The sequence below is a fragment of the Liolophura sinensis genome, chromosome 6 (assembly GCF_032854445.1).
Source record: "Liolophura sinensis isolate JHLJ2023 chromosome 6, CUHK_Ljap_v2, whole genome shotgun sequence".
Lineage (NCBI taxonomy): Eukaryota > Metazoa > Mollusca > Polyplacophora > Chitonida > Chitonidae > Liolophura > Liolophura sinensis.
The window spans coordinates 37,134,860-37,423,217 of NC_088300.1; the positions used below are offsets into that span (position 1 = coordinate 37,134,860).

The window sequence follows — 288,358 nt, forward strand, 5'->3', positions numbered from 1 at the left end:
CCTATGCTGGCCTCTGATTGCCTACTCGTTATTGACATTACGTTTAACAAAACCAGTCAATCAAATGCACAAAGTTAATTCGGCTTAGCCCATTTGCATCCACTTTAATATAGCCCTCTGTATCCATAACGGAAGAGGCCATTTTTTCTGAAAATATTTTTGAAAATTTTTTGAAGTTATTTCATTGTGCATTGTGTTTTGGTTTTGTGATAAATTATAAAAGCTATAAGTGACGACAGATGTGTTACATCGATATAAAGTAACATGTGACAAACGTATAGCATGTGTCTATATGCATACAGTGCAATTTCATCACCGCTGTTGATTATGTAAAGCCCTCCGTGGACACTACCCGGTCATGTCTACATCTTTGTCCAAGTCGGGTGTTAATATATAAACAACTATATACAGTGCATAAATAATACGAATGTGACATTTCTTTAAAATCGATTAAGGTTGGATGAGCCGAAATCGATTGCCCAATGAGAGAGAAAAGCAGAGCCCATATGTTACAAAGTCGATAAACCATCTGTCATCTTCAAGCGGAATGTCAACGTCATCGGTCGGCGACACTTTCTCAACTCTGACACATAGTCATTTTGCTGAGCGGCGTGCACATCTACTGAACGGACTGCACATCCACTGAGCGGACTGCACATCTACTGAACGGACTGCACATCCACTGAGCGGACTGCACACCTACTGAACGGACTGCACATCCACTGAGTGGACTGCAACTCCACAGAACAGGCTTTACATCCACTTAGCTGACAGTAGGTCCACTGAGCTGACCACACATACCTTGGAAAACTTTCTAAGTAGGAAGTGATTGTCGTCTTCTTTACTGTAAAAGGAAATTTTTCTGTCGGACTAAGTCAACAGATGATTGTGTGTTAAAGTTGATCGCGCCTGCCTATATAGTGTTGCAAAATGTGGAACACACTGAAAACAGTATTGAGACTGCTTCTTTTGCAGTGTTTCTTGTCTGTGGTGCAAAGTCACGGAACTTCTTTAACTTTTGAACTACCGGATAACGAACGATTCTGCTTATCTGAAACGTTTGATGAATCCAAAAGCTACGTATTCCAATACAAGGTGATCAGAGGCGGCCAGAATGATGTGGACATGACGCTGGTGTCGCCGAACGGTAAAATCCTCTACAAGGAGCTAAAGAAAGTTCAAGACAAATTCAGGTTTGACAGTTCCCATGGCCAGTTCCAGTTTTGTTTCAGCAATGAGTTCTCCACGATTTCCCACAAAGTCATTTTCTTCGATCTTCGCACAGAGGAGATGGACAACTTAGCCGTGGAAGCGGGCAATAAGAAACCATACGTGGACACCGCTTCCGAGAACTCGATGAATCAAATCCACAGTAGTATGAGCCAAGTCGTAGACTTCCAAAGGCAGTACAGACTGCGGGAAGCCATGGGCAGATTCAAGGCGGAAATTCTGAACGGTAGGGTGATGTGGTGGTCTCTTTTCCAAACCTTAGTTATCTTCATTGCCGGTGCCGGACAGGTGTTCCTTCTGAAGAAATGTTTCACCCAATCATCGTCAACTTTACTTCCGACAGCGGAAGTTATTCATGCCAACCAGACAGCGTGAGTGTTAGAATGGCATTCGAGAAGTGAGTGGGTTTTCTAATATCAACAAATCTCCGCTGGAAATATTTGGATTATTACGGTTGAACACTGAAGATATTTAGTTGTGCATTAGTTGTGAGATAATTTTTATAGTCCATCAATGTTTCTACAGTTTTGTGTTACTCCGTGTACAAGCGATCAACTGCGGTGATTTTTACTTCGGTATACCTAATGGTTAACATCACATGTCTCCACATGTCACTGGGCATATTTATTATTGATGATAGATTACTTCATACAAGCAAACGTTTTACATGTTTCACCAGTTACCTGTAACCAATTGCCAACTATCACACAGTCGTCGCTGTTTTGGTTTTTTTTTTATCTAAGCTATAGTTTTGTATATTAATTATAGTTTTACCGAATTTTATCGATAATTGATTTGTGACAGGTCATGTGCATACCTGTGACCTATGCATAAGCAAAATGTATAAAAATAGCAGTAAACATAATTACTAGACAAAATATCTAGAATTTGTATCATATTCACAAATATTTGGATTGTTTTACTGACTGCCGTGCAGACTGATTCATTTATGAACGTTAAGAAACTGCATTTTTGCTGTAAAAGGAGAATAGCACAATATATGTGCAGTTCAAATGTATCATTAATAATTGTAATTAAACACTCTTTGACGTACATACGTATACTGTATTCAATAGGTTTATGCATGTATTATTGTTGCATATTATGAATAACGTGCGAAAATTATACCCGTGTTAGCCATACAACAGTATGAATGTCCGACTAAGTGGACAAGGTTGAGGCCCGTATTTGTATTGATCACTTCGGTAATATAATAATCTTTGTATTAAAAGAAATCGAACAGTCGTGCACCAGCTTGTCCAGTGTGTGAGCAACTAGCGGTTCAGTTTTACCTCACGTTTTCTTGCCAGGGATTAATTTATAAAGCACGTGTGTTCCCGCTGTCGACTGCGCACCATTGTTCATCCAGAGGGTGTTTGCATGTGCGATGCATGGGGGAGGTTCTGGGGTTTTAACACACCTGGAATAAAACCAAGTGAGTATTGGGAAGGTAGAGAGAAAACGACACACCACAGTGTCTGTGATCCCCGATATGACCCTGCTCTGTACACCTGTTAGCCATTGGTCACTGCATGGCGTATACTGCGTGCTACTCGGGCGCGTGAAATGCGAGTATTTGTCGCATTCAGACTGTGATGGTGTACGTAAATTTCATACCTGTAAGTCACAAAATATTGACCTATAGTCAGCTAAAAACTTATATACAACTATATGCATCATATTATCGCTGTGAATTGTTCGAGGAATTATCTTTTAAGATCGACATACACAGAGCTGAACCAGGCTATTGTGTTAGGTCCAAAGCGCTCGTGCATGCTAAATAACGACGCGACTCAACTGTATTTGTGCCCCACTCGTTTCGTGTATGCTGGTCAGCCTGAAAGTTGGCATTGAACTCCGTACCAATTGAGCTGAGTTGTGTGTATGCCGATGCTTTAAGTATACCATACCTCCATGGCCATACATGCAGAAGCCTTATTTTGTAGACTGGTCGCTACTGTCCATGTTAACGTAAGCCTATACAAAGAAACTGTTCCTTCTGCGCTTTAAAGGTACATTATATACATATGTATACAGAGAGAGACTCCAGCACGTATAGCCATGTTGTATAATTTGTGTCATGTGTACACTGATACACAATACCAAGTCATGACTTATCTCTCTGCGTAATCTTGAGGGCGCTGCAGTAAAGAGCGTGTATGTGCATGGGCACGCATGCGCATGATATGTGTGTTGATTTTGTTTTTTTTTTCCACCATAATGCTGGCCGCCGTTGTATAAGTGAAATATTCTTGAATACCGCGTAAAACACCAGTCTACTAAATAAATAAATGAATAAAGTATATTTTCTTTTACTGATCTGTGGTATTGGTTGGTACATGAAGAATTATCGCCCCTCACTTAAATGTGGTCTTCAAGAATATCTGTAACAATTTTACCCTGCTGCTTTTTGGCATTTAGTCCTGAATTTTGAGAACTAAACCGGATTAATATTATACTGGAAGTTACAGTCAGGCTGAAGCTTTAGGCTCATATTTCTCTATGACAGACTCGTCGTCATATGACTGAAAAATTGTTAAGTACAACGTTAAACCCCAAGCATTCACCCACTCGCTCTACGACAGACCATTCGAATGTATCGGTAGGCAAATGGGAGAGTAGGCTTATATGCGATATGACCTTATCCCTCATATGCTGCAAGTTATAGTTGAGTTTCAGTCTCGTACCAGAGTTTTTTTTTTTTTTTTTTTTAGCAGAATATTCGACAACGTGATTGTACATGTCCTATAGTTCGACTTCAGACTCATACACTGAACCGTCATTCAAACTTCATAAATTGTATCATTTGTAGAGACCAGCAAAGCTGGCACTAAAAATGTTATTTTCTTACCATTCAATCTAGGACATTACATGGTCCTGCATGTCTTTCAATGTGTGACGTAACGAGGTTCCTATTATTCAGTCTAGGATATGATGTGGTCCTGCATGGTCTTTCAATATGTGATGTGATGAGGCTCTGGTCATTCAAGGTATAACATGACATGACATGACGTGGTCCTGGGCCCATTTTCACAAAGATGTCGTACATGTACGATAATGGCCGATATGAAAAAAATGTCGTACGCCGGTTTGTGAAACTGAGCCCTCATCATTCTGTCAAGGACATGACGTGGTCTTGCATGATCTTTCAGTATGTGACGTGACGAGGTTCTAGTCATGCAACGTATGACATTACGTGGCTCTGGTCATTCAGTCTAGGACATTACGTCGTCCTGCATGGTATTTCAATATGTGACATGGCGAGGTTCTGGTCATGCTACGTATGACATCACCTGGTTCTGATCATTCAGTCTAGGACATTACGTCGTCCTGCATGGTATTTCAATATGTGACATGGCGAGGTTCTGGTCATGCTACGTATGACATCACCTGGTTCTGATCATTCAGTCTAGGACATTACGTCGTCCTGCATGGTATTTCAATATGTGACATGGCGAGGTTCTGGTCATGCTACGTATGACATCACCTGGTTCTGATCATTCAGTCTAGGACATTACGTCGCCCTATATGGTATTTCAATATGGCGTGGATCAGATCATTCAGTCTAGAACATTACGTGGTGCTGCGTGATCTTTCAGTGTGTAGAATGGCGTGATTTGGGTTTTTCAATGTATGAAATAGATGTAGTGTTTGATATTCTGACCATTCATTCCATGACAGGACGTGGTTTTTGTCTTCCAATCTATGACACGTTGTTCTGGTCTTCCAATCTATGACACGTGGTTCTGGTCTTCCAATCTATGACACGTGGTTCTGGTCTTTTAATCTATGACACGTGGTTCTGGTCTTTTAATGTATGACACGTGCATAACTTTAGTGCTTAATCCATGAAGTGACGAGTCATTGGGACACTTTTCAAGGAAAAATGGTAAACAAAAAATGTTCAGAAAAAGCGGATTTTCATTGTATTATATAACTTTTCATAACTACATTCATAAAGGTGTTTTAAAACTTCTGTTTACATATCAAATGCATAGGTGTAAGTAATACTGCTTGCGGTTTGTCCTTGTGGAATACTCCTGGCTCTGGTATTCACTTAGCCTTAGTGAAGCTTGAACAGCCGGTTCGTCAAGTGCATCGCATCCACATATCTGAGAAAAGATAACAGAGATCTGAGGTAAAAACAAAATATACAGAAAATAGAAAACTAAATATGTCACTAACGAAAATTCTTGAAAAGTTTGAGCACTGACGAGCAAAGGGCACTGTAAGCTACATGTTAAATTCGATCATATTTTCACCCCAAAACGTATATAGCAAATACAATCCGTATTCTCCCAAACTGCCCGTGTGTTTAGGGAAACAGTATCAGATGCGGTCTGCCAGCAACCTGGGGATTGTCGTGGGTTTCCCCAGGGCTCTGCCCGGTTTCCACCCGCCATAATGCTGGCCGCCGTAGTATAAGTGAAATATTCTTGAGTACGGCGTAAAACACCAATCAAATAAATAAATAAACAGTATCAGATGTCATTTACTCTCCTCAAGCTGTTGGCCTTAGCCATTACTTGTTAGGTAACCGTTAAGCTATATTGTCTGTTGTGGAGAGAGTGCGCCATTCAGCACGAAGCTCGAAGGGAAAATACGATCGAATTTAACAATAACATGTTTAGTTTTTTGTTACTTAATTGTATCTTACATAAAATAGCCTGTCTTTTTGTTCATTTTACGTGTCATTCTTAATCTGGGGTGCGTCGTTCTAAAACAGTTCACAGTTCCCGCCTGCTATAAAGCGTTTTATGCTGATGGACTGAACATGAAAAGCTACCTTTTATTTCCTTCATAACAACGATTCTAAGTTGGATTATTGACTAGAATGAACGCTGTATACAGGAAGTATTTCTGATGGCGTGGATGAAAATATGCTGGACCAAAAATGCAGTAGAACAATGAATCAGGCGAAAAGCGTAGTTATACATGCGATAAATAGGTACAAAATCATCGAAATGCCTGAAAGGCGTAATATTGCATAACAATAAATAGCATGCAGTCTGATGTTTGACAATATACGATTAAGCATAACTATATAACAATAAATAACAGTCTAATCCATGATAATATCATTTAGTATAACTGTAGTTACAATGAATAACATGGCTAATCCATGATAATATCATTTAGTATAACTGTAGTTACAATGAATAACATGGCTAATCCATGATAATATCATTTAATATAACTGTAGTTACAATGAATAACATGGCTAATCCATGATAATATCATTTAGTATAACTGTAGTTACAATTAATAACATGTCTAATCCATAATACCATTCTTTAAAGGTTAAGGCCTCTAAAAATCGAAGTAGGCATCACTAAATAGATCCCTTAAAGTTATGCATGAATAAACTTTCATTTATTTTTTTTAGATTTTTGTGAAGAGAGTTAAAGGCGTTCAAACATTTGAATTCTAAAGTGGGCTTTATGGACCATACTATCACAGCTTAGGAACTCTGACGTCACATGAAGTTTTTCCAGCTTTAATCACGACACTGAATGTTGTAATCACTCTTTTTACCTATGAGTGAGTATGAGTAAAGGATTCCTTCCTTCCTTCCTTCTGGTGAACAGTTGATGTAACGTCAGAGTTCCTAGATACCGCCAATAAAGCCCCATAAAGCCCAGCATATTATTTAAATATTTGAATGCCTTTCAACGCCAAAAAAGTCTAAAAAAAATAAAATAGAAGTATTTTTACACATAGTTTACAGCTGTCTGTATGATGAACCTTACTTCATATTTTAGATTTTTTTTACTTTAAGACGATAAAAAGAGTCAGCTTTAGAGTTAGATTTATGCATGATTTTGAGCACAATTATATAATTATGCCTATATACGCTGTTCATAATTCTTCTAACTTAAAGGCAACCATGCAGGAACGATGTACATATACATGCTAGCGGTAGGAGAACGCTGAGGTGGCATTTGCTAAATACATACGTTAAACTCGAAGACACTGCGACAACGCAAACCTGCGCCACAGACAAACGTTCAAATCCAACGCCACAGACAAGGGGATGATACTCTGTGCATTGAAGGAGTGGGGAGATACTCTGCATTAATGTACTAAGTGGCAATAATACAGATTTGTTTAAAACAAAACCTGGATATGAATCAAAATCCAAAATTTAATAAACTGGTTCTTGGCATCCATTAAGTAGGGACACTACTCTGCTGTTGTGTGATATGTGACAATACAAAAAAATCGTTCAAAAATTCCGTGATCCATGCAGATCCAGATCTTCACCAAAATGTTTATTTATTTATTTGATTGGTATTTTTCACGTTACGTAAAAATATTTCACATGTATGACGCGACATGCAGCCTTATGGTCAGACACATCCTTGCAGAGTCAGGTGGAAGCCCACGACCATCCACAGGTTCCTGCCCATGCAGGTGCGGCCGAAAACGAACCCACCAATATGGACTGGACTTAAAATAGCGATCGCATTGGTAAGAGGATCCTTGGTCATTGTGCTGCGCTAGCACCCTAACCACCTTAACCAAGGACGCCCGTTTCACCAAAATGTTATTAATGATTTCGTCCTGGCCCTGGACCAAGATGTACAGAAAGTATCATCGAAAGCTGTACATAGCTATCCACAATGTTGGTAACAGACAAACAAAGAAACAGCAAGCCAAACAAAGGGACAGATATTCGGCGAAAACATGCAATGGTACTTAAAAGACAACCAAAATATGAAGATAGGCGATAAAATCAGAAAGCAAACCACTGGATCTACATGTATATTCAAAATTAAACTTTGCAATTTGGTAATCATCAATTAGACAGCTCTGACAATCAAATTACCTGTGTCCCTGATCTTGTTATTTATTGGGTGTAAGTGGACCCTAGAGACTAAATTTATGGCATACTGTAACCCATATCATTGCCTATATCACGCAGCCACATAAACCGTTAGAACAGAGCCTTTGGGCGGATACTGTCGATCTCATAATCAAATCGAAGGCTCACAATGGCTTTGCTGTGGTAAAACATCTCTGTACACCTTAAATACTTAAAGATAAATTAATGTTAATCATTGCCATGCAGTTCCCTCGGTTCAGCTGTACCTGGACACGTACAGTACTGGTATATTCTTTGCATTTTTGCAATCTGCGATCCTTATCCTGCGTGTGCAATATGCTTATATGCGTGTGCAATCAAGTCACATTGTTCTCGTTAACTGAACAAATAAAGAAGACATTTCATCAGGTTATAAAACGGTCACGTGTAGTTATCTATAGAGTGCCGAAAATGACCACCTTTTGTACAGGGTGTCCCAGAAGACGTGCACCATCCTGATTTTCATTTTTTTTTCTGTATTTCACATTTAATACTGATTTTAAATTTTTTTTCTCTGTCTTTCAGAGTTAATTATGGCTAATAAACTAACAGTACAATAAAGAGTTGAATAGGTTTTTATGTTTGGAAGAGATGGGGCAACACATCACTATGTAGCTAAAGCATTAAACCTCAACCAGGATTGTGCGCGACTTCTGGGACACCCTGTATATAAAGGCTGTAAATTGTCAATATGGCAACAATTCTTTCGCATGACTGAGTCCATATTCACCTGAGACCTGTACTTTGAACAACACGCCACAGAACTGGTATACTATATGCGCACACATATAAATATGTATAAACGACATGTAGCGATGTCATCCATGAAGATATGTTAAAAGAAGTCACAAGCAAGGTACACACCATACATGTATGCTAGTGCCATTTACACGTGGTGATATACTATAGTTCTGGAGACAAAGCACTTTGTATCTATATACAGTCTCATATTTAGCCAACAGGCCAGACAAATTTTCAACAGAAGTTGTTCAAACAACGGTTAATACGTTACCACTGCCGCCTTGTCGTAGTTGGAAATGGCCAATATTATACAAGGATTTAAAAGCTCATATGTCCATGTAAAGCAAATGACAGAGTGGCTTCAGCTCTCATGCAGTAAAGACCCGAGTCAACGTAAAGCCTGTTGACCATTTATTCATTTATCTATTTCTTGCTCACTCGAGATTTTTTTCACTTGGTGGTCAGTTTTACCTGATCACTAAGTGGAGGAAACCGGAGAGCCCGGCCTAAACCACAGACATTTGGCAAGTTGCTGAGGAACTATCCTACTTGTGACGTACAAAACAGAAATATAGGCCAACTCTGGTACTTCAATTGCGACATACTGCATGCTTGAAAAATAAAAGCATTTGTAGACTTTCTTGTAATGTGACATATACATACGCAGCAATATTGAGGGCATGTATCTGACCTATTTATCAGTAACGGCGTATTACCTGGTCATAGGGCTGTTGACTTTTGGGACGCGGTTCAAAGTTGTTGTACCCATGATAGGGGGTAAGTTGTTGCCGGTGCCCCAATTTGGAGGGCTAGTGACGCGGGGGTAGCCCCGGGAAGGTAACATCTGCCGGAGTGTGGACCATTCCTCGCACCGTGTACTAGGGTGGGATATGAACACCTGACCATCTTCCCGCTGGAAGCTACTCAGAGGCACTGGGCCGGGCTTCATCCAATGCCTTTCTGAGACCGGCAACCCTGTAGGCCTCTGGCACATAAGTTTGAAACGGGGAACAGGAGCCGTGTTCCTCAAATCAGTCGGAATATATCGCTTATTCACCCATACTGCGGTCCCCTCCTGCATATTTTGTGACATTATGTTACTTTCTGCTTCCTTCATCTTGTCATAGGCGGCCTTGTTGTAGCCTGCGCCAATTGTTCCGATGCTCACGCCTGCCATTTTGACGCTCCTCTCGTTGCCAAGCCTGAATACGGATTGTTAACGTCACAATCACTTGCGACTGTTTTCACTCCGCACCCAACCCTCGAGGGGTTTAAACTAAAAACGCACCAGTTAGCCGAACATGCAATTACTCTTGTCTCCATAGACAGCGGGTATTATACATACGGGTCGGCACTGGCCCAACTTAAACACCATGAATACATAATACCCTGAATAATCCCCCCTGTCTATTGACACGAGAATGTCTGTGAAGCTTAATAAGACCTATACAAAATGGCTGGCACGGTTCTTGGTTACTACAGAGAATACTTGTTCATGAATGGTAAGCAAGGAACAATTTCTTTCATGGCTTCATAGAGACTGTTTAAAGGCAACACTGCACATACATGTATTGAATTAGGTATAAAGCCTATAAATGTAATAACCATGCAATATACTGTACTTCTTTGAGTGATAAGGTATACAGACATGCAATAGCAGGTGTAACTGTTCTCAAAGTAAAGAAAAGGTCAAGCAGGGTCAAATTGGGTTGGTACGTGTGGTTGTTGTATCTGGCGATTGTAGCTATAAGGAAATAAATTCACCCAAATATATACAGATTTAAAGGGCAGACGCCGGCCTATACACGCAAGAAAGATATGTTTTTGTTTTCATCTCGGTGCATACATAAATTACGATACTCGTAATACCTTGAATGTTACCTGAGCCTTATCATAGGTTTTAATTAAACGCTGTAACATTCAGCAGGTTTGCACAGTCTCGAAGGAAACAACCGACGGGAGAGATCGAACTTACCACGCCCACCCGTGTGTCAAACCGCGTGACCTTTGACCTAGCTGGGTCGACGAGCCTCGTTTTGAGCCTCTGAGCCAGAAACACAACCAGCTGTGCAGTGTCATTCCATAGGTGAACAATCGAAGTGTATTTCCTCGACATTTTTTGTTCGAGGATAGCGATTTTTACACCGATGGAGGATTCGAATAGTAGCCAACCATCCAAATGTCCGTGCGGATTCTGGGGGTGAGTATTATGAGCAAGTATGGTCAGCTATTGACCTGAAAAACAGTGGTATGCGTCAATCGGAAAGGTCGATGTGTTGTTGTGGTAGTGGGATAGGATCAGCTTTCCTTGAACATTGAACAGACACGCTCAGTCAAATCCCGGGGAAAGTCTAGAACATACAACCTATCAGTTTGCTCCCTTCATTCCGTGCTATTTGTCCACTGTTCACCTTACGTTGAGTCGATTTGGAAATAATAATGGAGGCTCAGTCGGCGTCTTGACGCCTTCGTCCAAATCTAAATTAATGCGGGAAGTGAACACCTCACGATGTCTCGGCTGTTGTCAGCGATGATGAGGCCCAGATAAGGGTTAATCCTAGCTACGCGTAGATTACTTTGCAACCAACACCCGAAAGTGAAAAAAAAGCTAACAAATTAACTAAGGTTCATCAGTTGGACGACGGAAAACTCTGTGTAAAAATAAGTTCATTTTTTTTTTAACAAATGTTTTAAGAGGCAGTTGTTTGAATCTATGCTTAGTCAAGAACTCTTAAGTGTGACCATAGTTAAACAGTGATATAACTTTCAGACTGTAACGGAAAAAATTGGTGCTGCATGTTTAATATCTAAAATGGAAAGCTATGCCATTTATTTTAAGAACGTTGTCTGGATTTTTTGAGTAAGAATGAATGTTTTGGTTCCTGCTAATGTGCATCAGCAGGATGCCAACAGTTCAACTCTGAACTTTATTACTTCATCTCAAGCCACCACCACCTCTACGCACGTTCACTATTGCTTACACTTGAGTTTAAACGTTTACGTGGGCAAAGCATTCGCTGTGTGCCTGGTAGTAAAGTGTTTTGGGCTCCTTAGGTTTCTTGTATGAAAATAAAGTTATAAATCTCCAAACATGACTGCGACAGGTCAACCCTTTCTGCGGGGGCTCAGAAGAATTGTGATACCCAGCATAGCTGCTTGCTGGGCTTGTTTTCTAAGAACTTCAGTCTTTGAGGAGGGACATCCATCTAAATACCTAAGGAATACATTTAAAATTAGATCACAGATGTGTGTTTAACTCTTTTCTTTGAGTCAGACAAGAGATACAGATTCATCATGAATGATATGTCTGTGTGCAGTGACTATCATTAGAGAGGTGAGATGTTGTGGACAGTACCAGTATCAGGACCCACAAGTGATTTGGAGTTTGAATTGCTTCCTGACGGTTGAGCATTATCAGTAAGCAAACAACACTTCATAGACAAGTTCATAAAAAAGTTCAAAAACGGTTCTTGTTGCTGCACAGCTTGGCGTTCAGCATTGATGGCTTAGATCAAGGAAGCAGGACTCATTGGCCTAATGTCAGTATAATCAAAATGGGTGGAATGTCTTGTCTGGTGTCTGCGGCATGATATTTCAGTTACAGCAGCACTATGGCAGTATGTACTTGCCGTACCACAAGAAAACACAGTATATATATACACACATCTATTTACTCCTCGAGTGCTCATCGTCACATGACTGAAACTTCGTATGACATAAAACCGAAGCATACATGTACGTACATGCGTAGACTGGTTGCTCAGGCTAAATCTTTGGTGAGTTTTAAAAACCATATTGCCAGTGTTTAGGTACCAGTACTGTTGTAAAGTTGTTTCCACTCTAAACATGTTGAAATAGCTGGTAATACTCATGGTTAAATATAAGCATTTCCTGATGAAGCCCATTTTAGAAATCAAATATTTGACTGCATTTAATTTCATTTCAAAAGCCTAAAAACATGTATGAAAACTGTACATGTATACAGTTTTCAGCTCCCTGTCTGGTGATGTTTACTGTAAATCTTCAACCTTTTCAACCTCTAAGGCACTTTTTTTCAGTGGAATTTATTCCTACAATTATCACAAAAATGAAGCCAAAAATGTTTTGTTTGTGTTACTAAAGACGAAAGCTTCATAAAATTATGCAAATTATTTATCAACACCTCATAGTTCTCTCAGAATGTTTCATAATATTGATAACTGTGATGGCCGAAAATGTCGAAGAATTAGGGTACTTCAATTTTGAGCTGTCTTGTATATTAAAAGAAAGAGGTGTTAAACTTGTTGCTTCTTGACGTATTCTAGAAGTAATGATATTCATTTATAAATGAAACTTAGTTTGAGAATTTTTGATGTGGACGTATGTACATGCATCTATTTTGTATTCAGTGAAAATGTGAAAAAAGTGCATTTTTGAGGCCAATAAATGTCCCAAAATATTTCTTATAGGTGCTGAAACTTCTGGTTTCCCAAAGGTATCATTCTACGTTACAAACAAACTTCAGAATATCTTTCTAAGATTAGCAGAAGCCTCAGAAAATGTGATGCTTAGTCATGTGTGAAAGTTTAGGTGATTTACCAATACATGTTCCTTTCTTCTTTAGACCTGTTTCCCTTATTTGATGTAATAATTCGTCCATTTTTTTAATGAATGTCACGGATCATTGTATACTGCCAAGAGCTGGCCCACTGTGATTTCAATGTTTCATGCAACATTCCTTTCATGCAACACAAGTTTTTCATATCTGTACTGTGTTTTACTCTTTAATATAGTTTAATTGTAATCAGCAGGTTGTGCTCAGTGCTGGCACTCATAATGCTTTCTCGGACCGCGTAAGTCTACATAACACTCAGTATAGGACTGTTGATGTGCACAACTTTGAGATGGTTATGGGTTTCCTGCAGGCTTTGCCAGGTTTCCTGACATCCTGACATTGAGTATGGCATAAAACATCAATCAAATAAATAAAATAAATTTATAAATGTTGATATGCTGACTAGCATTGGTCTGTCATGTAGTTCAGAATGTGACATTAGAAAGGAAAAAAGGCCAATTTAAAATGAAGTATGGCCTGGCTTTATACTGAGTATATGGCCCTAATGTACAATGGGGTTAACTAGGGTAACATATACATGTACATGTGTGGTTATCAGAGCAGTGTGGTAAGCAGGTGTGGTTATCAGTGCAGTATATGATATGTGTTCAGCTGTTCATCGCCTATTGTTTCGTACATGTACTTCATTGGTACGGGTAGGTTGCTACTTGTAATTCTAGAGGCAAGTAGCAAACCTAACTATGCTGCTCAAGTAATGGAATTCTACCTGTATAATATATAAATGCACTGGTTGCTGTAAAGAGTATGAGCAGCTAGTCAGGGACAGAGTTGGAGGCCATTGCACATAATCTATTTATTAACCATGTATTGATGTACTTTTTGCTTCGCATATTTTTTAGTGAGTAGAGTTAATGGTCTGGACACCGATTAAAGAAGCAATACCGTCCTCGTATTTGAGGATGTGGAAAGTGCTTGTGTTATCAGATTTTACCTGCCTTTGGCCATGTGCATGGGCAACTTACATGTAAACATATTTCTGTTGTTTCGACTTGGCTGTCTATCATTAGGAAACATCGTGTTTTGAGGCAGGTAGATCGGTTTTTCCTGGATCAAGGCAGAATATGACCAGTATATGCGAAGTGTCTGAGATGATAGAATAAAGATGATGAAGGAAGTAGTTAGAAAGACATACATGTACATTATGTTATGTAGCTTAAAAGGTAAATGCAGAATTTATGCCATCCTGTGGGTGCTGACTGTCTTAGGAGCTATGGACTTAAAGTTTGTTCTTTAGTCAACACTTTAGAATATGTTGAATATAGAAAATTGACTATGTTGAAAATTTCTTCTGATACATGAAATGGGCATGGTGTTGACAATCCGAAACAAAAACATATCACCTTCAAAATAAACGCAGTGATATTCCAGGTCTTGAAATAATGATAGCAACCATTGTAAGTGTTCATTCTAGTATTGCACTCCCAGACTCTGTACATCAAATCTGTTGGACATGCATACATTCAAAACATTAAAGACCGGATTTAGTCTGTTGTTCAGGAGATTGAAAATTGGGACAGTTTGAGTGATCAAGAAAGATGTAGTTGCAACATGTACAAATATGTTTATTATGTAAGAATCAAACGTGATTTTATTAACCAGAATCAGGAAAAAAAATGTTACCTTATTTGTTTATAACACATTCATGTACAGCAAAATCACGTGAGGAAAAGCTTTTTGATGCTGGCCTGATTCCAGTTGGGCATTAGTGTATTCTTTGTGTTTTCCAGATTGCATTTTATGTCTGTTAGATGATGTGTATGCATACATACACATTGTAGATGTATGAGGGCCATGTTGAAGGTACTCATTTGCATCACAATCTCAGTTTCTGTTCTGGCACACCCATGTTAAGTGCCTGTTAGGTTCACCCATGGCCTTAAATCTGAGGTAACCCAAGGCTGTTAAATCTGATCCCATGATAAAAATGCAGGGTTTTTTTATACTTGATTTCAGTATTGTTAATTACAGGTTGTAAATTTACAACACTGGTCTCTGTGATAACATGCTACCAATGAATGTGGTAAATGTATATCCATGTATACATCATGGTAAGGGATTGGCTAGCTCATAAGGCATTTGATATGTGGTTGGAAGTCTTTACATTGCAGCCACAAGCAGCCATTTTAGTCAGAGTTTTGGAGGTGTGGCGTGTTGGTCATATTTGCCTTTGGAGGAATAATTTGTCTGCCCTTCAGCAAAGTACTGAACATGTAAGATAATAAGCAGGTGCAAAACATGTAATAACATTCCTACTTAAAACTATCTGCCAGATTCTCATTTAGTGTGTATTAAGGCTTGAAGATTTCAAGATTCCCGAGCGGCCATGCCTTGGTGGCAGTAAGTGGTTGATAGCGCTGATTCAGCAAATTAAGTGGTCTTACATGAAGTTAGAGAGAGATCATTCTCTTTCCACCAACATGACATAAACACTGTACTCACTGCCTCACTCATTATTGAGTTATCTTCCCCACATGTAGTCAGGGGTCTCTTTGGCAGAGGTGGTTAGTGTGCCAGCGAGGCACAATGGCACAGGAACCTCTCACTAATGTTATCGCCGCGAGTTCAAGACCAGCTAATGCTGACTTCCTCTAGGCCGTGCATGGGGGAAAAAACCCAAGCAGACATACATATATATAGTGACATAAGTATGTCTATCTGGCCCACTTTATGCATGTAAATGTAGTTACATACGTGTGACTTGTGGGTCCATTACTGAATTATCAGCCCTCGCTTTACAATATGCAAAGTTCCTTATTGTTCCTGATTGTGAGATTTCCCTCCCTAAAGCAACATGTAGTTATGAATATGCAATGATAGTGAATGATAGTGGCAATGATAGTGAATTTCACCACTCTGACTCTCGGCATGATTGGGGGCTCCATTTTGCAGGTTTTTGATATGTTATTATGTTTGAATTTTGTGAATTTATCATGTACATTTACACTATAAATGTAGAGTTAATAAGAAGTTGATGAAGCGTCAGTGTTTTGTCAGTGGTTCAGGGGTGTAGAGGGCATTGTGCATCATCTATACAGCACTTACAGTAGTACATCACAAGAGGCTTCAGTCTGATCCTCACTCTGTAGACTGGGTGCTGTAGGTTTTCAGGAGGCACCAGGGCAAAGTTCTCATGTGGTCTAAAAATTCCTGTGCTTATAATGTTTATATGTACAGGCTTGAGACTCCTTTATTTCCAGCCAACCATGTCCAATAAAGAGCTGTTGGAGGAGGTGGAATGTGGGTAAACTGGGCTGAGCAGTGACATGGGCGCTAGTCTGCTGTGTGACTGACTGACAGCAGTGAAGTGTGCACACACATGGACAAGTGCTGAGTAGGCCACCTCCGGCAACTGGCGGCTTGATTTACAGGTCTGACTGATAGAGCCCGATTTACATCACAAACACTGAGCAGGGAAATCAAGCAGACAAAGAAAGCCTCCAGAGATGTGTACATGTAGGTGTATGCCCACACCTCACCTCATCGTGTCTTCAGCACATGAATAAACAAATAATAAGTATTTATTATTCACTGTAAAAAGCACATATGGGTACATGTACATATATGTTGTGCTGGTACCCTGGTGCGGTGAAAGGGTTTGATTATTTTGTGGGCTGTACATGCACATGTTGGTCTAGCCACGGCTTCAGTATGTAGTCTACATGGTTTTAACACTGACAACATGAAATCACTGTATGAAATTTTGAAAAGGGCAGTAGACACCCGACCATGCACAAAAAATGTCACACAAGGAAAGACATCAAAAGGGTTGGCAGTGTTGTACTGTACCTATAGACCTGTTGAAGTATGATGTTTTCAGTGTGGGTTTCAGTTCACCTGTACGCACACATATACATGTACATTCAAAATAATCAAATTTGGATCAAGTGTTGATGCTTATCAAAGTTTATATTTGTTATACCCTGCGTGTATTACTATGTTACAGGTCAGCCAGTACTCAAGGACTGTGCTCTCGATGTTATAAAGGTAGGTGTTGAATGGTCATTGGAAAGTTACATAATTGTATCTATGTGTAATCTTAGGATATTAAGTGACATTAAATCTTCTGTTCATGAACATTTAAATCATAATACTTAATCTATATGCATTTATTATGATGATATGGCACATTTTGTATGCATGCAGACTGTTAAAGTAAAGGTTCTTTAATAAGTCCAAATATAATAATGAGTAGACTACATGTAGCTGCTCATGTGTAATTGCCCCCAAATTTTCCTCCCGTTTATATTTAAGTTGCACATTTTGCACGATTCTGACACATGTAATTCTATTGGCTTTAAGTACATGTAAGGACCTCTGAGGTTTGTTTGGGGAGGTAGGGCCATAGTCTACTTGAAAACATGTCAAAACCAACAGTAATATTTATTTGTCTCTAAAACTGCAATTTTCTGGAGCAAAATCTTAGATCATTAATATTACCTGTAGAGGTGGTATAGTTGTTACCACATACAAGTCTATATGCAACAGTACATAGTGTTAGTGCTTGTACATGTAATAAAGGCGCATACAGTGTTTAATAATTTTCTCAACTTAGATTTGAAAGTTAAAATTTTAAGATTTGAAATTTTACGACAGCCGTTTCTGACAATATTGGGACCATTGAAGTCACATCAGGTTTTTGCCACTTACTGTAACATACAAACTTCTAAATTCCACCTTTAAAAGTGCACATAGATTTATGAATACATTCACCAAATGGACCTTGAAAAAAGCTATTTCAGGCAAAAAATATGGATATGACATCACTGATAACCTCTGGTTCAAATGCTGACAACCGTAGAATCTGATGTTTTTAAAACTATTGTACTCAGAAAAAAACTAAAAAATAGATTGAACTATTTCATCTGAAATATACTTCATTATAGTGTTTTCTTTGCCTTTAAGGCTCGAGCTGGTTGCAACCTTTAAGAAAATAGAAATGTTTTTGAAACCCAGTTTTAAGACATTATGTACACGTAGAAAGAGCTTGAAAAGAAACGTGAACTTAGCTCAGTAGTACATGTATCTCTCAAATACATAATATAATCATTTCCTGTTCAAGGGGCAAATAACACTTAGGATAGCTTATTGTTCTGGTTTATCCATCTGTCTTTTCAAATTTTTGTTCCTGCTTGATATCTTTTCAAACTATGTCATTTTACTGTTTCATGCATTCTATGCATTTTATGCAAATTTTGTGTTTGCACAGTAAATGTATATTAATACACACTTTCAGACTTCAGAAATTGAACTTTGATTTGGTTTGTGAATCCTTTGTTATGAAACCTAGCTAGGGATAGCTTTTTCTCCTGATTGTCTTTCTGTCGTATGGAGATTTTCATAGTACTTTGTATACAATCTGACCTTTTGTCGTTTCAGAACACGTTCAGAAATCCAAGGAAGCCATGCAGACCTCCCCATCAGGAAAACCTGGGTTGTCTTCTAAAGATAAGCCAGACAGCTCTCTTAGAGTTACCCCTAAAGGTACCGTACATTTACTTGAAGACAACACTGTCAAATCTGACAACAAAGCAGTCAACCTTGCTCGGTGTACTTGCAACCTCTAATTATTTGATGTAGACAAATGCTGTAGGGTTGTGATCTTGACACAGGTTTTGTTAATAGCGCTTCTGTCAAATGCTGTGGTTTTCTGGAGGAATCATTTTGTCAACTCAGCCTGCTGATTTGATACTTCTGCACGACTTTCCATCCACAGCAACACGTCGCCCCAGTGCTGCTTCCATTGAAAAGGTTTTTTTGAATAGAGCTTTGCCTAATATATTTGTGCTCATAAGGCCATACCAATTTAAGTTGTTTAGTGGGCAACTTCTGAGGAGAGTGTAAAGATAAAAACAAAACTTAGAATTACCTAGTTTGTTGGAAATGTGGACTGTCACAGCCTGTAGAAGGAATATTTACATGATCAGAGAGTTTTCAAAAACAGGAAAATCATAAAAATCAAAAACAAAATAAAAACTAAGGTGGAGTTTCACTTTCACTTTGATTTCATCGTCGACTAGCTCGTAAAACATCAGATAAAATTATGGTCACACGGTGATATGTCACACATATTCATAACAAATTTCAGACAATAACAGGTATTCATGGTGATTTGTAAGTAATGTTAATGTGAGTATGTTCAATTAGTTGAGGACTTAAGATTGCTTTTGTTTTGTTGGTACAGTGCCCTCAACAGCATCTACCTCAAAGGGGGATAACTGTCATAAAAGCTCCTCTCCTGTATGCGACTCAAGTTTTGATGGAGCTGCCTGTAGTGCCAGCAGATTACACAGTGTGCTCTCTCCTGTTTTATCACAGAACTCCAATAAACTAAGTAATAATTCAAAAACAGATATAAACAAAGACAGTGCTAATTCCGAGAGAGTGAATGTGGACTTGGGTTTGTCAGCCAGTGAGGTTACCTCGGACACGGCAAGTACTTCATCTGTAGTAAGTTGCCTCCCTGTAAATACACAGAACACTCCCTCAAGTTCAACAGATACGCCTTCATCCATGGACACAGAGCAGCGTGGAACCAAGCGGTAAGTTCATCACCAAACCTACCTTATAATCCTCATGAAGTGCTAATAAACGGAAAGAAAGATACACATATCAGTAAAGAATTTTAATGAGACCTGATCATACAGGGGTAGAAAAGTTTGGCGACATGTTATAAAAAAAAAAAATTAGTATGGTTTCTAAAGCCTACTTTACAATCGGCCTACTTGACAAAATATTGAAAAAACATGCGACAGTATTTTCAGATAAGGTATTCAATGCTCCTTAGATGTACATGTAAATTGTACTTCATTCTTACATTTTCTTTTCCTTTAAGGTAGTATTTTGTGACTATGTCATCATTTCTGGCTATTGATACCAGCAATGACTTCTGTGCTCGGATAGCCATAAAATCCATATAATTTATATGGAGTTTATGAATGAGGTTATTCTTGTCCTTTGTACTTTGTACAAATAATTTAGATTGTGTATAAGTTTACTTGCATCCAGCTGAAAATTATGTTCCGCAAATGGGACATGTACCAAATCTACATCAAAAAACATCAGACAAGTAAATGTACATAAATTTTTGATAAACAAGTGAATGTATATTCTTTGTGCTGATGTGATGGTATAGGTATAAATGTAATCCAGTCCAATGTTCATATTGGTACATTACATGTTGTTGGTGTTCAGGCGTCAAGTTACACATAGGTATATGTATGTGGACTACATGAACTGTTCTCTTATGCATGAACTGGATAACAAGTACGTTTACCGTAAATGACCTCAAATTTCGCCCACAAAAGTGCATTTTTGTGGCAAATAAATGTCACAAAATATTATATTTGATATATATTATATCTGAATTTGACGATTTTCCATTAGAATATCATCCCATGCTCCAAGAAAATCTCAAAACACCATTTTAAAATTAATAGAAATCTCAGAATCAGGAAAAATCCTCAGGTTAGTCCTGGATGAAATTTATGGTCATTTAGGATAGATGTTTACATTTATTTGATGTACAGCTTTAAACGTTTCATAAAATAAGCTGTTAAGACTAATGAGATGATTCCAGACCGTACAGTTGCTAAATTGATACCAACTTAACATGATGAATACTATACAAAATCCATAGTTGGCAACGGGAAATAAATTGACAACTTCTTTTATGATCAATTTGTTAAAAATTAGCGTTATTCAGTAGCTGAAAAGTGTAAGTGTGTAGTACAAAACCTGCACTCGGGCATGCCTGCTGTTGCAATCCTTTAGCTTGTGGAAGCGGGGTGGAGAAAGGGAGTTGGGGGCGGTACGGTGAGGCGACTGGACGGGGCTAATGCAGGTAAGTTTACTTGGGATGTATGCGTTGGGTAGGAGGCGGATTGGGTCCCTTCCTTCTGTTGGCATGGTCACTTTTATTTTTCAACAGAACATGCAAATAAGGCTAACAGATCACACACATAAATTGAAGGAGTGTTGTAGTCAATACAGTAGAGGTGGAGGGTTACAGGGCTGATTGGAAGAGTGTTGTAGGCAGTACTATAGGAGCGGGGAGTTGCACGGCTGGCTGGAGAAGGGTTGTAGACAGTACGGTGGAAGTGGAGAGTTACAGGACTGGTTGGAAGAGTGTTGTAGGCAGTGCTGTAGAAGAAGGAAGTCACATGGCTGGCTGGAGAAGTGTTGTAGACAGTACAGTAGAAGTGGGGAGTTACAGGACTGGTTGGAAGAGTGTTATAGGCAGTGCTGTAGGGACGGGGAGTAACAGGGCTGGTTGGAGAAGTGTTGTAGGCAGTACAGTAGAGGCAGGGAGTTACAGGGCTGGTTGGAGGAGTGTTGTAGGCAGTACTGTAGGGGAGGGGTGTTACATGGCTGGCTGGAGAAGGGTTGTAGACAGTACAGTAGAAGTGGGGAGTTACAGGACTGGTTGGAAGAGTGTTATAGGCAGTACTGTAGGGACGGGGAGTAACAGGGCGGGTTGGAGAAGTGTTGTAGGCAGTACAGTAGAGGCGGGGAGTTACAGGGCTGGTTGGAGGAGTGTTATAGGCAGTACTGTAGGAGAGGGGAGTTACAGGGCTGGTTGGAGGAGTGTTATAGTCAGTACTGTAGGGAAGGGGAATTACAGGCCTGGCTGGAGAAAGGCTGTTGACAGTACAGTAGAGGTGGGGAGTTACAGGGCTGGTTGGAAGAGTGCTGTGGGCAGTACTGTAGGAGCGGGGAGTAGCACGGCTGGCTGGAGAAGGGTTGTTGACAGTACAGTAGAGGTGGGGAGTTACAGGACTGGTTGGAAGAGTGTTATATTCAGTACTGTAGGGACGAGGAGTTACAGGGCTGGCTGGAGAAGTGTTATAGGCAGTATTGTAGGGAAGGGGAGTAACAGGGCTGGCTGGAGAAGTGTTGCAGGCAGTATAGTACAGGTGGGGAGTTACAGGGCTGGTTGGAGGAGTGTTATAGGCAGTTCTGTAGGGGAGGGGAGTTACAGGGCTGGCTGGAGAAGGGTTGTTGGCAGTACAGTAGAGGTGGGGAGTAACAGGGCTGGTTGGAGGAGTGTTATAGGCAGTACTGTAGGGGAGGGGAGTTACAGGGCTGGCTGGAGAAGTGTTATAGGCAGTACTGTAGGAGCAGGGAGTTACAGGGCTGGTTGGAGGAGTGTTATAGGCAGTACTGTAGGGGAGGGGAGTTACAGGGCTGGCTGGAGAAGTGTTGTTGGCAGTACAGTAGAGGTGGGGAGTTACAGGGCTGGTTGGAGGAGTGTTATAGGCAGTACTGTAGAGGCGGGGAGTTACAGGGCTGGCTGGAGAAGTGTTATAGGCAGTACTGTAGGAGCGGGGAGTTACATGGCTGGTTGGAGGAGTGTTATAGGCTGTACTGTAGGGGAGGGGAGTTACAGGGCTGGCTAGAGAAGTGCTGACAGCAGTACTGTAGGGGCGGGGAGTTACAGGGCTGGCTGGAGAAGTGCTGATGGCAGTATTGTAGGGGCGGGGAGTTACAGGGCTGGCTGGAGGAGTATTGGAGGTGAGTGGGGGATTGTTTTCAGTTGGATTAGCAGAAAGGAACCATTAGTGCAGCAAAGATGGCTGTCAGACTAAATATAAAGGGAACTTTGGAACATTGTGCTTGATTGTTGGGAATTTTTCACCAGCTAATTCACGCTGATAATCGAACTTTAGCACAGACGGGATATTGGTGAAAAATGAGATGGAGTAAAAAGTGAACCACTTTTCATAACATAATTTCAAGTGATTTTTCAAATTGGAATGTTAGCTGGAGAAAATCTCATGCATTCTGCTTTGGTATTTAGTATATCATGAATGATGACCTTGTGACTAGTAAATTAGCCATTTTTGTTATGACATATCAACTTTAAGGTTTGTTTACATATGGTACCTGTAGAATATTGCTAATTGGCCTTTCAATCTGGTATCCCTCGGTGAGTTGGAATTGGTGCAGTGCGACCATGACAGCTTATAAATGACGTGTATTTTGTGTCCTCGGTTTTTTTCAGTGATGCATCAGTGCAAAGATAATAAAATATGAGGTTGAAATAAGCATGTGTAAGTTAATAGCTACATGTAATTGTTACAGGCCAATGGCTGACATCCAAGAGGCACCAGACATGCCAGAGAAATCACCTCAGAAAAGTCGTAAACGGTGTAACGAGTGTAACTGTAAACTTGAGCTGGCTCAGAGAACCATTGGCCAGTGCAGATGTGGTAAGTTTCACTGCTACTGACCAGCCAGGGGAAACACACGTATGTGAAAATGATACTTTGCAGTTTATGGATTCAATTTTTTCAGCTATTGAGTGATTTTGTTCGTGGATGACAATAGATTACTTTGGTGTGCTTTTGCTTCCAGTATTTGTAAACATTTTAACAACAATTGTGCATACTGTTTAGACCTGATATTGTCTGGCATGATTCTTTTCTGTAAACAGAAACAAACAAAAAATGACAGATTGCATTTTTTGGAACTGGTAATAATTGTGGGAATAGTTCAGATGTAGTTGTTTGTATGTTAAGACTGTGCTCGCCTATTTTCAGGCTGTATATTTTGTCCCCTTCACCGGCTTCCTGAGCTGCATAATTGTGACTTTGACCATAAAGAGGACGGGCGACGGGAAGCGCGGGAGAAAATGCTGAAACCCACGCGTCACATGGGCAGGTCTTGTAAGAGGATTGATTCAGACTCTTAACATACAGCTGGGTGCACTGTGTTGTATACAACAGTCTGAAGACTGAGTGAGGGAAATGACTACTGAACACCTGAAGGTGTCAGCACCTTGTATCAGGAGGTGGGCAACATTTCAGTGAGCCACACGGATACGCTGTGTCTACATACATACATTAATGGGTGTATGATATCACCCATTTACATGTAAGAGAACACAGGATTGTGTTTAACTGACCTTGTGTAGTTATACATGTACATGTAGAGAGAGCTGTGAGTGTAATACTACAGGAGCTGTACCTTCACAAGTGTGCCATGGCCTACAGACCAAGCACGCTACGCAGCGTTACACAATGCTACAACCTTGCTCACCACACTACATGTGGCTACAGACAAGCCCAGATTTACAATACTTTTGCCCCCATTCCATGAGCGGGTCAGGCATAATCAGATATTCTCTGTGAATTTTAAGAAAATAGTTTGTGTTTGAACTTCCATATTTTTTGTTCTCTGTGTACATGCTTGTGTGTATTGTTCATACCGTGGTCCAGCTGCATCTGTATAGTTGAGCACTATCACCTCTTGGATTCTCACTTTCTCTAATAGCACCACCATCTTAACAGTGTCAGGAATGTGTGTTTGTCCTAGCAATAATATCATTTATTTTTTATTTTGACACAACTGATGAAGGTCCAGAGTGGTTGTTCATTCTTACTTGACACCATTATGAGGGCTGCATGTCCTTTGAATGCTTTTATTGATGACTTGCAAAGTAAGGTTAGTCTTTGTATCAAGCCCTTGGGCAAATTGTAATGGTTGTTAACATATAAACAGTGTAAATTTATTCAGATATACTTGCCTTTATTTATCCAATATTAACATCCAGTATACCTGGTGTGAAGTTTATCAGATGTTTTTTTTTTTGGGGGGGGGGGGGGTGCGGGGGTCAGGAAATTCGTAACATGTGAGATCTAAATGAGAAAATAAATCAGCTGTTTGCACTAATAAGATCAAATTCTGGTGTTTTCACACAGGCAATGCTGATTACAAAAACATAGTTGAGAGAATTTGGAATCACAAAGTTTGTGAAAAATGTACCAAGTTTTGTACAGACACAAAATTAAATTTGACTTCTAATTTTAACTGCTGGAAGAATGTGCGTTTTTTTTTTGTTTTTTTTGTTTTTTTTTTGGACCAGAAAGCACATGCATGTATGTTAATAGATTTTATGATGTGCAAAGCCTCTTCCTTGGTTACTGAATCCATGTGGTGTAATGGTTTTTTTAACTGCTATGTATTATCAGCATAGTATATGGTATTGAGACTGGGTAAATGCATAGTTCAGTTTTGGTTCACTAAAATGTCTGAAGTTTTCATCTGAAAAGGAAACATACATAAATTTACTTTGGGTACAGAGAGCTCAAGGAGAAAAATGGTATTTTTGCATTGTTTAAATAAAACGAAAAAGGCAAAATTTTTTCAGTGGTATGATCATGGTAAGGATAAGAAGTATATACTTCAGGTATTTTTTAAAATCTAGTTTGTGGCAGGTCTTTATGAGGGAATCAGTTACTAGACCTGACTTTAGGAAGCTAGGAGGTGTAAAACGCTAGATCTGTACTGCAATGAAAAACCAGATTTTGAAAACTGCTATAAAAAGTATTTTTATAGTAACATGTAAGTATTTGGTGATGTATTTTTGCAGGTCTACATGGGATTTCTCCAAGATCATTAGTATGACAAAGACAAAACAAAAACATAAAAACTTCAGTGCACTCTGGGCGCACTATTTGAGTGGGGTACTTGTCATCTCATGTATACATTTGGCACAAGGTTAAGGAAGAGACTTTAAACCAGAACGCCTAAATTGTCCATAGTGCTGATTGCTCTCCCTTTCTCCTGCATGAACCTGCGTTGGTTTCAAACAGCCTGACAATTCTTGGAATCTAGATAAGAAATGCGTGCATGTATGTTTTGTTTACACGTACCATTCTGGTTTGATCAGACGTTACCAGTTTTGAGCTGCATGTACTCCTCTAATATCCCAAGCAGACCCAAAATGCATGTGCCTTTTGATATTAATAAAAACCCTGGTTAATTTTTTTCTTTTTTTCATTCCCTTACAGTGAAGCTTATTAAATTTCATGTTCGTACATCTGCCTTCTCCCCCAAAGCTAGTTGCATGTATTATATTCTTGAGCAGAGGTAACAAATTTTGGATGATTTTACGCATTTGTCTCTTCTTAGGGCAATATTGTAGCAAGTTTTAAACTTAGGAAATCACTGTATATGTACATCATCAAAAGCAAATTCCGTATGATAACCAGTAAATCGGTCCTGAAATATTCACTGATATGTTACTTGTGTGTCACAAGGATAGTTCAGTATATTGGACAACTACTTATTTTATGCATGTACTTTTACCACATTTCTGATAGGCTAACTAAAAACCAAGTTTGACTATGTGTAGACAACAGCAGTAAAATCTTAGTACAAATGTGTTTTCATACTCCAAATAAATTTGCAGACAGACCTGCAGTGTACACCAACCCATTGTCAACTCATCAAATGATACCTACATCACATAGTTTACTGCCCGCCTGCCCTGTGCTATTATTACAGGCCATATTGTACATGTGGATGGGTTTTGTATTACCAGTAATACACAGTCATATTTATTTAAACCATTTTATATCTTCGTCCAAACCTGTATGGTTCCAAATATGGCTGTATTTATGCTTTTTCAACACGAGTTTTAATCATCCTTTACTTTGCCATTTACATGTTCTTACACCCAGCACAGTTTGATGACATACTACATGAAGTCTTCATCGTGGAAAAATCATTTCTAATTAGACTTATTTGATCAAACAGTTTTTTAGGTCGTACATGGTATTTAATGTACATGTCACAGTCCTGTAAAGTCAAGAGTGCTCGGTCAAATGCTAGTAAATACTTAAACATCAACTATTTGTAAGAAACTTTTGACCTGGTATATGTATTAAAATTCTTGACACATCCTATGGAATAATGAAACCTGTGTTCGATTGAAATTTTTTATCATGTCCTTGAGAAGCCTATAATAAATAATATTGGCACATGTACGTTTGTTTGTATGGTCAAGAGAAATTAGTTTGTTTATAAATTTTCTCTAGTTTTATTTGGCAAAAATGTACAAAAGCAACTGTGTAATCTTCACGCAGTGAAGGATGGACAATGCAGTCTGTCAAACTGAATCAGGCCTGATTGTGTTCAAATTTCAAGCATGCTCGCTTCATATTAGATGGGTTTCTAAAATGCTTCCCTAGAATATCCAAGGATATTGGACCTGTATGAGCTGTCTGTCACGTCCTGTTGGACCTACATGTATCTTAAAGAAAGCTATGGCAGAGATCAGAGATTTAACACTTTACTCTTTTACATCTGTGCTATGTTTGCCCCTTAGACATATGTCTGCTAAATATGCAAGAATTTATTGAAATGTAACACAAGAAGCCATGATGGGCAGGACATTGGTGTAATGACTGTATGGACTAACAGATGTTCAAGTTCGTGCATTATTGCAGCTCATGTATAGGTTGGATGTGCCTGCCAGTCAGGAAGGCCACACTCCATGCTTTTCACACAGCAGGATGTTTTAGTTATGTTCAGCAGGAGAGAGGCGTTTTTCACGTGGTTGAGGCTTTTCCTTTTAAATAGCCAGATCACAGGAGATGTGGATTCAAAACCATTCTTGAACTGGGAATTTCAAAATTGCATTTGCACTGATGTTGAGGATGGGCTTTCTTGCAGTTGTACACATTCCTTCCACCAGTCTGACCCGTCACACATGGGGCCTGCACATGGAAAAGTTTTTTTCATTATAACTTGCCAAAGGTATGTGTTTCTTGACGGGAACTTTGGTTTCTCCCAATCTGGTATACTGGCCACCATTGCATGAAATGATCATTAAAGTCATTAAACGACAAAAAAATCCTCGGCCCTTAATTTTGGCTGATGTCATATAGGTAATGTCAAATGTGGATGTTATCATGATGACTTTCGAGTATCCTGAGACCTGTTTTATGAAGCAGTCGCACCAATACACCAAGCGCATTTTCCATGGTGACGTATCTCTTCACTGTATGTTGCCATGGAAAACATGCCAGGCGCAATGTTTTGACTGCTTTGTAAAACAGGTCCCTGAAAGTCATACATTCATTTATTTGATTATCGCTCTGTTCAAGAATTTTTCATTTATACTGTGGTGGTCAGTTTTTATGGGTAAGGAATTGGGATTGCCCAGCGTAAACCACTGACTTCTGGCTAGTTACTGGAGAACTTCAGCTCATGTGATTTACAGATAATGCACACTTCATTGGTATATTAGTGGTGAGACTGCACAAACTGTCATACAGGTGTTGCACGGTTTGTTGCGATTAAGGCCCCTCAAGCACTGAGAGTAGGGGAATCTAAAAATTCCCTATGGAAGGCTGGGTTTGAACCCGCATATCATGTATATTAGCGATTGAAACAGCAACACCTCAAGCTTCAGTCGACTCCCAAGCTGTGGATTCACTGTCCGTGTAACGTTAGCTGGACCCAGTATACCACACCTTCAGACACATCCTAAAGTCAGCTTGCCCCTACTACTTTTGTAGGTACCACTGCAGCATACGTGAAACACCATGAACACTTCTTTGATAGGCATCTAGAAGTTGGGTTAGATAAGATAACGAGATATATGGATAACAACTTCTGTTTATTTGGAAGCGACGTTTCGGTATAGATACTAATACCATTAGTATTATTATTATCATTATGCTTGATAATGGTATTAGTATCTATACCGAAAGTTGTTATCCATATATCTGGTTATGTTACCATGAACACTCTGTCACAGAGGGAAACCAGACATATGCTAAAAGACCTAAAAATTTGACGACAAAAGAACATTTTTGGAGGCAAATAAATGTCATGAGATACAAGTATTTCTTCTGGTGCTAAAATTTACATTTTCCCAGTAGGATATCATTCTTCTCAAAGCACCTTTGTAATATCAACAAAACTCCCAGAATCTGGAAAAATGAGCGACATATCATGGACAAAATCAGAGGTCATTTAGGGTAACTACTTGTACTACTACATAAAGTGATGTTTTCTGTGGACATTTCCCTACAACAGAACAGGTTAGCTTCTTGCATGTTTAGATGTTTGACTACATGTTGTATTTCCATATAGTGTACAAGAAAAAGTGTTTTGAGAGAATGGCTGATAACGTTAGGTCTGCTGTACAATGTGTATCTATCAAAGATGTATATACACGTACATGTATACATGTTAATTCTATGTGTATTCGTTTGAAAAAAGAGAGATAATGGAATCATTTTCTGGATTATAATACAGATTAATCATATATTCTTGCTACATGTAACTGAATATATTAATTATAACCCTTTTCCAACATCATTTGTTTCGTCATAATATGCGCATATGCTCATAGTTTATTTCATATTTCATTTATAACTATTCCTCTGAGTAAGTCCCAAGTTGTTTAGATATGCAAAATAATAGCCGACAATCTTGGCATCTTTGTTGTTTGCTTGAGATATACGTCCAATACTAATGTGTCTTGGACATTTGATCTCCAGGAAAAAATACATTGGCCACCTACCAATAGATGCCAAGGTATGTTACCCGAAAATGTACAGGGAGTTCAGCCCAAATACCAATCTCAGCACAATTTTAGTGAAGGCTTAAAATAATACTGAGTTTAATTTGTACTACACTTTTGAACTGGCCCTTGTAATTGTACAACCATTTGCGCAACAAGTGCCAGATACAGGACACTTGACACATCTAGCAAATTGCTTGAATATATATAAAATAGTAGTATTTTAGAAGTTTTAAAAGAGGTTCTATGCATATTTTGTTCATTTCCAGGAGTATCGTAATTGTATTTTTGAAGAGGGCTCGTAAGAAATAGTATGGCCATTTCAAGGGATTTTCTTTTTGGGGAATAGCCTCTGGTACCCGAGTATTTTTCAGTACAGGTACTGGCAAAGAGTTTGAGGGATCATAAGGACAGCATATGAAACTTCCATCTCTTTTAAGAAATGCCTGTTTCTTACCGTGGTGTACAATGTAACATATTTATAGCTACAGGACCTAGGTACCAAACTTCAGATATACGTCTACCATGTACCTATGTACCAAACTTTAGGTATATGCCTGCCATGTACCTACATACCAAACTTCAGATATAGGCCTACCATGTACCCACGTACCAACCTACAGGTATAGACTTACCATGTACCTACGTACCAAACTTCAGATATAGGCCCACCATGTACCCGCATACCAAACTTCAGATATAGGCCTACCATGTACCTACGTACCAAACTTCAGATACAGACTTACCATGTACCTACGTACCAAACTTCAGATATAGGCCCACCATGTACCCACATACCAAACTTCAGATATAGGCCTACCATGTACCTACGTTCCAAACTTTAGATATAGGCCTACCATGTACCTATGTACCATACTTCAGATATGGGTCTACCATGTACATATGTACCAAACTTACCATGTACCCCAGTATAGTAAAAGTATGTGTTCGTGTAGGCCTACTTCTATGTCAAACATGGAATTAACAATATGTATGGCATCACAACCATTTGTTGTTTTTTTCTTTGAGCTTTGGTATAAATTACAATTGAAGGATCAAAATTGTGTTCTTTATAATAAAAATATCACCAATATAAATCTGGAGATTTCATTTTTGATTATTGCATTTTTTAGATTTATGTTAACACTGTACCTAAGAATTTCTCACTTGTACAATTGCTGTCAGATTTATGAGCAGAGCAACCCAAAGTGCCAGGAGCAAAACCAAAGTGCCAGGAGCAAAACCAAAGTGCCAGGAGCAAACCACAGTGCCAAGAGTAAACAGCTTACCTTCCTCAGGTACCTGATAAATGTTCTGACCAATAACAGAGTTGAAACAGCGAAGGTTGGATTTGAATGCTTCAATGCTTCAACCATCTAAGCCAGCATGGGCCCTTTCTTTTTTTTTTATCCTGATACCATGTATGCACAGGTTGTTCATCGGTGTTGATACCAAGAGTTTTTATGTCAGACACCAAGAACTCTTTGCAAACATCTTCACCCCTACATGTGCATGGAGCTCTGGCAGAGATGCATTTGACTTCTCTGGTGGCTGTTTTAGGCAGATTTGTGGCTGTCCTTCCCAGCTAAAATCTTACTGTGTTAGATCCCAAGGAGCTGTGATTTCAAGGATTTTCACTCTAACATCATCACCCCTCACAAAAGGTAGTGCTGTTTGGGGCAGAGCATTTGGGTGTGGCCTGCAGCTGTCTAATCTGTCAATGGCAGTCACGAATCATCAAAAATGAAGGAACAAAATTTATTTATGTGTTGTTCAACTCGATCAACATACTGAAAAATTGTTGAGTTGATCAAATATAATCAGGTACTGGGTACACAACAGTGGATGAAATTTCACATTGCATTTGGCTCAGTAGTTTTGGCTAAACACCAAAATATGAACTCTGAACTGAGAATGGGTTACACCAAAGCTTGTACCATCCCTTCATTTTCCTGCTACCAGACATGTATCCCTGTGGCTGATTCGTCCTGATGTCAAACTTTATTAACCGTTCCTAGATCACGACCATGTACAATAAAAAAGACTTAAAACAAGATCACAGCAGCCCAATAACTGTGTACAACTGAACCCACGGAGTATTGCACATCACATCTGGAGTGAAATACAGAGCAAAAAGGGACACAGTGTTTTGAATATTTAGATTGGACAAAGTCAGCTGTTAGGGCACACGCTTTGTTAAAATGGTGACCCAAGCACACCTGGTTTAGAACCTATAATTGTTCAGGTATGAGTATGAACAACTACCCTAAATAACAATAAATTTCATCCATGACTAACTTGCCCATTTTTCCCCAATTCTGGGAGTTCTACTGATTTTAGAAAGGTGTTTTGAGGTTTGCTTGAAACATTGGATGATATTCTACTGGAAAATTGTAAGTTTCAGCACGAAAAAGAATGTTTTGTGACATTTGCCTCTAACAATGCACTTTTGTGGGTCATTTTAGGTCATATAGGGTATGTATAAAACAGTTGAAAAGCTTATTTACTCACCATTTAATTTCTAAAAGCCTGTCAAGAATACTGACGTCGGTGGCCTTTTCCATTAAATGCCAAGATTTAATACTATAAATACAGCAATGTTGCATCAACTCGGATGTATATCGCCAAGTTTTAAACATCAATTAAATTCACAGACAACACTGTTATGATGAACTCGAAGGAAGCCATTCTCTTCATGTTCTGCGTCATGAGGCAGCCCAGTAACTGCATTTCTGCAGCAAATAAGCCAATACCAGTATTACACTGCAGCAATCGAGTATAAAAAAAAAAACTGAACACAACTATATAACACGAAGGTTAATTAGCACATTTTATTTTCAAACGTACAATTTCCTCGTAAAACAGAAGTTTGACATTATAAATCCAGACACAGTTGACACACAATCTACTTGCTATTAACAGTAGCTTGGTATAATAGCTGTACAGGTCTATCCAGATAACACATAAATAACTGTACTATGTTTTGATGCTAGAATCTAAGAATTGGACAGGACAGGATGGATTGATGTTTTAATCCCATACTCAAGAAAATTTATGGCACTGTCAGTTTCTTCAGGGCCCAAATATTAAGAAAACCGAATTGCCCAGGGTGATCACCAATGCAGCCGTTTAAGGCAAGTCCAAAACTATACCACATGTGATGCATTTCATCTGCTGAGCGAGCTCAGTATTTATGCCTTATAGGTGGAATGTAAGTAATATCCCAGGAACTTCATGTTAAACCACACAAACAAGATCTGTCAACTGCTCATCCCAAGAACACTAGTGTGGAGGCCGAGGGGAAAAGGGTCAGGTGAATTCGCTGATTATATATCCACAGGAAAGTGCCCTTAGGAGGGTGGGATTGATCCAACACCTCGTTTGGCCCACAATTTACCCCGCTCCAATTTTACTAGTTGTTTTACAGCCAGAATAAATCTTTTTTCAACGTCAAGGGTATAAAAATAAAACTTGAAAATCACCTTATTTGTAGGGGGGAAAAAAGTAGATTATCTCAGCATTTTTTCCTGATTAAGACAAATGTATAGGACTGGATAGCCTTGAAAAACATACAAATCATAAAAATTGGAAAAAAACATTTTTGTAGTGTCACTTTGTAAAACAAACATGTCATCTTAAAGTTGTATCTCAAACACCCTGACAAGACTGAACATGATGGACAGCACAAACACAGCCACAGGTAAATATTTCTGGGGACAGCACAAACACAGCTACAGGTGAATACTTCTGGGGAATATGCAAAACATAACTGATAATATAGACATTCTGACAGAAGATATGCAACAATGCTTGAGCGTGCCTTAAATGTCAACTAAACTTTATTTTTGCAAGGAATTTCTTCAGAGGGACAAACATCCAATATAAAGTGTATGTCACATTCTGATAGTACAAAAAACATGTACACTATTCAGCTATGGATCTGTTTAATTATTTATTTATTTATTTTGTGTTGTACTCTAGAATCTTTCAATTAATATATGATGGCGGCCAGCATTATATTTGGACGTAACTGAACAGAGCCTGGGGAAGGGGGGGGAAACCTATGACCAGCCAAAGGTTAACTGGCACAAACATGTACATGTAGCTACCTGCACATGTATATGTTAGTACAAAATCACTTGTTAATGGAACTGACATTATAGAGCAAAACATGAGAATCAAGAGAAACTTAAGTCTTTACCTACTAGCAGCAACACAATATAGCAGGGACGTGAATGAATTTATGCCATGTTTCTAAGCATACATATATTATTAGAAAAAAGCAAATGGATGAAAATGACAGCACTGCCTCTGTTGTTGTGGCAACTCAGACTTGCTTACAGCTCATCTTTCCTCTCTATACTAAGGAGTTCCACTTCAAATATCAAGGTGGCATCAGCTGTGGAGAGAGAGAGAGAAGTTACATACATGGAACGCTAATGACGAACTGTCTGCAAATGCACAGAGTGTCGAGTCAACCTGTTGAATTTGGTAAAGGTTAATAACAACAGGACAGGTGCTATTTCCTGTCACTGTAGGATTTGACAAACCACATCATCCGATTATAAGCTCATGACTGAGATTTGCCCCATTTTTATTCCACTTGTTGAATCAGATGAGTCCATACAAGAAATCACATGATGTGAAACATGGCTTTTTGCTATGACTATTGTCCTCATATGAGCAAACCAGTGAGTCATCACAACTGAAATATTCATGACACTGATGTCATTATTGTAAGTTATATCCGCAAGTTGAAAAGAGAATATTGGAATATAAACACTTGGCCACGGAGAAATGTACTACACTCTAGGGTGGTCCAATGCCTCTCTCTATAGAGAAATCTATATTATGAGGGTGAAATTATAAATTATCCGCACGTTGAGAAGGGCATGTGGGAATTCACACCCAGGGTTCACACCCCCATATACCCTTCGCAACGTGCAGATAAAGATTTTGCCCCTACAATATTTACACATGTAAAATAGAAAGCCATTCTTCCATGTATGTAAAGCTGAACTAAGAAAAACCATCCAGGACATGTTGACAGCAGTTAGCTCTGCTATGATGGGGCGACGTCTCAATGACGCGGGATAGAATGCTGCATCACAAAGTAACATGACACGTCAGCTTGCGCAGTAATTCAGTTGCCCGTGGTTTAAAATCATCGTCACAAAGAAAAATGACGTCAGTCTGCACAATAATTCAGCTGAACAGGGTTTAAATTATACTCTAACCATTAGGTTTTTGAAGTTTTTGAAGCATTATGATATTTATGGGATTTGCAATGACTATAATTCAAACTCATCTGAGGACTTTGTCCACTGTAAAAAGGAAATGGGGGCCTCCGTGGCTCAGTTGGAGAGCGCGCTAGCGCAGCGTAATGACACAGGAGTCTCTTGCCAATGCGGTCGCTGTGAGTTCAAGACCAGCTCATGCTGGCTTCCTCTCGTGGGAAGGTCTTACAGCAACCTGTGGATGGTCATGGGTTTCCCCCAGGGCTCTGCCCAGTTTCCAACCACCGTAATGCTGGCCGTCGTGGTATAAGTGAAAAATTCTTGAGTATGGCGCCAATCAAATAAATAAATAAATAAAAAGGAAATCATCTTACCAGCTACATGTAGCTGCTTCTTAACATGAAAAAATGGTAAAGTAAGGTTGATCAGATGGACAACTGAAAACCATGCATAAAATACTTTGATTTATTTTTTGAGATCTTTCTTACTAGAGTTCAATGCATTAAAATGTTTGAAATCTGAGGGAAAATCTTAAAAAATTATACAGCCAGTGCTTAGGTACTCCTGTGTCACATGATGTTTTTTCACATTAAACAAAGCTGTTAAATAATGAAATACCTCTTTAATATTACCCACAAGTTAAAATAACTCAACTAACGCTCACATAAATTTTACCAGTAGTTGAATATGAAGAAAAAATAAAAGAATTTTTATGGATTATGTGTCAAGAGTACCCTGCAGCTGAGAGTTTGGTCCAATAAACATGACAAAGCTCACCAAATGAATGCATTGATATCCATTTTAATTTATTTATTTATTTATTTATTTATTTGATTGGTGTTTTTACGCCGTACTCAAGAATATTTCACTTATACGACAGCGGCCAGCATTATGGTGGGAGGAAACTGGGCAGAGACCTTCCCACGTACGGCCGGAGAGAAAGCCAGCATAAGCTGGACTTAAACTCGCAGCAACCACAATAGTGAGAGGCTTCTGGGTCATTACGCTGCTCTAGTGCGCTAACCAGCTGAACCACGGAGGCCCCGATATACATTTTAAAGTCTGAAAATATTACTGAAACTATGTGTACTCTTAAATATAGTTTAAGCATATCTGTTGATGCATATTTCAGCTTTTATATTTTGCTGTAACTGACCTGGTATCTTGGGAGGAGCACCGCGAGAGCCATACCCCATGTCAGATGGTATCACCAGCTTCCTCTTCTCTCCTTCACACATTCTGATTAAAACATCGCACAAATTTTCAACTCTTCAGTTCATAAATCTTTTTTTATCATGCCAGTCAATGAAATCCCTCCCCTGAAGTTTTACAGACTGTGTGATATAAAACTACAGGAGCGAAAATGAAACATATATATGCACAACTATGTTTTTCATTCGAGGAATGCTGTTGAAGATGCTGACATACTATAATTGTTTTCAGTGGCAAGATTTGACAATTAAAGACACTTCAGAAAGCCACATCAATATATTAAAGAAATCACTGCATAGTTAATGGTAACTGAATGTTTTTGTTTGAAAAGTTCAAACTTATTTTACCACATTTTGTACAACTCAGATTCACCAATCTCTTTGCATATGAAAAAAGAAACTTCTAGTAAAGATTGTAAGGTTTATTCACTCCATGCACATGTGAAATCCAGGCTTAAAACACATACATTATGGACATGTGGAGTCCAGGCTTTACCTACATTAGGGACATGTGGAGTCTAGGCTTTAGCCACATTATGGACATGTGGAGTCTAGGCTTTAGCCACATTATGGACATGTGGAGTCTAGGCTTTAGCCACATTATGGACATGTGGAGTCTAGGCTTTAGCCACATTATGGACATGTCGAGTCTAGGCTTTGCCCACATCAATGGACATATGGAGTCTAGGCTTTACCCACATTATGGACATGTGGAGCCTAAGCCCTCAGCCACTGACTTTCTTACCCTAACAATCCTTGATCCCAGCCTTTAATAACCTGACCAGCACCTAGGGTGAAAGTGAAGGGCTGGTTACGCCCAACACTACTGTCAAACTCTGTGCCATCTTCTAGTTTACCCTGTGAGTCAAAAAACAACCAATGACAAGTTCAGATAGCATGGCTTAACACCACCTTTGTTGCATCTCATGGTAGGGGTTTGAAGCTTTAACGTTTTTATCGCTGGCGGTAAAAGAAGTCCTACTGAACCATGTAACATGTCGGAAAGATTAGGCAACTAGTTTTAATTACATTCAATTACTATAACGTGTGTCTGAAAGCTTCATAACAAAGTTATTTAGAGTAGATGAATAGAGAAAATCGAGGAGCTTACCGTTTTTGAATATTTTTGACAAGTTACATGATACAGTACAACTTTTTTTCCCTTGTATAGAGACAAAAGTGATCTAAAAACTCCCCAATTAATCAACAGCAGCAATGTATCTCTCATGTTACATTTGTTAGTCCAATAAATGTATTCATCTCACAAACAACATTTTGTCCAGACTTCATTTTACTATTGGATACATGTATATATATATATATATACATATAATAAATATATATGTGTGTATATATATATGTGTGTATATATATATATGTATATATTAGATTGACATTTGCCACTACAAATTGTAAACTTATGTTATGGTAATACTCACTGTGTAATGCATGTTTAATGTGTCCCCTTTTCTGGATTTAATTTTACAATCACTGACTCGTTTCTTCACCCCAATCTGAAGTTTCTTCACTTTTTTGTCATCTTTGCTGTCATCAGCTGAAGATAGCACAACTGTTGCTATGACAACAAATATTCCGAAAATCCATCGACAATCCATTTTGATGAAGTCCTGTGACAAAAAAAAGTCAAAAGAAAAAGGAAAACACGATTGATTACTCTCAGCACATATAATGTCAGTTATTACTCGTGTATGTTGAGGTTACGAAACAAATTGGTACTAATAAAGGTCACCATCCTATTTATAAATAAAGTTTAATGTGGCCATTATTGTTTTCTACTTGGTGATGTTCTAAAGAGGACAAATACAAAGAAACTCCAAAATGCTGATCATGGTTCCCTTCCCTCCATAAAAAGTGTTAAATTTGTTGGCTTAGAGGGGCCAGTTTTTGTAGAAAAACATCTCTCACACAGAGGACACACCAAAATGCTCATGTACATCTGGGCCTCAGACAAAGGCAGACCTCCATATAAATCTGGGCCTCTCAGACAAAGGACAGACCATGTACAACTGGGCCTCTCGGACAAAGCCAGACCTCCACGTACATCTGAGCCTCTCAGACAAAGGACAGACCTACATGTACATCTGGGCCTCAGACAAAGGCCAGGCCTCCATGTACATCTGGGCCTCTCAGACAAAGGACAGACCATGTACAACTGGGCCTCTCGGACAAAGCCAGACCTCCACGTACATCTGAGCCTCTCAGACAAAGGAAAGACCTACATTTATATCTAAGCCTCTCAGACAAAGGACAGAGCTTCATGTACATCTGGGCCTCTCAGACAAAGTCAGACCTCCATGTACATCTGGACCTCTGGGAGAAAGGCCAGACCTCCATGTACATCTGGGCCTCTCAGACAAAGAACAGATCTCCATGTACATTTAAGCCTCTCAGACAAAGGCCAGACCTCCATGTACATCTGGGCCTCTCAGACAAAAGGACAGACCATGTACAACTGGGCCTCTCAGACAAAGCCAGACCTCCACGTACATCTGAGCCTCTCAGACAAAGGACAGACCATGTACAACTGGGCCTCTCAGACAAAGCCAGACCTCCATATACATCTGGGCCTCTCAGACAAAGGACAGACCATGTACAACTGGGCCTCTCGGACAAAGCCAGACCTCCACGTACATCTGAGCCTCTCAGACAAAGGAAAGACCTACATTTATATCTAAGCCTCTCAGACAAAGGACAGAGCTTCATGTACATCTGGGCCTCTCAGACAAAGTCAGACCTCCATGTACATCTGGACCTCTGGGAGAAAGGCCAGACCTCCATGTACATCTGGGCCTCTCAGACAAAGAACAGATCTCCATGTACATTTAAGCCTCTCAGACAAAGGCCAGACCTCCATGTACATCTGGGCTTCTTAGACAAAGGCCAGACCTCCATGTACATCTGGGCCTCTCAGACAAAGGCCAGACCTACATGTATATCTGGGCTTCTCAGACAAAGGACAGACCTCCATGTACATCTGGGCCTCTCAGACAAATGCCAGACCTCCATGTACATCTGGGCCTCTCAGACAAAGGACAGACCTCCATGTACATCTGGGCTTCTCAGACAAAGGACAGGCCACCATGTACATCTGGGCCTCTCGAACAAAGACCAGACCTCCATGTACATCTGGGCCTCTCAGACAAAGGACAGACCTCCATGTACATCTGGGCTTCTCAGACAAAGGACAGACCTCCATGTACATCTGGGCTTCTCAGACAAAGGACAGGCCATCATGTACATCTGGGCCTCTCGGACAAAGGCCAGACCTCCATGTACATCTGGGCCTCTCAGACAAAGGCCAGACCTCCATGTACATCTGGACTTCTCAGACAAAGGACAGACCTACATGTACATCTGGGCCTCTCAGACAAATGTCAGACCTCCATGTACATCTGGGCCTCTCAGACAAAGGACAGACCCACATGTACATCTGGGCCTCTCAGGCAAAGGCCAGACCTACATGTACATCTGGGCTTCTCAGACAAAGCCAGACCTACATGTACATCTGGGCCTCTCAGATAAAGGGCAGACCTCCATGTACATCTGGGCCTCTCAGACAAAGGCCAGACCCCCATGTACATCTGGGCCTCTCAGACAAATGCCAGACCTACATGTACATCTGGGCCTCAGACAAAGCCAGACCTACATGTACATCTGGGCCTCTCAGATAAAGGGCAGACCTCCATGTACATCTGGGTATCTCAGACAAAGGCCAGACCTACAGATGTACAGCTGGGTCCCTCACACAAAGGCAAGACCTACATATAGGGTCCAAGTCTGTACCTCTGTTTACACCTGTAAGACATGGTGTGAAATGATATATACAAATAAGTATGAATTAGAAAAGACTTAAAAAAGTTAAGTTCTCCACTGTCTGAGACAATACTGTGATTTTTGACAGATCAGATCTCACAATGCAAAAAAATCATTGTCAAGTGCATGACATATATAAGTAAACTGAACAAAATTATAAACGCAACACAGAATATTTTGATAAAATTAACTGCGTTATCAAATTCCTGTCACTACTGTTTTTCAGGGGGGGCATAAAATGGACTCTTAGCAATACATTTCCATAACTGATGAAAACGGACAGCCAGTGGTAATGCTGAGGTACGTTAGGAATCAGGGGTGAGGTCAGCTTGGGAAACTCCACACTTCAGTACCGAGTATGTCCGCCACACCTCATGAGATGGTCAATTGTGACTTGCGGAATGCTTTCCCACTCCTGTGTGAGGACAAAATGCAACTCCACGATGTTATTTGGAACTGGAAGTCGCCCACGAAAACCTTGGTCAATGCATCCCACAGGTTTTCTTTTGGGGACAGATCAGGCGAATACGCTAGCTAGTTGAGCACTTTACATTTTGGGCCTGCAGAAATGCTCTGCATACAGCAGCAACATGGGAACAGGCATTACCTTGATGAAATGTTACCCCATGGCATGGGACAAATGGGACAACCATTGCGCACAGGATTTCATCACTTACTGCCTTGAAGTTACCATCTGTGAATTGAAGCTGAGTGTGATGGTCATGACTTATCCCCTCCGACACAAGTACCCCACCATCAGAGTATTGACCCCAACGACGGCATAGTGTTCACCAACCCTTCAAACCCCAGGGATTGAAATAACACCTGTCTACCTGTCGGTGACGTCATTTAGTGTACATGGCCGTCATCAACGAACCTATCATATCTACGCTTTCAATTCCATGAGGGAAGTTAATCTTTATACTCCCGACCTCTTCCTATTCCCTCAAAAGTGTACAGCTTTAGGACTGTACTGCTAACTTTTATTGCTGGAGGATTGCGTATGGTGTCGTAGGTGTAAAGGAAAGCCACTCAAGACACACACATATCCAAACGCACGCAGACTGGATGCTTTTCCTCGGTTGTTTCCCTTGAATGGGAAACGCATGCCTACACAAGTACAGACTGGACTCCTGCTGATCGTCTGTGCAAAAGTCACGGTCCCGAAAAAAATATTGAATAAAAGGAAATATGCTACTGCAACAAAATATTCTGGTAACATGGTAGACTGTCATTCCTTCACCAAGGTGGCGATGTAGACGTCACAGAATTTCGCCGAGATGAAATCATATGTTCGCAAAATGTGACACTGGCGATCGGTAGAACTAGCACAGAATAATACAGACTTCCTAAAAGTCAGACTGATGGGGACAGGTAGATAACTGTAGGTGACAGGTACAAAAAAAAAAGAATCTACCTGTCTCTGTGACAAGCGGTTTTAAAAAAAATTTGTACCCCTGAAACCCACTCCCATCCACTGACCGTGTGTATCTGAAAATTGGATTCATCTGAAAACATAACATGCTGTCATCGTCAAGAGGCCAATGAACATGAATGTTAACCCAGTCGTGCTGACTCTGGCATCGCACAAGGTTGAGGTCTATACCCTGGTGTGGTCTATGGGCTGGGAAAACCGGTTACCATGGAGGTCGACTGTTTCATTAGCTGTGGCTGTGGCTGGCGTGAAACAGTCACGGAGGAGAATATGATGGTCTTGGTTGGATATTGTTACACAAGATTACCGGGCATACGGGCGATGAGCTGTTGTGCCAAATTCTTCCTGACATTCCCTGAGATGACTAATCATTGACACATTAATGTCAAGGGCTCTGGCAACAGCTCAAAAGGTCATGCCAACATCGAGGGTGCCTATGGCATGCTCTCGTTGGTTTTGTAGCATCTGTAGCTTTGTGCAATTTGACAGAACTTGTACTGTACAGGTGGCCTTTTGTATACCTGAAGGTAAGGAGTGACAGGGAAGATCTTGCAGATCACTGAATACTACAGATATGTCCACACCAGTCTGTCGCTTCAAAATGGTGAATAGTCTTGATATCAACACTTTGGTTTTGGAGACTGGAATGCACACTGGTATAGGGTTTTGCTCTTGGTCATCCCATGGTACTATACTGGCAAAAATCGCAGCATTATCTTGTGAAATATTGCAAAAACAAAAGTGCTGTGTTTATATGTTTGTTTAGTATATGTATTATCCAAATTAATTGGCAGTAGCCATCAAGACAGTCTCACAAAGCCATACACTGCGAGTCCAAAAGGAATCAAACCTTCATAACAAAGGTGTTGTGGAAATAAGCAGCAGGTCAAAGATAATTTCCTGCATCAAATAGTATTTTGACAGGGGCTCGATGTTTGGTACAGGACTACGAAAATAACATTGTTACTTTATTTTTATGTATGTGGAAAGCTGGACAATTTGCCTGGGGGAAGAGGATCTTCATAAAGCAGACAGATATGTTTATGCCATGCATATACTTGGGAGTACATTGCATTCACTATAGCCTAGAACTACAACTGAATAACAGTCGGTCTTCTCTCATGAGCTGAGTTCGAATTCGACTTTTCTTCGGAAGGCCAAGTTATTCGGCCTGAGAAAGCCTTGACGTCGACCGTTCGACATGCCATTACTTCACACATTTAAATCAGGGAACAATATCTAACTAATTACAATACCATTTGCGTGGACAATGCTGAGCACGTATAAATGGTTTGCACCATTTCTGTGATTGAACATGGCATTTCTCGTGACAGACATTTGAAAAGGACAGCTTTTTGTTTTACAACGTGACACTTGACAGTGACACGAATCAATCAAATCAAATGTTTTTCCTTTACCACCCTTTTAACGACAAAAACCTATGCAGCCCACAGGGTCCAAATTCCATTTATCTAAAAGCATAATTACCCACTACTTCATACCATACCCAAAGAAACAGTAGTATGATCTACCTGCTAACGGATGAATTATACGTGTTTCTCTTAAAACCACCGACATGTGCCTCAACTCAGAGGGGTCAAAGGTCCTGCGCAAGCGCACTAGAAACACACCAACGTGCAGACAACGACCGGCAAGCGGCAAGTGCAAGGAACGAAAATCATCATCTTTATCAGATTTTGTGGGCCCTCTTTGATTATTTCTCCAAAATGTCGACGTAAGTATCTGACTGAGGCTGTTTCTGGATGACAGCTGATGTTCGTATAACGGAAAGTGTGAAGTAATGCGGTACCAGTATCATAACACAAATTATATAGTGTTTACAACAACAACAACAAAGGTAGTTTATACCAGAAGACTAATTAAATTAAGCGAAAATCAACATTGATTTTGCAAACGCGATAAAGTATGTGCTTGTAATTTAGGAAGTACGTTCGATGAGTACATGAATGCTGTAGGTTATAAGCCAGATCACATTCTGGGCAACCTAGGTTAAAGACATAAGGCCCATTCTGATTCCCAAACTTAATCCTAGTTCCCAAACTTAATCGTAGTTCAATTAAAATACATTTAGAAGTCTATTCAACAATTTCTGATATTTACGTGCCTTCATTTTTAATCATTGAACGAAAAATCCAGTTGATCCATACAACAAAGCACTTTACAGAATGTAATGGGCCTTTACATCTGCTTTAATACAGCAGCACACTGTGTTTCTCATGTAGATTGTGGAGAATAGAATCTTTATTACCATTTCTTCAAGTATAAATCCATTCTGCGTTAAAATGTGGCTGAAATCCATGGAAATATTTCCTTCTGAGTCTCCCATCAAAATAACCTTGTGCTGTCATTGCGAGTGCGATGTACTAAAATCTCGGAACCGCAAGCTAAAAATATGTAAATTAACCCAACAAGATAGGCCTATGCACTAAGTCTTAATTTCATTGATGATTTCATCAGTCAACATGGAGGTAGAATAGAAGGAAGAATATACCCAGGTTTTAGTCAAGGCATGAGGCTATCATCTGCGCAGCTGTCTTCCACGTTTTCCACCCTTGATCTCAGATTACAATCTGATTTTAGATGCAACCAATGTGTCGTGACTGCACACCACAATTTTCAAGAGAGAAAAGTCAACACTTTTTCATATTTTCTGCACATAACAAATCTGAAATGGATAGGAGTGATAGAAAATATTTTTTTCTTCTCAATCGATGAGAAACCGGCCCGGATAGCACAGTTGGTAGAGCATCCGCTTCGGGAGCTGTAGATCTAGGATCAATCCTGGGTCAAATTGCTCCTTAAAATTGCACCTTACACTTTTAAAGAGGAAGTTGTAACTTCCTCGCTTGGCGTTCAGCATGAAGGGGATAGTGACCCGTATCAGTATGATGGCTCGGGCAGGGTTCTTTACTTGCCTTCGGTAAGTTGTCTCAGTGAAGAGCACTAGATAAAAGAGCGGTGGAGATTCCCCCTGCAACAAGGAGCTACATTATATACACCCTAAGGATCCTTTCGTCGTCATATGACTGAAAAATTGTTGAGCACGACGTTTAAACCCAAGCACTTGCTCACTGAATCCGTGAGAAATCAATGTGTGCAGTGGAGTTAGAGGCTAACTTAGTTTCGCAAAGTGCTTTATGGAATGGACTGATTGGATTTTTCAGTTCATTGAATGAATGTTGAGGACAGTAAATTGTTGAAAAAATAGACCATATCTTAATCCAAGATATGCACACTCAAATTCCCCGTCTGAGATCTGTCCTAGAATCAGCTGGGTGGCAGTGCAGTCACACCTCAGACTGGCCTTCCACATTCAAGTGACAAGGCCAACATAGGAATAATAATAAAACTGTTCCTGGAAAACATTGGTGACTTTTGTTTTTTGTTGTTTTTTTTACATACTACAGGGCGCTAAACCTGTTATATTTCAAGGCTGGACTTACTCTGGTTTCTTCCAAGAAGATTTTGTTTTCAAAATTCTTTATAGTATTGTATAAGTGAAATATTCTTGAGTATGGTATGAAACTGTAATTAAATAAATGAATAAATTTGCTTTGTTTGAACCTCTGGCATCTCCTCATGTACCAAAGATAGTGCTGATATATGGGAACAGAGCAGCTATGACATCACTTCAGTTCAAAGCTATGAATATAAGTCAGCTGAATTGTTGCCATTCTCTCCAGTCCATATTATGATAGAAAACTTTTCTACAAATAAGTGAAATATTCTAGAGCGTGGCGTAAAACTTCAATCAAATAAATAACTTTGCATGACTACTAATTTACATAGCAGTAAGTGTAAAGCTTCCATGGCATATGTAGATCAACTGTGGAAAGTCTCTATCGGGTAAGTGTGTGGAAAGGCACATTTCCACTATGAGAAACTCAGTACTGATTCCGTTGCTGGTTTACAGGCCTTGATGGCTAAGCCCAAGAGTGAGATGACCCCAGAGGAGTTGGCTCAGAGAGAACAGGAAGAGTTCAACACAGGACCTCTGTCAGTGCTCACACAGTCTGTGAAAAACAATACACAGGTCCTCATCAACTGCAGAAACAACAAGAAACTCCTGGGAAGGGTGAAGGCTTTTGATAGGTTAGTGCATTAAAGTGAAAGACAGCCTCTGACTAATATTTATGTTCACTGAAAGACTACCATTCAAAGTGTCTTAAACTGGCATTAAATATTTCTTTAGATTTTTTTTCAATCCAGTAAAAGTTTAGTGAAACTTTGTCTTGACACTGCTTCAGCACGTGTCCATTATCGACAGCAAAGTTACTTCACATTTACCCTAGATCCATAACGTCGAAGGTATTGCCCGTATAATAGTCTAGGGCAGATAAAAGTTGTGGACTTTGGCGATGAAGGCCCAAGTGATAAGTATAGTTTTCTCAGAAATTGGACATCCTGAAGAATATTTTTTCCACTGTGGTTGAATATTACATAGCTTGTAAATCACCTGATTGTACGTCTGTGGTGGTCTGTAAATGATACAGACCCGCCCAACAACACTTTATGAAATGGCCCTTCGAATACACATAACTAAATCATCGTAAACAATTTCAAACTGATGTCTTATGCAGTAGTTTTGCGTTATCATGTGTCACTTCATGAGTGAATGGGTAAAGACCACGTCACAGCTTATGGCCGCACAGTCTGATAGCAACGTATTTGATTGGATAAAATTCTCAGATGTCTAACACCAGCCCTTCATGCAGTATTGTTATTTTGGTCTCCATGTTATTCGGTGAAATCTGATTAAAATAGTAAAGTATGATCCTTTGTAGAAAGCTTGAGTATCCTGCTTTCGATTGAAATATGTTGTAGCGAAGCCTATCAGATTGGATTCTCAGCATGTAAAAGACTACAGCAGAGAGGAAAACCAGAGCAGTGATAACAGTGTGATACTGGCAAAATAAGCCCAATTGATTAGACCACCATTGAGTCGATGCTTTTTACCTGTGTCAGTTCGCAAGAGCCCCCACTTTGTCCTGCCTGCGTGATTTTGCGAGACCCCTTAAATGCCAAAAGGGGACTTTCGAGTTGGAACTATTTTGTCATCAAAGATAAAAACAGTCCTATTGTGTCATGTGACTCATAAAACATGTTATGCAATTTTTGTTGACATTAATTTATCGATCGCCTGTCTCACTTTGTTCCAGAGGTACAAATGACACCTCTTTCTTTTAAGAACTTTTCAAGTTCACAAATGTTGAGCTTCTAAATTTTCTTCATCATTCGTCTAGTCCAAATTACTTGTTATGAAATGTTTTTCAGACACCAGTGTTATAGTTAATGTGATCAGAAATAGTTGCCTAACATTTTTGACAGTTCACATGATACAGTTGGACTTTTTCTACCATTTCGATCAAAGGGTTTAAACTGGAAACACCCATATTAGTCATGTGGTCGTGCGAAACTGGTGAAATCAGGCCTGTTGTCACTTTACCCGAGAGGGTTTTATACTAACTCTTTATATAAAAATGTTGAAAAAGTAGCAGTAGCCTGTGTTTTTACTGGCCAAGAGTCAGTTACTGAATTAATTTCAGGAATTGTCTATGCATAAACAGCGTAGCTGCAAACCTCCAGCGGATTTACATGCTTAAACATGGAGACTAAAGAGTGCATTTGTTGAAGGCTTCAACACTATAAAGGGGGGCCTCCATGGCTCAGTCGGTTAAACCGCTAGCGCAGCGTAATGACCCAGGAGTCTCTCACCAATGCGGTCGCTGTGAGTTCAAGTCCAGCTCATGCTGGCGGCCGTACATGAGAAGGTCTGTCGGCAACCTGCAGATGGTCGTGGGTTTCCCCCGGGCTCTGCCCGGTTTCCACCCACCATAATGCTGGCCGCCGTCGTATAAGTGAAATATTCTTGAGCACGGCGTAAAACACCAATCAAAAAAAAAAAAAAAAAAAAATCAACACTATAAAAGCTAATTATTATTAGTGTAATGCTAACCATTACTAGTGTGTCATATACATGTATTTATGTGGGAATGTCTGTCAGCAACCTGTGGATGGACGTGGGTTTCCCCTGGGCTCTGTCCGTTTTCCTCCCACAATATAATGCTGACCGCCGTGGTATAAGTGAAATATTCTTGAGTACGGCGTAAAACACCAATCAAATAAATAAATAAATAAATAAATAGACATGTATTTAACTCTAAATAGGGAATGTCTCCTTCATTTTTCACCACAGCCATTCATCTGATTGAGTTCAGATTCATCATGTGTAGTTAAGGACACACAGAAGCGCATGGTCATGTACATGTAGTCTGAAATTCTGTATGAAAAGTAAGCAATAATGACATCATGCATACTTTCCATATTTGTGTGAAAAGCATATGTATAACTTCAAATTTTCTCTGATTACAGACACTGTAACATGGTTTTGGAAAATGTTAAAGAGATGTGGACTGAAGTACCCAAAACAGGGAAAGGAAAGAAGAAGTCAAAGCCTGTGAACAAAGATCGTTACATTTCCAAGATGTTTCTTCGAGGGGATTCTGTTATTTTGGTCCTGCGCAACCCACTGGCCACAACGAAATAGTTTTCTGCTTGTTGAATGATGCGGATAAGCTTTTATTGCCTTTACCAAGGGCAGTGTAGTGGTGGAGTTACTCCCGTAAGACAGTGAAAACTCAGTCTTTTCTAACATTTTCATACATGTTTTGAAATCTGTGCACGGTTGTGCATGTTTGCGAAAGGTGGAGCCTGGTGTCACGTCTGAATTGAATAAATGTGCTTGGGTTCTGCATCAAGTCTGTGTCAAGTATACTGAAAAATCATTCACTGTAGATGTAAGTTATCTATTGGATCACACTCTCGAAATGTATACCCTGGTCCTTTCTCAGCATTTAAGATTAAAACTTTAAAGTCAAAAGTATTGATGTCATGGTTAACAAAAATGTCTTTGTAAACCATTTGTTTATGAAATAAATCCTGCATCTTGAAAAAGCTGTTTAAAACCAAACCATGCTCATATATGCATACGACTGGGTAAGGCTTTTCCTGGAAACTTAATGACTTGATATCACAACACTCTTGGCCCCTGGGATCATGAAGCGATCTTAGACCTAAGGCAAAATTTAAAGTAACGTTGAAATATATATTTCTTACTTAACAAGGTCGAAACACTGCATTACAATGTTTAATTCTAGATAAGTTATTGTAAAACAATTTTCAGCTTAAATAACCGAAAAGAACATACCAAATTTTAATGATAGAAATTTTTGATTTTGATTTAGATTGAAAAGTCTTAAGATCGCACCTTTAGTCACTATTGCTCAGAGGAAGACGACTGGAGAAATCAGCTGTGTCTCCTAGAGTCACACATACTGACTTGTGGACCGGTATCTAGAGCACAGTCTGGTGGTGAAACTGTTCAGATGATAGTAAAACAGTGCTTCAAGAAGACAAAGCAAATGATTTCTCATCTGCATATTTCTTTTCGCTGGTGACATTTCCGAGAAGAGGCTTAAGCTCTGGTGCTGATTTAAAATGATAGTGATTGTTACTATTAGAACAGCGCAGGTTAATGTTCTCAGGGCAGTAAAGATCAGCTTTGCATACAAAGCTTTGTGGAGCCGAGGCCCTGGCCCTTTGTCAATGAAAATCGCAGCATGTCCTTTCCTTGAAGCCCATCTGTTGCTTTGTAATAGTTTTGTGGAACAGCAACTATTAAAGATATTTGTCCATCATATTTAGCTCTTTCTCCTGTATAAGTTTGTTTCATCTCAGCTTCATATTCTGATTGGAAATATTCATTTTATCATTCAACCCAAGTGCACTGAATGAGACATGACAAACATTAAATGTCACACGTAAAATCTCACCAAGGACACTTATCAAAACGAAAGAGACTTTGTGTTATTGCGTGTAACATTATTTTAATGAAACAATTCAAGAGAAGTCTGTACTATGTAATGTCGTCAAATTCAATCATTTTTTTTTGAAAGTTAATAAAGATATACATGTATAAAAATTGTGATCATTTAGTGTTATTATGTCCAATAAACGTCACGTTTTTCCAAGTACAAACCGCCTGCAGGACAGAGATTAGTAGACACTCCAGACTAATCCACTGAAGAGTGAGATTTTCCTGCCCCGACAAGTCTGTTTAAGCAGGGTACTCTTCTGGTTGTTGGCTGTTACACCTTGCTGTTTCTGCAAGCACTGTAGAGAAGTGTGTTTTATTGGTGGGAAATGTACAGATAGCTCATGGTACTTACACATAAAGTTGGCAACCGGACGCAGTAACAAATACAATTACGTATTCAATTGCGGTTTTCAGTGTATATGTGTGTCCTGTCTATCTTGACCGCAGGTATGTCCGATAACTGTGGTAGTTTTCTCTGATCATTAGTACATAGCAAATTCAGCACATGAAGCTACGAGCACACATATGAAACTAGGATTGGCACAGAATTAATAATATTCAGAGAAAAGTTCAACAATGATTAATTTCCATTCTTCAGAGCCTCTAATAAATTATCTGTACATGCTTATTAACTGAATTATTATTATTATTTGTCTGTCCCTGATATCTAGGGGTGCAGCTTGACCTGTGTGTAAAGAGTCCACAAGCTCATTGTTCAAGGGCTAGGAGTCGAAGATTGGCAGCATTTGATACATGGTCGTGAACTTGTTTCAGCAGATATATTGAAGCATACAAGCCGTACATGCGCACAAGATAATCAATAGTTCTCCAATCTACTGTGAATAGAAAATTTACCCTTGTCCAGGAACTGGAATGGTAAAGATTTAACCTAAAATTTCAACAGTCAAGAAAGAGTGAGTGCTTGGAGTTTAACCGTCGTACTTAACAATTTTTCAGTCGTAGGACGACAAAGGAATCCTCAAAGTGTGTGTAATGTGCCTCCTTGTTGCAGGACAGATTTCCAACGGCTCTTTTACCTAGTGCTGCTTCACTGAGATGCCTTACCAAAGGTAAGTAAGCCACCCCGCCTGAGCCATTATACTGATATGGTTCAACCAGTCATTGCACTATCCCCTTGATACTGAATGCCAAGCGAGGAAGTTACAACTTCCTTTTTTAAGGTCTTGAGTGTGACGTCGACTGAGGATTGAACCCGGATCTACCGCTTCCGAAGCGGATGCTCCACCAACTTTGCTATCGGGGCCAATAAGAGTCAAGAAAGATGAAATACATTTGTCATGTCTACAACGATTGTTTTATTTGTGAAGGGCAGAGGGTGTACAACATGAAAATGTAAAATCGCCTGAAAATATAAAATAATTGTCAATAACAATATAATATAAAACTGTCTCAAAACTTGACATGAAAATATACAATACTTATTACAAATTTAAACCCTTCACTGTGGCTGAAAACAGATCACATTTACATGTTCGAATAATGTTTTGGTAAATGTTAATCCTGGCAATTACTTTACATTTTCGGATGATTTTACATTTTCGGGTAGACAAAAGGCATGGTAGTGGTTAAACCCATTCTAACTACATGAATTATTACTGGTGAATATAAAACTCCTTAAACAGTCACGTGCTCTTTCGATATTTTAAAAATAACATTGTGGGTATGAGTTTCACAATCTTGTGCCGTGACATTAAATGTCAAAAGTCGCCTAGTAACCGTGGACATGCACCTTCGTATCTGAAACATTCAGAGAGGACAGATTTCTTTATTATTATTTTCCTTACAGTGGTTTAGTTCCATGCTCAAGAATATACTTGTATACTTACATGTTTATTATTTAATTATGGGCGTTAGGTTTGTGGATGGAGGAAACTGAAGACAGCCCCGAGAAAAACATTCACCATCAAGTACATGTAGCTGAGAAACCCCAACTAAACTGTCTGTCAAACAATGGAGTTATGGACAAGAAAAGGCAACCCCACAATTCCAGGGTCAATGAACTGGAGCTTGAAGAATGATTAAGCCAAGTCAGAACGGCGCTCCATGATGAAATTTAAGGAAATAGCTTTATTATTAATAGGTGCGTGCTTTATTCACAAGTTGGGCCTCCGCTCTAACAATTAGGCCACCAAAGTGGTCCCCAGCCATACATGGGAATGTCTGTCCACAACCTGATGATGGTTGTGTTTCCCTAGATGTGAAATTTGTTTTCATTCTTCCCAGCTTAGCTTTCAGAAATACAGATCTGTACTCTTTCAATGACTAACCTGGCACTCAGACTTTTCGAATGTGCTGTCCGTACATGTCAAAGCAGTACGCTAAAAAACAGGTTTCCTTTAAATTAATCCTACATTACTTCTAACTTAATATCACTTTGTTATTCGTGAAAAGATTCACCATAATGTCACAATTAACACAAATGCACACCTGTTACATTACATCAGCAGCAAGCCAAACTTCGCAAACTGCCGTATTCAATTTGAGTCAGCCGCACTCGGCATTGTCCAGAAAAAGATAATTCATGGAATGATTTGACTGTAAACAATGGGATGTACACCGTCTAAAGTGCAATTTACATATTGTTTAGAAGTCTTACCCTTAATCTGTGTGTTAGTAATGAACACTAAGTAACTATAATTAAGTGAAAAATGGAGATGATCTTAATCTTGGGAAGAGCAGGCTAGTCCAACTTAGGAACAGAGTCACGAAATTCGAAAACGGCGGTTGAAGAGGTGTTTTGATGCTCTCCGAGTGGGTGCGTCTGTTATATCTGTTATTTGCTATGTTATTATGACTTTATTATTCCCACATAATGAGGTGATTTGAATTCAGCATTTCTTGAAGATCACCGAACACTTTTTGTGGCATACACTTTTAGGACAGCGCGGCTGAAAGGGCCGAGTTACAGGTTAGTGAATGTCACAATTCAGAGCGGTTAATGTGGAAGCTAATTAAGCTGGGAATACAGCCAGCCAATTTCAGAGCTAGTGTTTCCCCCATGCTCTGTGCGATTTCCTCCCACCATAACGCTGGCCGCCATCATATAAGTGAAATATTTTTGAGAAGAGCACAAAAAACAGAACGAAATAAAAATAAATATTCACAAGTACTGCTATTAAGAACACAATTATATGACATGCTTCTTATGTTTACCCTAAATCCTCAACCTTTCCGTGTGTACAGGTGTTTATTTTGTCATATTTTCTTCAGACTGAATTACTAAATTAACATTTTCCTCAAAGCTCTATATTCTCTAAGGGTTCAAGCTTTTCCGGCTTGAATCCCTAATGAAATCATGAGGATTATCATTAAGGGTTCAAACCATTCAGACTTGAATCCCTATTGTATCTGTTCGAATTATTATTATTCTTCTCAGCAATTTTGTGAGGCACTCTACAACAAAAACAATAAATCGTACATAACTGAAACTTCAGTATGGTTTAGGAAAGGATCTAAAGTGCTTGTAAGCCCTTCGGAAATATTTCGTCACATGACATGGTAGCCATATTGGATTTTGTACCAAAGCTGAAAAATTTTCTTCTCCAGAACGGCTGATTTCACAGAGCTGAAATTTAAGAGCAGTTGCACAACGCCTAAGCACGTTCAGGGTTATAATGAAAATTTCAGTGTTGAAAATTGTACCAACTTGCTATTGGATGAAAATGTAATGTGACCAAATAATTTGTTTATCCCAAGGAAAAGAGACAAATTCGACATAACCAGAAATGGTTTAGTTTCCTAAAGCTATGAAGGATGAAGAGAAATAAAACTTAGGTATGTCATATACCGCGAGACGAACTTTGGCATGTATAAATTTGGGTCATGTGACTTGGCAACCATTTTGAGTTGAAGTGAAAAGATTTGAGAGTCATTTTTGTCAGAACCCCACTGACTTGAAATTTAACACACATAACAAGAGCTCCCTGAAGACTATTTGGAAAGAAAATGGAAAGTGTATGAAAATTAAATTTTTACTAATACAGCAGAAGTGATGTCACATGAAAACGAAACATTGTAATTTCAAGATTCTAAGCATGTTACCTGATGTGGTTTGATTACGAATCCGGTCTTATTTTTATCTTGCAAAGTATACATGTACCAATGTTGAAAATTGCAATCAAACTGTGAAAAAAATGCAATTCAGACATGGGGTTTTCAGTATAGCTGGGTAACGCTTTTTCAATTTCATGTCAATTTCATATTGACATGGGAAACGATGGCTTTTTCAGTTCCCAAAAATTTCTTCTATAGGAACCAATTTATCTGTAATAATGTTAGTATTAATGGCATTTCATCACGTAAATTTTGGTGTTTCTTGCAGGTTTTATACATTTTCATTTACTCTGTAAACTGAAAATTACCATAATCCCTAAACCTTCTTGTTTAAAATGTATGAACTGTCTGTGAATGAAAGGGAGAGAACTAGTTGCTCTAAACTTTGTCAGATTGAGTTATCTCCCCTACCCGAATAGTACAATGCAGCATGTGTTAAATACAACTTCCACACCAGCCTTGCAATCAAACGCAATCTTAGAATCCGAATTTCATATGATTCACAAGTTCCTTGTTCAAGGACCTTTCTGTCATAAATGTAATTCATTGGCTGTGCTACTTCCTGTCCATCGTGGTAGATAGCACTGCAGGCTCGATGTCCACAGACAGATTTAGAAAGTTCCTTTTTTGCGAGACCACTCGTGGCAACAAAGTACAAGCGCCTAGTGACACCTTGCCACAGTTTGAAGGCTCACAACTCTAGTCTTCAGGCAATTAACTCTATTCAATGATTACTAAGTAGTACTGAGTGAGTAGTCAAGCCATTTTTTTGTGGGAAATGGACTTGTGGGAATTTCTCCCATATTTGCAGGTTACATGACAGAAAATTGTTACAGTAAACCTGAAAATCGCTGCGTGAAAAGGGCTACAATTACGTACTGTATGTATGCTGAAAATCGCCCAGGACATGCTCGCCTTCAAATATTGTCTAAACGTTGATTTACTACATTTGGCACATCTACATATACATGCTGTTTAATGTACATACCGTGCACTGATGGCTACGATTATGTGCACTTTCTAAGGTTGGTTTTAGTTCGTTATATATCAATGTAAGTACACTGGAAGTGGCACTGCACAGGCCGGGAATACTGGCCTGATGCCCTGCATCGCTGCTTTAGCAACTATATTCATTATTATTATTTTTAACTTTTAAATTTTAAATTTACTATTAAAGTTGCTATTTTATATGAGAAAAGGTTGAGGATTTAGTGTACATGGACATCTGATACCAGTTCTTCACACTGGATCTTTTGGCATGCTTAATTGATCTGTTTTAGCAAAACAGGCATGTATATGCTGACACTACTTATACCAGTGACCTACCACGGGTCCAAGCTGTGATTGTGAACCCATTTGATAATACTTACAATCTGTAAATTTGGTGGCGGCAGGCTTTTTCGGCAGCCATTGCCTGAAGCCATCCCTGGCTCTTTCCTTGTACATGCTGTAAGAGTTTCTCAACATGGATTTGCTTTCCTGTGGGCGATACATCTGCCTGGATTGGTTTCGACTCCAGTACATAGGAAAGAAGGTGTTCTCATCTTGTTTCACACATCCTGGTGGAAAATTGAAAAAGGACACATGATTTTGGTATTTCGTTTACATGTATTTTACCATTATGAAATGGTTTCCAGGTTTATAGGCATAGGATAATGGAGTGCCTGAGGTAAATTACTGATCGTTGGCAACTTGTCGTAGCCAAATTCACACGAACAGTTGGAGTGAGGGAACACAAAAATTCTTTCTCCCTGTCCAAGGTTGGGATTGAGCCTGTGCGTGGCATTCTGTCAGCCACTACCTGCTTCCACTGAAATTTGATACATGATACATAATGCCAGAGCTATAGTGAAATCAAATGTCATGATGTAAAACTCATGCAGATGTAAAACATCATGTGTGGCATACAAAGGCTAATGGCCTCAACTGCTGCAGTAAGACTGAGCAGATATTACAACATTCAAAGACGCATCATTTATTTATATACATCTATCAATTATGCCGCTAGGGTGGCCTAATAGTTAGAGCGTCCATGATCAAACTCGGGTCCGGTCATAGCCAAGACTTTAAAAACGGTACTCGCTTAGGGCCCAGCAATGACAGGATAGAGGAACGAAATGGGTATACTCTGACTGAGTGGGGTGTCAAGTCTTTGGCATGGTACTTCTGTGGTGGCAGCACTTTGGCTCGCCCTGCCACAAGAAGACATAGTACATGTACACAGACCTTATTAATGACTCCCCCTCGTCATAATATTGAAAAAGTCTGACATTAAACCCGAAGCATACATACATATATACATACATACATATCTATTAATCAGATGTATACTTCCAGCGATGCAGGGAGAATGTGCCATAGGATGATGACAGATTCATCCAGCAATGCCCACTGACCTACACACATGTCATGCATGTCTTCAGGAGAACAGTGAGGATATGGCACTTTAATGCTGATCAGGATCTCAGTTATACCACTTTATTAGTGTTAGTAAACCTGAGTATCTTACCATCTATCCAACACATAAGGTTGCCTGAGCTGTTGATGACAGACTTGACATGTTTCCACGGAGCCCCATGACTTCCCATGCGAAATCTGACGAACACACAGGACATTCTTCAATATCCAAATTATAGTTACATTCTGTCATTTCAAGAAATAATGCTACTGTATTTATATAGATGATCAGGGCTTCATACTGTAATAAAGAACGTTTCACTTTGACTTACAACAATTATAGCCACGATCACTTTTATGACAAGAGAAAGCTAAAATGCCCTGGCAGGTAAGACCTCTGTCAATGACAAGCTTTCTCACATGTGACAAACAGATGCATCAGAACAGCCATACAAACTCCATTGAAATCTTACTGACACCGGGTTCACGGGACCAGTAGAGGTCGTGGAATCTCCTGAAATGCTACATAAAAAGATATCTACCTTGCTCAAATTAGATCTTTAAGAAGGCCTTTTTTCTCCCTTATTTTCATTTAATCTGTTCCTATTTTGGTGAACACTTGACAGACGTTAACAAATTTTTTACACAGACATAGAATCTACTCATTAATACTTACACAGGTTCTGTTACAGATTTGCTCCTTGTTTTCGGGACAAATATTTGCTGGTCATCTTCATAAGCCTCATGTTCTGGCAAGGATACTTTGTTATGATCATCTGTCAAATACTGTCCACGTTGAAAATCCTGATCTGGGCTATACACCAAATGGTTTGCAGGTCTATATCCAGACTGGTTGGGTGGTCCATATGCTAATTGGCCGGGTGGTCTGTATGCTAATTGGCCGGGTGGCCTGTATGCTAATTGGATGGGTAATTTGCAAACTGATTGGCTGTAAAGTGATGTGTCACAAGGTCCATATGCTAGTTGACCATGTTGACTTGCTGGTCTTCTGTATGGCAACGTTGCTGGTACATTGTTTGTCTGCAAAATAAAAACAAGCAATATTTTGACCTTGTTACTTCATAAATAACAGTTTTAAAGTGATTTGAAATCTGAGATCACTTCATGATCCATGCAGGGTCTTTCTTTCCTTATACAGGGTGACATCAAGAGCCATTTTAGTTCCAGAAATCAGTTGGGCTCCCAAACCAATCAAGCTGTACTAAAACTAACAAATAAATTGAACAAAAATATGATGGTTTACCAATATAAAATTAAGTTTTCATACAATTTTCTTTCATTCACCGACTTAAAAGCTCACAGAAAGCACCATTTTGAGTTGAATCTGATAAAATATCTTTGCAAAGTCATGACGTCACCTTTAAAGTTTGGGATCAGAACCTTTAATATATACCTGTGTAGGCCTATATGGATGTTCCTTGCCGAGTTCCAAGCCTCTGAGAGCCACCTCACGCTCGTAACTGTTTGGCAAACTAAAGGTAAAGTAAAGAACACATTAATTCATGAACAGAAATTTATTTATTTATTTATTTGATAGGTCTTTTACACCGTGCTCAAGAGTATTTCACTTATATATGGGACATCCAAATAGGAAGGCAGCATGAGCTGGACTTAAAGCCACTGCGGCCACATTGGTGAGAGACCTCCATAAACATAAACAAACAACAAAATCACATGGTACCATCACAGTATCCCCCCCCCCCCCCCCCCCCCCCGGTCCTCCAAAATTAAAGATGTGGGAACTAAGCCCCCCCCCCCTCCCCATCCTGAAATACTGTTGTTTTTTTTTATAGACCAAATGACATTGGCTAAGTGGTTTGAATAAAAATGCTTAATACACAACATGCAGTTTATCCCGGATTTATCACATTTTTTTTTTTCCCAGAAAATAGCCTAAACTGTTTCTCCAGCGATATAAATAGTGAGAGCTTCTGGGGCCAACTACTTCTGCTGCCTCCCCCCACCCCCACTTCCCAAATTTTATAACGTTCCTTCGTTTCTGTGAACAAAATGTTACCTCAAATACCGGGTACTTTGGGTAAAAACAACATCAAGTAATGTACATGTAATTTGAAATCATGTGTTTTTCTCATGCTATTGTTCTCTGAAATAAATTGTTCGTATGGATATCAAACTGTAACAGAAGGACACTCGCAATGCAGTCAAATATTTAATCAGTTTTGGTTTATCTGGTGTTAGTCATTATAGCACATCACGTACCTGACTGCCTTCTTTGCTATTTATGAGCATAGTGTACAACCGAATGAAATAAAAAAATGTATAAGATGAGTCATTTGCTCTGTCAAACCGGACCGGGAAAAAAAAGGAAAAGAAAAACAAAACACCTTGTGAATAATGTACATATGAAATGATGTATATTTTGCAATATGCACACTACAGTACTTCTCTTTTACTGTACAATACAGTGTAATGGGGCTCTACAGGCAGTTCAGCTGTGAGCCAACAGCCTGCCATTGGTAGGCCAACAGTTCAACATGGCTCGTTAAGACGGAGTGGAATGATTGTTTATGATTAAGTTATAACCTATCACTTCTTATGCCATATTTAATATCAATATCTTGTTTTCACACCACATAGCGGTACCTATAAGTATAAGTGGTGGCATTTTACAAGTGCATGTAATGATCAGTCACAATCATCAAGTGCACAGGTACAATGCATACATGTGCATGTACATGCATGTACTGACTTAAATTCATTTTCATTTCTTACCTAAACTTTTTTCACGTAAACTTCATTGGCAGGGTAATATATATTAAAGGAAAATATATATATATATATATATATATATATATATATTACCCTGCAGTCAAACCAGGTGTAAGTGAAGTAAGCTCATTCAATTTATATTACATTTAGGCTTAGGCAACAGCGCCAGGGAGAGAAAGAGAGAGTTGGGAGTGAAGGAGAAGGAGCTGAAAAGGAAATCCTGAAATTATGAACAGAAGGGCTTAACATGTCATTGTCTTCATGAAGCATGCCAGCATCATATGAATTGGTAGCAATGCAATATGTCTAATTCATTCATCGTCATAAATACATGTACAATAACTTTCCAGACAAAATAATGGATAGAAAATAGCTGGCCTACATAGCTACCAAGTTCTTACTTTAATAGTATACATCATCAATTTTTTTTCACTGCCCAAAATGTACATGTATTTGATGGTTATTCGAGTCAGATACATTATGGTACATATGCATGCATTAGATATGACCACTGTCATTACCACAACTAAAATATTGTTTTGAAAGGATTTGAAATAGGTCATAAATTTCCAGGTCTGACACCAAATATGCTAGGACTCTGACAATCCTATTAAAATGCAAAAATGTTACATATCCTTTCGAACTGATTTCCACATTAACTCATGACAGTCATTTTACTTTCCTTCTTTGTATGAACTGGTCAGCCAGATTAAATCAATTTATCCTTTATGGTCATGCAATTTTGATCCTAAATCAGCAACATTAGTCCTAAATCAATAATTTTGTGCCTCAAAATGTATAATTGCAGTGATTGCTGATTGCAGGCCTGCTCTCTTGGTCCATGGCCAAAGCTGTCTGTCATCTCAGTACTTAATAAAGACACATCTTGAACAAAGCCCATAGATACAAACCTGCAGTGTTGTGAATACAAAAGGGTCGAGTAAACAGGAGTCTATTCTAGCAGCATGCATTATATAAAATCACTTTCTTATTGTCAGACATACATGTACATATGTGGGTGAATAGTGCATGGTTAAAAATGGGAACACAAAAAGCTGTGAAGGACACTGCATGCTTGCACTGGCCTGTAAAATTACCAGATTTGTTCTGGTACAGATTTGACTGACTGCACACTATAATGCATGTAATGACTATCTGGACCTGGCTAATCAATTTATAATTTACATTTTACACTACAGTGCATGCAAAATGGTGCCTGACAATTACTCCTAGTTAATTATGAAGGTTGTTCCATCACAACAAGGTTGGGCAAATACACAAATGGAATGAATACATGTATGACTGTGATTTTACACCATAGCCAAAATACTGCATCGTGGCAAGCAGGCTTACATGGGTCAACACAGTTTTGACAGTTGGGTGAACACAAAAATAAAAAGTTCCATACAAAAAGCAAGAATCTACTGCATTTCCCCTGAAGTTTGATATGTAAAAAATGCACTGTCAGGAGCATATAAACTAAAGGCCTTAAAATGATACTTTTCATTCCAAAGCTGAAGATTTTTGATAAGAAATTATGAAGTGCTAAACTTAAGCTGAAATACAGCACTTGTAAAAACAAAACGTGGAAATATTTCTCTCATAGTACTTTGGCTTGCCAATCTAACAGCTACATGTATAAATGGTGATTCCTGTATCAATATAAAACAGCTGAAACAACAACCTGAAAATCTTTATATCTGCTGGGGCAAATTACCAAGAGTAGGAATATTCTCGTGAACTTCAAACAAAACTCATTGCTAAAGTTTGCAAGACAAACCTTTTCATGGAATGTTTCCACCAGTGATGTCCCTTAATCCTTTCCAGACAAACTTGTTCCACATTAATAACTAGGTTTTCCCATTAAGTTTAAAACATTACATACAATATTTACATTCATATTTTCAGGTTTTTGACAGGTATACATTTTTGCTAAAAGGCCCTAAAAGAGTAGAATATTTGCACAAATCAAACGTTGAGGCTGGTAAATATCAGAAATTGTCGAAAATAGACCTCAAAGTTTAATTTAACTGAACTACTGTCAACAATAAGAGAAAATTAGTTAGCTGTAAAGATTTCAGAAAAGCTTTTGACATCATGTTAAGTTTTTTATAATAATCTTAAAGAAGTATAATTTTGATGCTTTGAAATTGGCAGGCGTTAAAAAAAGATTCATATATAACATATATATACTTATATTTAAAGGCCATCTATCATTCAAAAAGCAATTTATACTAATATAAAAATGGAAATAGACAGTAAATTATTTATTGCATATTAAATGATAAACAAGCTGATACTTACTGATCATAGTACTGTTCAAAGGAAGTCTTAGTTCTTGGGGTGAATGTAGTCATATTTCTTGTGTACTTTGACAAGCAATTGTTCTTCTACATGTACTTTCACTAAAATGCTAAGTTCCACAGGGAATGGCATAAAATGTTTGTGAATCCTACTGCCCACGAGTGCACATTAAGTATTACAGTCCTAATAAATAACTGAGTGTTATATCACTGTTGACACAATCTATACAGGGCTTAGCAAACAAGGACTGCCGGCGCTGTTAGACGACACAAACACCAGAGGACGTTGGCTACAGGTAAAGCTGTTCACAGTGCTGGACAGGTAAAAATACAGGGGCGACCAGCTCAGTGGCTGTGGCAGGCTGTGACAATCAGCAAACAGAAATCCACACCACACCAAACTTCCCTCTGAACAAATAACTACCAGACTTTGTTAACTGCTCTCCCTGCAGTGCCGGCTGTACTACCACAGATCAGTTTAGACTTGTTGGATCGCCTCCAAAGCTAGGATAATATCCTGCTTTCCTGCTTATCTACTTGAACTTAGCTGACAGAGGCTTCACGCAAATTAGGATACTTCATTTTACATTTACAGTTTGAAACAATGATTTAATTTTCACCCAGAGATTGCGATCGAAAGGTGCAATCTGATTGGTCAAATGTCTCCAATAAACCGAAACAACTAAACCACGCCCACGTACGACTATTTTCGTTCTAGGAAGGGAATTAAAAAACTGAAGCCACGTTATGTAAAATGACAAACATGTCTGCTTTCGTTTGTGTTATCTTCACACACTGGAGTATGAATACAAATTCTGAGGACAGTCTGGCAGAAATCAAGGCTGCTATAAACGGTGTGGTTCCCCAGCAATGAGTTTGATCAACCTGTCCCGTTGACTTCGGCAGATGTATATCCGCTGCGAGTGATGCCGCCGAAACTGAACTATCCAGTTTACTCAAAATCCCCCAAGAACTGATGTCTAAAAAAAACGGTTTTCCTCCTACAATAGATATACTGACATACATGTATATTCCAAATGTTACAACTAAACGCGCCATGCAGCCGGCATAACCTCTGCATGCAACAACAACATACCACCACCAGCACTACTACAGTTCTTGTACTGAGTAACTCACATTCACACTCCAAACATCTCTCCAAACGTTCCCTTCAAAGCGTTTCAGAACAAATAAATTCAACAACTTCTGCATTTTCTGTACTGAGATTTCTCTTAGATTCCACAATCTGTTTGGCAACATAATAATTCTTTCAAAAACTACCCGCTGATGTAAACTTTTCTCTGTCATGTCGCCTGCGTTGCGCGTGGCTTTGATAGCGGTTTGATCGCCAATTTCATTGGCCGCCTGATTTTCCTTAATGGGCTTATATTATTTTATTTCTTAAATTAAATCATTAGTGTTGACATATTTTTTAGTATTATTCGGGTATGAACGAATAAAAACTGCTGTGCAAACCTCTGTGTGAACCTCGTTTTTCTTCTCTCTAGCTGCTGTAAAATGCTCTAAGGGCGAAGCGCTAACGAAACTTATGTTCTAATTTAGCTGTGCAGCATAGGCCTGTGGCTACATAGGCCATGGTCCGTTCATCAACATGTCAGTAGGACTGCTCGCCCCAACTAGAACTGCTCGTAGTTGTGCGGCTTCCAAGTCGTCTCTACACAAGTTTTTGTTTATTTATTTATTTACGTGAATGGTGTTTTATGCCGTACTCACGAAAATTTCACTTATATGACAGATGCCAGCATTTTGGTGGGAGGAAACCGGACAGAGTTCGGGGAAGACCCACGATCATCCTCATGTTGCGAGCAGACCTTCCCACGTACAAGTTTTTTAAGCGTCTGCTTCAAAACAAATCTCTTAATACCAGTATATACTCTCCCCACAACTGACCAATCAGATCTATGGATTCTATGTTCTGTCAAAAAATAAAACAGGATTTCTGACAGGAGTCTACAGTTATGTAATCTATGACAATGAATTCGTTAGGGCAGAAGGCCTTGGCAAACGAGTACAAATTAGTGAAAGTGCAGGTGTCTTAATGTTCTACCTAACTTACACAGGGGCGGCATGTCGACAACCAAGTTTCTCACTCCCAACGAAATAAAAACGCCTCAAAAGTGAACGATAAATTGTAATGGTCTCCATACTTAAAACCTGATTTTTAGCAATGAATTTGGTAAAATCTGTCCCCTATTCGCCGTTTTGCTTTGTCCAGTCACAGAATGCTTACAACAACAACATACAGTCGATCGACTAAGGTAAAAATTAACAAGAGTGAGAACTTAATAGCTGTGATACGCAGTTTTGATGCAAAATGAAAAAAAATTGTCAAACAAAAATTAATCTTAACAAGAATAGGCTTCCTGCTTCATATTTATTTATATATTTGACTAGTGTTTTACGTCATACTCAAGAATATTTCACTTATATGACTGCGACCAGTATTACATTTGATAGACCCAAAATATGTACCAACCACGAGCATCTCACATAGGCAATGTCATTGTTCTTTATGACTGTCTGCACATTAGTTTTTAAGATGTAAGGAAATTACAAATATTTATTTATTTGATCGGTGTTTATGTCAAATTTCTCTTATACAACGGCGGCCAGCATCATGTAGGAAACCGGACAAAGGCAAACCCATGACCATGCAAAGGTTGCTGACAGACCTTCGCCACATACATCCAGGGAGGAAGCCAAGTATTTCATTTTTAATAAGGCGAGTTATGTCGTGTCAAATGTAATAGGTGTCACTAGTATATGGTCCATTTTTGCAATCTACACACCTGCAGAGTCGGATCAGCTGCCTACTTCTGATTTCACACAATCTGCATCACTCTCTGCCAGTGAGTTCTGCCCAAGCGCAAAGCACACTTATAAATGCCTTATACAGTACCAAAACAGTTCACATTTGTATTATTTTTACATCCCTGTTATGAACATGTGTAGCTACATCTGTTTAAGTCATTAATGGCATTTTCACTGAAGCAGGGCTTTAAAGGGCCACGACCTTACCAACAGAGGCTGTATCTTAACCTGGGATATCATTGTTCAAGACTCAAAAGCGAGGAAACTTCTAGCAGAAAATATTCCCATTGGGCATCAAGGGTCCTAAAATCACATGAAGACTAATAATTCTGTCCACTTCGTGACTGGTTCGCAAAGTCTCATTACCAACAGTGACTGGTTTGCAATGCCTAATTACCGACCAATACCTATTTATTTTGCTGTTGCCATACTCATAAAGTTCTCACATGCATAATGGCGCTCAGTTTCCAGATGACAGAAACTGGAGTACCTGAAATAAACCAGGATGAAATTTCCCACATACAGACGTGTAAACTTTATTGGTGGAAAACAAGTGGTCTTCAATCAATATCAGAGCGTGCAAATCACTCCCACAATCCTACTTATTGCCCCACAAATGATGAGAGCTGGGGGATTCTAGGAATTTCGTCCATGGCAGGTATTGAACTAAGATCTCCAGTGCCTCAGGATTGCAGATGTTATTACCGTTAATTAATACTACAATGACAAAATTATTATTCAAGCAGAGTCAAACATGGAAAATGGTAACATCTTTGAATTTTTATTGATAAGCATTCACTGGAGTGAAATGACAAGATGACAACCTAAGCCTTTTTATGCTGCTACCAAATGTTACAAGCCGACAAACTTGGCCAAACAGGACCAGTGTTGACTATATACGTGACATCTCAGGCTCTCGGCCGAGAACAAGAAACTTCTTAATGTTGGCTAGACTTGGCCATCAGTCATGGTCACAGAATAGCACTGAACATTTGACAGGTATACATAAATTATTCAATGATTCTTCAGCTCACAGCTTCAGACCTGGAGTGCATTTGAAGAGATACTTCACATGGTGATCATGGCACTCAATCTTTCTCGGCGATTGCCACTAGGTGAGAATCTATTTCTTCCTCTGTCAATGTCCTGAAAAAAATAAACATTAAACAATTTAATACGAAGCCTATAGGTGAAAATATCCGAGTATCAATGCAAAGTTAACAAAAACAAAAAGTATCAGAAACCTTGAGAGATTCGCTGTGAAATTAATAACATATCTGGCAGATAAGAAAATAAAATTTCGTACAAAAATGTGGAACATTAGCACGATAGATATGGTAAGCAAGAGAGCCTCAAAGGAAAGGAACTTCAAGTCAAACTATTTTATTATATTGTGTTGGTGTTGCTTAACTTATGAACTCTGCATTTTCTCGTTAAATCATTGGGGACAACAGAAAAGTGTCCCTCAGTGGCATAGTATAACAGATCTGAGAGGCTCAACATGGCTTGGTGTTAACATGTGGTTAATGTGGATATGGTTAACACTGGATGTCCATACACAAATGAACCTTGATCATACATGTAGTTCCACCTTGTAGTCCCAGTCATACAGGTGTACACATATATGTACATGTATATGTTTGTACACACATATATACGTATATATGGGTGATACAAAAATCCTAAAACATAAAAAACAAAAATTTTTCCTAGACATTTTGGACAAAATTTCCTTCACTGATTAATTCTTTGGATCTGTTTCTTGCAAGACACTGTTAGTTAGTGGCAAGATCAGCATAATCTTAGCCATCTCCAACATACCACTAAAGAAACTGGCTATTGTCATATTTTAAAAATTGCAGTTATTCAAAACTGATGAGAAAAATCTTTCATATTCTTTTTCTCCATGGCTTAGAGTTTTATAAGTGCAGACGAAAGAAATCCTGTTGAGAGCTTTTCCCTGACCTGATAATCTTCAATGTTTGTTAATGGCCAGATAGTCACAAACTGACAAGTGTATAAAACATCGTCCTACTATAACTGGTCATCAATCTAACTTTCCATACCTGTATCTTGGGTTATCAACAGAGACGACTCCAACTTCCAGTTCAGACGCCTTAAAGTCCACAGACAACACAGTAGATAGACATGTGATTGCCACCTGAAAGCCAAACATACGATCAGTCAAGAATCACTAAAAACATGTGCAAAGCCTTGTGCTGGTATAAGCAGTAAGTCAGTCACTATAACCCTACCCACTATTTCTTTCTGGTCGATGAGATTTGAGGTCTTCATATCCAATTTCGCCTACATGTAATAACAGTGCCCTGGACCATGGCTACATTGCACATTATGACAGTGAAATTTATGGGCAAAGGAAATAATTAACTAAATAAACAACATTCCACTTAATTTATAAGACCATTATACATAGTAATGCAAACAGGCAATTTTTAGCATAATGTAAACATTAGTCTTTGATGTCTTATCTGTTAAGCAAACTTCATTTGGAAAAACATTAGTTAAACCCTTGTTTTGTGTACCTCAACTGCTTCATTACAAGTGAAGTCCTGTTTCTTCTTTATCTTCTTCTCCAGGAAGCTGTTAGCTTCCAGCTGTTTCACACCAGCAGAAGTGGCCTTGAAGCCACAGTAGTATCCTGCAGGATCTGTCTTGTAAACTTGTGGTCCATATTCATCATCCACAGATATGAGAATCATAGCTACAATCACAGACAGACAATATCTTATAACTGATGGTAAAAACAGAGATTACAGTCAAGAGTATAAGTGGACATAAAATTTTCAAATTCTAAAAATGTCATGGTCTTATATTTCCTAAACTGTGAGTATGTCAATAGTTTCACAGTTCATACCAGGTATATACCTGGTGTTTTCCAGGGTTTATATGAAACATACTACTTTTATCAAAGCCATGTAAAAAATTATATTATCCCTTGAATTTGAATGACTTACTAATCTTAAATGTTACGCCTGACAAGTTGTTTCAACCACCAGATAAAGTTAACTTGGAAATAATCCATGTGCTGGCATTATTCATACTATCTAGCAAAACATCTGATTTAGGCACTCTCGCAAATACATGGACATTTTCCTTACCTCAGGGCTACGTTCACATGTGCAATTTAGTATTACAACGTATGGGGTTATAGCAAAGAAAATCAAAAAGTCAACAAAATCAAAAATCTCATAATCACGAAATTCAAAAATGAACCTGCATCACATCTGCATTAGTTTCAGAAGATATGAAACATGCTTCTACCTTACAGGAGAACTTAATTAACAATTCTAACAATACAAGTATCTAGACTAATAGGTTTAGCTTTAATATCATTACTCAGACCCCTAGTTAGAAGTTTATTACGTGGCGCAGCGCGATGTCTATTGGGAGGTCCACCATACCTCTGTGAAGCCACAGCGCAGTGAGCCCTGCCTCTAAAAACACTTTATTCGATTTGCTGACCTTTTCTGCAAAACAATAATCTAAATACTTTCATCTGCTTGTTGTATCGTATTCACAGAACAATGCTTCCGATTGCGGGATGGTTTTTTCTCGGTTCAAATATCGAAGAGTACCTATAAAATCAGTAACCTTTGTTAGCCTCAAATTCTTACTGCGAGAGGAGGTTTCCAAGATTCTAACAGCCAACCACGCTTATATAATGCACAGGGGTGCCTCAAAAAGTTCGCATCCACAAGTCTGCACAAAAATTAAATTTGAACGTTAAACCACTGCCGACTGTGCGCCCAGTTAGGGTCAGCTGGAGAAGGGGCATCAGTCCACCCATGAAAGACTAGCCATGCAGAAAAAGTCTATTCCATCTTTTTTTATAAACCGCACGAATGCAAGTGTCAAAGCAACAGCAACAACAAAGACAACTTCCAAGTCGGCCCTCTGTCTTTCAAAATTTTACAGTCTTATAGGATAAAAAAATCTTTATATAAAGTACTCCTCAAGCAGACCAATGAAAACTATTCAAGAAAATAAATTTTATTTTTTGGGGTAATTTCTGAGAAAAAACATGATTTTAATAACATGAATTTTACAAATAACTTAAGTGAGTGACTGACTCAAGTGGTGTCAGTCACAGGACCGTTTTGTTTCAAATTCCTTACTCAATACTATTAGTAATGATTCCTGAACAAATAACATTCATGTCCATGGTGCCATTTGCATTTGATATAGTGGAAATCACAAAAATAAAAAAATATATGAAATAAACATAAATAAAACAATCATTGTTTAAGACTTAAGTTAACAGACTGACTGCTAAGAAAGTTCTTTCCCTTTAAAAAATCCAGTATGAAAGATTTTTTATCAGTAGAGGCTTTTGAAGATTTTTTGTCATCAATAATTCACGAACAATCCCTGACCACAGCCATGTTAATAATGTATACTGAGAATACGTTTTTAAGTGGCATTCTGATGTACGATGGGCTTCAACTTACTACAGCCAAGTGGTCTCATCTCAGCACTCTGTGTGTACACCTGTGAAATGTCTGCCAGCCTCTTACAGAGCATGTCTACTGGCATCTCATATCCATACTTGTACTGCCAGTTAGCCGCCTCGTACCTAGCCCGTGCCACCTGGGACCTACTGTCGGCTAAAACATGAGCAACAGGAAATCAGCATTCAGTTTATACATGCACAATGTAATGTATTTTTGGTCATCATGAAAACGATTATCTGTTGGGCATATCCTGAATGAACCTCCCATTTTTTAATAGCATTTTGATTGATGTTTTTCCTCGATATTTCTATCAATGTTAATTCTCAAAATCCACATCTTCATCATTAGCTGAAATAAACACTGATAGAACACAAAACCAGGATTCCCTCTTGACCAACCCAATGTTTACTGACAGGGTTGGTTTAAGCTCAACAAACTACCTTTTCAGGATGGCCACAGTGGCAATGACAAAAAATTAGATTTAGATTAATGGTTTGGTCTAATGGACTTTACAGAAAACAAGGTTATGAAAGATACATAAAAATGACTTGAGAAAATGTCAGTGATCTGAGAGGTTAACAACTAATGAGAACTCACCAACCATTCCCGTCATTACACAACCTATATGTTCAGTGATGCCATACAGATGGGAAACTGTAGAAGGGTCCAACAATTTGTCCTGGAACAAACAAACACTAGTTTAAAGATTAGCATCTGAAACCTTTTTGTACATAACATCGAAAACTAAGTATCAACCTGCATGTAGTTCAGTCTGTTTGGTCAGCCAGAGCAACCTTAACATCGAAACCTAACTATCAAACTGCATGCAGTTCAGTCTGTTTGGTCAGCCAGAGCATCCTTAACATAGAAAACTAACTATCAAACTGCATGCAGTTCAGTTTGTTAGGTTAGCCAGAGCAACCCTAACATCATCATTAACCTCAACATATTTAATGCGGTAAATACACACACGGGCAGCATAGAAACACATCAAAGCTATCATAGTTGATTATACCTTTCACTGATTTTTTTTCTGATGGTGACACATGATAGAATGAGAAAAACAAATGAACTTTTCTCACTTTTCTAAATGTTTTTATTCTGACTCGTGTTTCGAATGTTTATTTCTTATCAATAGAGCATAATAGTTTGTCAGGCCAACTCTTCGAGCAGACAACTGAAACCTTGAGATAAGTGTAACCATCTGGTAAAAGCAATAAAAAATTCTTCTTAATCATCAGAATCTAAATTTTCCTCCTTTTTAGACTTTAATTACAAATGCTTACATACCGGGACTTTCTTCTGTGTTACAACAACTGCTGAATCTTTACCCCGGATAGCAACAGATGTTAATCCTCCTTGATTAATTGCCTTGAATGCATATTCTGAAACAAATTGGACAGAAAATCAAAATATGAAGTGTATACAGATAAGAGATAAAGGAAACCAGTACACATCAAATGCAATCCACACTAGATTTATCACATGTAACTGTTCGCAGAGGAAGCATATGGACTTTGCAGGGGTGAGTATGTAGTTTTAAGAGCCAGCACCTACAATGGAACAGTATGTGATCTGAGCCATCTAGGACTAACGGCAAGTCAATACATATTTTTCTTTTAGCAGCTAAATATGGATCCAGTTTTTTAGGGGTAAATACTTACATATATATGTGTATGTAATGCCTGTTGTAAAGATAGTTGAACTAAATTGAAGTTGAGGTCTTTTTTCAATAATTTCTTACATTTATCTGCCTCAATTTTTTATCACAGAACTGAAAAATCCAGTTGTTCCATTCTGCAATGCAGTTTGGGCAATAAAGGAGACCTTGAATTCAACTCTAAATTGGGCACCACCTATGATTTCTTGTGTGTATTAAGTCAATCACTCATACACATTTAAAATCATTTCTGACTAGTTGCTCTAGGATTCTAAGCATTGTAAAGAAGTGACTAGACACGCAGGGAAAGTTATAGTAATAGGCTGTTTCCGAAACTTTACAAAGCTTCCTTCAGGGATGAATGTAGTCACAGCTTCGAGCCGCCACTGAGTGTGGCAGAACTGCCAAGTTCTGGGTTTGGCTATTTCAATTCCGGTCAACAAAAATACCAAACTTGAAAGTTATTTATAAAACAACAGACAGTGACTATAATTTCAAATACAACTGACGCTGCTGAATGCTTCAGGTGCATATTATTAAGTTAGGCTAAACTGTGATAAACATCTGTCTGTGTGACTGTTAATGTCACTCTACATCACTAAACGCATGATATAGTTCTGAGTCAAGTCCTTTTCTCTTTCTAAATGCACAGGCATGTTTGGTATGGGTTATTGTTTTTATATGGTGTCTGTTCTAAATTGATATTTGACAGCCCATGATAAAATGATGTGATTCATCATGAATACATAACAATATGTTTCACACTGACTTGGTGAACAATGGTAAATGGAACCCATTCATGACCATGTAAGTGCCATCCAAATATATAAAAGGCAAACATTGTCATCCACTCCAGGGTTAGCTGGGCTTGGGATTCTCGTTCATTATGACTTTGACCAGTTGACAATTCCTGATGTCACAACCTTTAGCATGCACTATCTCATTATCTATATACTGTAACTTTTTTAATAATGTGTATAGCTGTTAGATTTGCCATTCTGTGGGCATATAAAACGATGGGCTGGACATGTGGAATGGGACACTTACCACATACGTCATAGTTCATTTGACTCTAAATTTTCATTATTTTACCATAAATATCAAGTTAACCTTTGCCGCATCTGCTCTTTCCATAACCAGCAATGTGCCTCATTTTTTCAAAAGTCCATAAAATGAAAGTGAGACTCCCCATTCCTATTCTCCACAATGGGCATGTGGGAAAAATCCCAGGTGGTAGAGAGTTTGTGTGGCTTGTAGACTGGACTAATATCCATGCAAATCTTACCTGCAGCATCACATGGCACTTGGCTCCACATGGATTAACAGGTATAGAAACAACCTTTTTTTAGATAAGAAACTTTTTCATAATGCTGCCATCCTCAATAAGAGCAGCCAAAACTCACCACAGGGTTTTGGGCTGTTGTTAACGTGTAACTTTCTTTGTCACTACTTACGCCAATACTTACTATATGCTTCGCTGAATGAGTTTGGCCAAACATGGAACAGACCGTTTTCAGATGTAGTTCACGTTACAAAAGCATGCGACACATGCACATGCGCATTCAACCCTTACCATGTTCATCTATGTTAAAGGCATCTAACACTCAACTCAAGTTGCTTAGTGGTATAAGCAACTGGCTACGGACCCAACATGCTGTCCGATGGAAGTTCGAATCCAGAGCATTTCACAAGTTAAGTAAATACTTTCAAAAAAAGTATAAATTGCGAATTATACAGTGCAGCAATGTCATATAAATGACAGTGATACGTGACAGAAACTAGACTGATAAATGTCTTATTTATGCTGTTTTTCTTTGTATGCAAATGGAACATCTTCCCATTTAATTTTTAAGCAATCGGTGAAAGCACCTGATCGTTGGGGGAAAAATGTCAGAATGCCCGTGGAAATCAACACGTAAATATAACCTTACTCCAACAACTCCCGGGTTTCGTCAAAACTGCTGGGCTAAATACATTGGGAGTAGGGCAAGGGTCCAGAGTTTTTACCTGGCCCAAAACCTGTGACGTAGGTAATCAATTACAAAGACTAACACCAAGTGGGAGGGATTTTTACCCGCCAGGTAGTGAAACTTCCATTTTTACAGAGGCAATATGGATGTGCACCATTTGCCTTGGAATCCCTACATTCTGTTCTGTACCAGCTTAATAATTATTTCCAGGCTTACAAAGAACTTTGCGGAATGGACCAACTGGATTATTCAGTCCAATGATTAAAACTTGAGGCAGCTAAGTGTCAAGTATCAGAAATTGTTGAAAATACACCTCAACGTTTAATTTAATTGAAATAGTTGTAAGGCTACATGTACCTACGGCATTCATACCATGTTGTTGTTGTTCACAGATTGTCAACTCACGGTAAAACCAAAAATTTAGGAAATCACGTACCAACTTGATACAATCTTCCTTCTGGGGAAAATATTGTTATGTGTCTATCAAAACCCGCGCTGCTTCCTCTGGACATCGTGTTATATGACTCGTAACCTTATCCAAATTAAGAAATATTATCATAAGAAGTCAGCATCCATGTGAATGATTGTGCTGTTTGAATACTTCCGCTACTGATGCATTGTGGGTCCCCCCCCTCCGCACACACACTCCCCTCCAACATTTTCTCCCACTCTTCACCGCTCTGGGCCCTGCCCCAGAGTGAAAGTGACGCTCAGTCGACATCTCAGTGAACTATTCGTGTATGTATTTTAAAGTGAAACACTTGTTAAGAATTTATGTTTTCTTTGTTTATGTAAGTTTATAGCCGCTTTTTTTTGTCGAAAGAGCGGCGAAGAAAAACTGATCGAGTCTTAGTATGACAGGGAGGCCTGTTAGGTACATGGGCCTATGGACAGGCCCCCCGCTGGTAGCCTGGCTAGTCTGTTGTTGGTATTGATTCTTGCTACAACAATCACATTGCCACGTTTTGCGGCGTGGCCAAGCGTGAGGTTTGGTGCGAGATACATGCCAACACTCAGTGACCCGACATAGCAGTATGTTCCTCAACCGACGTGTGTTAGGTAGCCTGTAAAGGCTGAAGCAGGGCATCGGCGATCTGTCATTGAATTTAAGTTGAATTTTTGTCAAGCGATAAGCACTTGACAGCTTCATATTTGCACAGCTTTTCATACTGCAGTACAAGCCACAGTGATGTGAGTATGCTGTAAGTCACATTATTACCTTTACTAGTGTTATGTAGTGATAATTACTAGGCGGCGCAGGGTTTCGGCCTTAGCCTTTTCCCGTACAACCTGTGTCGGGTCAAGGGGTTGAAAACTCGTGTTTACAAGTAGGCCTACTCTTGTAGGCTGCTCTCTCACATTTCCTTAGGCCAAGTTCAACCATGGAGGTGGAATATATTCTACTTACATACTTGAATTAAACTAAATTAAATTTATGTATTTATTTAATTGTTGTCTTTAAGTCATACAAAACCACTGCCAGCATTTTGGTTGGAGGAAACCCAATTAAATTAACAAAGTGACAATGGTGACTATTTCAACGGTCACCGGATGTTAATTTTGACGCTCTGCGAGCGAAGGACTTCACTCAGTTGATTTATTTGATTGGTGTTTTACGCCGTACTCAAGAATATTTCACTTATACGACGGCAGCCAGCATTATGGTGGGAGGAAACTGGACAGAGCCCACGGGAAACCTGCGACCATCCGCAGGCGGCTTACAGACCTTCCTACTGACTTCACTCAATGGAGTGACGGGAATTCGACCTTGTGCTCCCCTGCATGCGCCATTTGGATGTGGGTGGGTGTTTTAAACTTGAAACAAATGGCACATTACCAGATCATTGTATGGTATCCATTGACCCGAATAACCCAGGGTTGATGTGAACGAAGTATTGAGAATAAGGACCAGTGAAGGCTAAGCCAATAGCCACATCTTGTGAGAACCCTTGTACAATTTGGTGATGCATAAAAAGCCTGACAATGCAAAAAACTAACATTCTTTTGCACTATATCATGTAAATGCTTATTTGGAATAACCATGTGGCCTATACAATGTAACATCAGTTCTAGTCCGTACACTTTGTTGAGAACTACGAATCATCATTGATAGAAAGGAAGATCATATTTGGTTCACTAGACTTAGAATTTGCTTTCAATATGTCATATTGTTGATATGTGCATTCCACAAGTGAACATTGCATTGTGGGAGTCTTTGCATTGCCTCATGTGCTTGTTCTCTTGTTGGCCAATTTAGACCAGTGACGGATTTCCAGGTATAATTCCCAGGAGGTTTAAGTGTGTAGTCAAACTCATTTTTTTATTTGGCTGAACCAACTCAAAAATTCTCAAAAATTTCTTTCGGTGGTATACAATATATGTATGTCCCTTCAAGGCACTGTGAGCAGTACTGACCTTTCCTCCCTTTCAATGTCTGCGGTTGGAACAACCCCTGCTGAACGCTATGACATTACTCTCGGACAACAGTGGTCGCATGAGAAAATTCATTGCATATGTGCTCGGATAGTCATGCAGTCGACATCTCAGTTCTTTGTGTATGCAGATTTGCTCAGATCATGTATCTAAATACTGTCAGCAATACCTGTATGTGTACATTAACAGCAGCACTAGGCACATAACAAGAGTAGATCCCTAAGTTTGTGGTGTCTTTCCTTATCTGTTCAGGGGGGCCTCTAGTGGTCAGTGTGATAGCGCAGCACAGTGACCCAGGAACCTCTCACCAACATGACCAGTGCTGAGAGTTCAAGTCCACCTCATGCAGGCTTTGCCTCTGGTCGTGTCAGAAATCTGTGGAAGGTCATGGGTTTCCTCCCACTATAACACTGACTGTGATGGTATAAGTGAAATACTCTTGAGTGTGGCATGAAACTCCCAATCAAATGAATAAGTAAATCCTTAGCTGTTCTGTGATTATTGATTAAAATTAAAATTATGTTTTACATATGGGTGTGAAAATTGACACTACGGCAACGGTTAAACTGGTGTTTATCCTGGTGTGCTCTTTTAGTTTTTACATCGGTGGGTTGTCTTGCTCAAAATACCACGAAAATCCAGATGCTGTGGTATATCCTAAGATCTTAAACAACTGCAATAAAGCCCCACTAAATTGCCCCCACTGAGTGAAATATTCTTGACGATGGTGTAAAACACCAGTCAAATAAATAAATACATAAATTAGCTCTGTTGACATATCATGTGGTCATATCACATAAAGGGTGTGTGTTTCAAAGTGTGCTAACAGTGGTAAGGATAAATTTGATAATGCATGATGACATTTCAAGGTTAAAGCAAAATGTGTTAATGTGACATTTTTTGATCCCATTTGTTCAGCAGGAGCTTGAGCCATTGTGATGTTGAAAAGTGAGTGTTGCAGCATGCATTGTCAATGGTGTTACAATTTAATATTTTCTACTGTTATTATGGTTAGCCCTGATAGGAACGTTGTATTTTGAGTCTTAAAATCAATACAGTGTTGTCATGGCCCTGCTACATGGCTTGATTGTGTGGATCTTCTGTATGCTGATTTCAAGAGAGCACCGCGATATGTACATTTACATTTATCTATGAAATATATTGATTAATTGCCTGGTGACGTACTGTGTACGCATGAACTTTGTAGATAAAAATGAAAAGTAGATAATATATGTTACCGGTTTGTAGTGATAAATTTGTGAACATTGCTTATTGCACTGTTCTTTTCAGAATTTGACTGGCAAGACGTTGAAAATTCTCAGCATATGTTTTATTTTATTTAAGTATTTGATTGGTGTTTTACACTATACTCAAGAATATTTCACTTATATGACAGCAGCCAGCATTATGGTAGGAAACCTACGACCATCCCCATTGTTGCTGACAGACCCTCAGTACATGTAGTTTTAACTCTGCATGTGTGTTTTTCAATAGGAACAAAAGAGCACTACAGTGCCAATATTAATTTTGCTTATACGCATACACCATTACAAAGATAGTATTCCAATATGTCCACTGTGCACTTAAGTGTCTTTTAGCCAATGGAGATAAAATCAAAAAATGTATTTGAACAGAAAAATTCAAAATATTAACAGAAACCACCATTCTACACTTCAGTGGTACTTGACATGATGTAAATTTGTGAAATGAATGTGTATGGTCAGATGTATTGGATGAAGAAAGGAGGACGGCAAAGAATGCTCTTTTTTCTTCTACAGTCTCACCCCAAATTTTTTTTCCTTCATCATGGAGTGATGTATGCTGGACAATGGTCAAGGGTGAGGCAGTTGTTTTCAGACTCATTTTCCATATCTAAGTTTCTTAGAATGGGGAGAATTAACATGTTAGACATGATAGAATGGAAATATATATATATATAATCTAGGACACAGTACTGCAATGGTACTACTGTTGATCTACAGTGTGTAATAAGATATCTGGTATGTGTATTTGGATTTGTTAAAACTTGAAAATCCAGGTAAAACATACTACATGTATGTAAAGTATGTCCTGAGGAAAGAGTTTTCTGGCTGATTTTCAGGCCTTGGCGAGTCAGCTACTATGTTAACGGAACACCAGACCATACACGTATATATATATATATATATAAAGTACAAATACATGAAGTTTAAAAATGGTAAATTTTTATTTTTTTGGTAACCAAACTATCAAAGTTCAAGGTATACAAAATTGTGTAATTTTAAATATTAAAAGCACCTCCAAGTTAAACCAACCTGGCAGGCATGAGTTGTTTCTGTATTTTAAACCAACCTGGCAGGCATGAGTTGTTTCTGTATTTTAAACCAACCTGGCAGGCATGAGTTGTTTCTGTATTTTAAACCAACCTGGCAGGCATGAGTTGTTTCTGTATTTTAAACCAAACTGGCAGGCATGAGTTGTTTCTGTATTTTAAACCAACCTGGCAGGCATGAGTTGTTTCTGTATTTTAAACCAACCTGGCAGGCATGAGTTGTTTCTGTATTTTAAACCAACCTGGCAGGCATAAGTTATCTCAATATTAAAAACCAAGAACACACCCGATTACACTGATGTCACACAGGCAGTTTGATTTACAGGTCATTTAGGTCTGTTTGCAGCCCTCCTCTAAAATAACTAAGTATATGGGGTTTGTTGTCTTTACAGTGAGGAAGTGTGTCAGGTTTAAGACGGCTTATTCCTCCCTCCATCATGATAGTTAAGTGAAAAGTATTTGTGGTACAGTGGTAAACATAATTCAAATACATTCATGTATGTAAAGTACATGTAGGATGACTTGCAATTCAAAACAACTGGGTCCAGTTGGACAAAGTTGGCTTACTAGTAACAATTATGTGGACAAATTTGAGATACCTTGGAATCGTGAACATCTAGGGTTGAGCTGTGATGTCGCAGTGTCTCTGTCACATGACACGTTGCAGGTGATCCAGCTATGGGGAAAGTGTGCTCAACTATGCCTTAACACTCCTAGCTCAGTGCAACAGGTGACGACTGTGGAACTGGATGCTTTGGGTTGCAGAAAAGTAGAACATGTTCAACTCAGAGCAACCTGCTAAGTCAGCTCCACGATCAATCTATGCCTGCATTAAGAATAAGTTTAGTGTGCTCTATAATTTACAGGGGCCTCCGTGGCTCAGTCGGTAAGCGCGCTAGCGCAGCGTAGCATAATAACCCAGGAGTCTCTCACCAATGCGGTCGCTGTGAGTTTAAGTCCAGCTCATGCTGGCTTCCTCTCCGGCCATATGTGGGAAGGTCTGCCAGTAACCTGTAGGTGGTCGTGGGTTTGCCCCGGGCTTTGCCCGGTTTCCTCCCACCATAATGCTGGCCACCGTCGTATAAGTGAAATATTCTTGATTACGGCGTAAAACACCAATCAAATAAATAAATAAATATAATTTCCATATCCTGTTCATAAATGGTTGCAGGTATGTGATGGCTTATCGGCTTCTTGTCATTACCTCGGCTGTGATAGCTTACCTGTCCACACCTGTCAAGGCAGAAACCAGCCAATCCACTGAAGCTACCCAGCAGTCCTCTCTTGTCATGATATTTGGATCTTGGTCAGACTTTTGGCTGCTTCGTCTCATGCTGAATCTTCTGGGTTATGCTACTGTGGTAGTGCCGGCAGCTTTACTCATACGACACCTCAAGAAAATTAAATACAACGAAACAGCGGGTGAGTTCTATTCACGTCAGTTTTAAAATTACTGTCTGTGGACTTAAATTTTGTCTAAATGAAAAATTTCTCCTGATTCTGAGAGTATAGTATATATACAGTATATTTATAAATATTCTTTTCAGGTTTATTTGGAAGGTAGAAAGATATCCAATTAGGGTTCGGACGTTTAGCTTTTTAGGGGTGACTTTTTAGGGTGTAGTCAGTATATTTAAATGCTTCAGAAGAGTTAAAGTTCAATAGCTTACATATCAGGTATGTTTCAAGATGCAGGTGTTCAGGTCATTTGGGTTTCTGGTAGTTACCTCCATCCAGCAGTATTACCACTTTCCGATGTGACTGTTGTTTAATGTCATACTCAAGATTTTTTTCACGCACACAGTGGCGACAGTTTTATGGGTGGAAACCGCAGTGCCCGGCGGGGTTACCCAGTTACTGACGACACATCGGGGTACTCTCCCACATGTGACATACAGATACAATATACAGCCTTTGGTGGAAGAAATGAGGCCCTCAGTGAATACAAGACTGCACGAATGGCCACAGATGATTTTGGTTTCCTCCACCTATAAAACTGACTGACAATGTGGAAGTGAGAATTTCTTTTTATTAAGTATAGCGTTAAACAGCAGTGAAATAAATAAATGAATGATATGCCTCATAAGTATTTAATTTAAGCTGTAATAGTTGTTGTTGTGTTTGTTCAGGGCCTGGCTTCCTGCCTAACCTGGTGAAGCTGTGTGTGTTTGGGAAGGACCACGAGAAGGCAGCGGTTGTGGAGGAGACTTCTAAAGCTGCTGAGTCTAACCCCACAGAGAGGAGTCTCTGGCACAGCTTTCTTCTGCTCGTCGTCTGTTTTGTGGGACTCCAGACCTCCTACTTAACATGGGGAGTTCTGCAGGAGCGCATCATGACCACAGAGTATGGGAAAACAGACCTGTATCCAGGAGAAAAGTTCACAAACTCACAGTTTTTGGTGTTCATGAACAGAATTCTAGCATTTGTCTTGGCACTGTTTGTGATAATTCTTCGTCACCAGCCGAAGCACACAGCTCCGCTGTACAAATACTCCTACAGTTCCTTCTCCAACATAATGAGCAGCTGGTGTCAGTACGAGGCCCTGAAATTTGTCAGCTTCCCAACGCAAGTCCTTGCCAAAGCTTCAAAGATCATTCCCGTGATGCTTATGGGGAAAGTTATCTCCAAGAAATCCTACGAATATTATGAGTATTTGACAGCGGCCATGATATCTATGGGGGTTAGCCTCTTCCTGCTCACAAGCGGAGACGTGACCAAGAAAAACGACAATGTCACCACACTTTCAGGAGTCATGCTGTTGCTAGGCTACATGATTTTTGACAGTTTCACGTCAAACTGGCAAGGAGAGCTGTTCAAGTCCTACAAGATGTCGTCCATCCAGATGATGGCTGGCGTGAACCTCTTCTCGTGTCTTTTCACCATGACGTCATTGTTGGAGCAGGGCGGGTTCTTCGAGTCGGTCGTCTTCATGGGGAGGCACCCAAGTATTGTTCTAGAGATCTGCATCTTAAGCGTGTGTTCAGCCACTGGCCAGCTGTTCATCTTTTACACCATCTCCCAGTTTGGCCCAGTCACCTTCACCATCATGATGACAGTCAGGCAGGGGTTGGCCATCTTCCTCTCCTGCATCATTTACCATCATCCAATGACAGTTGCTGGCTTCGTTGGCGTGCTCATTGTTTTTGCAGCAATGTTTTTGCGGATTTACGCCGGGCAAAAGAAGAGGAGGATCAATGCAGCCTTGAAGGCTGCTGCTGCTGCAGATAATGTGTCAAAAGTTTAATGTGTTACTGAAATGTTACCCTGAGATTTACATAACCTTCTTAATGTAAGTATGTGTATTGGTATGTGAGTGCAGATGCATGTAAAAACACTGAATACAGTGATTCACCATACTTGTGTATGTGAGCACATGTACATCTTTTTAAACCATATTCAAACAATTTACTCTACAGGTCTTTTTCAGGTAAATCTGTGTAATCAGACAGCTCCTGTAGTTGCAACATTTCCACAAGTTGTCATTAGACTGATCAACTTGTGGAAACAATATTACGTGATATGCATGTACAAAGTAACCACAATGGGTGGGATAAAGTACTACTGGATGTTTAAATAAATTTCATGTATATTGGTATTGCATAATACCGAAATAATTCTTTTGCCAAATGAGGAAATATGTTGTTTTTACAATATTCTAATGAATTAAGATATTCTCATGGTTTGAAGGTGCCCATGGGGCATTGGAGACGCATTCTGGGTGATGTGGGCTCGGACCATTATTCCTTGACAAGTGGGGTCACATTTTTGAATCTCACTCTTGATAGCTCATAGAAGACTGGTACTAGATTGGCATGTACCACACACTTAATCATTTATACAATGCTTGTCCACATTTATTTGCTGGTAGAATCTTTTTTTATTATGAAAATGTATATGAAAACTAACTTGTTTGAAATTGGGTTTAAATTTACAAATTTAATGAATTTGATGTGCTGAATACCTGTAGCAAATCAAAATACATGTACTTGGTAGTATTTATATGACATAAAATTATGAAAAGTTGTAAAAAATATTTCAGGCTATTTTGAGCTATGTGGCTCACAGCACATGTGGACTACGAATAATATGTGTACATGTATTTTGTCAATAATATGATCAGTGTCATGTGATTTACAAATACATAAAGACACATACATAATTATGTACCAGCGTTGAAAGAAATATTGTATATGTGAATGTAATAATTTTGAGACCTCGAGGGACAAGTTTGATCATTGGGATTCTTAAGACTTGTTTGTCTTACTCCACCAAAATTTCCGTGGGTCCGTCCTTTCGTCTGTCACACCTGATCTTCTTAACAATTAAGATAGATTTAATGGTTTTAAGCCAGTGAGATTCATAAATTTGCATGTATATATACCAGGACTTGAGGTCAGTGAGATGATCATTGGCATTGATTTGCATCAGTCTCCATAATCCGTGCAGTATGGTTGAGACACCTGGGACTGTTTGTATGTCACACCTTACTTTCTAAGCATGAATGTTAACATGTTAGGACCTAGCTACTATGAATGGTACATGTCAGTTGTCTGACATATTGCCCAAGAGGAACCTGTTAATTACTGAGCTTGTTCAAGTACAGTGTGTAATATTTTTTACAAACAATTAAATAATTTGAAGAGTGTAGAAAGTGCCAGTTGTAGTACACATCTGTATGGATACCATACTCTTCATGTATGTAAAAAGTTTCAGTTACAAGTGAAGGGAATATTTAAATCGGTATGGTAAATAGGTGTTGTTATGTGTGTATCGATTGTATATTTGACGATTTCTTTGTGAAGAATGCTCTGGTCTGTTACATTTACTTTTCACCCAAATGTATACTCATTCTCTTAAAAATGTACTTACATGTTGTTAAGTTTTAAAATTTTGTGCATGTTGAAATTTTAAGCTGAGATTTTGAACCAGAAAGCCTGTCTGTTAACAATTCTGATGTAACGTAATTGTACTTGAAACAGACATGGTAGATTATATACATGTACACATTTACTTACTGTCATTTGACACGTAATTGTACTCATCAAACACATTTATGTCATTTATATACTCAGATGAGTTGATTACCTTTTCCAGCACATAATCATGTCCTCGCCCAGACATGAGTTTACAACATTTTTTTGTGATCTTTGATGTATAAAGGAGGTTGTTGGTGAGCCTTTTTGGTAAGTCTTTTAAATAATGTAAATCCCTTATTTCTAGCATTAATAAGCAGAAATCAACAGAAATATTGTTATAAACTAATGACAGCAAGCCACTGACAGCTGAAGACCGGGTCAGCTATGTACATCATAACTCTGTGTTAGACCAAGTTCAATACCAGCATTATGTCAATTTGTGTAAAATGGACTTGGCAGTGGAATGTGCACATTAGTATCGTATATTTCATCTTTATGGTCATGGTTTCTTATTCATTTATGTCAATTTCAACTTTGTAGCTATCACTTAAACAGCTGAATAACCAAGCAGCAGATATTAGAGTAAGAAATGTGTCAAATTTTAAAATGAAGAACTTTGTGTCAAAGTCTTGCTTTCTGTGTATTATATACATACATTTTACATGCCTTATTTACTTGATACCTGAAAATAATGCCAGATATACATTGTACATTAAGAGGTGAAGTACATGTATTAATGACTCATCAATTGATTTCAGAACAAATCATTACAATGATAACAGTCTCAGGGCACTTACGACTATGCGGAAGCACCGGTTTCGCCAGCCCATAAGGACCAATCACATAACAATAATGACGATTAACGTCACATGATTGGCTACGCTAGGCTGACAACACATTTGCACATAATTGTAAGCGCGAATAATGAAACCAACGCAGCGAAAAATACGGGAGGCTGTATGACTTTGTGAAGCTGTAAATGGAAGGGTACAGTCAAATTTAGACAAAATTCCTTCTTGTACGGGATGTGCCAAAAAGTACCAAGTAATGAACAGGTTGTGATAGGTGATTGGTTAATCAAGGCCTAACTTATACAGCACATATATTCATTTTCTAAACACCAAAGTATAAGAATCAAAAACTTGTGGCACTACAGAAGAGGAATTGACCCTGGGTACTGGAAGGAAATCCCTTTGATTGAATGTTGAAGTGCTTGAAGGAGAGAAAGACGGTGAACATGTAGACCTGTGTCTGCAAGGTGTATAGAGTATCACAAGTGCGTATGCAGATCTTGGTGCATTTAAAGCCATATGGTGTTAAGATCACTGAAGATTGATTCAAATTTTGATGAGAAATTGGGCTAGTGTACAGTTGTCATTATATAAAATTTGTTGGGGAAATATCAATTAAGTATAAATGTAATCACAGGATTTTTTCGTCTGTGTTAATTGCACACCCTTCGTTGGTCTTTTTTCTTCTTTTTATTACGTGTGCAGATGGAAAGAGTTCAACTGATCTTAAACCCATGGCATACGTGGTTCATTTATTTGCTATCAATATTTATTTTTTGTTAGGTTTTGATGTTTTTATTTATTTTGTATCATAGCTAAACATTTTATTCATTTATTTATTTTTTTTTTTTTTGATCACATTTTTGTAAACGAAATCTGTCCAATTTGAATGATCTATGTGTCTTTGAACCATGCAATAATGTACATTCTGGTATTTTCGAAATATCCAGCGAGAACATTCAAAATGCCCCCTTTGTTTTCTAATCTCACTACAAGATTTCTGCATTATTTTGTCTCGGGATGTCTAAAACTAAATATTCCTGTGTAACAGGCGTGTTAAAAAATATGAGGTTGAGATACATTTACATTTGATATCAGCTGTTGAACTCGCCTTTTTTCCTTGTCATATTTTTCTTGAGAATAGGTTGATCCAATTTGTTTTTTCATAACACCTGTGGTAAAATACATGTATAACAAATATGGTTTTAAACCAGCATTAGAATTAAACAAGATAACATAATTATAACTACTGTGGGAAGGTGGCTGTTTTACTTTCATTATGTATGGGTTAATATATATATAAATGTACTCTTATTATCTCACATGTACATGCAGTTGAGGGATGCATTTTGTTTAAAGCAGTATTTGTGCAGTGTTATGTTAGAATAGTTAAAAAGCCTGATTTGAAATGCTGATTTCACATTTATTCACACAGTGTCTGTGTACATGTAATTTTAGCTCTCAAAAGTTACCTCATTGCAGTTCATTCTTTCTGCTTTCTTAATCATTTGATTGCTGTTTTTTTCTATAATTTAGCAGCACACTAAAGCATTATACCAAAATATTGAGCTTACGTTGTATACACATGTACTACACCAAAGAAGTACTGCCAGTTTAACCTTTACTGAACAGCATTTGCATTCATGTTTTTTCTTGATGGGTAAGAAAAGTTAGTGACAAAGCTTTAATTTCTCACAAGTAAATTGGAATTTCAGTAACAACATGCTGGTGACCTTGGGACTGCCAGAATTTGATAACTTTGCAGTCATCTTGTGTCAGGAAGTTACTCATGATCTAGTGAATGTCCACAGATTGGATGTTAGTTTTACTTGAACAGGTCTTGGAAGCCGTACTGGTATTGCGCACAATGTGCCTTATTTAACTGTGAAGTCTCACAGATGTAAGTGCATAGATATTATCTGTGCTTTATTTTCATTCATTTATGGAGGTGCATTGATGTTATCTGTGCTTTATTTTCATTCACTTGCAGATGTGCATTGATATTATCTGTGCTTTACAACCCTACACTTGTGGAGGTGCATAGATATTATCTGTGCCCTACACATCTACACTTGTGGAGGTGCATAGATATTATCTGTGCTCTACATCCCTACACTTGTGGTGGTGCAAAGATATTATCTGTGCTTCATTTCCCTGTGGAAGCGAAGATTGTGCTTTATTTCCCTACACTTGTGGAGGTGTGAAAATATTACCTGTGCTTTATTTCCCTGTGGAGGTGAAGATATTATCTGTGCTTTTTTCCCCTTCAATTATGGAGGTGCACAGATAATGGCTGTGCCTTATTACTGGGTGGAAGTGCACAGATAATACCTTTTCTTTATTTTCCCATTTTTGCAGAGGTGCATGGACATTACCTTTGCTTTATTTTCCTGCAGAAGTGCACAGATATTATCTGTGCTATATTTCCCAAACTTCCTATTTTTCCCTATATTTCCCTATCGTGGAGGTGCGTGGATCGGATCTGAGTCTATTCTGTGTGGAATGTAACCTACATTGAGGTAAAACTGCTCTGCGAACAAAAGGAATATCCTATATTTTTGACGCCATGATAGAGACAAAGATCAATGACACATTACGAACAGTTTATTTTTATGTTTTCATTTAATGGATGTATTAAGCTGCGGGCTGTGTATATGAAATAAAAAAGGTCTAAATTTATCATCTTAGTTTTCATGACATTTTTCTTATGCCAACAAAACTGCTTGGGAAGGCATGGTTGATGTGGATTTACATGTATAACATTGTCATGAGGTTGGGTTCAGCCTGCATGCGAGATATGTTCCCATATCAAGTTGTTACTTGCAGCATTTCGCAGTGACTCTTTCCTCGAAAGTGTTTGTTCACCATGGTGCTGATAAAACCTTATCTTGACATCAAACATGAGCCTACATGTATTTTTTTATTTGATTGGTGTTTTATGCCATACTCAAGAATATTTTACTTATACAACGGCGGCCAGCATCATGGTGGGAGGAAACGGGGCAGAGCCCGATGGAAACCCACGACCATCCGCAGGTGGCTGGCAGATATTCCCACGTACGGCTGGAGAGGAAGCGCGCATAAGCTGGACTTGAACTCATAGCGGTTGCATTGGTGAGAGACTCCTGGCTCATGACTGCACTAGTGCATTTACCAACTGAGTCACGGAGACCCCTGTCTACATGTACACCAGTAGTTCTAATGCCAGACTTTAATAGGCCAGGGTTTTACCACAACAGGTATTTAGGTAAAACTGGTGGCTTACGCTGGTTTCTTTTTCCCAGTAATTTAACCACCTTCAGATACATGCAAAGTTGTTGTGTACAGCATCAAACTCCAGTTTAATAGGTATTTAATGAACCGGAGTTCATGAGGACAGTATATACAACTACATGTACAGTAACTTTGGTTTATACAAAATCGGTCATGATCATATGTTTTTCTCTACCAAACTGCTGGCTGCAATCGTGTATTAAGTGAAATATTCTTGAATATGGCATAAAACTCCAGTCCAATGAATACATAAATAAAATCTGTCACTCAGCTTCAGAATGTTGCCATCAGTAATTACAGACATTAACCTGGGAAAAGACGTGTTTACAAACAACATTGTAAAAAGCTGATATGACTGAATGTTTCTTCACTACATACCATAGATACCGTACCTCTGCTATTGATAAATTACAGGACTGACAGCTACAGTCATGCTCTATAGAGAAATGCTGAGGGCTCCAAATTCCAAAACAAGGCATATTGCTGTCTATAGTTGCAGGGTGAGACTCCTAGTGTGGAACATAAATATTAGCAACATATGCAAACAGTGCTACAGAATTGCTGTATACTTTAATAGACAATGCAAGGTATTGGCTTTATTGAAAAGGGCAGAGTTAATGAACAGTTAAGGCCCTTACTATTTCTCTGCATTGTATTCTCGGGGTTAGTGAAGATTGTCAGCTTCACTCTGTAGCTCTGCGTCCATTAGCACACCACAGGAGAATTACAGTACCCTGTACATACCAAGCAATCAGGCTAGGATTGAGGTTGAAGATTCCTGGACACCACTGCTGCATGTATATACCCAGTATCAAAGGTTGCCTTCAACTGGCAGAGAGATGTTGAATCTTTCAGCCATGTTAAGATTTCTACATTCAACCATTAACACGTTGCCAAGACATTATGTTGGTGGGCCAGGTTTACCCAAGTGGATAAATGAAGAGCTAGAATTTGATCAGTTTGATTGTTGCCTTATGCCATAACCAACAATTTATCACATATCAGTCAGTTTTCTGGTGAATGAAACCAAAATATCCCAAGGTAAACCACTGACCTTTGGCAAACTACTGAGGAACATTCCCATGTGTGAATGGATGTGCACACCATATTGGTGGGAGACAAGTCGTGTCGACCACTTCATGTCACACAGAACCCTCAGAGATCGGGGGAAATCTTCAAATTCCCTATCCAAGGTCAGGATTGAACCCATGCCTTGTGTTTCCTAGAGACTGAAAGGTAAGCAGTTTAACCACTCTGCCATGACAGGCTCTCGGGAGGGATAGAATGCACTTACTTGAATAGCTGCCAGTAATAACAATTAACCAAAGCTGTGTGCTTCCTTAATTATTCTAACTGGTCACATGAAGATTACAGACTTTATAAGATCAAGTCAGATTCACATTAATATTACTTTATTTCAGTTGTGTTTTACATGTACATAAACTAGTAACAGTTACATATTACATGTACATAAACTAGTAATAGTTACAAATAACATGTACATAAACTAGTAACAGTTACATATTACATGTACATAAACTAGTAACAGTTACAAATAACATGTACATAAACTAGTAACAGTTACAAATAACATGTACATAAACTAGTAACAGTTACATATTACATGTACATAAAACTAGTAACAGTTACATATAACATGTACATAAACTAGTAACAGTTACATATTACATGTACATAAACTAGTAACAGTTACATATTACATGTACATAAACTAGTAACAGTTACATATTACATGTACATAAACTAGTAACAGTTACATATTACATGTACATAAACTAGTAACAGTTACATATTACATGTACATAAACTAGTAACAGTTACATATTACATGTACATAAACTAGTAACAGTTACATATTACATGTACATAAACTAGTAACAGTTACAAATAACATGTACATAAACTAGTAACAGTTACATATTACATGTACATAAACTAGTAACAGTTACATATCACATGTTCGTCAAATCTCCATGTTAAAAGCACCATTTGTAATATAAAAGAATTATGTTATTTCTCAACTACAAGCCATTACAAACAGATCCACAACAAGTTCCTGCTGGGTTAGAGCATTTGTCCGCTAAATGCAGGGAAACTGACCAAGTTCTGATCGGCCATCTTTGTCCAGTCTTTTCTGTGACGTAACACTGACATTGCATGCGACTGGCTATCTACAAGGAGACACTCCTGTGATCTAATCAAGGAAACCTTGAAAACAATGTTATCTGACTGTTGTTAAACGCCACACTGAAGGATTTTTCACTAAATTGGTTTGAGGAAAGCTGGCAAAACAACTAAACATTGGCAAGTTACTTACAAACTTTCCCTGTGAGACATACACATAGGCACACCCTGTCTCATACTCCTCACAGTGCATGCACCACTCTCTATGCTCTCTGTATATCACTGTAACAACTAACAAATTTTGTACAGAAATCTCGATCAATGTTAAAGTAACTCGCATCATGGTGATGAAGCAGGAGGTGATGTCAGAAAACATAAATACTCCCTTATTTCTAATAATGCCTTATATACATGATACACATGCAATCTTCTAAAGTACGCACAATATGACTAGCCAATATGTGAAACTTATTGACATATGCTGACTAAATAGAGGGTTCGCATGCCTGACGGCCAAAATATTTCAGGGACTTCTCAACTACTTTCAAATTCAAAGTACCTCAAACGACAGTCACAATCTCCGCTTTCGTGTACAAACTGCCACAACAGGCGTGGCTTGAATACTTTTTTAGGTCATTTCCTAAGCGTGGTACAGCCGTGGCATTCAACCCGTATGCAGTAACCTTCAGTTGGTGCAGACATCACTGATAATCAGATAACTCATCATTGATTCTTATAAATTTTCAGAAGTCTGTAGTGGCGCAAAACGTACATACCACTGGCGACCGCTTTAGATGCATGCCCGTTGCCAGTTGATTCACAGATTCTTACCACCAAATCACGTGACACAAACAAAATCAAGTACTTTCAAGGACCTCCACATAAAAATGGTCAAATTCAAGCACTTTGCAATCCTTGAATTACCAAAATAAAATTCAAGTACTTTCAAGGTTTTCAAGAACCCCGTGCGAACCCTGTAAATAGTTCTGCGCGAGGATACAAGAGGTGAGGCTATTCCTTAACAAGCCTACCTGCATTCCAGGCTCATCTACTGGTGGCAGTGAAGTAAAGTGAGGGTAGAGAATGGTACCTGAGCTGTAGGCTGGAAGTATGACCAAATATTGATGGAAAGCAAGTGATCATCAATAACCGTTACACTGGCTGTAATATGAACCACACAGAAGCATTCAGTGTTTGCAAAAGATGTCCAGATACATCCCTTCTAGTATCCTCTACCATGTCTATATGCCATGATACAAATCTGTCTAGCAGTCACAATAAAAAGGTTGTCAGATTGAAAAACGCAATTGTCCGTTAATACACCACATTAAAGTGAATATCTACAAAACAGCTAAACACGCCTCAGAAAATTACTTCTGTTGTACAGGCAACATACATGGAAATACAAGTAGTACTGGATAGGAGTTTGCAGATGGTCCTAGTCACTGATGGCAATGTGACTTTGGATAGAACCGGCAAAAACTTCAGCTGAGTCACATCGTAGTTTCACATACACAAGCATTTATGACTCAATGCAACAGCCGTCTTGATTTGAGTTGAGCCTTGGGCTCTCGTGTATGCTGATCTAAAAACACTGAGTCACCAAGTTTAAAAGAGTAGTGGTAATGTTGGCTGGTATTTTGAAATCTGCAGTGGCTCTTACCCTTACATCAAGCTACCTACAGGTAGGAAATATTCTGACAGTGGGAGAGGTGTTTGGGATAAATGTGTGCACAGGATATATCCTCTAGTATTTATTAATTTACTTTTGACTCGTACAGAGGCAATCAGGTTTATAAGTCCCAGAAAGTTCAGCGGTCGGAATATTCATCGCCTTTCACTAAGTGCCTTAAAAACTTCTTTAAATTAAAGCTGCAGCCAATCCAAAAAGAGCAGGATTTCAAACTGCGACCTTACTGCTCACTCCCACAACCCTGACTCCCCTTCGAATCAATAATGAAAGGTTTTTGCCACTGACCCAGTTTTTTTTTTTTCTTCTAAGGGGCCTCTGTGGCTCAGTTGGTTAGCGCGCTAGCACAGCGTAATGACCCAGAAGCCTCTCACCAATGTGGTCGCTGTGAGTTCAAGTCCAGCTCATGCTGGCTTCCTCTCCGGCCGTAAGTGGGAAGGTCTGCCAGCAACCTGCGGATGGTCGTGGGTTTCCCCCGGGTTGTGCCTGGTTTCCACGCACATTAAAAATGCTGGCCGCCGTCGTATAAGTGAAATATTCTTGAGTACGGCGTAAAACACCAATCAAATCAATAAAAAAAAATTGTTTATTTTTTTCTAAGACAGAGCCATGCGTTTGGACGGTGATAGGAAAACCTCTCCTGTTGATCTTCATAAGGTATATGCCATCCACCAGAGTCCTGCTGAGCCACTGTCTCAAAGCGTCTTGGCATCTGGAAAATGAAACATCAGAAACTGTTTTTCAAAACAATGAGTCTTCTAAATAATTTTCATTAATAACTGGACTGATTAAGTTTCAAGATGATTCAAATTATTATTCAGACTATCTGCTACATTTCACCTGGGGCCTCCGTGGCTCAGTTGGTTAGCGTGCTAGCACAGCGTAATGACCCAGGAGTCTCTCACCAATGCGGTCGCTGTGAGTTCAAGTCCAGCTCATGCTGGCTTCCTCTCTGGCCGTAAGTGGGAAGGTCTGTCAGCAACCTATGGATGATCGTGGGTCTCCCCCCGAGCTCTGACCGGTTTCCTCCCACCATAATGCTGGCCGCCGTTGTATAAGTGCGTAAAACACCAATCAAATAAATAAATAAATAAATACATTTCACCTGGGATACTGTATCCCAGATTCCACGCATGAATAAAATCTCTCAAGACTTCTTGTATATTAAACACAGGGCTTGTACCCAAATTCAGTTGATTACAAGCTCTCATCACAAACTCACGAGTTGATGAGACTGATTCATCATATAAACTGATTCGTCATATGAACTCATAATGATTCATCTTATAAACAGATTCATCATATAAACGGATTCGTCATATATTCTCATAATGATTCATCTTATAAACAGATTCATACATATGAACTCATAATGATTCATCATATAAACAGATTCATCATATGAACTTGTAATGATTCATCATATAAACAGATTCATCATATGAACTCATAATGATTCATCATATAAACAGATTCATCATATGAACTCATAATGATTCATCATATAAACAGATTCATACATATGAACTCATAATGATTCATCATATAAACTGATTCGTCATATGAACTCATAATGATTCATCTTATAAACAGATTCATCATATAAACAGGTATTAAATGAAATGCCAGGAACTGATCTTCCCTTAGCCCTCTATAAAGGAAAGCCCATCTAGCCCTGCCCTCTATCTGCAGGTCACCAACACAAGTATCTGGTATTGTTTTCCAGTAGGTAAAACTCAAGAATATTTCACTTTAACAACGTCTCTAACATTATGGTGGTTGGAAACTCATGACCATCTTCAGGTTGCTCGAAGATATTCCCTTTGTAGCAGCACCGAGAACCCCTATTTCAGGGTCACACTGGTCACAGTGCATTTGATGCAGTTTTACATGTCAGACGCTCTTGTGGGGATTTACTAGTAATTTAAAATTTCATTCCAGTGCTTTTGTCTTGGCACTCAGAAACGCTCACATATAAAACGTGTGAAATGTTCACTACTTCAACCATGAAGGTTCAAAAAACTGAGCAAATACGGCATGGTAAACAATTTGACACTTCACTTTCAATTCAAGTTAACATCTGTTGGTTTACTCATAGCCATAAAGAGCCAAACTACATTAAGGTGGACAAGCAAGACTGACTGTCTAAACATATTCCTATCATCTTACACGCATGTGGACGTAGTTGGTCTTCTTATTCACGGCATCAACATACACCTGATGACCTCTTTGCCACTGTGCAAACACCTGGCCCAGTCTGGGGCCCAGCAGGAACCTGTGGTCCCTCATCTCATCACTGGACACAATCAGAGTCTGGGGGCCACTGTACAGGGCAGCATACAGCAGGAACGGATCATCAGCAGATCTAAGGGGATGGTAGGGGTGAGAGGGGATAAGCGGAGTAAATCAATTATCTCATAAGCAGAAATTTGGATCATTAAATTGAGAATTTATTTCCTGCATTCCACAATGCGAAAAAAATATCCGCGGAGTTCAAGCAGATGATTATGAGTCATAAAGCAGGACCACATGGCCAAAATTTTGTGGATTATACATCACATAAACTGTCCACTGCACTTTATACAATGATAATTCCACATTGATAATTCCACATTGATAATTCCACACTGATAATTCCACACTGACAATTCCACATCTCTATCCACGTGGTCCTTCCTATGTCAATTCACAATACATAATAACAATATATTAACAAATGCAGATCAATTCAACAAAAAATTATCTTTTTATGGACTCACTGGTTTTCGGCAAAAAAAATGTCTGCTTTTTGCTTAATGGCCGCCATCTCCTTCTGCGGCCAGTTAGACATGTGCTTCCTTCCTAGCACCAACACTTTCTTCCCTCTCTTCCAGAAAAAGTCTACAGCACTGTGTAGCTGAAAATGCACACAAAAAGCAGTGGGACACATGATCTCATACTAGATACTCGATATGGCAATGACTGTCCTCCCTACAGCTTCTATGTATCATGTACATGTATCTTGTCGAGGATATTGAACACTGATTACCACAACTACTGATCAAGTGAGAGGTGGAAATGATAACCATTGAAACGCAAATGTTTACAGTTTGAAAATATTATGATTTTGTGCATTTGAAGCTTTTCATGCTGCAAGTTTGTAGCTGTAAGCCCACTGACATGAGATTGGAACGTCATAAAACAAAATGTTTCCCTTTTGAACATCATGATGTTTGGGTGTTTAACATGGACAGCATTTGATCCTGCTGACTGTATTGTATGTAAATCAGAAATGACACAACATGGGTGTCTGATGCGCACATGTATATCTTATCTCAAAATTATGTATCAGTTGTTCATGTGGTAAGAGCCAGAGAGATGATTTCATCAAAACTGCTGTTACACGTATTTATCCTACGAGCTTAGTTTTGACTAACTGCCATGGAGGTAGCAACTTAAACAAATGCATGTAGGAATGTCAACATACAATGTCAGCTTAGGTAAAATGTCAACACAGTATGGGCATATGAAAGAGAATGTCAACATACAAGGTCAGCTTAGGTAAAATGTCAACATAGTATGGGCGTAAGAAAGCGCATGTCCACATACAATGTCAGCTTAAGTAAAATGTCAACTTAGTATGGACATATGAAAGAGAATGTCAACATACAATGTCAGCTTAGGTAAAATGTCAACATAGTATGGGCATATGAAAGAGAATGTCAACATACAATATCAGCTTAGGTAAGATGTCAGGTTAGGTATAATGTCAACATAGTATGGGCGTATGAAAGAGGCAGACACACATTCCATTATGAAAGGGTGCAACTGTAATCCGTATATGATATACAACTTCTCTTATTTATAGATTGTTATTCTCAGCCATTATGGTTAGAGCCAGACCAGAAGAAAATTTAATCTTGATGTGCACACAAATGCTTTTATGTTATTTATCTAAATAATGTTTGACTATGAGAATTGTTTTAATTTAATGAGTGTGAGGAGATTTGATAATAGGTGTAAATACAAAAATACGAATCCAAGGCTGTAAGTAGGCAGATGTCATTAGCAGGCATTAATTTTTGTCATGTTGTTCATCTAAATAGATACTTATACATGTACATTTAAATTGTGAGAAACGTGCAGAATCTACACCGGAAAGCTGGTGCCCCATGTGAAAGTTTTAATGCATATAAATAGTAAACTGATTTAGTAGGTTCCATGTTAGTGGCTTTAAAGATGTAAAACTCCCATGTCCACTTGTCATAGGATGTCCAAAAGTTATGAACTGGATAGTATAATTATAATTATCGATTATAATAGATTCTACTAAATATTGCAAGAAGCTATTATTCAAAGAAGCTTTGCAGTCTGGGAGCCACTTGTCTACACTAAACAGTGTAGTCAATAGTTTTCTTTTGTTTTGTTTAGCTGGACAACTGTGAACTGTTGCCAACTGCATTTCCATACCTGTCCCTGTTACCAGGAAAAGTGAGGTACATCAAATTCACTTTTGAAGTTTCATGCAGATTAGATTACACTCAAAAGTCAAAACAAAATGTCTCATGACAATGGCCACAGATGCTTATCATGCCATCCACATTCCATCATTATATTGTGTTTGTACACCTACCACTTCGGTCTTTTTCTGCGAGGAAGCCTTGGCACAATGGCCGAGGACAATGTTGAGAGAGTCCAGCACGACATCGCATGATCCAATGTCCTCTAGAAAACTGGAGAACCTCTTCAGCTCTTTAGGGGTGGACTTTAAAAACACGTCCCCTCGGATGACTGCTCGCTCCAGGAACTTGTCCCGAAGCTCTTTAAACTGCTCTCCACTCAGCGCAAAGGCAGGGGCTTGACACCCACAACTATTACACACGCCCCTGACAAGAAATCATTTACACTTGTTATTAGGGGTTCATTTTTCTTCTACATTTTGGGGCTTGTTAAAAAAATTGGATCAATCATTCAAAACATTCTATTCTTGATAATGACAGCATGTGAACAGAACTCTTTAATAGCAAAGTAGCAAAATATTCAAGGTTTTTAACTCCACTAACATTTACTGTAAATCTTCAACTTTTTCAACCGCTAAAGCACTTTTCAGTGGTATTTAGGCACCCAATTATTATCAAAATGATGCTAAAATGGTTCCTTTATGTCACTATGTCACTGTGACTCCACACCCCGTAGTTCGCTCAGAATGTTTTAAAATACTGTTTGCAGAGGCGCTTGAAAAGGTTGAAGAGTTAGGGCACCATTTTTCATTAATCCTCTTACATGTACCACAAGAAGCTTAAGCAAATTAAGAACCATTCTGCATTGTGGATCTTACTCTACAGAGAAGAACCATTATCACCATAAAACATGGTGGCCATGTTTAATGTTTAACCATGCAGGTAGAACATTTATACCGCCTTGGTTTAACCCTCAAAAAAAAAAAAAACTTTGGGCAAATGTTCTTGCAAAGACTGTAATACCAAAATCAAAGTTACATATAATCTATTAACCGCAATTCCTTAGTCAGTCAAAAACAGGACCATGAGAATACCTACACGCATATGAAGCCAGGTAATCACTGCATTTAACCCGAAATTAAGCTTTTTTTCAAAGGACAGATTTTTTTTTATTCTGACTAATGCATCCATCTTATAGGGCCACAAAGAGTTTTTTGTGAAGTTTGATTGTTTGTAGTGTTGGCCTGAAATGCATCCCTTCAGGGCCATTACATGATTCTGAAAATGCATTTTTACAGGCCAAACTTTAGGAGAAATACAATAACTTTCTTTATCTTTACCTTGAATCCATCTGTGCATAAGAAACTCTCCATCCATCTCTAGGTAGTGAACACATGTGAGTAAAAGTGAAAAGAAAACTTTAAAAAGCAAAAAAAAGTTCTGAAAAGAAGTTTTAGAAGGAACACAGAGACATATATTTTACACACATGTACCTGGCCATTTGTAAAACCTTCGCTTTTATGTATGCTAAATTACATTAAGTATTTCACACACAAATAAGTGTGTCAAAGCAAACCTCAAAACATCTTTCTAAGATCAGATGATACCACTCTCGAAATTAAGTCTTGGGCAAAATTGTAGGCACATTTACCATATTTATCTTGCTGGAAACTTTTTTGAATTGGTATAATTTAAGATGTAAGATAAAATGAATCCATTTAGTTCATCATTTTCTTTAGTATAGTTTAATAATACCGGTGCCAATAATCTGATAAATTAAGCACAGCCTTCAGTTACATCAAACAATTATATCAAATGTGAAACAGACCTGGATCAAAATAATGCTGAAGAATGTACTTTAAGTATGAAAAACTAAATCTATCATTATTTTTCTTCCACTTTCACTCTGAATAAAGTTAAAGTACATCGACATACCTCTTGCAAAGTTGCGCTAATCTTTGTACCACTTCTGTAGATGGGAACCACTCATATTTTCTCAAGAACTCAAATAAAACCTGAAAATTAAAGTTTTCATTCTCTGCACAAGCTTCCGCCATCTTAATGAAAACACTACTCTGTGGAATGCGCAAAGTTTCACCCAAAATGTCGAGCATTTCCATGATGACACCGATATCCTTTTCACGCAAAGCTGCCAAAATAATGGGTGAGAAATATCCACTGCCAGGTTGTTGTGTTAACTTAGCCATCTCCAAAAGTGGTATTGCCTCTTTCCAGCGATCTGTTCCGGACAGTCCTTGAATCAGCAGTTTGCAGGAGCTGCTATCAAATACATCAAACTTTTCTAGCAGCTTGTCATAAGAGTCCAGCACTAAATCCTGAAAGTCTTTTCCCCCATGCCAACCACATAGCGCAATGAAGGACGTCCATGTAACTAACTTGGGTGATCTCCCTTGGCTCTCTATGTGTTTCATCAGGGCCACTCCACTGTGCACTGCCTCATGATAGTACAGCATATTCATGCAAACGCCTTCCCAGAGTTCACTAAGGTCCATGCCCTCTGACAACACTTTTTGTTCAAATCTCTCCCAGTCACTCACACTCCAGCTGAAGTTGTTTCCCGCTGCTAACTCTGTATCAAAATCCTCTAAAACACTACTTCCAAATATTTTTCTGGGTTTCCTGTTTTCACTGGAGACTTCAGTCTTTGTGTATCCATTAAGATCAGAATTGCCATCATGGTTAACTTCAGAATCCCACCACCTTAAATCATTATTTAAATGTCTCTGTGACAAGACATTTCCAGCATTGTCTGATCCCAGTACAGACAATGGGTGTTTGATTCCTGAAGTCACATGAAACCTTAGCTGTTCTGTGTCATTCATGAACTTAAATAGTTCAAGTTTCTTACAGAATCTTACTCCACAGAGTTTCCTGATGACTACAGCTCTCAACGCCCTGCATACCAAGTGAGACATGGCCGTTTTCCCACAGTCTCAGAATAACACTGTTCAGTAGTTAGTATATATCACTTTCTGATAAAGAGCTTCATCTCAAATGTCACCTCTAATCATTAATCTGCCAATATGTTCAAATCAATTCTGAACAGACTAAGTGAGTCAAAATAACATCCTATAAGTAAATACCTGAAACAGAGTAACTGAGCTATTAACATATGTACTTGACAGGTGGAATTCTGAACACAGACTTGGTAGCAAAGCTACACTACCAAAGAGCTCGTCTGTATGAATTATGCAAAACTTTAGATCAATACAAAATGAACTTGGCCGGTTAATTTAGTAATTTACAGCAAATCATATACAAAGAGAGCGTCAGCCATGGAACATCCCTCTAGTATCACTGTGCTGTAATTGTATGCACGTAAAACTTCAGGTCAATACTTTTTCAGACACTACCCTTAACGTTTACCATAACATTTATTCTAATAAACAACACTAAGTCATGAATTTTGTAACTTCAGGTCACTAATATGCATAGAGCAACTCCATGATGACACAACCACTTTGTGTGCTTTAATTGTATAGAAAACCTGAGTTCAATACACGCTGGACTTATAAGGCACCACCCTTAATATTTAGTTTAACTCTGCTTTCGCTGCTATTGGATATCCACACTGGGGGAATGACATAAACTAAACCTGTACGTGTACAGGAGAGCCAAACACAGAATTGTGATCTACAACTAACAGTAATTTCTATAAGTATATATGTCATGTATACGGATAATCAAACTCGATGTGAATGTACTCTCCTTTCTTATTAAGGAAAACTTATAACCACTTTCAAGTACAGTATATGGTAAATACATAGTACACAATCCTTTTATACCTTTATTTTTAAAATTTGTATGTTAATTTAGATTCTGACAACACACTGAGTCTGAGAGGCACCTACACTATATACACATGTAGGCTTAGCTATACTGTGTGTTCAGGAAAAGCTGATAATGAATCATGCACATACATGCATCACATGGTAGATATCAGACGGTAGACATCACAATAACACGCACTTTGAGTGTTTGACATCAATTACGAAAAAAGTTACACGAATTTTGACTTACAAAGCTGTGTGAAATTATGGCCTGTGTAAAAAGTATTCACATGTCACAAAGACTCACTTGAAATGCATGAATTCGGGGCTGGTGTGCCATTACTATATGGCATATATGTGAGGGATTGTACCGGTACATTTTGTATTTTGGACTGCAGGCATCGTTTGGAAAGCACTTAACGGGCTAGGCTTGAAACCGTACCATGTACCATTTACCCTTAGTTGCCGCTGTGCCTATAACACTCAATCACCTCTGTCATGCCAGCACTGCAGTAGAAAGGAGTTGAAAATGAAATAGCCGCCTGAGGCTTGTCTTGCTAGACTACATATACAAGATATTTACATATAAATACCTTGAAAATGCAAGATAGGAAAGAGCCTCTCCCAAAAATTAAGCTGTTTTAAAGCTAAAGACATTCACAGTTTGACATGTTAGCATAAATGTGCACTTCCAGAAAGCGGTAACCATGTTCTGTTCTCTTATTTATCTCATGGACAGCTGTAATGACAGATTTCGCGCACATACTGTGTATCTCATGTTTATGACACTTCATTCTGGTCAGGCAAAACTTACACGAAATAAAAAGCGCCAATGTTTATTCGTCTGCGCAATGGCACACTATCCCTTGGTCTCATAATTCCGTTTTATGACTGTATCTCGCACCTCAACACGTTTTTAGCGGTACAACGCGAAAGAGCTGTTCAAGGGAGATAATATAACCTAATCGTCGACCGCGGTCAACCATGGAAATCAATGAAATCAGTAAAAACTGAGCTACAATCAAGACGTTTGTTAGCACGTGTATATCGTTAATATGTGGGGACGATTAAAGTGTTTGTGAAATTTTCAGGTGATATTCACGTTCACTGGAAGGCTCCCCGTGTTCCCATTTGTTTACCTCAGCGATCACTAAACCCTTGCGCGCCACTACTCCAACAAAATCAAGACTAGGACTAAAAGTACTAACGGGCGGGAACCAAACACTGCGTACTCGTAGACCTTTTCGTTCGGCTAACATTTAAAGGCTCCTTAGTTAAAACTTTAATTCAAAAGTAGAAAACACGTGATACTTTTTCTGTTCCAGACTACTCCGTTACCTGAAAAATAACAAAAAACACCCATCCTGTTGCATGCTTTATATAAAGAGAAGAGGTCGCTACATGGCACAATAACTTATATACAGCACATGTTCATGAATTAGCTGGGTCTATAGGCGTCCACGGTTATACCGATCGTACACACTCTGCTGTTTCCGTGAATACGGCCAAAACATTTACAAGCCATGCCAAAATTACGCATATTTTCGTAAAACTGGGGATGCAAATAAAACCTTTGGCACGCTTTCTCTGTATTACAAAATGTGTAGGCCTACATTTTCAGTATATAAGCACGGGTGATACGTAAACAATAGTTATATGTGTATAATCAATAACCTCTCTTTTGTCAATTCGGCGTATTTTCATAAAACTATAATGTTATCAAAACTTGAACAATATTGTTTATCGATGAGTGCAAAGAAACCTTTAGCATACTCTTTCAATATTACCTCCATGCCGTAACTAATTGTGTGACAAGACGGCTTGTTAGTTCTCAGGTAACGGCCTATAGCTTGGATCCGAAAAAGTGACACAACCTTTTTTTTTTTCTTTTACCCTTCACTGGTGACATACATACAATCATCTGGACCTTGTCCGTTTCCATTTTAAGTTATAGTCTTGCTTTTGCGTGAGTAGTGGCGCGCAGGAGGGGCGCTGTGGTATACGGTCGCTGTAAAGGGTGGCAAGCTTCTCTCCAGTCGCACGTGCTAACGGCGTTGCCATGCTAAATCGTCATTATGCCTCCATGGCAACGTCAGTGAGGTCATGTCTCATCCACCGCGCGCTAGCAGGATTGTTTTCAGAATAAGTCAGCTGGGGATGTGACGGAAGCCTGCGCTGATTATTGCAACCTAGTAAACCAGCTCTTGGACTGACAACAGTGAACAGGAGAATCGAACTTACGTAAGTGTAGAGTATTATAAAAATCGATGTGTAATGTCTAAGGTCTGTTAAACTGCAACAGCGTTAAGACCACAGGTTCACGCAGCGGATAAGTAAATGACATCGCCTACATCACAGATTTAAAATAGAATGCAAGATGACTAACCTGTAAAACAGCGAACTATCTGTAAATAACATAATAAGTAGGCCTACTATGCCAAAAAAAAAGCAGATGAAAAAATTCATTTGTGGAGACTTATAAAGACGAATTAGCTTAAATAAATGTGAAGCAGCTAGAATCATTCGTAGAAAGTAGAATGAAATTTCTGCATTTAATTTGTTTTAATATGATTTAATTATTGTACTTATTATGTTACTTTCATGATTTCTTACTTGTCAGTCGTGTTGCAAACTAATCTCTGTGAAAGAATAGCCTGAGCACCAGTATCAGTCTTCAATGTAAAATTTTCTTAACATAGATTTTAACGACTGACTGAAAAACAGTGGAGTGAAGGAATCATCACTGGTAGTGAATTGATGAGCCCACACATTTATTCTGCAATTTGCACAACAACTACAGTATATACTGGTGATAAATTTTATGACCTATTGTATATGTAATTAATTTTATATGAATGGTTTGTCAGGTACCTGACAAAGAACTGTACATCTTCCTTTCTCTACCCATAAACCTCACCATCATTGCAGACGGAGTGCATATGCATGTACATTGTATTAAAGTGAAATATGTTGGAGTAAGCCTATATTGGTGTGCCCCAGTAAAATAATTTGAAAGACTTTTTCTCATATTTAATCATTAAATAGTGTTAGCTTGCTACATGTATATCTTATATGAAATGAAAATTAAATTGCAGCATTATAGAGGCTATACCAGGGATTTTGGGGAAAAAATTGATCAACACAAATTAAAAAAATTTATTATTTTAATAATAACAATTACTTTTCACATATTATTAGCCTCATTGGTGCATAATATCATTTCAAAACTGGTAATAATAAGGTTCCTAAAATTTAAGAAGGGGGTGGTATTACTTTTTTATGAATCATTTTAGCACCATAAATAGCACAGGTACGAGTCTGAAATATACTGAAAGGTAATAATTTGAACTATTCTTGTTTTTTTTTTTTTTTTTTTTTTTTGATTGGTGTTTTACGCCGTACTCAAGAATATTTCACTTATATGACGGCGGCCAGCATTATGGTGGGTGGAAACCGGGCAGAGCCCGGGGGAAACCCACGACCATCCGCAGGTTGCTGGCAGACCTTCTCACGTACGGCCGCCAGCATGAGCTGGACTTGAACTCACAGCGACCGCATTGGTGAGAGACTCCTGGGTCATTACGCTGCGCTAGCGCTTTAACCGACTGAGCCACGGAGGCCCCTGAACTATTCTTGTTAACTATAGAGAAAATTTGATTGAGTTGGCACATATAGATATCTCTATAATCATGGTTACAACATTAACCAATCAGTGACTTTGAATGTTGTAGCTATTCTTGTCACAATGTCTGGTAGTAATGGGAGACAAGTGGCCATGGACGAGTCAAGGGCTGTAGGTGAGGCACGAGAATCGTGGTGCGCTGTGGAGAGACAGAAAGAGGAGAGCTGGTGCAGAAAGACACGGCGTCATAACAAAGACCAGTACAACAGCACCGTGTTTAACAAACATGCCCCCATCACTGAACCACGCTGCACATTTGAAGTCAACGAACCGACCCACAAAGAAAGGCGTCATTTCCCAGCCAAATGTAAGTCGACGATCTGTGACGATTCAGTTGTTTCTCCAAAAAATAAATATTTTTTGCTTGAATGTTAAAGGTATGGTGCTGTAAAGTATTAAACCAATCATAATATAAGTCACTTGAACTTTGACAAGGTCTGTGAAGAGTAGACTGTGGTTGTTTGGCTAACTTGCTTGCCTTTCAATCACTTATTGTCAGGGTGTGGGTTCTATCATGAATATTCTATTCTTGGACCAGAAATTTGAAAATTCGCCTGCTTTCATTGCTGTTGGGGCCATGGAGGCAATAAACTGTTAAGGTACTATCAAATTGTGTCGAAACTCACCAAAAAGTACACTGTACCATACAATCTGTGAACAACACTGACCAGTTTTGTTCTTTTCATCCTTTCAGACTCTTGCCAACTGAAGATTTAACTGAAAGTAACATTTGTCTTTTGCTGAATAGATGAATTAATCATGTGTGCATAAAATGGGAATGATGCAGTACAAATAATTAAAGATGTTTATGGGTATGAAGACAGTATTATTAATGTTTGCAATTTTTTTGCAATTTTACACACCCATCAGTATTAATATTTGTTTAGGATATTTAAACTTTATACACAAGTGTTACAATGTTTTACCTAACACGTGCTCAGTATATGGATTTTAAGGACATGTCCTTTTTCATCATTAAATATCAATATTGTTAATGTTTGCCTCTCCAGTATTATATAAGTATTTATTTTTGTTTTTGGTATGAACACGTACATGGATCACCCCATAGTATTCCTAATGGTTGTGCTCTGATCACCTGCATGTGTTCATAATGAATGAGATTAAAGCACACACACACACACTACATACAGGTATACAACTACAGGTGTACAACTGTAGTTTGTGTCTCTACAATCATAGGTATTTAACGTTTTCTTATCACAAGAAGACTTCTGCCAAATGTGGAACTTGCTCAGTCTTAATGTAGAACTTCTTCAGTCCTTATGTGGAACTTCCTCAGTCTTAATGTGGAACTTCCTCAGTCTTAATGTGGAACTTCCTCAGTCTTAATGATGACCACTATCAAGACAATGATCACGTTCATCCATAATCCAGTATTGCACAGTTGTACTTGAATTAGTACATCATATACATGTGTGTCATCTAGAAGGCTTTTTTCGTTCATTCATTGGTGTGTTGTCATGTCTTACTTTTATGTGAAATAAACAGGGTATGCTTATTTATGTATTTATGTTGTTCATTTGTGAATAATGTGATCATAATCTCTGGTAGTGGATAGTTGGTTGAGTCACATAATGTATTCACTCAATTCATGTACACTTTTTCAACTAGCTGCATTATAGGTGTCAGTCTAGGGTCATTCACAATTGCAAACAGGTCTTTCCTTGTTCCTTGTTGCTATTTGCATATGATTTGTGGTTCATACAATTAATACAATATTCGTCACTGATTCTTTCCTCCAAGAAATCAACTCAGGAGAAATACCTTGATCTCCTTTGATGCACTGACAGTGATGCATTTGTCAGCTGTTATCCAACACTTTAAATCTGTGCTGAGGGCTAGGACCAGTTACTTGGCAAACCTCTTGACGTAAAGCTTAACTCTGATATAGAAAAAAACAAATTTGAACAGTTCGCTCCAATGACCAACAACTTGTCACAGCCAGACAACCAGCTATGTCCTCAGCCGTTAACCAAGGACAAGATGAAACATCTGGGTCAACATCTGGTTTTATTTGATTTTACTATAATACATTTCAGCCATACAACTGTCAGGTGATATAACAGGTCAGGAAACATCAGGGAAGAGACAAACATACACATTTGAATCCCCCATATACATAACCACAGAATGCTTTAAGACATGCAAAAGGAGAGAAACTTAAAAACCAAATGATAACATTACACTAGTACTGACAGTTCTGAGATCCTATATCATGATTTTACATCTCAATGATGTCTTTTAAGCGAGGGAATAATTTTAAAGCATTCTCTGATGTTATCCTCCGCACATCTGCCGGATCCATACATTTGGTTTTAGCGATGATGTCACAGGAGACAACTACATTGGAAGGCACATTCCTTATCTGAAACAAAGACGTCATTAATTACTATGGGAACCCATAACCATCTGCAGGTTGCTGAGAGGAAGCCAGCATGAGGTGGACTTGAACTCATAGCGACCACATTGGTGAGAGGCTGCTGGGTCATAACGCTGCACTAGAACGCTAACCAACTAAGCCATGGAGGCCCCCAACTTGATGTACATATATTCATCTTGATGCACACATAGTGAAAGTGTCATTAGATATCTTACTATCAAAAATATTATGTACACCTTTTAATGTACCTGATATGTAAGTACAAATATACCCTTTCATATATTTTGCATTATTTTCATACTTTCTTACTTCATTTATGAGATAAGAACACTCCATGTACTTACATGCTTGTCAGGCCCCAAGACAGGGGAGTCTGTCTCCAGAAGTAGATTATCAATGGGGACAACTTCTATCAACTTCTGCTTCTACAACATGTTATAAATTCACTGGAATCACTTGGTTGATCCCAATATAATACACGGCTGTAAATTAAACAACAAACCCATGTGTAAAACAACTGATATCGTTGAAACCAGCTATTGCTTATCAGTTGCAAAAGAAATCAGAAATTGAATCAAAAATAAGAACCTAGTTCTTCTCAGTATAAACCTGCACACCAAATTTGGAATCTTTATCAGAAGTCGTTCAACTTGAATGCAGTAGCATCATTACCATTTGCTATTTCCAACATTTCACCACAACATGAACCTGGAAATTTGCTATTTCCAACATTTAATCTCAACATGAACCTGGAAATTTGCTACTTCCAACATTAAATCTCAACATGAACCTGAAAATTTGCTATTTCCAACATTAAATCTCAACATGAACCTGAAAATTTGCTATTTCCAACATTTAATCTCAACATGAACCTGGAAATTTGCTACTTCCAACATTAAATCTCAACATGAACCTGAAAATTTGCTATTTCTATCATTTAATCACAACATGAACCTAGAAATTTGCTATTTCTAACATTTAATCTCAACATGAACCTGGAAATTTGCTACTTCCAACATTTAATCTCAACATGAACCTGGAAATTTGCTACTTCCAACATTCAATCTCAACATGAACCTGGAAATTTGCTATTTCCAACATTAAATCTCAACATGAACCTGAAAATTTGCTATTTCTATCATTTAATCTCAACATGAACCTGGAAATTTGCTATTTCCAACATTAAATCTCAACATGAACCTGAAAATTTGCTATTTCCAACATTTAATCACAACACGAACCTGATATTTCCAACATTTAATCACAACATGAACCTAGAAATTTGCTATTTCCAACATTTAATCTCAACATGAACCTGAAAATTTGCTATTTCCAACATTTAATCACAACACGAACCTGATATTTCCAACATTTAATCACAACATGAACCTAGAAATTTGCTATTTCCAACATTTAATCTCATGAAGCCTTTACCTGAAGCAGCTTGCATGACTGCATTAATTTAATGTCATTGTATGCAACATGTGATAGACATCCTAGTGATATGAGTATCTATAATTCTAGACCAGTCACACCTAATTCTGCTTAAGCCAAGGGGCTAGGGGTGTGTGACTTGATCCTGTTTAAGCATTTACATGAACAGGTACAATAAACCCTGACTGATGTACACTGACAAGAGGTTGTATTTCACCGGTTACCTGTGACCATTTGCCAGCTATCGCACTGGCGTCACTGCTCTGGTTTTACTCTCTATGTCGTACTTCTTTTATTATACATGTATTGTCTTCACATTGTTCACATGGACTGCTGGACATTGCCATCATTTAATCCCTTCAGCATAAAATACCAATTAATTAATTAATTATTACACATTAACCTAGATTTTCTTGATTCCTCCTTAACCCTTCCAATCCCAGTTTCGGACTGGTGCATCTCTACAGAGTTACAGGGATAAGGTGTATTACATATGAGTGTATGTAGCTATGAACATAATACAGCGGAATGGTACCTGTGGACTGTGTAATGCACAGGGAGGTATGGAGAAGAAGTAGCCTGCCTGTACACCTTCCAAGGCCACTGCGCTTCTGCCATCAAAAGCATGAAGTAGTACCTTCTCAGCCCCTGGGAACCACAACACAGTATACAGAAAGCATTTAGTACATGTTCGCTTTTATCATATAGTAATACACTATCATACTAGACTGCTATGACGTGAAGTGGCCAAACTGTTCCAAGGAACTTCTACTGTAATTCTTCAACCTTTTTGCATGTTTGAAAGGTGTTTATTCAAGCATATTCTGAGGGCATTATTCTGTGTAGACAGATAAAGTTTTACTTCTTGTGAAGCCCTGAAATTGGCCAATCCAACTCGTATTTTGTCCCCCAAAATCAAAGTGGAAAGGTGCATAAATTGCACAGAAAGTTGCTTTTTAATCCATATGAGAAAAAGTTGAGGAATTATATATGTGAAATTAATACAAAAGAGATCTAGAAAAAGCTTCAAATTCTAATGATATACAGAATATCTGACTGATCAGTCTCAGACTGCAATGACTGAAACAATCACCTGACTCCCTCGTACATGTTTTATTCATCTGATTGATGTTCCAATACACGGGACTACTCGAGTAAACAGAGAGTAAACATCAACTTGCCCATGTATCATGTGCAGATATGTTGAAGACTGACAAGTGATCTTAAATGAATGTTAGAATGCAGACGCAGAAACATGAGTGTCGATCATCAATTAAGACCAGACGAGGTCTGAACATGGGGAAAATTCCCTTTGCAAGTCTGGCTTTGAACCTGCAATTAACTATTTCTTCAGGTAACATAATATCTTGCTCTACAGTATTCTACATCAAACGACTGTCACACCTTACAGCATATGTACCGCATTCTATGCTCGCTTTACCTCACTGCCACCACTAGACAAGCTTGGCCTTTGGAGCCTCTGAGACGAACATAGGCTTGTTTAGGCTTAGCCACATCACTTGTAACATGATGCGGAGCTGTTTAATCAGCACTCACCAATAAAATTGTTTCAGGTTTTGGCTAAACATGCATGAACATGACGTGATTTGTTGTAGCGATTTGCTGAACTACTAAATGATTGAAAATAGGACAAAGCCTATTTCACATGATTCGATGTGTTGAATTTTGTACTGAGAAACAAAAACGACCTATAGACAGATAACTCACCATGCTCCTTTAACCAGGCCACAACTGGCTTTCCTGCAGATCTAGAGTGCACATTTCTAAAAAAAAAAAAAAAAAAAAATAGAATAAATCAAATGTCAACAATAAAAAAAAACATCCTGTCAATCTTGCCAATAAGACTGGCTACTTTCAACTGAAAAAACACCAAAATAATAAAATAATAATTTAAGTGTTATTCAAGTTTTTTGCTTTTTAGTACATGGTGAAAATTTTTCACACATGCTATCCATTTATTCAAGAGAGAACATTTCACGTACATTGCACTTACAGTGGCAGATCATACTTCTTGGCTAAGTCAATCTGAAAAAAAAATGTACATCATAATTTAATAAAACTGTTCCTTCTTGAATACAAGATTTTTCTATTATTTAATATGATATCTGCAATGAATATTCCAGTGTTTGATGTAAAACTTTATACTGGAGATGTACCAACAACTTTTTCTGTTCACTTTAATTCACACTTCCAAGCATTCAACAAGAGACTTTTGACAAACATTTATAATTGCCAATTTGCATCTTTACCATACATGTATATGTACCTGGCATTTAAACACCTTCCTCTGGGCATCTTTGTCATTTTCTCCTTGCACAAATTTGGGAAGGAAATCCAAACCAACCTGTTAAAAAAAGGAAACATACTTTTTCAACTTTTCTTAGTTTAATACAAGATACATGGCAAAAAAAAATAAATAAATAAATAAAACACAGTACCGGTATTGAAAACTAGCATGAATCTGATGGCCATTTATGTACTCATTGTTTTATATTACATGGGGTGGCACCTATAATAGCCTTAATATTAAAACCCACCCTAAAACATAATGCCAGTTAGCATTACATTCAGCAACTAGAACATTTCAGCAACTAGAACATACTACGATTGTCAAGATGATGTCTTCATATGCCAAATGCAGGAATAAATCAAGTCATGTTTTTGTCTATATTTTTTTTCATTCTGCAAATAATTGGAAGGTGAGATATCTTTATGTCCCTTTTCCATGTTGCAAAGCTACATACAAACATGTTACCTATACACAATCTGTGCTGAAGCTGATACAAGGACATGCTTAAAAACATGTCTGTTGGGTTGAACCTGACTAACCCTGCAAAACAGTCCTTTTGTTGGGATTTTGGTAAGGTTTTCTTTTTTTTTCTTTGAAATCCTTATCATTATTGATAGCCTGAATAAATTTTTTGCTGATAGGGTTGGTTTACACCCTACAAAGAATATTTTAAGGATGGCTCAGGGGAGTCTACAGACTGGTATTCTGCCAGGTAGTCCTGCATGAGTGAGGCCAGCGTCTACCTTCTGCATATACATGTAGTCTCCATACTGGCAAATAATCACACTTCAATCTACTCCACGCAAGACATAAGACATCTCTAATGAAAAGGAATGCACCTTGATTGACTGGTTGGTGTTTAACCCAAAACTGGTTAATATTTCACTTTAATACTTTAATGTAGGTCTGTGGTCAGTTTCAATTGTGGAAAAATCAAAAATGCCAGAAGTAAATCGTTGAGCTCTGGCCCAGGGATCACAAAACCATCTTAGACTTGAGTCAAACTTTTAAATCACTTTAAAGCTGTTATTTATTGTGTAACAATGTCAAAATATTTCTTGACAACATAAATTCTGGGTAAGCTAATGTAAGGCAAGTTTCAGCTAAAATAACCAAAAGGAAAATACCAAGTTTAATGATTGAAATTCTGATTTAAGTCCAAGATCACTTAGTGATCCTGGAGCCTGGTCAGTAAATCACATGCTTTCACACGTGTGACACACATTTTTTACTTCATCTGTAGAAGGAGCTAAATGTAGGTGACATATTGGTGACAGGCATGTGATCTCTTGATGACATGCCTGTCATGACATCAAGAGATCACATGCCTGTCACCAATATATCACGGAGGGGGCCTCCGTGGCTCAGTTGGTTAGCGCGCTAGCGCAGCGTAATGACTCAGGAGTCTCTCACCATTGCAGTTTCTGTGAGTTCAAGTCCAGCTCATGCTGGCTTCCTCTCCGGCCGTTCGTGGGAAGGTCTGTCAGCAGCCTGCGGATGGTCGTGGGTTTCCCTCGGGCTCTGCCCTGTTTCCACCCACCATAATGCTGGCCACCGTCGTATAAGTGAAATATTCTTGAGTACAGCATAAAACACCAATCAAACAAATAAATAAATAAGAAACTTCACGTAAGACCACCTACACGACCATTATGACCACACTACTTCTTGCCCCCAAGACAGGAGAGAAGACTAGGGAACCTCTAAACTCATTTGTCCAAGGCAAAGAAAGAACAGAATGTACCTTGAAAGAGAGAGGAACTACATGTATACATTACCATAAGATAACCAGGAAGCTCGCATTTCCTTAGCAACTGCACAGACACACACAGCATGGGCTCAATCCCAGCCTAAGAGAGTAGTACATTACCAGGCTCTCATTATTCATATGGCCTTGATGACAATAGCCTGTCAACCACACGCGTCAGATTTACATAGCTGATATCATATACATAACTTATAACTTGTTTTCCACTGGTATACGTTGTGCACAGAAAAGTTTGTCAGTAGCTTGTCATCGTATGGGTGGAAAAATCTTCAGCGTGGTATTAAACACCAACCAAATAAATAGATGAATAAACTTCCGCAGCCTACTGCCAGTTATGACATTTAGGAATAGCCACCACAAGAACTGGTCTTATACAAAAGTAGTTGATTTTAGTTACTCACCTCCCCTACACCTCCGATTCTCCCATGGTGTTTTTCAATCAGCGGCACCACCCTCTCAAACTCCTAGAGGAAAACAGGAAGCTCTTCATTCACAAGGCTTTGGCTATGATGATGAATACAGGTCATCACAAGAGTGAGTGAGTGCTTGGGGTTTAACGTCGTACTCAACAATTTTTCAGTCATATGACGATGAAGGAATCATTAGGGTGCATGCACGTGTAATGTGCCTCCTTGTTGCAGGACGGATTTCCACCGCTCTTTTATTTAGTGCTGCATCACTGATACGACTTACCGAAGGCAAGTAAGCCGCCCCGCCCGAGCCATTATACTGATACGGGTCAACCAGTCGTTGCACTATCCCCTTCATGCTAAACGCCAAGCGAGGAAGTTACAACTTCCTCTTTTAAAGTCTTAGGTGTGACTCGACCAAGGATTGATCCTGGATCTACCGGTCCCGAGTCATCACAAGAAACTTGTTTGCAACATACTTGAAAATAATACGTCCATAGTAGAAACTGAGTAACTTACGGCCTCCTACCAAGGATGTTTGACTACATGGGCCAATTAAAATGGCAATGCCATAAAGAAGCCTGCATTCTCAAAGCAAATATAACCTCAGCATTTCTTCCCACAAGCCAATGGAGCGATTGAGTGCTTGGGGTTTAACTTCGTGCTCAACAATTTTTCAGTCATATGACGATGAAGGAATCCTTAGGGTGTATGTAATGTACCTCCTTGTTGCAGGACAGATTTCCACCACTCTTTTATGTAGTGCTGCTTCACTGAGACGACTTACCAAAGGCAAGTAAGCGGCCCGCCCGAGCCATTACAGTGATACGGGTCAACTATCTCCTTCATGCTGAACGCCAAGCGAGGAAGTTACAACTTCCTCTTTTAAAGTCTTAGGTGTGACTCGATAAAGGATTGATCCTGGATCTACCGCTCCCGAAGAGGACGCTCTACCAACTGTGCTATCCGGGCTGGTCACAAGCCCATGGAGGTTAATCCCATCCAGTCTGTCACTGTCTTGCATTTCATCTATCTTCTAAGACTGCTTACTTCAGTAAAAGTAAATATGCATGAAGGTGACCGCACCAGGTATTTTATACCGCTCACTAACATTTCTGCTAAATCCTCAAGATGAATTACCTCAACTGTGACACTTCGGTGCTTGCCGTCTTCTTTCGCCTCCTACAAGGGCACAGAAAAATGAGAAAACAATAATATTATATACTGGTGAAACACAAGAAGAGGCAAAACCATGTGCATGACATTCATCTGCTTCACTACAAATCTCATAATAATCACTATGCTAGTAAATGACGCGTTGGGAAACACTGACAAGAAATTCAAGAAACATAACTGTTAAATGGTACATGTAATTTTAAATGTTTAATGTTTCAGAATTTTGCAGTTTGCATGCCATTTTTAACAGCAATACCCATTTACCATGCACGATTATTTCTGTCAGCACTCAGGATTTTTCGAAAGTGAAAGCAGATATGATTTATTTATGCAGTCATTTGATTAGTGTTTTACGCATTACTCAAGAATATTTCACTAATATGAATCAGGGTAACCATAACCTGACATTAAAAGGCAGTTTTACCACCTTAGATGAAGACTGAAAAACTTTTTTTTTCACCCATACACATTAGAAAATTCACGTACCATGACTTGCATGTATACCTAGCCTACAGAACAGATACAAACTCACTCAGCAAATCCAACATTTAAAACTGAAATTTTCATAATATAGAGACTAACAAACTTACAAAAGAAAATATTGAGATGGTGCAAAGAGCACTCCTGAAACTGTTTCTTGTGACAGTATTTACATATTTGATTGTTGTTTGATGGCATACTCAAGAAGTTTTCAGTTACACAATGGCACTCAGTGTTACCAATCATGACAGATATAACACTGAATATGATGATGTGTTTCAAATGAATTTTATCTCATTTCTTTGACTGCTTATCATAGCACTCAAAAATTTTTCACTTGTACGAATTACAAGATTAAAAGACATGAATAAAAAGCACACTGACATAATAAACTGTATGGCTTGGAAGTTAGTGAGTATATTTACTGCTTAGTATCAACCAGCTATACTTCATTATTTCTTCACTTTTTCTTCTAAATTTTTTGCGCACTGACCTGAACTGGGTGAAGTCCAAGGCACGGTAAAATTATGTCCGGATACCTGAGAAACAAAAAATAAGTCAATGGCACATTAAAACATCTTTCCTATTACAACGTAAACATTCTAAAGATGTGGTCATAAAAATGTCAACAAATAAAGCATACGTTAACTCATTTTAGAACATGACAATGTTACAATTTTGCAGATTTTAACAATTGTGCAAAACAAACGATGATCTAGTTGCATTATATTTTGGTTTTCTTCTAAGAGATTCTCATTAGCCTAGTTACTCAACTCTGTAAATCAGCAAACGAAACAGCAACTTTCAGTTTGATTTTGCAGACACAACTACAAGGGTTGGGTTGACCAATTTCAGAGCTTCACAAAAAGTAATAAAATAATTTTATCACAATACCCTATTTCTTCTAAAATTTGAGGCACCTGGTCTGCTCATTTCAGCCATTTTAACTGTAGCAGGAATACTGAGTTTCTTTTTTCTCAAATGGTTAGGCCATCTAATGAACATACTCATATATCCAAAAGGCTTGTAAAAAAATCTAATATTCTACTTTCAACACTACTAATATCTGTCCCAAATTTTAGAAGAATTAGGGTACAGAGAATAATGCTCCCAGAATATGCTTAAATAAACATCTCCCAAACAGGTGAAAAAAGTGAAGAATTACTGTATAACAATTACAGACTGAAAAGTTTCCTCAAATATATTAAAAAGTCTCACACATCTGTATACTTTACCTGTCAGCTATGGCTATCACATTGATAAAATCAGAAGGAAACTCAGGTACGGCCACAATACCTTTCACATTTGCCTAAAACAAAACAGCATTTCAGGAACATGTATACATCAGAGCAAGGACTTGTATCCCTAACAGACTGACCCCTGTCTATAATTATTAACAAAGAAATACTATTACTAAATAGCTAAAAAGCAAAGATGCTATTTAATAAATTCCAAAAATATCTGGTACCCTACATGTACCTGTGCATGTTTCAATAAATGTAAACAGCCTCCTGGAGAATTAAAAGCCTCTTTCCCAAGAGGTCTAAAGTTTTATGCTCAAGATCTCCAACCCTTGGATATGAAATTAAAAGTTTTGCACGCAAGACCACCAACCCGTGGATATGGAATAAAAAGTTTTGCACTCAAGATAACCAACCCTTGGATAAGAAATTGAAAGTTTTGCACTCAAGACCACCAACACTTGTCATATTGACATGATTGAATTAAAAATTTTGCACTCAATACAACCAACCCTTGGATATGGAATTGAAAGTTTTGCACTCAAGACCACCAACACTTGTCATATTGACATGACTGAATTAAAAATTTTGCACTCAAGATAACCAACCCTTGGATATGGAATTGAAAGTTTTGCACTCAAGGTCACCAACACTGGTCATATTGACATGACTGAATTAAAATTTTTGCACTCACGATAACAAACACTTGGATATGGAATTGAAAGTTTTGCACTCAAGACCACCAGCCCTTGGACATGAACTTTAAAGTTTTGCACTCAAGATCACCAACACTTGTCATATTGACATGATTGAATTAAAAGCTTTGCACTCAAGACCAGCAACCCTTTCCTCTTCCTTACTTACTAGAGAGAGCTTTCTGCTTTCCTCAAACAACAAATTAAACTGAACACTCTTGTAACAGAAAAAAAAAAACGTGCAATGAGTACAGCAAAATACACTAATCAAATAAATCAATTATTCAAAACTCTGCCCAAGATATTATTTGCATTACATGCGTCAGGTTGTCAGTATAAGACCTGTGGCAAAAACTACTCGCTTACCTCTCTGGCTTTTTGTATAACATCATCCACATCCTAAATAAAAACAAAAAGAATGAAGTTTGAAGCTGGTCAAAGAGAACATTAATACAGACTTAATTTGTGTTACAATTCCATTTGAGTTCTGTCAGTTTACATCACATACTCATTACCTGTACTGTTGTAACTCGTTGGTCATCGGAGAAAGGTGTGTGATCACTTACACCAAAGACAGTATCGTACACATCGTGTGTTCAGCTTGCATACAAGAATTTCACAGTGACAGAATGTGTACATGCTATGTCATCACACAGAACAATAGCTTTCCTTGCCATTTTGGAGCACTATACATGTTCAAGCACAACATTTGGCATGTGTTTGGTAAAGGTCAGTGGGGTATATGTCATAATTTTATAAGGCCTTAACCTAAATCTAGAAATTAGTAGGTCTAGGCCTAAACATATTTACAGTGTGATGTTGGACACTGCTGCTTATATACATGTATATTTGAAGGTTTTAGAGGGCATGTGAACAAGAATGACAGAATAATATGCAAGTTTAAAAAATGTAGGCCCATAAATAATAGCAATTAAGTCATCTGACTTTTGACTCAGCCTTTCGATGGGCTGTTACCTAATACTGTCCTTGGTGAATATGTAGGCCTATTGTTTTCATACAAACTGTCATACTGTCGGAGGTGAACATGTATGCCTACTGTTTTCATACAAACTGTCACAGTCAGAGGTGAACATGTATGCCTATTGTTTTCATACAAACTGTCACAGTCAGAGGTGAATATGTAGGCCTATTGTTTTCATACAAATTGTCATAGTCAGAGGTGAATATGTAGGCCTGTTGTTTTCATACAAGTTGTCATACTGTCATTGGTGAATATATAGGCCTATTGTTTTCATACAAACTGTCATACTGTCAGATGTGAATATGTATGCCTATTGTTTTCATACAAATTGTCATACTGTCAGAGGCGAATATGTAGGCCTATTGTTTTCATACAAATTGTCATAGTCAGAGGTGAATATATAGGCCTATTGTTTTCATACAAACTGTCATACTGTCAGAGGTGAACATGTATGCCTATTGTTTTCATACAAACTGTCACAGTCAGAGGTGAATATGTAGGCCTATTGTTTTCATACAAATTGTCATAGTCAGAGGGGAATATGTAGGCCTGTTGTTTTCATACAAGTTGTCATACTGTCATTGGTGAATATATAGGCCTATTGTTTTCATACAAACTGTCATACTGTCAGATGTGAATATGTAGGCCTATTATTTTCATACAAATTGTCATACTGTCAGAGGCGAATATGTAGGCCTATTGTTTTCACACAAATTGTCATAGTCAGAGGTGAATATGTAGGCCTGTTGTTTTCATACAAATTGTCATACAGTCAGAGGTGAATATGTAGTCCTATTGTTTTCACACTAATCCTCATACTGTCAGAGGTGAATATATAGGCCTATTGATTTCATACAAATTTTAATAAGCAAATGTGTAATCAATTTTAAATGGAAAGTGGTGAAAGATTTTGTTGATGAGCATTTCATACTTCTTTTTCTTTTCTTCTTTCAACACATATTATAATGTAAAAGACGGTTGGGACGCAATTTACCTCGTTAAATTGAGGGTCTGCTATGTGGCAATGACAATCAATCATACAGTCCGGGAATCCCATGACATTTACCCATCCCCAAACCCTTACCAGAACCCAGTTAGTTTGATCAATAGGCTCTGACAGTAGTCAAATTCAAAATTACCATCGCTAAAAAGTGCTACTCCTAAAATTTCCACGCTAACAAACAACGTAAACTGTCGTGAAAAAAACTCGTACCTTGTTCAAAACGGGTTTTTACGGAAACGATGTATTTCTTGAAAAATGTACGCGATATGACGTCATCACTTTATGGTTATGTTGTTACGGGTAGATTAATCTCGGCCAAAAACGATTTCTGGGCGCCAATTCAAAATGGACAGTCAGACGGCCGGGGAATCGAGGCACAACGCCAACGGTTGGTGTACCTTATGCAAAATGTTAATCGTATTTAAATGTGCCGTTATGTAGCTCTTAGCTTTTGGCATTCAACTACCCCGCCTGTCTTTTATCAATATGGGGCCTACGTGACCGAGTGCGTAGCGTGTTAGCGCTTCATAGTGCCACTCTGCTCTCAGCCCGAAAGACTCCAACTCCTTTTCTTAAACTGGCCTAGTGTTGTTGGAGTTTCGACGCTTACAGTGTTAATTTCGTACTGAACGAAGGTCCAGGCCGATTATTTTTGTTATCGATCTAGTCTGGCGCAAATATAAGCCACCAACCTAAACCCCAACTTTCCACACCCACCGCACCGCCACAATACGTCTCAGCTCGATTTAGAATTTATTTACCATAAGTATATTTACAGAAAACATGTTTACAGAAAATAAAGCATGGCGGGGAATAAAGTCACAAAGAACTTGATCTATCCTGAGGAAGTACAAGTATAAAAGATGGAGGTGGTTTTAGGTGAATTTTAAGTAAATAATAACAGAGTAAACGTTTTACATATTTTAGAAAAACACAAAGCAGGTTAACGTGATTAAAGAAATGCTGTGGTGCATGGCTATGAGACATTGATGTGTTTGAAAATAAGTCAGAATTGTTTCATCAAGTAATCTTTTATTTTGGACTACAAACAGAGAAAGTGAGTCAATAGATTTGAGAGAAACTGGTAGCCTGTTCCATTCCCGGGGGATCAAATTTCGAATTGAGTAGAGAGACGGGTTGGAAGAGTGGAGGGGTCGAAATAGGTTAGACACTGTGTTCTGGTTGGATAATTGTGTATATATGATTGTTTTCGAAACGTTACGGCAGTTCAGGGGTATTTTATAGGGGTGATATATATATTTATGAGTGATTAAAAAAGAAACCTGAAGGATAGAGAATTTTACCGGTAAAATATTCAGAGATTTGAAGAGAGGGCCTGTGTGCTTGAGTCAATTAGATAGGGTTACTGAACACACTGCATAGGGTGTGAGGGATAAGTGTTACCCCCCAAAACACAAGCATAGTTCAGAAAAGGAGAAAAGAAGGAGTTATACATTATTAGATATTGCGAGATACCTTTTTGGATATGTAACTGATATGGGATGTCCAGGAAAGTTTGCTGTTAAACATTATACCCAAAAATTTAAATTTGGAAACATAGTCTATAACTGACCCTTGCATAGAAAGCCGAGGAATGTCCTTAGGAGAAGAGGAGACTGATCCGATGAAGCTACCCTTGGTTATGTTAATGTTTAACGATAGCCTGTTTGAAGTCATCCAGTCACCAATCTTTTTGAGTTCAGCAGACAGGGTAGTGACTGCTTTGTTTATATTTCAGGATGAGATACACACACTTGTGTCGTCGGCGAATAATACATATTTCAGAACAGTGGTGACATTAGTTAGTGATTATCAGTTGTAGACTTTGTATCTACAGAATTACTACCATACATGTATGTAATTATCTTAAGATATGATTATCAGTTGGAGACTTTTTATCTGCACAATTAGTACCACACATGTATATAATTATCTTAAGATATGGTTATCAGTTGGAGACTTTTTATCTGCACAATTAGTACCATACATGTATATAATTATCTTAAGATATGGTTATCAGTTGGAGACTTTATCTGCACAATTAGTACCATACATGTATATAACTATCTTAATATATGATTATCAGTTGGAGACTTCTTATCTGCACAATTAGTACCATACATGTATATAATTATCTTAAGATATGATTATCAGTTGGAGACTTTTTATCTGCACAATTAGTACCATACATGTATATAATTATCTTAAGATATGATTATAGATGGAGACTTTTTATCTGCACAATTAGTACCATACATGTATATAATTATCTTAATATATGATTATCAGTTGGAGACTTCTTATCTGCACAATTAGTACCATACATGTGTATAATTATCTTAAGATATGATTATCAGTTGGAGACTTTTTATCTGCAGAATGTGCAGCAGGCAAGGCCAAATAAATTGTGAAACAAATCAGTTTTCGTGTATTTTCTGGGTTATTTTATTTTAATGAATTTATATATGCTTCTGGTTATACTGGAAAGCTAAGATCATGTCTGTGAATTGTTTTTATTCTGAATTTTCCTTTTTATTTATTTAGATTGGTAGGAATTGTGTTTGGTTGAATATAAACCAGTAGGCTTACTGTCTAAAATTATTATATATCCATGTGTGTGTTCATAAATATTTCATTGATAATGAAAACTGTTTTTCTTTTTTCTTTCTTGTATAATGTATAATTGAGAAAACACATTTTCCTTCAACCAAGATATTTATAAAGAGAAAAAGAAATTCACGTAAAGGAATATATAGTCTGTCTAGACTTAAATAATGTTGATTTTGCTGTTTGTTCTCTGTGTTATAGCCAGCAAACTGCTGCAAAACAACGTCCATCTAGACAACTCAAATGTGTGATATTTTGTTTTATTTTCAAGTAAAAGATTCTGTTACGTATAGTGGGAATGAGATGGGCATAAAATGGACAAAACTTAGCTGTTAGCTCAGCATCCCTTCACTTGTCAGTGTAGTACGGAGAATCTAGCTTTGTCAGACTGCCATTGATATTATGGCAACCTTGCGTACTGCGATATGCATCATGTGCAGCTGCTAACCATGAGAAGAAGTTTTCTACAAACCGCTAGTTCTATCAGTCATTTTAGTGACGTGTTTAATGTCAGGCGTATAACCTGTCCAAACTGTCAATCTGCAACACACAATTGACCTGTGGTAAGCAACAGTGTGTGCAGATAGGTCAAGCGGATGTCCCACACATTGGTTACAATGTTCAATCTTTTTGTGATGTCATGACATCACCATTGCTTTCACCGGCAGTGAAACGAAAAATTACTTTGTCATGAAAAGCGGTGGTGGGAGATCAGATGTTTTGGATCCATTCATTACACCGGAGACAAACGGGCATTCCCACTTCGAGCATTCTATAGGAGTAACTGGACAGGTTGGGGAGGTTACTAATCAACTGTTTTTCAAAACTATACCAAGCATCCTTCAGAGGTGAATGGCACTAAGTCCTGACTACGCAAGCCCCAGTCCAAACACAAAAAAGCAGTCCTCCAGGGCTATATCTAGTCCAGTTGTTTACGTTTTGTGTGTCAACTTGGTACACATGGGTGGACATTCTGTGAAACAAAAAGAGTGCACAGTATTGGTTTTAATACACTTATGAAATTTAATGTACAGTACTATTAGGAGCAGGGTGTTATGGGGGTAGGGGGCCATCTGTGGCCTAGTGGTGAGCTAGCTAGCATAGCATATTGACCCAGGAACCTCTCACCAATGGGCTTGTTGTGAGTTCAAGCCCAGCTGATGTTGGCTTCCTCTCCGGTCATATGTGTGAACCTCTGGCAGTAATCTGCAGATCGTCGTGAGTATCACGAGGACCACCCACTTTTCTGTAACTATAATGCTGGCCACTGTCGTATAAGTGAAATATTCTTGAGTACGGTGTAAAACCCCAATCAAAATAAAATTATTATTAGGTGTATCATAGCAGCTTTTCTTATTTTATCTTTATTGCTTCATTTTTAGAAAGTTAGTAGTCTGTGGTTTGGGAATGAGGAAAGTTTGTGGTATACAAGTTTTTGCATTAAAAACATTTGTTTCTAGTTTATTTGTTATTGAACTGTACAACTGCATCCATAAATGTAAACCTCTAAGAACATTTTTAATGTTGCTTTGCCCAAAACAGCAGGCTTTATGTTTTCTGGAAGCTGCTTGGGCAGCTTGCTGTTGTTGCCTATCAGCCTATCAGCCTATCATGCTTATCGCGCATTTTATGTGAGGAACTCCAATCTTAGCTCTTCAGTAGTAAAGGCAAATCTCTAGACCAGGAACTGGTTGAAGTGAACTTCATTAACATTGCCTGGCTTTACATTGATAGACATCATTGTTAACACAGGTTGTAATGGTGTGTATAGTTTTAGAGCTCGGCTCAAAATCGGTACAAATTTGTCTGTGTATAGATTTTTAATTACCAGTAGTAATGGCTGTTAATTGTTTCAGAAGATTGTGACAGATCCAGAATTGAAGAAAACAAGCAGAATGTGAATCCTCTCAGCTTAGAGGAGAAGCATGACGACGCCATGGTAGAAACTACAGGGAAAAGGAAAACCTACCCTCAGAAAATAAAAAGCAATTTGGTGAAACAATACAACTCTGATCTAAACCAGCTGGTAAGCTTTATACAGCATATTATTCATAGCACTTTGAAGGACAAAACGTTGTTAATTAGCTGAATATAGACCTTGCGTGTACTTACATGTAGATCCAACACATTTTAATATACAAACGAAGTGCCTGGTTTCTTGAGTGAGGTGAAGTGAAGTATTCTTGAGTTCTAGTATGGCAAAGAACAATCAAATAAAAAAATATAAAGCAAAGTGAATGTCTACTTGTATAATCATGGTATCCAGATAACTATATGAATGGACCACATGCTAATTGACTGGTTAACCAAATTGATCTGATGCTTATATTTGAAATGCAAAATTTTATCTGAATGTACTGTACAGGAACAGTTTCTTGTGTCCCTACATTATAGAATGTGCTGTAAACGAACAGTTGCTTGTGTGCACACATTACAGAATGTGCTGTACAGGAACAGGTTCTTGTGTCCCCGCATTATAGAATGTGCTGTAAACAAACAGTTTCTTGTGTGCCCACATTATAGAATGTGCTGTACAGGAACAGGTTCTTGTGTCCCCACATTATAGAATGTGCTGTAAACGAACAGTTTCTTGTGTGCCCACATTATAGAATGTGTGGTACAGGAACAGTTTCTTGTGTCTCCACATTATAGGATGTGCTGTAAATGAACAGTTGCTTGTGTGCTCACATTATAGAATGTACTGTACAGGAACAGTTTCTTTTGTCCCTACATTATAGAATGTGCTGTAAACGTACAGTTGCTTGTGTGCCCACATTATAGAATGTGCTGTACAGGAACAGTTGCTCACGTCCCCACATTATAGGATGTGCTGTAAATGAACAGTTGCTTGTGTGCCCACATTATAGAATGTGTGGTACAGGAACAGTTTCTTGTGTCTCCACATTATAGGATGTGCTGTAAATGAACAGTTGCTTGTGTGCTCACATTATAGAATGTACTGTACAGGAACAGTTTCTTTTGTCCCTACATTGTAGAATGTGCTGTAAACGTACAGTTGCTTGTGTGCCCACATTATAGAATGTGCTGTACAGGAACAGTTGCTCACGTCCCCACATTATAGAATGTGCTGTACAGGAACAGTTTCTTGTGTGCCCACATTATAGAATGTGCTGTACAGGAACAGTTTCTTGTGTGCCCACATTATAGAATGTTCTGTACAGGAACAGTTGCTCGTGTCCCCATAATATAAAATATGCAGCACAGGAACAGTTTCTTATGTCCCCACATTATAGAATGTTCCGTACAGGAACAGTTTCTTGTATCCCCACATTATAGAATGTACTGTACAGGAACATTTGCTTGTGTCCCCACATTATAGAATGCACTGTACAGGAACAGTTTCTTGTGTCTCCACATTATAGAATGCACTGTACAGGAACAGTTTCTTGTGTCTCCACATTATAGAATGCACTGTACAGGGGCAGTTTCTTGTGTCCTAACTGTATAGAATGTTCTGCACAGGAACAGTTTCTTGTGTCCTAACTGTATAGAATGTACTGCACAGGAACAGTTTCTTGTGTCCTAACTGTATAGAATGCACTGTACAGGAACAGTTTCTTGTGTCCTAACTGTATAGAATGTACTGCACAGGAACAGTTTCTTGTGTCTCCACATTATAGAAATGTGCTGTACAGGAACAGTTTCTTGTGTCCCAGCAGTATAGAATGTGATGTACAGGAACAGTTTCTTGTGTCCCAACAGTATAGAATGTACTGTACAGGAACAGTTTCTTGTGTCTCCACATTATAGGATGTGCTGTAAATGAACAGTTGCTTGTGTGCTCACATTATAGAATGTACTGTACAGGAACAGTTTCTTTTGTCCCTACATTGTAGAATGTGCTGTAAACGTACAGTTGCTTGTGTGCCCACATTATAGAATGTGCTGTACAGGAACAGTTGCTCACGTCCCCACATTATAGAATGTGCTGTACAGGAACAGTTTCTTGTGTGCCCACATTATAGAATGTGCTGTACAGGAACAGTTTCTTGTGTGCCCACATTATAGAATGTTCTGTACAGGAACAGTTGCTCATGTCCCCATAATATAAAATATGCAGCACAGGAACAGTTTCTTATGTCCCCACATTATAGAATGTTCCGTACAGGAACAGTTTCTTGTATCCCCACATTATAGAATGTACTGTACAGGAACATTTGCTTGTGTCCCCACATTATAGAATGCACTGTACAGGAACAGTTTCTTGTGTCTCCACATTATAGAATGCACTGTACAGGAACAGTTTCTTGTGTCTCCACATTATAGAATGCACTGTACAGGGGCAGTTTCTTGTGTCCTAACTGTATAGAATGTTCTGCACAGGAACAGTTTCTTGTGTCCTAACTGTATAGAATGTACTGCACAGGAACAGTTTCTTGTGTCCTAACTGTATAGAATGCACTGTACAGGAACAGTTTCTTGTGTCCTAACTGTATAGAATGTACTGCACAGGAACAGTTTCTTGTGTCTCCACATTATAGAAATGTGCTGTACAGGAACAGTTTCTTGTGTCCCAGCAGTATAGAATGTGATGTACAGGAACAGTTTCTTGTGTCCCAACAGTATAGAATGTACTGTACAGGAACAGTTTCTTGTGTCCTAACTGTATAGAATGTACTGCACAGGAACAGTTTCTTGGGTCTCCACATTATAGAATGCACTGTACAGGAACAGTTTCTTGGGTCTCCACATTATAGAATGTACTGCACAGGAACAGTTTCTTGTGTCTCCACATTATAGAAATGTGCTGTACAGGAACAGTTTCTTGTGTCCCAGCAGTATAGAATGTGATGTACAGGAACAGTTTCTTGTGTCCCAACAGTATAGAATGTACTGTACAGGAACAGTTTCTTGTGTCCTAACTGTATAGAATGTACTGCACAGGAACAGTTTCTTGGGTCTCCACATTATAGAATGTGCTGCACAGGAACAGTTTCTTGTGTCCCAGCAGTATAGAATGTGCTGTACAGGAACAGTTTCTTGTGTCCTAACTGTATAGAATGTACTGCACAGGAACAGTTTCTTGTGTCTCCACATTATAGAATGTGCTGTACAGGAACAGTTTCTTGTGTCCTAACAGTATAGAATGTACTGCACAGGAACAGTTTCTTGTGTCTCCACATTATAGAATGTGCTGTACAGGAACAGTTTGCTGTACAGGAACAGTTTCTTGTGTCCTACCTGTATAGAATGTACTGTACAGGAACAGTTTCTTGTGTCCTAACTGTATAGAATGTACTGCACAGGAACAGTTTCTTGTGTCCTAACTGTATAGAATGCACTGCACAGGAACAGTTTCTTGTGTCCTAACTGTATAGAATGTACTGTACAAGAACAGTTTCTTGTGTCCTAACTGTATAGAATGTACTGTACAGGAACAGTTTCTTGTGTCCTAACTGTATAGAATGTACTGCACAGGAACAGTTTCTTGTGTCTCCACATTATAGAATGTGCTGTACAGGAACAGTTTCTTGTGTCCCAGCAGTATAGAATGTGCTGTACAGGAACAGTTTCTTGTGTCCCAACAGTATAGAATGTACTGTACAGGAATAGTGCCTCATGTGCCCCTGCTTTATAGACTGTAACAAGGTGCTTACTCAGCTGCTCTCTATCTTCTGTAGGCACAGTGTAGGTTCAACCTGACAGAATTTCAGCTGAATTGGAACACAAGTGATGTGTGTACAATAGAACAGGATGTGATTGACAGAGCAAGGACGGCCTTTTCTTCTCTAGCGTCCTTATCTAAGGTAACAACAGGACTCAACTGTCTTGCAGAAATTGTTGATCCTTAATACAGGGGTTTCAAGTTATCACGTTACGACATTTTTGTGACGTGACGTCATCGCTTTACGGCATGGTGGGATAAATCACTACATGTTAACACGGGAGGGTATATAAAATAATGAAGATTGTCCAAAAAACAAAATCTAATTATCTGACTTAACTTGCAAATCCTCTATATAAATATTCAGGTGATAAAATTCATTGATTACCCTAATTCCTCAACTTTTTCCCACAGGAAAGAGCAACTTTCAGTTCAATGTAGGCATGTTTTCAATTTGATTTTGGAGACAAAACTACATTGTGTGGATTGGCCAATACGTCAATGGGTTACCCCCAAGAAAACATGGGTCATTTGCATACACCACTTCCCTGCTTCCAGAAGTTTAGAAGTTTCCTGTGGAGCTTATGTGCAAAATGTATTCAGATCTTTCAGGCAGTATTTCCCTCACTCACTGTTTATAAAGGCCTTCTTGTCAATAAGCTGGCTCTTAGAGCTGTATTCAAGGTTCTGTGTTCTTTGAAGACCACGTGTCTTCCTTATATGGCATGCAAGTCGGTATGTCCCTTATAATTTGGAAAGTTTGTCAGTAACAAGCCAAGTGTGGTGGCTTAAGCTAGGCACTCCAGCTTTCTCCACCAATTAAACTGACTGCCTTTTCTTTGCTTTAAAATAGGTTAGCACAGCTTCAGGTTTTGTTTTAGACATAACATTGCATGCGTCACAGCATTATGTTATCTTTGATTTCAGTCAGCATCTATGTTAGTGGATCGAGGAGAACGTCTGGAGAAGTCGTATAGGCTGTATAAGACGCTAGCTCACTGCCCAACACATCAAGCCCTCCAGAGCCCAGGAGTGGCAGAAGGCCACAAGATGACCGCCAGTGTTACTCCTCCAAAACTCACTCAACCCTGCAGAACTCCTCACACCGAATTCACAACAGGTGAAGCGTTAAAACCGTGTAACCTGTTGCAGCCACCACCACATCCATGTCAGGTGGAAAGAACAGATTACATGTACAAAGACATTTCTTCTTTCAAGAGACGATCCACAAGGTCGAAGCCAACAGGCTGACACTGAGCAAATTTCACGACTTTAAATTTGCTCATTACTACATGTGTTTAATGTATAGCATGTAGTTTGCCAGTCAAGCAGTTTGATTATCCTGCATTTCACAAGTTTAAACAGAGATTTGTTATGATCAGTGTACTTGAATGTGTGTGTGATGAACATTTCAGCTAGCTTAGTTGTGAAAGTTACATGCAATATCAACACAGTCTCGGCCAAAGTAAGACATAACAACGATGACTCAAACCTGGTGTTGATATTCACAATATCAGATGAAATACAGAATACAGATTAGTTGATAGGAAAGTGGGGTAAACAGTAGGCCTGCTGTTGAAATATATACATTTAACTATGGAAATACCATGGGAATGGTACTTGTGGTGTATAGTTTCAGCGCCTGTGTTGACAATGCAGGGTAGGTTGTCGGCTTAAGTTGTCACTGTCAACATTACTATAAAGGTTAAGGAAGGTGTCCATACAGTGTGTAGAGGCAGTAGTATAACATGACTGTAGATCTACCATAATCATAGATCTGTATGTAATGACAGGCTCTGTCCACATGGTTATGTATTAAGGCAGCATGGTTTTATTTCCACTATCTGAGCAATTGGGGCTATTTCTGAGAGATGGAATTGAGGCAATCTGTTGGACACTGGTTAACATTTATTCCCCATTACAGTTCCAGTTTTTCTTTGTAAGTTTTTGTCCCTCAACTTAATGTCACCAAAGTGGAAGTGGAGTTTGGTACTGGTGCTGTTTATCCTTATGTCTGCCAAGTATACCACGCAGGTACCTGTGAGGAATAATCTAACCACAGATATGCTCCAAAGGGTCAGGTTATGCCAAAGACTTTAAAAGTGGTTTTCGATGCCGTCTCATCACTTGTGCATGACGCTCAGCACTGAGAAGTTAGAGCAAGGAAACTGGTTGGCCTGGTGTGACTGGGTGAGGTTTTAGAATTTCTTCGATTTTAGAAGCTTAGACTTGCCCTGCCACAAGAAGACACGGTATATGTATACACACACACTGACGATTCCACATCGCCATGCATACATATGTATATAAGTACCAGCCTCGATAGCACAGGCGTGGTAGAGTATCTGCTTCAGGAGAGGTAGATCCAGGGTCAATCCTGGGTCGAGTCACACCTAAGACCTGAAAAGAGGAAGTTGTAACTTCCTCGCTTGGCGTTCAGCATGAAGGGGATAGTGCAACAACTGGTTGACCCGTATCAGTATAATGGCTCGGGTGGGCGGCTTACTTGCCTCCAGTCAGGCATATCAGTGAAGCAGCACTAGATACAAGAGCGGTGGAAATCCATCCTGCAATAAGGTGGCACATTACATGCACTCTAAGGATACCTACGTCATCATATGACTGAAAAACTGTTAAGTACCACGTTAAACTCCAAGTACTCGCTCACTGACTCCGGCCATAAGTGGGAAGGTCCTTCAGCAACCTGTGGATGGTTGTGGGTTTCCCCGGGCTCTGCCCGGTTTCCTCTCACCATAATGCTGGCCGCCATCGTATAAGTGAAATATTCTTGAGTATGGCGTAAAAAACACCAATCAGATAAATAGGTACATACATACATACATACAACTATGGTGAACAATGTGCAATGCTGGGCGGATTACTATGTTTCAACTCAACAATTTGTGTATTGCTATACTGCATGCTTTCATAGACAGTTTCATTCTGTAAATGTTTTGTTAAAATGTTTAAATTTGAAAGTGCACTTCCCTACTTGTAAAATCAATGAGTTCAGTTCTTACATTGTGTATCAGGAGGTTTTAACATGGTTGATATGTATGGAGAAGTTGAAGGTGTCGTCAAGGTTCTCTCAACTCTGCCAGAGTCTAAAGCAGAGTGCCGGGTGCTGTGTGAGAACATGCCACATCAGTGAGGGCTATGTGAGCACAGGCCATTGAGGGCTGTGTGAGCTCAGACCAGTGAGGGTTGTGTGAGCACAGGTCAGTGACGGCTGTGTGAGCACTGGTGGTCAATATGTGCTGTGTGAGCACAGTTAAGAGGAGGGTTGTGTGAGCAAAAAAAAAAAAGTTTATATTTGACGATTTGGCCTCTCACCTAGACTGTCGCTGGGAGTTCATGCTGGCTTCTCCGTCCGTACGTGGGTAGGTCTTAAGCAACCTGTGGGTAGTTGTGGGTTTCCCAGAGCTCTGCCCAACTTCCTCCCACCATAAAGTGCTGGCCACCGTCGTATAAGTGAAATATTCTCAAGTATAAAAAAAGTAATAAACAAAAAACACCAATGAAATGAATAAATGTACTTTGTTTTTATATGTACACCTCAGCATTGGTCTACGATTTCCCTAGGGCTCTGTACGATTTCCGCCCTCCATAGTGCTGGCTGCCGTCGTATAAATGAACTATTGTTGAGTACTGCGCAAAACGCCGATGTAGTAGTGTACAACTCTCTGTACGCAATGTTACAATATTTCAGTTCACTTTATATACTGATAACAAAGAACCGCGTATGCATGCATTAAGCTGTGAAAGACTCTGGAACCAATGCAGAATATATATATGTATCATCGCAATAATTACTGTGTTTATCAAATGTCACCTTTAGAACTGAAACTTCTGGTTAGTAAATTTAACAGCGTTTACAATTGACACTGAAAATTGTTTTCAGTCAGTAATTTGCCCTAGGCTTGAGGTTTAGGCCGACGCCCGACACCCCGCTTTCCTCCGTCTAGGAAATTGACTGCATCCGATTAAAGTGAAACAATATATACAATAATGAAGTATATTTAAAGATCTTATTGAAAGCGAAAATATTGGGTAAAGGTGAACTTGAAAAATGATCTTAAATTTTACAGCTTAACCATTCATGTAAATTTTCGGAATGCCGATACGTGTATTTTCATGCCCTATATGGCTTAAGAATGCATGCACAAATCTTTGCTAGATTGTTTTTTTATTTTCAGCAATTTAAAACCCATGTGACATTTGTTTCTTTATTTCTCTATCTCATTGATGTTTACGCCGTATACTCAAGAATACTTCGCTCACAGCACCCCCGGGGCCTGAGGCAGCATAGTGGTGGTTTCAGGCGGGGTAAGGCACGGTGAGAGCGCGACCATCCACATGTTGCTGATAGATCTCATGCACGTACGACCGAAGAGGAAATCAGCGTGCGCTAGAACAACTCTAAAGCCGGGGACACATAACGCTGGTTTTCAGAAATTCACAAACGCCGGTACGAGCGAATAAATCCGTCTAATTTGTCCCCGGACTTCAGGTTTAGTGGTGCGAGTCTCCTGAGCCATCGTTGACGGTGTACTCGGCCACTGTGAGCTTCTATATTTCACAATGTTGAAATAGAAATCCAGTAAATGTTTTCACCATAAAAATTGTAAAGCCCAGTGAGACTGAATGAGTTTTTTCTTGTCGAATTGACCCACTTTCTTAGTAGCCTGTCGCATGTAACCACCACCCCCCACATACATAGGTGTAAGGCTATACACGACGTCTTCACTCAGTGGCCTACGGTCCTGTTTACCAGGAAGTTTAGCGTTACTGACTATCATTCAAACGAGAGATAATTCTGCAGCAATGTTTTTAAAATCTATTTAGGAGTGTCTATATATATATATATATATATATATATATATATATATATATATACAGACACACCAGTGACGTTAAACAAGCAAGTATAACTTTGATGTCGCCAAAACCGCACGGCCTCCCGTTTATGCGCGTGCTGTAGGTATGTACGTACATAGAAGATAGTACTTTAGTCCGCTACAAGACCAAAATGGGAGATCTGAAGATCTTAACAGTTTCACCCGTATGCAAGGTATGGTACATAAAGCCTACGCCAAAGCAGGAAGATTATGTGTTAACTTAGTGCCAGTTTGTAGCTCGAGCTTAAGGACCATCATATGTTCTGGTGCCAAATAGGCTGCAGCTTTATGTAAGGAAAAAATTTCAATACATCTACAAACTATAAGTTAGCTTTGCTAATTTATAAGCTCGGAATACTTGCGAGCTGAGGAGGTGACTCAACCCAGCTGGCTGTACCGAGTTGGTCCCAGCCGCTGATGGGCTTACGACTTACAGATTGACCGGCGTACATGTAACGACTTGGGCAGATTCCACAAAGCCATTTCTGACGTTTATCTTAAGATAAACGTGCCAAAATTTCCAGTATCCAAAATAAGCAATGTTTTGGAGGCTTTTAAATTTTGGCTTAAGGCAGAAATAGCTTTGTGGAATCGGGCCTTGGAGTATAACTTCACACTGTCGCTTCGTTATTTCTCATAAACTGAAGTTATACTCCAGTCGTTACGTGTATACGGCTCAGTGTAAGTACAAACATATGGTTATCAAGGACGGGGACTGTCTGCGTGCGACCAGATGAGTTGAGCTGAGTCGCGTCTTCATGGTTAGCACTTGTGTATGTTGGGACTCTGGATATGCCACAACAGCCGAGATGAGTTGAGATTTAAGCTCGGCATACACGGGAATTTCCGACACAACTGGTCCCATCTGAACTGGTCATAGTATCAAGCTCGTCCCAGTCGCTATTGTCCGTACGACTTAAACCCTACTTGCGGCCCGTCGTTATTTCATTTGCATAATCGAGGCTTAGGACTCGCAACGGTACATTCGAGTTAAGTTCCAGGTGTTACCATTAGCGACTTCGTATACGATCATTTCAGTTGTGTTGAGTGACGTCTAAAATGCTCGTGTAGGCCCCTATACCGAGCTTGTAAAGCTCGACATATACACGGGATTGTAGGCATATGACACCTTCGGTTTAGTTCAGTTAATGCGTCTAAAGCTCGGCATACACGAGAGCTTAAGGCGCGACTCGATACACCTCCTCTGGTCGTAGCGAAGACGGCTGATAGCTATATGACTTCAAGATTGATCGCGGCATGCACGTAACGAATGCAGTACATCCTTGAACAGTTAAGTCGGGTCGCCATTTCGCATAAATGTACTCGTGCGCTTACGACCCGACGCAGCAGACTCGAGTTGAGTCTTAAGCTCATGTATGTCAAGCTTTAAGCTTAGTATATCATTTTGTTTTGTTTTATGGACCATCCTTATCCATGCTTCAAATCATATATCATTTTGTTTTATGAACCTTCCTTATCAATGCCTCATATCATATATCGTTTTATTTTATGAACCATCCTTATCAATGCCTTTCCTCTCCGGTCGTGGGTTTCCCCCGGGTTCTGCCCGATTTCCACCCACCATAATGCTGGCCGCCGTCGTATAAGTGAAATATTCTTGAGTACGGCGTAAAACACCAATCAAATAAATAAATAAATAAATATCGATGCCTCGTATCATATATCGTGTTATGAACCGTCCTTATCAATGTCTCATATCGTTTTCTTTTATGAACCTTCCTTATGAATGCTTCATATCATATATAATTTTGTTCTATGAACCTTCCTTATGAATGCTTCATATCATATATAATTTTGTTCTATGAACCTTCCTTATCAGTGCCTCATACCACATATCGTTTTGTTTTATGAACCTTCCTTATGAGTTCCTCATATCTTGTACCATTTTGTTTTATGAGCCTTCCTTTAACAATGCCTCGTATCATATACTGTTTTATTTTATGAACGTTTATGAACATGCACGATATTATAATATTGTTTTCTGAAACTCTCGAAAATGAGCGTTATCGTCATCAAAATAATGCTTGAAAAAACGTCTCATTTTCCGTGATTGTTTTGTGAATGGGGGTGAGTTATCCGCCCTCAAAACTCACATATAGGCTCATAAAATATATAAAAAAGAGAAAGGGTGTATGTACTGACTGCATGCATTCCACATCTAAGTCAGTTCAGATCAGTATTGTGTACATTCCAGAAACGAAAGGGGCATATTGTTATCACATTGTGTTGGTTTATAGGGGTATTATTGCAAACTGGAAAAACCAGCCTAAATGTATTTGTAAAATAATTCGATCGCTCAAAAACCGTGGGCCTACATTTAGAAGCCACGACCGAGCTCTTTGGAATGACAAAGCAGGGCAAATAAAGTTCTTTATGCAATATAGCTATATTCATGTCAATCTTTAACGTGCTAAAAGACGGGATTATGGTAGATTTATGTACACCACAGTGGCTTAATAAACACTAACATCTACATCTAAAGAAGAAAACAGCCGTAAGTAATGTAGACGGCTTACAGACTGTGAGGCAGAGCATGGAAGTGCACTTGGTCGAAAACTGCAGTCGTTGAAGCCTGTTCTGTAATGTGTATGGAAGTGTGGCCGAAAAAGGAACGTAAATAGTCGTTGAAACTCGCACAGTGTTTAGGAGGAGAATGTGGCCGAAATTGCAGTAAAATGTGACCATAGCCTGAGCTTGCAAAACTACGATTCCAGAGATAACGATAAGATCCCCACACTGTGCAAACGTCCACATAGCGCCGTCGACCGTTTATTGTCATCATGGAACATGGTCACGAACAATTAGAGCAGGTGGATTTACAGACCCCCATCCGGGACGGGTATTGAACACGCACAAAGTGTTCGTGTCTCGTATATATATATATATATATATATGAAAAAAAATAATAAAAGGCCCTCTTAACTTTCTACATTCTATTATATTCCAACTGCACTTTCAAACTTCATGTTATTTTCAAGGAATATGAATATGAATGTCCACAGAGAAAATTGTTGGACGAGATGACACAGTTGAAGAATTCCTTCCACTCATTCACTCAAACAACAGGACCCACCGGTGACGTCAGCTCCAGTGCGAACAGCCCGTCAGGAACTCATATTTTCTCCCGTCTGCAAGAATATGTCGAAAAGACCTACGGTACCACACGATGTGTGACTGACAATATGCTAGAGGCCAACATTTCCAAACACAAGAAATCAATTGGCAAAAAAATGGACAAAAATGCCGAACGGATGGAAGCAATCTTACTTCAATGCCCAACGTACACAAGGAACTGCGGACAGGTATAAAGATTTCCTCAACATGGACACAGTGTTTATTCCCAAGTGGTGAAAACTGAAATTCTACTTCTTGAGGACAGACATATTCACCTAGTGTAGAAGTACAAGCGTTTTGACGAGGAAATGAGAGAGCTTATCTCCAACAAAAACGAAGACCCCATAAAGTCCATAATCAGGCTGAAACTAAAGGCCGTGAATGGTGGACCAGAAAAGACGATTGGCAGAAAGCACTACCCGCCAATTCGGAGACACAAGAGGAAACCCATATACATGTATATATATATATATATATATATATATATATATATATATATGAAGTTTGAAAGTTGGAATATAACTGAATGCAGAAAGTTGAGAAGGTTTTTTTTGTGTTTTTCCTATGTAAATTCTCCTCTATTTCTTCAAAAAAAAAAAAAAAATATATATATATATATATATATATATATATATATATATATTGAGGCAATATTAACATTATTGCAAAAGTATAGGTACATAGAAGTGACATTGCTGACGTTTCATTTTTTGAATTTTAATTTGATTTTAATCTTCGAGGGTCGAGAACACACATAACGAGACTATAAAACACAAATCAACTAACTTCAAAAAATAAAAGCTGAGCAAGGTCAAATAGTTTAATTGCCAATTTAAACAGAGCATCCTATAAAAAAAAGTGGCGTGGCATGTTGACAGGTGAAATGTTGATTACACAGATGATTTACCTGTACTTACTTGTATTTACATCTTTCTTTAAGTCAATGTAATGGACTAGACTTTGCTCAGCTTTTTTTGTTTCCATATATATATATTCCATACATATATATCATGTGTCATATGTATGTATTTGTTTTGTTTTTTTTTTCAGACGCCTCGCGCGTAGGCTTGGGGATAGAGAGCTATGATAGCTTTGGCTCGGTTAACCATTAGCGTGTTCGGAACATACAAGCATAAACAAAATGGCGAACAATAGCACATCGGAAGCGTCAACGCCGCTGAGTGGAGCGGCAGTTGTGAGTACAACATAATAATGTACAAATGGAATATTTATCTTTCAGTCTTTCAATTCCACGCGAATTTAACATACACTGTTTTTGGCTAATACGAGGCTCAAATATATAGCTATAACAAACAACCTAAAATGTTGAAATTATTTTAAGGTTTTACTAGTGAAATCTTATTATTAGGAACACAAAAATTTAAAGTGTATGTAAAGGACAATTAAAGCAAACACAAGAGCATTTTGGACAAAATTGGTAAATTCAGATATAACGTAAATGTTTTCTCCGCGGTATAAATCTTTTCCGCGGAGAAAAAGGTTTACACCGCAGAGAAAACGTTTACACCACAGACAAAACGTTTACACTGCAGAGAAAACGTTTGCATCGCGGAGAAAAGGTTTATACCGCGGTGAAAAGGTTTACACCACGGAGAAAACGTTTACACCGCGGAGAAAATGGTTACACCACAAGGACAACGTTTACACTGCAGAGACAAAGTTTACACCGCCGAGAAAACGTTTACACCGCCGAGAAAACGTTTACACCACGGAGAAAACGTTTACACAACTTTTTCTGTGTTTTTCGAAGTTTTTAGTTTAAAATGTTTTTGTTTCTGCGTTCATTTTCTTTTGCATATACTTCAGACCTTGATTCATGATGATAAATTTCATTAGAAAGTGTTCTGAAGTATTGTAAATCAGTACAAAATGTTAAAAATCTCGAATGGCATCTACAGGTCATCATATTTACTAAGAAATCTTGTCACCCTAACCTAGTTTGTAAATTTATTGAGTGCAAAACCATCTAGTAAATGCATTGTAACGCATTTTACATTCTTCATATAAGAAGGTATACCTGATATATACTGCATAGGTGTACATAAATGTGTGTTTGTAATATACATATGTACCTGTGTCCATCTTTGTTTTGACAGGCCGCGATTGTACTTGGCATTATCGTCGCTCTCCTCCTGGTGGTTATTGGTGTTCTGGTGTACTGTGTGTGCAGATATCGATGGAGACTGGTCTCCAGGAGTCACTCTTCCAGGACATTGAATTACTATGAGACACCCATGGAGATTCTACCTATTCCCCGAAGAATGCCGGACAACGAAAACGTCGTTGACCCATCGCCTGAGCCAGTGTTTGATCATGTGATTAAGAAGACAACCGTCCAATTATGGGGAAGGCAAGCAACCATTGTTGGTAACACTAAAACACTATCACAGGTGTATTCAGCATCACAGAGCTACTTCTCCAAACAGGGGAAGCTGCGCAAAGATGAGAACTTTACCATCCCATCTAATCGCTTGACCATTCACTCCGTCTTATTCTCCACGGATCTCCCGAAAGGTCAGTTATCGGATATTCAGCTGTCTGATAGCCAGTCAACTGTTGGCGTCCCGTCTCAACGTCCTACGTCCTACATTAATTTGCTCGGGCCCGGTGACACGGCATCCGCGCACTCCCAGGTACCATATATCGGCCAGAAGGAAATCTTCAAACATGCGGTTCTGGGTGCCACGGGAGGATCTATAGAACTCTCTGGGATCAGATTGGAAGTTCCAGAAGGAGCCCTAGCTAAAGATATAGAAATTTCCATAGGAGTCACGTGGGATACAAATAAATATCCTCCTCTTTCAACTAAGGAAGCTCTTCTCAGCCCAGTTGTAGTCTGCGAACCACTTGGTACAGTATTTACAAAAGCGGTAAAGCTTTCCTTCCCGCATTGTGCGTTGGACGACTTGAGAGGTTGGATGCCAAAGTTGATGTGTAGCCAGAATAGGATAGATTCAACCCCTCACTGGAAAATGATGACTATAGCTGACTATTCTGAAAGAAGCTTTGCCAACAAAGTCGTTAGTGTTGGAATCAAACATTTCACCCTGTATACGTTGGTTGCGGAGCCAAAAGCTGACCAGCGCACGGCTAAAGACGTCAAGCTTCTGGCATTTGCTCCTCCTCTAAAAACAGGGAAACTTCATAAAATTAGGATTTACTGTGTAGAAAATTATGAGAAAGAGCTGCAGGTGAGTTGTACTCTGTTAAATTTGGTCTGAGTGGTGCTAGAGTGTATTCTGCTATTGTGGCATATTATTCTGTTAGATCAGGATAAAGATTGCATTAGACTAACAGAATATTATGTTGAATATGACACATAATTATGTTATAATAACAGAATACACTCTAGCATTACTAAGACAACAGCCTTTCTGTTAAAATTAATAGATTATTTTTTGAGAATTCTGGTGCCGACGGGCCTTCACCTTGGACAGGACATCTTATAATTGAGACAGATCAATGTGTTTAAAGCCTTTATCTTTATATAGCTTTCACTTGTAGGCCTATGTAACGGTGTTAGTTGTTTGAATGAAATAATGGCATTAAAGTATTCGAAGTAAATCGCACAACCTCAACCCAAAATGCGGAGATTCTCAACAAAATATCAAGGACTTATAATTAATACACACATGACTTCAGTCCAAAGCATGTGTTGAAGCTGGATTCTTCAACTAGACAACCGATTTCAATACACAACCAGTCTTCAGTTTTGACAATTACAGTATAAGAACAGTGGCTGACGATATAGAAAATGTGTAGTCTTTGCAAGTACACGGGCTGGTCTCCATCCACACTCTCCATTCACTACACTCACCGAAATGGTTACCAGTTGGCGTTGGGTAAGATTCAGTGAGTATAATGGACTCCTTGAACCGGAAGTGGAAACATTTTCTTCAACGTTTAACGACAGGTAATAATTTGATGAAGATTTCTCAACTTGCTGTACTACTAAACAAATTGAAATCACAAAATCGGAAATTTAAACAGGCAACCGGAAGTTTAAACGTTTAAACAGTGTCCACTCGGCCAGTATGTATTGTAAAAGTGTCTTTAGGAATGAGTGCAACAAATCCGGGAATACAAGAAAATAAAGGGCGTCAAAATAAGGTTAAAACCATCAGCCGACTAAAAGTAGATAGCACAGTGTGGCTAAACAGTACTAGTCGGCATGTGTAATTCAGTGTTACGTCTTACGTATTCCGTGAATGGTGTAATAACTTATGTCGTTCACGCCTTTGTAACCGGACAGACGTCGTATAAGTGAAATAATCTTGAGTAAGGCGTAAAACACCAATAAATGAAATAAATAAATATTGTGAGCGTTTGTGTATAAACATGACTGGCACATTGCCCTATACATACGCGGAATTAGAATTAAATACAAAGTCTCATGCACCAAAGCAAAGGTTTTCATTATTCGCGCTATTCTAGGTGAGTGCAATCGACAATCGGTATAATTTTGAGCAATAATTTAGAAACTATCAACTTGAATTGCTGCGATTTCTTGTTAACATTGGACTGGTTTTATATCCGGCGGCTCCATACTTACATAGCTCCGCAAAATATGTTAATATCGCATGAATGGAAAGCATAGTATTGCTGTCAATCGATAAAGTCAATAGAACTCCACAGGTGTAGATACACCCACGTGAATAATTTCATGTTAGCAAACCTAATCGCCATTGGTACATGCATGTACAACTGTGAACGTTTCAATCCGTATTCAAAATTAAATTGGTATATAAGGAAAACGTACGCCACTTACTGCCAATGCACGTAGGCTTTCTGACCAACCGAATCGAATAACCGATTTTCAGAAACCTTGTCAATTTTCACGAAAATAATGCTTGAAAATATATTTGTTAGGAAGTCCATATGAATTAAGATATGTTTAGTCATTTGTTGATTCTTTTCATTTCCATATCTAAACTGCATATCTATTTCAGGATATACAAGAGGAGGAAGTAGATCTCGGTGGCCGACGTGTTCATCCCAAAAAGTCTATTTTCATTTACAATACCGGAGAAAACCTCTGCTTGGAGAACCATCTGGATTCGAGCCTCTGGAACCTGATTGGTGACCAATCTGTAGTGAGTTAGATCAACTCAAGCTCGCATTGTAACGATATATAACATGGGTAACAAATAGGTACCTTTTACTCCGCCAGAAGGGAGTGAGAACGGGTGATTTTTTCTGCGCCAGAAGGTAGTGAGAACGGGTGCTTTTTTCTACGCCAAAAGATAGTGAGAATGAGTGCCATTTTGTACGCTAGAAGGTAGTGAGAGCAAATGCCTTTTTCTACGCCAAAAGATAGTGAGAATCAGTGCCATTTTCTACGCCAGAAGGTAGTGAAAAATGGGTCTCTTTTTTTGCACCTGAAGGTAGTGAGAATGTGTGTCTCTTTCTACGCCAAAAGGTATTTGAGAATGGCTGCCTTTACCGACTCAAAAGGGTAGTGAGAATAGGTGCCTTTGCCGACTCAAAATGGTAGTGAGAATGGCTGCCTTTACCGACTCAAAAGAGTAAGTGAGAATGGGTGCCTTTTTCTACGCCAAAGGGTGTTGAGAATGGATGCCTTTTTCTGCGCCAATTAGGGAGACAGAATTTTCATACACCGTAGTGTAGTCAGAATGGGTGCTGTTTTTTACATCAAAAGTCAGTGAGAATGTGTGCCTTTTCCTACTTCAAAAGATCATGAGAATGGGTGCTTTTATTCCACCAAAAAGCCAGTGAGAATGTGTGCCTCTATTTACGCCAAAAGGTATTGAGAATGGGCGCCTTTTCGTACACAGTGTGGTTAAAGTGGCTACCACTAGCCAAAGGGCAGTGAGAATGAGTGACTGCCTGTTTCAGACCAAAGGGTATTGAGAATGGGTACCTTTTTCTACGCCAAAAACGAGGCAGAATGTGGGCCTTTTCCTACACCAGAGTGTAGTGAGAATTTGAAACCATTCCAAATTCTCCATACATGGACAGATTTATCCAAATATCAAATGTGATGTTAATTAGAGAAATGGGTATATTGTTCATGGGTACAGATATGAATAGCACAAGACGCCTATGTATAGCCTATATAGGTCCATAATCTGACGATGAATCAACCGTATTGTGTCTGGTGTTTTCGTCTCAGCACCAGAATGCACATAGTGCTGAACACCCAATATAAAATACACATAGATAGCCTGAGATCCACCAATGATATTAGGATATGAGAATGTCGATTTCAGCCAGATTATCTGCGTGATAATTTCAGGAGTTGCAGTATGAGCAGATCTGGCATGGATTGACTCCCAACCACGAGTTTGCCTTTACTACCAAGGCGAATGCGGACGTTTTCCACAGTAAGTTTGTGGCGTATCAGAAAGCGTATGAAAGCCAAGTGTCAGGTCTTGAACATCTCCCAGCAGGCCGAGCAAGAGGTGAGAAGATGGCTGCTAATCTATTGATGTACAATTATCCCCTGTATTAACACATCTAACTAATTACCATGTTCAACAGTGTTGGTTGAAATATCAGGGCAAAGTCAAAACACATCGTCCGAGGTCAAATTCTTAGAAACGTGATGTTGTAAGATTAAGAGTATAGTAACTAGAATATCTCGTTCGATTTTTATTGCTGTTCCTTTATGTAATCATAACTGATAACTGTGCTCAAATAACAAATGTCCAGTGTTCTGTGTTACTCCTGTACATTAAGGGATCAATACTTATCTATATACTTTGAATTTCAGTCGCCTTTAACATATTCAGATCTGATTCTCACTGAGTTTGTCCTGATGAGAGGTGAAAACGTAGCATAGTTAACATCCACGGACTCAGGCTTGACTGTGAACTAAGGTGTGTTCAGATTGTTATCCAATTTTAAACTAACAACGGTCATTTTCATAGCCTTGAGATGTTAAAATACATGTGGGGCCTTTCATAACTGTACGCAGCAGTATACAGGAAATTCTGATGTTACTTATACTTAAACGTCAACACCAGTATGATAAATAACGACTGTTGATACATAACCGATAAAATGCCTTTAGGGCTCACAATCTAATGTATTCAGTATATGAAAGGAAAGTTGAAGGATTTTGTCTTAGAACAATAGCAAATATAAATTCAGTTACTCCAACAAAAAGGCGAGCAGTGCTGCCAGAGCCGGCGCAGAGAACAAGAAAAATTTCAAAACCTAATGCAACCATGAACAATTATTCTTTAGCTAGTCACTGGAATATGGACAATTGCAATAAATATTATACCTGTCGCAATAGACAGAAACCTCTGATATCCTTTTGTACACGTGAAAACTCCTTTCTTCTTTTTAGAAAGCATCATTTTTACATCGTTGAGTTTCAGGTGGTTAGCAATCCGTGGTCAGTGTCGACTGGATTGATCCCCAAAGAACTACGATTAAGGCTGGTCATGTTACTGGAGCCGCACAATGTCTCCGGCAACAACTGGCAGATGTTTGCTGACATCATCGGCTTGTCAGCTTCAGAGATCCGGTACCTAGAGAATAATGAGTCTCCTGTGGACGCCGTGCTGAACAAATGGGAGAGTCAGAAAGAGACTCTTGACGATCTTCACCGGATCATGCTGGACATGAAGCGTGAAGATGCTGCCATGGAAATTGACAAACACAGAGCGGGTGAAGCAAGTCCTGACGAGCCTTAGCAAGTCGTCATTTCCAAAAAATGTAGCTGAAACAAAATCTGTAGGGGATATACGCAACGACAAATCATACGGCCCTTCATTGGCTGACACTGACTGAAGCCAAGTGAAAAATATTGTTTGTGTTTGACGGTGTTGGGAAAGTGTTCTCTTTGGTGACTGATGGCATTTCCTTCACAGTAAGATAATAAAATATACATCAAGTGCCTCTGAAATGTTGTCCACAGCAGTCTCTTGGGCGAAATAACCCATGCTCCACAGACTTTCATGTAGAAATTGTACACATACAATTTTACACGTAACCTTTTGTGATGACCCAGGGGAGGCAATTCAGTAAACTGCTTTATATTTACCTATACCTCAATTAACCTGTAATTCTCCTTAATTAAAATAGCCAATCAATGAAATAGTCACATTAAAAACCGCATAAATACGGTCTGGTATAGCAATTCTTGTTACTGTTTTTCATTAACTGTATAATTTCAACATTTTCAGAGGTAGAACACCCAAGAAAAATACGAGTGACGTAGTAGGAAGGGGCATGCGAGATATGGTATCAGACAGGCCTATTCGCATACTGTACGCATAATAATGTGCACGTAGAATGTACAGCACAAGTCCTTGCGTTTAGTAGGACATTCCAGGGCTTGTCAAACTGTGTAGGTTGTGCAAACATGACAAAGCATCAAAGAACGTTACTAGTGTAGTGAGCACAGACGAGAATACTCATTAACGACTATGGGTAAAGGTTCATTCCAAAGGGGAGGGCGAGACCACCCCTGGAAATGTCGTGCAACTGTTTATAAATACTTATATTTTCAGATATCGTTTTATTGTACATGGTCTTTTTCAGTCTAGTAAAGTTTTAAAACCAAATATCTCTGACTTTGTTCACTTTCTCTCAGCTGTCCTGAAACCCGAATGGTGAAAGTGGAACTCGCTTATGTATATATTCAGTCGTGGAGGTTTCATAGCACGTTTCGTTACACCGTAAACAGACCACAGTTAGCCTACTGAATCATAACCAACGATTGCAGTGCCGTAACCATAAACAAGCCGCAGTTAGCCTACTGAACCATAACCAGCGACCACAGCGTCGTAACCATATACAAACCGCAGTTAACCTACTGAAACATAACCAGCGACCACAGCGTCATAACAATACACAAACCGCAGTTAACCTACTGAAACATATCCAGCGACCACAGCGTCGTAACCATAAACAAGTCGAAGTTTGTCTACTGGACCATAACCAGCGACTACAGTGTCGTAACCATAAGCAAGCCGCAGGTAACCTACCGAATCATAACCGGCGATCACAGCGTCGTAACGATATACAATCCACAGTTAGCCTGCTGAACCATAACTACCGACTACATACCACAATGTATAAAGAAGTCTCTTTCGCGAACGCATTCACAGAAAGAAGATTTACCCATTGACTTGACTGGTACGTGTATGTGGCCTGTACCTGCTTGCTACAGTAGTTAAAATAATGCTCGAAAATGCTGCTACAATGCAATACTACAGAGAATGCCTTTACATCTGACCTGGAATGATAAAGTAATCATTTCAAAGAATGCGAGTTTAAACTTCGATAGAACAGCATGGAGGCTCCCAATGCTGGGATATAGACATAGCCCGGCCGTAGGTGAGAAGATTTTCCAGCAACCTGCGGATGGCCGTGGGTTTCCCCCGGGCGCTGCCCGGTTTCTTCCCACCATAATTCTGGCCGCCGTCGTATAAGTGAAATATTCTTGAGTACGGCGTAAAACATCAATCAAATAAATGAATAAATACATATAGACATTGCTATGTTGTGTCATGGCCACATACCACAGTGTGAGGTGCATGCTTATCAAATAACAGTGTTTCGGTCGCTCGGTCGAGTTTATGCCACCCTTTTAACACTGACTATTCATTGAACACGGGGACGAGTTGGCGGTCCCAGCTTAGTCCCTTATGAACTGGCTTCATATATACAGATAAATAATAAATGTTCAGTTTACGAGCCCTTCTTCAACTTAAGAGCTTGAGAAAAAAAAGTACCGCAATATAGTATATTTGACTGGCAAATTGCAGTTCGAATAAATCAAACGATAAATGTATCCCGAAATGAGGAAGTCGCGTGTTGAAATACACTGAGTTACCACTAACCATAGTTGGTTGCGTCTTTAAGTCAGGTACTTGATGAAGTGCGGTGCATTCTATGTCAGGCACTTGGTGAAGTGCGGTGCATTCTATGTCAGGTACGGTACTTGGTGAAGTGCGGTGCATTCTATGTCAGGTACTCGGTGAGGTGCGGTGCATTCTATCTCAGGTACTTGGTGAGATGCGGTGCATTCTATCTCAGGTACTTGGTTGGGTGCCTTGTATTCTGTCTCAGGTACTTGGTGAGGTGCAGTGCATTCTATATCAGGTACTTTGTAAGTTGCGGTGCGTTCTATGTCAGGCTCTTGGTGAACTGCGGGGCATTTCATGTCAGGCACTTGGTGAGGAGCGGTGCATTTTATGTCAGGTACTTGATGAGGAGCGGTGTATTTTATGTGAGGGGCTTGATGAGGGGCGGTGCGTTCTATGTCTGGTACTTGATGAGGGGCGGTGCATTCTATGTCGGATACTTGATGGGGGTGGTGGTGCATTCTAGGTACTTCGTGAGGTTCTGTGTATTCTATGCCAGGAACTTGGTGAAGTGCGGTGCATCCTTCAAGCATTGGCTCGGATTAACTCACCCATAAATCTGACAATTGTTCAACAACAAAAATCCAATAGAGCTAGGCACAAATACCAATAAATATGAAAATATGAGTTTATAAATAATTGTCTGAATTTGATATTATATTCACAGCAGAAACAAAACGACAGATTGTGAGCTTGCCGTCTTGGAGATAGTTGAAATTGTAAATGACTTACATTTAAATGAATATTTCCGTGAGGGTATAATTTATTTCCTTATTTCTTTTGTGTCTCTTTTTTCTCCAAATAAAGCGGTGTTTCTCATATAAACCAGAGCGACGATATCTGTTTATTTGTATTTATTTGATTTCTTTAATGGATTGGTGTTTCACGGCGCGCACAAAACTTTCACCAACAAGGAAGGCAACTATGTGAGGAAATTTGGGGGAAACACACGACCATCCGTAGGTTTGTGAAAACCTCACCCATTCGCCCCACAGTGTACATGTTTGCACCCTTCAGAAAACACACAAATCGGATAATGCCTCTGCGAATTTAAAATAGGAGAAAGAAAAAATGAATACAGAGACGAGGATTTAAAAACGAAGATAATTCGTCGAGATACTGAAAGTATGAAATAGTTTGCAGAGAACGCCTGCAGTGGTACCGACAACAATATAAGATTCCAAAAATAGCTTCTGCCAAGTAGGCCTATGAGAGAAGTGACATCTGCTTTCGCTTCCAGCCTTCCTTTCTTCTTTGGTCATCAGAACCGGACAGTAATTCATTACTAATTGCAACAAAAGGGACAATGCCCCGCTAGTTACCATTTACAAGGGGGGCAGTAAAGTATATACATTTATGTCATATTTGGCACATGAAAAGTGGTGTTGGGATAACTACCACCATGTAATGGAATGGTGCTTGGCGCAATAGTTACGACGATGCGATGCCCAAACAAATTCAATGACCAGAATGGCTCATCGATTAGTAACTGTAGTGAAGAATAAAGCTTGCCTCGACGGAATGATAGTCCTGAGAGGGAGTTTTTGACGCCACCGTCAGTCGAGCTAACGTACACTTAAGAAATGCAAGTTTTTCCCTCGGATATTCTTAACTGAAAACATAAATTAAACAGGTAAGGAGCTAACTACGTATATATCCCTCAAATTAACACCATATTCTGTTGCATACAGGTCTACCTGAGATTATTCACTTAAATTTAGACTTTCAGTCCTATTATTTTTAGTCCAGTTGTCAATTGATATAATTCGTATAACCCTGCATTCAACCAACTTTAAAACCATGCACGAGTTTACTATCGAAAGACCCAGCAATGCCGCCAAACGAGCACTGTCGCATATGAAAACTGATCCTCTATTGAAACGCAATTTAAAATGCTGCATTTGCCCTATGGCGATACAACAACTAAACAAGTGATCTGTACCTCCTTGTTTTCTACTAAGAAAAAGTTTAGAATATCGAGTTCACCTTGTATTATATTGCCAGGTATTGGAATTCCGTTTTGCGATTTTCGGACTGCACCATAAGTACACAGTTACAGTTTGCTATATCCAAACATTAAGACATACAGATAAGACTGCAAGAAAAAGCCTTTTTGATGGCGTTCTTTTCCGAAGAAATAATTTCTAGTGAACACCGTATCCCTACGTCTAGATTTACGTTTCCAGCTGACGTCATAAATGCATTTATTGTATGTGTCTAATGAACGTTATAATTCCCGTTAACCAAACGTCTTGTTTAAAGTGAACTTAAAGTAAACCACTAAAACTGAATCAATTAATAAAGTAGTATTCCATGTTCTAAAAATATTTCAAAAAATTCTACACCGCTTATCAACAAAATAAATAGAAAACATTCGTCAGTACCTAGTCACTCATTTGGTGATGCCATTTTGCCATGGTATAGCAATCTAGGGTGACATCACAAAACCTAGGAGCTCTGCCGTACCACCGGTATTAAACAATGTGGCAATGAGAAAATACAAACAAAGTATTTGTATAAAGTAAAGAGTATCCGCTCTCTTCCTTGTTCAAAATACCGATGTTTCTTTCAGTTTGGCGCTTGGTCAGACACAAGACCGGCCCCGATAGCACATTTGGTAGAGCGTCCGCTTCGGGAGCGGTAGATCCAGAGTCAATCCTGGGTCGAGTCACACCTAAGACCTTAAAAGAGGAAGTTGTAAGTTCCTGGCTTGGCGTTCAGCATTGAGGGGATAGTGCAAAGACTGGTTGACCCGCATCAGTATAATGGCTCGGGCGGGACGAATTATTTGTAAGGCTTCTCAGTGAAACAGCACTAGATAAAAGAGCGGCAGAAATCCGTCCTGCAGCAAGGGGGCATATTACGTGCACTGTAAGGATTCCATCGTCGTCATATGACTGAAAAATTGTTAAGTACGACATTAAACCCCAAGCGCTCACTCACTCACTCATAGACACAAGCGTCGTATTTTAGCGGCCCTATTCGTCCTTATCCTGCATAGGTGTAAGCATTTGGCCTAGCTGGCTGTACCGGCTTCAGGGAATTCACCGCACTGAACAGGACCTTACGATTGATAACAGATTCCTTCCATCAGATTTTGGGAAGATATTTTCGTACTAAATCTAAGGAAAAATAATGCAAAGTCACAACATTTTTCTTCATGCAAACAATGACTGTCCCGAGGTGGTTTTCTTGCCAGGTCACCCTGACAAGTTACTACAGTATCCTGCCCAACATGTACACATTGTGAAACGGGCAGCCATTTCTCAGTTTCAGTTTCAATATGTGGTCCGAAACGCATCAGTTTAACACTTAAACTAACCGAAAAACCCAATTTATTGCATCGACATCTGTCTGTCCACTATAAGAAATCACACCGACAATGGGGAGCTAATAGTTTGTTTTTTTTGACGTGACATGCAATCATCACATCACACTTTCAGCGCTAGTGATTGGTCAAGTTCATCAAGGCTTCTACTCGGATTGATTTGTCGGTAAGAGTATCATATCCCCAATGCTGAAATTCATCTTCTCGGCTTTCCAAACGTTTAGAATTTTTTACACATTTTTCTGTGATAACTGTGTCCTATCTCATTTTTTCCGCTACATTTCTACTGTACATAAATTAAGCATATAAAGTATATTGATTACTAAATTTGTGCCGAAACGTGCCTGACCTAAATCGCCAACTTTGAGAGGGATATCTTTTTTTCTCACGAAAAGCGCGTATTCGGCTACCTAGGATCCTTGGCAGCCCCTGGACACTCCACCGCCATGCTGGTTCACTGGGTTTCAATCCCGAAATGTATTGCGCTGTAACGTTACCTGTAAGGAGGAAACCCTCAAATCCCACCACATGGACTATAGCGCAGTGTACTGTGGGATTGCAACCAGATGAATCCACAATCTGGTACGCTGAGCGCCAAACGAGAAACCACCAAGACCAAGAACGCCCATGTTAAAGCCCCAGGTATGACACGCCTCCGGCACTGAGGCCGGCATTAGCCGTGTTAAATCAATCCATCTTTACCCAAACAAGGCACAGTTTCCAGGGAAGCGCCTTTCAGAAAGCATACAAATGCATACTGGTGCCTTTAAATACATCTGGTGTTTATATGAATAAGAAACATGAAGCGATGTCTAATCAGCTGGTCTTTTATATAACATACACGTATTGTAGATTTCTTGTGTATTAATCTTGTCCCATGGCCTCATCGGGCATTTATTTATTTATTTATTTATTAATTGTAATGGTTGCCCTAATATCACACCTTGTAGGTTATATGTGAAGGTGTAGAAAGCACAGTCTGTTTTAGTTTCAGTATCATTTAAACAACTGAACTTCATTGCATAGATATGGCTCTTGCTTACCGCGTTGCTAAACGGGTTCCTCCGGAGGTCGATTTCCTCTTGAACCTTAAGGTTGAGGGTATATATATCACCAGCACCTCCGGAAGACAACTAGCCCTTGACAGGTGAGGCTGAAGGTATATATCCCCATCACCAACGGAAGACAACAAGCTCTTGACAGGTGAGACTGAGGGTATATAGCACCTCCGGTAAACGGCTAGCCCTTAACCTGCAAAGCCGGCGGTATATCTCCCCAGCACCTCCGGTAGACGATCAGCCTTTGACCCATGAGGTTGAGGGTAGGCCTATATATCCCCAGCACCTCCGGTAAACGGCTATAGCTGTGGATCAGTAAAGCCGTGGGCATATATCTCAAGCACATCCGGTAAATGGCTACCCCTTGATGAGTCAAGCCGAGGGAATATAGCACCACCGGTAAACGGCTAGCCCTTGACCTGCGAAGCTGACTGTACATATCCCCAGAACCTCCGGTAGACGATCAGCTTTTGAACAGTAAAGCCGAGTGCATATATCTCCAGCACATCCGGTAAATGACTACCCCTAGATGAGTCACGCCGACGGAATATATCCCCAGCGCCTCCCGTAATTGACTAGCCCTTGATGAGGCAAGCCGAGGGAATATATCACCAGCACCTCCAGTAAATGACTACACCTTGATGACTCAAGACGAGGGAATATATCACCAGCACCTCTGGTAAATGATTAGCCCTTGATCAGTGGAACCGAAAGTATATATCCCCAGCACCTCCGGTAAATGACTAGTCCTTGATCAGTGGAACCGAAAGCATATATCCCCAGCAGCTCCGGTAAATGACTACCTCATTATGAGTCAAGCCGAGGGAATATATCCCCAGCACATCCAGTAAATGACTACCCCTTGACGAATCAAGCCGAGAGCATATATCCCCAGCACCTCTGGTAAATGACTAGCCCTTGATCAGTGGAACCGAAGCATATATCCCCTGCACCTCTGGTAAATGACTAGTCCTTGATCAGAGGAGCCGAGGGAATATATTCCCAGCAGCCCCGGGAAATGACTAGGCCTTGACCGGTGAGATTGAAGGTCTTTATCCAGCTTCCACGAGCTAGGATGTGGCATTACGTAATTTGTACGTGAAGTGGATTGTCAAATGCTTGGCGAAGTGTGTTGTTTACCTCAACCTAATAGGCTTGCACCTGTCCGGGGTCGTTTAATGGAATATAACGGTGAAAGGAATACAACACAAAATAAATGCAGGTGGGGAATAAATCCCTGTTGCCACGGTAAATGTTCTGGCAATGAAACAAAATATTAATATTGCCAACAGTGAAGTTGGACAAATTGCGCTTCGTGTAGCAGAGTGGCAGGTGACACTAGGAGACGAGCACTCGTACATTGTTGGGGTATCATTCTAGCTTTCAAGGAACTAAATGGATTCTGGCAAATCATCGAAGCCCAATGCTGTCAGCAAAGAAAGCATGTTTAATGTAGAACTACATGTATTTGATTGGTGTTTCACGCCGTATTCTTGAATATTTCACATATGCGACGGCGGCCAGCATTATGGTGGGAGGAATGCGGACGGAGCCCTGGGGAAACCCACGATCATCCGCAGGTAGCTGGCAGACGATGAAGTTAAATATAGAGTGAAAAAAGGAAAATCTAAGGCAACAGCCATGATTCGGCCAAATGATGCGGGCATTCTCCTGAAATACCACGCCCATGGACATGACGGAAATCTTGAGTGTGTCGTTAACGGCATTCGAATAAATAAATAAATTAATAAAATAATACAGTGTGTATATTCTGTCGTAATTATATCGGACATCTCCAGACTTATGCACTGTGACTATATTTGTTCCTGTCTCTTCTTGTATTTATATTGTTGCAGGTGCACTAAGGAAACACACCGTAAAACCTGATAGGCATGTACATGTTAATATAAAAACGGCTGTTTCACAATTCTAGTAGAGTGTCTTTTATAAAACACCAATGTCTTGGAGAAAACTTTGGAAATGATTTACTGAAAACGTCAATGTTATAAAAAGGATGCCATATTTATGATATATACAGCCCACAGCATAGCCTGTACGCATTTATTATAATAACTAAATGATGGTACAAGTGGAACACGACAAAGTAGGTTAAAAGTAGTCCTGTTGTCTACACAAACGAAACCCTGAGTCAGCATGGTCACCATGCGTACACCAACTATACTGATTTTAACCAGTCCTTGCTTTGAATTGTACGATTTCTATATTTAAACAACGATGTGTCTACCCGGTTTCCTCCCACCCTAAATGCCGACTGCCGGCGAATCAGTGAAATATTCTTGAGTATAATATGGTGTACAACACCAGTCAAATAAATAAATTATTATATAAATAAGTGATATGTGATGCGATATGTGATATATATTGCTTATGATTCTTTATATCTAACAAAAAAAAAAACTATGTTTTCTGCGGGATCGGCCGTAGGCCATTGTATGCTTAATGTATACTTGGAGTTTAACGTTGTACTTATGACGAGCCGCGGGCATCGCGTGTGCATCCCATGTACAGTGTTGTGCGATGTTTATAAACAGCATGTGTTTGATGTTAAACATGAATTCGGTGTTGTAATTCCATGCTTGGAATTAAAAAAATACATGCAAGAAGAAGAGCCTAAGGCTTTGCAATATTTTGATCTGCTCCAGCAAAGGGAACACTTTAGACAATTTAAAGCGTTATGAGGAACCCAATGGTTCGTCGACGTGGCCATCCCTGCAGGAAATGATTCCAATAAACTCATGTGTATCAGCTGAGATTATACGGGTCCTAAATACTGTAGTCCCAGGTATCACACTGTTTTTCTTTATGAGGGCCTATCGAAGCTCGGGTGCACTAAAGTTAAACTTGAGTTCATATTTTGACAACCCAGGGTTTAGCAAATAAAAGCTATAACCTGGCATCGTATACGGCAATGCTGCCAACACCCTAATCTGCAACTCTACGCTATCCCGTTTGTCACAATATACCGTGTCTTTGTAACAGTCAGTTAAAATTCAAGGAGACCTTATGGGACTCCGTTCACAAAGTGATCGCATAAAAAAATATATAGGACTACATTTTGGCAGAGAGCATCCATGCACATATTATATGAGTATACAGATAGACATAACGTTTCTCATGCATTAGCTCAGTATAGAGCACCACCAACAAGCCGCAGGTCGTTGTTATCTTATGTATTGACTTAAATGTACATGATGTGTGCTCTTAAACTCCGTACTCAAAGAGTTTTTATTATTACGACGGCAATGAATTTTACCTGGTTTAAACTAACGCATGCTGTCAGTATAAGTTTACTGTTATAAAAGTTCTTACGGACGGGTATTATAAGAGTCTGACAACCAACATGCCGCTAGTGGTAGTTCTGTAGGCCTAAATCCCACTGGAGTTGACATCCGAATATTGCTGCAGGAATGCATACTCTTTCCGATAGATCTGGTTCATACTTTTTAAAGAATTTCTAAATGTTTGCCCAATTTTTTCAATCTATGTGTCGAAACAGACATTTGTATACCAACAATCAACCAATAAAAACTTTCCAGGTCAATGATCGTGAGGCCAATTCCCAAAACGACATATAACACAAACCACCAAAGAACTAAGAAAGCATGTAAAGTACAAAAATACCACGAAAACATGCAAAGGGAAGCAGTGAGCAGCTTCCAATGATACTGGCAAAAGGCAAGGTATGTTCTAGGCGACTCAGTGAAATCAGTATTCAAATCGTGTACCATGCTAGAATACAAGTTGTCGATAACAAAATATGTATCTCAGTTGCGTTTTTACTGCAACTGTTCATATATCGAACGTGGCGATCTAATTCAACACAATGAATATACGGCCTCTATCCCAAGTCTCAACCCCGTTTCATGACCTACCTGAACACACTGTTGTTTTCCCCACACTGGGGTATATACAGAAGTGTTATTCTCTGCCAGCAAGCAATTCTCAGCGGACGACAAGAATCCGCTCCTTCCTCCATGGTTATATACAGAGCGTACAATCTTACTGAACACTGGTCAAATACAAGAATCACAATGTAGTCCCGACGCTTTACCCCACTCACATGTAGACTCCAGTACACATCACCGCGGTACGGTAGTTTTCTTACTGTTAGTAAATCTCTATTAAAATCATAACAGCATCGTTTTCGCAGACAGGTCAATTTCTTAAGGATCTAAAAGGCTACATGGGGAATCCTTCATTGACATGGCCGTACAGAGTACAGTTGTCAGTATCATCGTTAATAGATTCATCCACCTGTGAACTTACACTTCTTCTTTCAATAAAAATAAGTCTGTCCTGCATTAACAAAGAAACAAACTTAGTATTTCCTTTCCTTCAATCCAAACACGCGGACTGTTTGCAAGTGTTTGAATAACATTGCTGTATTATCAACGGGATATAAATCTCTCCAAAATTTTCCAATTTATTCCCTACCTCAAGAAGCAGAACTGCCTGAATTACATTTCGTGGGGTTGTCATAACTGGGTTGCCAGTCAAGTTCACGTAGGCCTACATATCCGTCAAATAAGTCAAACTTAGAAGGGATTCCCGCTGCGAAAACGAGACACACTCTTCTAACGCAGGTAGTGTCATAGCACAGTAATGCTTCTAACTGGAGAGTTCTCAAGCCATCACGCCCTCCCAAGCAGTTCAAAATTTTGAATTTAGCGCCTCTGTCTTGGGAATATCTGGACCCTATGTCGTTAGACACAGGAATGGTTCAAATTCACCCCTGGAAGAGATAGCAGTAGTTACTCAAAAGGAATTAGAACCTTATTGTTAAAAAAAATCCACGTAATATAACCAATCACGAATTCCGTACCTTTCCTTTCCACACTGCACACCGATTTGTTCATCTGTTCGTTCCATATACATGTATATAGCGATCAATTTAAGTCAGTTATGTGAAACGTGAAAACACAAGAATGTGTCACGTGACTAGCTTATCACTATCTGCATGTCTGGTCAAGTATATAGCGGTTGTTTCGGCCAAAACATCCATAAAACAATGCACCTGATTAAAATCCACATCGGCCTGTGAAAAATGTACGAGTGAAACCTGGAGTATATGTCTCTACTAGCAATCAGTTCGAATCGTTTTTGTCGACTAGATTCATCTGTTAGTAAAATCACTCATGCTCACATTATACCAAAGCTGCCTTCCGTCAGACAGGAATCTGTATACTGATACAAGCTGTACACATGTGTATGCTTGACGCCCATATTATTGCAAAGAACACCTTTTCTATAATTCATAATGATAAACTGCAGGACTTCATTGCCACGGGCGCCGATTAGTTTTGAATAATTAAAACATCACCTTAGACACCGGTGTCCTCGTCTGCAAATCGAGCTAGTGAAGTTTAACACGATGAATCATGAAAGTGTTTTCTAACTTCGCTTAAGGGGCCTCTCTAGCTCGGATGGTTAGAGCACTGACAAAATTGGTTAAAGCGCTGGCACATTGTGACTACCAGACCATTGTCGCGCATTCAAATCCAGCTCGCGGTTCGGCAAACTATCAAATAAATAAAATAATTAATGTCACTGTATATTCTGCTTTCACACAGATAAGGAAAGAAACTGAAGAATAAAAGTTTCGTTTCAAGATGTTTCTGTTGCGTCAAATACTTGTTCCATCCAGTTATACAGGCAAACCCTAACTGAGACATCCACTGAAATCTTTTAGCACATCATATTTATTGTTCTTAAATCGATGTTGTGAGATCGTGTGACCTTGAGCGTGTTGTGTATATGGATACAGTGACTGGAATAGAATAGATCCTTCGCACTGCAAATAATTGTATTTGAAATGAATTCGGATTACCCATCACAAATGCCACGGTGAATCCCGAAAGTACAAAACACTCTGTGATACATGACGCATATCTGGTAGTTCTTGCCAGCCTGCGGGATCCTTTAACGTCCCACCACCAAACACCACAGGCTGGCGCCACAGAAATTTAGACTGGCTCATGTTATTGTGGACACCACTTTATTACATGAGAGCATATGGTGTTCTAATTGAATCGGGGGCAGGCAAGCCGTGCCAGTTGTTTGGATTGAAACAACTTGCTCTTTTAGCCTTTTTAGTTGCATACCGGTAATCCATCCGTAGACAGGCAATGTTGTTGGATACAGCTTTCAATATTTATTCATATATATGTGTAACTTGTCCCATGAATACGTTCACGTGAAGAGAACTCGCTGAAGAGGTCAAGCGGACGCCCTGTTGAGTGTTGTAGTTGAAAAGGCTTGCCTGGACGCCCATGCAGCCAAGTGTTGTATCTGAAACCGAAATTGCTAATTTGAAGGTCTTCCCAAATTTGGATTAAGGTCAGGGCGTTTAACCCACATCACGTTGCAATCAAACATATTCAATCAGAACTCAAGCATGTGGGTGTATGGACCGTTTGTATCAATCTTCAACACTTGTCTGTTGCCGTATGTACCGTGCAGTACACGTACTTCTCGTGACTCGTCTCTTTTTCCGCTATGTTTACTGACCGCCTCTGAACAAAGTTTAACGAAACGTTCGTATAAATATCTCCCTGACTCTTTATCTATGTTTTTATGATATTGCATGCGTTTTCCCTTCAGTGTTCCCCCTAATGTTGCCTGTGGTACAATGAGGACATCGCCTTGTAATTCCAACACGGACACCAACTTCTCTTCATCATTCGAGCTCAGAAGAATGTTTAACGCGGTCTTTACTGCAGAGAAAAACAGAATATCAAGTTGTTAGTCAATGTTTACTCCAATATTATGCTCTGTGTTGATAAGCTATTAAATGCTTCAGACCAATCGAAATCCATAACAAACCTTTGCAATTAGTACCCTTTTTGTCCTTTGATTCGACTTTCCAAAAGTGCTGTAGTACATCAGCATTCAAGCGGACTATACTCATATTGGGAGGAGTTGGAGGTTTTCGGTACAGTGTGATTTTTAGGCTACCTTTTCACGTGGAGAATGGAATTTGCACTTTTGAAAGTAGAATAAGATAAGCAATGTAATAAGCCGCTCCACGCCGTTAACGTTTACCCTCAAACATAATAAAAGTGAAGTGGAAAATTACCAAATTTGATTCAACATTGATTTAGAAGAAACGTTACTAATGTTCCGTTCACGAAACTAAGCAATAAGCGTAGAAATTTAAATTTGTGTATTGAAACTGTTGTTGCTGGAACACAGATTTGACAACTGCAACCAGCTGGGCGCTCAAACGGAACGGGGTAGGGTGTTTCAGATTATTTATTAATTTATTTATTTATTTGATTGGTTTTTTTACTCAAGAATATTTCACTTATTCAACAACGGCCAGCAATATGGTGGGAGGAAACCTGTGTCAAATTAAGTTGACTACAAGTCAGCATTACGAGCGGATACATACACTTATAATATACACGTATTATACAGTTATAATACTACAACTGTTATCATTTGCTGTCGACACTAATATGTGCTATCAAAAATACTTATTTCGACAAACAAAAAAGAAGCAAATTTCATTCATTATTCAAAAACCAATTATATATTTTAAGTATGGTACCAATCTTGTCTGCCGTCTCTGTTGTAGCCTCTTTCAGGAAACACAGATAGATGACTAAACCTCTTCCAATCTGCAACATAAAATTCTAATTCAGTGATTTCTCTTATTCCAAATAATAACTGAAACCCAATGATTTTATCTTTGTTTCCCTAGAAAATACTACAGAGACATGGGTAAACAATTTTGTTACAGCAATAGTCTATATACCTGTCTGTTGTTACCTTTTTGACTTATTAGGTTGAACACAGCACTCAAGAGTTGCTGACGTATTACATGTCATACCACAGCGGTCGGTTATACATGGTTTTTAACGCATACTTCCTAAAATTACATATATAATAGTAGTTACAGCGTGGGGTAGTTAGGAAACACATGTATATGACGTACAGTAGTACATGTGTAACAAATCACACACAGTACACGATACTTTTTCTGACACTGTACTGGCACATAACGTGTTACAGCAAACGTGTTTCTTGATCATAAAAAGGCACGGGAAATTGATTAACTTTTTTTTTAAACCTCGTTGAGAACCACTGAAACCAGCAACCGTATTCTTTGCCTGATTAAACCCTAGCTGTAAGGAATAATTAGGTTTGCGGCTTTGTCTTTCGTCAGATTTATAGTCTATTTCTTATAGAGAGTCGTCTCGATGCACCTGTCTGTAAAATCAGTTACTCTGGCGAACCAAAATTGCCTTCATTCAGTGACACGTAACAACCCAAGCGTATAATTATGACGTCACCCGGGGCAATGAGTTCTCGAAACTCAGCTTATAGACATAAACATTGTGAATTAGAAAAAGTGTTCTAACTTCATTTCCTTACAGTAATATAGACTTCCAACATATCTATGTGTAGACCTTGTGTCGTTACATGTCACCGACTAACGGCAATTTTGGTAGCGAGTATGACTGATTTTACAGAGAGTTAAATATAGGCGACTCGCTAAAAGAAACCAAGACGAATTTTTTACTCATATCTGTCCTCTCAGGCCCCGCCTTGGGCCCCCTCTCACCTCCCTGTCATACTGATCATTGCAAGTTTCATTGAAATATTTTTGTACAAATGTTGAAATTCATATTTTATCTGTGAAGTGGGCAAGACGTTCACCGGTACGTGCAGGAAGCCCCCACATGGATGTTATGGTGTGAACTAATTCTTGTTGCTCATCGTGTCATTGATTACATCAGCCATTCTGTGCTAGTTTTAAGGAAACTGGCATTCATACATCGTTCATACATCAATATGTTTGATTTCCCGCAAAGTATATAAATACATCAGCTTTACATTTGCAAAATATCTAAAGTTCAGTATTAGAAAATACAACACGTATAGTTATGATGAATGCACTCCATATTAGCCACTCAAGCAATGGTGCAGTTCTTACTTCAACATACTTGGCTTCAGAAGTTTCTGTTTGGGGCTGAACTTGCAATCTTGCCGATAAACACTGCTGTAGGACAACACGAGCCTTTATAATAGAAGTCGCCGTGTCCGATTGTGCCATGTTGTAAAACGTCTCGCTGTTGTGGAACTCTCCTGCTTGCGGAGATACAATTGGTTTTCGCTTCCAGGCTAGTACGTTTACATCGAGTAGCACTGGGTTGTTTACATCAATACAATGACATGGTGAAGTTCTACAACGTACGAGTTTGAGTTTTTAAAATGGCTGCCGCCATGTCAGGACACGATCGGTCCAGGAAAGAAACTTCTGATTCTGAAGATGATCCAGTAGAAAACCTCATCAACAAAACTGGCTGTGCCAAGTACCATTATGCCGTCCAGGTAAGCCGACGAGGCTGTTAAAAAGCAAAACAGATTTCTTACACGAATAACTTCAGCAAGCAAATATTTCACCTGAATATTGCAAACGTAACTGTCACAGTAACTAATCCTAAAGTGATACGTTGCCATAAGAGTTGCGTCTGTTGCAAAGTTACGCACGGTGTGTAGATCGGACCCCTCATGTTCATTGTGATTACGAGTAGCGGTGAATTACTGAACGTTCTTCGACGCCATATTTGTGAATGTCTCTCTCCAGATCTCCATGAACTGAAGCAGTCCAGAGGGGTTGCACGTGACATCATGATCACTTTGTACGTTAACCAATTCATACCATATACCGTAGTCAGCCATATTGGAGGCCTGTTAACATTGGCTGGTATAGCCAAAGTAATCCAGGATTACTGCCAGTAGTAGGTCAGTCAATGAATTCCTGTATTGCAAAGCACGCCAAGCCCACAACCTGAATCACCAGGTTTGTGGTGAGGAGCACTTCCAAGATCTAATTTTAACTGGCGATAAATTTTTTTGACACAACTAGCATTCAAACCGGTTTAATCATAATCCCAGGATGCCATTACACTGAAATTGAAGAGTGTGGTTCTGCTGACCTAATCAAATGTTAGTTGTGACATTATCCTGAAGCATTATGGACAGCAACAGATTTCGTCCTTTGGGAATGCTGTACAGTCCAAAATTTAGAACAGGGATTAGTACCCAAATTTTTTATGAATTACTGCCCTTTGGGCTTGAGGTGGGCTAAAACTTGAAGGAAATAATACAGAAGCAATGTGTCATGGTAAGCAGTTTCAGTATTGATTTTCTACAAGTATCCATGTACAAAAAACAATTGTCTGTATGTCTTATTTTCTTGTTTTGTTTTTTTTTTCACAACCAGGACTGCATGTTTGAGAAAAAAGACTGGAGAAAATGCCAAGAGGAAGTTCAAAAGTTCAGACAGTGTGTTTCTACTAGTAGTCTTGCACAGAAGACAGGAACAAATCCATCCTGATGGTCTTCAACAAAATCCAATGGAATCATGTTTGTTTTTTTATCTACATTTAACACATATTTATTGTGATGAACACCGCTGGGTATATGGCATTAGGAAATCGAATTGTGTGATTTGGCAACTATATGCTGAATAGCAGTATGTCATTGTCAAATTCTTGACATGTTACTGATGATCAGGTTTTAATGCTGGCAGATTGAACCAATTCTTACTCATGATGTAGGCCTACCATAAGGTTCCTAATAAGTGTAAGTTTGTTAAGAATATAGAAGAGATGGTGACATTGCACATGCAAATCAGATCAATTGTTCATAATATAATTTTATTGTATGTAAATCACACACACAGAGCTATAGGTTAAAGTACACAAGTTTGTAACATACTAATAAAACCTATAGAAACAAAAACTTGATGTCCTTAACAGCTTTTTGTATGTCTTGTATTTATTGAGGAATATTAAAATGTGTCAAAACTGACTTCTGTTACCCCTACTGACGGGAAATCTTAACTGTATTATGACTTCATATGGGTTGACTCTGGACTTCTGAAGTCATTACAGTATTACAGTGAGTAAACATTTTCTTAGAGTCACATTGTCACTGTTTGGAGGTTAAAACTGAAGCCAAATTTTCAAGGCCTCCTTGATGGGCTAGATCAACACTTTTGTTGTTGTTTTTTCTTTAAACCATTATGTATACATGTACATGTATTGCATGGAAGCTAATAATACCAAACAATTTAAGTTGCTTGTTTTATACATATTTATTTATTTGAATGGAGCTTAATGTTGCACTTAAGAATATTTCATTATACAGAAGCAATGAGTTTAATGGGTGGAGGAAACCAATAAGAGCCCAAGGAAACACACTAAGCTTTGTACTTGACACACCTCTTGACTTTAAAAAGTCCAATTTATAACAGTTCGGATAGGACAGGTGCCTGTACTGTAGTTTCTCAATCACAACCTTTTGCACGCTGCCTGAATGGAAAACTGGAAACGCATATCGGAAGCAAACAACAATCAACCATTCTCCCATGTTTTTTTTCTCATTACACTAACTTGCACCACTTTCAACACCTTTGATGTTTAACCCTGAGGAAAAGATTCCACAATGTATACATTTAGTGAAACCTAACCAGTAGTACATCTCAGTTTGTACTGTTCGATTGACAACATGAGTCTTACATGTATTAAAGTTTCTAACTAACAGAATTTGAAGGTTTTTAAGACATGGTGTACACAAGATTTCAGGAAATGACTGAGGGCTGTTTACAATGTCATACACATACTTGGCAGCGACAAAGTGTAAGTTGCAGTTTCTATTTACAGGAGACGTGCAAACATTCCAGTAACAGTACAATATCCGAATAACTCTTAAAATTACTGAATGGTTGCATGAATACTGGATACTGGTTTTAACATGGCAATATTTCTACAAAGAACAACCTCTAATTTGATGTGAAAATACACTATGTTTAGTGTCAGTGGCCCTTCAGTACAGTAGGTGTCACAAGACTGTTCAAATGATCTACAGGTTAAAGTTAGTTCATTATATCAGCCTGGAGTGTGCAGTCTTTTCAGTATGCTGTGACAGGAATGTTCAATATACATAGTTATATCTTCTATTTAAAAAATGTTAAAACATAACAAATATCACAGACACGTGAAAATAAACCCAATATATGCATTTTCAACGCCTTGCTTAAGAACAACCATATCTACATCATTTACAATTGCATTTATAATTCCTGGAATATACTATCCAAGGTAATTCAAAACATGTGACAGGGGAACTATATTATTAAAGCAAGGGTGGGAATGTATTATGCAAGGACAGAGATCACAAAATCACATGAAGTGGTCAGTGTTATGATGTCATTTACCTTCATTTCTACTCATAATTTTGCTGTGTAATCATGATCATAATCATGATGGTGTAGTCTTGTAGCCGACTTTGAATATTGACATGCTGACTTGTAACTGGAAGACACCAGACATGACACCTTACCTCGAACCACATATTGACATAGGGGAAAAACCATTACTTGATCAATAATGGTATGTTAAATGCCAAGAAAGGAAGTACATGTTCCAAGATTGCTAACTTTTGAACTTTCTCCAACTTATCACTTCTGATTAGCATGTATCAGCTTATAACATGATCTACACTTAGAAGACCATCGGGAGCAACAGCTGCCATAAAACTATTTCAATGCATGCAAGAAGCAACTGAACACAACCATCCACAAAACATCATCTAAAAAATAAATCTGTAAAAATCATCTTATTATAATTAATCGTCTCATGTAGATGTCAAGCCACATGTTCGTGTAATCTAGGCAAGCTGCCCTTCATCAAGCCCATAAGCACACAATACCCACACTGTACACGCATGTAGTAACTCTTTTTATCAGACAGAACAAAGAAACCCCTGTAAAACAGTCATACTCAGCTGTCATTTGAAATTTTTCAGCTTTGTCAGTGTTCACCAAAATGCACCATATACACCCCTGTCTAACACTACACATCAGATCATTTTCAAACATGGCACTTTGTTGATTTAGTTTCTTAATCTATTATCAGCCTCTATTGTTCGACATGCCTTTTATAGAGAGTTTTTGTGGTGTCAACATTGAGCAGATATTAACTTATGGCAGCAGGCGCCATTTGTTGTATCTAGTACATGTGCACCTGCTGTCCTTACAATCAGTTAAAATCCACCCCATTTTCTCAACATTTTTAGTCAACTACAGAATAAGCATGAAAGACATCAACCTGTAAAGAACAAAAGTATAAAAAACGGTATTGAACATTTCCTCAGGTCTTTTATGTTTTAATAATAAGAGAAAAAAAATTCAAGCATTTTAGTAATTGTTAACGACTTTATACTACAGTATATACTGTTATAACACAGTATACTGTATACATATTTGTACTGTTCTTTAATATGTATAATTTGAGCATGATATTCATCTGATTATTGTAGATTAGGCCAACTCTGGCTAAGGACTGGAACACACCAGTTTTGCCTCAGTAGAGGTATTGTACTATTTACTTGATTGGTGTTTTATGCCGTACTCAGGAAGTTTTCATTTATCCTATCCGACATCAGTATACTAATCGGCTTGTTTGAGCTGGCATTTAGCTAGCTAGTTAGCTAGTTAGTACCCTGAGGCGTACAACAGAGTAGTAGCCACCCAACACACACCCTTTTATAAAAAGTCATAATGAATCAAAGTCTGAAAACTGATCATTGTTCAGTAAGCCAGTCTGGTCATCCTGTGAAGTTGGTTTCCTGCCCTTCATAGTCTGCTTGTCCTGAGATCTTGACAACGGTGCTAATCCATTAGATTCAGACTTCCTTTTGTGACCATTTTCTTTAGGAATATATGTGACGTCACGCTCCACCTCACGGAAAGTTGGTCCAGACTCCAACAAGCCTGGAAAAATTCAAATTGCATATAATAAATAACTTGTGATGGAGGCCAGTTTTGTGGGTGAAGGACACCTGGGTGCCCAGAGTAAACCACAGACCTCTGGCACGTTGCTGGCAAACTTTCCCCAAAGTTACAGCCTGGTATGTCCAATTTTAGGTATAAAGCAGTACCTGCTTCTAACCACCAAGGTGCTGAGAGAAATGAAAGCAGGAGAATCTTGAAATCTCCCTAGGAAAGGGAACTTTTCAATCAAGAACTCCATACAACTTAACATGAAATTCAAGATCTCTATCCTCATAGAAGCAAAAGTCACTTCCCTCACTTCATCTTATCTTGCTTTGACTACTTATTAACACGGGTTTAACACTTATGTTAAGGTGAAAACTGGTGAACACCAGACTTGTACAGTACATTTAGAAAACAAAGAAACCTTAACTGTTACTTGTTTTTAGTTATTCCTTTACTTGATTGTTGTTTAACACACTCAAGAATTTTTCACTCATATCATGATTGTCAGTTTTTACCTTTGTTAAGTTCCTGACAAACTTTTCCACATGTGACGTACAGATATACACACCATATTGGTGAAAGACAAATGGTCTTCAATGAAATTTCGACTTTGCATCAATGGCTTATATTCAAGAAGTCTCCGAACACAGTGAGAGTTAAGGAATCTACAAACTCTGTCCAAGGCCATTGTTTGAACCCACACAATGACCCAAACTTACCTGCTACCTCCAACTCGTCTGGTGGCAAAAGTGTTTCCTTTTGAACAAAATTTAAGGCTGTTCGAGAAGGCCACAATAAATGTACCAACACAGCAAAAGCCAGAAAGTCCGCTGAGTAGGTTATACCTGGAATTAAAAAAAAAAAAATGAATCAACTTACATATGTAAAAAGTTAGCTTCTACATCTTTATGTCCTAATGTCATTAACATGTTTCATGAATAACAATTTACATGCAAATTGCAGACATCATGCAACTGTGTATACAGTGGTCCTTTAGTACAACTAAGCTGTACTCTTCATGGTACAAATCAGTGAATGTACATCTATAACGTGGGACAAACTGCCACTAACTAATGCATGTATGATTAGCATGGGATGGGGAACACCTTAATATATTTACTTATCAAATAATCATTTTTCACTTGTATGATGGTGTGGGGTTTTATGAGTGGATGAAACTAAGAGTGCCCATGGTAAACAATCGATCTTTGGCAATTACTGGCAGACTTGTACCCTACACTAGCTGAGGACAAGTGTTCTTCCAAGAACTGTGCATTCATGTATGTCATCATATGCAGCTTACTGCTTATTGTCATCAAGGTCTTGCCAGTAATAACTGCAAGAGAATCTAGAAATTCCCTGTCCAACGCGCCCAAGGCTTGGATTGAACCTGTACCTGGGGTGCTGGGTGTGGAACATGTAATTCATGTCTAATGCATACACATCTATAATGTCGGACATATTGCAATTATCTAATCCATGCCCATCTATAATGTGGAACATGTTGTAATTCATGTTTAATGCATGCACATCTAAAATGTGGAACATGTTGCAATCATCTATTCCATGCACATCTACAATGTGGAACATGTTGCAATTATCTATTCCATGCACATCTATAATGTGGAACATGTTGCAATTATCTAATCCATGCCCATCTATAATATGGAACATGTTGCAATTATCTATTCCATGCACATCTACAATGTGGAACATGTTGCAATTATCTACTCCATGCACATCTATAATGTGGAACACGTTGCAATTATCTAATCCCTTCACATCTATAATGTGGAACATGTTGCAATTATCTATTCCATGCCCATCCACAATAGGGGACATCTACAATGTGGGACATGTTGCAATTATCTATTCCATGCACATCTACAATGTGGGACATCTACAATGTGGAACATGTTGCAATTATCTATTCCATGTCCATCCACAATGTGGAACATAATGCAATTATCTATTCCATGCACATCTATAATGTGGAATGTGTTGCCATTGTCTTATTTATACAATTACACCTTGAAACCTGTTTATCTACATATTTTCTCAGCATACACAACCCTGCAGAATTCAATTTTATCCCTATAGTACAACAAAGTGCAGAATTACTTACTAAGAGTTGTTTTCCGTTTCCACAATGAAGAAACTTGAGTTGTAATGACGGCGAGAATTGGAAGGTAGATAAACCAAACCAAGAAACCTGCTCCAAAATGTTGGAAGAACTGAAGTCTTTCCAAACGACGTTCTTTTAAAGAGGTCTTTCTTAGTTCGTACAGGAACCAGAACATGATGGCCATCCTAAAGCCCAGGGTGATGTAGCCAGGCCAGGTCTCCCATTCTTCAATATTGGACACCACATCCAACTCTGTCTGCAAGAAAAAAAAAGAAACTACATGACCAGAAACCATATCACATGTATTAGGGTATATATGCATGCCTTATTAGTACAAGAAGACATTAAAGATAAACTGAAGAAGAACTGAATTTGAATATCACCAGAAATTACAAATGAAAGTATAATATTTCTCGAAAAACATGATTGAATATATAAGGTTTAGCCCTTCACGTTTCGTCATATTGTCAAAACACACCAATAGCGTGCCAGGTGTTGTGCATGCCATGCATGTCAATGTGGTAGGGATGCATTTATAACTTTGCATTCAAATTTGTAAGTCAGTTTCTACACATGTATGTATGACTGATTAAACTGTATGACAAAAACTTGCCTGTATATCTTTCATCAGATGTGTCAGTGTGATTCATTACATGTTTATCTAGTTTAATACTAACAGCTATGACTTACTTACACGGACACAGAATATCACCTACATTTTTTCAAATACCTGTAGCATATACATGTAGTTCTTTATGACAGGACAATTGTCACGGCACATTATTTTATAGTAATACACATGTTGGATTGTATATCAGTTTGTATCAGAATTGTCTGTAGGCTAGAGGCCTAATCAGGCTATGTGTAATAGCTGATTGCCATTGGTGTACTGGCATCACATCTGCTCCATTCTTTTTCCAACAACATGTATTAACCTATTACTGTCCAAGTGATGTATACACGTAGGAAAGGGCTATTGATACCAGTAATGAATATTGCTGCCTTTCTTGCAAGGGGCATGTCGCAACAGGTGTTGGCAGTTCAGATGTCCCAAGCAAGGAATCTGACTAACTTCCTTGTTTACTTTATATATTATATACTCTGATGTACACGTAAATACAAGGAACATACAGCAATTCTTCGAATTTTCGTGTGTTTACAAGGTGTTTATTAAAGCCTATTTTGAGGACAGTATTCTGCTTAGACTGATAAAATCATACTTTTTGTGAAACCCTGACGTTGGCCAACCCATTGAAGTTTTGTCTCCAAAATCAAATTTAAAAATTACACTGAAAGCTGTTCTTTTATATGCGAAAAGGTTGAGGAATTAGGGTTGTACCACAACTGTATCACTGGTCAAGTTTACATTGCCTCAGGTCTAGGGTCTAGCCTTTGACCAGTCTGACTGGTTCAACTGAACGCTTTGCCATCTGGGACGGACAGTTAAGTGCAAGGTCTTAATCAAGACAGATTCGTCTAAAATCAAATGTAGAAGTCTCTCAAAAAAGAAAAAGTTTTGCAAATGTTTTACTATAATGTGTTGACAGTGCATTTTTGATGAAATACGGCAAGGCTATGAAATAATTATATCATAACTTTAGCATTTGACAGGCAGCCCACCGTTGCAAAAATGCCTAGAATATTTCTAAATGCTTGATTTTCACTGAGGAGACCATTCCCCAAGGCCAAACCTGGAGTGACCAACATGGTCAAAAAGATATTCCTGCCCCTACCCTGGTATGTACTTGAGGGGCGAATACCTCCTCTCCCTTTCTAGACCTGATGCCTATGATATACATCTCTCAGACATAGTTTCCTTTGCTTTTCAGTGTGAAGCATGAAGAACGTGTACAGGAGAGGATAGAGCTGCATAGCTGCACAACTTGGTTACATATTAAAGCAGGCTGGTATACATGGAGATGTCAATTAGAGAATGAATTTTAAGTAATAGTACTATCTTTATCATGGATTATACTTTCTGAACATAGCACAGATACTAGCGGTGAAAACTGGCCACTGCGGGGTTTGAACCAGCAACCTCAGAAGCTGGCACCAAGTCACTAGCAATACATGTCTACTGTCTAGACCATTCAACTAACAGGCCTGCCACAAAAATAAGAGGTAGTTGAGTGCTAGAGTTTATGGAGAATATATACATATTACCTCTCTGATGATCAAAGATAACACAGCTCCCAAAGGGGAATATATCAAGGCTGGTATAGATGCCATTTAGAGAGAAGATTTTAAGTATTAAACGGTATTATCATTATTATGGATTACACTTCCTGGATACAGCACTGATTCTAGTGCTAAAAACTGCTGTCCATTTGGTGCCCAACTCTGAGGTCTCTGGTTCAAAACGCACAATGGTCTCTCAGCTATATTCAGAAAGTGTAATCCCTAATAAAGCTAATAATGTTATATTAAAAAGCAGGATTTCTACTGCCACCCTGAAATCATTGTGACATAAAAGTTTAGTTTCAATTATAAGGTGATAATCAAATATATGTGACCTTACCAGATTCCAGATAAACAAGGCTCCATTCAGCACAGTGTATGATGACCATATGATGAACAGCGGAGCTTTTCCTGCGAGATCTCGTGTTGTTATAGCCCACCCTTTCGCAATCACCAGTAAAAGCAAGACAAACAGACACTCCGCAAAACTATCGATAGCATCTCCACAGATGTGCAATAAAAAGACCCCTTTTCCGTCAAAGGCAAATTTCAGTGTGTGTACGAAGTTGAAGAGAATTCCTGCAGTCTCCAGAATGATGCAGCCCGTGAACAGTTGAGTCAATCTGTGACGCTGTTTACGGTAGGCATACAGCCATAAAGGAATCAGTATAGAGCAAAGAAACAGGAAAGTTACGTGGATCTCAAACACATCATGCTGTTCAAATGAAAACTGATGTTCGAATGGGTTAACATGTTTAGTGAACGGGTGTCCATTGACGAGCCATATATCATAGTGAATGCTGAGGGACTGTTGTTGGTGCTGCCAGTGGCATGTGCTAACATCTGTGGAGTTGAGATGACAGGACACAAAACTCAGGTACCAGAATCTGAAAGTCCAAAAATATACAAAAATTATTTATTATTTTCAAAGAATAAATGTATATTTACTTTTGAAGAATGTACATGATGGAGACCTGAAAGATTTATTATTCCTCTAGATCAGGCTGAGCAGCCATGAATATGGTGTATCAAAAGATTTCTCAACCTACTAGTCAGTGTACTCGAAGTAACCAAAGATATCTACATATTTGATACTAATAATTAACTTGTTTTATGATTGTTAAAGCCATAGTAGGTCCCCTAAATTTGTTCATTAACTGAGGACTGTCACTATGGTGGTCCATAGTCATCTGTGAGTAAACAAATTTAAGAGCCATACTGCATTTCACCTAAAACCCCTTTTTTTTTTTTTTTTCGTGGCACATTTTTCTTGATTCTGATTGATTCAGATTGCCATAAGAGTGTTCTGAAGTTTGATTAATTTCTACTCAGAACAGCGGGTTGGCATCAAAAGTATCATTTTAACGCATTTGTGTGCTTGTGAAAGTGCATTTTTACACACCAAACATTAGATGAAATAGAGTACCGGTTGTTTAAATCTGTACACAGTAACACCAAATTATCTCACCTTGGTTTCTTAAGATCCTGGACGGTATATGTGAACTGATACCCTGGAATGACGTTTTTGGGGTCGTCTTCGTCAGAACATAGATGTCCCCTGGCACACGGAACTTTGCGGAGAAAATCTTCAGGGCCACGAGGAAAACAGCGGCTGTCAAAGGCAACCGTGTCAATCTTCCCAAACATTTGACGGCAAGCTTTTTCTCGGGAAGGCGTGGTCCGATTGCCGTAATAATCAATGAAAAATTCGCTGTCTACAAGAACCAATGTCAATCGGGAGTCTGACGCATTTGTTGAAGAAATATTCCCATAAATATACCCGTTTGTATTCTTTGTGTCATGAGCGATGGATTGCTGGAAACCGAATTTGGCAAGGAAGAGAAAGAAATCGTCGCCATTATGCCACGTTCCTTCTAAATGTAAGGAATCGACCACGTCTGTTAAAGTCAGGGCCAATAAGCACATGTAAATGGAAGCCTTGACAAACATGGCTACCTTAAAACTGTACTAATATCGACTAAAATTCTATTGAGTCACCTGTTCGGCTGCTTCGTACACAATTTCACCGCCATATTGGCTATTTTGTTGATGTCACGTGATATGCTTATCTATGAGGTTGTCTCCCCTTAACAAGGCGCATCTCTGGAGCTTTAGTCGCCCAAAGCTGAGCTGGACGTTCCCTTCCGAAACGCCATGCTTAGGGTTTAACTTCAGATTGGAGAAACACTCCATGTTGGCAAATAACCAGACCCAGTAATTCAACTGTACAAGGCACGACTTATGCACAATACCCATTTGAAAAGAAATATGCCCGGAGAACTGGTCTCCATGGTATTTACGCCCAACTCTATAGATGCCGTTCAAAGCATGATGATAGGTATATACAAACCATTTGAAATTCTATGTAATAAGTCTTTATTAGGCGTAATATTTCTGTCAGTGTTGTAATCATCTTATCGAATCACCACTGGAAGATTGGAGTGAGGCTACATCACTAAAGACTCAGGGTTGCATAACAAGGGTATATAAAGCAAGATATACAACACAATAGCTAATACAGGTAATAAATATGATGGATATGTAAATTTTGTGGATGCAGTTTGAGTCATTCTGATGTTATACCCTGAATACAAATAATTGACCAATGAGACAATGGTGGTTTTGTAGAGGACATAACCTCAAGTGGAACTGAAAAAAAAAAAAAAACGTCCATGTCTTATCACCTGATGAAAGATGGCTGCATGTGGAGACAGCAATCATCAAATGGGATGATATGAGCTAATCCTGTTTTAATGCATGTGCACTTTCATGTACCGAGGCAGTCATTCGTGGCTCATTGCGAGCCATTGGCTCTGAACTGGAACCATTACCCTAAAATACCTTTTGCGCAAACTGGTCTGTCTACATAAAGAGAAATTAATGCACTTGGGTGAGATGGAGCATATCCTACCTGCTGCTCCCTTTCAACCCCACTGTTTTTAAAAGCTTACTGATTAATTGAAAGCACAGACAAAATTAATTCAAAATAACATGTATAAAATTGCACGCGAGGGAATCATGCAATCACGCACATCTCACATGCAGTGACGACAGTGTCGTAGTTTGCAAATTTTCGCAGGTAATCTGTGAAATTCGGACGCTTGTAAACATACATAGGTATGGCTTAAATACGCAGTTAGGAGATTAAAAAAACAGGCAGCGATTTTAATATCAATTCATTATCCGCCATTGGTCTAGCCACATCCGATGCCTCAAGAATATGGCATACCTGATGTCAGAAGAAATCAGATACACCTGATGTCACAGGAATCACATACATTTGATGTGGCAGGAATCACATACACCTGATGTCAGAGGAATCAGGCATACCTGATGTCAGAGGAATCAGATAATCTGATGTCACGGGAATCAGGTAATCTGATGTCAGAGGAATCAGGCACACCTGATGTCAGAGGAATGAGGTACACCGGATGTCAGAAGAATCAGGTACACCAGATGTCAGAGGAATCAGGTAACCTGATGTCACACGAATCAGATACACCAGAGAGTACAGCGAGAATGGGGGAATGTACTAATTCCGTGTCCAAGGCTGTAAACCCGTACATCGTTTGTCCTTGGAAAAATCTAATTCTAGTATGTCTTTTGACAATAGAAGCGTGGGCCGATCTTATCAGGGTGAATCTTACATTAGTCAGTTAACTGCACCTGTGCCCGCCTGCACGTGTGCCTCAATAGTTACAGCAATCTCATTTTAGACGATATCAACGTTACAAGTCACGTGTCCTTTTATTCCTCCTCATTATGTGTCGTGGGGATTTTAAACTGGCGAAGGAACTGAAGACAATGACAACATCGAACTAAAACAGCTAGACAGGGGGATGATTGATTTTTGCCATTTTCATGTTAAGCCATTGCAAAATCACTGGTGTCACAAGATATCAGAATCAGAGGAAAACCCCAAGATAAGAAAATACAAAAACTTGCACGAAAATGTTAAAATCAGAAAAAAAAAATGAAAATTAAAGTAAAAAGAAAGTAAAAACTTCGCCAAGTACCTGACTAATTTAACTACTCGAGCCAATAAAGCTCAGCTAATATGTATGTATGTATGTATACTTGTACGTCGTGTTTAACAATTTTTCAGTCATGCGACGACGAAGAGATGTGGGTACATGTATTGTGTCTTCTCGTGGCAGGGCGAGTCCATGCCGCCAAAGTGAAGCCACCACTGAAGTATCATGTCGCAGACACCAGACATGACACCCCACCAAGTCACATTATATTAACACTGGGCCAACCAGTTCTGTTTCCTTGCTCTAAGCTCTCAGTGCTCAGCGCCAAGCTAGGCAGCAGCTAATAACATTTTTAAAGGTTTTGTATGACCGAACCGGGTTTGATCCCAGGTCTCCCGACTTCGAGGCGAGCTAATCTACTGAACGAATAAATAAACCTAATACATGGGTAAGGGCCACCTCGAGAAGTAAGTCAGCACAACTGCTGAATCTGTCCCGCGGATATCCATATTCAGGTGATCTGACACTGCTTCCACGGTACAAGCCATGTCAAACATAAATTCCTGGGGTTCTTTCTATCGCTTTTCAAGGCTATTTTGGAAATTTTATGAGGATGCCTTCACGTACCACGGAAGGTATAATCAGGTGTAATTTTGTAAATTCTACAGGCTATTTGGCCACCTTTAATTCAGGAAATATACTCATTTGTGCTTATACACTTTACAGAAAAATGTAGGCCTCATAATATGTGTTTTACAAACAGTATATAGGCGGCTTCTACTTTTACTTAAGTCATGAATGATGTACCCGGTATGATGTTTGTCTGTGCTGAACATTCGGAGGAAGTTAAAAATTAGATCAAATCCAGCTTACTCTGTAAACACGCTATATAACGATATACCTTTAACACTCAAACACCTCAACAATCTTCCGCAAAGGTCATGATTAAGAATGTAAAGTATCTGTTTGAAAACTACAAGCGTTCATGACTGGTCTGCATGATTAAGCGCATGACTGCATCCCAACTGCCTTGACGGACTGGGTTAAGTGCTTTGTGCCATTTTCTGTTGTTGTTGTTGTTTGTTTTTTGTCTTGTTTTTTTTTTCTTTTTTAGGCTCCTTTTCATTGAAGCCTTTTCGAAATTACCAATATAAGAAAATGAGAATTAGGGGAATACTCCAACAGACGAAAATGATGATATGCGAAAATAAGAAAATGCGAAAACAGGCATGAAATCGTCAAACTAAGAAAACCTGAAAATTAGCAATTAAGAAAGCAAAAAATCACTAAATCAATCAATAAACAAAAAATCTAAGAATAGAAGAGTAAGAAGCAAGAAAATGAGATGTGCACACAAGGGCGTGAAGCTCTTTTTCTGACACTTGTAGGGCCTCACGCAGAATTATATAATTGTTGGGCGAAAACGAGAGCAAGATAAGAGAGCAAAAACTTAAGTGCCCAGTGATGTCATCTACGAATTCCCACATACATGAGTTCGTGGATAAAGAATAAAATTTCTTTTCTTTTTTCCTTATCTACTCGTTTGAATTCTGGCATTCTCGCGTACCCCCCCCCCCCCCCCCCCCCCCACCCAAAAACACACGATAGGGGAGGCGGGGAAGGAGTCAGGTCCACCTTTCATCATTACATGAAAACTGATCCACGCATAGAATTTCGATAGTGTATTTTCTTTAACGTCACCCCTATAATACAATTTTCCAATAACATAGAAATACCTTTGAAACTAAAGAATAAAGATGCCATTTTACACATATTATAGCTGTTCACCAGGAGACGGGTGAGCTTCATTTCTTTCTGGAGTATCAAATCTGTGAAGTAGTGAATAAAAATAATGAATTTAAGGTTTGAAATCAATGTATACTACTTTTATTGTCTATTTTCCTTCGGATTCCACCGTTATCTCTTTTTTAATCGCTTGGTGCCTGTCGCCCCGACTGTTCCCAATGAACTGAGCAATGAGCATGGTGAGACACAAAACGCCGGCAGCAGAAAACGTGAAATACAACAAGGAACGTGGTCCTAGGTTGCTGATGAGATAGCCAGACATCCAGTTCGAGATAAACGCGCCGATACCGCTACCTATGTCAAAGATGGCAACGACCACACCATATAGTGGAACATATCGGTCTACCCAGGCCATGCCTGAGGGATAGACGGGACCGAAAAAGAAAGCAAGGGAACAGGAGAATACCCAGAGTATAAGACGTTTGTCGTAACCATAGAAAGTAATAATTGCTGAGCAGGCAGCCGTCAGATAGACCTCAGAGAACAGTACGTATCTGACGGGAATCTTATGTGCCAGCAATCCCATGATGGCTCGGCCACCGGCATAACAGGCGAAGAATCCTGTATTCAGATAAGCTGCTTCACCTTTGCTGAATCCGATGCCACTCTCCATGGCGTAAGTGAATAGAAAGGAGCCCAGAGCCCTGTCCATAACCACTGTCATCATGTTAAACAGGAAAAACAGAGCTAAAATTGACACAGCACTCTTTGGGCGATCTTTCAGGAAAGGAGCTTCACGCAGATTTGAATAGGACGTGCAACCATACAACGAAGTCATTCTGCGGAACGGTTTGTAAAGAAAAAATCCAACATTGGCCATTCCAGTAAGGAGAACAAACCCAGATACGATGGCGTAGGGTATTTCGATTAAAGATTCTTTGAAGATTATGTCTTCTTCCGTGAAGGTTTCGTTGTTGGTTGATGAAGTCTGATTGAAACCGTGGCGATGAGACAGAAATGGTGTAGCAATCAGTGGAGAAACCAAGGCCCCGAGTCCGTACCCAAAGTGGAGCAAGTGTACAGGCATCGCCGCCTTTTCCTTCCACATGAGAACGCACATGGAATTTCCCACTGAAAAACCATTGAAAAAATAGAACAGTACAAAATTCAAACAAAGCAATGTCTCGCTCATAGACTTAACTTTTTCCGGTTAGACATATTCGATCTTGGCCAATAACAAAAAGAGTTACTTCTTGTCACCCTCGTTTCATTAAACATGGGTGGAAAGATTAATACATAGTATATTGCGCTATATACTGGTACGCAGTTTTCGAGTTACGTCACTACGACAACGGAGTGACGTCTCAGTTCAAAATAACGACGTAGCTTTACGGTTTCGTATAGGGTTACTTGACTCGTATGTTTTAACACGGTAGTATTCGTGTTTATATCAAACTACCGGCAGAATATCAATGTTGTTCCACCCTACTACATATTTCAGAAGATCAACCCAATACTGTTTAATAACCTTCTATATTCTATATGTGGTCGTGGGTTTCTCCTGGGTTCTGCAAGGTTTTCCCCCAACATAATGCTGGCCGTCGTCGTATAAATGAAATATTCTTGAGCACGGATTAAACACCAATAACAGACAATAAAATAATTAAATACATATATTTTATATTCTATTAAACATGATAGATAGACCCAAGGTACCATGCTGCAAACCGACGACGTCACGCCACAAGGGGACGTCGCTCGCTTGTCTTAACATAGCTCGAAACTCTTGTAAAAAAATGACTGACTGATTATGTCCATGCCCGTGATAAATATGTCGGAGTTCCAGACAGGTCCAGCAACAGAAAGCTCATATGTTAGGCTGCTTTTTGGAAAGAAGCTCATTGGCTGATCAAACTGCAAGACAGTTATCACACACAGGCGCTCAAACCATAACTAATGCCGAGTAAACCCGACATATACATGGGTGTAGAGACTGTTCCTCATATACTACATTATACTCGGCTAACTGAAATAGGGATAAAAATGTGTTTTCGTGGGCTGCTATGTTAATATTGCTTTACTCTAAACAAATATATCGGTTAAATTTAACAAAACGTCTGTTGTCTCAGTGGTGCTAGAATGTGTTATGTTATTGCAGCAGACTTGTCTGTTATATGTACATATATAGCCAACGTATTCTATCCATTCATCATAAAGGCTGAATAAGACCAATCCAGTATTTTGTTAAATATATATGACAGTATTATTTTATAATAAGAGACTACATTCAACCATCACAACAAACTTTCTGTATTATTTTTTGAGTGTAATTCTTTGTCAAAATATTCTCAAATATTCTTTGTCGAAATTTCCACTGGCGAGACACAAACTGCGCCCAGAATACATTTACTTCCATACTCGATTGCCTGAAATGTTACCTCGTCAAAGTTGAAAAAGTTATGCCAGCACTTGCTTGCCAGATGGACAAAATGTGCTTTTTATGAACTGATATGTTAATATTGCTATTAATGCTTTGTTAATTTATTTCTCAGAACTGAATATAAACTGCGTGGTGGCAGCTTTATTAAATTCTCAAAAGCCCAACCCTTTACCGGCGTCTGGCTACATTGTAGCTTACCAATGCTGTCAATAATATTTCGCTTACACAATCAGAATCGAGAGGTAAATGTGTGTGAGCGTTGTTTGTACCTCGCCAGTGAAACTACCGACTGGACCACCTTGCGATGCCCTATCTTATCAATAAAGCATGCAAAATAGCCGGAAAATGTAGTTAAGTGCCATGTAGTTACTGCTAACAGAAAAACATTAGTATTACTATTGAAGCAGGAGATCGATAAGGTGGGCGGATTAGACGAAGTGGAAACCCTCGCTTTCCCACCTATCTATTTTGTGACGTACATATGATGCGGAGACTCAATATCCATGTATATGACGTTTCTGACGTACATGTATTATATGCCGTTCATTTTAAGCCATGGTACGAAATAAACCTCGAGTTTGTTGTCTTGCTTTCTGGTTTGTCCTGTTTACATTTCTATTACACGGTGCTAGATAAACCATGATTTATTTCTTTGGCTCCGTCTACAGATGTAAATTAACTCACCAGTTTAAACACTGTCTGATTTTCATTCACTTGAAATGTATTAATTTGCAAATATGTATTATAGTCACTCTAATTATAGAGCGGGCACTCTGCATGACCAGTTCGAATAATGCAGCTCCTGGACAGCCTGCATATGTACGCCAGCGATCAGCTTTATGCCTGAAGAAAAACGCGGCGCACAACTTCACTGGGTAGCTGACAAACTGATTTAAAACCGCAGCCCATGCAACAAGAGCTGGATTCGAACTCACGGCTTTACTGGTCAAAGGCCTGATATTTGTGATGCAACGATTTAACTATAATTGAGCCAGCGATGCACCGGGAATCTAATAAAGAAATAAATAAACATTATAAATGGTAAAGTTAAGAAATAAACATTAATGTCGGCCATTAGTATCCGTATGAAGTGCATTGTCTCAGTTGTGAGAATGTCCAAACCTTTAACTTACCTGCATTAATTCCACTGTGGAAAACTCCCTCCACAAAGAACAGGGAAGCCAGAACGCTAACGGTGCTTACCCACGGTTTAGTTATGACAGAGATAGACACCACGGTAAGGGCCACTCCAAGAAGCAAGTCAGCATAACTGCTGAATCTGTCCCGTAGATATCCATATGCGGGTGATCCAATCAGTTTTCCCATGCTTCGGAAGGCAATAGCAAAGCCAACGCTGTCATAGTCTGTGTGTAGGCGTTCGCCAAGGTCCGGAACTGTGGGTCCTGTTATTCCACCGTACAAGCCCTGTTAAACACATATTTCTGTGATTTCAAGAGAATGTCTTCACGTATCAAAGCAGACCAGTTTCTCTAATTTTTCTTAATTTGATTGTCAGGAAACATGCTGTCTTGTATGTAATTATACAGTATATACCTTACACACAAAAGCAATAGCATGTGTTAAGCTTCTAAGCAATAAGTTTCTTCTTCTAACATTTGTTTTTTTTTTTTTAACTCAAACTGTGTTTTTACAGCTCTGATAATAGTTTAAACTGGAATCTGACTTGCGACACAGTAATAAATTTGATTTTTACGACGTCTCTCTTACGTACCATGCAAACCCAGGTGACGAACAAGCTTGAAGTTTTCGCCAGCTTAAACCTGGCAGCTCTCCGGGTGCCCTCGGCATTTTCATCCTCTCCATCCGGGCCAGATTCTTCAGTTACCTGAGGAACGGTGACCTTTCCAGAGTCCATAACCGAAATACTTTCAGTTACTAGTATTGTCATTCTATGACTTATGGGTGGTTTTACTTTCAACAGTCTGATTTTCTGGTTTTGAAAGTGATTTTCAAAACGAATTATCCCATTCAACAACCAGACGGTATTATATATGATGTTTGTCTGTAAGCCCAACTTTTAAAGGTAGTTTAAGTGAAACTCAAGTTCATCTGACGTATAAGCCACGCCCGAGCAAATTCAATTTGTTCTGCAAATACATTAAACAGCGATATATATTTAACATTAAAACGCTTGAAGAATTTTTCTTAAAATTCATCATTAAGAATGTAAAGTAGCTAAATATAGTAGTAGTAAATATATTTAACACTGAAAAGCTTGAAGAATCTTTCGTAAAGTTTTAGCTGGTCTGCATGCTTGGATGCACATGCTTGAATGCACGACCTCATCCCACTGCACTAACGGATCGGTTTAAGCTACTTTGTGTGTTTTTTTTTTAAATTTCTTTCAGTTAGAGAAAACATAAAAATAATAAAAGTTCAGATGAAAGAGTGCCAAAGTTAGTTGAAAATGTGAATTTCAATGTTTTTTCCGATTTTGCATAGACAAAAAGACATTTGAGAATAATTTTTGTATAGTGGGAATTTGAGACCACTTCGTAGTATATATTGTCTGTGTGCAACACTGTTATAAATGAGAATGGAACAAATGGAATTTGGTCTCTTTTTCACCTCACAAATGTGTTCAACCTGGATTTTGATGATGTTTTTGATGTATTTTAATATGGTCACAAAAAGTATTATAATTCAGATTAAATACATGTGTTTGGATGTTAAAAACAAATTTACACCCGAATAAATTCATGCATCGCATCCCTATTTGGAACATTATTTCATGCAAAGACGATATTCTACAAGATGTGATCCCAAATATCCACCGTACAAAACTATAACAAATACTCCTTTCTCTTTAAAAAAGAAATCGAAAGAAGTATTAAACACGCACATACGTTTTCATGCTCTTCTATCTGATTTTGGCCTCATTTTCATGTTCTCTTCTCCTTTAAGTCATTTCGAAATTACCAGAATAAGAAAATGAAAATTAGAGGAAATGTCAAATCCGAAAATGTGAAAAGATGAAAACGAGAAAGTCAAGAATTAGGAAAGCAAAAAAAAAAAAAATCAATAAATAAATAAAATAAACAAGAAATCTACTAATAGGAGAATAAGAAGTAAGGAGTAAGAAAATAAAAAATGCTAAAGAAATGACGTGACGCTGTTTTGTTTTAACTTTAGTGTCTAGCGATGTCATGCATGAGTGGATCAAGTGTATTTTTTCTTGTTTTTCCCCCTTCTTTACGCGCTCATATTCTCGCATTCTAACCCTGTGCATTGGTGGGTGGAGTGGTGAAAGAGTCACATCCACCTTACATCATTACATGACAACTTATCCGTCCATTAACTGTGAAATACCTTTGAAACTAAACAATGTACATGCCATTTCACACCTATTATAACCGTTTACTCCAGGAGACCGATGAGCCTCGCTTCTTTCTGCGGTGTCAACTGTGAAATCATGATAGATATTTGAATTGTAAAAATAAAATACACATGTTATGGATTGAAGGTTTCAAATGAACACCACCCCTAAATGTTCTGCGTGTGGAGGGAGACAATAGGGTTTTAAACATCTATTGCCTATTTCTTCTTGGGTTCCACGGTTATTGTTTATCAGTTTTATGCCTGTTGTACTGACTGTTCCCAATGATCTGAGCAATGACTATGCTGAGGTACAAAATACCAGAAGCAGAAAACGTGAAAAAGAACAAGAAACGTGGTCCTAAGTTGCTAGTGAGATAACCAGACATCCATTTCGAGATAAACGCGCCGACACCGCTACCTATATCATAGATGGTGGTAACCAAACCAGGAAGCTTATAAGCCAGCAATCCCATGATGGCTCGGCCACCGGCATAACAGGCGAAGAATCCTGTATTCAGATAAGCTGCTTCACCTTTGCTGAATCCGATGCCACTCTCCATGGCGTAAGTGAATAGAAAGGAGCCCAGAGCCCGGTCCATAACCACTGTCATCATGTTAAACAGGAAAAACAGAGCTAAAATTGACACAGCACTCTTTGGGCGATCTTTAAGGAAAGGAGCTTCACGCACATTTGAATAGGACGTGCAACCATACAACGAAGTCATTCTGCGGAACGGTTTGTAAAGGAAAAATCCAACACTGGCCATTCCAATACGGAGAACAAACCCAGATACGAGGGCGTAGGGTATTTCGATTAAAGATTCTTTGAAGATTATGTCTTCTTCCGTGAAGGTTTCGTTGTTGGTTGATGAAGTCTGATTGAAACCGTGGCGATGGGACAGAAATGGTGTAGCAATCAGTGGAGAAACCAAGGCCCCGAGTCCGTACCCAAAGTGGAGCAAGTGTACAGGTATCGCCGCCTTTTCCTTCCACATGAGAACGCACATGGAATTTCCCACTAGCATTGCAAAAATAGAGCTGTGCAAAATTCAAACAACGCAATTTCTCGCGCCTAGACTATTTCCGGTTAGACATACTAGATCTAGAGCAAAAAATTTACTTTCTATAAGCCTTATTTCATTAAATATGGGTGCAAAGATTAATATATAACGCTATATACTGGCACGTAGTTTTCTAAGGCCACTCGTGTGTTTTAACATGGTAGTATTCGTGTGTACATCAAACTACCGGCAGAATATCCATGTTTTTGCAATGTTAAGAACCAAACCCACCCTACTACATATTTTGATTAGATTTGGTTTATTCGCCAGAATATATTAACAAGCAAATAACACAAGTAAACGTGGAACCCAAGGGGCATAAATTTGCAAAACAACAATAAGATATATAAAGTAATGCCTGGCAGGATGAAAACCCCAATGGGTTTGTTTTATCCCAGTTAGATAAATAAAGTAAGCTGTTGATCCCAGTGAAGGAATATTTCATGAAAGTTGGAACATGACATTTAAAAGATCGGTGACTTAATAATATATAGCTGGTGAACATAGGCTACATCCCATGATCTGTTCGAACTATAGAAACTAAACATAAGCATGTAGTTACAAGGAGTCTCGGTCCTGTTTCAGATCTACTTCGAGTTTTAAATAATGTAATAGATATTATAGATTCCCGATGGTTCGACCACCTGTTCCGCAGTCCAGGTCCTTTTAATTCAACTGAGAAACGTAAGGTTATTCAGAGAGGAGTTAAGGACGATAAATGTTCAGAGAGGAAGAAAGGTTGGTATAAGTTCAAAGAGGAAGTAAGGACGATATAAGTTCAGAGAGGAAGTAGACATGTAAGTTCAGAGAGGAAATAAGAACGATATAAAGTTCAGAGAGGAAATAAGAACGATATAAGTTCAAAGAGGAAGTAAGGACGACTTAATTCTTTCTTTATTCATTCAACGAGGATTTCTCACAGCCTAATGGCTACTACGGAGATCTCCTCAAAGCATTAATTAACAACATAATAACTAACAAAGTACACACATATAAATACAAAATATTTCAGACAGCAGAGAATATATATATATATATATATATATATAGAGAGAGAGAGAGAGAGAGAGAGAGAGAGAGAGAGAGAGAGAGAGAGAGAGAGAGAGAGAGAGAGAGAGAGAGGAGAGAGAGAGAGAGAGAGAGAGAGATACACATACTCACACACACACACATACATACACATACTCACGCACACATATCCATATACATATACCAATGCGGTCGCTGTGAGTTCAAGTCCAGCTCATGCTGGCTTCCTCTCCGGCCGTACGTGGGAAAGTCTGTCAGAAGCCTGCGGATGGTCGTGGGTTTCCCCGGGCTGTGCTCGGTTTCCTCCCGTCGTATAAGTGAAATATTCTTGAGTACGGCTCAGTTGGTTAGCGCGTTAGCACAGTGTTATGATCCAGGAGCCTCTCACCAATGCGGTCGCTGTGAGTTCTAGTCTAGCTCATGCTAGCTTCCTTTCAGCCGTACGTGGGAAGGTCGTGGGATAGTCGAGGGTTTCCCCCGGGCTCTGCCCGGTTTCCACCCACCATAATGCTTGCCGCCGTCAAATAAGTGAAATATTCTTGATTACGACGTAAAACACCAATCAACTAAGTAAATAAATGAAAGAAATATACTCGGAGAACTGGTCCCCATGGTATTTACGCCCAACTCTATAGATGCCGTTCAAAGCATGAAGAAAGGTATATACAAAGGAGTTGAAATTTTATGTAATAAGTCTTTGTTAGGCGTAATATTTCTGTCAGTGTTGAAATCATCTTATCGAGTCACCACTGGAAGATTGGAGTGGGGCTACATCATTAAAGACTTAGGGTTGCATAACTAAGGTATATAAAGCAAGATATTGAATTTTTTGAGTTGAATTGAATTGAATGTTTACTCACCATACGTAAATATATGTATAATTACATATCTCGTAAATGGCGGGGATAGACTTGTTCTATCCCTGACTCATTATTATCGCATAATAATACATGCTTGGTGAGGAGCGATAATTATTGAACAATTGTATTAACAAAAAACTAATTTAATTGGGAAAAAACTCACACAGAAATGTAACACTACAAAAACCTAAGTTAACTATACAATAGTGTCAATAATATTTTGCGTAACAACACAATAGCTAATACATGTCAAAAATACGATCGATATGTAAATTTTGTTTTTATTTATTTATTTATTTATTTATTTATTTGATTGGTGTTTTACGCCAATATTTCACTTATACGACGGCGGCCAGCATTATGGTGGGTGGAAACCGGGCACAGCCTGGGGGAAACCCACGCCCATCCGCAGGTTGCTGGCAGACCTTCACACTTACGGCCGGAGAGGAAGGTAAATTTTGTTGATGCAGCCTGTTAGTGTGATGTTATACCTTGAATACAAATAATTGACCAATGAGACAATGGTGGTTTTGTAGAGGGCCTAACCTCAAGTGGAAAGGAAAAAAAACGCCCATGTCTTGTCATCCCGGTACCTGATGAAAGATGGTTGCATGTGGAGACAGCAAACATCAAATTAGCATGTAGTGGGATGTTTTAATGCATGCGCACTTTTTGCGAGCCTTTGACCCTGAATTGGAATCATTACACTTTTGCGAAAACTGGTCAGTCTACATAAAGAGAAATTAATGCACTTGTGGTGAGATGGAGCGTATCCTACCTGCTTCCCCCTTTTAAACCCACTGTTTTTAAAAGCTTACTGATTAACTGAAAGCACAGACAAAATTAATTCAAAATAACTGATGTGCACGTGCATAAAATTACACGCGACGGAATCATCCAATCACGCACATAAGATACACCTGATATCAGAGGTAACCTGATGTCACACGAATCAGATACACCAGAGAGTACAGCGAGAATGGGGGAATGTACTAATTCCGTGTCCAAGGCTGTAAACCCGTACATCGTTTGCCCTTGGAAAAATCTAATTCTAGTATGTCTTTTGACAATAGAAGCGTGGGCCGATCTTATCAGGGTGAATCTTACATTAGTCAGTTAACTGCACCTGTGCCCGCCTACACGTGTGCCTCAATAGTTACAGCAATCTCATTTTAGGCGAGATCAACTTTACAAGTCACGTGTCCTTTTATTCCTCCTCATTATGTGTCGTGGGGATTTTAAGCTGGCGAAGGAACTGAAGACAAGAAGAAACATCGAACTAAAACAGCTAGACAGGGGGACGATTGACTTTTGCCATTTTCATGTTAAGCCATTGCAAAATCACTGATGTCACAAGATATCAGAATCAGAGGAAAATTCCAAGTTAAGAAAATGCAAAAACTTGCACGAAAATGTTAAAATCAGAAAAAAAAAGAAAATTAAAGTAAAAAGAAAGTAAAAACTTCGCCAAGTACCTGACTAATTTAACTACTCGAGCCAATGAAGCCCAGCCAAGGTGTATGTATGTATGTATGTATGTATGTATGTATGTATGTATGTATACTTGTACGTCGTGTTTAACAATTTTTCAGTCATGCGACGACGAGGAGATGTGGGTACATTTATTGTGTCTTCTCGTGGCAGGGCGAGTCCATGCCGCCAAAGTGAAGCCGCCACTGAAGTATCATGTCGCAGACACCAGACATGACACCCCACCAAGTCACATTATATTAACACTGGGCCAACCAGTCCTGTTTCCTTGCTCTAAGCTCTCAGTGCTCAGCGCCAAGCTAGGCAGCAGCTAATAACATTTTTAAAGGTTTTGTATGACCGAAACGGGTTTGATCCCAGGTCTCCCGACTTCGAGGCGAGCTAATCTACTGAACGAATAAATAAACCTAATACATGGGTAAGGGCCACCTCGAGAAGTAAGTCAGCACAACTGCTGAATCTGTCCCGCGGATATCCATATTCAGGTGATCTGACACTGCTTCCACGGTACAAGCCATGTCAAAGATAAATTCCTGGGGTTCTTTCTATCGCTTTTCAAGGTTATTTTGGAAATTTTATGAGGATGCCTTCACGTACCACGGAAGGTATAATCAGGTGTAATTTTGTAAATTCTATAGGCTATTTGGCCACCTTTAATTCAGGAAATATACTCATTTGTGCTTACACACTTTACAGAAAAATGTAGGCCTCATAATATGTGTTTTACAAACAGTATATAGGCGGCTTCTACTTTTACTTAAGTGATGAATTATGTATGATGTTTGTCTGTGCTGAACATTCGGAGGAAGTTAAAAATTAGATCAAATCCAGCTTACTCTGTAAACACGCTATATAACGATATACCTTTAACACTCAAACACCTCAACAATTTTCCGCAAAGGTCATGATTAAGAATGTAAAATATCTGTTTGAAAACTAGAAGCGTTCATGACTGGTCTGCATGATTAAGCGCATGACTGCATCCCAACTGCCTTAACGGACTGGGTTAAGTGCTTTGTGCCATTTTGTGTTGTTGTTGTTGTTTGTTTTTTGTCTTGTTTTTTTTTCTTTTTTAGGCTCCTTTTCATTAAAGCATTTTCGAAATTACCAATATAAGAAAATGAGAATTAGGGGAATACTCCAACAGACGAAAATGATGATATGCGAAAATAAGAAAATGCGAAAACAGGCATGAAATCGTCTAACTAAGAAAACCTGAAAATTAGCAATTAAGAAAGCAAAAAATCACTAAATCAATCAATAAACAAGAAATCTAAGAATAGAAGAGTAAAAAGTAAGAAAATGAGATGTGCACAAAATGGCGTGAAGCTCTTTTTCTGACACTTGTAGGGCGACACCCAGAATTGTATAATTGTTGGGTAAAAACGAGAGATGATAAGAGAGCAAAAACTGTCATCTACGAATGCCCACATACATGAGTTCGTAGATGAAGGGTAACATTTCTTTTCTTTTATCCTTATCTACTCGTTCAAATTCTGGCATTCTCGCGTACCCCCCCCCCCCCCCCCACGATAGGGGAGGCGGGGAAGGAGTCAGGTCCACCTTTCATCATACATGAAAACTGATCCACGCATAGAATTTCGATAGTGTATTTTCTTTTATGTCACTCTTACAAATACCATTTTCCAATAACATAAAAATACCTTTGAAACTAAACAATCACATTTACACATATTATAGCTGTTTACTAGGAGACGGGTGAGCTTCATTTCTTTCTGGAGTATCAAATCTGTGAAGTAGTGAATAAAAATAATGAATTTAAGGTTTGAAATCAATGTATACTACTTTTATTGTCTATTTTCCTTCGGATTCCACCGTTATCTCTTTTTTAATCGCTTGGTGCCTGTCGCCCCGACTGTTCCCAATGATCTGAGCAATGATCATGGTGAAGCACAAAACGCCGGCAGCAGAAAACGTGAAATACAATAAGGAACGTGGTCCTAGGTTGCTGATGAGATAGCCAGACATCCAGTTCGAGATAAACGCGCCGATGCCGCTACCTATGTCAAAGATGGCAACGACCACACCATATAGTGGAACATATCGGTCAACCCAGGCCATGCCTGAGGGATAGACGGGACCGAAGAAGAAAGCAAGGGAACAGGAGAATACCCAGAGTATAAGACGTTTGTCGTAACCACAGAAAGTAATAATTGCTGAGCAGGCAGCCGTCAGATAGACCTCAGAGAACAGTACGTATCTGACGGGAATCTTATGTGCCAGCAATCCCATGATGGCTCGGCCACCGGCATAACAGGCGAAGAATCCAGTATTCAGATAAGCTGCTTCACCTTTGCTGAATCCGATGCCACTCTCCATGGCGTAAGTGAATAGAAAGGAGCCCAGAGCCCTGTCCATAACCACTGTCATCATGTTAAACAGGAAAAACAGAGCTAAAATTGACACAGCACTCTTTGGGTGATCTTTCAGGAAAGGAGCTTCACGCACATTTGAATAGGACGTGCAACCATACAACGAAGTCATTCTGCGGAACGGTTTGTAAAGGAAAAATCCAACACTGGCCATTCCAATAAGGAGAACAAACCCAGATACGATGGCGTAGGGTATTTCGATTAAAGATTCTTTGAAGATTATGTCTTCTTCCCTGAAGGTCTCGTTGAATGTGTATGTTGATGAAGTCTGATTGAAACCGTGGCGATGGGACAGAAATGGTGTAGCAATCAGCGGAGAAACCAAGGCCCCGAGTCCGTACCCAAAGTGGAGCAAGTGTACAGGCATCGCCGCCTTTTCCTTCCACATGAGAACGCACATGGAATTTCCCACTAGCATTGAAAAAATAGAGCTGTGCAAAATTCAAATAAAGCAATGTCTAAATACTGTAGTATTATGATATAATATCAGACTATATTCAACCATCACAAACTTTCTGTTCTTATTAACAGATTATTTTTTGAATGTTATTCTGTGTCAAAATATTTTCTCAAAATAGAATTTAGACTGGTATTAGTTTCAACAAATAACGACATTAACTACAGAATCACATCATGTTTTATGTAGAATACCTCCATGGTCCTACTGAAATTTCCACTGGCGAGACATAAACTGCACCCACAATACATTTATTACCGTACTCGATTGCCTGAAATAAAACCTCGTCAAAGTTGAAAAAATTATGTCAACGCCTGCTTGCAAGATGGACAAAATGTGCTTTTTATGAACTAATATGTAAATATTTCTATTAGTTCTTTGTTAATATATTTCTCAGAAATGACTATAAACTGCGTGGTGGCAGCTTTATTAAATTCTCAAAAGACCAACTTTTTGGTGTCTAGCAACATTGTAGCTTACCAATGCTGTCAATAATATTCCGCTTAAACAGTCACAAACGAGAGGTAAATGTGTGTGAGCGTTGTTTGTGCCTCGCCAGAGAAACTCCCGACTGAACCATCTTGCGAAAGATAATAAAACATGTGATCTAGCCGGGAAATGTAGTTAAGTGCCATGTACTTACTGCTAACAGAAAAGCTAATTATTGAATTTTGTTCATTTTTATTGAAGCAGGAGATCGATAAGGCGGGCTGAGTTGACGAAGTGGACATTGCTTCCCCACCTATCTATTTTGTCTCGTATATATAATACGGAGACTATATCCATGTATATGACGTATCTGACGTACATGTATTATAGGCCGCTCATTATAAGCCACGGTACGAAATAAACCTCGAGTTTGTTGTCTTGCTTTCTGGTTTGTCTTTTTACATTTCTATTACACGGTGCTAGATAAACCATGATTTATTTCGTTCGTTCCGTCTACCGATGTACATTAATTCACCAGTTTAAACACTGTCTGATTTTCATTCACTTGAAATATATTAATTCGCAAATATGTATTATAGTCACTTTCATTATATATGTTGCAACGGGCACTCTGCATGATCAGTCCGAATAATGCACTTTTGGAGTCCAGTTCCTGCAGCCTGCATATGTACGCCGGCGATCAGGTTTATGCGTGAAGAAAAACGCGGTGCACAACTTCACTGGGTAGCTGACAAACTGTTTTAAAACCGCAGCCCATGTAACAAGAGCTGGATTCGAACTCATGACTTTACTGGTCAAAGGCCTGATATTTGTCGTGATGCAACGATTTAACTATAACTGAGCCAGCGAGGCCCCGGAGAATATAATTATACCATTATAAATGGTAAAGCTAAGAGATAAAGAATAATGTCGGCCATTTGCATCCGTATGAAGTGCATTGTCTCAGTTGTGAGAATGTCCAAACCTTTGAATTACCTGCATTAATTCCACCGTCAAAAACTCCTTCCACAAAGAACACGGAAGCCAGAACGCTGATGGTGGTTACCCACGGTTTAGTTATGACAGAGACAGACACCACGGTAAGCGCCACTCCAAGAAGCAAGTCAGCACAACTGCTGAATCTGTCCCGTAGATATCCATATGCGGGTGATCCAATCAGTCTTCCCATGCTTCGGAAGGCAATAGCAAAGCCAACGCTGTCATAGTCTGTGTGTAGGCGTTCGCCAAGGTCCGGAACTGTGGGTCCTGTTATTCCACCGTACAAGCCCTGTTAAACACATATTCTGTGATTTCAAGAGAATGTCTTCACGTATCAAAGCAGACCAGTTTCTCTAATTTTTCTTAATTTAATAGTCAGGAAACATGCTGTCTTGTATGTTATTATACCTTACACACAAAAGCAATAAGATGTGTATCACAAACAGTGAGCAGCTTCTACTTCTAACATTTGTTTTTTTTTTAACTCAAACTGTGTTTTTACAGCTCTGATAATAGTTTAAAACTGGAATCTGACTTGCGACACAGTAATAAATTTGATTTTTACGACGTCTCTCTTACGTACCATGCAAACCCAGGTGACGAACAAACTTGAAGTTTTCGCCAGCTTAAACCTGGCAGCTCTTCGGGTGTCCTCGACATTTTCATCCTCTCCTCCCGGGCCAGATTCTTCAGTTATCTGAGGAACGGTGACCTTTCCAGAGTCCATAACCGAAATACCCTCAGTTTTCTGTGACTTGTGGGTGGTTTTACTTTCAACAGTCTGATTTTCTGGTTTTGAAAGTGATTTCCAAAACGAACTATCTCATTCTCAGATGGTATTAAGTGGTAGTTTAAGTGAAACTCAAGTTCATCTGACGTATAAGCCACACCCGAGCAAATTCCATTTGGTCTGCAAATACGTTAAACAGCGATATACATTTAACATTGAAACGCTTGAAGAATCTTTCTTAAAATTCATAATTAAGAATGTAAAGTAGCTGTTGTAAATGCATCTAACATTGAAACGCTTGAAGAATCTTTCGTAAAATTTAACTGATCTACACACTTGAATGCACATGCTTGAATGCATGACCTCATCCCACTGCACTTACGGATCGGTTTAAGTGATTTGCGCTACTTTGTATGTTTTTTTTTTTTAATTTCTCTCAGGTAAAAACATCATCATCATCATCAATGATTCCATCATCCTCTGCGCATGTAAGGTGAAACCACAACCTGGAGTTGGCACATCGCACCCAGTCATTGTCGCATTTTGGGTCGTTCTTCTCACCACACCCCCACTTGCACTTTGAGCAGACATATTGACGTGTTTTCTTTCCGCTCGAGGTTGAAGGTATGGTCATGATATCGGCGTTGTGAACATTGGTAGTTCCCCAACAGAAGCTTCTGTTAGCGATTCTCCTCCGATCGTCATTTCTGATGGATCTGCAGATACCAAAGGAATCATCCACTGATTCGAGATAGATAATAGGGCGAACCTTGGATTCTTCAGCCAGAGTGTAAAATTTTGTTTCGATATCCCCTGAACCAGGTTTGACACAGTGTGAAATACTTTGAGACCATTCAGTGTACTAGACTCAACATCGAGGAGATCGACTTGATGCCGAATTGCCGCCTTATTCATGACAAGGACAGTCGCATTTATATTTGCTCCACTGCAAGCGCCTGCAAACACAATGGCATTATTTACAGTTACTTGGCGGGTCATGGCTTTCCTGTACACCCTCCTTTTCACTACCCCCCCCCCCCCCCCCACCCAGTGCATCATTAGACCCCTTTCCGTGGCTGGTCGCGAAGAAGTTGCAGGTAAGTGTCAAACTATACTTGTCTTGTAGACTAGGCATAAGCCCAAATACATAACTCGACGGCCCACCCGTCCAGACACGTACAGCATTTGCTGTCGGGAGCCCTGGATTGATTATTTCTTGGAGCTTCGAGGTGAAAGCAGCGACAGCATTTTTGTTATGATCTCCACGGTGACTGGCAATGATTCTCTCTCGATGGTAAATCATTGCCTTGTCTTTGGCGCCAACGTGCGGACTGTATTTCATCCTGCCACAAACAGGTAAAGTTCTCGGCAAAATCCATCTGCAATAAGCACGTGGAGCTGTCCTGGAGTTTAACTGCTGTTTTGTCCATGTCGTACGCTGCTGCTTGGTTTGTTTATATGAAGCAGTGCCACAGGAACTGTGGCAACAGATTTTGAAGTGACGACAGAGCTTTCCCTACACTTCCTCGCATCTCTTTCTTTTGGATAAATTTATCCTTCCCCTGTACCCACTGAAACCATTTCAAGTATTCGTAGCTGTTCTCTTCGACTTTTTCCGCGAAATTCACCTTAAACCATCTGCCGTCAAAACAAGTGCCGCAGTTGTCAGACATACATGCATCGCCTTGCAGAGAGCACGCGCATTTTGACAAGAATTCCTCTCTGGAATACAAAGGAAAGACCTCAGGAAATTTTCGGTGAAGCGCCTCCAGCAATAGTATGACATTACTGTGATAATGACGTCCACAAACATTTTGAGGCCTTTGTGAGGAAAGTTGCACCCATTTCGATCGCAAGGCAACAAAGGATGACTTTCCAATTGCTGTTTCTTGATTGTCTGTCTTGAAGGCCTGGTAGGTCGCCGCCAGCGTCAAGAAGAGATTTTTGAACACTAGTTTTGTTGCCCATATCGTCTCGTAAAGTGATGTAGTCAGCTTTACCGGGCATTGCTCTCGACACAGAATCAAAATGATAGAAGTCGATCACTTTCTACTGAACATCAGCATCTACTCTGCGGCCATGAACTGAGGCTGGTACAAAGTACGCATCTAAAGCTTCTGTCGCCAGCGTCCTTAAGAGTGCAGCTCTTTTGGTGGGGCTTTTCTCTTCGCTTTTTCCAAACACGCCGCAGACTTGAAGATCTGTTTCACTGGTACAGAGACATCTGGTGGTAAATTGCAAATTGTTGGCGTTCGTCTCAGTGGGTAATTTCTCACAGCATCGCAAACCCGCTTCCGCAACTTCTGCTTCTCTGACAGTGTCATTTGATCTGGCTCGCGCTTTTTTCTATTTCTGTCCTTTTCCTTATATTCTCCATTCTCCGGGGGTCCATTTTCAATCTCGCCAGCCTCTCTCTTTGCCTTTTTGCTGCTGTTTTCGCCATACTTGACGATTAACCTGTAGCAAAAAGTAAAACTGAAAATTAAGGCAAACACCTACATTTTTTTTCCTTCTAAACTATTTTTTTACGGACTTTCTGAAGTTTCAATGATTTCTTTTCAATTCAACATGTATCAAGAAGTAAATTCCCCATGTATAAATGTTATTGTGACGGAATTACATGGAAAATGTAATTCTGTCACGTGTAACTTTGTAATTCCGTCATGCAATGTAGGCAACTATTTAGAAATATCCCCGGCTATAAAGCATACAAATGTGATAGATTACCAGACAGACCGGGTGGAAATCTTATCCTTGTCAAGGGAAACATTGTACACCTGTATATGGGCTCGAATAACGTAAATGACTTACTTGAATCGCAAGCTATTCAAATATACCACGACAATAAACCAATTCACATCATAAACATATACTCTCCCGGAAGTATGAGGAAAATATCCAAAACAGTCTACTTAAACGACGGCAAAGGAACAAGAATAGACTTCGGTAGGGGCAACACTTCAGCAATAGAGTCTCACTATTACCACACCTGATCTCGCACCTAAAGCAGGCTGGAATGTTATACCAGATACACTCGGGAGTGACCATTTCGTTATCATGACAGAACTTGGTATGTCACCTCAATCTGATGTAAATCTCAACAACTCCAAATTTCTATTCCACACAACAAACTGGGAGAATTCTAGAAAGATTGCCAAAATATATTAATTGATGATGACTACCTCTCCGATATAGACCTATTCAACCAAAATCTTACTGATGATATACTCAGGATTGCAGACCAACACATCCCCATTTCCTCCTAGCATAAAAGACCTGCAAATCCTGTTCCCTGGTGGAACAGTAAATGCGCTGCAATATAAGACCACGAAAAATACAAACACTTACCACTGAAGCTGAAAAATTAAACTCTTATTGAGATCATATTGATCTCACAATCAGATGCCAACGCGATCTCAATCTAATGAGATGCATTTCAGGCACTAATGGTAAGCCAACAAATTCACACTCATAAAAATGTACCAGTGTCTAATTCGCTCCAAAACAGACCATGGTGCAATAGTCTATCAGTCCGCGTGCAAAAACTCTGCTACAGCGAATTGATAGTATCCAATATTCTGCCTTAAACGTAGCAACAGGAGCTTTCAAAGGCACTTCGCCTTGCAGTCTCCAAGTAGAAACACTTGAAAAACCCCTTCAACTTAGATGAGAACAACTAACCCTCAAATATGCAGGAAAAAAAGCGCTTACGGTAATACACATCCATGTTACAATCTAATCCTCCCATATTCTGAATATGAATATCTGGAAAAAACACTCAGCCCCAACAGGATATGAAATCAAAAGACTACTTTGCAAATATCACATTGCCTTGCTTAAGCAACAAGAAAACGCATATCAACAACAACCCCTGTGGTTATTGCATACTCCCCAAATAGACACTGCACGCCAAGACCAAATTTCAAAACTGGAAAACCTTGTATATATCAAAGTTCAAGCCTTAGAACACTTCCACAAACACTACAACGGTCATCTAAAATTACATACTGATGGATCCAAGAATGTGCAGGGTCACACTGGATCATCATTTGCAACACCAGACCTAAACATAGATAAAAACTATGAAGTACCCAACCACCTCTCTGTCTATACCAGTGAATTAGTTGCAATTACAATGGCACCACAACTGATTCTTGAGAACAAACCAAACCGAGTAGCCATACTAAGCCACCCCTTCATCGGATTAATTTCCATCCAAAACTCTGAATCTGAGAGCAGACCAGACCTCCTACAAGAAATAATCTCGCTAACTGACAAAATACAGAAACAAAAAACCGAACTGACTTTAGCATGAGTTCCAGCGCAAGTTAATATTCGAGGAAATGAAATTGCAGATCAGGCAGCAAAATCGAGCCTACAGAAATATCAGGAAGATATACGAAGTCCCCTTGAGCCAAACTAAAATATATACATTGATCAATACCCAAATTAAAAATCAGTGGAAAGAGGAATGGGGTAAAGAAACCCGCGGACGGTGACACGATAAAATATTGGACGGAACGATTACAAAATTAAATTCGTTCCAGTTATTGAATAACCAGGATGACAAAAATATATTTTTTCTACCGGTCTATGAAACGTGCTGTCTGCGCCGCTATGGGAGGCCACGAATAAAAACTGGAAATAGAAAAAGAAATCAACCAAAGAAGAAGACAGGAAAAACAATAAGAAGACCCATCGGACCAAAGAAAATTAACATCAAGGAAACGAAGACCAGAAACATGAAAGGCATCAAAACAATAGGACTATCTCTTGCTTCAACTAAGTGGATGAGGCCTGACATCCTTGTTCCTCAATTATACTTATCGCACCTGTTACTGGCACAGGTTTCCAGTACGCGGGTTTTTCCTGGACGGCGTCCGGTATGAGTGGCGGGAGCACCTGAACTCCACGTCACAGAGGAGGAAGCAAGAGAACAAAACTGTTAACCAATAAATAAAAGCACTACTGTTGTTTTCTCTCTGTGTAAATTTCTGTATAGGCAACTAATGCTGTAATGTAGATCTATGTATTTCTAATGTAAAGGTAATGTAAATCTCTGTAAATAGCTTACTATTCATCCCCTTTGTGTTAAATAACCATGGCAGCATTTGAATCTATACAATAAGCTATGTACATGCTACCATAAAAAGGATTAATTCCAGTAATTGACTCATGTACAAATGTAAATAGTATACCAACGCACTACCATTATCTATCAAAAATATTCATGTGTTAAAAAAAATAAAACACTGATTTGATGGGCCACGATACCCGCCAGGAAAGTGACCCTAAAACCAGTATTTAAAAAAATTATATCATTCACTTGAAAACGATGCTAGTATCTGCATCGAAACGTCGTGACAATAAACCAAGAAGTTGTAAATCCATAAGTAATGCCTTGTCTAGTGTACTCCCGTGCCAACTTATAAATGCCACTAAAACAAGCTATCCATAAGGATATTCAGAAAATAACCATTTAGCAGAAAATTCTTGTTCACAGTGCAGTCAGTTTTTTTTTTTGTTTTTTTTGTTTTTTATTGTTTTTTTTTTCACATAGGAAAGGATTTTGAGGAAGAAATTATTCTATTACAGAGGAAAAAAACCAACAGCAAAAATAAAACTGATATAGCACATATTTTTATAGAGAATTATTATGAACCATATTATGAAAACACGATTTGAGGGTAGATTGGGTTGATGTTGGTGACAAGCAGTCCCAGCGTAGGGCAGTCCCATGATGCCGGTACCCGCGTGGATACGCAGTGACGGATCCCACTATCATACTCCCTACAGTGCATACCTCGCTCTCCACATTTCGCTGCCACCAATACCATTCCCTTCGCAACATGATTCAAATCAACATCAAAAACAATTTTATTGATGAATGTTGATTAAATAGTTTCGCGGGAGGACACAAGTGATGAGGCTAATCCTAAACAAGCCTACTTGCGTCTCACATGCTCCAAAGTTTATCCATTGGTGGCAGTGATGTGAAGCGAAAGGTACGCATGCGCTGTAAGTAGTATGCCTTTCTGTTCGGACAACCCAGCAAAACGTAATTTGTCGATCTGCAGAGAACTGCTGACCCAGTTTTAACAAATAAAGTATTATCTACGAGACCTGTCAAAATCTACACACGATTCAGTCATCCCTCACACGCTAACTCGTACCAGGAGAATGTATTTTATTCCGTCCCATCTGCATCAGCATCGTATTGGTGTAAGCGACACAATTGTTTAGCGCCATTTTTGTTATTGGAAAGTGGTAGGGATGTAAAACTGGCATATGTTTTCGGATATTATTCCCAATAACTGAGGTAGACAGGGGAGTGCTTTGTCGGCGAAGATGTACATTAAGCAGGTAAGACCTAAACTGTGATACTTTGCGTTGTTGAGTGTACCTACTGATCGTGAATTCTGTGGATGAAAATTAGAAACAGTTCGTTTATTATACATGTATATCTGTAACTTGAATGCAGTACTTACAGAAGGCGCTGGTAATCGGTCAGTTAAACGCGTATGAAATTTGCACATTGAAAACGAAAATAGTGTACAGATTTAATGCAAAGTAACAGCGAATAATGTGAGGCCTATATCTGTGGTTCGCACACTTCACATGGGCTTCAACCGAGTTCAAGCTTTATTCCAGACCTTGGACACACAGTGGGATTTGTGAAGATTAGGGTGCCTTTTGACGTAATAAGCCCAATCGACGTTTCAGGGGTCTCGCGAGTTCAAAGATATCGGCGAGACAGGTGAGGGTACTGCTAGAAGACATGATCTTATGTTAGGTGGCAACAGTGCTGTCAAGTCGACAGACAGATTTGTATTCAGTCTAGCAACTACAGTAAAATAACGTCTTGTATCTATGTTAGTTTTAAGGAGAACCCTCCTGTCTCACCGATATCTGTGTAAACTTGCGAGACCTCTGAAATGCCGATTGGGCTTAATTTTCCCCACCTGCCTTTACAGAGAAAAACGGTGGAGAAATCACAGAGAACAATTTTCACTGCAGTGGTAAGGTTTACAAGCGGAGGAAGTGTTTTAACTGCAGAGAAAACATTTACACCACAGAGAAAACGTTTACACCACAGAGAAAACACTTACACTGTGGAGAAAACCTTTACACTATGGAAGGAACAGTTTTCGCTATTCGCTATTCAGTTTATCAATTTTGTGTCAAATGTTTTTGTGTGTTGATTTTTTTTTTGCATATACTTAAGAATCCTTGTTCTTAATGATAAGTTTCAGTAGAATTATTGTTAATCATTTGAAAATGCAAAAAATCTCGAATGGCACTAACGGGTCACCATATTTTTGGAAATGTGGCCAAAAACAGACTTTTGTAGTTTTTTCTTTTATAACAGTGATAATCTTAGACTACACATCAGCTGTCATACGAATGTATCTCATTGCATTAGCGTCTCTCCTCGCGAAATCACAGGGACATGTATTTCAGAAACTGGACCCTCGATAATTCTTCAGCATAGGAGACTTTGCAGACTATCCGTGTAGAATTGAAACCAGATATTTGGATATTAGGATAATTTTGTTCAATACAGCTGCAGAACTTGCAGTATAATGACCATTTGCAGCCCTTGCTACATATTTTTCATGGTAAACACAGGAGAATGTCACCACTAGACAAGTTTGACCTTTGGAGCCTATGCGACACGGGGCAGGCTTGTTTAGACTTATCCTCAACGCTGGTGTAATCTTTCACAGTGGCAAAAGCAAACTGAAATAATGAACCATCAAAAGTCTACTCTGAGTTCCGTTCTAGTAGCAAAGGGATCCAAACAATAGAAACATGCCCTATTTGAGTTAAGAAAAAAACATACAGCAGTTGTCAAGTATTGCTAGAAAATGCTTTGCAAACTTCAACGTAGACAGTGTCAAAGTGAAAACACAGCTTCAAAAACAACTACAACACTGAATGTAAAGGCTATTGAACACTGTACAGTAGGCCTATAAAATATTTTACATCCTACATTTCTACTGGTGTATTCCACAGATTTTGTTCCAGCTTTCTTTTTATCTTTCATGGTTCAGATGCTCTCTCAAGGCACCATTAGATGAGTAATTTTTGAAAAATTTCTTCCACGTGACCAACTACATCAATTTTGGGGTACTTTGAACCCAACCCCCAGGGGACTGTGCACACGAGCCACAAGAAACACCATTTTGGAAATTTCACACCTATTACTACATGTATGTGTTCCGTGTGTCCAACCTTTCATGCGTGACTTGACTGATAAACCTCTGCCAGTTTACAAACTATGTGGGAACGCTCAAAAGCATGGTGCACCAATCCAAAAAATTCACAAAGTGCATCATGTAAATGTGAGTGCTCAGATACATGTAGTACAGTAAATGACTTAAAGTTTCGCCCTGGGACTGGGAGAGTGTCTCCCAGGATTCATTGCGTTGATCGTGGTTCTTACAGTCTGGGCGCCGCGGGAGAGCATCAGGGGATTATACTGATAATTCAAGAATGTAATAAGTAAACTCACACTTCACTGAGCAGTTAGTCTATGCTTTTATGACTTACAGCTCATGGTTTCCTCAGTTTTAATGATAATAATTTTAGCGCATGCACTTCACAACAGGTTAATTGTTTTGTTATCGTTATTTTGTGATAAATAGGAATTTGGTAGAAAACTTGGTGGAAATTAAGTGTAACTACCCAGTACCTTACACATGTGGAGTGTCATGTCAGATAACCGTTTTAAACTGCAGAGCTCTCCATACCCAAAGCTGTAGCCGAATTTAGCACACCGCGAATCCATATTTGCCAACTAGGCTTATCAGTAGAAGAGACGAAATGTCAAAAATTGCGATCAAAGCAACACTTCCACAGGTGCATTTGCACTGCTGCAGCTGAACATTCTTGTTCATTCTGGCGTAATTTGAAAGACTGTCAACTTCTGCTCATATTTCCTAAACATGAATACTTAATTTACTTTATATTTAATCGAGTCCCCTCAGATGAAAATTGTTGTGCGAACTCCTAATGTGATAACAACTTAGACAAATCCTGTCTACTTATATGAGGGACTCGCACACAGTGCTTCCAAAAAGGGGTAAAAGCAATTAGTTGTAGTTTTCGGAAACCTCGCGTGGAGTATGTTTTCTGTGTTTTAATTGAGGTTCCCGATGTAAAAATGTGGGAAAAGAAACTCTTCTGCAATAGGAGGACAGTTCCAACTGTAAAGAAACAAAATGTTTGTATAGACTGACATACTGAATTGGATTTTCACGGACATGGGAAGGTGGTGCCTGATATTTCTCAGTGAAATTTCTTTTTAGCTTAAATACATTTGTACACATATTCATTGCATAATGAGGGCTCTCAGCAGTCAACTGTTCACCAGATAACAGTGTGAGGTGACTTCTACCACAACCTAACCCTAGTGATTGGTTTGTCTGCAGTGTACATTGTAAGGGTACATTCCTTGTTTAGCACTGTCATGCTTCAGACAGTGTTTGTAATAGACATCGCCTGTCTTGGCAGTTTCTTTGATTTCATTCATGATGATGGGTATATGTAGAGATGTAGAGAATCTCACATGTGAAACTTTTGGTGATATACCATAGATTATTTTCTAAATTTGTCCATGAAAAACAGAATCTAAGTCTCCTACATGTTTTTGCTGGGCAGTGAAATATCACAAGAAGAAAAAATCACATATACGTACTGTAATTCTTCAACCTTTTCACATGTTTGCAAGGTGTTTATTCAAACATATTTTGAGAGAACTAATTTGTGTATATTTATAAAGTTATACCTTGTGTGAATCTCGGAAATTGTCCAATCCAACCAATGCAGTTTTGTGTCCAAAATCAGATTAAAAAGGTGTATAAATCACACTAAAAGTTGTTCTTTTACTTGCGAAAAGGTTGAGAAATTAGGGCAATAATACTCACTGAAAGTGTTAAGCAATGGTCATGTAAATTTTTACAATTTAAATGGTCATTTTTACATTTTTTGCTTTTATGTTTTTGCATTTTTTATGTCATTAAAAGTATTGCCCAAATCCCAGTGAAAATGATCGATTGATTTTATGGCCAGTCAAAATTTGCCGTTCCACAATCTGTTGATTTGGGTCTTCAGTAATGTTTGAAATCACCATAAAATGGATTTTAAGATTGAAGGTGGCAACCTTACAGTGCATAAGATAAATATATTTTTATGGCAGTACAGTACTCCTTGAAATTTTAACAGAGGAGTACTGGCTTGTATCTTAGGATATCAGAGAAACATTGTCCCCATGATTTTTTATCCTCATTATTTCTAAAATTGACGTGCCTACAACAGCTATCATCAGTGACACGATAAGTATTCAGTGGAGTGCACATGTGGCCATTTTGAGTGAGTTCTAGGTAAATTTCATGGGTCCTGAATAAAATGTTGAATAAAATTTTTTTCTTTTTTTTTTTTCTTCTTTGGGCAAATTGTAGAGTAAAACTTGTGCTACATGTTACTAAACATTTTAATATGTTTCAAACTATGAAGACACATTTTTCTGCACCTGATGGATGCGCTTACAGTAAGAAAATGGTGACCTTTCAAGGCCATATCTGGAAAAAAAACATTAATGTTCTGTTTGCATATGTAAAGTACTGTTACAGCCAGTGAGTAAATATTTCATCAAATTATACAAGAAAATTTAGAAATTTTTTTTTATGACTGCATTTAAAATAGGGAAAATGACTTTTTTTTGGCCAAAAAAAAAACAAACTTCAGTGACATTGAAAATGTCAAGTGCCTGTGCACACGTTGATGGGCTCTAATTGCCAGTATGTAGGTGTTGCAGTTCGCAATATTTCAAGCAAACAGTCTCGTATTTATAAAAAATAAAGTTTACAAATAAGTTTAAAAACATGAAAAGTTTCGGGTTGTGTGGAAGTTATCACATTTAACAGTGTTCAATAACAACATGCTCTGTGCATGAATTTGTAAAGGTTTACATAGATCTGGGATTTCCGTACAAGTCTTGTTGTTTCATTATTTTCTAACTTGGTCCATCTTGTCTTTGATTGTTTGTTGCTGATTTTTGGTACCAAAATTCCTTGGAAAATCGCCTCAGAGATCTCAAAAGTTCGGCATTTTTTCACTGGACAATGTGCACGATCCATACCTTGCCAATCATTTATAATCAGTGCATGTTTCCGGACAACTTGCGAGGGATTCTGTCTGTTGTCATGAAATATGCTTTTATAAACTCATGTGTATCTTAATTTTTATAGGCGTATTTGTTACTCGTATTTTTTCACCTGTATGCATCTTGGGCATTTTTGGAGGTGTGAATATGCTGAAAACTTGAGCACTGAGTTTTGTTAGACGACCCAAGTCGACTAAGTGGCATACTTCCTTTACAAAATTTCCCCTACCCGATTTCCTCCCACCATAATGTAGGTTGCCATTGTATAAGTGAAATATTCTTGAGTAAAACACCAATCAAATTAAATAAAATCCTTTACAAAATGGCAACAGAAATCAAGTCAGCTAGAGTAATCAGTTTTTTGCCTCATGGATTATTGGATAACATACATTGTATTGCTGCCAAAAATAGGCACGAAACGCTTTCTTTTGTGAATACAAATCTGGCAACAGGTCTGTCTTCATAAATCGATTAAAGTCATTGTGGGCCATCTTTAAGGCAAAATATTAACAGTATTGACACTAATAATGCAGATTATTGTTTTACAATCATGTGTTTTCTGTCACTTGAAGTACATGTATATCTTTGCTGTATTTTGTAGGTTATCATTCAAGGCTTCAGAAGTTATCGGGACCAGACAGTTGTGGAACCATTCAGCCCAAAGCATAATGTCATAGGTGAGATATCTCAACAACGCCTTTTAGCAGTGTATTTTGATGAAGAATTCTCATTCTTAAATTTAAAGAGAGAACTTTATGCATTGCAACTAAAAATGTTAATGGGGGCCTCTGTGGTGGAGGTGGTTAGAATACCAGTGCGGATCAATGACCCAGGAGCCTCTCACCAATGCGGTTGTTGTCAGTTCAAGTCCAGCTCCTGTTGGCTTCCTCTCCAACCGTGCGTGGGAAGGTTTTCCAGCATCTCTACCCCGTTTCCTCCCACCAGAATGCTGTCTGCCGTCCCATATAACTGAAATATTCTTGATTACGGCGTAAAACACCAAATAAATAAATGGCCAAAAATTTTATTCTACCAAGTTGACAGTAAGATTATTTTATGAAAACTGGAGACCAGACAACAAGAATGAAAAACTTCATTGAAAAGCATTATAATAGAGTATTAGAAGCACAAAGCATAAAAAAGGATTTAAAAGAAGATAGAGCTGTTTAAAATTTATTGATCAGAGGCTGACATGAAACTGGTACAACTGATAACATAAATGAGTGACGACACTGTGGACGGGTTTGAGTATTTTTGTCTTCTGTTATACGGGCACAGGGGATTTGCACATAAAGTTATGGCGGTAAAGGAATAAATTTTAGCCTAAGTTACAGGGTGTTCAAAAAGGGCAAGTAACAGGCTGTATACAGCTATCTACTGACGCCCCCGTACCCGCCTACTTTGAATATGCTTATTATTTAAATCAGTGGTAATTGTCACATAATTACTTTCAATGTAGCTGTCTCCTTTAGAACTCTGGCCCTCTTCTCCAATTCTAAACAAAAACCCTGAACTTAGTCATACTCTGAGCATTTGCATCATTGTCAGCATCCAGTAAGAGCTAGAGCAATGCTGCGGTAATTGTCAAAGGTGCGTCTTAAAAAGTACCACGTGCGAGACACAACAATAGTCCATGTGACTTTTGAAATTCGTCTGATTTTATTGAAGGATTTCACTTTAAAGTTCCATCGGTATAGGTTGATCTTTCTTTGTAATTTAAGTATTATAAGGACTTGTGTATGGTTGGTTGTGCTGTGCGTAACTTGTTCTGTTGTTTGGGCTGTGCCTAACTTGTTCTGTTGTTTGGGCTGTGCCTAACTTGTTCTGTTCCTAACTTGTTCTGTTGTTTGGGCTGTGCCTAACTTGTTCTGTTGTTTGTGATACCAGAGCATGGTTTATTGCAACATTTATATTATTATAATTACTTATCGTGAAAACAATTGTTTTCTTCTTTTTAGTGGGCCGTAATGGATCGGGAAAGAGTAATTTCTTTTATGGTAAGTAGGAATTATCTTTGGGTGGTTATTAACAGAGGTGTCTTGTTTATGACATGTACATGTATACTTGCCTTGTAGCAGTTGCTACATTCTCTGTGAGGATTTCAATCAATATCACAACTTATTTATTGATAAATAATGTCCAATAATTCCCTCAAACACTTGTGATCTAAATCCTTTCGCGTTACTTCAGATTAAAGGTGAACTGTCCTGGTAGATTGCAAAATTGACACAGTATATCCTAGAGGTATCTGAAACCGGGAGCCGAAGTGTTTTAAAGTATTGAAATCGCTAGATGTTGTAAAAAAACAATTTTTTTCAAGACAGATAGGCTGAGTTTCATGAAGCTTGGTATTCTCTACATGCTTAGCTGCCCTTGATGTCCCCCTATTTGATGACGTCACAGTGGAGCAATGCCGTTTTGTGCAGCTATCAACTGTGCTAATCACACACCGAATTACGATGGAATTAGTATTTATGCCTTCCCATTGGACCTGTCATTGCGACAAAAATGGATAATCTCCATGCTGTGCCACCATTTCGTGCCGAATAAGCACTCAAAATCATGCTCCAACCATTTTGTGTGTTTTGACCCAGCTTACATGCTGGATTCCAAAGTGGAACGGAAAGTAAAAAAATCCGACGACAGTTGAAAACGGAAGCAGTACCTACTATTTTCAACATTCCTGGCCGCAAACGCAGTTTTCCGTTGTCAAATAATGTGGAGCTTTCAAAGAAAGACAACGCTCTGAGGTAAGGCTGTGAAGTGGGCTTGTCTCGAGAATTGTAACGAAAACTGGGCACTGACTGGTATGAAGTCAGTTACCTGTAGTTTACCAGTTCCGAACAACTTTTAGTTCAGTTGTCATATCCAAATTCTATACACTGTCAAGTCACAGACGGAACCTCGCATTGTAGGCAAACTGTTCCTCATTCATGTGGCATATAAATTTGCATATATTCAAATAGCGATGTAAAATAAACATCGAATCTGCCACAATATTTTGTCGTAGGCTTAGTCAGATAGTTGTGATATCTGACAAAGACACAACCAACAAATAAACAGTTTCTTCCTTGCTGAATGTTTCTGTTATAAAATTATCTTCAAATCTAAATACAGATAAGTTAAACTTGAATGACCAAAATAAAAGTTTTTTTTTTTGTGTTTTTTTTTTCATAATATACGAAAGTGATTTGGAAGTACTACTGATTTGGAACTGGTAAAGTAAATGTAGTGCAGAGTCTGTGGCTGCTTATAATGTTATAAAAATATTCATGGAAAAATACATGTTACACCATTACATATTGCTAATAACATAATTCATAGTAAATAGTGTGTTTTGTGACTGTGTTAGATAACTTTCAAATTTGTGTAATGTATTTTTAATGGTAATCTTAATTTTTGTGCAGAGGTTAAAATGTAAATAAAAGATTATCCCCTGTTGACCTTATGAGTTATTGTAAAAAGTTTCTGTTGGTGTAATGATTTTTCACATTGAGTAATCTAAATTCAGAATTGTTATGTGGTACGAATGGAGTTGAAAAAGTAGTGCTGTAAGAGAAATAAAGCAACATTAAAAACTTAATGTTAGGCATATAGCTAGTTTCAAAGTCTGATATTATTTTCTATGTGAACTTGTAGCAAATGAAGCTATTCATTTGAATTAGTACATTTAATTTAATCATTAAAAAATCTTTTTCTTGTTTCCCCACATTCTTGAAATGGATCTGAAACCTGCAGATGGTCGTGGGTTGAGCAGCCCGCTTTCCTCCCACCATAATACTGGCTGCTGTAGTATAAGTGAAATACTCTTGAGTATTGTATAAAACACCAAATAAATAATTAAATAAAACAAAATACATTGTTTACTTCGGTTTCAGCACGTGGAGAAAGTTATAAGGGCAGTATATACCAGGGGACAGGAATTCCCAAGTTATAGTTCAGCAAAGAAATCAAAAGTTCCTAGAATTATTCCCTCCCCAGTGTCCAGTATATATGTAAAAGTCAATAAGGACACAGCAGTAAATAATCACGTAACACGATTTAATTAAAATCAATGGCCTCAAATTTTGGAAAATGATGGAAAACAGATATTGAAAACTGGTGAGAAGTTCTGCATGTACTTTCAGAACAAAGTAAGGGGGTATGCTAAAATGATGTGTTGTGGGGTTTTGTTTTTAGGAGCTCCAAAATGTTACATGAAAGTGAACTAACCAGGTCCAGTTAAAAGACGAGGTCATTTTGGTTGTCCTTTTAGATAATACATTTTAGCACCTGTTGGGTTATATTTTGTTAACTTATTGCTAATGCTACCCATGGAGTGATTTTGTTTAAGTGTGTGGAATTGAAAATAAATTTATGTATTTTCCACCTCTGAGATGACCATGTGTGAACTGTATATTACATATGTTTTACTGATGATTTTTCCATCTACTCATATGAACAAAAACAAGAATATGGGAGTTGTGGCTACAACTTCAACTCCATTCATTGTTTGTGAGGCCAGGTTGTCATTGATGGCACTGGCTGGTCTCCTGCCATTTAGCAATATGGCATGTATTTTGGTCTTGTTTATTACATGAATGTATATGTATGTAATAAATTGTGGTAAACCTGTGCATTTGAAATATTGCTCTTTAGTATTTAATGTAATTAAAATCCTCAGAGTAGCTGACTGAGGAGCGTGGGTTTTCTCCCACTGTAATACACTGGTGCTGCCCTCGTATGCCCGAAATACTGTTCAGTATGGCATTAACCTCAAACTCTGAACTGCTGAGGGTACCAGGGAAGTTATACACATTTTAAGATGGAAAAATGAATTAATTTAAAGTGCTTTGGCTGAAAGAATCTCGTTCGAGAGAATGATGATAGTCCTGAAAAGGGCTGTTGGAAAAGTGTAGCCCTGAAAAGGGCTGTTGGAAAAGTGTAGCCCTGAAAAGGGCTGTTGGAAACAACACTTGAGCTCATGGTCTTGGGTACTTTAAGTTCGTGTATTACTCAGAAGGGAAACGTGTCCGGATGGGGCTAACCACGCAGGCTGAAATGACTTTTTGGACTTTATACCCTAGAAGTTTCCAAATGTATCTGATGAAGCGTCGTTATGCCACGTATCTGTAAATTCTGAAACAAAAGTGACAAAATTCAAGAATAAGATAAATTCCCAGTATGTATAAAACAAGAGTCTCTGATGAGACAGTGGTTCTAATAGAGGGTAGAAAAAAAATTATTACCATGTTGATTGAATCTAAACACCTTTCTCTTTGCTATTAGCTGAACTGACCCTTAAACTTAAAACTTTGAGCTTACATTCAACAACAAAAACAGAGCTGAAGTACCGCTGACTTAAAAGTGACACCCAGGAAAGACGGCCTCCATCAGCTACCTCCCCCTCCCACAACGTTAGCTGCGCTACTGGTGTCCTGTGCTATAAGTTTGGAACACATGGAATGAGAGAAAATATATATGATGAAAGAAGAAATGGAGTTTGTTAGGATTCACATGCAACTCGAACTTACCAGTCAGTAGTTTGGAGACAAGCGGGTACACCCATCCCAGCATCATCGTGGCTGTCTGAAGATTTACTGGTCAAATGGCTTGTCTTCATAGGTTCGAACTGATACGGTCAAATCCCACCCTCTCCAAGATTTAAAGGTTCTCCGTCTGAAGATTAGGAGTAGGAAAACTCTGTGCCCTCTGTGTCGCTGATCAAATCCAATATTGCCGACATTGTGCATCTTAAACCAGTGTTCCACTGTTACGTCACGCATATTTGGCACGCTAAGGCCATTCAAGGGCAGACATGCAATGTTGGTTTTTTGTATCGGAATTAATTATATTTTTAATTTCTACAAGTAAAACAAGTTGCCAGATGCATTTTTTTTGTTTTCATGATTTTTTTCTTTGTCACAGGTATACCATTCAGTTAGGTAAAGTGAGAAATAAAACCAGGACAGTTCACCTTTAAGTTTGAAAACAAGCCAGATCCATACATTAGATATGCACATGCACTGATTTCCTGGATTCTGATTTTGGTTAGGTTTTCTGTAATGTGCTCATATCTTGAAAACTACGTTGATGGGAATCCTGAAACCCACAGGTTACAGGCTATATATGTGAGATCTCTGATGAGATAAGAAATCCAAGCTTATCAGTGCATATTTATTGTATTCTGTATGTCTCATTGTTTGTAGATTTTTTGGCAATAACTGCTTTAAATATGGTCTGATTTTGTAAAATTTTGTGTTCAGGTCATTTTGTGGCCCCTCAGATCAAGTTTGAAAACCAGCCAGATCCATGCACAAAACCTGTGCAGAGAGTGATTTATGATTTTCGTTGTTGTACCTGAGTTAGACATTTAAGATGGTAATTTAACTTATGCAGTACCCTGACAGTCGGCACCCAATATCAGGGAAAGCAATGTTAAGCAAAATGTTACTGAGGGATATCTCAAAAAGTAGTGCATTTATTGAGCTCAGGGCTTGCACACATGTAGATCACAAGAGGGATACGGTGTGTGCATGTTAAATGCTGTAAATTATCAAATTCATGACTTAGTGTTTTTTATATTAGAATCAAATTTAAACCAAATGTGGGGCTTCCGTGGCTGAAGGGGTCAGCAAGCCAGTGTGGCGCAATGACCAAGTAGCCTCGCACCAGTATGGAGGCATCTTCTCCATTTGCACGTGGGAAGATCTACCAGCAACCTGCGGATGGTCATGGGTTTCTCATGGGCTCTGCAAGGTTTCCTCCCAAGTGCTGGCTGATGTGGTATAAGTGAAATTTTTTTGAGTACAGAGTAAAACACCCATCAAATAAATAAACAAAAAGTTAAGAGAGGTATCTGACCAATTTTTACAAAAAAATGAAAATACAGAAATATCTGTCAATGCTAAATGTGGGCAGACTTCATTACACATTGTGATACACTCACTTTCAAGTGTGTGGTCATATGTGTTTTTTTACAGATAATACACACAAACACACGGCCTTCCTCGCAAGCACCGCCATCCCCCTACCCTCACACATTGATAACCAACGTACCTGCCTCAAGCCTTGCTACATGAAGATTCCAGAGGAAACACATATGATTGATTACGAAGACCAGTGAGAAGACAAACCCTATCAAAAAATGTCATATTACACCCACTGCTGTGCAAATGTACTAACTTTCAATATTTACTTTCCTTGAACAGTGGTTATAGTGGAGATGTATGTCTACTTATTATAGTCCATTCGGTATTTTGTTCTCTTTGTAGCCATCCAGTTTGTGTTGTCGGATGAGTTCAGTCACATGAGACCAGAGCAGCGCCAGGCTCTTCTTCACGAAGGAACAGGCCCAAGAGTTATCTCTGCCTTTGTCGAAATTATCTTTGATAATTCTGACAACAGGATTCCTGTAAGTTATGCAATATACCGTGAAATGTTCAATGCATGTATTAAAGGGGTTATGCTGACCGGACAAGTGCTATCTCAAGGTCCTGATCATGCACAAGTTTCTGACCGTCTCTCTGTTTATCTCTCCTGTTCTCAGGGGGCGCTAGCGACTTCCTTTTTTTTTGCACGCACTAATTGTAAAGGCTAACCTGTGACAGCTGACCTAACATGCTTTGGAAGAAATAGGTAACTTAAAATAAATGACTGAAGCAAGGCGTGCCGTGAAACACTTGCGTCTTTCGTTTTAAAGTCTGAAGTTTGCTTGCATTGTTCATCCAGTTCATGGGAGAAGATTTGTCTTCCACCAAGGTTTTTGACCAACTGATGACTGCATGTTAAAAATTAAAATAGATTAAGATTATATACTACTTTCGCTGTTATTAAGTGGGTCATTTGAACTTAAAAGGTCTTATTTTACCTCTATCAAATGGATTATTTTGTTTATTAATTTGATCTCTCTTATTATTTCTTTTTTTATTCTTTTTGCAGATTGACAAAGATGAGGTGGTACTGCGGCGTGTTATTGGTTCTAAAAAGGATCAGTATTTCTTGGACAAGAAGATGGTGACGTAAGGATATATTCATTTAGAATTGCTGGATGATTTTAGTAGTTCTAGTGTGTGGATATATTGATCTGTAAGTTTTTACATTTAAAGGATTTATGTACGGCATTGTATTGCTGACTTTTTCTCTTGAAATTTGCCCACAAGATAATATCTGATTATTAAATCGTATTTATGAATTAATGATAATGAATAATGAAATCGTAGAAGTAATTGGAAAGAAGTTAATGATTGAAATAGCAGATTGGAGTATCTGTAGATGATAGGACATAATAAAACCCTATTCTGTTCTGTTATATTCTTCTTAGCTAAGTTTCAGATTTCTGATCTGTAGTCTTGATATTCAGAATTATACCTGGAACTCTTTTAGTGGGTGTTCTCCGGAATATACCTGATTGATTTGGCACAGCAACTTGCATACCACATTGCAGCACTCAGTGCAGCCATTCACACTCACCTTCTCAATAGCCAGGTTTTCGAGTCATTGTGGACTGTGGCCACTTGTTTAGTGAATGGCATTGATGGTCCGTGGTCCAAAATAAGCACTGACTTCTTCTCATGCCTTGTTGGTCATATTTCAAAATGGCCTGTCCTAAATGATTTGGGATGGGTTTCTAGCTAAGACTACTGTATTGACAACAGATATTAAGGCTCTTGAGTTCCAGGTTAGTAAATGTCACATGTTAACATGAAAACAGAGCTGGGAAGAGTTACTGGATATATTTATCTTAAGCTGGTTCTCTTGTATTCGAAAATATATACAACCTGACCTGTAAAAAAATCCCTGTCTGGTGTTTCAGGAAAGGAGATGTGATGAATCTGTTGGAAAGTGCTGGATTTTCTCGTAGTAATCCATACTACATCGTCAAACAAGGAAAGGTATCTAGTCATGTATTATGTGAATCATGATTTATCAGCTGAAATAAGGCATTGCATGAGGATCAAGCCTGCTGTACAGCAGACTCCTGACTTGCACAAATCAGCCATAAATATCCGCCCTACCCCTCGGGGGAAGGGCTCATGAACCCTGCCAACCATTGACTATAGTTAATCCTATCTGCCTGTTGTCAGTTGTCCTCGGTACTGAAAATCAACTGTCATAATGATCACCGGTTCATTTGACTTCTGCATGTGTCTTTGAAGTTGGGGGAAGACATAATTTGATACCCTCCCTTGATGTCCATAGAGGGATGTTGTTCACTGATACCTACTTTAAGCAGTCATGGTTAATTGTCTGTCTTCTGGTGACCACAAATTTACTATCAAATATATTTACACCTGGCAGCAAAGGTGTCAAAAAGTATCCACCATATTTGTTTTATAGACAGAATGGGAATGGGGACGTTCATTGGACAACTGCTTCAAATATGTCCAATGTGTAAACCGAGTAGAAATGCACATCCATCGCAGCCTGGTTTTCATTACTTTCATTTTTCCAAGCGTTCAGTCAAGTACGTCAAATCGGCCCTTGATCAGATAATAAAATACTTGTGTGCGCATTGTTTGTTTAAAATTAATACTAGAACAGACTGTAGATTACCACAGACAATTAAGATTAGGCAAGTAACAGTATTTTTGTTTTGTTGAATTGTTTTAGCTCAGCTGTTTGACAGCTGAAGAACTCCTTATAACATACAGCCTTCCTGACTGGTTCATTTTGTCTCTTCACATCCACTGAGCCCCTAGCTTCCTGTTTGCTATTGTGTAAAGTCAGACTGAAGAAATAGTTGTGACACTGGGCCTTGACCTTGGCTGATAAAGTCATGTTTGTACTCAACACATGTGATTTCTTTACCAACACAGATTCATTGAGACAAGACGGTGTTATGTGGCCTGACTACTACTGATATATAAACATGATTTTGTACAAATTATGTATGATTTTATATCTCACACTAATTCAATTTGTCAGATTAACCAGATGGCCACAGCTCCCGATTCTCAAAGATTAAAACTTCTCCGTGAAGTGGCTGGGACAAGAGTGTATGATGAGAGAAAAGAGGAGAGTAAAGTTATCCTGAAAGAGACAGGTTTGTAAATTTACCTTCGCCAAAGTAGATTGTGAATCGCCGGCATACACAGTACCCAAAACATCGAAACGGAAACTTGATAGACAGCCAATAGAAAGGTGTTAAAAATGTTCCGTCAACACAAATACTCGTGGAGAGGTTGCACGGTCGCAGCCCCAACCTAAATCAGTCAAGCTCCTGTATACAGGGCTTACCGTATATGCATGTGTAATTGCCTCACTTGACACTGGAATAAACCAGATGTTGGTGTGAACAAATATTGTATTTCTTTTAGCATAAGTTACTGTTCCCATAAATTGTGGGCTTACCTCTCGTATTCTGTGAATGACAGAAACTTATTTGTGAACGCAACTTTCGTGTACTGACTAGGGGGAGAAGAGGAAATCCATAGCCAGACTAAGGTAGAAACTAAAACTTCGTAGTAGGTACTGAACCTACTTGTGTAGTTTGCGTTGCAAATAATTTTGCATTAGTAATTTATAACACTGACTGAAAAACTTACAAACGATCTGAAGCCAAAAACTTCCATTTCACCCCAATGATTCCTACACCATATTCGGCCATGCTCATCGTGGGCTGTCATTGTGAAACATGCCTTTATCCCACCTTTCAAGAATGCACAACAATATAAAATTTGATCTAAGTGGTCATAATGTTAATTCTTTGTTTATTCTTTTTTGGTAAAACAAATGGTAATGTGGATAGGCCTACACTGTCTATAGTCCTAACTAATAGGTTCATAAGCGTATAGGGCTATGTTAATTACTGAAAACAAAACCAGAGAACAAACAGTTCTCGAAAATATTTGTGTAAATGTTAGAGGGAGACCTTAATTTTATCATAAGTAAAAACTTCTTGCCAAGAGACTGGCATCAGCGATTAGGTTAATTTTGGTTTGCCGTGTAGGCGTGGCCTAGTTAGCTTTTTTTCAATATTTTTTTTTACACTGAATTTAACAAGATATACAGGGGTAGCTAATTACGGATAAATTATAAATCTGGACACTAATCCTTTAATCTTGTCTCGTGGGCGAATACAAATCATAGGGCAATATGTGAACATAAAATCTGACATACAGCTGCAAATTTGTTGTTGTTGCACTTCCACTACATCTTTTCCATTCCTGATAAATATCTCAGATGAGAGCTTTGATAAAAAAATTTTTTCAATGTTCTCCCTTCAAGGAACTTGTACATTTAAGTATTGAGGGGGAATCAACAGCATTCAGAGCTGTTATATATATATATATGCATGATCCTGACGATTTAACATAACTGCACAGACATTAATTTGCTCAGAGCGAAATGAGGGCATGGTGTAGATACCTTAAGATTTCATCACTAAATCTACGATTGCAATATCGAACAGGAGGTTTTGTTTTAGCCACGTGATAAAATGCCCGTGAAGGTCTATGGTGATGAGTCGCTGTGAGTCCAGGTCATACTGGCTTCCTCTCCGAGCGTAAGTGGGAAGGTCTTCCAGCAACTTGCAGATGGTTGTGGGTTTCCTCGGGGCACTGCCCGGTTTCCTCCCACCATAATGCTGGCCGTCGAATAAGTGAAATATTCTTGAGTACGGCGTAAAACGTCAATCAAATAAATCAAGTAAATCAAATTGTTGTCCCACAAATGGACATAACACCAGTCGTTTGCAATGATGCAGAAAGAATTTGTTTTCTGCTATTCGAAGATACACGATTTATGAGGACGGTCTCTAAATTCCTCTTGCCTAATACAATAAGTTTATCCTAGAATAGAATATGATAAATAAGTGAGATTGTGTTAAGAAGCATGTGGTTGATGTTTGGTGGCTGATTGTATGCTTGTTTTGTACAGAGGGGAAGCGTGAGAAGATCAACGACCTGCTGAAGTACATAGAGGAGCGTCTTCAGACTCTGGAGGAGGAAAAAGAGGAGTTGAAGGAGTACCAGAAATGGGACAAGATGAGGAGGTAGGGCTGTTCACAGGAACATCACACTTTTTCTCTCTCTGTTTGTCTGGACAGGCATGACCTGTTCTGGATTCCACAAAAATAGTTTTGACTTCTGTCAGGATTTAAAAACATGTCAAAATGTTAAGTTTTTTTGAACTGGAAATTGAGATTTTGACACATTTGCCTTTAGATAACATTGATGAGTTGGTCATTCTAATTTCTAGCACTAAAAATGTATTTATAAATTTGAGAAATTGGCACACACATTTTCCTCGTTGTGGGCATGACCTGATTAAATTTTGAATTTGAGAGTTGTGGACATCAATTTTTCTATATTTTTGTAATTTATTCCCATGTTAAATTTAATGTAAGCCGTTTTGACCCTTCAGCTCCCCAGAACATTTTTTAATGTGGTGAGTGCAAATGACCTTGGGTCAGAGTTCATACTTGTATCATTATATCTGTTTGTGTTCTGTATAGATCACTTGAGTACACAATTCATGACCATGAGTTGAGAGACACAAGAAAGAAATTGGAAGAGGTAAGGTACATTAGTTCTGATAACTGACTTAAAATCTTACCTATGACTGTTGCACACTGATTTTGAGAGTGTCATTCATCTCTTAAAATACCAATTTTGTGCCAAACCTTATATTTTCATGGTAGGATATCAACATTTTCCTCTCAAACCTGAAAACATTTCTCAGTATTTTATTTATCTCTGAAAATGTATTTTATGTACCATATGTTGAACAAAATGCTAAATTGGACTCCAAGAAAAGCAAGAAAGTTCCACATATGTAAGATGGGCAATCAGCTAAACCCCAACTCACCTGGCAAAGTACTAGACATATAGATAAAGACTAAAACAGCAGTGGAGAACCACTCTGCTCCCAATACAGACTCTAAAGGCAATTGCTCTCATGTTATCTTCAATTTTTGGGATTGAGTGTATAATAGCTGCTTAAGATCTAATGTAACTTTTTAATTTTACTGTGCAGTTGCAAGACAAGAGAGACAACAGTGGTGTCCACAGCCAGAAACTGAGAGATCAGCAACAAGCTGCTGCAGATCAAGTCAAGGTACATGCACAGCATTTGAATTACATTATTGTTATTATTAGTCCCCAACTGATAACCGATAAGGAGTGTAAGTTTACATCTTATGGCACTTTGTCAAAAATTTTGTTTTCCACAATGTTTTTTTGTGAACGCTTCATTGTGTTGAATTGAAACAAGGTACTGGGCTTCCTCTTGACAAGTTACAGATCAAGATTTAGGCCATTTCGTTCATGACGGTTGTGGACAGTTTGATGGACTTCTATCAATTTGGGTATCTACAAGTGTATTGAATGGAAACAAAGTCCCTGGCTTCATCTTGACAAGTTACAGGTCAGGTTTGAGTTTCAGGCCATTTCGTTCATGGCTGTTGTGGACAGTTTGATGGGCTCACTTCAAATTGGATATTTACATGTATATTGAATTGAAACAATGTCCCTGGCTTCATCTTGACAAGTTACAGATCAGGTTTGAGTTTCAGGCCATTTCGTTCATGGCTGTTGTGGACAGTTTGATGGACTTTTATCAGTTTGAGTATTTACATGTATATTGAATTGAAACATTATACCTGGCTTCATCTTGACAAGTTACAGATCAGGTTTGAGTTTCAGGCCATTTTGTTCATGGCTGTTGTGGACAGTTTGATGGACTTCTATCAGTTTGGGTATTTACGTGTATGTTGAATTGAAACAAAGTCCCTGGCTTCATCTGCACAAGTTACAGATCAAGTTTCAGGCCATTTCGTTCATGGCTGTTGTGGACAGTTTGATGGACTTTTATCAGTTTGGGTATTTACATGTATATTGAATTGAAACAATGTCCCTGGCTTCATCTTGACAAGTTACAGATCATGTTTGAGTTTCAGGCCATTTCGTTCATGGCTGTTGTGGACAGTTTGATGGACTTTTATCAGTTTGAGTATTTACATGTATATTGAATTGAAACAATGTCCCTGGCTTCATCTTGACAAGTTACAGATCATGTTTAAGTTTCAGGCCATTTTGTTCATGGCTGTTGTGGACAGTTTGATGGACTTTTATCAGTTTGGGTATTTACATGTATATTGAATTGAAACATTATACCTGGCTTCATCTTGACAAGTTACAGGTCAGGTTTGAGTTTCTGGCCATTTCGTTCATGGCTGTTGTGGACAGTTTGATGGGCTCACTTCAAATTGGATATTTACATGTATATTGAATTGAAACAATGTCCCTGGCTTCATCTTGACAAGTTACAGATCAGGGTTGAGTTTCAGGCCATTTTGTTCATGGCTGTTGTGGACAGTTTGATGGACTTCTATCAATTTGGGTATTTACATGTATATTGAATTGAAACATTATACCTGGCTTCAGCTTACAAGTTACTGATCAATGTTGCTGCTTTGGTCATGTTGAGCACAATTATTTTTTGTGACTTTGACAGTTTTCTAGAATTTTTCACAAGATGGTTGGTTACTCTGAAACCAAACTTTGCCAGTGGCTTCATCTAGACAAGTTACAGACCACTTTTTATATTTTAGATCCTTTTTGTCAATTATAGCCATTTTAGTTCTGTTATGGGTTTTGTTATGAGCACAGGGTAATGACCCAGGAGTCTCTTACCAATGCGGTCGCTGTGAGTTCAAGTTCAGCTCATACTGGCTTCCTCTCCGAGCGTAAATGGGAAGGTCTGCCAGTAACCTGCGGATGGTCGTGTGTTTCCCCGGGCTGTGCCCAGTTTCCTCCCACCATAACGCTGGCCGCCGTCGTACAAGTGAAATATTCTTGAGTACGGCGTAAAACACCAATCAAAAAATAAATAAATAAATCTGACAGCCTTAACTGGTTGTTGACCTTTGTTGCTTTTTGCAATACATGTATTTTCGGAATGTTTTTTTCTTCATTTATTTATTTATTTATTTGATTGGTAAGCAGTGGCAAGCATTACAATGGTAGGAAACCCACGACCGTCAGCAGGTGGCTGGTGATTTTGGGGGGGGGGGGGGGGTACATAGATACAGAGTTCATGATGTGTCATGATTCACATTGGTTCATTTCTGCTGTTGCCTTGGTTACCAAATTCTTATTTCCGTGATTTCAGTCATGTCAGCTTTATGGATAGATATTAACTTCAAATCTGGGCTTGAGCTCCAATTGTTTTCGATGCACTTATTCTCAACGGATACATACATGTAGATACATACATGTAGGTGACAATGGGTCCCTACTCACATTTGTTCATTATCACAATGTCAACTGCGTATCCAGCTGCATATCTATATTTTATCCTTTTTCTTGTACAAAACATTTAAGAACTTGCAGATTTTTGGAGAAATTTGAATAACAACACAGATACATATGTATCTATGTGGAGCCCTGGAGAATCTGAAATGGAGGTTCTCCATGGGTGATACATAGACAGTGTGAGTGTGACGTTGTAAGTGGTAGTACTCCGCTGGAAGTTGTATGTTTATGTGTCTCCTATAAGTGAGCGTTATCTTTAAGCCCTTTTACAAAACAAAGGAAGCATCTTTGTGTCCTTATGTGTGGATGTGTTTGGTGAAGTGGGTTCATTTCTGATTACTGTCTAAATCTTCAACCTTTTCAACCACTAAAACACTTTTTTCTGTAGAATTTATGCCTACAATTATTATGAACATGACACAGAAATTGATTTGTTTGTGTCATTAACGATACAAATTTCAAAAGACTGTGCCAATTATTTCTCTACACCACATGTCGTTCTCTCGGAATGTTTCAAAATATTTGCTGCAGAAGCAGTTGAGAAGGTTGAAGAATTAAGGTATCTCAGTTCTGTGTTCACAGTTTATCAAATCCGTAAACTTAGTGAATCCACACAGGCAAAAATCTGAAGACAAAAATAAAATGTATTGGTGAAAAGATCTGTTATAACACAGTTATTTTTGTTAAAAGGCTATAAATAAAGAACTGAGAGAGCTGAAGACTCGGATGCAAGGAATACTTGATGAGAAGGAACAGTTATCAGGAGAGAGCCAGGAACTGACCAAACGCAAAGCCAAACTGGAACTCAACATCAAAGATCTCCAGGACGAACTGGAGGGGGACAAAAGTGCTCGGGTAAGCTTCTTAATGAAACCTGAGAAGCTTTTTTTTTCTCATACTGGCAGACTAAGGACACCTTTTGTTATATTCAATATGGCAACCACATCAAGCAGAGAAAGGTGTTTTTGCTGTTAAAATGCTGGCTAACTGAATTCTATGACTTCAGTGATGATGCAGAACATAAAAATGTTGCAAAAAATTTTTTTAATATCCTCACAATCTTTTCAGAAAAAAGCAGAGGATGAGTTGCGCAAACTTAATGAGAAGATTTCAAAGACACAGGCAACACTGGAGTCCATTGTACCACAGTATGAGGCTCAGATGGCCAGGGAGGAGAATGCAGCTCAACAGTAAGTGGGAAAGGGGGTGGGGGGGGCTATTTTATATGGTGTCTCACTTCCTTGAGTTCTTGAGAGCAGGCGTGTTCCTTATGCTTCCACAAAGTCACCATAGGTTCACTTTGTAATAAACTGTACCCAAAGTTTTGCCCTGAGATTTACCAAGTGTATTCCATAATTCCTTGTGTGTGTAATTGTGGTTCTTACTGACTGGGCAACCCAGGAGAGTTGTGCATGGATAGCTGACAAAACCTATTAATAAGCTCATGCTTTAATGAGGAATTATTTTATTGTCTTTCTGCTTCTGTCGCCAATAGTTCATGTTTTCCTCAGTTTTATCACAATGTATTGGCACATGTCCTTCACGACCACTGCGCTTTGATTGTTATGTGGTCGTCATTTTTGTCAAAAAGGCGAATTAAGACTTTCTGGAGAATGGAGATTGTGCATGACTACCCAACCCAACCCAACCCAGTGCCTGTAGGCAACACATTTGAAGTTTCAAGTCAAATATCTGCTAAACTGCAAAGCTCTTCATATAAAAGCTATAATCGAGTAAGAAAACACTTTGCGTATCCTTCTCATTAGTGTCAACATACTTTCTATGTTTTCTGGTACCAGGAAGTTCGTAAACATAAACGCTTCATTCAGTGTGGAGTCTGTTCATGTGAAGTGATACCCATGTAATTTGGTTTTGTCAGGGTACAAGCCATTTACAAAAGACGTCGCTGTTATCCAGTTTCAATATTTTGCAGTGCCCCCATAATGTGTGTTCTTAAATTTATTGTAGCTTAAATGGGTTGACGTTGTAATTTGTCAATTATTCTTTTTCTAGGTTGGCTTTGGCAGAACAGAGGAGGAAAGAATTGTATGCAAAGCAGGGTCGAGGAAACCAGTTCACATCTCGTGATGACAGAGATAACTGGATTAAGAAAGAGCTGAGATCTTTGAACAAAGCCATTAAGGACAAAGAGGAGCAGGTGAAATCTCCAGGAGATTTTTTTTAGTTTTTCTTTTACTCACACTACAAGTAGACAACAAGGTCTGATCTTTTCAGGAATAACTTACGTCTGGTGAAATGAGTTCTCGTTATGTTGCAAGGGCTGTTCAACTGCAGGGTGCCGCTGACCTTGGCACTCTTCATAGTTTTTTATTGAACTCTACCTGCTCCCGATCTGCATAATACACAGAAGGATTTTATTCAGTCAAGTGAAAGTTGCTCAAGGCGCACACTGTTTATGATTCATCTTGTTTTGTTTTGTTAAGATTGGGAGACTAAAAGAAGATTTGACCACAGATGAAAAGAAGACGGATGACCTACAGGCCAAGATTGCAGTAAGTTGGAGATCACAGTTCTTCATACATTACAGATCACAGTAAAATAGAAATCAGTTTTAAAACCTCCAATGATCTACAGATACAGAATCTACAGATAGTTGACCAGAGATGACATTTAAAAATGCTTTCCTGTAGACGTTTAGTGAGTAATACTCAGCTCTGATCTCCTCTCAGCTTACCTTTGCTTTAGTTAAGAACATTTCCTAGTTACAAAACATTTCTGATGTGCCAGTTGACACCCAGTGAGCAAACTTTAATTCTCAGTAGGCTTTCATTTCTTTCCTGAATAATCCTCTGCCTAATCAAACAAATTATTAAATTGTTGCTAAGTCACAAAGATTTTGGACAAGGTATGTTGGATTCTATGGTATACAGATATGTTGATATGTTACAAGCAGACCCTTCTCCCCAAAATTATTTGATTTGCATTTTTGATAAACCTACCCACATGAAGGTAGAAAACGTGAGCAGTGAATGCAGCCAAATTGTTAGATTTTATTTTGAAGGCAAGCCTGCAAACAATCTGCGACTTCATTTTGTTGCATCATGTCTTTTACTAGTCGCGTTGATTAAAATGTTTAATAATTTTGTGTTAACTTGATTTTAAAACTTCATAGCGCATCTGATTTTAATCTAATCATGCTCTTGAAACGGAAAAACCTGTTTTCTTCTTTGATAGTTGTTTTGCAAAAATTCAGAAAACTTTTGAATTTTTTGGGAGAGTCGGTCAGGTTACCTATTTTATTTATGGATGGGGGCCTCCGTGGCTCAGTTGGTTAGCGCACTAGTGCAGCGTAATGACCCAGGAGCCTCTCACCAATGCCGTTGCTGAGAGTTCAAGTCCAGCTCATGCTGTCTTCCTCTCAGGCTGATAAGTGGGAAGTTCTGTCAGCAACATGCGGATGGTCATGGGTTTCCCCTGGGCACTGCCCGGTTTCCTTCCACCATAATGCTGGCTGCCGTCACATAAGTGAAATATTTTTGAGTACGGCATAAAACACTAATCAAACAAATAAATAAATATTTATGGCCATAGTAGCTGAACTAATTGCAGTGTGGCTGAAGTTTTACTAGATTCTGTAATGTCAGAGCATCAGGAAAGTTGAACCCTGCCATTGTTATTATACCAAAAATTATCATCCCAAAAGTTACCGGTAGCCAGTGTGCGTTGTAGAAGATATTTATATGGCTTTATGGCCACAGCTAATGTCTTGTTAAAAAAATTATCTCTAAGTTTGTTGTGGGAAATTTTCAGCTGAAACACTCAGTACCAGTCTTTTTAAATCTTCAACGGTCGAATAGTATTAATGACCCATTTTAGGCACATTCAGATAAATTGATAGCTGGATTAACTGTGGATTTTTTTCTGCAGGAGGTGACTGAGAAGATAGAACAGAATAGAGCCATCATTGATGCCAACAACAAAACCTTCCAAGACATGAAGCAGCAAAAGGATGCTTTACAGAATGAACGGAAGTGAGTACAGGAAGTACGGTCTTCTGTTTTTCACTTAATGTTTGGTATGAAAAAATGCACTATCAGAAGCATAAAGGCTGATGAGAAATTAATCAAGCTTCATAAGGTGGATTAAACTTTCAGAGTCAAACAAAATGTGTAACTTGAAAAATGCTACTTCCGGTGAAATTTATCTCTCATCTGCTTATGGAGATGAAATATTACATGCATTGGATGGTATTTAAAAAAAAAAAAAGAGTTTTTGAGAGACAAAGTCAAAGTTCAAACCTCAACTGCAAATACGTCGTCGGATAGATATCATTTGCAAATAATAGGCAGAATCCTTAGACAGGAAATTTGTATATTCCCCCGCTCTCCGTTTTCCAAGGGTCTTGGTAGTGGAAGTTTAGCAGTGTTATATTAGTTGAGCACCACTTGTCTACCATTACTGTGACTAGTCTTTCATGTGTGGGAAAATTTGTAACTTGGCAAAGGTCAGTTTTTTTACGCTGGGCACTCTGGATTTTAGCCACCTGTAGATTTGACCTCCCTTTTAATAAGAAGCATTTCTTGAGTATGACGTAAACAAGAATTGCATGAAATAAATCTGTGGTTGATTGATTGATTGTTTCTTCTGGTTTCAGTACACTTTGGCGACAAGAGAGTGTGATGCAGCAGGAACTCCAGGCAGCCAGAGAGGAACTGAGCAAGAAAGAACAGGGCTTGAGGTCCATCACTGGAAAGGTGGGTACCCAATTTCTTTTAATTTTTGGAACACCTGGTGAGCTCATTTTAGCAAATATATGTGTAATTGAAGCAGGAATGTTGAATTTCTTTTTTCTCACATGGTTAGACCATCTAATGAACAACATACTCATATCTTTACTTTTCCAAAATGCTGGTGAAGAAATGTAATATTCTACTTTCAACACTACTAATATCTGCCGCAATAATTAGAAGAATTAGGGTATACAGAGAGACATGTATTGATATGGGAAGTAGTCATATCACTTCTAACTGCTGGATGAAAGTACACCAAACACTGGTCTCATGGAGTTGTGGCAGAGTCTGAAGAGAAGTACTGGATCCATAGCTTTTGTACATGTAGTGTGCACGATGCAAGAAAACATTGTGCAAGATACATGTGCATTGTTTGCATTTCTTCTGCGCATGGATATTCTTGTGAGCTGTACAAAATAAAATGGCTGCCTGTGGAAGACGACTGTGCGAGTTCAGATAGTTCCACGTGAGCAGTATTTGCATAATATTATCACTAGTTTCAGAGGATTTGCTTAGTGCACTCTCCAGCATGGACATCTTGTGAAAATGCTGTATTGCTTTAGCGTCCAAGAGAATCAGTATTTACAGTTGATAATGTAAATTTTGATAAAGCATGTGCATTTTTGTCTGAATAAACTATGGTTCACTCCCACGTTTATACCAAAAGGGTACAGGTGATAGTGAAAACTCTTGAAAAACTTCAGCAGACTATGTACTACATTTCAAGCTATTGAAGGTGACATTTTTGAGCAAAAAATCTGTTCTCTTCAGACTCTATAAGCTACAATGAGTGCTGTAACTCAAACTCAACATTCCATGGTCAGTCTGTGAGAAAGTCGCTGTGAAAATCCTGACATGGGGTTGACTATCAAAATCTCGACCTTCCTGTGCATGCTGTTGGGATGAGTACTTACCAATGTCAAGCACTCATAGCCTTATCACTAGGCAAGGCCTTCAGTATATACCCTCTCATCAAGAAACTTTGGATATTTGCATTATTTTAATACCAAGAATGCACCTGTACACCAAAAAAAAATGCTGGCTGAAAGCAAAACATTAAAAAAAAGACATCATCGGACCTCAAAATGCACAAAATAGTGTTCATCCGTCCAAAAAATAACAATATTGGAGATCTGTTTTGTGTGCCCAGTATATGTATAATCAGTAGACAGTCTAGATCATAGTGTGATATTTTCTAATTTTATGCGCAGGCAATCCTCAATGGCATTGACAGTGTACAGAAAGTCTTACAAACTTTCCGAGATACAGGAAAATATCCGGAGTTGACTGATGGCTACTATGGAGTGATGATTGAAAACATGGACTGTGACAAGACTTTCTACACCTGTGTAGAAGTGACAGCTGGAAACAGGTAGGCAAAAATACTTGTTTATCAAGATGATAGTTTGAATACAAAATACAGTATGAAATTGTCTGTTTGGACCACTATATTTGCCTTTGTGACACATGATTAAAAAAAAATTAAATAAAAAAAAATTTCTGATGGCACTTGTTTTTTGTTTTTTTTTTTCAGCTCTACTCGCATGCCTGTTGTTTACTGTCACTGTTGTATTTATGTATTGTGGTTAGCATAAATGGTGTGTAACCTACTTTCTCTGGTCAGAATTCATACTTGTTACATGTACCATTACATCTTTAAAGCACCTGGTGAATGTCGATGGTTTGTACAGGGCATTCCGATTTCCACCTCCCCACCGCCATATACCCGAAATATACTTCAGCATGTTGTAAACATTAGTTAATTAGTCAATCAATCAATCAATCACTATGTCCCTAAAGCTATTTTCTGAGATTATATTTGGCTCTTGCTTTAGTGAATCAGTGTGCACAGAGCATGAAAAACTGTATTCATTCTTTGTGATTGGGAAATCATATTACAAAGAGCCGCATAGCAGAGGGGTTTTGTTTAGTGCAGTTTCGTAGTCTTTTTAGACTGTATTCACATTTTCTCACAGTTTTAGGAATGTAAATGCAAGGTACACAACATTTTGTCATACAAATTTGATATTAGTTTTCGATGACAGTGGTTCAAACTGCTTGGCTTGCATACTTTCTTGATGTGTATGCTACTTTGTTATTGATGATTATGTGTAATGGAACATACTTGAAATTATGTATTTTTCAGGCTGTTTCATCACATTGTGGACACCGACAAGACAGGCACACGCATCTTACAGGAGATGAACCGACAGCGGCTGCCAGGGGAGGTAACCTTTATGCCTTTGAACAGACTTGATGGAAGAGATACCAAGTACCCAGACACAAATGTGAGTTGTGCCTCAAATGATTACTGTAATTCTTCAACCTTTTCATATGTTTGTAAAATGTTTATTCAAGTATATTCTGCAGACATTATTCCATGTAGACGGATAAAATTATACTTTTCTTTAAGCCCTGAAATTGGCTAATCCAACCAATGTAGTTTTGACTACGAAATCAAATCAAACATGCATAAATTCCGCTGAAAGTTGCCCTTTAATTTGCAAAAAGATTGAAGAATTAGGGTATTTGCATTGAGCATGAAAAAATAAAAATGGATGCCAATTAAGAGCAAGTTTATAACAACCACAAGAAGTGACATTCTGTAGTGTTGTGCTCCAGCTAAGGCTTGCACAAACATGATGTGGTGAAAGTTTCACTTCAGATACATTATAAATTGAATAGCAACTTCACATGTGTAACTGGTGAACAGATAACTAGGCGGTCACTCTGGGGAAAAAGCTTTAGTTTTGTTGCACAGGATAATGTAGGGAGTTCTAATTGTAAAATGATTGATTTTGTGTATTAGAATCAGTCTTAGGGTAAATATTAAGGGTTTTGTATTTTTTTTACATATATTGCAAAATATATTTTTGACAGTCTCTCTTGTGTATTAGAATGGATGTTAAGGTAACTGTTTTAACACTGTATGAATTGAGCTGAAATGTTCCATTCTTGTTTCTCCTGGAGGGGAGCTCTTCTGTAGCTTTGTAGCAAATCTGGTTTTACTCTCAGTGATTACTAAAATTGTATCTTGAATGATTGGATGTCTGAATGATTATGGCTTAACTCCACCATGGCAATTTCATAGTGAGAACACATTTCAACCACTGAAATATCTGGAAAAGAAATTCATTGCTCTTGGTAGCTTGTTTCAGGGGGAAACTTTTCCAAAATGAATGTTGACCTATTGAACAGCTAGATGAGATTAGTTTGTAGTTTGCGCACTTGGCTGTTCATGTGAATTCCCTGGTGAGAATGCTTTAAAATGTTAAAGGGGTGTTGGAAGGGGCTGGGGGACATTTACACTTAAGAACATAGAAACTCATTTATCTACATCTCTGCTCTGTTTCTCTTACTCGTGAACCGGTCAGTCATCGTAAACGGGAAATATTTTTGAGAAGAAAACACCGATGAAATAAATAAATATTTCTTTTTATTTTTTTTATTTTTTTCTGCTACAGGACGCTATCCCCATGCTGAGTAAACTGACCTATGAACCTCAGTTTGACAGAGCCATAAAACATGTGTTTGGAAAGACGCTTATTTGTAGAAATATTGAGGTGGCCACACAAATTGCCAGAACACAAAACCTTGACTGTATCACATTGGATGGTAAGTGCCTGTAGATGGCAGCTGAGGTGTGTTTTCAGATATGTGTGTAAATCAGCATAGTAGCTGCATTTTGACCCCCGTGATCCAAGGTCAGTCGATATCAGGACATGCATCTGTGTGTGTGCGACTGACATCTTTCTTCATGTTAACTGAAGATTGTATGTTTTAAAACTTTGAACGTGTTTCTCTTTTACCTGGTCACCGTTATTAGAGGAGTTTTGAGACTGAAGTCTTTTGTAGGTAAAAGCTAAAAAAAAAAGTTGCACTGTATCATGTGACTTGTTAGAAATGTTAGGCAACTTTTGTTGCCCCTAATTTACGGATCAACTCTCTCGATGTGTTCTGGCGGTACATTTGACTTGTTTTCCTTCAATTTCCGTGATTTTACCTATCATTCCTTTGCTTTATATAACTTTATCCAAAATATTTTTCAAGACGCTCATGTCATAGTGAATGAAACCAAAACACTTGCTGAGTTTCCAAGAGGTGACATGGTACAGTTGAATTTCTTTTACTTTCAGCGATAAAACTTAAAACTCTCCTTTTACCACACTTTTCTTGAAATCAGGGCTTAACTTTGTAAGTAAATATTAAGTTAGCCATGATTACCTTATGATTTAAGTAACAGGGTCACAATTGTTTTTATTTCCTGGCCAGTCCAGAACTTTGAAGTATTGCTATTAAGCTCTTAGAATGTTTTTTTAAATTTGCTGTTTGATTGGTCAGGTGATCAGGTGAGTCGAAGAGGTGCTTTGACTGGGGGGTACTATGACACCAGACGCTCACGACTCGATCTCCAGAAGGGAAAGAAAGTCCTGCTCACCCAACTAGAGACAAAGGAAGTGGAATACAAAGAACACAAAGAGAAGTTGGAAAATATCCTTTTGCAGCTTGTGTGAAAGAATGAAGAGCAATCTGATTCATGTTGAAGTTTTTAATATTTTCATGTAGTGTGTGTTTTTTTTATTGGTTGTTTACATGTAGTCACAGCTTAATAATTTAGTCTGAGGTCGATAAAAATGTTTTTTTTTGTAGGCCCTCAGATCGAGTTGTCCAGCTTCAGAGGTTTGTGTATTGCAGTAAATGGCGTAAATATTCCTCATTATAATTTTAGTACTTGCAATTTGCAACATTCCCTGATACAGGTTTTATTATGGTTATTTTGCGATTTGTCAGAAAACTGTGTGGAGATTCAGGGTGACTATCGAGTTCATTTACACAAGTGGATTGTCATGTGAAATATCTGTTTTTAAAGTGCGGGGCTTTCCGTATACAAAGCTGTAGCAGAATTTAACACACTGAGAGTCCATACTTGCAAACTGGGCCTACCAGCAGACAAGATGAAGATGTCAGATTGTGGTGAAAGCAACAGCTACACACAAGTGCGTTTGCAACACTGCAGCTGAAAATTTCTTGTTCATTCTGGCGTAATAGACTCAACTTCCACCCATATATCGTAAAGATGAATACTTAATTTACATAATGTGAGTGTAGACTGACATACTAAATTGGAATTACATGGACACGGGAAGGTGATGACAGATATTTCTCAGTGAAATTCGTTTTTAGCTAAAATACATTTGCACACATATTCGTTCCATAGTGAGGGCTTTCAGCAGACAACCGTTTACCAGATAACCGTGTGAGGTGCAGTCTACATTGAGCATGTACATTCCTTGTTTGGCGTGGTCATGCCTTCATACATTGTTTGGAATTTAACGGCTTGTTATAGACATAGCCTGTCTTTATACTTCCTTCGATTTCATTCATGGGTATATTTAGAGATGTAGATGTAGGCCTACTACACAGGAGACCAACTGACCTCACTGTCAGTGACTTGACCCCGTGTGGTGAGGATTAGCAACCTGATCTGCTAAATGCCATGCAGGGTAATGAAAGGGCAGGGGGCTAATCACTCTCTTTTGTCATCTTGTTGCAAACTCAGAGTATACAAAAGTAAACGACATTAACTCGCGTGCGTAACTTCAGGTCATTTACCGTAAGCATGGAATAGAAAATCTCTGAAATTAGATTGTTATGAAGCCTCCCTGATCAGTAAGGAGAGTCGTGTTCCTGGCTATTGTAGGTCAGGTTTTTAGTTACTTGCTCGTATCTTGAAAACTGATTAGAGGAGAATCATAAATATGATGAGTTATGTTAATTATGTGAAGCACTTGTGGTTGGGCATCTTACTTTGAAATGACCTTAACTGAGCCTACAGGTTGAAAGTCAGATCAACAGCTTAGTGAGTGAGATGCAGAAGAATGAAACAAAGAACAGTAAAAACAAGTAAGTCTTGCAGCCTTCTCCATCCCTAGTTTGAATGCATGTGATTGTAAAATACGTTTGTATTCTTGAGTCAAAAATGTTCCAAAATTGTATTCTTTTTGCTAAAATCTTATTGGTCTGATTCACATGATATTACATGTATAGTGAAAACCATTCAAGATAGTAGGAAGCATCATTCCTAGTGTGAGTCAAGAAATATTCGATGGTAGATGATATGTAAATGTATTGTCCATCTATCTATTATATATAACTGTCAAGTTTTGGATGAACCTACTCAAGCTGCTCATTTAGCCTACACTAATATATTTATGATGAATATGTGATTTGATTACAGAGTAACATATGATAAGATGAGAGCAGATTTACGGCTAATGACAGAGGAGTTAAAGTCAATAGAAAAAGCCAAGGCAAAGGTAAATCATCTAACTGAACTTTCACCATTGTGAGAAGTATATAATATGGGTAGAGGGCCATCACCTGCCAAGCAAACTACTCTACTGCTCAAGCAATTATGCTTTGTGTTTGTAGAAAACTGAATATTATGAACACAAATGCTACTTCATTGAAAATGCCAGGCACAAACTAAACCAACATAATCACAAATATTTGATACAGGAAATCGAAAGAAAAAAAATATATGAATGAGAGCTGTTCTGGGGGGAGAGGAATTGCTTGTGTTATCAGATTTTGCCGGACATCGGGCATGAGTGCGAACAACCTATGCATGTTGCTGTTGTTTGATATGAAGCCAATTTAAAACTGTTTTACAGGTTGGCGGAACGGATCTGAAGCCATCTGCCAGGCATGGTGGACATTATTGTTGATAGAGTCAAATGTTTAATTGGGCATTGAGAGATCCAGGGTGGTTTGGATTCTGGTGTGTACCGGTAATTGCCTGTTCTGACTTCTGAATTTGTTGTTATTCAGGAGAAGAGTATTGGGAGTTTACAGACAAGTCTAGAGGCGATGAAGAGCAGTGCTCAGTCCCTAAATGAGGAGTTAGGGACAGACCTGTTGTCCCAGCTGGGGGTGGACGACCAGAAGGAGGTGGATCAGCTCAATGATCAGATCAAACAGCTGACTCAGGAGAATAAGGACGCTCTCAAAGAGAGGATTAGGGTACGTAAGAGTTACAGGCATTATCCTGCATTATACAAAATTCTCCCATTTTCATTGGCCTGCAACGGTCACATGGGGGACATGGATTTTCCTGTATACTGCTGCCGATGTCATATGTTGACTAGGTTATCTTCCTTCATTTAGGTTTGAAAACTGTGACCTGGCCAGAACAATTCACTGATACATCAGCCTTCTGTGCTTGATTAGAAGTCTCATTTGCAGAGGGAAAACATTGTCTTCTTTCCTTCCAAAAGCATAACCATATAGAACCGACCACTAATAAATAAGAAAAAATGAAACACACCACTTTTTGAACAGGATATCCTGTATATTGTATATTTATCGCACTCAGTATGTACAAGGATTCAGTGGAGGCTGCTTTGTTTGGACATCTGGACCAAGTTTCAAAAAGCGGCATATGGCATTTTTTTCTCGTACATTTGTTGTACGATATTTTGTACATCACTTTTTACTGTACCATTGTCCTATATGTGAGATTATTGTACCGGTACATGTACGACATCTTTGTGATATTGGGCCCTGATACTATACATCTGCTAGTACCTGTACTGAAGTATGAATAATACCTTGTGTAACAGTCTGAACTTCATCTTTGTGTACAAAAACAGTTGGGGCCTCCGCGGCTCAGTTGGTTAGCGCGCTAACCCAGGAGTCTCTCATCAATGCGGTCGCTGCGAGTTCAAGTCCAGCTCATGCTGTCTTCCTCTCTGGTCGTAAGTGGGAAGGTCTCTCAGCAACCTGCGGATGGTGGGTTTCCCCCGGGCTGTGCCTGGTTTCCTCCCACCATAATGCTGGCTGCCGTCGTATAAGTGAAATATTCTGGAGTACGGTGTAAAACACCAATCAAATAAATAAATAAACAAATAAACAAAAACAGTTAAGTTTGAGGTTAAACCCTTCTACTAGTTTGTTAGTTTTTGTGTTTTTGTAAAGATTCCAAGAGTAGTTAATGTGTGATATTAGGAGATGAGGTGAGCAAGTCACACAGCACTGACAAGTGATAGATATACACCTTCGCAGAACTTGCTTGTTGTGCTAGTTTTGTGGTGATCTATACCTGGAAGTTTTTCATTTGCGATCCCAGTGCTGTGCTATGTGCAAATACGAAGTGATTCCCAAGACACATTACTTTTAACACATTGAGCTTATCTGAGTGCTTGACTTAAGACATGTACTGTAGCTTTAAGATATCAATGGTTAAGAGTTATGTTGTAAAATTTGTTATATGTCCATAATAGTGGATAGGAGAAATAAAATTTCACCATATTCAAATGACATCAAGAGATGTGCGGTCATTGCCATCAAAAGTATCATGTTCAGGCCTTTATATGTTTCTGAAAGTGCATTTTACTTACCAGACTACATTTAGGCGAAGCACAGTAGATTGACATTGTTTTGTTTTTTATGTTGTAGTTGGAAGGGGAAAAAAATAGACAAGAGAACCTTCTTAACAACAATTTAATGAAGAAACGCGATCGTATCATGTCAGAGATGCAGGAGGAATCGGTGATGGACAGACGGCAGAAACTTGACACACATGCAGCAGAAATGGCCACTGTTGACAGGAGGGTGGCAGAACTAAAAACTCTATTTAAAGGTAGTTTTCATAGCATGTTAAATCAAGCAATATTACTGTAGAGGTGGTGATTTTGCCAATACTGGTGCCACTGTTATGCTACCAACATCTACAATCATCAAAAATTGTGGTATGAAATGAATACAGTAATCTGTATGGGCTGCTTGGAAGCAGTTATGTTACAGTTTTAGTTATTATATTTGTTTCTGTACTTTTGGTGTGTTTTCATGTATCAGGGATGCGTTTTTGTGTAATGAGCTTGCACAGTGAGCAAGGAAAACATGTGAAACTCATTAGGCATTAAACAATACCTGACCTGTACTAACTACAGCACATCGCTGTTGGTGTCCAGTAATAGTGAAAACAATGAGAAGTGTAACATTATGGACAGTATGTGCACATATTTTACATCAGGCTTTACATACATGTAGAGCACAGTGATACGAAGGGGATGTTCAGTTGTTGGTGGTCTGCACTTGTTTCAGATACCATACATTTCGAAATTTGTAACTTTGACGTCTCTTGTTTATTTGAACCCATGTTATGGTAAATATTTCAGTTTTATGAAGTGCTGAAATTTTGGCATTCATGTGTCTCCTACAGACGAGACTTTGTTAGCATTGCTACTAAATCTGAGATTTTCCTACGGTATACATATATATGTACTTTTCATCCCTTTCAAACCCTGCCGGAGGACTTGGACCCTCAGGATGCTTCTTCCCATTCAAGTCTACCCACTTGTTCATAAAGCTTAGTAAATTAACTTTATCATTGCAGATCTAGACAGTCAGTTAGAACGGATGAATAAAGAACAGAAGGAGATGCAAAACAACATGGAGCAGTGGAAGGTAAACGTCCAGCTTTGTGAAAAGTTTCCTGTGTTTAAAGTGATGTCTCTTTTTCCCTCTTGCGGTCCATGCCCAAGCTCACCAAGTTCATTCATGTATCAGTATAATATTTAATACAATGTCCTGTCTAGTAGAAACGAAGGTGAACCTTGGCAGACATTATTTTAGCAAACTTTGACATAATTTCATGTGATCTTCTGATAGCTTGATAGCACTACATCTCCAAATCACTGAGCCATCGATTTATTGGTAGGCCTCCCAGAACCCATTATAGTGTAGTTGGCACAAATGAGTTCATATGTGACTTTTTAATCTGTAACTCCAAAACTACTCAGCCAAATTCAATTAAACTTCATTGGGCTTTCCTAAAAGATAGTAGAATGTGGGCAACACAGATGATCTGTAGTACCCCGTACAGTTGTACCTCACGTTGGAAACAGTGCAAATGACCTTTGACCTCCTTTTTTCATGTCATAAGTTCATAGTTAACTCTTTGAGTTCTTTGAAATGTATTCATGTGTCCAACATTTGCTTATGTAACACTACTACAAGAAAAGATTAATGACTTGTGTGATCTTGTGTGAAGATTGGCATTGACCTGCCAAAGGTCTGTGGCTTACTGTATCTTTTCACGTTCTACCAAACATAAAAATTACTCCCATTGTGTAGCAAAAAAAAAAAATTAATTGCTTTCACTTTTTTCCTTATTCCAGGCACAAGAAAGAGAACATCAAGAAAAAATTAATGATGATGCTAAGGATTTGGAAAAGATGACGAATAAACAGAGCTTATTACTAAAAAAGGTTGGTTCGTTTATACACCAAATGTAGGATTATAGTACATTGCATGTGGAAAAGACCATTGTCATCATTGCCTCCATGTAATTTGCATCACACTTCATTGCTTATCACCACTGCATTTCCTTGGGTGTTCCACAATACGCTTGGCAAGTAGGAAGTCTATAAAAATGGACAGTTATTGAGAAAAATCAAAGGATAGGCATGTATATATACAAAGGGATGGAGATTCCATTCTAGATATTTCCCTATTCTGGATATTTTTCTATTTGTTAATTTGAATTTTGTTATAAAACATTCGGCCTGCACAATCAGTGAACAGTGTTTTGTTATATGCAGGCAAAAGCAAAGAAATTATCTGGATACCCACATGACCTCTTGTTTTCATTATCTGGATACCCACATGACATCTTGTTTTCATTGTCTGGATACCCACATGACATCTTGTTTTCATTGTCTGGATACCCACATGACATCTTGTTTTCATTATCTGGATACCCACATGACATCTTCTTTTCGTCATTGTTGCTAGTGATGTCATGCAATTTTTTTCTATGCTTTCAGCTTCAGTTCTGAATAAAATTCTCTTTCGCTACTTTCATGTAACCTGCGACTGCATACAAAGCAACAGTGGTATGAAATACCTGTTTTAGGGCCAGACAAAAGTTGCTTGACATACATGTATATTATCAGTATGGCCCTTAAAGCCTGTCCCTGTGAAAGAATGAATGATTATGGCTTAACGCCACATCGGCAATATTTCAGCCATATCGTGGCGACCCTGTGAAAGAAAGGTAAAAAGAATATAGTAAATGCATTTCCAGATCCAGTTTTCAGTGTTCTTTCCACTGGGCCAGTTACACAAAGCGGTGTAAATCGATATTTTGTACGTCACTATTACCGTAGCATTGTGAGTGATTATCATACATGTAAAACATCTTTGTGAAACTGGGCACTGATACTTACTTCATTTTTACAGTTTTTTCCCTTTAAGGTTATATGCAGGTTCAATACATTGCCTTGGACATTGTCTTCCGAGATTTCTCTGCCATAATTGCTCATGGACACAATAAGCAATCAACAATGGGGTAGTTTGTACAATGTGAGCTTATTGTTCCTTCAGTATGGTTTGTCTGTACGTCACACCTGTATGATTTATAATGTTAAACTAACAATTAAAGAAATAATTATTGTTTTCACAGAAAGATGAATGCATGAGAAAGATTCGGGAGTTGGGATCATTGCCAAATGATGCCTTTGAGAAATATCAGAACCTCAGTATCAAACAGGTAACAACTTTTGTCATTGTACTACTGCACAGAATAGCACAACAAATTCATGGAGATACAGTGCCCCAGATAAAGTGTTGTGGCAGTACTGTACTCCTCCAAATTTTACCAGAGGAGTATGGGCTTATATCTTAGGAGTACTGACTTATCAGAGAAAACCCTTCAGTCTATTCTTTGTTATCAGCATTGTCCTCATGATCTTGATGTCGATAGGTATTCAGCGGAGTGAGTCCCCTGGACCCACATGTGGCCATTTTGAGTGTCTCCTAGGTAAATTTAATTGGTCCTGAATAAAGTGTTTTTTTGTTTGTTTTTTCTTTTCTTCTTTGGGCAAATTGTAGAGTTAAACTTGTGTTACATGTTTATAAACATTTGAATATGTAATGTTTCAAACTATGAAGACGCAATCTTCTGCACCTGATAGATGCTCTTACAGTAAGAAAATGGTGACTTTGAAGGGCCATATCTAGACAAAAAACCATTAATGTTCTGTTTGCACCTGTTATAATGTAAAGGTACTGTTACCGTCACTGAGTAAATGTAAAGATGAATTACTAGCTAGATCAAAACTATTTCAGTTCACATACTTCATACTGGATTTTTTTCAGCACATTATAAAAGAAAGTTTATAAATGCACAAATGTATTCATTACTGCATATAATACAGAAGAGAACTTTTTTTTTTGGCCGTCTTAAATCACATGGAACATAGGCCAGATGCCTCTGCTTGTCAGATGATGTTCACGCGTTGATGGTCTCAAATTACTATTGCGCAATATTTCAAGAAAAAAAGTCTCATATTTATAAAAAATAAAGTTTTACAAATAATGCATATAAAAAGCTAAGGGATGGTTTGTATGTAAGTTTACCTTATAATCTCACATTTAGCCGTGTTCAACAACAACTCTGTGCAGGAATTCGTGAAGGTTACAAAGATCTGGAATTTCCATACAGGTCAACATCCTTTCACTTGACAATGTGCACGACTCGTACCTTGCCTGTTATTTATGATCAGATTTCCAGACAATGTACTAGTCAAAGGGGAAGTATTGTGATCAGTACTGATTTCTCATATTCAGCTTGCACGTGATTCTGTCTATCAGTGTGAAATAACGTGTACATTCTCTTTTAGAGACTTGTGCGTATCTTTATTTTTCTAGGCGTATTTGTTACTCCTATTCTTTTCATTTATATGTGTGTTGCACATTTTTTGGAAGCATAAATTACGCCAATACGCCTCTAATCTGGAGCACTGAGACAATTGTTGAATTCTGCAAATACTTCTGCCAGAGTGCAGAGTATTGATGATAAATTAATGTTGGAAAAAAAGTTGTGGTTTAACAGTTATTTTGCATCCAGGGGGATTGTGAAATAATGTTGGAAGGTATGTTGTTGTGGTTTAACTGTTTTTTTGCATGTATGTATCGGTGTGAACAGGTGGATGTTTTTGTTTCAGTTGTTTAAGAAACTGGAGCAGTGCAATTCAGAATTGAAAAAGTACAGTCATGTGAACAAGAAGGCGTTGGATCAGTTTGTGAACTTCTCTGACCAGAAAGAAAAGTTGATGAAGAGAAAGGATGAGTTGGATAGGGCACACAGCGTAGGTTTAATATCAATAATTGGCAAATAATACTGTTTTTTTTTACAAGCAATAATGAAGTCAAAAGAAGGACTTGAGTCCTCCTCAATGGCTGCACAGCCTTTAAAGTGTTTTTGAAATGAATTTTGTAAAATTATGCATTTACATAGTTTAAGCATTGTTGGCCCTTTCCAGTATATCATCAACAGGTATAAAAAAGAATTGAATTATGAATTAAATAAATTTGTTCAAAACATAATTAAGCAAGAATCATGCAAACTAATTTGGTGTCCAGAATATGTTGTGTAAATTTGACCCTAAGGAAGATATAATTTTATTTTTCAGTCTATTGTTGACCTGATGAATGCTCTGGATCATAGGAAATATGAAGCTATACAGCTGACTTTCAAACAGGTAGGCACAAAGATGATGCTTGTCTGATGTTCAGCCATCCAGCAACCAAAACAACAGCTAGTCATCTCATCACTGATTGGAAATGCACTGCTGAATTCTGTGTTTGCATGTGTAACTCCAGACATCTGCACCCTAAATAAAACTTTATTCTCCATAGCCCTCCACAGGTTACATAGTTCAACATTTTCCTGACAAGTGGACCCCTAAGTAAAGTGAAAAGACCATGGAAGTAAAACCTTGGATCTGCCAATGATTACTTTTTACCTTGCGTGTAGGTGAGGTGTTTTGAGAGGTTGGATTAGATGTTTTCGGTGTTCATTTTTGTCTTTCATTTTACATTTTTTCTTCATTTTACAGATTTTGTACCATTGTGGAAACATGCTATCTTGCATGTCCTTAAACATTTTGCACAAAAACACACAGCACAGTTTCTAGTTGAAATTTAGCACACTCATAGACTGTTTTGGAAGACTTCTCACAACCTGCCTACCACTGAAGGTAGACATAAGTTATGCAAGTGGGTTGCACACCTGTTTCAGGTTTGGGTACTGTTCACTACTGTTCACTATCTGGGGTTGAGTTTCCTGATTTACTTATCATTACAATGACTTCTGACATAATTGAATCTATGTGATTGAACTGAATCATTTCGATAAGTTTCATTATTCTTTAATGAGTTATCAGGCATTCATGAAAGAATGAAGGTGGAGTTTTCTGTGTGAATTTACAGTCAGAAGCTTAACCTTTGAGTGCAGCTGTGTTCTGTCAATTCATTCACCAGGTTGCTGGGCTCAAAGCGTTTGATTAGGGATAAAAACTAAGCTCTAAAACAAAATTTAGCATGGTAGCAGCAGCCACATCTCAAGCTTATTCAATCCAGTAGGCGGGGCCTCCGTGGCTCAGTCAGTTAGCGCGCTAGCGCAGCGTAATGACCCAGAAGCCTCTCACCAATGCGGTCGCTGTGAGTTCAAGACCAGCTCATGCTGCCTTCCTCTCCGGCCGTACGTGGGAAGGTCTGCCAGCAACCTGCGGATGGTCGTGGGTTTCCCCCGGGCTCTGCCCGGTTTCCACCCACCATAATGCTGGCCGCCGTCGTATAAGTGAAATATTCTTGAGTACGGCGTAAAACACCAATCAAAAAAAAAAAAAAAAAATCAATCCAGTAGGCTGTAAACATAGGGATTGTTTGGAAACAGTCATGTACTGCCCAGAACAGGAGCTGGTCTGGTCAGAAATGTCAAATATTGGAACAGTTTATACACCAAGCATGCATTCTCACAAGTGACTAGTACATGTTACTTGTCATTTGAGCATTTAGGCTCATAAGAAAAACCTAACTTGTAAGTATACCAAAACTAGATTATGGTTCATTGATGGACTGTACTAGGACATCACACCTTTGTACTTGCCAGATTATTTCAAACGCTCGGCTCCATTTAAAATGTCATTCTTCACATTGATGTTGGTTTACATTTTCTGATCTTTCGTGTTCTGTTTCAGGTATCAAAATACTTCACAGAGATCTTCAAAAAGCTTGTTCCCCATGGCCATGCTGTTCTCGTCATGAGGAAGGGAGATCAAGACCAGGTGAGTTCATGGGTTTAATACTTGGTATTATAGCAATACAACAGAAGTAGGGCAAGAAAAACATGCATAGCAGCTCTCTGGTTTTCCATGTGCACGTTCCACGCATGTAATGCATTCAGTATATGTTCTAAGCCCTACAGGTAATACCACTTGCAGGCAAACGCTTGCTCCCAAGAGTTCAATACAATGCACAGTATGTCGAGACATGTCTTTTTTTTCCATTGTCGTGCATTTTCGTCGGTCAAATGGTGTGCTGTGTATCATTATATATTACAAAAAAAATCCTTTTTTATGGCCTTTTTTGAAGAGAATAGAGGCATTAAAAAATGTGGTGATAGTAAATACTCAAAGAAGGAGAGTTGCTGGACATTTCAACAGACTGTAATATATATATATACGTATTTAATGTTGCAGGGAGAAGGGGAAGAACATGACGTGCCCCTAGTGTTACAGTTTACCGGAGTGGGAATAAAGGTCAGTATGCTGATGGTGTCACAGAGGGAAATTTAGCCTGGAGAAAGATCAAGTGGTTATTCATGCATGAATGTGTACCTTACCATCGTAGGCTTTATACATGAATATACACATAATTTTGTTACCTGAGCAATATGATTTGAGTATTTGACTGATAAGTCAAGGTGAATTATCAGTCAAAACAAGATAAACGGACATGTGGAATTTTTGTGAAGGATGGAAAAAAGATCATTTTTCTTAAGGAATATTGCAAAATATAAGCCATAAATAATGGGTTTGATAGGTGTAGTTCACACTGTTGCGTACTGTTGCATTATGGTCATTTCATTGCTGTGTATACCACAAACACGAATGTGGGGTTGGGTCATAACAAAGACTTTCAAAATGGTACTCGTTGCTGCAGTTATCACTGAGAGGTGACATCTAGGAAACGGGTCGGTGTCAGTATAATGTGACTGGGTGGGGTATGCTTGGTGCCTATGGCATGATACTACAGTGGTAGCAGCACTTTGACAGTATGGACTCACCCTGCCACAAGAAGAGATAGTATATGTACACACAGATAATGACTTCTCATCATCATATGGCTGAAAAAAAATGAGTACGATGTTAAACCCCAAGAATATATACTTACATGTACTTACATAAACATGAATGGGTAGTTGAGGGTGAGAAGTTCTTCAGATAATGACGGTACATGTATATGTAGAATAGGAGACAACAGGCTTCGGTCACGCTTGTTATGCTGCCAGCTTATTCTGTTGAGTTCAGCATAGAGTTCAGTCTGTCCTGTGTCGCTGGGCTGCTCTTAAAATAGTCCCTTCAAGCTCTCATATTAAACATGCTCCGTGCTCCAACTAAGAGACATGAGCAACAGACTTCTACTCTGGTATTTGGTTTTGTTTTATTAATCCGTGGTTTTTCTTACTCTAGGTATCTTTCACCGGTAACAAGGCAGAGATGAGGGACATGCAGCAGTTGTCAGGAGGCCAGAAGTCTTTGGTTGCCCTCACTCTCATCTTTGCCATCCAGAAATGTGACCCTGCCCCATTCTATCTCTTTGATGAAATAGACCAGGCTTTGGACTCCCAGCACAGGATAGCTGTTGCAGGTAAGTGATTATCTTATCGTAATTAAACTTAAGCAACTTACCACAAGGAGCATTGGTGAACCTATTGCCAGACTTCATCTTGCATGGCCAGTTGAGGCCTTTTTCTGATACACCTGTTTTGCTGTCTAATCAAGTAAGAAACCTGGTTATATGTAGTTGGCCTGTACCGAGCACAGGTGGTGTTGAATAAGAAAGAAACAATGTTAAAGTAGATGGTAGGAGAGGTAATGTCAAAAGTAAAGCGTGCAGAGCACAATACCTTGAAGGGATATACCATCTTTGATTCAGTGTGTGCATATTTAAATTCGTTACTTAGCGTATTGTGTATTAGAATCAGTGTTGAACAAAATGTGAGGGTTGGTATCTTTATGTATACTGCATGTATTGAGCTGAGGACTTGCACGCACGTGGGTATGTGCCATCATCAAACATTACAGAAATTAAGACCTCAGGTGTATTTTGTGAAAGAATCAATGTGTGCATGTTCATTACCATAAACTACCAAATTCACGACTTCAACACTTGGATCATCTGAAGTTTTACATTCACATGTCTCCTAATGGTGAGCCTTGCTACCAAATCTAAGTCTCTTTTTCTCGCCATATGATTTAATTACTGTTTCCTTTGTTATACACATGCACCTGTCTTTTGCAGTAATGGTTTGCATACCAAAATATACTGTATCGTTGCACTTGTGACTTGCGTGAATTTTTTTTCATGTATAAATTGTTGTCCATCCATCTCTGTCTGTTGATCCCAGATCATGTTTTCTGTAATTTTACATTTACTGTGTGTCCCTGGCATAGTTCTGCTCATTCTACGTGATGTTGAAGTTGAAACTTTCTGTAATAAATGTGAACTAGAAATCCTGACAGAAAAGCAGTAGAAGTCTTCAATTTAGAAGTATTCAGCTTTCCTGATGGTAGTCGCTTGACAGCTGTCTGTAGATTAGAAGATATAAAACCATTATTAACTGTGGTTAAATACACAGAAAGTAGGGCAAACATTTTTCAAGCATTTGAAAAGGCAGTACATGTTCAGGGATATCACGGCAGACAATACGCTCCAAATTAAATCAACTTCAGGTCAACTGTGGCATAGACATTACAATCCAAGTAGAGGTACATTAAATGACATAGGGTTGTGTATTGTCTTTTTTCTCTGTTTTTGGTGACCAAACTGTACCAGGAATTCTTCTAGCTTAGATTGGGCACACATTTAACCAGTAAAGACACGTTACTAAATAATTTTGAATGTATGTATGCCCTTGTCTGTATAAGTTTGTATGAAGTAAACATATCTGGAAAATTGCTGAACAATAGGATGTACCCTTGATCTGTTGTAGATATGATACATGAATTGTGTCAAGACGCTCAGTTCATCACCACGACATTCCGACCAGAACTTTTAGAACATGCAGACAAATTCTATGGTGTGAAGTTCAGAAATAAGGTAAGCATTCGAAGGGCTTGCTCACTTCCATGTATTACATGTACATTAGACAAGGGCAAAGTGAAGTCGCATTCCACCGCAGCACAATAACCAGAAAGTCTCTCACCAATGCAACCGATGTAGTTCAAGTCGAAAAACTGTTTTCTTGTTGTTTGGTGTACATAAAGGCCTAGGTGTTACCATCTGTACACATGTAACTCATTGTGAACCTTCTATACCAGTTTGTTGATTGAATCAACATTGAATTGATTGAATAACATAGACCAAATTAAGAAATCATTCCTTTATCGTGGAAACCGTTGCTCACATGGGTGTGGTCTTCAGATTTGTGAGACGATCACTCAGCCGAGTCTGTATAATAATATAATAAATATATTAGTAGGCTTCATTTTATGTTCATCTGATGTCTCACTCAGTATATGAAGCTGTCTCATCTCATAGATTTCAGAATACAGTCATCAAGTGATTGTGTAAACAATAACATAGAGTTATGAGAAACGCTAATGAATCTTTTGGCGTTTCTTTTAGGTGAGCCATGTGGAATGCGTCAGCAAGGAAGAGGCACAAGATTTTGTGGAAGACGATACATCACACGGCTGAGTTGGAGACTGCATCCCCTAAATTACAATAATCTCTATTAATGTCGTCATTAGTTACTTGTCATTCATGTACCATTTCATCTTTATATATTATTACACTCTTTTACATTATCATAGCCCTCTTCATATTTTACGAGTTAATCAGTGTTATGGATGTCTTTGTGAGTGAGTGATTAATGTTTTAAGAATGACATGCCCGAATTAGGAAATCCAGAAGCCTATCAGAAGCCTATCATTTAGTAAACATCAGTCATGAGTGGTATGTATATATGTATGGGATTAACCTGTATCAAGTGTTGTTCTCAAGTAAACTATTTCACCTTGATAACAGTGTTTCTTTTAATTTTTAACTGGCCTGGACTCTGCACAGGCAGTGCTTATGTCATTCCCCGAGGGTTGGCATCGAGTAATAGGGATACTGTAATTCTTCAAACTTTTCGCATGTTTGCAAGGTGTTTATTCAAGTGAATTCTGAAGGCATTATTCTGTGGTGACTAATAAAATTATACTTTATGTGAAAGCCTGTAACTGGCAAATCCAGCCAATGTATTTTTGTCTCCAAAATCAAATTAAAAATGTGCATAATTTGCACTGAAAGTTGCCCTGTCGTGTGCGAAAAGTTAGAGGAATTACAGTAGCTATGCTAAACATAGTGTTAGGAGTGATATGTTAAAAGATACCGCAGGTATTGATCTCAAGGTTTGGATACATGTAGAGCACAATAACACGAAGGGGATGTTCCTTTGTTGATTTGCTGTTGGCATACTAAATACTGTTAATTGCAAAACTCCTGACTCAGTGTATTGTGTTTTAGAATCAATGTAAAAACAAAATGTTAATGGTAGTATCTTACCAAATTCATGCCTTCAGTACTGTCACTCCTGTTGGCAAGCTCTTTGGTAGCCTTGATTCCAAATCTAAGTTAAAACCTAAGTTTTACACAGTATTCAAGGATATTGAATTACCTAACAGGGTTGATTGTCTGTCTTTCATCAAAGAGCAGGGGTTTTAAAATCAACCTTTTTTTTAAATCACCCTTGATGGTTGATTTTTTAACTTCAGCACTTAGATGAAATACGCACATTGGGCCTACATGTATTAATAAAAAAGTTATGCTTTCACAAAAACATGTACATTTCTTGTTATCCCAAGCTTTTGCAAGGTTCTGTCCATTATGTTTTGGTTTCCATGCAATAACTCCTCCAAATATTGTGTCATTTGTGATAAATTTGTGTGTACAGATAGCTCTCTGGTGTGGAACTGCAACTCAAGTTTCAAAATCAGTCCAATCCGTGTATTAACAATCTGTATGTGTGTTTCACAGTGCATATGGACAAGTGTTAGTACATTAAACTTTGTGTTGTAGCAAATTTCTCTGTCATCAGTAGCATGATCAGTGGAACCAAGGTTACCTTCAGAGTAACAGTTTGCTCAACCGTCACACACATAGCCACCATAGCTAATTCAGCCTGAGCTGGTGTGGTCTAGGAGGGTGGAGAAAAACGTGGAAATGACTACTGCAACACGCAGCCGCAGCTCATCAGACCTCTGCAGCATGTATACGGTCTCGCCTTGAAATCGCAGAGCACAGAAGTTGGTGAAATTTTTATATAATCCAAATTATAGTCAAAGAAGTGTTGACAACCATAATATTTAAGTGATAAAGATGTATTCTGATCAGAACAGTGTCCTTCTGCAGTTTACCTTTAATAATAATCTATAGTTCCACTGGTTGTTCGTCAGCTATGTGTCTTCAACATGTTCCGGTATATAATCTAGATGTATACACACACTTTGGAAAGTATTGCTTACAAGGATCGTACAGTAATATTACACTGCCTTCTATGTCGAACTCTCCGCCAGTATTTCATGCAGACAGCTTAGTAATCATCAAAGGATCTGCATGGCTTAGTGGTTAGCTTACTAGAACAGCACAATGATCTCTGAAGTCTTTCACCAAAGCTACAAATTCAAGTCCAGCTCATGCAGGCTTCTTCTGTGGTGGTACATGGTAAGATCTTCAAGCAACCTGTTGAAAGTCATGGGTTTTCCCAAACTCTGCACGGTGTCTTCCCACCATAAAGCTACCTGCCATCATATAAGTGATATATTCTTGAGTACGCCGCAACTAAGCGGTCAATTAAACTGAATATATCAGTTTTGAATCATCATTGACCCCTTACAATATACTCATGCTTTGTCTGTGAGCGAGACGTGTCTGAGCCCAAGTACAATATATCAAGCACTTTGTATCTACAACAAAGGTAAACGGAGAAATGCAGCGCTTCCCTGTGAAGATGTAGGCGGTAAGGTTCAATGTGTACTATTGTATAGTGCGTATTTACATCCCTCCTTGCCTACAGACTATAGCCCCAGGGTATCAAGCATAGTGAGTAAGTGTACCTGCTTCATACCTCAAAGCTTGATGTGTGAACCTGATCGGCCGAAGGGATATTTAGGTCTACTCTCAGCAAGTCCCCAAATATCCTGGCTTATTTGTTGCAAGTCACATGACCCGTCTGGCCAGGATGCATCATCACACATAGTAGTCCTTTCCAAATCATTAAGTAACTGTCAACCCCCGCCCCCCCCCCCCCCCCGCCCCAAGTCTGGCAAAGAAATGTGGAATTGGTATCCTGAGAACATTAAATCAATCAGCTATTTGAGGACATTGATATCATTAACACTGATAAAGAAAAAGTGTTTACAAATACATATAAGTTTAAAACAAAGGAAAAGAATTTTATTCTCACTATCAGCGATGCTGGTTTTATTAAACACCTGCTAATAAGCAGATTATACCACCAAGGAGGACTCCACTACATGAGCATCTATTATGTGATAATATATTCTGGAGGATATAATAAAATGATCAAATCTTAAACGATTTGATCAACTTTCTTAGACGATTTGACCGTATACTGGTGACACTGTATAAACAGAATCAACATTTCAGGAGGTTTGTTGAGTTCACACAGGTTTAGGCAATTTAAGGTGTGGGGAGTGGGGGAGGCGGTGTACACTGAAAGACGTTCTTTTACTATCTGGTTGGCAAGAACCCCACCTTGTCTTGTCTAAACTTTGGTAAACTCAGAAATGCCGATTTACACCACTGATCCAAGCGATAGATTACTGGACGGGCAAAAGATGCCAAAAAAGAATCAGCAATCTCTAGACAGGTTGTTCGGGGGATGTTAGTGTGTGCGTTTATTTTCTGATTTGTTCATGTCTTTGATGGTAAAGTAAGTAATAAATAATAATAAAATATACGGTCGTAAGTGGGAAGGCCTACCAGCAGCAACCTGCGGATGGTCGTGGGTTTCCACCCACCATAATGCTGGCTGCCGTCGTATAAGTGAAATATTCTTGAGAACGGCGTAAAACACCAATCAAATAAATAAATAAATAATAAAATATACGTTAATCTGGGCATATTCTTGCATTTACACTTATTTCCACGTGAAATCATTGACAAGAATCAGTGTCACGGCTTGGTGGCAGTCAAGTACATATGGCGGGGCATATATAACAGTAGTGAATACATTAAGACAAAAATTACCCATCAAATACATCTCCACGGCCCTGAGTATGAACACCATACTCAGGGCCTGATGTAGGCAGAAAGTTTTGGGACTGTCTGAACTTAATTAATGCCATAGGTGGCAGAGTCGTCCGAACGCTATTTACACTGAATATATGTATTAGGTATAAATAGCGTTGGGGCGATTCAGCCATCTATGTGAACGTCCCTCATATGCAACAGCACTTATAACCTTTCATGTCAATCATATATAACGATTAAAATATATATATATATATAGAGAGAGAGAGAGAGAGAGAGAGAGAGAGAGAGAGAGAGAGAGAGAGAGAGAGAGAGAGGCTTTAGGCCTATATGGTTTGATCAAGTAAAAAAATGGGCAATGGGAGGTTGATCATTGTGGGAGACGGATCATTACCAAAGACTAACGGGACCCTCGCGCGTGGCCCTGCATATGGTTCCTTGGCTGCCTAGAGAGGTCATGGAATTGATAATTTTGTCCATTGCAGGATGCCTTACATTTTGTAGATGATGTACCGCCATTGAGAACATTCGCTTATTGTTGTTGTTTCTGGGCCTCTGTCTTTATCCTTTTCTCACCAAAGATTTGGCGCTGATTATAAGATGTTATGAGTCCATGGGGCAAGTGTGAAATATCACTTCTTCTAGAGCTCTTTTTAACATCGGTTAACTGTGAGCTAACCGTATTGTAAATCTCTATCAAAGCCACTTCTTCTGGGATTTCGTAAGATTCATGCTTTACGGTTCATGCTTTACCACATATCATTTTCGCATTCAAGTGGAAACCAACTGGACCATAGTCCCGCGAGACTATCATTCAGACCACATGTAAATGTACGGTAATAAAAATGTATGGTAGCCCAAGTCCTGTGTAACCAGTCCAAATAGACCGGGGACGTGTCAATAGACGGGTCCTGTAGCATGATTGGATGCGGCATGAGTTTCCTTTCCAAACACGTTGTTTCGGTGGTAAAGAGCTACAGTTAGAAAACAAGAACCAAGACTGGTGGCTCAGCCAATTGTCCAAGACACTTGGACGACCTGCTTGGCTTGAGCAGAATTATTTAAAAGAAAAGAAGACAACAAATAATGTAAGCTGAGGTTTTTAAGAAGAGGGGTTGGAATAGACCTAAGCGACCAGAGACATTTTTGTCTGACATGCTTGGTAACCCTATAAATCAACTTTTAATCTGGATTTCTTGAGATGTACTATGATTGAGCAACAGGAAACACGATGTCGCGTCACTCACACCCCATGCATATACATATGATTAAATGGCAAAACTGGGTTTGGGTGACGTAAGCGGAAATACCAGTATTCTCGAGTCGTAGACTTGCCGGCTATGGAGATGACTTGCGCTTGATTAGTTAATAACATGGCTGCGCTTTTGATTTTATCAATGTCTGCGAATTTGCTTACCTTGAACAACATCACAAAAATAAAACCATTTGCATTTTAAACTCCACGCTTTAACGATCCACGTAATATCCATTTGTTCTGGTGTTGTCTTTTCTTTTAAAGTCTTATCTAGTAATCTTTATATGCTAAATCTCAGCTGGTTAGCGCGCTAGCGCAGCATAATAACCCAGGAGTCTCTCACCAATGTGCTCGCTGTAAGTTCAAGGCCAGCTCATGCTGGCTTCCTCTCCGGCCGTACGTGGGAAGGTCTGCCAGCAACCTGCGGATGGTTGTGGGTCTCCCCCGGTTTCCAGCCACCATAATGCTGACGGCCGTCGTATAAGTGAAATATTCTTGAGTATGGCGTAAAACACCAATCAAATAAATAAATAAGTATATGCTAAATGGCTGGCGAGTGGTCACTTCCCTGTATTAATTCTTTGATTTATATTTATTTATCTGATTAGTGTTTTACGCCGTACTCCAGAATATCTCACTTATCTTTTGCACAATAAACGCTCGAACCACTATACAGTAGTTTGGAGAGTAATTTTTATATTTCGAATTCTCAGATTGCATTGTTGACGAATGTATTCATGACGACGGCTAATCGTGTGAGTAGTATAGAATGTGGGTTTGGGGTCTCCGTGGGGATCCATTTTTTGTGGTTTTGGGGATCTGTTTTTTTGTGGTGATGTGGTGGTGACGTCACACCTGCCAGCCCGAAGGGCTGGTAGGTGTGACGTCACCCCTCAGTTGTGGGTTTTTTCCACGGCGCGGGGCGTATGTGTATAGACGAGTGTGATATAGTGTACAGTATAACCGTATAACAGTATAGGGAAAAAAGAGCGAAAAAAAAAGAGGCAAAACGTCGGCTTGTAAAGTCGAGTGCGACAGCTCGAAAAGAGCTCCCGGGCGCCAAAACGGACCAATGGGTGAGCCGGATTTGCCCCCAAACCGCCCAATGGGGGGCCCGCAAAACGGACCAATCAGCGTGCGAGAAGAGGTTACGTAAGAAAAAACGAACCAATCAGCGTGTGGTGAATTTCCGCGTATCTCAGGTACAAAAAGACAGGTGCAGCAGTAGTAGATCACTTCACCCGAAGACACCGACCGACCGAGCGAGCGAGCGACCGAGTAAACTCACCCACCCCTACTCACCCCACCACACCAATACCTAGCATCGTTTCCACACCTGTCTATCTACCCCCTAACACAACACAGGTAACACAGGTAACACAGGTAACACAGCCAACACAGGCAACACAGGCAACGCAGGCAACGCAGGCACCATCACCTGCCGTCACTCCCCCCCACTATCCACCACCCCCACCCGTACGACGATCCAAACCGCCGACGGAGCTAGTTCTACCCATGGACACGCGATGGGAGCATCCCTTTACCTGCATTGTCAGCGGCCCGACGGGATCTGGGAAGTCTGTGTTTGTGAAACGGTTAGTGGAACACGCTCCAGCTCTCATTCATCCACCCCCACAACGCATCGTCTGGTGTTACGGGGAGTGGCAGCCATTGTACACCACGTTATCTCACGTTCAGTTTGAAGAAGGTGTGCCCAGCCCGTCCAGTTTCGACCCGGGGGAGCGGACGTTAGTCGTCGTGGATGATTTGATGGCTGAAGCCGACGATCGCGTGACAAAACTCTTCACCAAAGGCAGTCACCACCGCAATATCAGCGTGGTGTACATCGTGCAGAATTTGTTTAACAAAACCAAAGACCATCGGACCATCAGTCTGAACGCACACTACTTGGTGCTGTTCAAAAACCCGCGAGATGTATACCAAATTACCACGATCGCTAAACAAATGGCTCCAGGGCGGACACAGTACGTGCGCGAGGCCTTTGAAGATGCCACGGCTGAACCTCACGGGTATTTGCTGGTGGATTTCAAGCAAACCACACCCGATCACCTGCGACTTCGCACCCACATTTTCCCCGGGGAGATTCAACACGCCTATCTCCCCAAGTCATAACACCAACTTTGAACCTACAATCTACCACATCAGTTTGTTTTGGCTGGCTGGCTGGTGGGTAGGCTGGTGGGTGGGCTGGCTGACGTGTCAGCTGACGGACTGGTAAAACAGTGTATTATTGCGACGAGCGGTGACTAGGTCGGTGTGTCAGTGTGTCATCATAAAACTTTGAACACACAGTCTATCACCTCAGTTGCACTCACGACGACGACCCGTGATGAGGTCACACCGTCTCCAACGTTACGGTCCCTTATTAACCCTACTCGCGCGAGCCACCCCCTCTATTCGTCAGGCTGTGCTGCGGGGTAACGATCCAGGATTACTCCGGTGCTTGTGTGAATGTGCTAAGAATGTGTTAAATGGAAACGTCCCACTCTCGCCGGCTCAGAAGGTGAAGTTACAGCGACACAAGACGGGTCTTCGCACTTTGGTGAAGAAAAGTGTTCCCCTGCATAAGAAAGGACGGATTGTTCAACGTGGTGGATTCCTGCCACTGCTTCTCGCTCCCCTTCTCGCCAAAGCCATTGTACCAGCCGTTCTCGGGGGTGTTGTCGGCGGTGTCGTTAAGGGTGTCACTAGTAAGGCTATAGCTGGTGGTAGGTAATGCAGCACGCCAAGAAAATGGCCTTGGTCGAGCCACGGCTCTTAGAGACGCTCACACGACCTTCACCTTCAGCCCATCCACCTCCAGCCCACCCCAACTCCCCATACCCCGTCCCCAGTACGGTGAAAGCCCTCAACACGCTCGATCAAGAGATGGCCTCGATCCTCCACGACAGGACTCTCTCGGACGAGGAGAAAATACAGCGATATCACCACACCCTTCAACGGTACCGAACGTTTCAAGATCAATACCAAATCGGGCGGCGACCGAGTTCGATCCCACCTCAGGCCAAATCCACAGCCAGTCGTTTTTTGAGCGAGGCGGATAAGGCGATGTTAGACACCCCGACCCAAACCCTCCAGCCTACCACCCCTACCATCCCTACCACCCCTACCGCCCCTACCACCCCTAGCCCCTCACACGAGCGCTCAATACCCCGGGATCACTACCGGGCTTGGGTGCGGGAAAAAATGAGCACACCCGCCGAGCTGGGGAATCCCCCGACCGAGCTGGGGAATCCCCCGATCGCCAGAACCCCGATCAGCCAACATAAAAAAAAACCAGGCCCTCCACTACCACCTCTAGTTCCACACACACACCACACACCACACACACCACACACACCACACCAAAGCGACCCAAGAAGACGCGACGAGGCCAGCGACCTGAACTCCGGCCCGCTTCATCTATCATACGCCCGCTCAGGTGGAGTCCCTATTAATTAAATACAGGCACCAGAGGACAAAACGATCAGTCCACCTGAGGGAGATCATCTCACCCACACCATGTTTTACGTGACGCTACCCAGTAACAGCTCGCTGGACTACTTCCCCAACAATACCTTGACGCGTTTCACCACCCAATTACCCCGCCCCATCCATTTGACAGGTGACTGGGAATGTGGGCTGGTCGAAATACAGTATCCCCGGACCTGGTTTAACGTGCGGTCAGGTGAAGTGTGGTATACCATAGACCCCCCAAAAGACTCGCACCACGGTACGCATAAGCTCATATTACCAGCCGGCTACTACCCGACACCCAAAGACCTGGCCTGGGGGTTGACCAAATTGTTAAGCGAGACAGAGATCCGCGATCTCCAGGAGCACGCCGGGGACTTAACGTTTGAGTTCGACGATATGCAGCGGAAATACAGCGTGCGGTTTGAGAAACCACTGGGGCTTGGTTTCAGCCCACGGCTAATGCAACTCATGAATTTACCGTGCGGATGGGTCATGGGACCGGCGGACCTCATGTATGTCGGTGCCGAGGATTTAACGATCAGCACACCCACGCTGTACGTGTACACAGACATTATCGAACCGCGTGTGGTGGGGGACACGTTGGCTCCGCTGTTGCGGACGGTTACCACGGAAGGGCAGTATGGGGAGCACGTCTCCAAGACTTTCCAACACGTGGAATACATCCCCGTGCAGTCCAAACATTTCTCGACGGTGGACATTGATATTAGGGACGACACGGGTCGATCCGTCGCATTTGAACGCGGTAAAGTGGTGGTGACACTTCACTTTCGACAGCGGCGTGCTTTACCCTTGCAATAATGGCATCACAGCAGGCTTACATCGACTATTACACCAAACAAGCCGGCGGAGGTGGGTTACCTGTGTTTCGGGGTGTGGCTGTCCAGCGCGGTCACGGTTTGCTGGGTGGTCTCAGCAAACTCCTCCCACAGCCCTTGTTAACCTCGCCGGCTGTGAAAGCACTGGGCAAAACGGCGTTACGAACCGGACTGCAAGTCGTGGGGGACGTGCTGAGTGGGGGCGTGTCACCACAACAGGCTTTGAAACGACGCGGTTTGGCGACTGGAAAACAGCTGCTGGTCAAAGCTACTCGCTACGCCCGACAGCGGTTACTGGGTGAGCCTATAAAACGGAAGACACCGCGCGTCACGCCCACTCGTCACCGACACGTGGGACTTAAAAGACGTGCCGTCAAGCCCAGAAGAAGACACATCAAAACTCGAGCCACATCGAATGCCCTGAATCCACCGGATATTTTCAGCTAAACACACACGCGCACGCGCACATACACAAGCCATGGCTCTTCCCCACCCCGAATGCTGCCCGTCCGTCAGCAGTGAGTTTGATTTGTGGACCTTACCCCCGACCGACACCAGCGTTCGAGAAGGCCGCTGGGATGCTTACAGCCCCATCGCCAGCCTGAGTGATGTGGGACCTGTAGAATTTGTCATCACCAACGCTGACGCAGACACTTACTTGGACTTGGCCAACACCATGCTGTACGTGAAGGCAAAAATCCTCAACGGGGACGGGACGGCTGTGGCGGCTGACAAGAAGGTGGCTCCGACTAACCTGTGGATACAATCCATGTGGCGACAGGTAGACGTCTCCCTGAACGATAAACTCATCACGCCGTCCACCAACATGTACCCATACCGGGCTTACTTGGAGACATTGTTGTCTTACGGTAAAGAGGCTAAAAAGAGCCAGCTGTCTGCTGCCTTGTGGTATGCGGACACCCCAGGAAAGTTTGACACGATGACTGACACCAACGCCGGGTTTGTCGATCGGCTGAACTGCACGGCTGAAAGTCGGTCGGTTGACATGCTGGGTCGCCTGCATTGTGACATGTTCCTGCAACACCGACACCGGCTCAACAACGTCACGGTCCGCATCCGTCTCACCCCGGCTAAGGATTCGTTTGCTTTGATGTCCGATGAAGCCGCTCCCGGCTACAAGACTCGCTTGGAGGAGGTCTTGATCTTTGTGCGCAAAGTGAAAATCACCAGCGGTGTGCAACTGGGGCATTTGAAAGCCTTGGCCAAAGCTCCTGCCAAGTACCCAATCCGCCGCGTGCTGACCAAGTATTTCTCTGTCCCCAGAGGTCACACCCTCATCAATGAACAAAACCTATTTCTGGGCAGCTTACCGACACGTTTAGTGGTGGGGTGTGTGAGCAACAAGGCTTTTGACGGGGACTACACTAAAAACCCGTTTCGTTTCCGACACTACTACACAAACTTCGTCGCCTTGTACGTTGGCGGTCGTCAGATTCCAACTAAGCCCCTGACACCCGACTTTGAGAACGAGAATTTCATCCGCACGTACATGAACCTCTTTACCCACACGGGGAAAGCGTTCCACGACGAGGGAAACAATATCAAGCGCACCACATTCGCCGAAGGTCACACGCTGTTTTGTTTCGACTTGACCCCTAGCCTCCACGATGACCACCAACTGAACCTGGTACAAAAAGGGGATTTGCGCCTGGAGATGCGGTTTGCCAAACCACTGCCGGAAACCATTAACGTGGTGTGCTACGCTGAATTCAGCAATATCATAGAAATAGACCAAAGCCGAAACGTGCTCTGTGACTTCGCCAGTTGAACAGCCCAAAACAACAAACAACAACATGGACACGGTACAATTGCGACGTGTGCTACAAACAGACGTGTTTACCCGGGCTGTGGTGGGGGCAGGAGGTGGGGTCTACCCTCGGGATCATCTCCCCTCACTCCCCTCACGCCCCTCACACCCCTCACGCCCCTCACACCCCTCACGCCCCACCCCTAGGATCCCCTGGACCCCCTGGGCCTGCATCATTAACACAGACACGTGTCTTCGCCCAGGACGACATTGGGTCGCCGTCTTCATAGACCAGTGGTCCAACCCACCCCATCTCTGGGGCGAATACTTTGATTCCTACGGACTCCCACCCCTCTACCCCGATATCACCGCTTGGCTTAACCGGGGAACACACCACTGGACGTGGAACGATCGGCGGCTGCAGAGTCTGGACACGACCGTGTGCGGTCAATATTGTGTGTATTACTTAACCCAGCGAGCTCGAGGCCGTCCCACGGATGCTATTGTACACACGTTGGACACAGCGTGCACGACCTACGATAATGACTTACGGGTGTTCGATTGGGTGGATCGTCAGTTTGGGATCCATCCCTCGTTTTTTTTCCACACCCATGGACTGTAAAACATACATCAAATAACATTCTTTCTTCCCAGTTCGATGTGTTATGCATTCCACGTTCTTGTTTTCCCTGTTCGACCTGTTACCCCATACAGTATGGAATAAAATTAAAAAAAAGAGACTATGAGACTCACATACCGTGGTGGTTTGACTTTTTTCTTTATTATGATGAGGACTACCACAACAGCATGCAGGCCAGCTATAGCACACTGACACACTGACCCAGTCACCGCCTGTTACATCGTCATACATTGTTGCGTCATACATTGTTACCAGGCCGTCTGCCGTATACCGGCAAGGCGCCGCTCGGCAACAATGTATGACTATGTACCAGGTACGGCAAGTCGGGTCAGTGTGTCAGGCTATTACGGCTGCCGGCCCGCCGCCCCCCGCTGGGCGTTTTTAACTTTTTCACGTACGTACCACTGCGAATGATAAAACACATGAAAAAAATTGTACAATTAAAAAAAAAATGGGAAGACTGTGTCTGGTGTGGGGTTTCTTTTTTTTTCTTTTTTTTTAGTGCCTAGATTGAGAAAGTACTCTTTCGGGAAGAGTTGGTTGGCCCTGAAAAGGGCCGTGGGAAGTATCACAAGAGCACAAGACCACAGGAGCCGGGTGTGTAGAGTATCCATAGCACTGTTCTACAGATCTAAATAGGTGGTGCTCACCCGTCGGGGAGCACTTTTCGCTTTCCGTAAAAGTATGTGAATGCGTCTTTGTGTTGGGTATACGAGTACATCGTATTGCCCCGCATCCGCATCCCCCGATTCACACCACTCGCGCTTTGGTGATTGCGCAACACAGAGAGGTACACGGCCTTGTCCACACCTCGTGCGCTCACACCTTTGCAGGAGAGTTTGTCTTTGGTGTTGGATGCCCCGCCGTAACAATAATAAGTCTTGGAACACAAACTGACGATAGCATCACCGGTCCACTCGACTTTGAAAAGCCCCGGTGTGCGCTTATCGTGGTCGTAATGGTCGCGACGGGGTAACCACGCATCCCGCTCGGTCTCGTACACGGCTCGCAGCTCGGGTTTGACGAGGGATTCCCAGTCTGGGTCGGACCAAGCCATGTAAGCAGAGTCTGTGTCCATCTCACAGTACTGCCAATCCGCCTTGTCGAAAAAACGAGCCATGAAATCGTAATAAAATTCCAGCATGCGGAGTTTGGCATACTGGTAGACCATGCACCCTATTTGCAAGGGGAGATTGTAGCGAATGGTCTTCTTGCTACTCGTCACTTCAAAGGTGGTCTCGTCGATGGGGTCGACGGTTCGACACCGAACACTCGCCAGTAATTTTCGTGTTTTTGCCAGATCACAGATTTTGACATCCACGTGTCGGTCTTGATTGGTGACTGTTTTTCCATAACCTGAATTCCCCAACAGCTTCATGGTCTCCCCGATCAGGGCTTTGGTCGGGTTGACATCTCCCTCCCGTCGAGCTTGGGTGACGGCGTCTGCGAAGGCTTCGAACGCTCGCTCCGGTGTGTATTCCATCGCTTGGTAGACGTGCGTGACGATCAATCCCCGACCGAGATACCATTGGAGCAGAGGTGTGGCTAGCAGAATTTGCTTACCAAACATGCTCCCGATCAGCATACGCCTGGGTGTGGGCATGATGTCATTCACAGCCGCGAACTCTGCCATGGTGGGGCCTATATCAGCCCGACTCACCTCGGTGTTTTTAAAGATGGGTGGGCATTCGGCAAAGTCCGCTTTGAGGTGGTCCGGCACGTGGATGTCACATTCCACAAATCCAAACAACTGACCTTGAATGACAGCCTCCATGAGCTGAGCTTGTGTCTTGGGTTGTCGCTGTGACGGGGGTAAACCGTACTGTTGTAGGAAGTCCCGTAAGGCTGGGTTTGTCGCGCGTTGGCGGTGGAACTCGCACTCCCATATCGTTACCAATGGATACCCCTGGGAGCGAATGTATGCGTCGTTCGCATCCACCTCCTGCCGTAAGTCCTGGGGGGTTAATCCCCGCCGCTCGTTGTAGCACACCTTTCCCGGGCGAGGGTGATTCAGGTGACAGCCGTGATAGTGGAAATAACACCCGTGGAATTGAAACACAGTAGGCTGTCCGTCGATATAGGCGAACCCGTCTACGGGGAGTTGTCGATCACCGATCCGCTTCTCGGTGTGATTGAGTCGGTGACGGATCGATACCCCCAGCTGCTGTGCCTTCCAGTCCAGCCATTTTTCAGCCAGACGGGTGGTTGTGCCGGAGGGAACGAACTTCTCTCCCCCGTCCTGACGGCGCCAACGGACGCAGTGACCTGCCGGCATAGGTGACGCCAGGCAGTACAGGTACAGCGCGTTGGCATCGAATCCCACGATGCGCTGACACAGCTTTCCGCCCCGTATACGGGTCACACCTCGTTCGTGGTAGCGGTGGAAAATGATACTCGGCCCACCCACGATGTTTTTCTTGAGGCAATCGTGCATGTCTTTGTCTTTCTCACCGACGAGGGTGAACACGGAGCGTAAATCATGGAATAAGTAGCGGAGGGTAAGCCCTGGTATGCTGATGCAGTGTTTGAAGACATCCACATGCATGGTTCGGTAGAACACCGACATCTTCTCCGCAGCCTCCATGAAGGGAATGACGTCTAGGTTATTATACCACCGCAGCAAGTCTTTGACGGTCCGCATGCCGTGCTCTCGCCACACCGTCTGTAAGGTCTTGTACTCTGCGTCCGTGCACGGCTGGTGGGTGAGATCATTGTCGAAAGCATGCTGCGGTGGCAGTGTGGTTTCCTCCAGCCGGGCCAGGGAGTCTATGTAGCTGTAACAAAATTTCCCTTTGGTCACGTGACAGTCGTAAGCTTTCACCCACTTGTCGTAACTGTAATTCGGGGCCAGGTAATTCCGAATGTCCAGAAATTTCAGCTGCGGTGTGGCGAGGGCCATGTGATTATTGTTCCGCTTAATCACATACTCCAAATCACCGCTCTGGACCAGGTGGGGGTAAAGCTGTTGTTTGATTAAGTTCAGGTCATAGTTACCCGAGTTAAAGCCGAGGACGGGGAGTTGGTCCATATAGGTCACGAATCTGTCCCGCACTCGGCGTGTGTAAGACGGTTTCTTCTCGTCGGGATCGATCCGCTCGTCTAAGGCGTCCAGGATGTAAGCATAACGCTCGTGGAGATAGGCGCTACTGATCTCGCTGATGGTGTTGAGGTAAGCCATCATATCCCCGACGAGTGCCTGGGGATCGCCTGTGGAGATGAAACACACGGGCTGGTCGTAATCCGGTACATTAGAGTTGACGCTGACACTCATGGGGATGTGTTGAGCCGTCCATTCCGTCGAGGTAGTCGCCGCATCGTCCACCGGGTTCACCGGAGCCAAGTACGCCTCAAAGTCATAACACGCTCGGTACGGGAAGATGCCGTCGTCACCGTCCTGGAGTTCGATCCCCATGTCCGCCAACGTTTCGAAAATGGTGGGCTGATTGCGGAAGACACCCCCCGGGTACTTTCGTCGAATGGCGTCGGTGCACGTTTGACCGTGCCGTCGTAACTCCCACAGTGTCTGAAAACTCTTCTGGCACACCTGGCAGGTGAAAGATCGAGCATAACGTCCCATGTCTTTGATATAGCTGAAATGCCGCTGGTACAGGTTTAACCGCAGGGTAGGTGTAGAATAGCGCTCGGCACTGCGGTGAATGAGTTGTGCTGAGTACGACCTGTCCATGGGGATGAGGTGGTAGACTTGAATGTTCACTTGAAACAGGCTTTCCACCGTGTCCAGCGCACTGAGGGGTACTCCGCGGAAATACCTCGGCTCCATCTCCATTTCCTCCAGATACCTGCGGTAATACACCTCAGCCTGGGCGTCGCAGTTTTTGGGGTTGGCCTGGTCTAGATGGACGGCCAGACACCGAAACAAACACAAATAGTCCCTGTAAGGACCATGAGCTCCACCCACCAACGTGTGTAACCCCTTGTTTCCTTTCAGGTAAGAGGGTAACGTCACCCCACCTTTACCGATAGGCTGATGCGGGAGTTTGTGGACGAAAAACAGCACGTTGGTGATGAGGTCGACGGTCCATTTCGTATTGGGGCGTTGTTTTTGGGCCCAGGTAAGCGGGTCTTGGGTGAGGAGATGCTGGGTGTGGAATCCTCGCAGGTCAGCCCGACTCGCCACGCGGTACGGTGCGTCGAGTACTCGGGTGTTGTTGGTGCTCGGGTAATAATACCGCACCTGACCCGTCTCTTTGTGGCGGAGGATATATCCAAAACTGTAATTGATAGTGAAAGCGGTCGGCTGGTCTTCGTAAATCTCGTCTACATAGGCTGGGATAGCACCGAGATCACTCAGTCGGTAATTATAGCAGTCTTGAATTGGTTTGTGGCGATGGAAATACGTCCTGATCGATCGCCAATGCCGCTGGTACAACTCCCGTACGTCACTGTCACCGCTCGGCAAGACAGCCTCGTGAGGCTGTACTGGGTCGGGTTCGAACTGGCTCGTTGGACTTTTTTTCTTTTGTTTTTTCTTTTCTTCTCCCAGCGAGGTATCCCCCGCTAAACTCACTTGAGCTTGACTCGTGCTGGGTTTGTTGTCGTCGGTGGTGGTGGTGGTGGTGGTGGTAGATGAAACAGGTCTCTGTAACATAGAAGGGTGTAGACGTTATAACCCAAGTAAACCCTAGACATACTTTATATACATACTATTGTACATATGTGCATATGTACATATGTTCCGCTAAAAAATTTTATAATACATATAATACATAGGAGCCATTCCGATAGATATCATATATATATAACTCTACAAAACCCCTATACAGTTTTGGAACAAAAAATAAAGAAAGTTACTATAAATTACTCTTTCCAGACACGTATTGACGTTTGACATTTAGAGTTATACCCCTTATTTCCATTATTCCAACAAAAGTAGTCGCCCCTGCTAAGCGTATTCCATCAGGAGTTAGCCCCCTTGTTTACATACATTTGACACCGCACACACATTCGTGGATTTCTACTACGAAATACATAAGGAAATATCCTCTAAGCTACTCAGGCTTTCTATCTAGCTTTACTGGAGTTACAAACTATTAAAAGACACAACTATCCTTAAATATATTGAACTAAAACTACTGTTATTTCAATAAGAAATCTAACGATCTCAGCTGTGGATAGTCATTTTCAGGAATGAAACCCTTATTTCCATTATTCCAACAAAAGTAGTCGCCCCTGCTAAGCGTATTCCATCAGGAGTTATCCCCCTTGTTTACATACATTTGACATCGCACACATTCGTGGATTTCTACTACGAAATACATAAGGAAATATCCTCTAAGCTACTCAGGCTTTCTATCTAGCTTTACTGGAGTTACAAACTATTAAAAGACACAACTATCCTTAAATATACTGAACTAAAACTACTGTTATTTCAATAAGAAATCTAGCGAATCCGAAGCGTAATATTAATTAATTGGAAACAACAACAACGTCTGAAGGTGACCGATAGACAACTACTTTATACGGTAATCTACTAATTAAAATGAAGCGTCAATCCGCTAAAAAAAATTTTTTTAATACATAATACATAGGAACCATTCCGATAGATAGCAGCCCTAGCATGACACACTGACCCAGTCCCTTTTTTAATACATAAAACATAGGAACCATCCAGATAGGTATTCCCGTTCACCATTGTTCAGGAAACATATCGCTGTCAGCTGTGCTTTGTTTTGACACGTGGTTTTTGTTTGGACACGTGGTTTTTGTTTTGATCGGCTGCGTCTTGTATACATTGTATACATTGTTGCCAGTCAGTCACCCAGCCACTGCGTCAGCCACTGCGCCAGCGAGCTGGGGAGTACACCCTTATACATGTCACCTACATGGAGTGGAAACCCTATCGACACACCATCTACAGCGCAAGTGCTTACATAACGGTAAACAACTCAGCTGTGAATAGTAATTTTCAGCAATGAAATGCAGCATGTCTTATTGCATATGATCCAGTAAAGAAGTTTTTTTTATACTTTTTTTCATATACTGTTACAAACATGTAACATGAGATAGCTCTTACTGTCTTAAAATTAACTTTCAAGAAGCAAATTACTCCCCCTAATTCATCCCCAGCCTGAAACAAACAAATCATGTACATTTGTGCGCATGATTTTTTTGGAAACGGACCCTTTTTATCACCAAGTCTGAGATGACCAACGCTGAACGCGGAAAGCAACTACTCATACATGCACATGATTCAACATTTGGACTTCAAAGACTATCCCCAAATTCAACATACTCGTCGTTATTTAAAACGAAATAGTATGCAAAGAAACGAAAATGAAAAAAAAAATCAATGCCCACCAACAAAAATGAAAAAATTTCGACTGGCTGATATGAGGCTCGAACCCGTGACATTCGCGTCATTAGCCAAACGCTCTGCCGACTGAGCTAACCGACCATTCATGGAATACAGTGGCTTTTCAACCTCCATAATCAAGCGGCGTCTTCGTGGGTTAGTAGGTCACTCAACCTGCTGCTTGGGGTGGAGAAAAATAAAATAAAATAATAAAAAAAGAACTTACCGAGCCGTGTTTCCCACGTTGATGGGTCCGCCAATCCCACAACCGGTAGAAAGACTTCCCACAGTCTTCACAATCCCACACACGTTCTCGTTTGTTGCCATGGCGCTGTTGATGGCGGATCAAATGTTCTCGGCGAAAAAACGTCCGGTCACAGGTCGGACAGGTGAATCTTTTGTTTGTCTGGGGCTGGTGATGCGTCCGCTGGTGTCGGAGCCAGTTATTCCGCAGGGTAAAATGCTGGGCACACACCCGGCAAAAATACTTCTCCGTCTTCTTCTTTTTCTCCTTATCGCCATGCTGTGTTTGGTGATGACGTCGCCAGCTATCACGTCGGGTAAATCCTCGATCGCACACCTCGCAGGTAAATAGCTTCGCCGTCTTCTTCCCCTCCAACGTCTTCTTCTCCATATTAACCTCGAAATCCTCTTGATCCATCGTTGCTTGTTTACTCGGTCGCTCGCTCGCTCGGTCGGTCGGTGTCTTCGGGTGAAGTGATCTACTACTGCTGCACCTGTCTTTTTGTACCTGAGATACGCGGAAATTCACCACACGCTGATTGGTTCGTTTTTTCTTACGTAACCTCTTCTCGCACGCTGATTGGTCCGTTTTGCGGGCCCCCCATTGGGCAGTTTTGGGGCAAATCCGGCTCACCCATTGGTCCGTTTTGGCGCCCGGGAGCTCTTTTCGAGCTGTCGCACTCGACTTTACAAGCCGACGTTTTGCCTCTTTTTTTTTCGCTCTTTTTTCCCTATACTGTTATACGGTTATACTGTACACTATATCACACTCGTCTATACACATACGCCCCGCGCCGTGGAAAAAACCCACAACTGAGGGGTGACGTCACACCTACCAGCCCTTCGGGCTGGCAGGTGTGACGTCACCACCACATCACCACAAAAAAACAGATCCCCAAAACCACAAAAAATGGATCCCCACGGAGACCCCAAACCCACATTCTATACTACTCGTGTGGATGAATCACTCCCAATTCATCCGCCCTATTTTCATCTTAGCTCGATGAGCACATAGATAAAAGTAAAGAAACAATTTCCATTTCCAAAGGTGGATCTGTTCCCGGAATCTCCTGAAAAGAATAAGATAAATAATAAAGTTATATATGACCATTGCGTACATAACAAAAGGCTGAAACAAGGCTATTCATTTCAGTTATTTATTTGCTAAACTTCAAAGAAATATAAATGGGATCAACTTTGGATCCTTCCAATGACTTTTGAAAAAATAATGACGTGACATTTTTCTTCATTCCTTACTATATTTAAATCAGAGCAGTTGATAATTATGTGATTTCAAGACTGTAAAATACGTTCAGTTATGAACCAGACAACGTTGGATTCTATAACCTGTATAGAATCTATGTATATATTACATACCTGCAGGGATCTTTATTTATGACACGGATGTGATTTATATAGTGAGTGAGTGAGTGAGTGAGTGAGTGAGTGAGTGAGTGAGTGCTTGCATGGGGTTTAACGTCGTACAATTTTTCAGTCATATGACAACAACGAAATCCTTAGAGTACATGTAATGTGCCACTTTGTTGTAGAACGGATTTCCACCACTCTTTTATCTAGTGCCGCTTCACTGTGACGCATTACCGAAGGCAAGTAAGCCGTCCCGCCCGAGCCATTATACTGATACGGGTCAACCAACTGTTGCACTATCCCCTTAAGCTGAATGCCAAGCGAGGAAGTTACAAGTTGTGATTTATATATACCTTTATTGTTATTTGATATGATGAAGCTACATGTAAATGCCTAGTCGACGTGCAGTGAGCAAATGAAAAATATCAATAATAAAGATAAAAAAAGCCATTACGATTGAAAAATATACTTTTCGTGATCAAGGCTGCAAATATAGATTCACGTTCTGTTGTGGCTTTTTTGAACCAGACTCAACGCTATAAAGTGCACTGTCTGGTTGCTGTAATTCAACAACATTAAAGGTACTAACTCCATACTCTACAGTATTAAAATAGACCGTATATGTTAATCCCAGATAGTACCAAATGACATACTATATACTTCTGACAAGGCAAATGTCAGAATGCTAAACAAGGAGCGAGATTATTTAGCTCTCTAACCACGATACCGCGGGCTGGCCCCTTTGCATTGTTTGCTTGTGATTGTTCTAAAACATTTTGAGCAATTCTAGACCTGTGACATTTAACAATAAACTTGCAATCAAAATCATGCACTGCATTTTTGTGCAGATACATTTTACGTTTCTACTTGAGTCATGGTGAGCTGTCAGTTGGTACTATCTGGGATTAACCTTGACGGTTTATCTTAATCCCAGAAATTACTTAGTATAAAAATGTACCTATTTACATATGAACAATTAGATTGAACCCTTACAGGTAAATTGTCAAGACGCTGGATTTCACCAGTTACGTATAACCATTTGCAAGTGGACCTACTGCCACTCGGTCGTCTCTTTTTCTGGTTTAATTTTACTCTGTGTCCAACGGTTCACGAGGAAGGACGAGGTTATACGACTGAAATCGGCGTATATAGGTCAAAGACGCATGTTTTACTCTCTAAGCGGGGGCACATTGAACAGGTGTACTATTCAGTGGATGGTCACTAAATATTCATCCGCTTCGGCTCTCACCCGTAAAACAGAGCACGTGGTTGTGATTGTGTAGGAGGTTACTTTTGTACTTTTCAGATATAGTCAGTTCAAAAAGTGACGTGTAACGATGTAGTTAGCTGTACACTTGTTATAAGGTTCGGCTGCGGGTGACATTTAGCTGGGTTTATTTTCTGCACAGGTAAACGAGCGGAAGGACAAACAATACCTGTGGCGGCGACTCGGTTAATTGTCATCAAACGGAAGTGAGCTAAGTTCATCAGAATGTAATGGCCGGACCATGGTTTGAAACGAAGTGACGGAGAAGATGGCTGTTACGAATCTCTTTTGTTTCACGCTGGCAGTTGTCCTGTGTATTACCACAGACTTTACGTCTGCACAGGGACAAGGTAAGTTAAATTACAGTAGTGTTTTAATCCAGTACATGTTTTTAAGAATATAGGTCAAACGAGCCAGGACAAATGGCAAGGCAGTCCTGTAGATCTCTGTCACCATTCATATCACCAGAGATGATCAGTAAACTTTACGACTATTTGATTGTGGTACCACTATCCTTTTGTATAATTCTGAATCAAGCGTGTATATTAAAGCCAATAATTTGACTACATTTTGTTGAAAGTAACGTCATAGAGAAGAAGTACACCCTAGTCTCTTGTGAAATATTCTAGTTGTGAACTTATTACTTCACTCAAAACATGTCAAAAGCAGTACATATAGTTGCCCTATTGTTCGCATGTTAACATGTTAAGTAGTGCTACGTATTTTCCTCCTCCTTCAGCCCGATATTTGGTTTGTACCTTACGACAGAGCAACGTGTATCCTAATACAGAGTACTGCCACTTAGCACCACTTTTCAGGCAGTACTTAGCACCGCTTTTCAGGCAGAGTACTGCCACTTAGCACCGCTTTTCAGGCAGAGTACTGCCACTTAGCACCGCTTTCGCCATTTATTGTCACAATGTCTTCTGAACTGATATGCGCGTTACAAATTCGTCATCTTCACTTTTATTCCTAATAAAAGCTTATGCCAGCCTCAAAGATCATCTTGCAGTCCTCACATGTGTGCTGTTTTGTGCAATATTTGTAGGATGAATTAAGTTCTTAACTTAAAATTCAAGTTCACATTGGCTGTGACAGTAAGCTATGAACCCTCTGTCAATTTTTATAGGCAAATCCTCCTGTTCAGATCCTCCTATCTCTGAAAGACAAACACCTCTGTTTCAGTACCTGACATGAAGTGCAGAATTACACCAACATAACAACGTTTATTTAGACTTGCATTTTTTAAGGTCTTCCTCACTCTGTAGTTGGTTGGCTGTTGTTCCTGTGTCTGTATTTGAACTTCTTAGTTGTCAGCTTATCATGAATGTATGTGATTGTTGTGTTTTGTCCTAGCCACTGTTTTTCCACTGTCTTGACTTCTGCCAGTTTAAGCAATGTACACACATTTTAATAACCATGGCGTAGTCAACAAAGTCTCGGTCGTAAATGTTAGTGAGTGGCTGAGCATGATTACTGACAAGCAGCTTGTGAGGGGTGTTGCTTTTTTACAGTTTCTCAAGGGTTTGCTTTAGTCGGTAAGCGCGCTAATGCAGCATAATGACCCAGGAGCCTCTCACGAATGCGGTCGCTATGACTTCAAGCTCATGCTGGCTTCCTCTCCGGCTGTATGTGGGACGGTATGCCAGCAACCTGTGGATGGTCGTGGGTTTCCGCCTGGCTGTGCCCGGTTTCCTCCCACCATAATGCTGGCCGCCGTCGTATAAGTGAAATATTCTTGAGTGCGGCGTAAAACACCAATCCGATAAATAAATAAATCTCAAGGGTTTGTATGCTAGCTGCTGCATTATGGATGTTGAAAATATAGCATTATTTAAATATTTAATCTTTAAAATTCCGGAGTAAAAGTTATAGGGAGACAAATTCATAAAGAAATACATACATGCATTGTCTAAGGTATGAATTAAATACCGGTATATAATGCGCTTTCTTGTTTTCAATTAGTGGCGAGATGGTGTACGATAAGCAGAGCAGAGCAGGTGAAGTGTGAAGATTTGCAGCGTGCAATAGAGGCTGTGAGAAAAGAGTTGGAGCCTCCTGTGATAGACCCGAAAAATCCAAACCCCACAGGAATTCCACAGTTCTTCTGTGTCCGAGGCGAGGATGTGTAAGTACAGTAGATCATGTTATGTTTCCTACACCTTGCACTGCTTGAGGGTGACAATAAACAGTTGTCTGAATAAGCTTTAGGGACCGTTTCCACAGTCTTGCTGTTACTGAAAACCTCATGTCTTTCACCAATACGTCATGAATGTCTCAATTAAATGGTAAGTGATATAAGTGACACTGTCCTGTTAAATGAGAATGGCTGTCAAATAAATGGCAAGGTATTTGGGGATTCCCCACCCATAAACACACTGTAATTCCTCAACCTTTTCGCATATGAAAGAGCAACTTTCAGTGCACATTTTTAATTTTAATTCTCTTTCAGGGCTTCAAAAAACGTATAATTTTAATTAATGCCTTCAGAATATGCTTGAACAAGCATCTTGCAAACATGCGAAAAGGTTGAATTAAAATGTATGTTACCTATGTGAAAAATTATTGAGTAAAGGCATGGCATCAGATACCATCAAGAATGTCAAATGATGGGGTAGAACTTATTTGAATGGTAACTCTTACACCAGTTTAGGAGTCTCTCACCAATGCGGTTGCTGTGGGCTCAAGTCCAGCTCATGCTGGCTTCCTCTCCGGCCGTATGTGGGATGATCAGTCAGCAACCTGCGGATGGTCGTGGGTTTTCCCCGGGCTCTGCCCAGTTTCCTCCCACCATAATGCTGGCTGCCGTCGTATAAGTGAAATATTCTTGAGTACGGCGTAAAACACCGATCAAATAAATAAATAAATAAATACACCAGTTTAGACCAGAACTAATTGGTTTGTTTCACCTGGTCAGGTTTGACTGTATGAAGAAGATTGAGAACAATCAGGCCGATTTGATCACTCTGGAGTCTGGACAAGGCTACTTCGCAGGACGATATCACAACATGATGCCGCTCATGGCAGAGAATTACAATGACAGTAAGGAGATGTGTATTTTTTTAACATTTCTAAATTATTAGATACAAAGTGATAAATTGGTGTTATACTGCAAAACTACACAGAGCAAACTACAGCATTACTATAGCCGGATAATCGAACAGGATCCAACCCCTGGCAACCTCTATGCGGTCAACATGAACGTAGGTTATTTGGCCAGAATCCGGCTGTTCTGTAACTCAATGTTCATTCATGATGGGGGGCCTCCGTGTCTCAGTTGGTTAGCGCGCCAGTGCAGCGTGATGACCCAGAAGTCTCCCACCAATGTGGTCGCTGTGAGTTCAAGTCCAGCTCAAGCTGGCTTTCTCTCCGGCCGTACGTGGGAAGGTCTGCCAGCAACCTGCAGATGGTTGTAGGTTTCTCTCTGGGTCCTGCATGGTTTCCACCAACCATAATGCTGACCGCCGTCATATAAGTGAAATATTCTTGAGTATGGTGTAAAACACCATTCAAATAAATCATTCATGATGCACTGGTCAAAGCCATCAGTAAAAATATTCATTTTTGTCCTGATGTTATTAGGAGGTCAATCCTGACATTCTGGTTTCTATAAATATAACATTCATTAAACAGCATAATATTAGGTTCCAGCGTATAGAAATCGGATATATCCGTCGGGCTAGTGTAGTGTTGGAGCGAATTAACACCGCTACTGTGTACCCCAAAATACCTGGAAGAATCACAGTCATACTTGTGTACTGGAATGTGATCACTTTAATGTGACGTCAGTACAGCAGGCCTCATTTTGAATTTCAGAAAAATCACTGTTTTTCTTACCAACGCAAATAAAGACACCCCACACAGTTTGTCATAATGTAAAAGTCTATTGGAAATATACCGACAGACATAGATCATCAAGTGTGATCTAACGTTTGTGAGTAAAATTGATCCTACATACTGTGACAGTATGTGAAAAGTAGCATCTTTACCAGTGGATGGATGACGCAGAATACTTTTTGAGTGAACACAAAATCGTTTTTGTCATACTTACCTGTGTTTTATGCATTTTAGATATGCAGGACCCTGAGACTTTCTATTATGCTGTGGCAGTGGTCAAAGCAGACAGTGCTATTAACCTCGATAATCTGAGTGGTATGCGGTCCTGTCACACTGGTGAGTGTAACATTTAATCAGGCTGTGCATAACATCAGTAATTAGTCTTTGGTACACTCGTTAGGATATCACTGTGGGTTAATGATAGAAAGTATAGAGTACAATATTACATTTCACTTCATTCATTTCTAAAGCCCGATCAACTGTTAGGCTTCAGTTGGTTAGCGTCCTATCGCAGTGACCCATCACCCTCACTCAATATGGGTGCTGTAAGTTTAAGTCCAGCTCATGTTGGCATCCTCTCTGCTGGTATGTGGGAAGATTCTACCAGCACCCTGCAAATGGCCATGTGTTTCCCCTTGGATCAGCCCAGTTTCCTCCCACAATATTGTTGGCAGCTGTCGAAAAAGTGAAATATTCTTGAATCACCAGACAAATAAATAAGTAAGTCTGAGTTTGGATACTTTGATTATGTACCCTATAAACAGTGTTTACTTGACAACACAAGAACTGAGTACTGACTTGAATTTAACACTTCATGCTTACTGGGAACACAGTCATGACTGGAGAGATCATTTAAGATAATCCTGAATAAAATAACATTTTCAAGGACAGTTGTTTAGCGTCATAAACAGGCCTACATAAGTCTAGTACACGCTTAATATATATGTTGAACATGAATGAAAGGTGGGAATTTCCATTTAATGTATTGTATTTTCAATAAGTGAAATATCTTCAACATTTATCAAAGCTTGATCTCGTACCTTGTAAAAGAGGAAGACAGTAACTGAGAGAGAAATTGCAAAGCGTCGTATGATAAATAGCAAGGAAATATCAGTGATTTTCATTATCAATTGGTTGCTTAAGAATAGTGAGTCTACATCACAAATCTGTGCTTTAAATTGTCCAATAACTTCTTTTAAAAAAAATTTTGTTTAAATTCGCCGAACAGTAGCAATCGGGTTTTCATGTGTTTTTTTTTTTGACGTTTTTCAGGTATTGGTCGAAGTGCAGGCTGGGTGTATCCCATGGGAAAATTAATAAACAGAGGCATAATACAGACAAATGAGTGCAATGCAGCTGTTAAGTCCGTCTCCAATTTCTTCGGAAAAATGTGCCTACCAGGAGCGCTTAACTCCTTCTACAATCCTTTTGGTAAGTCAGAGCTGTGCTATTTAAGTGCTCATTATTCCTATTTGTGTGTCTGTGCGTCCTGTTTTGTCTGTTCATGTTTCTGTGCGTCCTGTTCTGTCTGTTCATGTGTCTAAGCGTCCTGTCTGTCTGTTCGTGTGTTGTCCGTCCTGTTTTACTCCAACACACTGGCCAGGCAATTATTGTCAAGCATGAAGCATTGTGTACACAACATCATTTGGAGGGGAATAGGGAAATTGCAGTAGATTTGACATATAATGAATATTTAAACAAGAAAGTTAATTAAAATTATCTTACAGCATAAATAAAAAGGCACTATACATCGTTTAAGGAAAATAAAGAAAGATATGCCAGAAACATGCACAAATTTGTTCATTTTTTGGGGCATATTTTATTTTATATACAAGTCCTCTATTTTATGCATATTTTCTGCCAGCACACAGAAATATTTGAAAATCTTGTCATTGATAAATATACTGGGAATAAAGGACCAGCGCAGCGCTCTCAGTTTGAGCTGTTGCCTCAACAAAGTTGTTTTGACTGCTACCATCATTGACATCACCACAGCAGGGTACTTAATTTCTTCACTGACTGCTGAGACTTTTGCTGGGAAAATTGTATTTTTAAGCCATTTTTACACCTCGAGTAGAAAGCTAAGGAGTTTTTTTTTTGACTTTTATGTGTTAGGCCACATCCTAAATTTGGTATTGTGAGACAAAAACCAAGTGTTTCATGTATCATGTAAGGCCGTTTTATCCTGACCTACCAATCTTAGGCTTTGCACAATCATTTAAGGAGGGTGATATTGTAATTTCAGTAGATTTGAAGCATAGTACAACAAAGCATAGTACATAGTTCAACAAAGTTTTCCAGCTCAAACATGTTAGCTTTCTTTTACTGTGATCTATTGGCCAAATATTATTCTCAAAACTGGTGCCCAGCTTGCCTATTATGCCAGTAGAGAGAAACCATAAATCCAGCAGGTTATATTTATATGAATTCCTTTCCCCACTCCGCATGATGACGTCACGTTAAGGACATAAGATTGTTACAGTAGAGACCTATACAGTCAGTTTTGAATGTACCAATGGATCATGGTCCTGCTTCCCCTAAGAGTCACCTCAAGGGATTGAAAAAAAAATGCCATCTCCCCATTACCTAAAAGAAAAGAAACTATGAATGTGTTATGTCAAATTTATTAGGCTAATTGATCTAAGGTGAAACTGATGACTCCCCTAAGATAACAAATATGACAGGCCTACTCCACAAAATAAAAAAAAAGATAGGCCTACTCCACAAAATAAAAAAAAAGATAGGCCTACTCCACAAAGATAAAAAAAAATGATAGGCCTACTCCACAAAGATAAAAAAATGATAGGCCTACTCCACAAAAATTAAAAAAAAAAATGATACGCCTACTCCACAAAGATAAAAAAATGATAGGCGTACTCCACAAAGATAATAAAAATGATAGGCATACTCCACAAAGATAATAAAAATGATAGGCCTACTCCACAAAGATAAAAAATGATAGGCATACTCCACAAAAAGAGGTGGCATTATCCACTTATTCACAGATGAACTTCCCATCCACGAGTTCAAATCAAGCACACTGACAAAATGAAATTGACAACCGGTATGTAAATGAATTGACCATGAAATCCAGTCAAAGCTGTGCAGGCAAATAAGAAAGTCATAGCGTGACGTGTAAATTGGGTGTTGTGCATATGCTATACAGTGCCAGTTTGTACATGATCCTCTCAGTATTATAAATATATATACTGTATGTGCGATAATGTTAATTGATCCTTTTCCTTGCGACATAATGTTGGCTGCAGTCCTATAAAGTGAAATATTCACGAGAACGGTGTAAAACTCCAAATGAATAACTAAATATATGTGTAATGTTAATTGGTGTTCTCTCTCTCTCTAGGAAACAACCCGACGAGCGTTTGTGCAATGTGCACTGGAGTTGGCGAGGAGTGGTGTTCTTCAGATGACCCTTATGCTGGCTATGATGGCGCGTTCAAGTGCCTGGCCCATGGTGTAGGTGACATAGCCTGGGTCAGGGACAGCACTGTCAGCCAGATGGTCAAGTCTGGAGGATTTAAAGCCGAAGTAAGTATGAACAAAGTTCATACAAAGCTCAACAAAGTGAGCTTAAGTTGGAGATCATGCATCACATATTAATATCCGTAAATTACCAAATTCACGAATAGCCTCTTGTGTATTGGAATCCGTGTTAAAGTAAAATGTTAAGGGTGTTATGTCAAACAGTACTGCATGTGAGCAAGCTCAGTTTTTACATGACGTGTGAAGCACAAAAACACGGAGGATGTTCCATATTGATGGCCTGTGTGCATATTAATTATGGTAAATGAAAAAACTCATGACCTCTAGATAAGTGTATTGAACTGAAGTTTTGCATTTATGTACGTGTCCTACAGTGGACAGCTTGCTACCAAACCTCTTCAGCAGTTTTTTTAATTTTGATTGATGCAAAAAAGCCTTATATTGTATTTTTTGCCTTCATTAAGTTTTCTCCATTACCTAGGATTTCAGTAATTGATTTTTGCATACTTTTACCTTGTTCTGTAAAAGTGTATGTGTAACTATTGTAACAATACATCTGTATCATTTACATGTAGATAGCAATTTCTGGTTTAGGTCCATGCGTACTCAAGACTTTATCCAGTTATTGCTCATACTATGATTTTTCATTTTCAGAATTATCGTCTTCTTTGTCCGAATGGAAATAAAGAGAGTGTGGACAACTTTAAAAACTGTGAATGGGGACGAATTTCTTCTCACATCGTCATGACATCAGGGATACGAGAAATGCAGATGGTGAAACTATACCGAGAGTTCCTTGTAAACATTTCTGCATGGTTCAGACCGACTGGGGCCCATTTCCAGAAAATGAATTTGTTTGATTCCAGTAAATACAGTGTGTACGATCGCTCTAACCTGCTGTTTACTGATGGGACCAACAACCTGTGGAAGTTACCAGAGCAGACCAGCTACTACAGCTGGGTTGGTGAGTATATCCCAAGTGCTGGTGTTACACTTCAAATTTGGCTTAGTGATTCTTTTTTGGCTATATTAGAGCTTGAATACAAAGTTTTTGGGGAGCTAGACCAGCACCAATGCCTGTCACTTCAATTAAGTTCAGTTCAGTTCAGAATGAATGTAGTCTGGTGGGTCACCTTTTTGTTTTTGCTCCACTTTTAGATGTTAACAGAAATATTCCAGTTGCTTGAACACAGTCGTGTCATTTTCCAAAATGTGTTAAAAACTATTAATCATAAACGTATAGCTGTGGTAAGTTTAATTTACTTAAGGGTTGCAAATCAACAGCCAGTTATATTAGTTTGCCTCTGTGTTGATTATCTGATTTAGACAATTCAGAGTGAATCTGTTATCATTGCTGGATGTTCACTTTGTTTGTGGTTTACAGCTCAATTTGTGTTCCATTGTGAGGTTGGGGATAACATTTGGATGACCCCTTGACTGGATAAGATTGTTTTGCCAAATCAACCACTCTGATGTACCTTGTATTAGATTTTTCAAAAAATTCTTGGTAAATGCCATGGCGTAAATGTAACACCATACATTGATGTGATTTACAGGAAAAATTTCAAAACCGAAATAAGTTACAAAAATAAGTTAGCTTCAAACAGAGCAGAGAAGTAATGTACAATGTAGTTTGTGTCTTTGGAATGATGTGTGTTGAGCACTTGAACTTCAAATGTTGTTTGGATGATACTGTGCATTTTGTGATTCATGTGACGTCTGCCCCCTGGTTCCTTATTCACTGTGCCTATATGACTGTGTAAGCGGTCGATCATGCTTTGCACAGTCTTGAACTCATTGAAACCACCAGTATGCAATTATCCTAAATTACCTAAAATTCAACCACGAAACAGCATCTTTGGAAGCAAATAGGTGCCTAGAAATATTACCTCTGATGCTAAAATGTACATTTTTCCAGTAGGATATCACCCTACCTTCCAAATACCTCTCAAAGTATCTTTCAAAAAGCAAAAAACTTCTGGAATCTGGAATAATGAGTGACTTGATCATGGGCGAAATCTTAGGTCATTTATTTTAAAGTTTGTTAGTAATTTGCTAAAGGACAGTGGATTAGACACTCCTGACTATGACATTCAATGACAATGACATAAATAAACACTTGTACAACTAGTGCAGTCTAGTACAAGGTAAAATACCTGATGGTCTTTTTTTTGTTGTTGTTGTGCAGACACGGAGTTCCGTGGGATGCTAAATGATCTGAACCGATGCCCAGTGCGCATTGTGCGATGGTGCGTCCTATCAGAAGAAGAGAAAGAGAAATGTGAGGACATGCTGATGGCATTCCGTGCGAAGGATTTGGAACCCGATTTGGATTGTGTATTAGGGGGTGGTACCGAGGATTGTGTCCGCATGATACGATATGGAGACGCCGATATGATGACACTGGATGCTGGCGATCTCTATCATGCTGGAAAGTATGTACATTATTTTCAAGTAGAGATAAGCAGCACTGCTCTTATGTGATACCCATGAATGTGCAGTTCAAGTTAGTCCTTGAAGAAAGGAGCAAAATGTCTCTGAGTACAGCAGGCTCTTTATACCAAATTACCTTTTTCTCTACCAGGTTTATCCCTACTTCAGTTTAACCGGGGGAGATGAACCTATGTGTAATTCCGTCACGGTCTTTTGTGTATTGGAATCAATGTTAAATGCTAAGGGTAGTATCAGTGGAGCATGTACAGACATTATATGCTCAAGGCCTGCATACCTGCACATCTAAAGCACAATGAGACAAGGAAGATCATGCATTGACGGTGTGCCATATGTGTTCATGCTAATTACATGTGGTGTAAATTGGAAATATTCAGGACTTGGTTACTTGTGTAATATTCAGGCTTAAAAGAAAAGAACACACTTCTACAGCCTATCCCTTAAATTAAACAGCTATATAAACTGTAAGGAATTCTGGTTTTTTGAGTTTTCGTGAGTTTGCAAAGCGGTTTAAACATTTTCCAGAATGCCAGAATGTGTCTGGAATGCCATGCCCTGAATAGCTTCTGCACAAAGCTAAGTGCAATGACTTATGTAATTTGTTAAAATGGCGACCTAAAGGAGACTTCTAAGACTTCAGTGTTTAACTATTAAATACCAGTACTCGTATAGCAGGCACTTAAGCGTAACTCTTTCATTTAAGGTATAGGTTGTGCAAATGTGTTCTTTAAAAAGACAGAATTAGTAAGGTTCAAAAGTGCCATGGAAAACTGTACCCAAACCACTGTTTTCATTTTTAGAACTTTTGATGTGCCATAAAAAGCATCTATATTAGAATAAAATAAGGTGGCCTATTTAGACCACTTCAGTGTGATGTTCGATGTGGACACAGCTAGTTCACTGTTACCTGCCGTTAGAAGCACACATTGTATTGGACAAATTTATTTTTTTGGCATTCATGTGTCTCCTCCACAGGCCAGCTCTTTGGTAGTCTTCCTACCAAATTCACATCAGCAAGTGTAAATGGTTGAGTATCATTTGTACAATCTAACATTGTTTAAAAAAGTGTTTACATGTATACTTTTGTAATATCAGAGAACATGGCTTGGTGCCCATTGCCCAGGAGGACTATGGTGACATGACAGGCGGATTCTATGTTGTGGCTGCCGCTAGAAAACCTGATTCCTACCTTACGTTGTTTAACCTTAAAGGTAATTAATGTGTGTTTATTATACCCTCTGCAACAAAGTCAGGGGTGTATACACAAGCAGGTACAATTTCGTCAACGCAAGTTAGGTGCTCCTTCGATAGGTGTGAAAGTTGCATAAATCTTACCCATTATCTAACTCATGCATGCATGACTACTTTCCACGTTATTGACATCCGTATTAGCGAAGTTATCCCCCTTGGTGTTCTTGGAGTTCTAAAGAAATGACTACACAACTCGTTAAATGTACTGCACTGGTTTCCTTCAAATTTTATATATGCTTTGCATATCACCCAAACTTGTCTTCATTTTCATGACAATCAGTTAAATATATACAAGGTATATGTACACATAGTGTAATGATGATTTGTAGTCACATGTATACATGTGGCCAAAAAGTCATTTTGATGACACATTGCATGGAATTGCAGGTCATTTACCTGAGGAACATTTTGATGACACATTTCATGGAATTGCAGGTCATTTACCTGAGGAACATTTTGATGACACATTTCATGGAATTGCAGGTCATTTACCTGAGGAACATGCAAAAAAGCAGAACTTTGTAATATTGATTTACATACTTCTCTTTTGTCGAAATATTGCTTCAACTATTATCCTAGTATGAATGATTTTTCATAAAAACATTATTTAAAATGCAACTTTTGATACATACTGTACAGTCTCCTAAATGTGGACAGGACCTGATTGGAAATGTTCTTCTTTTTGCAGATATTAACTTATTCAGGAAGCCAGTTGTACAACATGTATTGTTTGTCTTTGTTGTGGATTACTATAGCCTGCATGTACTTGTGATTTTGTTGACAGGGAAGAGGTCGTGTCAGGGGGGAGTCAGGACTGGTGATGGATGGTTTGTGCCTGTCAGCACTTTCATGGAAACCACGCAAATTCGACCGGAATCTTGTAATATCTTTGAAAACGTTGGTAGGTTCTGCTGATGATTGGTTATGCCCTTACCAGTTCTCACCAAATATGCTTACTATTAAAAGTTGTCATTTATTTTACTCAACATAGTTTAGCTTAGTGGGTGGAAAACCTTCAACCAGCGACAAAAATTTGACATGAATGTCTTTAGCCACAGTTACATCAGGACAAAGTGGTGGTTCGGGCCAGCTCAGACAAATCTACTACCGGTAGCAAACAGAGGTGACCTAAACTTAGCCGGCTCCATTTAGGATGGCTCTTCTAGTCCATCAGTATTGGTTATTTAAATTAGAATGGCCCAGTTTAGTCCACCATTTTTGTACATGTAAACTCAAAACAGTAGCTTCTGGCTCAGATACATACTAATTCCAGATGTGACCCGTGCAAGTTTGCAGCCAGTGTCAGCGAATCAAATATTAGATCTACTGATCGACAGATCATCGCGAGCAGCCATAAATTGGGGTGCTGAACACAGCCGCTCCAGAGCCAGACTTCCTCAGTCTGGCAAATCTACATGTGGGCCTACCCAGGTGTATAACCTCGACTATTTAGGTGCAGTGTTGAGGGATATATTTTCCAGCTTGGAACAGAAATAATGTGGGTGGGTTACTTTTGTTGTGATGTTGTCATAACCTCCCACTATTTGTCAAACTGTACTGGTATAAGAACTATTTTTAAAGGCAGCTGTATTACCATTTCAGGAGAGCTGTTTGCCCGCAGCTGTATCCCTGGTGCCCTGGAATACAGTTACAACCCAAAGGGTACACCAGTGAATCTGTGTGAAGGTTGTGCAGCTGGGGGGTACAGGAAATGTCAACGCAACAACCTGGAGCTCTACTACAAAGCTACAGGTTCCTTCAGATGCTTAGTGGAAAGTAAGCCTGTTTTCTTTACAGTACAACAGAACAGTAACAGAAATAACTGTGTGCATCTTCCACCTCTCCATTAAGTATGTTATTGAACCCTGCACACTAGATGTAATGGTCACCAGATAGGGGCAGTTATCTGGCTTATGCATACATGGTTCCCACTGTACCCTAAAATACTTTGAGATTACTTGAATTTGACCTTAGAAGTTGATAAAGAAGAATTTATTTCAGGATAAGTCCTTGAAAGTATTTGATTTCTCAATGTTCAATATCATATTGTGTTATGTTCCAAATGGTCAGTCAATAAATGTCCATAAGTCTATACAGTCTAAGGACATACCTGTATGTTTTGGTGCGCAAACCGCTACATGACAGCAAGCAGTTAAGATGTCATGCATTTGTATTAAGCCTTTGTATGTTAATTCAGGATTCCAGGTAGCTGGAACATTGTTGGAAGTCTTGCAATTGACAGAATAATGTGACGTTTTACCTCGATATCTGTGATAAATGTGATTTCATGGATTTTGTTTTTTTCAGATGGAGGTGATGTTGCTTTTGTCCGACACCTCACTGTTCGTATAAATACTGATGGTCGTAATGCGGCTATCTGGGCACGAAACCGGCGCTCTGATGACTATGAGATCATGTGTAAAGACGGCAGCAGGAAGGCCATTGATCAGTACCCCTCCTGTAACTTGGGCTGGGTTCCATCGAACGTTGTGGTCACAGGAAGTATGATTCCTTATTCTTCTTTCATGTCACAAAGTAATGACACACTGAACTGACTCCCAAGACAACCGTTGTTTCCATGTCACAAAGTGATCACACACTGAACTGACTCCCAAGACAACTATTGTTCCCATGTCACAAAGTGATTACACACTGAACTGACTCCCAAGACAATCGTTGTTCCCATGTCACAGAGTGATAACACACTGAATTGACTCCCAAGACAACCGTTGTTCCCATGTTACAGAGTGATTACACACTGAACTGACTCCCAAGACAACATTGTTCCCATGTCACAAAGTGATTACACACTGAATTGACTCCCAATATAACTGTTGTTCCCATGTCACAGAGTGATTACACACTGAACCGACTCCCAATATAACTGTTGTTCCCTTGTCACAAAGTGATTACACACTTAATTGACTCCCAATATAACATTTGTTCCCATGTCACAGAGTGATTACACACTGAACTGACTCCCAATATAACTGTTGTTCCCTTGTCACAGTGATTACACACTGACTTCCAGTATAACCATTGTTTCAAAGTTTGCTCCATTTCATAGTGGACTGACTCCAATACGTACCAAAACTGCATTAGCTGGTCTTTGATATTTCAGATTCATGATTGTGTTTTATTTTGTCATTTGGTCCAAGATAAGTGCATACATGTAGTTAAATCTGTAACGTTGAAATGTTTTCAGAACACAAGTCCGCAAGAGAGAGAGAGATCTATTGGAATCTTCTGAATTATGCTCAACAATTCTTCTCTACTGACAGGTAAACTGTTTTTAGATCCCCATCCTCATCAACAGCCTTAATCCAGTAAAAGACAGGCCTGGACACTATGATACAAAGCCAAAAATTCCATGAAAAGACATTTATAACCTGGGCACTATCATGAATAATTTCTGTTTGCCCCAAACAAACATATATCCACCATGACATTGACCACATGGGTACAAAAAAAAAAAGGCTCAGAACTCAAATGAAGAACAATTTAAAGAAACAGATTGTTGTAAAATTGCTGTAGGTAATGTTAACCAATTGGTCAGTATGTAAACCACTTGTCGAGTGCAACAGTCTGATGTGTGGTCAACATAAAACATCTTTTGATCTCCAATCTGGTCGTCAACTGCTAATGTCCATTTTCTTTTTTTCAGCGACTCTGACTTTGCGATGTTTAGCTCGGGCATCAACCAGAACGACCTGCTGTTCACAGACGCTGCTGTGCGCTTGCTACAGATCAGCGAGGACAAGCAGGATTATAGGAGTTACCTGGGCGGAGAATTTCTGTCCATGGTGGAGAATGTGGAAAGGTTTACCTGCAGTTCTTCTCACAAAACTATTGTAAATTTCTCACTTCTGTTTTTAGCCATAGCCTTCAAGTTTGTGTTATAGCTTCATCTGAATTTTTTCATGAACATATAAAATTTTAGTAGAATTTGTGAAAAGAAAGAGTACGATTTTGTACATATCTACATTACATTGTGAAATGGAATTTTCTACTGTATCGCTGTACATATCATCTCTACTAGTGTGTATATACTTGCAGGACAAAATGAAAAAACATGCATTTTATATATTCTTGAATACATTCCCATTTATGTTGATGTAATAAATAGTTTTTAATAAATATTTGATTATATAAATGGTCAAAACTATAACGGAGTCTGTATAAAGCTTCTTGTTTTATTGTCTTCATTTAAGTGTCTTCTGAAAAGTTCAGAGGAAAGTCACGTTTGAGATCCATGTAAAACGTAGGCAGTTATTTCTGGCTCTCCAAAACCCCGCAAAACATGTTATTTATTTATTTGATTGGTGTTTTACGCCGCACTTAAGAATATTTCATTTCTACGACGGCGGCCAGCATTATGATGGGAGGAAACCGGACACAGCCTGAGGGAAACCCACGACCATCCACAGGTTGCCGGAGACCTTCCCACTTACGGCCGGAGAGGAAGCCAGCATGAGCTGGACTTGAACTCACAGCAACCGAATTGGTGAGAGGCTCCTGGGTCATTATGCTGCACTAGCACGCTAACCGACTGAGCCACGGAGGCCCCGCAAAATATGTTGTAAATACAGAATAGAGATATCAACTTGGATACAATAAAGCTTATCCCCAAAGTAATGGTGAACATCAAACTCGAGCAGCCGTGATATTTCGCTTATTGGCGCTGGATATACCCTGCACACCTGTCTCAGTTCTATCTACTAATAACAGTGGTGTCACCGTAGATGTCAAGAAGTCCTTGGAGGGAAAATATTTGTCTGGTTCTGGACAGGGCTGAGTGTATTTCACTCATTGCCAACTATAGTGTAATATCCCAAGTATGATGACAGGTTGATGCCATTTAGAGCAAAGCACTGGAAGAGAAAGAGGGTAGAGCAGGTGACAGTACTGCACATCCAATCATTCGGAATAAAAGCAAACACTTGGATGTTTTTTTTTTTATTGCAACATGTGCTTCTTCAAAACAGCCTAATGAATTAGATAATGTGTACCAGTACTAACAATACAACGTCTAACAGAGGTTCAAAACCTGGGTATTTTTTAACCACATTGATTAATGTTTTGTCATTCTCTCTATCTGCCTCTGTCATGCTCAAATCGTCCATTTCCAGACTGCAAACCCAGCAAAACTCTGTGCAGATAGCTATCTTAGGGCAGAAATCTTAAAGAGGTTCCAAGAACAGTTTGGAAAATACTCAGGATTTTTGGAATGAACCTCCGAATGTAAATATGTATATTTGGGGTTTAACGATGTACTTAACAATTTTTCCATGCCGCTAAAGTGCTGCTGCCACATGAAACCCAGACCATCAGCGGGTTGCTGACAGATCTTCCCGAGTTCGGTTGAAGAGGAAGCCAGCATAAGCTGGACTTGAACTCAGCGACCTTGTTGATGAGAGGTTCCTGCATCATTGCATTGCACTGGCAAGCAAACCACTGGGCCAGAAAGGCTAATAAAATGAGAAGTACAGTGAGAGAATACAGTGGAATACAAGCAGCATTTACATTTAAGTGAATGAATCATGGATAATTCTTGAATTAAATATGAAAATACAAACTAGACATAAAAAGAAGTTTGGGGAAAAAAAATAGTTTTTCAACTATATATGACTAGTATATAAATATATATTTCAGATCCCACAAAAGGTGCTAAAGGTCAATTTCGTAACCATGGAAACCATAAAAAAAAACAACAGATTATCACAAATTTGTGGCACCTCTGTATCTTATACTGGAGTTGTAGTCTGGACATGAAACTATACCTACAGTTAATCTCAGACTACAGGGAGATTAGCAGGTTGCCGTTACTTCCACACACAAAGAGTCGAGATCAGTAGCATTTAAAGTGGAGAAAATACAGGCTGGACAAGAGACTCTGAATGAAGGCACAAACACCATCACACAATGTGTGGGTGTAAGCTATAGAAATAATAATAATAATACAAAAAAAACAGGAAATGTTTCAATCACAAAAGCCCATGATGACAGACAGCAGACTTGTAGAAATTTATTTATTTGAAAACAGGTTTTACACCATACTCAAGAATACTGGCTTACAAGAATATTATGGTGGGAGGAAACCCTTCAACCACCCACAGGTTACTAGGCGACCAAGTATGACCAGAAAAGCAGCCAGAATGAGCCATATTTGAACTCACAGCATTAAGAGAGGCTAATGAGTCACTCTGCTGTGCAACCCCCCTAACCACTCACTCACGGAAATTTTGCACAAACACATGTTTGGGGAAGGGCGAGGAGACATGACAATCATTGTAGTTTATGTGGTGAAAATCATACTGTTGATATCTGGCAAATAATCAAAGTACACTGGCAGTGTGTAATATGCCGTTAAACAACTTTTCATATGCTTGATTCAAATTCTGTTGTACAACTTTCTTGTTGTGTAACCCCTCCTGAACTCCCTCCTGTGTAACACCAACTCCCCCCTGTGTAACACCAACTCTCTCTGTGTAACACCAACTCCCCCCTGTGTAACACCAACTCCCCCCTGTGTAACACCAACTCCCTCTGTGTAACACCAACTCCCCCTGTGTAACACAAATGCCCCCCCCTGTGTAACACCACCGACCCGCTGTGTACTCCCCCCCCCCATGTAACACAAGTACCCCTGAGTAACACCAATTCCCCCCTGTGTAACACAAACCTTCCTACCAGTTATAACCTCTGAAAACCACAGTGCCAAATAAAAATGAGACATCTTCCAGATGCAGTGCCATGGTCAAACATTATTTTTTTCTTTCTTTTTTTTCTTCTTTTCTCGGTGACTACGTTTTACTGGATTGTGATTTGTCTCTGACTTTCTCTTCAAATCTGGCTTCAATTCTTCCTCTTTAACCACAGGTGTGTCTTCCTTCGATTCTGAAATTTAAAGACAGCAAACTTTATATTGTGGTATACAGCATTTCTTTGCTTCTGTTTTAAGTATTTCTTTTTCACTTCGCTAGTCATGAATCTGGTAATTTAAAATAATGAACAGGCATAGAAAACCGGTCACCCTACATGACCTATGCAAGACATCAGAACATTCAAAGCTGAATTAAAAGGTCGAACTTTATTAAATAAATACATAGACAGATATTTTATAAGCGTGTATCTAAATGAATACTCTCTTCTCTTTACATCAAATCAGATTAGATCAGTGCAGTATAGCTATCCTTATAATTTCCTTCAACCATTACTGGACGCAAACACCAGGTCATACCTGTATTTTGTACAGTGAAAAAAAATATAACCGAGCAATTTGTTCTACACTGAACAAAAAGAAAAACAAAACACTTTGGTTTTGCAATATTTCCCCATAGGTATGGCCCTATCTGTAGTATTCAATGATCTGTAAGGTCTTCCCTGGCACCCTTTACCCTCAGGTGTACAAACGGCCACCTGTACAGTAGAAGTTTTGTCAAAAGGCACAATGCCACAAAACCAACAAGAACACGGCATCAGCATGCTCAACGTTGGCATGACCCTTAGAGCTGTCACCAGAGTCCTTAATGCTAACGTGTCAATGATTATTCGTCTCGAGAGACGTCCTGAAGAATTCAGCACGACAGTTAATTGCCCGCATGCTTGCCGGCGGCTTCCACTTCCGGGTAACATTGCAGGGTTGCACTTGGCCATCACACAGGAGTGGGAAAACATTCCGCAAGTCACACTTGACCACCTCATCAGGTCTATGCATCGATGATGTGTAGCAGTGCAGCAGGCAAACGGCGGACATAACTCGGTATTGAAGTGCGTAATTTCCCAAACTGAGCCCACCCGTTTCCTAGCCTGCCTCAGTTTTACCATCAGATGTCCGTTTCCATCAGTCATGGAAATGTATCGCTAAGAGTCCATTGTATGTCTCGTTGAAAAATGGTATTGAAAGGAATTTGATAACCCAGTTAATTTTATCAAAATATCAGGTGTTGCATTTAAATTTTTGTTCTGTATAGTTGAATAACTAGAAGAATTAATTAGAAAGATGCATTAAGAATCATCCCTGTTACCTTTAACTGTGTTTTGAGCAGCTTGCCATAATGCACTTTTCACAAATCTTTTGGAAGCGTTTTTGTCCAGCTTTGGAGCGTTGACTTTGTCCTGGATTTCTTTCACCCTGCCCATATAGGTGCGGATTCTATCCTGTGGATGGAGATAGAACACATATATAATTAGGGGGTATGATGAGGCACAACAATCTGTATACATCTATATGTGTTTACATCTACATATCCCAGTCTTGTTAAATCTCTGAGCTTATGTGATGCCCACTATTCACCACAGACTATGCAAAGAATTTTGGACCTTTTCTTTCTTTTTTTGAGTGTCTATTTGTATATAATTTTTAAAGTTTAAACGGATGTATCATCCCGTTGTGTAAAAATATATACAATAACCTGTCAGTCCTTGTGTAATTACACTGGGGGTTGCCAGGACTTCCCAGCCCAAAAGATGAGGGTCCATTAGACACTAGAAGCTTTAATATGCTTGTATGCTTGAGGTTTTACGGCGTACTTAACAATTTTTCAGTCATATGACGATAAGAGAGTGAGTGAGTGCTTAGGATTTAACATCATACTTAACAATTTTTCAGTCATATGACGACGAAGGAATCCATAGAGTGCATGTAATGTGCCTCCTTGTTGCAGGACGGATTTCCACCACTCATTTATCTAGTGCTGCTTCACTAGCAAAGGCAAGTAAGCAGCCCGCCCGAGCCATTATACTGATTCGGGTCAACCTGTCATTGCACTATCCCCTTCATGCTGAACTCCACGCAAAGACCTTACAACTTCCTCTTTTAAAGTCTTAGGTGTGACTCGACCCAGGATTGACCCTGGTTCTAGCACTCCCCGAAGCCGACGCTCTACCAACTGTGCTATCGGGGCCGGTTAGTTGCATGATAAATACAGGCCCTGAACTGGTGGAAACTTTAGGGGTAGTAAGAGGGCATTAGAGGCAGTAACGAATGGATACATATATGTAAACAATGCCTATTTATAGAAGACTTCTAACATGTTTATTTTTGGCTGTATACCTGCGCCATGATTGTACCTGTAGTCACATTAACAAAAGCTGGCAAAAAACAATGATGCTGAAGGAGATTCACACCAATGTATTATGTCTAAATTTTATAAATATGTCTATCTTCAAATTAATCACTGTTTTGCCAGAAAATGTATGATAATTATTTCCTCTGCATGCAGTGCTCAGCTTTTTTTCCCCTTCCCTTCCTCTCTCTCAGATTTTTAATTTATTTCTTCTCCCTTCAAGAGAGGAGTGGTATGCATCGGATGACAACCATTTCTAGTTCATCCCTGGAAACTCACCAGTTCTTGCTTGATGCCGTGATCCTTAGGGTTCTCTCCACAAGTGTTTAGGTACACTGAAACAAAAATCACCAATGATAAATCATGCCAAAAACACCATATGTGACACCCCACCCAGTCACACTGTACTTAAACTGGGCCAGCCAGTCATGTTTCCTTGCTCTAACCTCTTAAAGCTAAGCGCCAAGCGATGCCTATTTTAAAGTGGAATGGTAGTAGTTTGAACACTGTACGGGGTTCAAATGGGGTAACGAAAGTGTCAACATGGTATAAATAAGGACTTTATTTTTTTAGGCAACACCAATTTTGATTGCTAAAATTGTTATTGTTTATCTTTTTTTTATTCTGAAGACGTTCTGGCATAGCTTATTTTCAGTTGTTGCACTGGTATAATAGACCCAGGACGAGTCATAATGCATTTTGACTGTGATGGCAGTTTTCTGACTGTCGTATCGGGGTGACCTACATGTACCTACATATTATAGGCCTTCACGATTTCACTGGAAATGGGACATTTCCTACATTTACGGTTTATTTGAACTCCAGAATATTGTTAGGTCTTTAGGAAATATTTCACTGCGACAAGCACCACTGATGGTGGGCTGAAGTGCTCAAGCCAATGTTTGGCTCCAGGCTAATCTCCATACATGAGAGGACAGTGTTTACTTCCCCCAGGCACAGGCCAGGTTTTCTTCTCTGAGTTACCCAGTAAAAGCTTGATAGCGATAAGATAATTAATCTCACATGTCTGGATGACCTCTGAGGTAAAGTCTAAAAAACTGTCAGTGGGGCCTCAGTGGCTCAGCTGGTTAGTGCACTAGGGCAGCGTAATGACCCAGGATTCTCTCAACAATGCAGTCACTGTGAGTTCAAGTCCGGCTCATGCTGGTTTCCTCTCCAGTCGTATGTGGGAATGTCTGCCAGCAACCGGCAGATGGTCATGGGTTTCCCCCCGGGCTCTGCCTGGTTTCCACCCACTATAATGCTGGCCGCTGTCGTATAAGTGAAGTATTCTTGGATATGGCATAAAACACCCATCAAATAAATAAATAAATAAATAAATAAAAAACTGTCAGAAAAAGAAAAAGAAATACAGAAGATGAAATAACAAAGTGGAAGCAATGCCTTAAATGAAGATGTCAACAGTACTTACTCCAAAACATTGAATTGAGAGCATAGGCAGAGAGTAGGTCAATCTTTGCTTGATCCAAGGCACATAACTGTAAGAAATGAAAATAAGATTACGCCTGAATCACAACATTTAAATACAAGAAGATCTGCAACCAAATATGAAATCCTTATACACAGCTGAACCTGCATTATGTGATTCTGGGCTAAAATGTGAGGCATGTAGGCACCTGTAGCCCTAGGTGGCTATTTCATCTCTCTTTACACTGGGCTGGCAGAGTATCATAGCCACAGAGGCAACCAATGGTAAACTGTACACCATTTCACGAGTTCGATAAATCTTTCCTAAATGATCTCAGCGGTCCCAATACAGATGTTAACTGTGGCACTCACCTCTCAGCTCGTCCGCACATGCAACATCCCATGCATATTTCGCTTGGTACAAGACACAAGAGAGCTAAATTGACCTCACAGTCATCGCTAAAGCAGCACCCATTTTGCCTTCACCACAGTGATGGGTGCTGAAAAAGTTGTCGTTCCAAAAGGCACATGTACTTACACCTGGAAAGAGGAGCCTAATGGCTACCTTGTTTAGAAATGGTTTGCTTTGTCGTGAATACGGGGCTGGTGTGCTGTTACCGAATGGAATACATCTGGGATGTTGCCTGAGCGTATGAGCAGAGCAGTAACAGCCACAGTTAACATCTGTTCTGGACTGCTGAGATCATTTAGAAAAGATTTATCGGATTTGGCGTGAAATGGTGTATGGTTTACCACTGCTTGCTCCTAAAGAGGGGAGATGAAAAAGCCACCTGGGGCTAAGATAGGTGCAAAGTTTCAGTTAAAAAAGTGGAATGAAGTGTAATGAAAAAGACCATAAAGTAAGACACACTCAGAAAACTTACAGTACATCGGTTACTACCAACAAAGCAACCGAGGATAGACTAATAAAAAATCAAATATAACGCCTCTATATGAGTCTCGAAAACTGCTCCTCCAATAAACTACAATACCCACAACACTGCCGTACCGGTAGCGAGTTATCAGCAATGTTCAAACTTTTTTATTTTGACGACTGCATACCTTTTCGGAAAGTTCATTTCTGGGCACTGATAACAGTGGTTCTAGGGATGCCTCAAGTCGAGTTAAGGAATCGTCAAATGCAGTTAATCGGTCTTTCAGATCGGGTGGTATGGCCCCATGCTCACTCTCGCTTGCTTCCATCTTCAATGCATTCGGAGGACTGGCGACAAGAGACCGGCTTGACGGTAGTACTAAGACGCTTACATCAATCCTGCTGCATGTTATCAGGTACTTTCGAAATGGCAAATCCAGGGTTGATTGAAGATAGTATACAATGAAGGATCGATTACTTGAGTAAATAAAAGTGACCCGTTAAGTTCTTGAGATATTTTTGGTTGATGTAAGCAGCCCAGTCTTGTGGACCCATTCTAGCTGGACTGGCTCTACTCCTTTGCTAATTTGAGGCAACAATTTCGGCATCTGGTTCACTTTCTTCATATCATTAAGGGGCTTTGTTTGAATTATCTCAGTATTCCACACCTTTGTTACATGCTGGTAGTTTAGAAGTTAAATAAAATAAATAACTGATCCTTTCAGTAAACCAAAGAACTAAGAAAGCTGTAAAGTTGCAAACTCTACGTGATTCCGGTTTTGTTGTACGGTACTAAACCGCTCACTTAGGTCCACGCAGGAATACACTGAGTATATGTAGGCCCTATACATGTGCATCATGTTCGGAAAATCATTTATTTATTTAATATAGCCTAACTACACTCAATGAAACTGGTATTATTGTTTGAATAAGTTGCCTGTACACATGTGTTCATCGATAGAGGTCAGTTCCGAATATTTCCGACGACTGACGGAAAATATGCATAAAATGGAAGGGTTATTTAAGAACGTAAATATATAAAAAAATACACCTCAAAAATGAAAAAAAAATTATCAGTTTTTTTCATATCTTTCTTCATTTTGCTTTAAAACATACTTTTCGTTTTTATAGTACCTTTTCATATATCCTTTAAGCTCAGTTTTTATTTTAATATAGGCCTAAGGTGATGTCAAATGGCCGATGAAAGACATCAGAATATTTTCAGCTGAGCCTACCCAGGACCTGACATATTTGGGTAGTTACATTTAAGGTTACAGTCTTCCTTATAAGCCATTTTAACAAGCTTCCTTCAGTATCTAGGCCTAACCCTATTTAGCGTTGTTCTTATTGCCATACAGGTCCTGTTGGACATCCCACGTTGCTAAACTGTTCGTTTTGGGACTTCCTGCATACTTTAACAGGCTTGGGATGGTTAGCTTATTACATGGACAGTTTGACCAATTGACAATTAAATTAATACCTTTCGACAACACAGGGTTTCGTCATGCCTACTGGTTCCGTATACAGCCACACAGTTTCTTTAGACTATGACATTTATGCTTTGCTTGCGATTGCACCAGTTCGCGTGGCCTAGTTGGTTGTAAGGTTAAATGATACATGAAACACAGGGTTTTATTTCTTAATACGTAGTATATGATGTGGTCTAACGTATAAAACAACAACAACAAAAATTTATCAGCTTTCTTCTTGGTGCGTAAAATTGGCTTTAAACTGTAGTTTCCCAAGGCCATAGCTGCCGATCCGGAAATTAGGTAGCCTTACTTTGGTGACGTCAACTGTGTTAGCTGTGAAAACAAATATGCTAAGGTGAAGAATCTATGCGTCGAAACAGACATTCGTATACCCAATCGTCAACCAATAAGGACGTTCCAGGTCAATAATCTCAAGGCCAGTTCCAAACCGATGTACCGGCCCCGATAGCACAGTTGGTAGAGCGGTAGATCAAGGGTCAATGCTGGATCGAGTCACACCTAAGACGTTAGGTGTTCAGCATGAAGGGGATAGTGCAGCGACTGGTGGAGACCCGTATCAGTATAATAGCTCGGGCGGGAAGGCTTACTTGCCTTCGGTAAGGCGTCTCAGTGAAGCAGCACTAGATAAAAGAGCGGTGGAAATCCGTCTACAACAAGAAGGCACATTTCATGCACTCTAAGGATTCCTTCGTCATATGACGGAAAATTGTTAAGTACGACGTTTAAACCCCAAGCACTCACTCACTCACTAAAAAGACCGTTTAACGCAACTACCAAAGAACTAACAAAGTACATCAAGTACGAAAATAGGACAGGGTCATATAAAGAGAAGTAGTCAACAGTTATTCAGTGATGTAGCAAAGACGCAAGGTATGTTCTAGGCCGATTGAGTGAAATCAGCATTCAAAACGGTGTACCATGCTAGAGTATAAATTGTCGATAAAAAATATGTATCTCAGTTGCGCTTTAATTGCAACTGTTCAAATATCCAGAGCGGCGGTCCAGTTCAACAGGATGAATATATTGCCCCTACGCTCTGGTTAAACGGAATAAGATACAATCATGAAGCAGAGCGCCAGAGATTTCTGGACGCTCTGTCCATATTTACTTACAAAAGAATTATACTCAAAGCCCGAAATGGGGACGATAAGCTGGTGCCGCGTTCCCAGTATGTTCATCAACGTCATTTTCGAATATTTCTGACAGTTGATGGAAAAGAATCATTATATGAGTGCTGATTAAGAAGTATAACATATGCTTTAAAATGAAAATGTTTTTGTCTAATTTTGGGCATTCTTAATATCTTCAGGTTCCTTAAAATCATACTATTCGTTATGCAGTGCCTTTTTCATATATGTTTTAAATATGGCTTCTTTAACGCACCCTGACAGTTAAACTTGTAGGACTCGGTTAGTTCAATATCGTCCATTCCAATATGAAACTAGTATGGCATACTTAACACTGCAACCAAGGATTAGTATCTTATTAGTTTTATTAGCGTTAGCCTTCATTCCCCAATGCGCAGAAAAATATAGCTAGATTACTTACGTTTCTTGCAATATTTTCTAGTCGTTGATTATAGAACAAGATTAGTTGGCTCAGCCAGGAGAGTTACAATGCGCAACAAGGTAACCCAAGATGCAACGTGTCGTTGTTCTCGCAGTACGGATTGTCTTCATTGATGTCTTACCACTTCTCAAGTTATCTTACCACCACCTATCGCAACCCGTCCTCTCATTGATGTCATACCACATTTCACGTTTGTCTTACAACCACCTATCGCAATCCGTCCTTTCTTTGATGTCTTGCCACTTTCCCACGTTTGCCTTACCACGACTTATCGCGATCCGTCCTCTCATCGATGTTATACCACTTTCCACGTTTTGTCTTACCACGTCCTATCGCGATCCGTCCTCTCATTGATGTCATACCACTTTCCACGTTTGTCTTACCACCACCTAGCTATTATGATCCGTCCTCTCACTGATTTTATACCACTTTCCACGTTTGTCTGACCACGTCTTATCGCGATCCGTCCTCTCATTGATGTTATACCACTTTCCACGTTTGTCTTACCACCACATAGCTATCATGATCCGTGCTCTCATTGATGCCTTACCACTTCCAAGTTTGTCTTCCCACAATTCATCACGATCCCTCCTCTCGTTGGATCTCTTACACTTTCCAAATTTATCTTGCTACGACCTATATAGTGAGCCGTCCTCTCATTGATGTCTTATCACTTTCTAAGTTTGTCTTACCACGACCTATGGCGATCCATATTTCCCCAGGCCTACCGGTTCCACCAATTCATAACAGGAAATAAAGTTATTTACTGGTTGCGATATAACTAAAGAATGTCCTCTAATCTGAAATTATACCGTCTTTCAAAGATAAAATGATTGTTTTCTCTTATAAGTTAAACGTCTGCAAGTGTGATTGTTTGATTTTATTTTCACTGAGGGAAATATCCAAGTTTATGAAAATAAAAGCATCTGATGTCTCAAAAAATCTTCGGTACAATCCATTTGGTGAGGATTAATCCGTTCCCGTTTACGAAATAACTCGCAATCAGAAACAGATTAATTCATTATTAGGAAGGGATTAATCCGTTAAATCGACGAAAAACGCAATCCGTCATCCCTGAGGGAATGAAATGGACGGAAAATACTTTTAAGGATAAGAGGGTGGTTTCAATGTTACTGTACATCACAAAGAGCTTACGGGGACGGGATATCAGATCTGGTGCATGGAAGCAAACTAAATGAACGTTTGCCTTAGAAGCGCGGTGAGAGATTCATCCTGAAGGTGAGCGAGTGTAGAAATACTGTCCGTGGGAGTGTGGACTTCGCGGACACGGCAAGCACAGCTTAGGTCCTGACTGCCTCTACATCAAGAACAGCACTTCTTTTCGCTCGATGTTTTGGAAGCATTCAACACCGCCGCGAGCTATTTTTAGTTTTTTTTTTTTCTCACAGTGCTTTCCACTTATTCGACTGTTTGCAGAGGTAAACACTTTAATTCCAGAAACAATGGGGATTGCCGGTATGTTTGACGAGGATTGGGGTTTAAGACAATGCTACGGCTGTATCAGCTCTTTTTAGCCGTCAGTCGCGCTGTTCGTTCACCCTGGCTTCCCACTTCTCCAAGTTATACACTCATACAGAGACCGGATGTTGGCATCGCGGATACCCTCGGAACCAATCAAATTAAAGATGTTCGAAAGCTGTGAAATGTATCGTGTGCCACATTCTATGACTTAAGTGTATGCCTTCAGCATCACGCTATTCAGCTCTGGAAACTGTTCACTGCATGTATGAAACTCTTCTCATCTCTGTCTTCTCACAAATTGCCAGTGGTACCCGGGAGCAAATGAGGTAAGGTATGTATGATTTATTTATTTATTCGTTTATTTATTTATTTATTTATTTATTTATTTGATTGGTGTTTTATACAGTGCTCAAGAATATTTCGTTTATACGACGGCGGCCAGAATTATGGTGGGAGGAAGCCATCCACAGGTTGCTGCATATACAAAAAATGGATATGTATATACAAAATGGAATTCTGCTTCTGTAATCGTTGTAATACTTAAGCATATTAAGTCTTGGATTACTCAGTGTACAGTATAGGGGTTTTATGTGTAGGTCTGGATACATAGTATCCATAGAGAAAATTTTACCATCACTGACTGTTAAGTGATAAAGTTAGACTGTATTTTCCCTTTGCAATGTCACTTATGGATACCATCTAGGACCGATATTTGGTTAATATAGTATATTTCATATAAATATCTTCAGTTTCGCCCATTCGAGTGAGCTATACCAAGGCACTAATTTAGAAAATATATAACCTTCTACTATTAGGGTGTGATACCATTTACACGACGACAGCAGTATTGTAGTAATATTTATAATAATACGTATCGCTCCCACACATACAAGGTAACCAGGCCGTCATAGAATTATAAAATTCAATGCCATGATTCGTTTTGTTTGTTTGTGAGTGTTTGTATTGTTTCTAACCTCGTGCCGAAGGCCTCGTCGCGAAAAAAAAAACACGGCTTCAGACAATTTTGTGCACGCGTGATCCGTAGAACATGCGTCAGAACAAGACTGAACCAGCGTTGAGGTGTTAAGTAAGAAACTAATTTCTCGCAGGTGGGAAAACAAATGTGAATCCATCTATATTGATCGTCTGCCCAAATATTTTGACAACACTTCAGACAATGTCAACTCTAGTCCCATGAACATACTTTAGAATGTACATAGCTGCATGGCTCGTGTAAGCATGTATTTTATATACACTATAAACAGCGACAACACTAAAGACCTGTGTTCAAAACGGTTGGCATGGAGATATGAAAAAAACTGGTATACATACATACAACTTAACCACCAATTAATAGTGGACCTTTTCAGGAGGTATCTATTAATTACTTGGCATTTATCATGAAAACAAAACCAAATTTTCACTCTCGTGTCCTGTGAAAACAAGAAGACAATATAATGTCCTTGGCATAAAAAAGAACATGCATGGCCAGTTTACCCTAAATGGATAAAGTTTATATATTATTTTTCTAAATATAGCATACAGTTTCCATGCAAATTGTGAATTGGTTGCAATATCAGAGTTGCATTGATAGACATTCCAGCAGTTAATTACACTTATCCAGCGGTTAATTATTTACAAGTGCTTGTGTTGAGTATAAGTTTTTACATGCCTTTGAACAGACCCAGTGCCATTCTATTTGACAGGAACTTCCTTCATATCTGAGGGTACTGATATTCTGCTTCAAGCAGTTGTTCCAGAGTGTATTAAAAGTAGTAAATCTTAATATTCCTCATAGTACATAAGAGCAGGGAGAAAACATTATTAAAGCTGACTTCAGATCTTTAATAATTTTGATTATCAACAACTTAAAAATCAGCATGGTACACGATTTGGATACTCATTTCACTCATCCACCTTGAAGATCCCCTGCGTCTTTCCAACATCATTGAAAACTGTTGACCGTTTCTCTTTGCATGCATCGGTCTCTTAATATCGTTCTTTACATACTTTCCTTGTTCTTTGGTAGTTTGTGTTGATCGTTGTTTTGGGAACGGACCGTGCGATTATTGGCCGACAACTTCCATATTGATTGACGGTTCGTATATAGGAAAATGATTTAACGCCTAGATTTATACAACTGGACCAAAGTTTCATTCTGAACCCAAACTGACCAGGTTTAGATTTTAATTCACTTTGGAATTAATATTCGATAATTGTGTGAGACGAGTGTTGGAAACAACGCCAAAACAGCAGGTTTCTGTGACATGGTCTTTGACAAACCACAAAGCATTGTAGCAACTATTTCCTCTGTTGTATGGCGAACTGACAGAGGCCAAGGGAAAACAGTTGGGAACTAAATGCTCACCGCTTAAAATGGCTTTGCTCCTTGTCAGTCAGTAAAGGTAATACGCAAGGTTAAAATCAGATTACTTTGAAAGTCGCACAGGTTACTGAGTGTGTCAGTGTGCATATATACCAGTATAGCCGTATAAAAGTCGACTTTACCGGGTTAAAGTGAACCGAGAAATAGCTATATGTTGAAATTAGCATGACGTTATAACTAATATGTTACGTAGATTCCGGCGACGACCCTTAGTCATCGTGCTCGTAAGTCCAAGAACCTGAGTCATTGTGCTGGTGAAGTCAAGAGCCTGAATCATCGTTCTCGTGATTCTAAGATTCTGAGACATTATGCTGGTGAATCCAAGAGCATGAGTCAGTGTGAGCCCGAGTCCTCGTTTTCAGAATCCAAGAACATGAGTCGTTGAGCTTTAGTCATTATGCTCTTGAATCCAAGAGCGTTAATTATTGCGCTAGTGGATCCAAGAGCATGTGTCATTGTGCTCGTGAATCCAAGAGCCTGAGTCATTGCGCTAGTGAATCCAAGAGCCTGGGTTATTGAGCTAGTGAATCCAAGAGCTTGAGTCATTGAGCTAGTGAATCCAAGAGCCTGAGTCATTGCGCTAGTGAATCCAAGAGCCTGGGTTATTGAGCTAGTGAATCCAAGAGCCTGAGTCATTGCGCTAGTGAATCCAAGAGCCTGGGTTATTGAGCTAGTGAATCCAAGAGCTTGAGTCATTGTGCAAGTGAATCCAAGAGCATGTGTCATTGTGCTCGTGAATCCAAGAGCCTGAGTCATTGCGCTAGTGAATCCAAGAGCCTGGGTTATTGAGCTAGTGAATCCAAGAGCTTGAGTCATTGTGCCAGTGAATCCAAGAGCCTGAGTTATTGCGCTAGTGAATCAAATAGCCTGAGTCATTCCCTTAATTATATCGGGAGGTTTAGGATATACCTTTAATCTCTTGTCTTTTAGTAAATGTCTTGCTTGTCGGACTGTGCAAATTTAAAAAGTTGGCTATCGTTATTTTCGCTCTTTTGGGGATGCTCTTTATGTCATAAAAAGTGGGTCATGTGTCAACGCCGTTTTATAGCCAGGATTATCCCTCTGAGATTAGAAGAGAACAGGGGAATCCCAGAAGTGTAGAGCACGTGTTCACAGGAACAAGGTACGTGTTTGAGCGGAGTTAATAGAGATTGTCACCGGAGTCTTGTCCTCAGCTCGTGGCAGCATCCTGGCCTCCCCGGTCGTAACACGTCTCTCACCTCTTATCCCATGTCCTTCATCACAGGTAGTAAACGAGTTTGCTCGTCAGAGCAATTTCGCGCTCCTTACACCAGACAAAAACTCTGAAAGACCACTGAAAAATTCATAAGCTTTATTCATAAGCTAAATTAAGTGACAAAGACCAGGAGCTTCTTAGCAATGTTTATAAAAATAGAAACTTGGCTGAATTAAAAGTTTTCTGGAAACTCTGATAAATTAACCTAATATTTAGGGAAATTTGTTGGTATCATTTCCTTATTTAATGTATACAGTGTTTGTATACGTGATAGGCGAAGTGTGCAGTTTGTGAAAATGTCTTTGAAAAGTTTGGCTGCAGGTCTCAGCTTCTCATTCAAGCCCATCCAGTCCCGTGAAAGGGATTCTTTCACATGCAGCGTGTTAACAATTGCCCATGTAAACTATCACATGTCGAGGTGATAAGCTGACAGTAAACGATGATCGAATTGAGGGTTCCGTCTATTGACTACGGAGACGACCGTCTTGTCGCCCTCTGTTCATCATCTATGGGGTAATTTTGGTTCAAGGTCATTCCTGATTCTTGGGTTAGCACACAGTGGTCTTGCCAGCACCGTCTTAGCACACACCTACCAACCCCACCTCTTATTACAAATGTTAGCCCTATAGAATTCTTTAGGCCCACAAGACGTGTTATTTCTTTTTACCAGAGTTGATTTTTCCTTACACACCCATTAAATGTCCTTCATGCTGGGCTGATAATTGGTCTGAAGCCGACAAATGTAAAATCAAACCTTGGAAATACTATCTCCACCCAGATATACTGAGTATATATATATATATGTATATATATACATGAGGCAACATACATTGCAAGGAACTAACAGCCTCGAAAGGACCGGCATGGTGAGGATACGCGACAGTAAATTGGTAAAGACGGTACAAATATTAGTGAAAGGACTGTAGCAGCTAAGCAGGAGTATGCGCCATGAAAGCACTCATTGTCGGGTTTTATAATCGATTTACCCTTCTTACGGCATCATCAGATATGATCAGAAGTTATGCTTCTGAACGGTGCACTCACAAATTATTTAATTTAGGATTATCTGTCTAAATACTGAAAATTAATGGAATGCTTTCATGTAGTTACGTCTGCAAATGGAGCATCCAAATGCTTTCTAACGAACCCCTTCATAGAGGCCTATTTACCCTCTTGTTTGTACAGACGTTCATGATAAATATACACTCCCCCACTAACATGTTATCCGTAGGCTTCAAAGAGAATATTTCTTCCACCCAAAATACCTGACGATCCTAAGCAAACCCTTTCCAATTAAGAAAGCGCGTTTGTCTGCATATCTAGCGTTTTAAAGAAGCAGCCTTTAGACCTTGTAGTACAGAGAAATTCATTCGCTTCAAACAAATCTCCATGAAGACGGGCTCCATGTAGCTGCATTCTTCCCGCCCATCCTAAACATACGTATAAACACATGCTACATGTTCTTAATAGAACGATGGCTTTTTACGACAAAATGTTTCCGACAACTCCGCCAGACAAATGGTACAGACACGATGCTCTACCTTGAAGCATCACATGTTGGATCGAGAAGATGTATTTCCGAGCATATTGAAGATTAATATAACGTGCTTTGTAATTATAATAATATCTGAGAAATCAGCATCGTACAATTTGATATATTGGTGATGTATATATTTATACGTGGGAAGGTCTGCAGCAACCTGCGGATGGTTATGGGTTTCCTCTGGGCTCTACCCAGTTTCATCGAACCATAATGCTGGTTGCCGTCGAATATGCCTGAGTATATAATATAAATCAAATAAGTAAATAATTAAACAAATAAATAATTATGCATGTATTTATGTACCGGTAATTATTTGTCTTTTAAATTAAAGAGTTTATACTTGGTATTTGCTTTTTAGATTAAAACATCTTTGTCTATCGTATTAACGACATGATATTTCCGGCAGGTGTTGAATGATGTTAGAGCTAGATTACCTTCATACCATCACTGTGGACTAAAAATAGATTTCCACGCAACGAAACAATGAAATGTTTAAACTGTATTTTTTAAGTTGGGTAAATAGCCGAGATAAAAGACTTATCGGATTTGATAGAGCATTGGTCAAATATGAAGGCATCCAGGAACGTTACAAGTGGAGCTTCCTGAACGAGTTTTCAATTACCGTTGTATTTTTTATGTGAACGTCTCATGGAGTAAGAGTGGTTAGGAGATATCCTGGAAGACAATAATCCGGGCACTTCCTCAAACAAACACGACCCCTGGGGTATTAAGACAGTTGACACAGCGGCCGAGATGAACTCGTCTGTACGACTTCATGCCGAGTTACAGGTC

The 288,358-nt window shown here is 39.5% G+C and overlaps 20 protein-coding genes across 26 annotated transcripts; 10 read left to right on the forward strand and 10 right to left on the reverse strand.

Moving 5' to 3' along the window:
• The first annotated feature begins 695 nt into the window (after positions 1-695).
• Positions 696-2,541, forward strand: LOC135468925 (transmembrane emp24 domain-containing protein 7-like). Its single transcript, XM_064747417.1, has one exon. The coding sequence runs from the start codon at positions 931-933 to the stop codon at positions 1,603-1,605; it is 675 nt and encodes a 224-aa protein (XP_064603487.1). The 5' UTR covers positions 696-930; the 3' UTR covers positions 1,606-2,541.
• A 7,748-nt stretch (positions 2,542-10,289) lies between these two features.
• LOC135467156 (AN1-type zinc finger protein 3-like) lies at positions 10,290-24,983 on the forward strand. Its single transcript, XM_064744921.1, has 7 exons — positions 10,290-10,338; positions 16,626-16,692; positions 17,395-17,435; positions 18,828-18,932; positions 19,633-19,990; positions 23,532-23,659; positions 23,990-24,983. The coding sequence occupies exons 1-7, from the start codon at positions 10,290-10,292 to the stop codon at positions 24,139-24,141; spliced, it is 900 nt and encodes a 299-aa protein (XP_064600991.1). The 3' UTR covers positions 24,142-24,983.
• A 7,808-nt stretch (positions 24,984-32,791) lies between these two features.
• LOC135468138 (peptidyl-prolyl cis-trans isomerase FKBP2-like) lies at positions 32,792-43,071 on the reverse strand. Of its 2 annotated transcripts, none has more exons than XM_064746220.1 (5): positions 43,019-43,071; positions 37,657-37,845; positions 36,963-37,075; positions 36,163-36,245; positions 32,792-34,168 (listed from the first exon to the last, which is right to left on the reverse strand). In XM_064746220.1, the coding sequence occupies exons 2-5, from the start codon at positions 37,831-37,833 to the stop codon at positions 34,107-34,109; spliced, it is 435 nt and encodes a 144-aa protein (XP_064602290.1). In that variant the 5' UTR covers positions 37,834-37,845; positions 43,019-43,071; the 3' UTR covers positions 32,792-34,106. The 2 variants fall into 2 exon arrangements, with proteins under 2 accessions (XP_064602290.1, XP_064602291.1); XM_064746221.1 differs by having other exon boundaries at positions 42,994-43,046.
• A 42-nt stretch (positions 43,072-43,113) lies between these two features.
• On the forward strand, positions 43,114-49,474 carry LOC135468236 (small nuclear ribonucleoprotein Sm D2). The gene is made up of 3 exons (XM_064746379.1): positions 43,114-43,221; positions 45,420-45,599; positions 47,880-49,474. Exons 1-3 carry the CDS (start codon positions 43,214-43,216, stop codon positions 48,052-48,054), a joined length of 363 nt encoding a protein of 120 aa, XP_064602449.1. The 5' UTR covers positions 43,114-43,213; the 3' UTR covers positions 48,055-49,474.
• Positions 49,475-50,691: 1,217 nt separating this feature from the next.
• Positions 50,692-57,187, reverse strand: LOC135467157 (uncharacterized). Its single transcript, XM_064744922.1, has 5 exons — positions 57,176-57,187; positions 56,531-56,895; positions 55,967-56,052; positions 54,828-55,016; positions 50,692-51,141 (listed from the first exon to the last, which is right to left on the reverse strand). Exons 1-5 carry the CDS (start codon positions 57,185-57,187, stop codon positions 51,113-51,115), a joined length of 681 nt encoding a protein of 226 aa, XP_064600992.1. The 3' UTR covers positions 50,692-51,112.
• Positions 57,188-64,148: 6,961 nt separating this feature from the next.
• Positions 64,149-72,435, reverse strand: LOC135468050 (proteasome subunit alpha type-6-like). Its single transcript, XM_064746066.1, has 7 exons — positions 72,279-72,435; positions 69,503-69,597; positions 68,810-68,891; positions 68,210-68,365; positions 66,284-66,462; positions 65,807-65,901; positions 64,149-64,886 (listed from the first exon to the last, which is right to left on the reverse strand). Exons 1-7 carry the CDS (start codon positions 72,352-72,354, stop codon positions 64,829-64,831), a joined length of 741 nt encoding a protein of 246 aa, XP_064602136.1. The 5' UTR covers positions 72,355-72,435; the 3' UTR covers positions 64,149-64,828.
• A 465-nt stretch (positions 72,436-72,900) lies between these two features.
• LOC135467158 (adenosine 3'-phospho 5'-phosphosulfate transporter 1-like) lies at positions 72,901-79,830 on the forward strand. Its single transcript, XM_064744923.1, has 3 exons — positions 72,901-73,044; positions 77,758-78,008; positions 78,716-79,830. Exons 1-3 carry the CDS (start codon positions 73,040-73,042, stop codon positions 79,828-79,830), a joined length of 1,371 nt encoding a protein of 456 aa, XP_064600993.1. The 5' UTR covers positions 72,901-73,039.
• A 10,156-nt stretch (positions 79,831-89,986) lies between these two features.
• Positions 89,987-96,970, reverse strand: LOC135468954 (mitochondrial ribonuclease P catalytic subunit-like). The gene is made up of 6 exons (XM_064747446.1): positions 95,776-96,970; positions 95,181-95,219; positions 94,014-94,266; positions 92,161-92,297; positions 91,571-91,766; positions 89,987-90,113 (listed from the first exon to the last, which is right to left on the reverse strand). Exons 1-6 carry the CDS (start codon positions 96,774-96,776, stop codon positions 89,988-89,990), a joined length of 1,752 nt encoding a protein of 583 aa, XP_064603516.1. The 5' UTR covers positions 96,777-96,970; the 3' UTR covers position 89,987.
• Positions 96,971-99,736: 2,766 nt separating this feature from the next.
• Positions 99,737-102,459, forward strand: LOC135469198 (protein SPATA45 homolog). Its single transcript, XM_064747746.1, has 3 exons — positions 99,737-99,872; positions 101,363-101,620; positions 102,008-102,459. The coding sequence occupies exons 2-3, from the start codon at positions 101,377-101,379 to the stop codon at positions 102,028-102,030; spliced, it is 267 nt and encodes an 88-aa protein (XP_064603816.1). The 5' UTR covers positions 99,737-99,872; positions 101,363-101,376; the 3' UTR covers positions 102,031-102,459.
• A 703-nt stretch (positions 102,460-103,162) lies between these two features.
• LOC135468445 (putative deoxyribonuclease TATDN3) lies at positions 103,163-115,345 on the reverse strand. The gene is made up of 12 exons (XM_064746709.1): positions 115,206-115,345; positions 113,596-113,628; positions 112,529-112,602; positions 111,787-111,832; positions 110,778-110,819; positions 109,629-109,691; positions 107,436-107,513; positions 107,163-107,194; positions 106,877-106,932; positions 105,684-105,796; positions 104,059-104,139; positions 103,163-103,699 (listed from the first exon to the last, which is right to left on the reverse strand). The coding sequence occupies exons 1-12, from the start codon at positions 115,266-115,268 to the stop codon at positions 103,556-103,558; spliced, it is 825 nt and encodes a 274-aa protein (XP_064602779.1). The 5' UTR covers positions 115,269-115,345; the 3' UTR covers positions 103,163-103,555.
• A 213-nt stretch (positions 115,346-115,558) lies between these two features.
• LOC135466681 (uncharacterized) lies at positions 115,559-124,698 on the forward strand. 2 transcript variants are annotated; one of them, XM_064744318.1, is made up of 4 exons: positions 115,559-115,602; positions 119,678-119,847; positions 123,464-123,589; positions 124,375-124,698. In XM_064744318.1, the coding sequence occupies exons 1-4, from the start codon at positions 115,560-115,562 to the stop codon at positions 124,696-124,698; spliced, it is 663 nt and encodes a 220-aa protein (XP_064600388.1). In that variant the 5' UTR covers position 115,559. The 2 variants fall into 2 exon arrangements, with proteins under 2 accessions (XP_064600388.1, XP_064600389.1); XM_064744319.1 differs by having other exon boundaries at positions 115,578-115,624.
• Positions 124,699-125,504: 806 nt separating this feature from the next.
• On the forward strand, positions 125,505-138,987 carry LOC135466680 (netrin receptor UNC5B-like). 5 transcript variants are annotated; one of them, XM_064744317.1, is made up of 6 exons: positions 125,505-125,637; positions 132,531-132,675; positions 133,598-134,692; positions 136,451-136,594; positions 137,758-137,923; positions 138,848-138,987. In XM_064744317.1, exons 2-6 carry the CDS (start codon positions 132,622-132,624, stop codon positions 138,853-138,855), a joined length of 1,467 nt encoding a protein of 488 aa, XP_064600387.1. In that variant the 5' UTR covers positions 125,505-125,637; positions 132,531-132,621; the 3' UTR covers positions 138,856-138,987. The 5 variants fall into 5 exon arrangements, with proteins under 5 accessions (XP_064600387.1, XP_064600383.1, XP_064600385.1 ...); XM_064744314.1 differs by lacking the exon at positions 125,505-125,637 and adding exons at positions 128,430-128,518; positions 131,369-131,668 and having other exon boundaries at positions 137,758-138,861; XM_064744313.1 differs by having other exon boundaries at positions 137,758-138,861.
• A 12,921-nt stretch (positions 138,988-151,908) lies between these two features.
• Positions 151,909-154,813, reverse strand: LOC135467993 (D-aminoacyl-tRNA deacylase 2-like). The gene is made up of 3 exons (XM_064745976.1): positions 154,689-154,813; positions 153,300-153,369; positions 151,909-152,463 (listed from the first exon to the last, which is right to left on the reverse strand). Exons 1-3 carry the CDS (start codon positions 154,806-154,808, stop codon positions 152,132-152,134), a joined length of 522 nt encoding a protein of 173 aa, XP_064602046.1. The 5' UTR covers positions 154,809-154,813; the 3' UTR covers positions 151,909-152,131.
• A 3,213-nt stretch (positions 154,814-158,026) lies between these two features.
• On the reverse strand, positions 158,027-165,866 carry LOC135466690 (integral membrane protein GPR180-like). Its single transcript, XM_064744331.1, has 5 exons — positions 165,314-165,866; positions 164,186-164,732; positions 161,668-161,923; positions 160,262-160,387; positions 158,027-159,536 (listed from the first exon to the last, which is right to left on the reverse strand). The coding sequence occupies exons 1-5, from the start codon at positions 165,793-165,795 to the stop codon at positions 159,319-159,321; spliced, it is 1,629 nt and encodes a 542-aa protein (XP_064600401.1). The 5' UTR covers positions 165,796-165,866; the 3' UTR covers positions 158,027-159,318.
• A 3,847-nt stretch (positions 165,867-169,713) lies between these two features.
• Positions 169,714-173,881, reverse strand: LOC135467159 (sodium-dependent glucose transporter 1C-like). The gene is made up of 3 exons (XM_064744924.1): positions 173,738-173,881; positions 173,139-173,430; positions 169,714-170,696 (listed from the first exon to the last, which is right to left on the reverse strand). Exons 1-3 carry the CDS (start codon positions 173,879-173,881, stop codon positions 169,714-169,716), a joined length of 1,419 nt encoding a protein of 472 aa, XP_064600994.1.
• A 7,719-nt stretch (positions 173,882-181,600) lies between these two features.
• Positions 181,601-184,790, reverse strand: LOC135467160 (sodium-dependent glucose transporter 1C-like). Its single transcript, XM_064744925.1, has 3 exons — positions 184,647-184,790; positions 184,061-184,352; positions 181,601-182,589 (listed from the first exon to the last, which is right to left on the reverse strand). Exons 1-3 carry the CDS (start codon positions 184,788-184,790, stop codon positions 181,601-181,603), a joined length of 1,425 nt encoding a protein of 474 aa, XP_064600995.1.
• Positions 184,791-191,025: 6,235 nt separating this feature from the next.
• Positions 191,026-235,470, forward strand: LOC135466500 (structural maintenance of chromosomes protein 3-like). The gene is made up of 34 exons (XM_064744019.1): positions 191,026-191,156; positions 196,562-196,637; positions 197,919-197,957; positions 203,214-203,353; positions 203,881-203,960; positions 204,755-204,833; positions 205,867-205,984; positions 207,820-207,934; positions 208,397-208,457; positions 208,918-208,998; positions 211,887-212,051; positions 212,265-212,386; positions 213,210-213,354; positions 213,641-213,709; positions 215,085-215,188; positions 215,812-215,911; positions 217,159-217,319; positions 218,094-218,235; positions 219,412-219,562; positions 220,289-220,438; positions 221,782-221,851; positions 222,186-222,264; positions 222,779-222,970; positions 224,405-224,588; positions 225,345-225,415; positions 226,129-226,218; positions 227,415-227,501; positions 228,958-229,101; positions 229,426-229,494; positions 230,995-231,081; positions 231,496-231,555; positions 232,489-232,666; positions 234,012-234,118; positions 234,647-235,470. The coding sequence occupies exons 1-34, from the start codon at positions 191,142-191,144 to the stop codon at positions 234,716-234,718; spliced, it is 3,603 nt and encodes a 1,200-aa protein (XP_064600089.1). The 5' UTR covers positions 191,026-191,141; the 3' UTR covers positions 234,719-235,470.
• Positions 235,471-244,325: 8,855 nt separating this feature from the next.
• On the forward strand, positions 244,326-245,905 carry LOC135467161 (uncharacterized protein F54H12.2-like). Its single transcript, XM_064744927.1, has 2 exons — positions 244,326-245,495; positions 245,633-245,905. The coding sequence occupies exons 1-2, from the start codon at positions 244,326-244,328 to the stop codon at positions 245,903-245,905; spliced, it is 1,443 nt and encodes a 480-aa protein (XP_064600997.1).
• A 9,752-nt stretch (positions 245,906-255,657) lies between these two features.
• On the forward strand, positions 255,658-270,654 carry LOC135467910 (melanotransferrin-like). The gene is made up of 14 exons (XM_064745833.1): positions 255,658-255,796; positions 257,412-257,574; positions 258,364-258,488; positions 259,518-259,619; positions 260,556-260,714; positions 262,645-262,829; positions 263,439-263,748; positions 264,973-265,219; positions 266,331-266,446; positions 267,271-267,387; positions 268,089-268,262; positions 268,794-268,988; positions 269,692-269,767; positions 270,151-270,654. The coding sequence occupies exons 1-14, from the start codon at positions 255,715-255,717 to the stop codon at positions 270,386-270,388; spliced, it is 2,289 nt and encodes a 762-aa protein (XP_064601903.1). The 5' UTR covers positions 255,658-255,714; the 3' UTR covers positions 270,389-270,654.
• Positions 270,655-273,135: 2,481 nt separating this feature from the next.
• LOC135469058 (nuclear nucleic acid-binding protein C1D-like) lies at positions 273,136-278,185 on the reverse strand. The gene is made up of 5 exons (XM_064747577.1): positions 278,045-278,185; positions 276,987-277,053; positions 275,834-275,889; positions 274,514-274,646; positions 273,136-273,383 (listed from the first exon to the last, which is right to left on the reverse strand). The coding sequence occupies exons 1-5, from the start codon at positions 278,183-278,185 to the stop codon at positions 273,244-273,246; spliced, it is 537 nt and encodes a 178-aa protein (XP_064603647.1). The 3' UTR covers positions 273,136-273,243.
• Between the last annotated feature and the right edge of the window lie 10,173 nt (positions 278,186-288,358).

Coding starts and splice junctions, on each gene's coding strand:
- LOC135468925 (XM_064747417.1), top strand. CDS start 931: ATGTGGAACACACTGAAAACAGTATTGAGACTGCTTCTTTTGCAGTGT.
- LOC135467156 (XM_064744921.1), top strand. CDS start 10,290: ATGGCTGGCACGGTTCTTGGTTACTACAGAGAATACTTGTTCATGAAT. Junction 17,436..18,827: donor GTGCTCTCGATGTTATAAAG/GTAGGTGTTGAA, acceptor TTGTCGTTTCAG/AACACGTTCAGAAATCCAAG. Junction 18,933..19,632: donor TCTTAGAGTTACCCCTAAAG/GTACCGTACATT, acceptor TTGTTGGTACAG/TGCCCTCAACAGCATCTACC.
- LOC135468138 (XM_064746220.1), bottom strand. CDS start 37,833: ATGGATTGTCGATGGATTTTCGGAATATTTGTTGTCATAGCAACAGTT. Junction 37,076..37,656: donor CATTAAACATGCATTACACA/GTGAGTATTACC, acceptor TTTGACTCACAG/GGTAAACTAGAAGATGGCAC. Junction 34,169..36,162: donor TGCTCCTCCCAAGATACCAG/GTCAGTTACAGC, acceptor CTCTCTCCACAG/CTGATGCCACCTTGATATTT.
- LOC135468236 (XM_064746379.1), top strand. Junction 45,600..47,879: donor AGGGTGAAGGCTTTTGATAG/GTTAGTGCATTA, acceptor CTCTGATTACAG/ACACTGTAACATGGTTTTGG.
- LOC135467157 (XM_064744922.1), bottom strand. Junction 56,053..56,530: donor AAATCTGTAACAGAACCTGT/GTAAGTATTAAT, acceptor TGTGTTCGTCAG/ATTTCGCATGGGAAGTCATG. Junction 55,017..55,966: donor CCTTATGTGTTGGATAGATG/GTAAGATACTCA, acceptor ATTTTCCACCAG/GATGTGTGAAACAAGATGAG.
- LOC135468050 (XM_064746066.1), bottom strand. CDS start 72,354: ATGTCCAGAGGAAGCAGCGCGGGTTTTGATAGACACATAACAATATTT. Junction 68,892..69,502: donor TAACACAGAAGAAAGTCCCG/GTATGTAAGCAT, acceptor TGTTTGTTCCAG/GACAAATTGTTGGACCCTTC. Junction 68,366..68,809: donor TGTAATGACGGGAATGGTTG/GTGAGTTCTCAT, acceptor CTCATGTTTTAG/CCGACAGTAGGTCCCAGGTG.
- LOC135467158 (XM_064744923.1), top strand. Junction 78,009..78,715: donor TAAATACAACGAAACAGCGG/GTGAGTTCTATT, acceptor GTGTTTGTTCAG/GGCCTGGCTTCCTGCCTAAC.
- LOC135468954 (XM_064747446.1), bottom strand. CDS start 96,776: ATGTCTCACTTGGTATGCAGGGCGTTGAGAGCTGTAGTCATCAGGAAA. Junction 94,267..95,180: donor TATGCACAGATGGATTCAAG/GTAAAGATAAAG, acceptor ATTTCTTGTCAG/GGGCGTGTGTAATAGTTGTG. Junction 91,767..92,160: donor ATTTTTTTTGCCGAAAACCA/GTGAGTCCATAA, acceptor CCATCCCCTTAG/ATCTGCTGATGATCCGTTCC.
- LOC135469198 (XM_064747746.1), top strand. CDS start 101,377: ATGTCTGGTAGTAATGGGAGACAAGTGGCCATGGACGAGTCAAGGGCT. Junction 101,621..102,007: donor GCGTCATTTCCCAGCCAAAT/GTAAGTCGACGA, acceptor TCATCCTTTCAG/ACTCTTGCCAACTGAAGATT.
- LOC135468445 (XM_064746709.1), bottom strand. CDS start 115,268: ATGGGATTCCCGGACTGTATGATTGATTGTCATTGCCACATAGCAGAC. Junction 107,514..109,628: donor GAATCGGAGGTGTAGGGGAG/GTGAGTAACTAA, acceptor TTTTTTTAACAG/GTTGGTTTGGATTTCCTTCC. Junction 106,933..107,162: donor AAGAAGTATGATCTGCCACT/GTAAGTGCAATG, acceptor TTTTTTTTTTAG/AAATGTGCACTCTAGATCTG.
- LOC135466681 (XM_064744318.1), top strand. CDS start 115,560: ATGGACAGTCAGACGGCCGGGGAATCGAGGCACAACGCCAACG. Junction 115,603..119,677: donor ATCGAGGCACAACGCCAACG/GTTGGTGTACCT, acceptor TAATTGTTTCAG/AAGATTGTGACAGATCCAGA. Junction 119,848..123,463: donor ACTCTGATCTAAACCAGCTG/GTAAGCTTTATA, acceptor TATCTTCTGTAG/GCACAGTGTAGGTTCAACCT.
- LOC135466680 (XM_064744313.1), top strand. CDS start 132,622: ATGGCGAACAATAGCACATCGGAAGCGTCAACGCCGCTGAGTGGAGCG. Junction 132,676..133,597: donor CGCTGAGTGGAGCGGCAGTT/GTGAGTACAACA, acceptor TTGTTTTGACAG/GCCGCGATTGTACTTGGCAT. Junction 134,693..136,450: donor ATTATGAGAAAGAGCTGCAG/GTGAGTTGTACT, acceptor TATCTATTTCAG/GATATACAAGAGGAGGAAGT.
- LOC135467993 (XM_064745976.1), bottom strand. CDS start 154,808: ATGGCACAATCGGACACGGCGACTTCTATTATAAAGGCTCGTGTTGTC. Junction 153,370..154,688: donor CTGAAGCCAAGTATGTTGAA/GTAAGAACTGCA, acceptor TTTATGTTGCAG/ATTGGAAGAGGTTTAGTCAT. Junction 152,464..153,299: donor AGAGACGGCAGACAAGATTG/GTACCATACTTA, acceptor TTTTCTCTGCAG/TAAAGACCGCGTTAAACATT.
- LOC135466690 (XM_064744331.1), bottom strand. CDS start 165,795: ATGTTTGTCAAGGCTTCCATTTACATGTGCTTATTGGCCCTGACTTTA. Junction 164,733..165,313: donor CAGGATCTTAAGAAACCAAG/GTGAGATAATTT, acceptor TTGGACTTTCAG/ATTCTGGTACCTGAGTTTTG. Junction 159,537..160,261: donor AGACGAGTTGGAGGTAGCAG/GTAAGTTTGGGT, acceptor GAATTTTTCCAG/GCTTGTTGGAGTCTGGACCA.
- LOC135467159 (XM_064744924.1), bottom strand. CDS start 173,881: ATGGACTCTGGAAAGGTCACCGTTCCTCAGGTAACTGAAGAATCTGGC. Junction 173,431..173,737: donor TCGTCACCTGGGTTTGCATG/GTACGTAAGAGA, acceptor TGTGTTTAACAG/GGCTTGTACGGTGGAATAAC. Junction 170,697..173,138: donor CCACAGTGGAATTAATGCAG/GTAAGTTAAAGG, acceptor ATGGTTTTTCAG/TGGGAAATTCCATGTGCGTT.
- LOC135467160 (XM_064744925.1), bottom strand. CDS start 184,790: ATGGACTCTGGAAAGGTCACCGTTCCTCAGATAACTGAAGAATCTGGC. Junction 184,353..184,646: donor TCGTCACCTGGGTTTGCATG/GTACGTAAGAGA, acceptor TGTGTTTAACAG/GGCTTGTACGGTGGAATAAC. Junction 182,590..184,060: donor TGACGGTGGAATTAATGCAG/GTAATTCAAAGG, acceptor TTTCAATGCTAG/TGGGAAATTCCATGTGCGTT.
- LOC135466500 (XM_064744019.1), top strand. Junction 219,563..220,288: donor TGACTGTATCACATTGGATG/GTAAGTGCCTGT, acceptor TTGATTGGTCAG/GTGATCAGGTGAGTCGAAGA. Junction 221,852..222,185: donor ACAAAGAACAGTAAAAACAA/GTAAGTCTTGCA, acceptor ATTTGATTACAG/AGTAACATATGATAAGATGA.
- LOC135467161 (XM_064744927.1), top strand. CDS start 244,326: ATGGCTCTTCCCCACCCCGAATGCTGCCCGTCCGTCAGCAGTGAGTTT. Junction 245,496..245,632: donor ATGACCACCAACTGAACCTG/GTACAAAAAGGG, acceptor TGACTTCGCCAG/TTGAACAGCCCAAAACAACA.
- LOC135467910 (XM_064745833.1), top strand. CDS start 255,715: ATGGCTGTTACGAATCTCTTTTGTTTCACGCTGGCAGTTGTCCTGTGT. Junction 257,575..258,363: donor TGTGTCCGAGGCGAGGATGT/GTAAGTACAGTA, acceptor TCACCTGGTCAG/GTTTGACTGTATGAAGAAGA. Junction 260,715..262,644: donor CTCCTTCTACAATCCTTTTG/GTAAGTCAGAGC, acceptor CTCTCTCTCTAG/GAAACAACCCGACGAGCGTT.
- LOC135469058 (XM_064747577.1), bottom strand. CDS start 278,185: ATGGAAGCAAGCGAGAGTGAGCATGGGGCCATACCACCCGATCTGAAA. Junction 275,890..276,986: donor TCTCAATTCAATGTTTTGGA/GTAAGTACTGTT, acceptor TTTTTGTTTCAG/TGTACCTAAACACTTGTGGA. Junction 273,384..274,513: donor TGCTCAAAACACAGTTAAAG/GTAACAGGGATG, acceptor TTTAAATTTCAG/AATCGAAGGAAGACACACCT.